The sequence below is a fragment of the Arvicanthis niloticus genome, chromosome 4 (genome assembly GCF_011762505.2).
Source record: "Arvicanthis niloticus isolate mArvNil1 chromosome 4, mArvNil1.pat.X, whole genome shotgun sequence".
Lineage (NCBI taxonomy): Eukaryota > Metazoa > Chordata > Mammalia > Rodentia > Muridae > Arvicanthis > Arvicanthis niloticus.
Window position 1 is genome coordinate 60832238 of NC_047661.1, and position 288358 is coordinate 61120595.

At 37.3% G+C, this 288358-nt stretch overlaps 1 protein-coding gene across 2 annotated transcripts; it reads left to right on the plus strand.

The window, feature by feature from the left end:
• Window positions 1-54066: 54066 nt before the first annotated feature.
• Window positions 54067-216400, plus strand: Pdgfc (platelet derived growth factor C). Of its 2 annotated transcripts, XM_034501242.2 has the most exons (7): window positions 54069-54994; window positions 132722-132780; window positions 142300-142495; window positions 176401-176581; window positions 206311-206518; window positions 210981-211198; window positions 214815-216400. In XM_034501242.2, the coding sequence occupies exons 3-7, from the start codon at window positions 142392-142394 to the stop codon at window positions 214929-214931; spliced, it is 828 nt and encodes a 275-aa protein (XP_034357133.1). In that variant the 5' UTR covers window positions 54069-54994; window positions 132722-132780; window positions 142300-142391; the 3' UTR covers window positions 214932-216400. The 2 variants fall into 2 exon arrangements, with proteins under 2 accessions (XP_034357132.1, XP_034357133.1); XM_034501241.2 differs by lacking the exon at window positions 132722-132780 and having other exon boundaries at window positions 54067-54994.
• Window positions 216401-288358: the final 71958 nt, after the last annotated feature.

Genomic DNA, 288358 nt, shown 5'->3' on the forward strand with positions numbered 1-288358 from the left:
TTTCAGAATTTTAGAATCTAGAATATGTTATTACACTATTCTCTAAGTTGTTAAATTTGCCATTATCTAGTTTATATCGAATATGTCAAAGAATGGCATATGCAAACAAGCACTTAAAAACTTCAGTTGAATTTGGCACAACACTATTCAGGCAGAACTGTAGTTCTTGTTCCAAATGAGAGGATCTATCTTGCCTCCTGCCATCTTAGACGACTCCTCTTCACACCTTGCATGTGCTCCTGTTCATTGCGTTTCTTATTATGATAAAATTTACCAACACACACATATATGCATATATATCAGTATACATTTGTTATTTGATGAATGTGATTTTTTAATTTTTAAAAATAGATTCCTAAGCTAAAGTGGGGAAGAACAAGTTGGTACATATAAAAGTAACTTTTATTTGCCTGATATAATTGTTGTCTCTGGAGTTTACTGCCTCAGTCTGCTAGCCTAGACCTAGTCCTGGAAGCTCCTCTAGCCTCCATACAATCCTAGAATGTTTTCAGCCTCTGAGACTTACTGCTGAATAAGCTCACCCTTTCTAGCTCTTTCTGAACTCTCAGTCGCTGATGCACCTTAGCTATTCTCATTCAAACTCCTCTCCAAGCTGACTGATTCAAGCTGCTTTCTCTTAGCTTCTCACTGAATTGCTCTGTTTGCCTCAAACTAATTCTGAAAATTTGTTCTAATCTTTTGGATCCTTCTTATTCTCTGTCTTCAACTACTTCTGCTGACCTGCACTGAACTACATAAAGTCAATATGAACTCAACTCCAAAGCACTGCACTCGCTGCACTGACTTCTAAATCACTGAACAGAACAGAACTGACTGACTAGAATTCAGATATCTGCATGACTCTGTCTCCTAAGTGCTAGGATTAAAGACATGTATCACCATGCCTAGACCTAAGCTTTTCTTTATCTGAAACTTGCTGTATACCAGGCTGGCCTTGAACTCAGAGATCTGCTTGCCTCTGTCTCCTGGGATTAAAGGTGTATCTGTATTTCCATACCTATTTGCTGACAAAATGAAGTTGTGCAACATCAACTAACATGATGAATATAGAAATATATTCTCTCTAAGTCAGGGTGACAAAGGGAAGAGTGAATATTTGCTGAGCGATTGAACATTGTTTTGTTCTATTTTCTTTCTTGATCTTATTCACTTGTTTTTGCTTTGTTTTTTTGTTTGTTTGGTTGGTTGCTTTTGGTTTTTCACACGCAAAATTTTCTTTACCCTTCCTGAAAGAACATTACAAAGTGTCACCCGCAGCTGAGTGCTGGACCCCAGACAGTCTCCCTCCCCATAAGGTCCAATAAGGCTGCATTTAATGTCCACAAAGAAAAATTGTCCATTCACATCACATTCTCAAATACAATTGTAGAACAAAGCACATGAATCTATATTCAACTCTCAACCTGAATAGGGGAAGTTTAAGATGTGTGCAAGCCTGGTGTGGTGACACATGTCTGGCATCCCAACACTTGGAAAGCTAAATCAGAAGGAACAAATCAGAGGTCAGCCTGGCCTATATAATAGGTTTTAGATTAGCTTTAGAACTGTCTCATAGGAAGAGCAAAGGAAGAGGAAGCAGAGGACAAAACTATGCTAGGCAATCTCAACTCCTCTTTTATTTCTTTATTTTGAAACAAGGTTCCACTAAGTTGTCAAGGCGGGCCTCAAACTTATGACTCATATACTTCGAATAGCTGACATTATGAACTCAACTCCAAAGCACTGCACTTACTGCACTGACTTCTAAATCACTGAACAGAACAGAACTGACTCCACCAGGCTCTGCTGGAGGGTTGTTGTTGCTGGAGGATTTTTTTTCTCTCTAAGATTGACTCCTTGGAATACTTCCACCACCTCTTCACTTCATCACACTTGAAAGCACCTCTGTCCTCTCTCCTATATATTCCCCTGATTATATCTTAAGTTTCTAGTATGGAAAATAGTAGGAATGGCTGAAGTGCTTTCTAGACTTTTTCCTTGCTCATAGAACTGGTGGCATATATGTCAATTTACATTTTGCAGAGCCAGTCTCTTGACTACTAGTACAGCTTACTTAGTTTTGAGATTTGCTTTGTTGTGTTTTGTTTGCTAGAAACCCAGACATGCCAAATTCTTTTTGAGTTATGTTTCTTTAGACTTCATCACCAATGCTGTGGCAATTCCCAGGGACCCAGGGCCTGCTCACTTTTTCTCAGTCTTTTTAATCCAACTAAAAGAAACGATTAAAATACTGAAGTTCACAATATTCTAAGAAAATACTCTAAGTGCATGCTTGGACTGTGTTGATTTGGTTTAGCTCTGAAGTTATATCATTGTTATCAATACTTATGGCCCAAAAAAACTTCTCACTCATCAAATTTATGACTAACTAGATACAAAATCCTTCCTTTGTGATCCTACATATTTCCCAAGACTCCATATTTTTTATGCAATTTGGGAGCAATGGATCTTTCCTGAACTTGTTCATTCTGTATTATCTTCACATATCTAGCAAATGACAACAAACTCCAAATACCAAATACACAGAGTTCCAAAATACTTGAGAATCAAATGAAGTTAACTGTATATTTCTTCTTTACATAACATGGCTTGTTGTCTTGTCAGCTTATTACAAAGCAACCAATTTCAGTCATTTCTCTTTTTATCATTGTGAAAATATTTGTTTCTATGTTTCAACATCTCTCTTATTAGCTTTAATAAGATTTATTTTTCATAAATGAAGAAATCTTTTAAATTGTTCAAATCTTCACGACATATTTTGTTAGGACCTGTAGCTTGATCACATTAACAGCTGTATAATGCAGTTGTGCAGGCTGTGGCTTTGAGTCAAGTGTGCCTCACTGGTTAATGGATGCTGGTAAGTAATGTCATTTAAACAGCACGTTGACAGTGTTACTTCTTCCTACATGCCATTGGTCAGGTAGAGTCAAGTTGATGTGTCCTGACACTGTTCAGACAGAGAGATGATTTCACTTGGTGGCATAAGACAAAAGAATATAGTGTGTGTTGAACAATAATAATTTATGATTTGGGCTAAACTGTTTTTGGCTCATACCTTATTATGATGTGGATAATGGAGGGCAATGGAGGCATGAAAGTAAGACTTATCTACTAGGTTGCCTCTGTCTCTGTGGTGTTTTTAGGATAATTTGTTTTAATAATATCCCACTTATTACACTAATTAATTTGAAAAATAAAAAGAAGCTTCTCTACTTCTTCATCCTCCATAAATGCCTCTACTGAAATTGTGATCTCATCTTCCCAGTGTCAGATCACATCCCTGGAGGACATGGCAAAGAGAAATGACAGTTAGTTCTGGTAATTCACAAGTTACATGTGACATATGATTAGAATAGCAGAGACAAGTGGCAGAAACTTTTCACACGTAATACAAAATGTATCAGTATGAATTTATTACTGCTCTGGACAAATGTCCATGTTGAATAACAACTGCTCAACTACACTCAACTATGTTTGACTGTAACATGGTAAAGAAATACTCAGCCTTCTTTTTCACTTGGAAAAAAATGCTTGTGTCCAGCGTTAATGAAACACAAAGTGAAACTTTCCCACTTTTAGCCCTCCAGCCCTTCCTCCCGTCATCACTGGTGAAGAGTTTGGAATTCTTTTGAATTATATGAAATTATAGCTTTCATCCTTTAGATAATATTTATGTTCAAGGGTCAGGCTTAGAGCAATCATCTTGAAGCTGACTGCCAAGAAGGAAGTGTGAACAAAGACAGGCTGTATTTCTCTGATGAAGAATCCAGCTTATTCATTCTCAGAACCTTTAGAGACCTTACTTTGCACCTGACAGTCATTTCTACATGCTAACAGATTTCTGGCACTCTGGAAAAAAAAAAAGCCACTCCATTAGAGCAGGCGCCGCATGCATGTGTCCTCATCCCCCAGCCATGCTGAGGCTGTTATGCCATTTATGTTTCAGACTTCACAACTGTGTGGATAAGGGACAGAGATTCAAAACTTCTGAAGAAATCTTATACCAGCTGCTGATGTCAGTGTTCCACCTGTTTATCTTATAATGAGCTCCAATTTTATATGGAGACAGAACTGTAACAAAAGGAAGGCTAGGACAACCAGAAAATCTCACTGGTTCTTTATTGGTATGATGTAATTTATTTTAGTTACTCATCACAGTAGTCTACTCTCCATTTGCATGGAATGGATGAAGGAGAGTTAATTGTGGGGGGGTATGACTTTCAGCAAAAATGTCTTCACCTGAATTCTCTGTACAGGTACCAGAAGTTGGATGTTAGACTCAAAAAGTGGTGCAAAATATCAACCCATTAAACCTGATTCTCAGAGATAAATCTCAGTTCTTTTTACCAGTTCCTTCCAATTTTCACACACAATAAGGAGAGCATCTGTCTGAAAACAAAGTGACAGGATAAAAAGCTAAAAAATCCAATGTGGAGAAGAATTACTAAAGCCTTGAGATTAGAATGGCACAAATCCAAAGTGCTGACAGAACTGACTGCAGATGTAGATGCAAGTGTGGAGCAAAGAGAAGTCTCATTACTGCTGCTGGGAATGCCAAAAATGAATCAGTCACACTTGAAGATAGACAGTTTCAGATGAAGCAAAATGTACTCATATCATGTGATATAACGTACTCCTTGGTCCTTCATAAAGTCATTGGCATCTATATCTACATAAGCACAAAGATATTTATAGCAGCTTTGTTCCTTTGCCAAAATGTGGAAAAAACTGAGATAATTTTCACTGGAGGGATTGGCCTGGTACATTTTTTCAATTGAAGAGAATTTAGAAATAGGAAAAAGGATGTGCTTCTGAGATATAGAACAAACCAAGGAAACTTAAATGTTTATAACTAAGTGAAAGTAATCAATCTAAAAAAGCTACATATGATACTTACTTCTCTTTAATTACAGAAAAGGCAAAAGTGTGGACAGAATAAATGGTCAGTGGATGCCTGGGCTTCTGGTGAAGGGAAAAATCATGTGGAGGTTTTTAGTTTATGACTGTAAAGTATCATTCATTATATTTATGGTCTGCTGATACTCTCACAAGATTTACATAAAGTTCAATGCAAATCTTATAATGTGTGCATCAGAACAGCAGTCTGAGGTTCTTTTTCTTTCTTGGGTCATTGTATGCTTTAGGTATCAGAGTAACTATGGCTTCATAGAATCAATTAGGTAGTATTCTTTCTGTTTCTATAGTTTAAGGAGAATTGGTAGTAGCTTTTCTGTGAAGATCTAATACAATTTTACATTAAAACGATCTGGCTCTAGTTTTTGTTTGTTGTTGTTTGGTTGGTTGGTTGGTTAGTTGGTTGGGGTTCTGTTTGGTTGTTTTTTGAGGGATTTTTTGTCTTTGTTTTTTGGCTGGGAGAAACTTAATGGCTGCTTCTATTTCCTTAGGGGTTATGGGACTGTTTAGATAGTTTACATGATCTTGATTTAACTTTGGCACATGCTATCTGTCTAGAAAACCATCTATTTCATCTAGATTTTTTAGTTTTGTCAACTATAAGCTTTTGTACTAAGATCTAATGATTTTTCAAATTTCCTCAGTTTCTATTGTTATGTCTCTCTTTTTGTTTCTGATTTTGTTAATTTGGATACTGTCTCTATGCACTTTAGTTAATTTGGCTAAGGGTTTAATCTATTCTGATTTTCTTAAAGAACCAGGTCTTGGTTTTGTTGATTCTTTGTATAGTTCTCTTTGTTTCTAATTGGTTGATTTCATCCCTGAGTTTGACTATGTCCTGCCTTGTATTCCTCTTGGGCATGCTTGCTTCTTTTTGTTCTAAAGCTTTCAGGTGTGCTGTTATGTAGCTAATATAGGTTCTCTCCAATTTCTTTACAAAAGCACTTAGTGCGGTGAATTGTGTCCCATAAGTTTGTGTATGCAGTGACTTCATTTTCATTGAATTCTAGAAAGCCTTTAATTTCTTTCTTTATTTCTTCCCTGATCAAATTATCATTAAATAGAGAGTTGTTCAGTTTCCATGAGTATGTGGGCTTTCTGTTGTTTTTGTTATTATTGAATTCCAGCCTTAGTCCATAGTGATCTAATAAAATGTGGGTGATTAGTTCAATCTTCTACTTGTTGAGTCTTGTTTTGTATCTGATTATGTGGTCATGTTTAGAGAAGGTTCCATGAGGTGCTGAGAAGAAGGTTCATTCATTTGTTTTGGGATGAAATGTTCTGCACATATCTGTTAAGTCAATTTGGTTCATAACTTCTGTTGGTTTCACTGTGTCTTTGTTTCAATGACCTGTCCATTGGTGAGAGTGGGTGTTCAAATCCCCCATGATTTTTACATAAAGTTCAGAGTGTATTTTGAAATTTAGTAAAGTTTCTTCTACAAATGTGGGTGTCCTTGCATCTGGGAGCATAGATGTTCAGTACTGAGATTTATCTTGGTGGATTTTTCTTTTGATGAGAATGTCTTCCCCATCTCTTTTGATTAATTTTGTTTGAAAGTCTATTTTATTGGATTTAGAATGGCTACTCCAGCTTGTTTCATGGGACCATTTGCTTGGGAAACTTTTTTCCAGCCCTTTACTCTGAGGTAGTTTCTGTCTTTGTTTCTGAGGTGTGTTTCTTGTATGCTGTAAAAAGATGGATCCTGTTTGTGTAGCCAGTCTGTTAGCAGTGTCTTTTTATTGGGGAAATAAGTCCATTGGTGTGTTGAGAGATATTAAAGACCAATGATTGTTATTGTTATTTTTTGTTGTTGAAGGTGGTATTATGTGTATGTGATTCTCTTCTTTTGGGTTTGTTGTGAGATGATTACTTTCTTGTATTTCCTTGGGTGCAGTTACCTTCCTTGTACTGGATTTCTTCTTCTAGTATCTTCTGTAGGGCTAAGTTAGTAGAAAAATATTTTTAAAGTTTGGTTTTGTCATGGAATATCTTTTTTTTTGTTTGTTTGTGGTAATTAAATTTTTTGTTGGGTATAGTACCTTGGGCTGGCATCTGTGGTTTCTTAGGGAAACCACATGACATCTCTGAGAAGTCTGGTGTAATTCTGGTAGGTCCCCTTTAAATGTTACTTGTTCTGTTTTCCTTACAGCCTTTAATATTCTTCGTTTGTTATGTACATTTAGTGTTTGATTATTATGTGCCCAGAGAAGTTTCTTGACTTCCTTTATATTTATGGCGCTGTCTCTGTCTCTCTGTCTCTCTCTCTCTCTGTCTCTCTCTCTCTCTCTCTGTCTGTCTAGCTTAGGAAAGTTTTCTTTGATGATTTTGTTGATGATGTGTTTTGGCCCTTTGAACTGAGAAACTTCACAATCTTTTATTCCTACCATTCTTAAGTTTTCTCTTTTCATTGTGTCCTAAATTTCCTAGGCATTTTGGGTTAGAAACTTTTTACACATTGTAATTTATTTGACCACTGTGTCCATAACTTCTATGGTATCTTCTATGCCTGAGATTCTCTCTTCCATCTCTTGAATTCTGTTGGTGATGCTTGCAACTGTAGTTCCTGACCTCTTCCCTGGGTTTTCCATCTGCAAGGTTATCTCCCTTTGTGATTTTTGTATTGTTTCTATTTTCATTTTTAGCTCTTTGTTCAATTCCTTTACCTGTTTGATTGTATTTTCCTGTATTTCTTTAAGAGATTTATTTGTTTCCTGTTTAAGAATTTCTACCTGTTTGTCTGTGTTTTCCTATATTTCTTTAATGTAATTATATATATCCTCCTTAAAGATTCCTATCATCACTATGAGATGAGATTTTAGGTAGGAACCCTGCTCTTCGGGTGTATTAGTGTATGCAGCACTTGCTGTGGTAAGAAAACTGAGTTCTGATGGTGCCAAATTGGCTTATGTTGCTTATGTTCTTGTGCTTGCCTTCACCATCTGGTTATCTCTGGTGTTAACTTGCCTGGGTGTCTCAAACTGGAGCAGCCCTCCTTTGAGGCAGGAAAAGCTGTGTTGCCTGGCTTAGAGAAGACTTCCTGGGAGGCAGCCAGTGCTATCTCAGGTTAAGGCTGGCCTCTTGTGTCCCTAGTTAGAACAGTCCTCCCGTGTCCCTGGTTAGGGCAGACCTCCTGGGAGACAAGCAGGCTGTGAGGTTTCAGGGGCTAGGCACACTGCTCTGGCCAGGGTACAGGTAGAGGTGCAGACCAGAAGGGGAATGGGACTGAAGCAGAGTGTAATAGATCCCACATGAGCTGGGCTCTGTGGAGATCCCAGCCAATGTGGGTATTGGTGTGGGTTCTTACCTGTGTTCCTGGCTAGGGCAGACTTCCTGGAAGACAGTCAGGCTGTGGAGTTTGGCGGGGTGGAGGTCAGGGTAGGGGGTCAAGAAGGTACACTGATCTGTCATGGTTCAGGTGGAGGTACAGACTAGAAAAGGCTGTGACTATTTAACATACAATTTTATCGTGCAATTAAGATAATTTCAGAAATACTCCTAGTATGTCAGCATGCATTTTATGCTCTGATATCCTGAGTTTTTCTCAATTGTGTGTGTGTGTTTTTAAACAAAATAAAACCTAAGATAAATAAAAAATCATCACATCAAAGTTGAACATAGCAAATCAGCAGAAGGAAACGAGTCCCAAGGGAAGCCACAAGAATCAGAGACCCATTCATTCACATATTCCCATAAAGGTACTAAACTGAAAGCTATAATATATGCATAGAGGACCTGGTACAGACCTTTATAGACTCTGTGATTGCTGCTTCAGTCTCTCTGAGTCCATATGAGTTGCATATTTGATTTAGAGAGCCTTGTTCTCTTGGTTTCTTTCATGTTCTCTGACTAACACACTTCTTTGCTTCCACTTCTGCTGGATTCCCTGAGTTCGAAGAGGAGGAATTTGATGGAGACATGTCATTTAGAACTGTGTGCTCCAAGATCTTTCTGCATAATGTCTGGTTGTGCATCTCTATATGTAACAAGCCAATCAATATATACAGAATGAACCCTAATGTAAACAGTGAAGTTTAGATAATAATAATGTATACATTTATTATTGTTCTATTAAATGGTATTTGCTCATTTATTACAACATGTAGTATACTAATAAGAGATTCTGATAAGGAATGCTTAGAGAATAGGAACATTTCTTGGTTTGAATGTAAAATGTCCCTGATGGTATTATGTGTACTCAAGTTTCTCAGCTGGTGCTGCTGTTGTGAGTAGTTGTTGAAGTTGTAGAATTATAATAAATGTCAGCATTCAGGGACAGGGGTTCAAGCTGTATCTACTTCAGGTTTTGGCCCAAGCTTTCAATTTAAAAGTGTGAGCAAGCCTCAGCCAAACACTCTTGCCACAGCAGAGCTGCTTAATCATATCTCCCCACCAAAATATATTGTTATTCCTGAAACTGTGAGCCAAAATATACCACTCTCTTGAAACTGTTTCCCTGCTCATTTTTCCAGAAATGTAACTGACACAGGACAAATACATGAACGCTTTTGTCTCTGTTCATTTTATATTGATTTAAAACTTCTCCTCAAGGATCAAGTTCCATTAGTATAAGACAGGATTTTTAAGAACATACATCCGTGTAATTAAGTAACAATACCTGGTATTGTTTGTTATAATTAATTGGACTGATTCTGTAAGCCATAAATGAAAATAACTCTCACTATACATAACATTTTCTCTTGATAACCATAGGTAGATTTGAGGTAAAACATGTTTTAATTTTTAAATGCGAACACCTAATGTTATTTTAAATTTTTTATTATCTGATCATTTTTGAGTGTATGTTTTGTGTGCATGTATGTATGTGTACCACATATGTACCTAGTGTCCACCAAAATAAGAAGAGGCATCTGATGTAATAGTCTGGGACTATAGTTACAGAATGTAGGTCCTCTGCAAGAACAAGAAGAGCTCTTTACAGCTAAGGTAACACTTCTGTCTCAAATGTTTGATTTTTTAATAAAGCATCTTATATTCTATAAACAATATTAATTTAAGTATAAAGACAGTAAAAGATTAACATAACATAAAATATAAGTAAATATTCTCTTCTAAAATAGTGTTTAAGTTGAAGACATTTTTTGCTGTTCTTTCTTATGGAGCAATTGATTAGACATAGGAGCCTGAATAAACCAGGAGAATGCTCTACCACCTATCTATCTACCCAGGACCAGAAAAATTCTTTTAAGTATTTGTTTTTATATTGATGTGTGCCATTATTTTAGTTACAATGTCTATTATCTCTTGTCTACCATATTCATTTGCTTGTTCAACAATTATTCAGTACTTACCTGTGTCAGCGAAAGCCTGCAATAGAAAAGAGGTGACAAAAGTAGGGCCTGTGACCTCAGAATACTCGGTGTAATGAGACAAAGCAATATATTGTACAATTCCAGGTGAGATCAATTAACACTAAACAGTGTTAAGTTTTCAGAATCTTAAGTAAAGGAGGTACACTGATAATGTGTTTCACAATCTACTGTGGACTCATTGGCACATGGTAGGAGACAGAATGTGTTAAGTGGAAAATGTCCCAGACAACAATTCAGAAACTCAGACTTCTCTACATATTAGATCCATTCAAGAAGTATTCTTAAAATGTTTATCAGTTGAAAGAAGGAAGGGGATCTAGAAGATAGAACTGTGTGTAATACTTGGCTTGTAGGCAGGTGTATCAAATGGCCCTAAAAAAAACAAAAACCAGCTAAGGAAAAGCCATGTGAGAGAAATGAGTTGGTGAAGAACCTTGGTATGGTACAGCCAATAGAAAGACATTTGCCTTGTGTGTGTGTTGGTGAAGTAGCACGTAAGTGTGGGCAATTGATTTTGACATGAGAAGAGCGTTCTTAAAAAATAATCTCATAAAGTACACCTAATTTTTTTTTATAAAAGTAAACATCCCATCTATTGAGGAGGTCAATAGTTTAAGTTCGCTTTTCTGATTGAATTAGCAAGACATGCCCTGTGGATGTTTATCAACTCTAGTGATTCTACCCATATCTACATATCTACAGTTTAATTAGTTAAAGCATAAAATTCAAAGTTATGATATCATATGGTAAAATACCGCCTAGTTATTCCAAATCACCCATCAACAGTCTGAGATCATAAATAGATTTACACAGTTCCTACTGAGTGTGAGTTGTGGATACTCATCTTCACTACCTATATTGGTGCTAGTAATTGGTGTTTTTCCAGATGTTACTGTGACAAATTACAGGAAGAAAAGAACATATAACATATAAAATAACATATATAACATATAACATATAAAAAGATTTGGGACTATAATAGGCCTATACCTTGGTGGAGAGCACTCCAGCATACAAAGTAGCTTACCTGATGGCAGTCTAGAGGCGAATGAAAAGACAAAGTTGGCCACTGGCTAATTTGCCCTTATAAGTCATATCCTTGCTTTACTCACTATGGCACCATTTCTTACAGGCTCCACCTCCACCTGAAGCAAGCTTTCAACACATCTGAGCTTTGAGTGCATTTTGGATCGAAACCATAGCATGTGGCAGTAATGTGCACACAATCCAGACTATTCTCTGCTTAATGGTTTTGAAAGCATATGACCTTAATGAAGGTTTTTAAATTGTTATCAGACTTCATGTCATAATAGTAATGGAATACTACTCAGCTCTGAATAAAAATGAAGTTAACAGATTTGAAAAAATAATGTTTCACAAAAGGCAACTTAAACTGGTTAGCCTGCAAAACAAAGAACTGGGTATGTGCTGAGCTCTTAAGTCCAAACCTAGTTGGACCTTTTCAGTGACTTTTCTTTCTATTATAAGATAAAAGGTAGCAAAAACAGCTATACTAGGAAAAAAAAAAAAAAACACCCAGCAATGTAGATTATATAGTATAGTCAAAAAATAAACTCCACGACCACAAATAAAAATTTAATAGTTCAGAAATTAAAAAAGAAAAATGAAGTTGAAAAGCTATAAGATTGAAACAAAACTCATTGGACAAAACGTGGACAGTGTTTGAGACAAACAAATCTGGAAATCTCTATAAATTTAGCATAGTTTTCTCTTCCACCTACATTTTCTACTACTGTCTGTCTTTGGTTTCAATAGGCTTAGTAATTACTCATTCCTTGATCATAAAATATGAACGTGTGTGTGTGTGTGTGTGTGTGTGTGTGTGTGTGTGTGTGTGTGTGTTTATCTCATTGCTTTTGCGCAGAATTTAGTGTGCTAGTATTATAAGCAGAAGAACATGCTTGTGAACCACTAGACAGGCTAAAGGGGCAAGGATCATGGGGCTGCTACCAGATTGAGGTTTATAAGACAACTTTTCGTGGTGGGTGCGAGTGGGCTTCATTAATTGCTTCAACAGCCTACAGCTGCAGTAGTTACAGTAATAGGAAGCCTCACCGCCACACATACATTTAAATTCTGACATCTATGTGGCATTGTCAAAATAGTAGCAGCTGCTCATGGCAGCATTTGTCTATAAATACAGCACTATGGACGCAAAGGCTGAGGGATTGTAGTTTGGTTCAAGGCCAGAATGGTTTAGAGAGCAAGACTCAAAGAGTTGAGAGAGTCGAAGGAGTGTGATTTCTCACCATATGTTCACATTAGAATTTTCCTACCAATTCTAAGTATCAGAAAGTTCTTTGCATCTAGGGTATCGTTATTAGGAATTTTAGGAAAAAAAAGTTTGTTCTCTTTATCATAGTTCCAGAATTCAAGTAGAAGGGAGTAAAAATAAATTCTGGGTTGTAGTCAGAACAGTCCGTTGCTAGCACCCCGGGCCACTTTTCTTCCCTAGTCTAGTCCTCCCACAATGGTCACTCCCATAGACAGAACTCGATAGACTCATGTGATGCTCTCCCTGGCTGCACGGCATTGCTGGATGCTAGCACCATCTTCAGAGGTTATGTTGTTAGAAAAAAAAAAAAAGTGTGTGCCCAATGGCTTGGATACTAAGCAAAAGCCACCTGAAATTGTTCCCACAGGATCCCTGCCCAAAGTCTGACTCCTCCTCCCTTTCTTTTCTTAGCATAACGACACTGTTATGGTTTGTGCTGGTGAGCTGGTAGACTTCCAGAAAGCAACTCTGTTTCTCATCTTTATTTAAATATTCCTCTTTCTTCACGACCTTAAGAAATGATTACTGAAGTAGTAAGTGGATAGGTACAGTCACAAACACATTTCAATTTATTTAGATTTAGATGGAATTTCAGTTTTTATGCTATTTTTATTTGGTATCAGCAGAGCAAATTCGGCCTTTCAGAAATTTTTTATGTATGTAAAGATTTTATATAAAGCATCATCTCTAACCATGGATTGTTAAGTGTTTCTGTTGACTTTAGGAAACAAAGGATAAATGTACAGAGGTTCATCTTAGAGAGTCCTTCACTGTACATCATGTATATAGTATTGTATGGCCTTATGATCTTCCTGATCAAATTAGGTTCTTTGGTGGTTGTTTTCCTTAGTAGGGGTTTAGCATAAGTCTGTCAATAGATTGGTACTTGTGTCATGACTGGTGTGAGGTGCTGTTTTCCAAGTTTGTTTTTGAAAGGAATGGAAAACCCATGAAACTTTATAAAGCCCATGGGCTCTTCTGAGGGCATTACATACATAAACAAGAAGAAAACAGGTGATCCAGAAACTTCCCAGAAATGGCCATCTGTTTCCTTCCTCTGCTCCTCTCTAGATGTGAGTCTTCATTGTGTCCATAAAACCCTCTATCCATTTAAAACTTCTCCTCCTCACAACTTTGAGCTTTGTACAGTAGCTCCTCTGTTCCCCTATCTATTCCCTCAGCCGCCCAAGGCTGCCTTGCCTGAAGCCTGCCTGTTAGGATTACCTCTTCTGCAATCTCTTTTTACCTGCTATATGGTATTACTTCCCACTGAAATTGGTACAGTTTGAATGTGAACTGTTCATTGAAATGCTCATTCTCCAGCTGCTACAGCTATGTTAAAGGTGATGGAAGCTTTAGGAGGTAGAACATGTATGGTAGGAGTAGATTCCTAGAGTTGTGTATTCCTGACTTTTTTGTTGTTGCTGCTGTGATAAAAAGCAAGACCAAAAGCAACTTAAGGAAGAAGATATTGTCTTGTGATCCCAGAACATTTAAGCCTATAGTGATGGTAATTGCAAAGCAACAGGAGCAGGTAAATACCCGATAATATGATCACATTATTATCTACACATAAGGTTGAAGTGAGGTAAAGATATAAATTCCCAAAGCCTATCAGAAATGATGCTTTTTCTCCAGCAAGACTCTTACCCTAAAAGTTTCATAACCTCCCACAACCAGGACTGATGGTTCAAACTCATGAGACTTCAAGGAACATTTTTTATTCAAGGCACTATAAGTGGGACTTTGAAGGTCATACCCAGGCCCTGCTTTCTGATACACTCTGATATGAGGAGCCTCCAGCCAACAGCCCTACTGCCATGAACTCTGCCTTGCCTTCCGCACTGTGATAGACCAAGGATCCTTGAAACACTGAGGCAATCTTTCCTCCCCCAAGATGTTTCTCATAGGTATTTGCTCTCTGCATTTCAACTGTAACTAAAAAAAAAAAAAATGTTTAGGTTAAGATCATAAATGTCCAGAGTCTTTGCTTCATGATACTTTATTGTGAGAAACATACATAATTTATGAGAAAATAATTACACTCAATGTTCCTTTTTGTTGTGACTAAATGAGACAAGTATCATAGAACTGCCAGGACCTCACAAACCTTTGGGAAGATGCTCTCCAGAGTGTCTCTAGGCAGTGATGAGCTTCTTCCTGGATAACTGTCATGCTATGTGTTCTGGTTATATGGAAGTGCTTTACTGCTTGCCACTGGCTGGGACTTCCTATCCTCTATTGTAAGTCATACACTCTAGAGGATTATGATCATGCTGTTTGTAAGCTGAGTTAGATTGCCTGCATTTTGTGGATGTGCTCATCCTTGTAGGTATGCCCTTGAAAGAGATAATGGGACTATAGCTCCTTCTCACCCCTTTTGCTTCCCACTGCCAAGAAGTGAGAAGCTTTGGTCTAACATATGCTTCTACCAGAATTTACCACTTTACCCTAGCCCCCAAAACATAAGCACACAGATGTGCATGCGCATACACACACACATGCACACACACAGGCGCACACACAGCATTGGCAGTAACGTGACTATTATTATTTTATTGGTTCATTGTTATGACTTCACTTGCCAAACAGCCACATCATAACTATGCCAGAAGAAGCCCATACACAGTGAGTTAGGATAATGGAAAAGAAATGTAGTAGTTTATGACTGAAGCAAACTTATACACAGCCTGAACTTGTGGGGAGAAACTGTTCTAACTATATTTGTGGACAGCAGATAAGACTCTTTGGAGGGAGGAAAGGCGTAAAGACCTCAACTTGTGAGAAACTCAAAAACATGAGAGACTTGAGAACTGTTGCTCAGCAGTAACTTCTCCTTCATAGGAAGTAGAAATTATCTTCTGCATAATTCATAGAAACAGGTGACAAGTTTTACATGGCTGTTGCCAGTAGCTTTGCTCAGTTTCTTCTATAAATTATTAATAAATTATAATTATGCACTGATTCCCTTAATATCAAGATGCTATTTTATTAATCCATAGAAAAAATAATTTTTCATTATTTATTTTTGTTGATATATACATCTTTTAATCATAATGTATTAAAATTACAACTTAATTATAAAAATGGTTGAAAAACCAAAGTATACATATGGAAAATAAAATGTATACATACATTTATGCACACACACACACACAAGGTGAAATCAAGAGTCAGAGGAAACAATAGTAACAGTAACAATAAAATTAACATAATTGATAAGTTAAGAATTAAAAAACAAAAAAAGTAGTTAAGGCAAATCAATAGATTTCAACAGTAGCAATGACATTAGATATGAATTAGGTATTCGCTCAAAGGGTTAGAAAAAGAACAATGAGAACGCCCTCAAGGAAAAGGAAGGAAGAAAACAATGAAAATAGCAAAGCACTGGTGAAATACAAAATAGGAAACATTGGCTACTGCTGTGCTAAAGGTCAAATGCCACACATGACATTGATCAAGGGTAAGAACACAGAAGCAGCGATCCACAATGAGGGAGGGAAAGAAGGGAGAGCGTGCCACTTAGGAGTTGATAACGTGGAACTTTAACACTCTAAGTTTGATATCAGGTAGAACTCAGAGTTCTGTGTGGAATTTTATTTACTTCAAGAGCAAATGGAAAACATGAACAGATTTATAATGGTTTTGACTTGGGATTTTGGATTTTTGGCTTTTATTATTAATTGGACACCGAATGATGTGTTTCCTTGTGGCATCTTTTTAAAGATTTTTATTTCGGTTGATCTGGCTCCTCTCCCCATCTGCCTGCTTTTCTTTCTCACCTGTACCCTCTCTCCTCTCACATCCCCCTTTACATTTTCATCTCACAGGAGTATTATTCATCGCCTACGGCTCTTCCTTAAAGCTTGTTTTGAATCTCATGATTCCCTTTAGTTACATGAATTCTTGCATGACTACACAGATAAAATAGGAGTTAGGCTCTGTGTATTAGGGATACCATGTAATATTTGACTTTCTTAAATCTTTTTATCATTTTAGATATAAACATCAAAGACTTTTTAAGTGACAGTTATTTATTTTTCAGAATAACCCAAATAATATAACATGTCACAAGCTTATAATGAGGTTGGTGTCTTGATTTTAGAAACAAACAATTCAGTGTAAAATAAGTGTACAGATGGACTTTGGATGTTTATAATTCTAAAACCTCTAAAAGGTTTAAAATATTACTCAAGGTTAAATATACCTTTTGCAAAAATCCAAGAAAAATTTACATGATAATATACATTACTGTTGTTTTCTTTTATCTAAAATACATTTTTTCACATAATTTATCCCGATTGCAGTTTTTTCCCCCTCTAGTTTCTCACCTCCTGCTCTCCTATTCAGATTTGCCACCTTTCTGTCTCTCATTACAAACAAACAGGCTTCTAATGGATAATAATAAAAAATAATATTTAAAAAAAACATTGGAATAGGACAAAACAAAACTGAACCACATTTTAAAGAAACAAGAAAAAGAATCCAAGAAAAGTCAAAAGAAATAAATATAGACACAGTGATCTGCTAGATCCACACTTAGGTAGCCCATAAAAACACAAACCAGAAGCCATAGTATATATAAAAAAAGACATGTCGGTTAAAAAATAAAAAAAGATAATAATAATAATAATTAATAGATAATTTTTAAAAATAAAGAAAAATGAAAAATCCTCGACACAACCTTATGAGACAAGGAACCAGCAAAGACGCAAGTAAGTTTCTTTTCTGTTGACCATTTACTGCTGGACATGTAGCTTCTCCTCAAGAATAACTTGTGTCCCCACCTTGGAGAAACTAAATTTTCATTTGGAAATGGTTATCTCTTAGAGATAGATTCTAGGTTGGGGATTGAGGTGTATCTCCACTTTTTTTTTAACAATAGAATTCCATTTGGTGTAGACCCATGCAGGGCCTGTGCATGCTGCCTTGGTCTCTGTGAGTTCCTATGTGTGATGATCTTGTTGATTAGAAAACCCAATCTCCTTGCTGTTTTCCATTCTTGCTGGCTCTTATGTTCCTTTCTCATCCTCTTCCATGGGGTTCTCTGAGCCTTGAGAAAGTGGACTTGTTGGAGACACCCCACTCAGGACTGTTTCAGGGTCTCTCACTCTCTGTATATTGTCTGGCTATAGGTCTCTGTATTTGTTTCCATCTGCCACAGAAGGCAGCTTCTCCGGTGAGCAAGGCACTGATGTGAGTATAGCAGAAAGTTATTACAGTCATTTTACACTCTACAGTCCTTTAGTAGAATAGTAGACTTTGGTTTTACCATAGGTCCCTAGGCTATCTGGTCTCAGGTTCTTGGCAACCCAAGCAGTGCTAGGCATAGATTGCATCCCCACAATGGGTCTTAAATCAAATCAGATATTGGTTAGTTTATTTCACAAGATTTGTACCACCACTACACTAGTTTGTCTTACAGGCAGTACACCATGAGAGATGAAAGGGTTTATAGCTGTATTGATAATTGTGTTTTTCCTTTGGTAGTGTGCAGAGCACTTTCCAATAACATTCACTTGTTAGGGCGAAGGCGGCATGTAGACACCAGCTTGATGTCTCCTTGTTTAATGAACTGTGTTGGTGTTGTCTTCGGCAGAGGGCTTTTCTGCCAGTTTGTAGAAAGCAACCTAGAGCATGAGCAACAGCTTAGATTGTTTGGTGGTTCAAATAGAATCTATTTGGCCAACATCTTAATTATATGCAACCCAATTCTCATACTGGAAATTTCATTTGGCGACATGAAATGCCCAGTTGGGACTCTGCCTCGCCCATTTTTTTGGCAAGACCATTTACCTCACCTTCATTTATGTGTTTATTTAGGAAGTTTCTACTGTTTTAGGTTTCCATACTACTCTTCAAATGGCACTTTATTTTAGTGGTCTCTCCCAATATTCTCTTCTTCATTCCCTCTCTTTTTGTCCTTCTCACTACTTGACCTTTTCATTCCAGCCCCCCAATCCATCCATAATTATCTACTTTCACTCCCTTTCCTAGGAAGATCTATCTGTCCCCCACCCCCAGTCATTTGTTCAATACCTAATCTCTGTGATTCTATGAATTGTAGTTTGCTTAATAATCGACATAACAGCTAACAGTCAGATATAATGGATGCATAACATATTCATCTTTTGGGGTCTGGGTTTACATAACTCAGGGTGATTTTTTAAAGTGATATTTCTTTTCCCGTGAATTCCATGATTTTATTGTTTAATAGATGAGTAATATTCCATTGTATAAATGTGACATATTTTCTTTTTCAATCTATTCATTGTGGGACATCTAGGATGTTTCTAAGTTTTTGGCTATTATGATTAGGGATGCAATAAGCATGGTTGAGCAAATGTCTAAGTAGGAGAATGAAGCATCCTTTGGGTATATGCCCAAGAGTGATATAGTTAGATTTTGAGGTAAACCAATTCCCATCTTCCAAAGGAACAATCACAATTTCCACTACAGATGTACAAGTTTGTAGTACCACTAGCAATTGATAAGTGTTCTCCTTACTCAATATGCTTGCTAACATGAGCTGCCATTTGCTTGTTGATCTTAGCCAATTTAATGGAGTACGATGAAATATCAAAATAGTTTTGATTTTCAGTTCCCTGGAGACTAAAGATGTTGAATATCTCTTGGCCCTATGAGTTTCCTCTTTTAAGAATTCCCTTTTTAAATCTTTACCCCAGTTTTTAAATTGTGTTATTTGTTTTCTTGATATCCATTTTTAAATATATGAGATTTTTATATATTCTGGATATTAACTTCCTACTGGATGTGCAATTAGTAAAATTCCTTTCCCATTTGTAGGCTGAGACTTTGTCCAAACGTTGGTGTCCTTTGTCATGCAGCGTTTTAAGTTCGTGAGATCCAATTTATTAGTTGGACACACACATTCCATCATATTGTGAAGAATAAATATAGACTGAAAGTATATCATCTCAGGATATCAAGTTCATCTCAGGAGTGTAAATATTATATTAGTTATGGTAAAGTTTGTTAGAGGATGCTTGCCACTATTATATAAATGAATAACTCTGTTTTAGGAAAGATTATTATATACTAATAATCCTTGAAGCTTAATAGACAAAGGATAATAATAATCAAATATTTAGAGTTTTCTTGGTTGCTGTGTTTGTCAGTGAGTAGTTCATTAAAGAAGGTTATTACTGAGAGAAAACTAATGTGTCAGAACACTCAGAGGAATTAGAGAGTGAATCAGAATGACATCAAAAGGATGTGTTTCATGTTCAACTTGCATTACACCACCGATGTTCTTTTTATGTTGAATACTGTCTAAAGTTGGTGATACAGCTTGGGGCATAGCTCAGTCGTCTAAGTGCTTGCTATGTGAGCTGGAAGATCTGTGCTCAAATCCCAGAACTCATACAAAAGCTGGACACAGTAGCATCTGCATCTGCAAGCCCAGTGTTCCACCAAGAAGATGGAGATAAATCGATCCCCAGAAACTCACAAGCCCTGAGCCACCTACTAGCCCAACATACATAGCCAAGAATAAGAGATCTTGCCTCAAATAAAATACAAGTCAAAGACTGACATTATAGCACACAGACTCACACACACACACACACACACACACACACACACACACACACACACCATACTTAGAGACTTATTTTCTAAGTGGTGACAATTCAGTGATTGCCCAGTGAGTATGGGGAACAAGTCAAGATTTAAATTTCAAAAGGTTGGCTGGAGGCTCTTTTCCATGGCATACACAGTGGTCTATGTAATAAAAATGGTTTCATAACAGAGACTTGTGATTGGCTCAATCACAGCCAAGCCAAACACCCCGAAGCAGTGATTCTTAGACCAGCTCTGTAACTTAGAGTCTGGGCCTTTGCCAAGCATATATTTTCTATTTTTTTTTTTTTTTTGATGATCACCATATCTGTCTTAGATAATGAATGATAAAGCTATTTGTGATGATTTTTTAGTGCTTTTTCCACAATGGAATTGCTTTTGTTCTATGAGTAAGAACATATGCTTTAGAGGATACCTCTGCATGCATGCTCACATCCAAAATATACCCTTGCATATATCTTCCTCCCATTGCTCTGTCTTGCAACTTTCAGGGCTTTTCTTTCTAGGTCCCTGGTAAAGTGACTGTGATATTAGCTCCTTACCTCAAAACTTGTGGACCAACTTCTCTGTGCTGTGTTTCTGCTTCAGAGCTCTTGGTCCCACTTATGGGAAGTCTTTCCACATTTCTGTTTGCACAGAAGCATCAGACACCATCCTTTTAATTAGCAGAGTTACTGCCTTGCCCTGAGGATGTCCCAGTACCAGAATATCTTTTCAGGCCATTTCTGAGAACCCCTCAGCCGTTGGGCTGTCATCTTATTCCAGAAAATCTTTCTAGCCTTTGTATTATGTGGGAGAGTGGAGGTTGCAACCCACTTTCATAATGAAGTCCAATGGTAATATCAACTATGCCAGAGTATGACCCCCAAAAGCTGACAACAAGCTCTTGTTAGAAATAAAAATGTATTCTCAGGGAAATGCATGTACATAATAAAGAGAAAAGAAGGAAGAAGCAGGCCAGATGGTCAACTGATTACCATGTTGGTCTATAACCTGTAAGAGAAGAAGGCTATGGGGCTGGGCAGGAACTGCTATGGTGCTATGAGAAAATCTAGACTTGGCCAGTGGGATTGATTGTAGCTAGTTCATAGAAAGAGTCTCTCCCTCACCCCCATTAGGCAAGTGATAATCTTCACAATGCATTTATTGCTTTATGTCAACTTTGTGATCTACTAATAGGTGGGTACTTATATCTCAGAAAGTAGTTTGCTAAAGCTACTTGTCAGCACTTCATGCCTCTCTCCAAGCATCACCACATGTTTGTTACCCGACCACTGTATGTCATGAGAAACTGGACGCCTCACAGTGACCAGACAATGTCTTTGCCTATACTCACTGTTAGTCTGCAATAGGCCTGCTTATGTGCTATTCAGGACACTGTTCAGGATCTTAGAGCTCACTTAATAGGAATCACTAACATCAGTCATATTGATATCAGTCATATCACATCACATGTACACATGTCAATGCAGCAAGATTATTGTTACTGCAGGTTGTGGGTATGACATTCTGGAATAACAGTAACAATTCCAAGTGTCATGAAAACACCTAGTTCACATTTAAAATAAACCAAATGGAAGTTTACTTACATGTAACTACACTCCTAAACATGTAAAACTGAAACATTCTGTCAACATGAGTTAGAGATGTAAAATAGTCATTTATAAACTATCAGTAACAAGAAATAAATCTGAGTCATGACATAAAAAAGATTAAGTTATAACTCTGTTTTAGCAATTGATGTTGAAATATTGAAAAATGGATAAGAATATATATGACATGCCATAGGAAAAACAATAGAGGGGCATATTTCACACTTCATTTATTAAAATACTATACTATTTCCTCAGTCATTTTGTTATTAAAATTTGTTATTAAAATATTATTTAGCTTATTTAAATAGTAAACCTCCTTAAAGGAGGTTTACTTAAGGGAGGTCAAATATTATTAACCTCCTAATTAAAAACAGAATTGTATCACCTCTCATTTTTATAATTTTGTATTATTTCCCTTCAAAAGTGTTACAACTTATAAAAGCCACATTTGTACAGATTTTAAACACACTTTTGTAGATTTCTATAATGCCATGGGTATTTTTTTTATTGGATATTTTATTTATATTTCAGATGCCATCCCCTTTCCCCAATCTCCCCCATAGAAAACCGCTGTCCCATACTCCCTTTTCCTTTTTGCTTTTATACAATTTTTTAAAATGTTATTCAAAGGCTTTATAAGTTTGGTAATGCTCAGTCAGAAGTGTAACCCAATACCCAACCTAGATATATCAACTATCTTTGACTGGCAGAGACACGTGAACATCTGCCTCCATGTTCCCCCCTCTCTTTCTCTCTCTTTCTCTCTCTCATCACCTAGCTTCTCCTCTCCTTCTTCTCCTCCTCTCCTTACTCCTTCTCTTCCTCTCACCTTAGCTCCTACATATCACCCTTCCTATTAAACTAAAACTTTTCTGTCAAAATACAATTAGAGCATAATTATACCAATTTGGACCAGTGAGGTACAAGATAGTCCTAATACCCGGTCCATCATTTTGTTGAATAACCAGAACCTCTGTCATCTCTCCTAACTAAAACACTTAGTTCTGAACCTGGCTTTTTTCTTGGCTTTAGAATGAATGTCAGCTGAAAACCATCCACTCAAATCTTTTCTCTCAAAGTGTATATTTTGTTTTCATTTAGCTACTAAGCTCAAGAGTGATAATATTTGAAATATCAGAGTGTAATGCAATGTTGTCTTTTAGAATCCCAATTCAAGAATGCAGATTAAATGGAATTATGAATTGAGATAAATTTGTTGGAATAAAATTTAAAAATGTACATGGTCCTCATTATTTTTATGAGAGACTGTTAAGCTCTTCAACATGTACCAAATAGGAGTTCCTGTCCTGCAAATGCTTCTCCAGCTGGAAATACTGATGGCACAGCAGAGTAGAACAGACCTCACTGAAAGTCATCATGGTTAGAAGCTAGTTTTAGTTTTACAACCAATTAGCAAGTACTTCGAATTTTCTTTTTCAGTTTTGTCATGACCTTATAATTAGATTTTTTTTCTTCTCTGAAAGTTCAGAGGATTAAGATAGGTTTCTCATTATTTTTAAATTATATGAAAATAGCCACTAATTCAGAAGATTAAATGGAAACCAGTATTACACCATAAACATATTCTGCTTTTACAGTGATCCAAAGCCTGTGAAAACTTTCAAGTTCTATAACGGGCTAATCAGTGCTTAATATTATGAGTTAGTAACAATCCTTATCAATGTTACATTGAGATATATATGATTATTATTATAATTAATTTTATCCATTTCTTAGCAAGAACATACAAGATAATTACAATTGCTTAAGCAAGGTGGACTCTATTGTAGTAGAGACAAGAAGTCAAACATTGATGGCTTGGAAAGAATGGCAGTTTTTACTCATAAAGAACAAATCAAAGGTGAACAATTAGTATAAGAGCCTCACTAAGTCCATATAGAACCCTAGCTCCTATACATTGTCTAGTCCACTTACTCTAGCATGAAATTAAAGACCAAGAATAGCTACTGGATCATGAACCATCCAAATGGCATGATAGAAGAAAATAGACCTAACTTAAAATGATGATGTAGTGTTTGTCCAGCATATGTTCTTTAAAGTTTATTTTCTAGAAATATCCTTGAACTCTTTGATACAGTATCTTTTTTAGCAGGTGGTTTTATGGCTATAACTAGCTAGAGAAGTTTTTCCTAGAATGCAGTATCTCTGCTGAGCATCAAAGTTGCTATCACTGGGACGTTAAGGGGAAGTAGTTAGCCTGATGTGAGGTCATTCTGTACCACAGTGTGCTTATCTTGTCTTCAAAGAATTTATTGTCATTATAACTCTATTTCCAAGCATTTGATTAAGTTTCACTCTCTGACCTCAGCTCTTAGCTTTTTCTCCTGGTTTCTGTCCTGTGGCATGAATCTAGTTTTCTGTTTCCAAGGAGACCAGCTGGTGATTTGTTTGGATATCAGTCTTCCCTATTTGACATCATTCCAATAATATCTCTCAAGTCATTTTCCCAACTTGGATAGTCATTTAAGCTTTAGTCACAAGCCTCAGAACCCTTCTCTGGTCACATCTCAGTCACCATAAGCAAGGATCTAGCAGCCTGCTCCTTTCCAGGCGAGTTTGTCTATTAGTATCCTGAACTTACTGTGGAGATTAGAACCCCAGGCAAGACCCTTTCTTAAGCTCTGCTACATGAAAGCTGTTCATTTTCTAGACCAGTTTCTCAGTAGCCTCACTGCAGTATTTATTCTCATTTTACTCAAATGTGTACAGCAGCCTCTGCACACTGCTTTGAGAAGTAGAAGGCTGATTTCCCTTCTCGCTGACATAATTTTACAAACATCTCAAGACCTAGCAGTAAAAGTGGGATCCTCAAAGATAACTCCTTTCTCTCCAGAACACTTTGTCAAATAAAACAGGGGATCACTGTGTACTCTCACAATGTCTTCCCAGTCTAATATTTCACGATTTCAAGACAGCTACAGCACATTTCCTTATTTATCTCTGACTTTCAACTGCTGGGTTCACTTCTTGGCAGGTGTTCTTTGGCACTCTCCAGTGGATAGTCTACACACCTTCCAGCAGGAATGGCTTCAAAGAATTATTCTATTTACTGTTACTGATTACGCAACCCCTCATTTTTGACAGCCATAACACGATTTCCTGGAATTAGGAGAACACATTGTTCTTAACTGGCAATATGTGGAAGAAATTTAAAAACAAATCCCAAGAAAAGAGTCTATGATGAATTTAAAAGCCATTAAAATGGGTCCCTGTATCAAACACTATCTAAATTGTCTTCAGTAATCCAGAGGACACAATGACAGTGAATATTTGCTGCAAAAGATAAAGGTGACCGAATGTGATCCTTACCTTCAGCAGATCAAATCTATGCTAATGAGGATGAGTTCTTCTCAAGTCTCTGAACATGTAAACTGGGTTGTGAGTTTCCATCACATTCAGAGATACAAAGGCAAATAGTAGCATTATGCAAGAAACAGGGTTAAATTTATTACCTAAAAATCCAAGAAGTCATTTTAAAATAAGTAAATCTTGCCTTAAATTTTAGAATACTAAATAGAACATGAAAAAAAAATCCTTGCATTGAAGACTGAAATGTCTGCTCATTTCTTTCTTTCCTTTCCTATTTTTTTCTTTCTTTCCTATCATAATTCTGCCTAGCAGTGATCTATGTTTTTTATTTGATTTCTTTGCCTCATGGTTTCTGTCACCCTTACAACTTATCATATGGTAGTAACACAAGTATTAGATAGCCTATGCTGTGGGGAAAGATTCTGAAAGTTTAGTGGTTTCACAGATCTGTGTGTGCACAAATATATGCAGGTACACACACACACACTTTCTGTCTGTGGGAATTCTGTTGGCAGATCCCTTCGACAGCAGTCAGGGCTCTAGTCTACTGCTATCTGTAAGTACAGAATATCTTCACCTTTAGCCACTAGAGTCACAGCAATGAAAAAAGAACATGCTGGAGAAATGTATAAGAGATTTTTAAGAGATTTTCCTTACATTATAAGTTTGCTTGTTGTAGATAAAAGAGAGCAATGTAAATCAATTCTGTTCTGTCTCTGCCTCTCTCTCTCATTCTCTCTCTCTCTCTGTCTCTCTCTCTGTCTCTCTCTCTCTCTCTCTCTCTCTCTCTCTCTCTCTCTCTCTCTCTCTCCTGTCTCTCTCTGTGGATGGGCTTATACATGTAAATTTTCCCTGGCCACTAGAAGTTTTGTGGGTAGCTCCTATCATGGTGGAAAGTTGTACTCTGGGTCTACTCTTTAAATTATGTTTCTACAAAAATAAGCTTTCTATTTATTTTTTTCTTTTGAATCCTTTCTCCCATTGCCCCCTCCCTTTCTCCTCAAAGAAGGGGATTCTCACCTTAGGCACTACCCCACCCTGGACAACGCAATCCTCTCCCACTGAGGCCTAACCAAGTAGTCCAGGTATGGGGAAGGAGATCCAATGGCAGGAAACAGAGACCGAGACAGCCCCTGCTCCACTTTTAGGGGTTCCTAAAAGTGAACATGAAGAGCAACCTGCTCATTTGATACAAATGTGTAAAAGACCGAAGTCCAGACCTTGCATGCTCCCTGGTTGGTAGCCTAGTCTCTGTGAGCTCTCATAGACCCAGGTTAGTTGACTCTGTGTGTCTCCTTGTAGTATCCTTAACCCCATGGACTTGCTCACTTCTATCCCCAACTCTTCCTCAAAAGTCCTTGGGCCCTATCTGATGTTTGACTGTGGCTCTCTACATCTGTCACCATCTGCTGCTGGCTGAAGTCTCCCAGGAGACAGTTATGCTAGGTTCCTGTCTACAAGATAGCAAAGTCTCATCAATCATGTCACAGGTTGGCTCTCTCACATGGGATGGGTTTCAAGTTGAGGCAGTCATTGGTTAGTTGTTCCCTTAGACTCTGCTCCATCTTTATCCTTGCATGTGTTGTAGGAAAAACAAATTTGGGGTTGAAGACTTTGTGGATGGATGTTCCCCTCCTTACTCTGGAAGTTCTGCCTGACTATATCCCCATCTGGTAGGAATTTCAACTATGATCATTCTCGTAGGCTATATATCCCCATCTGGTAGGAATTTCAACTATGATCATTCTCGTAGGCTTCCCATATTGTCTCCAGTCCCTGGCCTCCAGCTAGTCACCAGAGATTCACCAACCCCTTGTTCCCACCACTGATTTCTATTCTCATTCGTAGCCTTCTCTACTCCCCTTCTCCCCACACTTCATATCCATCTCCGTTCCCCTCCTCACCTCCTCTCCTACCCAATTCCATTCCTCTATCCACCCCAATGACTATTTAGTTTCTTCTTCTGAGTGAGATTTGTGCATTCTGCCTTAAAATCTCCTTGTTACCCAATTTCTTTGGGTCTGTGGATTGTAGCATGGTTGTGTTGCATTTTAGGGCTAATGTCCACTTATAAGTAAGTAAATACCTTGAGTGTCTATTTATTTTTAATTAAACAGTTAGAATATTTGGAATTATTAGAATAAAATTGTTAGAATAAAAAGGGATAGACTTAATATTGAATGAATAAATATCTCCAGATAAGATGGATGATTAGAAGTTGCTTCCATGGGACGAAGTAATGAGAACAGTTAGGATAGCAGAGAATTGACTGAACTACAAAAAGAAAAGGAGAAGAGCCCCAGAACTCACAAAGGGGGTTAAAGCACAACTGAAAAGTTTGGGTAAACAGCTGAAAACTCAACAAACACAAGTAGTATTAAGCTCCGGCCCAGCTCTCCCCAGCAGGAACAAGAGATGCAGACATTTCACACAAAAGAGAGGCCAGGTAGACTAGAAAATAGGGCAAGCCCACTATTATCATAAACCCGGTTTCCAGCTATAGGATTTGGTCAGACAGTAACTCTTCCAAGCATCATAGGTGAGCCACTGGCTCCAGCCAGAGCCATCCCAAGGTAGAAGTTCTTGTGCATCTAGAAAAGGTGTAGGAACTTGTCCAGTCCACAGGTTTCCAGCTTTCTTCATTTATTCAGGCTGCTTAGGTATAGAGAAGAGAAACTTCAAAAGTGAAAGTGATCAATAGTTTGACTTTGTGATCTCTAAAGTTGAGAAGTCTTCTTTAGATATATACTTAGTACAAAATAGCAGAAGTGTTTTTAGGGCCATTGTTAGAAATTGTTGGGATTTTTGTCTTACTATCAAGCCAAAATTTATTTAACAATTTTATATGAAATGTTTAGCAATTTAAACCTTTTTGAAAAATCAACCATTCTAACACAATGCAATATAAAGCCATGCCATTTTTAATACTTACATGCTGAGGAATGACAGTAGAAAAATGCTAAAACTCTTTGTATTCTATAATTAATTCATCATGGAGAGAGAGAGAGAGAGAGAGAGAGAGAGAGAGAGAGAGAGAGAGAGAACTATGAGATTCCTACTATAATCTGGAGTCTAGCCCAAGCGTTTTAGACAATACTTGCTTTGATATGTTGTGCAACACTAGGTACAGGGTGAGGCTGAATGTTACACATTCAGAGTTGAGGCTGCAATGAAGTCATGTGATACAACATAGGAAGGAAATGTCAGAAACACTTTGTATTCCTTACAAATTTTATTTTGAAATAATTTGGGGCCATTTCATATTCAAAAAACTGATTCTAGTGTTGTTTTTTTTTCTACAATTTCTCCTTCAGTTATATGGACTTGTATAAGATCACAACTGAAGGAAGAAGCAAAAGAGGCTACAATCAAGGAAATACATTCAATACATCAATATAGCAATAAAAGTCACCAGGAAAGACACACCAATAAACAGTCATGCCCAAAACATTCAGGAACTTTGGGCTATGATAATAAATCCAAACCTAAAAATTTGTAGGATAGAATGAAAAACTCAGATGAAAACTAGTCTCAGAAAATCTATTCAAATAATTACACAGAAAAGTTCCAAATTTTACCAAAAGTAATGAGAGTATTAAAGGGAATTTTTTATGAAATCTTACTATTGTTGAAATGATTGGGTATTGGCAATTTATTAAAAACCACGATTCTCACCTCAAAGAAAATATGGGATAATTTATTCTGGGGCCAAATACGAATGACTATGGCCTGGGGATGTAGTTTCAGGTTTCCCTAAAGGCCATGTTTCACTATTGAATTTGATGTATGAGCTTCGTATTGTTACAAAGGAAAGGAAGTAATATATGAAAATATTTACTGAATACATTGGTTATAGAAACACAGAGGGAAAACCTGCTGCAATGTTAGAACTTCTGATGAAGTTCTCAGCTTTGGGTTGATGAGAGCTGCCTTTGATAGTCACATGACTGTTAGGCTCAGACACAGGTGTACATAATGGATGACTTTTAGAAGGATTAAAAACAGCCCAAAATAATCTATCTCTAGCCTAAACCATTACTTCTCCATAACTTTTAAGATTTTATGTGTAATTATATATGTTTATGCCCGTAGGCCTCAGAAAGTGTCAGCTAACCTGAAATACATATTACAGGCACTTATAAGCTACCTTATGTGGGTGGTGGTCACCAAACCTGGGTCCCCTGCAAGAACAGTAAGTGCTTTTAACCACTAAGCTATCTCTCCAATGTGACTGTCCAAAATCATAAAGTTTAGTCTTTGGCCCTTGTAGCGTCTTTAATATAGGTGTGGTTTGTCATTGTTGTTCTTGTTGTTGTTAATATTTTTCCACTGGGGAATTCCTACTCACACTGCAGAATTTGGCCAGATAGTCTGTGGCAATTTGCCTCTAAGGAGCTATAAATGTCACTTGGAAACTCTTCTTGCTGAATATTACTGACATATTTTGTGCCAGAAGGTAACAAAAAGCACCATAAAAGCCTGGCAGGCAGCTATTGTCCTAAACCTACAGTCACCTCAGGTTTCAGGAAGAATAAGACTGATTGAGAAATACCTTTGTGCAAGAGTCCAAAACTGCCTGAAGCTATGACAGAATTCATGTCTACACCCAAAATGAGGCCAATTATCAAGCTGGCAAGGCTGGGCCAGTAGTAGTCACCTCTTGAGAAGCAATTTGTTCCCTCAAGTCATCACGTTATAGAGACAGAACTGAGAAAATGATTATATAAGCTCCACCTTGATTAACTGTGCAAACCCCTTGCCACCTGCCCATTACTTCCTCTACTTAAACATAAAGCTCATGCTGATACCCCAGTGATGGACGTAGGCTCACTCTTCCAGAGTAGGCAACATGTAAGAAAAATAGGAGGAGGCAGATTCTAAAAGAGTCAGGTTAAGATTCCAATAGCTTACATTTCAGCAGAAAATCCTAAAACTGTGTCTCACTGCTTAATTGAAAATGAACCATCTTCATGAGCTTCATGTGGTCTGTGAGTTGAATCTTGGCTATTTCAAGCTTTTGGGCAAATATCTGCTTATCAGTGAGTAAATACCATGTGTGTTCTTTTGTGATTGGGTTAAATCACTCAGGATGATATTTTCTAGTTCCATCTATTTACCTAGGAATTTCTCAAATTCATTATTTTTAATAACTGAGTAATATTCTATTGTGTAAATGTACCACATTTTTTGTATCCATTCCTCTGTTGAAGGCCATCTGGGTTCTTTCCAGCTTCTGGCTATTATAAATAAGGCTATTATGAACATAGTGGAGCATGTGTCCTTGTTATATGTTGGAGCATCTTCTGGGTATATGCCCAGGAGTGGTATAACTAGGTCCTCAAGTAATACTATGTCCAATTTTCTGAGGAACTGCCAGACTGATTTCCAGAGTTGTACCAGCTTGCAATCCCATCAACAATGGAGGAGTGTTCCTCTTTCTCCACATCCTTGCCAGCATCTACTATCACCTGAGTTTTTGATCTTAGCCATTCTGACTGGTATCTCAGTGTGGATGCCTCGGTCCTACTTAGAAGGCATAACAAAAATACTCAAGGGAGCAAATATGGAGACAAAGTGTGGGACAGAAACTGAAGGAGGGGCCATCTGGAGACCATTCCACCTGGGTATCCATCCCATGTGCAGTCACCAAAGGTAGACACTGATGTGGATGTCAAGAAGTGCATGCTGACAAGAGCCTGATATAGCTGTCTCCTTAGACGTCTGCCAGAGTCTGACACATTCAGAGGCAGATGCTCACAGCTAACCATTGATCTTATCAAGGGTTCCCCAATGGAGAAGTTAGAGAGAAGATTGAAGGAGCTGAAAGGGTTTGTGGCCCCATGAGGAGAGTAACAACACCAACCAACCAGAGCTCCCCAGGGTCTAAACCACCAGCCTGGGAACACATAGGGAGGGACCCATGACTCCATTTGCACATGTAGGGGAGGATGGCCTTGTGGAGCATAGATGTGAGAGGAGATCTTTGGTCCCATGAAGATTGAACACAGAGTGTGGGGGATTCGAAGGTGGGGAGGTGGGGGGGGGGTAGGTGTGGGCACATCCTCATAGAAGCATGATGAGGGGGGATGGGATAGGAGGTTCCAGGGTGGTGGGGGAAAGGGGTAAGGGAATAAAATCTGAAATGTAAATATAATATCCAATAAAAAAGTCTTTAACAGCTAAAAAAAAAGAAAGAAAATGAACCAGAAGAGCTATGAAAATACATCGCTAAGCTGCAAGAAAACAACACAAACAGCAGCAGCAGCAACAGCAACAACAACAAAGTGTTCATGTTACACACTTTGTCTTCCTTAACTACAGCTACCCAAAAGGTAGATTCACTGTAAGGAATGTGGTTATCTATATTCATTTCAAATACCCAGCCTGAGTTCTGGGATATACAGAACATTATTCAACTGATTAAAAATCTTGACCAAGAGCTGGAGAGATGCCTCAGTGGTTAAGAGCACTGACTGCTCTTCCAGAGGTCCTGAGTTCAATTCCCAGCAACCACATGGTGGCTCACAACTGTCTGTAATGGGGTCTGATGCCCTCCCTCTTCTGGTGTGTCTGACAGCTACAGTGTACGCATCATATATATAAAATAAATAAATAAAATATTTAAAAAATCTTGACCAATAGTAATGGTATATGGTTAATTATTTCTTCCTTGATTGGTCAAAGGATATGCAGCCATTTTAGCATGCATGGTTCATACTACCAGGGCACAACATTATTTCTATGGCATACCTTAGCTGAAACCTTAGCAGACAAAGTCTTTCTGTCTTTAATCAGCCTGCCTTTTCACCAAGCACTCTATTCTTCACCTGAACTCTAGTTTTACTAAAGAATGTTTAGCCTATTTTCTGCGAAGAGCTTTGAGGTGAGAAAGAAGAAAGAGAAGGCATCCCCAGGCTTCAGTCAGTGAGCAAAACAAAACCAAAAAGACAGGAAGAGGTTAATCTTTTCTAATGACTCAGAAAAGTGGACCAACTCTCCATGGCTATGTAGTAGAAGTTCTGTAATCAATTGTGAATGGGAGGGACTTTGGGGAACAGGCATGGACATTATCTGAGGCCACAATTAACCTCCCCCTTTTTTAGTATATCAATAGTTGACTCAATTGGGTCATGGTCAGGTGATTGACAGACAAAGCTAGATTAACTTCTAAAAAAACAACAATAACAAGAACAACAACAAAAAATCGGCATGCAATACCTTGGACCACATGCCGAATTTAGAATTGCATCCTTTGACCAGGACAGAGTAACTTTGTCTTAATAGGTGCTTTACTTACCCTTTGCTTCTATGACTACAGAACTTTGACCAAATACACTTACAGAATAAAGAGTTGCTTTTGGTTTGTAGTTCTGGAGGAAGAGTCCATATGGCAAGTAGCAGCACCAGGTAGCCAGGTGAGCAAGCTGAGAAAATATAACTCTTTCAGAAAGCAGAGACTGACTGAATCAGAACTGGGGAGAAGCTACAAGCCCTGAAAACCTGTCTCCAGTGATGCACTTCCTCCACTGAGGCCATAGCTGCCAAAGGCTCCATAGTATCCCCAATCAGTATCACCGACTAGGCACTAAGTATCCCAATGTATGATCCTATGGAGGACACACCTCATTAAATCCACTATAAGAAACTTCATATATAAATAAAATAAATGGTCTCTAAGGCTACTCTAACTCCTCACCCCTAGGAAAGGGTTGATTTTCCAATTCCTTAATGACAACCAGTCCCCCTTTATCTGTTCCAAATATGCCACACTGATTCAGTCTCCTTTCTGTGTTCCTCACTGTTATTGTCTGTGATGGACATGGTTAAGTCTAGTCCACTGGCACTTGTGGATCAGGTATTTTAGCATAAACCCTTTTTAGTGGGACTACTTCCATATCCCGTAAGTGATGGCATGATGTTAGAATGGACTTTCCACTGATTTGAGGCCTTCATAAATATGCTTTCCTGGAGTTACTGAAACTCTTGTTTTGTAGGGTGTTATGGTGAAGCTTTTCCTACTGTCTGTGAGTTTGGGCCAGTTTTCAAAGTTAAGGACAAGGCATGATAAAGACACTAGAAGTGAATGATTTAAGGTAAAGAATAAAGTGCTTGTCAACTTTCTAGAAATACAGAAGTGGGTGCACACCCAGATGGGCACTTATGCTGTTCATGCTCTGCTTCCCCACCTATTGTATAGAGATCGGCCTGTGATCGCCACTGGTGGATCCTAAGAGGGTTAGGAAGGTGGGAACACCTGGGAGCAGAAGAAACCTCAGGCAGATGTGAGCACAATGAGAATGAACTCTAGGGCGACAGCTTGGTGATGTAGTTCGTTTAATTGGGTGTGGGGGGCGTGGAGAAAGTTACTTAAGCCTTTGGGGAGGGTGGCTATGAGTTTTCAAGATGAGTATACATCATTGGCCAGAGCCAGGGTGCTCAGGATGCCTCATTTGCACAGGGAGGAATTCCAGGTGCTTCTAGACATGACCTTATAAGGGGAGAGAACGTTTAACCTGGCTGCTGGGGGCCAAAGGTAGGGGCTCAGGGCTACTTGCACCAGGACAGGGAAGGGGGTGGGGAGCAGTCCTATTCCTGCCAATGTCTAATGTCCGGATGAGATTTCAAGGATTTGGACACCTCTTGACTCTACTCTTGCTCCAGGCTGGTTCTCTCCAGGTCCCATGGCTTTCTGGGCCTACACACTTACCTCAGGCCTTTCCAAGCAGTGGCTGATACTGTTGATTGTGTGATCTTTGGGGTATGAAGGGAATGGTTGCTGGGACTCTGGGGATTGGCTCTTTTCTAGAAGAGTCAAAGTCTAGTCCAGGGCTGAGGCTGCTTGACAATCAGATCAAAGATTGCTAAGGGGGGTGGGGGGTGGGGGAACTGGTCCTTGAAGAAATGGGACTGTTTTCCCAAGCTGAAGACAAGAGCCTTGGAAGCTGGCCAGGTATGAGTCATCAGGTAGGAGTCATCAGGAAAGAACTCAACCCGGGAGCACAGGGATACAGCTGGGGCAAGCCCTGAGGAGCCATTGTAAAGAAGAGGCAGCACTTTACTCCCAGGGTTAGGAAACAGGAGGGCGCTGAAGCTGAGGGGGGAGGGAGGGGAGAGAGAGCAGAGTGAGGAGTGTCCAAGTCCAGCCCTAGACAAACTGTTTGGTCATTTGCCATGACAGAAAACCCACATTCATTATTGCAAGAGGACCAGTCCCATAAGGACTCATTCTTTTTCTGCCATTCTTGCATGTAGCACCAACGGGACAGAAGGAAAAGTGGGAGTATTAGAGGAAGGGAAGGAGAAAGAGGAAGAGGAGGAGGAGGAGGAGGAGGAGGAGGAGGAGGAGGAGGAGGAGGAGGAGGAGGAGGAGGAGGAAGGGAGGAGCAGAAGAAGGAGGGGAGGAGCAAGTGAGACTCGGAATGTAATCAGGCTGCCTTTCTCCATTGCCAAACTGTCCAGAGCATGCGTGACTTGGGACCCAGCGAAGCTTTGTGAAACTGGAATTATGCCACTAGAGAGAAGCAATAGTTCAATAACCCTACATGAAACTGTGCTGATATCCAAGAAGGACTGGACGATTGTGGTCTATGCTCAATGTGTCAGGCAAAGAGAGAACTCCAAAAGGCAGGTTTGTGGAGAGGGTTGGCTGCAGGGTAATTGTTTTTAATTTGCACCAAAACAAATCTAGCTAATTTTGTTAACTATTTTCAATTGTCACAGGAAACCTCCTGTCTATAAACAAGCTCACTCTTTCCAGTTGCAACCAAAGCTGATGATAAAAATGACCCCATAAATCCATAGGTCCCAACCATTCAGGCTCAATCACCATCTCAATTACAGACAAAGGCAGGGAGGTAATCAGTGCTTCATGTTGAAGGGAATAGATAAAATGGTCCTGTGTGTCCTTGAGTCTGTCTTTGGGACACAGGTATGAAGTTTAGGCTTAAATAAAGGCACCACTGGAGCATAGAGCAAGAGATAAGCATAAATAATCAGTCTTGGACATGCTGTGGTTCAATTGGGCCCTGTTCTGCTCATTCAGAGTGATCCCAGAAGTCCTTCCTGCCTGAGTGGGTAAGCTAGCACTCAGTAGAAAACTCTTGCTCCAGGGTTCATCCTCTTGCTTCTAGATGATCATCTTCCTCTAGGTTCTGTCTCTGGTTTTCCTGGAATGCAAGATTTAGGAGAATGACTGGATGCAAGAGTCCTTGTTTTGCTCTTTGCTACCTTGTGATCAATGCTTTATAGGAAAGAAGTGTTTCAGTGGCTCCTTTAGTGGGGTATTGAAGGTTTTTTTTTTTTTTTTCCTGTCCTTGTCCTTTGAAATAGAAAATATAATCAACCTTGTTCATTGGCTATATGAGACCATGAATATATTAGTTACTCTTCTCATGTCTTTGACAAAATATCTGGAAAAAAAAAGCAGCGTAGAGGGAAGGATTGATTGGGACATATATTTGGAAGTACTTCATGTGCTTCCAAATCAGTGTAGGAAGGAGAGAGGAGCAAGAGTCTAAGATCAGCTCTTGCCCACAGTGAGGAATCGAAGCCGTGAATGCTGGTGTTCCACTCACTGTCTCTTTAGTCAGTCCTAATCTCTCCCCTATGGCGATTCTTGCCTTTGTCAGATTCAAGGTGGGTCTTCCCTGCTCAGTTCTATCTATCTGGACACATCCTCATAAAGCCATAGACACATCCGGAGATGTATGAGAGAGGCACAATGACTGTAGGGGTGACAATGAAGATTGACAATGACTATCAATTTAACTGATTTACTGATATATGGCTGGAGGATTTGTGTTTTCTTTCCCCTCTTCAACTATCTATCTCATCACTGACTTTTTCTGGCTGTCTAGTGGCCTGATTGGAGAAAAATTAATGTCATAAAAAATGAAATCTTAAAACCATAGATACGTCTGGGTCCTAGACCAGCTACTGGTTAAATGATTTATTAATTTCTTAGTCCTAACTGTTCCTAGTGGCTCAGCCCTCAAAGTACAATGGGGGCTGGGGGGAGAAAGATTGCCAAAGGTGGAAGGTTTCCTGGTGAGGGAGGGAGAGAAGAAAGAGGCTGAGGTACCAAGGAAATAAACAGTACAAGTGGTGACCTTTGAACTGAACTGAGGTCCTTGCCTTCTGGTGGAAGATAATTAGCATCAATTTTCCAGCACCCAGGTTTGGTCTTACAATAAATCAGATAGAAGGACTTTGTTTATGTTTCTGTAGGCTTGTATTTCTCTCTTCCCCCCTCCCCTCGAATATCTGTATTTTGTTACAGAAATAATTATGAGCATGAGTTCTCAATATACCAACTAAAAACTAAATTTTTCTCTTCATTTCAGTTTTGAGTGGTCAAGTGGCAGGCATTCATGCAATAAGTGCTTGTTGAGCAGATTTATTTAACATGGGGTAATCTTTTTAGAGACAGCAACTCCCCTGGTGGCTAATCTACAGCACTACATCTCTTCTCCTTGCCATAAAACATCAGTAGGAATCACATTCAGCTCTATATAACTCTTGTTATGTATTAGCAATTATACCTGTCTTCAGTAATATCTTTAAGTATAAAAGGAAATATGAGACAGAGAAGGTATTAGTAATATTTAAATATATGAAGTTACTGCACCACAATGATCTTCCTGCACTAGATTCCAGATTAGATTCTGCATTAGATTCCAGAATGGTAGAATGTAAGCACAAGCTACCATGCCTAGATGGGCTCCTGTAGCTTAAAACATTTTAAAATTTGTATGTGTGAAACTGTGTTTATCCATTTAGCAAATGTTTATGGAGCAGGTATTATATCTTATGTCTAACTCTGGGTCACAACTACACTTACCTTAAGCATTTTGACAAGTGCAGTATTTGGTAGAGTTTGGATCTGGATTGTCCCCATAGGTCCATGTAGCAGAGGTATGCTCCTTGGATGGTGTTATTTTTGAGGTGGTGAAGCTATTGAGGGGTCAGTGTAGTTGGAAGTCATCAGAATATTGGAAGGCCATTCTCTAAGGGACTCTGGATTGTTTCTTGCTACATTCTAGACCAGAGACAAACAGGTTCTGATACAACATTGAATACATGTTCTCTGAGATCAAGATCCACATAGTGACCAATATTTCACTTTTACTTTTACTCCATGGTATTGTATACTCTGGTCACTATAAGGATACAGGAGGAAGTAGAAATGAAATGCATAAAAATTGAGAAGGCACGAATAAAACCCTCTTTATTTGTAGTGAGCATATTTCCCAAGGCTTTTTTAACAAAGAATGCACAATAACAAAAGTTCCTGATACTGGTCATCCAAAATAAAAATGTTAGGACCATGGGTCCTCAGAGATTTCCAGGGGAAGGTGAATCTTAGCTTTTCCCAGATCCTGGTAGTGGGAAGCAGAGCAACAACTTGGAGATAGGACCTAAAGCAGAGACTCCTGGGGCCTCAGCTTAATCATTTATTGTTTCTGGATTGCTCTGCTTGCTTTCTTATACAACCAAGGCCCACATGCTTAAGGATGATACTGCCAATAGTGAGTTGGGCTCCCCCATATCAGTTATCCATTGTGAATATTCTCAATAGTCATACCCATATCGCGCAATCTAGTGGATTCAATTCTTCAGCTGAGGCTCCTTCTTTCCAGGTAACTCTAATTTGTGTCAACTTGACCATAAGAACTAATTGGTATAAATAGTAACTGAGGCAGGGCCAGGATTTGTAACCTGATTTCTAAGGATCACCCAGAAGTATGGTCAGCAACTTCAACTTCACATCTCAAGTACAGAATGTTGACCAGAAAGGCATCCTTGACATGTAATCCTAAAGGATAGCTGGAGGTATGAAGAGCATGCTCAGCCTGAACTAGGAAGACTGACTGCACCGAGGTGTGAGTAACATCTCTGACCTGACCTCCTAAAGGAATGCCTAGGGTTTTGATAAGCATCTGGAAATCCAGGATGGAATGCTGAGCTACTTAGACTGCAACAAGCAGGTTAGACTACTCATACTCCCCCTCTGAAACAATCTCTCATTCTTCCACACATACTATCTTGCTCTGTTCTTGTTCTCTACCTCTTCATCTTTCTCTGCTTCATACTCATATTTCCTGCCAAGCCCGGAAAGGCCTTGGAGGGAGCAGAGTGAAATCATTCCTACCCCTGGGACAGGGCCAGTGTGTGAGCCTCCACGAGTGTGGCCAGCTGATATGGGCATAAGGCTTGGTTGTGTAATAATGTATACTTTCTGGACCTACTAGTAGTGGAGGACTTTTCCCTTCTGAGGAATGTCCTCCTTGTTAATGTTAATGACTCCATGATAATTAGAAACAGCATGAGTCCAGGAGCCGAGGGTGTGGCCATGTCTCAGCCAAAAAAAAAAAAAAAAAAAAAAACAAAAAAAAAAAAAAAACGTAAACACTTCGACCTTCAGGACCGCCCTAAGGGTATGGGAAAGAGCTCTAAATACATGAGTTCAAAAATATATAATTTCTCAGCTATGCAAACAATAAGGATGGCATATGAATTATGAGGGACTTCATGAATCTAAAGGAGCAAAGGTAGCTACACTATGAGCCAGCTTGTCAGACACAAAGATAGGCAGATACAAATCCAGGCAGATTATGAGTACAAGATCAGCCTGGGACCCAGGGAGTCCAGGCCCAAGTGTGGTAGAAATGCTAATTTCAGGGGAGGGTCCCACTCAGCTAGTTTATTGTCTGTGCTTAACAGAGGCAGACAGATCTCTGAGATATTTTGAAATGTTAAAAATATATATATATATGCTTGCTCTCTCCTAAGAATCAAAGGACTGGGTTCATGGGATGCTGATTCATAAGATAATCAAAAGGAAAGCATGGAGCAAATGACTGGATTGATATGTAAAATAAAAGACTGGACCTATGCTCTGCAGGAGATGAGCCATCCAGAAAAATTTTTAGGATAAAAAGAGAGAACTGTGTGGAGAATTTACACACACACACACACACACACACACACACACACCCTAATACACACATGGCCACACAGACCCCAACCCAGTTTTGTTATTTAATTTTTAAATTTATTTTTTAATTAAAAATTATAAATTGCTAAAATACTGAACAGAGAGTTTTTAGGAGCCAGCAAGAGTGTGGAAAAAATACAGATTTTATTAGTCATTATCTCTAGTAACATGAATTAAACCACAATTATGTTATTAGATCATTGAGACAGTTTCTGAAATCACCAATTGTAGGGCAGATAGAAATATTATATAATGCCAATATAAATGTAAAAAGTTATAAACACGATGACAATAATTTAATGATTATTTTATGAGATTGAATTTTGATGTTTACAAAAGAAAGTGCCAGATCCTCTGGAACTGGAGTTTGTATATGGCTGTGAGCCACCGTGTCGGTTCTGGGAGCTGAATCTGGGTCCACTACAAGAGCAGCAACTGTTTTTAGCTGCTGAGCCACCTCTCCTCAGCCCCTTAAATCTAGTAAAAATTAAAATGTACATCTACTACACAACCTAACAATTTTATGTAAAGAACTAGAAATCAGACAAATTTTCTTGGCATTTACATTAAACATTCTGAGATTGATTGTAATGCCAAGCATCCAGGAACCTGCCAAATGCCCATCACTGAATGAGTGACATATAATGATAGAATAAAATAATTATCAGCAGTAAGAAGAGAGTAAGTGTATAGCCTTACAGAATATTCTGATTCACTACCTGAAAAGAAGAGTAGCTTTTACTAAGTTAAAAAGGCTGAGAGACTGTTGAGCCAGCAAAGTGTTTCCCATGTAAGCATGAGGACTCCATCCTGAATCCGCTTATGTGAAAAGCAGGGTTAAGAGGGCCAAGACACACAGGTCCCTGCAACTCAGTGCCCAGCAACTCAGAGATTCTGCCTCCTAAATAAATAAATAAATAAATAAATAAATAAATAAATAATGTTCAACATGACTAGAGAAGACACTTGATACACTCTTCTCACCTCCACACGCATGTGTACTCATGTACATGCACATGTGACATACATGTACATGTTTATACAAAACACATGTACAGATACATATAACACACACACCACATACCAAAATGCAAGTTAACATTGGAATTTTCAACCAAACAGATGAATTATAAAAATTTTTTATCTGTACTTTCATTTTAACAATAATATTTTTTGCACTAAACTGTATATTCTTTATTCTAGCACTTCTCTGTGACTCTTCCATGTTGCAGCTGGCAGTAAGCACTGAATAAGTGTCAAAGCTAATGATTCAAGACAGATCTGGATTTCTCTCAAAATGGCTTACTTAGTAATGACTTGGGAATTTTCAGAAGAAATGAAAATTTTATTTATTATTCTTAACAGTCTGATTTCTCTCTATCTTTTATTTAGGAAGAAAAAAAAAGAAGAACAAACTACCTTAAATAATGTAATCCATACTCCTTAACTTGAAAGTAGGTGAACAGTAATGTTTTAAACTTGTGCATGCATGACCATTCTTCTCCTTTTAAATATGCATAGCAGTCGCCATAGTAACAGATGCAGCACCTCCTCTATGTGCCTCCTGGTGTTATTGGTGTGAATAACTACACAATATTAGACTCACAGAAAGGCAAAAAACAGACTCACAGCTGTACATAGTGAGATAAGTTTTAATAACTGTAAAACTCTTAAATCATATTTAATATATATAGAATACTAATATTTATTATTATATAATTTTGTAATGATGATGCAACTATTTCCTCTGGCACTAGTAACTAATAACTAGAACCATTAATATTAATAGTACACAATTTGCATATGTATTGAAGAATAGACAGAGCTCTCAATCAATATCAATTTACCCTGCTCTATGGAGTTCAAATAACATGGCTTTGTTACCATTAGCAAAACCAAAGTAGAAACTGACCACTGGCATTTGGTAATATCTATGTATACACACACCACACACACACACACACACACACACACACACGCACACGCACACGCACACACACACGCACACACACACGTACAACTAATGATTAATAACATGAGTCCTAAATTTTTAAACATCAAAACTAATAGATTTTTCTCTATAAATGAATATTTTGCTAAAAGATCTCAAACTTCCTACTTTTGCCCTCACTTCTATTCTTAGATTTCATGTTTTCTTTTTTTTTTCCATTCCTGGATACATTTATTGTTTCTTTGTTTCTTTCGGATTTATGCTTAGTAGGCCAAAAATATTTCTCAAACACAGTAATTATCCTTCTACAAGAGAAAATGGGAAAGTTTTGCCTATTAATCATCTGTCACCTCCCAAACAATCACCTGTCTTACTATATCTCTATCAATCTAAATAGAGAAAGAGAACAAAGATAAAGTTTGATTGAAAACAAAACAATTATAGTATGAACTGGAAAATGGGGGAAATAAAAATTCAGCCAGATATACTTCATTTTTCTATTTATAAAAGCTCTGGACCGGAGAAGTTAGTTAGTTAGTTAGTTAGTTAGTTAGTCTATTTGTTTGTTTGCTTGCTTCTTTCTTTTGTTATCTAAAGAAAAAGTCATATTTTTGGTATTGAATACTTTCTGTTGCATGATGGTGTCCTGCAAAAAAAAAAAAAATAATGTTCTGGACCAACGATTGCTATATTTTAAAACATTTCAAAATTTACAAAACTAAATTAAAAATAAAAATGCACTCCTAGTTTCAAAAATTCATGTGACCTTTCTCCTATAATCTTTTGCTCAATCAAATTTGCAGGCACATTTGGGTGGAGTAGTGGTTGAAAACTCCACATTCATGCACGAGCTACAAATGAATCATTTAAGTATACAGCATGTATCTGGAGAGACCTATAGAAGGATTTAAAATTTATTATCCTGAGCGTATTTTATAACTTTGACATTAAGGTGAATAAATATTTATGAATTTGAAGTAACATGCATAATTATGTTATTAGATCATTGAGACAGTTGTCACTATGCTACTAATAAACTTATTTCTTAGAATAAAATATCAGTGCACATGCATTTCTTAAAGTAATGAATTGGAGCTTGCTAGGTAATAAAAGAAGTCATGTTTGGCTTATTCTAGAGCACATTCGTCTTTTATGATATTAATCTAAGTTGCAACATAAACTTTTGTGATAAATTAGGTTTACCAACACACATAGAATTCAAATGAATTACTGTTTAATTAGTTTACTATAGAGGTGACAACTCATAAAATCATAACATCTCATATCTTATTATATACCTTGGTGAGTCTTAAAATACCTTATAATCAAGTAGCAGTAATTTACTTATTATTTAATAAGAATGTGCTTTCACATATAACATACATCTTAGACTGTGGCATCCAAAGTTAAAAGAGAATCACATTCAACATTTTCTTATGAAGAAGCAAAGACAACTTTCTCAGAAGTTGTTTGCCAAAATGATGACATCGTGGATGAAATGGTTTGTTAATTAAGTAGACAGACACTTATAAACCATATGTTCTGTATGACTTTCCAATCAGAAAGAATTAACTCTATCTAAACCAGTCAGACAATATGGATACAGGCTGTTTGCCAGGCCTTAGAGACAGCCTAGTGATGTTGAAATGGAATTTAGCACCATATTTGCGAAAAGACATACACATTGTCACTTCCATTTATCTGCATGATTTTCACTTAGGTGTAGGTGTGAACTTGGGGAATAGCACAGTTTGACTGCTGTTTTCTGTAAGTTAGCACTTCCTTCTAGATCCCAGGTTTGACTGACAGCCAAACAAGAAAATGAACTCCACATGCTGCAGTCACCCAAGCGATGTCAGAAGTGGCTGCTTTTCCATCTGTGTTTCTTCCTCAACATGAGCATGGGTGAATCTGCATCTAGGAACTCGGGACTTTGTTAAGTCCCCTCAACAAGTATTACAACATGTGTTAAACATGTGTGATGTATGGCACGGTGCTGCTCCCAACACAGACAGAGCTGTATATTGGAACAGGTGTTGAAACACGTGGTTAACAGAGAGAAATAAAAAAGTAAAATACAAAATTTCTTCCATCAGAAGTTCGTAACCATATCCAGAAAAAATATGTTTATAAATCTATTAAAGTTAACCCATTGATGTCTGTGGGTCCCTGTTCAGGAGGGTGTCCCACAATGATCTCCGACTCGACCTGGTGCGGGGTCTGGGCCAAAGAGGACAGAATGCAGGCAGGGAGGGGGATTGGGCTCTGTTATGCTGTCTCTGCCTTGTTGCTCCCAAGTGCTGCACTTGTCTCTCCTGCTAAACTGGTGGGGCAGAGGGGGAGGGGTGAATCCCAAAGGCATTAAAGAGCAGACCTCTTCCCAAGTGTTAGCACTCTAGAGTTACAGCTCTTGTGACAGAAACTCTCAGACAACAGGATGATTCTTGCACATCTTTACTTCTCCTGAGTTGGGTCAATATATACAGTTTTGGGGTGGTTTAAGGTCTGGCAGCAGATAACGCCTATTGGCTTTGTCTGAGACCTTGGAAATACCTCATCTACATGTGGGAGAGCCTGAGGCACTGTTCTTTGTGACTGATGGCCATAGACCTCTCTGTGGGAGGGGCTGTGGAGGGCTGAAGCTAAATGGAAAGAACCAGGGCCCAGAAGCAGAGCTGAACACCTGCTGTCTAATAAAGGTCCTGGGTTCAAGGCTATGCTCAACCAGGCACCCAGCTGCTTCTCACAGCCCACCACACCACAGATGTTGGGTGTGGCAAGGCTATGGGTTTGTTATGCAAAGCTTTTAGAAGATGAGTGGAACTCAGTGTGGTATCACAGTGATGGGAGGAAACTGACAGAACATAGGAGATGTTTCTTTGTTTAAACAAAGATATTAGTCTTCTCTTGAATTTGACTCTACTTATCATGAACTTGCCTATCAAATTAGCAAACACCATAGAAGGGAAGAGGAAAGAAATGGCTTCTGAGTATGCTATCAAGTAATTGAGATGTCCTTCGTTTGCTTTCATAAATATTGAGGCAAAATGTTGATCTCATAATTTTAAAACACAACTATACACCTAATTGTATAGGGTAAATGTTTTAAAACTGCAGGGCACTTCACAAAAGACCTTTCTTACCTTGCTTTATTAAATCCTACAGATTCAGAAGTAGGTTTGTTTGTTATTTATATGTAATAATAAATATATGTAATTATATATGTAATTACACATATATATGTAGTAAATACTGGTAATGTTCTATTTCTGTTTGTTATACTATATATTATATAATATAATGTATATAATTAATATATAACTAATATTATATATTAACATATATATGCAGTAGATACTGGGGATGTTCGATTCCTGTCCATGTTTCTTCAGCTAGTTAAATGCAGAAGACATTTCTATTATGACTGTATTTCTTGGAATATTTGGATGTTTTCTATTAAATGAGAAAGAGTGATGTAAAGATAAAAGCATAAAGTCCAGAGTTAGCCTTTAAAAAGTACTTGAACATGCTGGGTTAGTTTAAAAGTCAGCCAGGCGGCTGCTGCTTAACACCTGCATGTTACTGGGTGTTACTGCAGCTGCAGCCACTCAGCATCCCACTAATATCTTCAGGAGATCATTATGGTTTTACACTGTAGATACTGTGTACTCTTTTGTGAGTATAAACACACACGAAATTCTCCGAACAGTGGGTTTCACATGGGAAGGGTTGGTTATTACTAGCAAGTGCTATGCATTAAGTACTGGGAAAGAGACTATAAAAGCCAGATAATATAACACCCTGTATTAAGTACCTACAACTGTGAAGAGAGCATAAGAGAAGTAGGAAACCCCACTGAGCATGCTATGAGCCTGTACATAAGACACAGGGAGCTTGAGACTGGGACACGTAAAGAGAAACAAACCATCAATCAGAGGACAGAGTAGCTTTGATCTTGAAGGCAAGGTGGCCTGGAGCCCTTTAGCATGGGGATCTAGATCTAACTAGAGCAAGCTGGCACTTTGATGACAGCAGAGGGATAGGGGAGAGCACCAAGCAGAGAGCAGGTGGGAGGACTCTGGGCAGGGAGTAGATAGTTGGAGAAGACAGAGGTTAGCCTGTAGGTGGAAACTAAAGCAAGTGCAGAGTGATTGGCTGGGCCAAAGAAGAGAGTGCAGTTGAAGGCTGCAACAATGTATTTTTATTTACATTGTAACTTCTCTGGCCCAACTGCTTGCTTGCTATTAATGTTCCCAAGAGATAGCTATTTTTGTAAAGTCCAGGATAATCTCAGTGGCAACAGAAAACATATCTCTCCCACTTGTAACTCTCACTTTCATTAGACAATGATCAAGTCACTGTGGCAACCTCTTTGCACTGTACAGTCCTTCAGAATGGAATTTGACTCTAACCTGCAAGCTGACTTCATCTTAGTTGTCAGAACTGGCCACACATTAAGTGGGGATTTTATGGCTGGGTTTTATTGAGACGTAAAGAACACTAATTCTTTATCTTTAGTGTTGTTTCAGAAGATCCATCTCTTGCTTCCATTCCCATTAAACAGAGTATTCAATCAAGATGCTGGGACATTTTCAATGCCTGGATACCTGCTTCCTGTTTTGCCCAAGTCACTATTCTTTTGATAGCAGGCAAAATCAGGACTGTTTATATTTTGTTAGGGACAATAGAATTCTAATTTACCTATTTTTGACTGGAATTATGTAGTCATAAAATAAACATAAAATGCTTAATATAAATATATGCTTACAAAGTTTGAAGCATTTTCCTGAGGCACAGTGTATTTTTCACTCAGGAGATGTTTTGGGACAGCAATGAGAAAATGCTTGGGCATACCTGCTCTAGAACTGCTTCAAAATCTGCCTTCCATGCTTAAACACCCTGAGACCCAGGTTACAGTATCTTTCTGTGGTTCAGTGTCTTTGGGGAATGTGAAGTGAAACCAGAGGGAGATAGCATCTCACACCCTTGGAATGCTGAGAGAGAGAGAGAGAGAGAGAGAGAGAGAGAGAGAGAGAGAGAGAGAGAGAGAGAGAGAAGGAAAGACAGAGAGAGAAGATATTGTGTAGGTGAGGATAATGTAGAAGAAGGGGATGCTACTGGGAGCGGGAACATAAACCAGTGAAATCATCTGGAAAACTCAATAAAGCCTCCTGCACAAGCTCAAAATGCAGTTGTCATTTGGGCTAGCCATACTGTCATTGCTATTTTTCTGGAAAAGGACTGAAATATGTTTGTCAAATGGATGTCAGGCCCCTCATGTTTATTCCAGAACAGTACCCAAGTGATGGACACAACTCACGTGCCTGTAAGAGCACACAAAGAAAATGTGGCATATGTACACGATTAAATACATCACAGCCTTTTAAATATTGATCACATCTTTTATGAAAACATGGAAGAAACACTAGAATGCTTGCCAATGGAAATAAACAACATATAGACAGAAATACTCTACTCTCCCACTGGTAGACAGAACCTTAAGCAATGGGCCTCATAGACACAAAGAGTGACAAGGTGACCAAGTAGTGCTTGAGATAGAAAATGGGGAGGTAAACTTTCAGGGCTTTAAGGCCTCAGGAGGAGCAATTTTTAGTTTATTGCACAACAAGGTGAAAAGTCAACAGGAATTTCAATACTTCAAAACTGCTGGGAAAGCAAATTCAAAGATTCTTACCCTGCAATGGCTAAGTATTTGAAATGATGAATCTGTTAACTAACTGTATACAAAATATGTTGTCAATTTATAACAACAACAACAAAAAGAATATAAGGGCCAGAGGTGGAGGGCCAGGCATGGGGTGGGGAGTGGAAAATGTGCCTGTTACAATGAGGCTTAGGTGTGATTCCCCTGTATGTCTAAAATAAATGAATAATCAAACAGACAAGCACACAATAAAGTGATATCAACTTTGTGTGATGTAACATGAAAATAGATATTGTGCCTTGGATCTGTGCCAGGCGTGGTGAATTTTTGTACCAGACACACTTGGCCTTGAGGCATGAGAAGTTTCTGTTTCTTAGCAGTGCTGACAGAGCTGAATGCAGTTGCACACCATGATAATAATCTTTAAACAGAAGTCTACACAGGCAGCAAGAAGCAAATCTAGACGGGTACAGAGGAAAGGCTATTCTGAGGTGCTTTTAATTCTTAAGCTAGGTTTCTTTTTCTTTCTTTCTTTTCTTTCTTTCTTTCTTTCTTTCTTTCTTTCTTTCTTTCTTTCTTTCTTAGTAGCATACCCTCATAGAGTATGAAGAGTGACTATAATAAATTGCTGATTCTTGCATTTTTTATCTGTATTATATGTCTTAAGTAATTTGTGATACACACACACACACACACACACACTTCCCCCACTAGCTGTGGGGTGAGATAAAATTGGCACTACCAAGGGCTTTTTATAAATTACATGCCTTCAGACACCAATGGAATTTATCTATGGAGTCAGAACTTTGCCTGAGGGCTTAAGCAGTCACCAGTCCAAGCATGAAGCAGTCTTTGTGCCTGGAATCCCTCCAACTAATCTAAAATACCTCTGTAAAGTTATCAATGGAGATGCAAATTTGCCTTACCAAACAGTTTAAGAAAACCCTCCACCCAGACTTTTAAATCAGAAACATATGGCAGAGGGGAGAAGATGTGCTTATAGGGGTTCATGAGTGGTTCTGACATCCACAGGGGATCAAAAGTTGATTCCCCAGAAGGACTGTGATGGAAGACTCAAGACTTCTTCCAGTCACGATGCTTCAATCCAGTGGCAATCATGAGTAGCAAAAGAGGAATGATAATTCATTCCCTTTGTCCTTAAAGTGCAGGAGACAGACTCTGTGGCATAACTGCCCCCAGATGGGCTAAGCCTCGGCAGTCCTAGATGACTAAGGGTGGCCAGCAAGCAGGCAGCTCTGGCTAGCCCACACTTTGGGTGGGCTGGACCCAGACACTGACTGCTCGCGGCCTTAGTCACCACCACCACCTCAAATGATCTACATTCATTCTTCTCTTTTGCATTTTCACTTATGATTAGCTGCCTACTGCTATATTAGTGTTCCTGAACTCATGGGAGTGTTTGTCTACATGGCCGCCAGTATTCATTGTAGGGGAAGATACAGAGCCCCGAAGAAGAAGAAAAGCAAGAGGGAGACTATAAGAAAGCTTCAAGTAAGGTAGGTTTTGTCCAAGGTCAAGGACTGAAATCACCATGGAACCACACACCAAACTCTGTCATTATAGTGTCCCTCCTCCGGAGATAGTAAAGCTCTTTCATTTTCATTTTGCTATAGTAAGAAGGAAGCTAGTCAGACATACTGGTGCACACTTTTAGTCCCAGTTCTCAGGAGACAGAGGGGGACAGATCTCTGTGAGTTCGAGGCCAATCTGGTCTACATGGTAAGTTCCAAGACAGCCAGAGCCTTACAATGACACCCTGTCTCAAATAAACAAAATAAAATAGGGAAGCTATGCCCTGTCTAAAAAGGATTGGTAGGGAGGTTAAGTGATGGTTTGTATCTGGATGCATCTGCCATTTCCTAGGATATGGTAGACAATTTGAAAAAAAAAAAAAAGAACAGGAGTAATGCTTTCATTTTCATTTTTTGCCTCGCTTTTGAGGAGTCTTTAGAGGACAACAGGTTTATCCTACAACTTCAAGAAGACAATTCGAAGAAGAGTGAGCTGAAGAGAAGCAAGATGACGATGTGTAAAAGCAGTTCTCATGTCAAAGGCAGGGAAACAATGAAGTCTTGGGGCCAAATATGAGTGACTATGGGCTACGACAGATTTGCTTACTCCAGACTCCATGGGAGCTTTTGTTTTCAGGGGTAAGGAGTTCAGGTGAGAGATCCACACACCCAGATCTCGGCAACAGAAATGAATCCTTTTGAAAGGAAATGATTCCTTATAATATTGCCGTAGTTGAAGATGGAAGAGGAAGAAGCATGCTCATCACTTTAAGGACAATAAGCACAGAAATGGAAATGATCCCAGGAGTGGGGATGAAGATCTGTTGCTGTTAGTCTGAACTTCAAAAGTGAGTCCTGATACTTTCAATATATATAGGCAATATATGCATATATACACATATATGCATGTACGTGTATATGTATATTAATGCTCACATACTGTATGTATTTATAGGCTACCATGTGATACCTCAACAGGAAAGTCAATAGCACTTTTTAAATGTGTACTGTGAAATAATGACCTGAGACTAGGTCTTCTACAAAGGCTTGTGGTCAAGAAAAGGATTGTGTTTGAAACAATGGTTACAAAGTAAAAGGACTTTTCTCCCATGACCTTTGAAATAAGAGGGTCACTGTCTGAGAAAAGAGGGTCTGTGGTTGTGACTTGACCTCTTTACTATGATTTGTCAAGATGAGACAACGGCTTTCATATTCTACAAATGATTGCAAGGGAGAAAAAAAATGACATCATACTGACTCTACAGTGGGGCCAAGAGATGTCCTGGGTTGTACTCCATGGTTTTATGGGATACTCCTTCCTCTGTGGATTGCTTCACATTCCACCAGTGTGACTCTATAGAACAGTATGAGATCAACCTTCTGTTCTTGGCTGACAACACTATTCTTTCCTGATTATTTACAAATCAGTTTTTATGCCAGCGATTTCACTTTACTGTGATATAGACTTGGGAGCAGGCTTCCTCTTGGAGTTCTTGTCACACCAGCCAAATATTAAAAATTAAAATGTGGTTAGCACACATAGTTTACTACTGTCCTTGAATGCAATGTAACTTGTGATTCTTGCTCTAGCCAGCGATTTCCAAACTCCTTTCTCTCCCTTCTTTTGGGTTATCAGCTGAATATCACTCTAAAGCATAATAAGAATAATAAATTGAATAGGACTGTTTGGGCTAGGCAAGTCTAAACAGCAGCATCTATTCAGCATTTTTTTTTTTCTAGCCAGCCATGAAGACATCTGAGACTATGGCTAGGAAATCTTTGTTCTAGTCATTATAACAGAAGCACATGAGGTTGAAAATATATTGCCATCATTATCTGTAATCACTCAAAGAATCAAAGAATTTGAAACCATTCAGGGATCTGGGACAGAATCCAGAACTGATTTCCTAGGAAAAAGTAAATGAGGTGGAGAGAGCCTCTGCTGTTTGTCAGCGGTACAGCCAGGCTAAGTGCATGCTCTCCCAACTAACTCCCTGTGAGGTGATCTGTTGTTATTGTGGGTCCGAGGTTATCAAGCCTCCTCTTTCTTTGGGGATGGTTGCTGGCTGCTCACTTTCTCTGAGGTCCAAGTTTAGACAAACTCTCAGAAGTCTGCAAAACTCTGCGCACACTCACTGTGATTTCAAAGAGGAAACAGCAGCTGTACTTCAGTGAGAAAGAGTGCAGAGGGCCATTTCAACAACTGTCCTTGTCACCTGTGTATCCTGTCTTGGACCACACACATCTAACTTCTGACCCCTACTCTCTTACCCCATTTTAAAGTCAAAGTGAACACATTTCCATTCCTTGGAGAGAAGGGCCTTAACAAATTCATCTTCAATCTACCATAGAAGGTAAATTTTGCCTAGAGGGCACTGAGCGGAAGGGATACCTGATGCCAAGAGAGTAACCGAAAGAACAAGTGTGCTTTGTTATTTCTAGACTGGAAATCCAGTCTACTAGTAATAGTAGTAGTTATAGTTTATTATTATTTATTTATTTATTTATTTATTTATTTATTTATTTATTATTAAGAGCTTCTGCAACCAATATGAGGTGACAGGAGAAAGCGGATCACTGCGAGAAAAGCCTCCAGGCAACGTGTCTCATTTATTTATTTATTGCTATTTCCCCTCCCCCCCCCCCAGAAACAGATATTATTTCTGCTGTGGTCTGTGGCATTTTCTTTGCTTAGTAACAATTTCCTGGGCAGAGGCTTTTCCATATGTGGGTATAATTGTTTCTTGTTAGCATTCGGGGAAATGGGATTGATAGGCGTTGATGAAGAACAAAGGCTTCAGAGCTTCAGGGACTCATGCTCAATTGCCAACAACTGAAATGCTGGAAAGGTCTGTGAAATGTCTTCACATAGTTAAGTGTGTGTGTGTGTGTGTGTGTGTGTGTGTGTGTGCGCGCGTGCGTGTAAATGTGTGTGTGAATGTATGTGTGTGTGTCTCTGTGTGTGTCTGTATGTATGTGTGTTTGTGTGTGTCTGTGTGTTTGTGTTACTGAAAAAGGACAATACAATCAGTATTATTTGATTTTTCTGGTTCAGAAATGTTTTTCTACAAACCCTGCCCTTTTCTTCCTGTTATTTTAGAATTAATTGGTGGAATATCTTGTCAGGAAGTGTATCTCAGCTTCAAATATCTATCTATCTATCTATCTATCTATCTATCTATCTATCTATCCACCCACACACTTATTGTCCCCTCACCCATATGGTCATCCCAAATCAAGTGCATCCTGCCATAACATCTGTATAGTTTTACACTGCATTCACTCTGCCAATGCATCCAGCAAGGAGAAAGATCACTATGTCCACAGCTTTCTACAGTTAAGAAAAAAAGAAAGAAAGAAAGAGAGAGGAAGAAAGAAAGAAAAAGAAACGAAAAGAAAAAAAGAAAAAGAAGAGAAAACCACAAAGAATGTTTGAAATTATTTTTCTTGCTTGGCGGCATGGATGCTGTTCCTCAAGGAAAATGCCTTGGGCTAAAACAAAGCCATATTCATTCAAAATAGATTGTTTGGTAATTACAGGACTCTGGATTTTGTAAAACTGACTTTCAATGCAAGGGCTTTACTTTTCCGAGAAAGTTTAAAAGCAAAAGAGAACCAAATACCAGCAGAGGACAAAGTGTTAAAAAGAAATTTGCCAAGGGCAAGAGCAGTTCAAACAACAACCATGTGAGTGCATTGAAAGGAAACCAGCCAATGTGGCTGTGATTTTGTCTTGGGGTCACTCAGGAGCACCTGGCTGGCTTTATTTATAAGGCAATTGTCAAATCATTCTGTAGAATATGGATGAGGTGAAACACAGAGGTGGCGTGGTATTGTAGATCATCTGTAACTTTTCAAATACAACCTTCTCTGAAATTCCAGGGAGAATGTGAGTCCAATAAAGAAACCTGTCAGTCAGTCCAATGTGTTTATTTATGATCCCGGTGTGCCAGGCACTGTTCTAGCCAATCTGAAGTGATACAAAGTAAAGCTTAGTCATCACTCCTTGCAGTCTTTGGAGTGCAAATGGATTAAGTCTGAGCACACACTTATCCTATGTGGGTGGTCAAGAGCACCAACTGTATGGAGAGGCTTTTAGCTCATTTATAAAACCCTGATCAGAAAACTAAGTAAATTACAAAAACTGGACCCTAATGGATTGGATTGCACACAGATCTACTCAAAAGGCATGCCTTTTTTTGTGTGTCTCGTTCTGATTAAAATTGGGAGCTCTCCTTTGCACCTTCAGAAATGCACAGAACAGTTTTAGAATACGTGTATGTAACTATGGAGTTTCACTGAAGATGAAACTTCCACTGCTAACTGGAATAAAGACTCGTACCAGTAACATACAGACACTTAAAGTCTAAGCGAGGGGCTTACTTGTCTTTGTATGCAGCACCGTGAAGGTAGAAATTCACAGATAAGGATGAATGAATGGAACAGGTTTGCAAAGAATTTACAGGAGAACAGCATCTTTATTTGTTTGGACCCTGGGACTTCCTAGATGCCAAATAGGAGTTATCATAATGAACAACCTGTCAAGTACCCATTTAGAGGAAGAGAGAAGGGGATGAGACCTGGCTAGAACAGGGCTGTTTGGTAGGCCCCAATGGTGTCCAAGAACAAAGAACAAGCTTGACATTTTAGCATGTGGACTGGACCAGCCTTTTATCTCTGGCTCCACGTCATGCCTGGTTTCAGGAATATGTTTACCTTAGTTCTGCAGTTGGATGGCATACACTGATTCAACTAAGTACTTGATGGTGATACATCTGTCTGACTGCACACCACGGCATTGGCTTGATATGTTATTTTCATTCTTCTTGTTTTCATCTTCTTTGTTTATTACCACCCCCAAAGATGCATCTTTTGTTTAGATTTCAAACCCTACTGTGCCTTCAACACTTTCAGGAGGATTTTCTGCCCCTTGATAAGGAAAGCATGTTGGATCCTGTCACAGACACATGCATTGCACGTGGAGCCACCCTAGGCCCTGCTGACATGTTTTTCTCATTTTAGATAACCCCATAGGAACTTTACGTCTCAGTACAAAGCACTTCGTGCGTAAAGGCAACCAATTCAAACATCAGGGGCTCCGGGACAGCCTGTATGTGAATTGCCACACTATGTTCCCAGATACTCTAAGAGCTGGATTTCACTGGTGCAGCACCGAGCTGCAAAGGGCAGGGTCTCCTTTGCTCAGTGACACCCTCCACCCCCAGTTCCTCGCCAAACAGGGTGCATTTGGATACAGTGGTGCATGGCTTCAATTCATGTTGCAACTCGGACTCTTTATCTTAACTTTTGATTTATTCATCCTCCTTCAGACAGAGTTCTGGAAGGATCTTGAGTTCAACTTCCCTCCTTCAGTGCAGAACTCTGGCCACGAGTCCTGACAAAGCGCTTTGGGAGTGGGGATCCCCTTAGGAATGAAAGACAAGTCACAGCCAGGGAGGGCCAGAGGAGGAGGAGGAGAAGGAGTGGCTGTCCTCTCCTACTTTTTTTTTCTTTTTTCTTTTTTCTTTTTCTCGTCTCTCTTTCTCTCTCTCTGCTTTTGCAGCACCCTTGAACAGCCCGCAGGCTCCTTATTTGGGGTTAGGGGCGCCCAGGGGAAAGGAAGCCGGGGCCGCCTGGCGGCATTCCTCGCCGCAGTGTGGGCTCCGTCTGCCGCGGGGCCCGCAGTACCCCCTGTCTGCGCCAGCACCTGTTGGCCCGCCAGCTGGCGGCCCGCGCCCCCCGCGCCCCCCGCGCCCCCCGCGCCCCCCGCGCCCGCCCGGCCGCCCGCTCCGCGCCCCGCGCGCCGCCCGCTGGGGGAAAGTGGAGACTGGGAGGGGACAAGAGAGGTCTTCCCGGCCAGCCAGGCCTTCCCTGCGCACCCCGTGCTTAGCAGCCACGGTTCCTCAGCTCTGCGTCCTGCCCTGCCTTAGGGCAGGCATCCGAGCGCTCGGGACTCCGAGCCGCCCAGACTCTCCCGGCTCCCTGCTGCACTTCGCCGGTACCCGAGGGAACTTCGGTGGCCGCCGACTGCAGCAAGGAGGCTGCTCCGCGGTGGATCCGGGCCAGCCCGGAGTCGCCCCCGCGGCCTCCTTGCCCGCCCGGGACCCGCGCGGCACTCGCAGGGCACGGTCCCCTCCCCCCAGGTGGGGGTGGGGCGCCGCCGGCCTCCCCGATCCGCAGCTTTGTCATTGATCCCAAGGTGCTCGCCTTGCTTCCGACCTGGCTTCCAGTCTGGCTCGGCGGGACCCCGAGTCCTCGCTTGTGTCCGGTCCCCCAAACTGACAGGTGCTCCCAGCAAGTCGCCACGACTCCTCGCCGCTCCCCCACGTCCCCACCCCCCCTTTCCTCTCTCGCCTCCCCCCACCCCCCGCACTTCGGCACAGCTCAGGATTTGTTTAAACCTTGGGAAACTGGTTCAGGTCCAGGTTTTGCTTTGATCCTTTTCAAAAACTGGAGACACAGAAGAGGGCTCTAGGAAAAACTTTTGGATGGGATTATGTGGAAACTACCCTGCGATTCTCCGCTGCCAGAGCCGGCCAGGCGCTTCCACAGCGGCGCAGCCTTCCCCCGGCTGGACTGAGCCTTGGAGTCGTCGCTTCCCCAGTGCCCGCCGCGAGTGAGCCCTCGCCCCAGTCAGCCAAATGCTCCTCCTAGGCCTCCTCCTGCTGACATCTGCCCTGGCCGGCCAGAGAACGGGGACTCGGGCTGAGTCCAACCTGAGCAGCAAGTTGCAGTTCTCCAGCGACAAGGAGCAGAACGGTGAGTCTCGCCCCCTCCTCCCCCTTCCCGCGTCTCTCTGTGCGTTCCGGTTGGCATTGTGCGTGGCATGTGGGGTCTTCCAGCCCTGGAGCTGATGGTCTCGACTCTGGCGCTGCAGATGGGAGTCTCATGAGTCCGCGTGCACTTTCGGGGGGTGGGGGTGGATTTCGGGAGTTTGCAACTTCCGAAGCTCACTGGGTAGAGCGAGCGGGGAGTGCCCCGCAACCTCAGATTGGAGAGGACGCATGAGCTATGGAAAGGATTGGAAAAGTCAGCTGTGACCACATTGCTAGGTGGCATATGGCCAGAGTTACAAGTAAAAGAACTGCCTTTAAGAAGAAATCCCAAAATGAATGAGTCGTGGCAAGTTTGACTTTAAGCAGGTATGGGGGTGGGGGGAGCGATTTAAGAATGGACAATTCAGGAAAGGTATCAGAGTCCTTAATTGAAACATTATATATGGGAAGGCAGGCACCAATAAAGAATTAGGTGAGAAATAGAGAGGTCAAGAGGCCACTTGGACATTTTCAAAGGGATTGGTTATGGTTTTTTTCTTGCACTTTTTTTTTTTTTTTTTTTTTTTTAAAGCGTGCCTTTGTGCCCTGAAGTCCTCACCTTTTGGTGGTGTATTTTTTGTATGTGTTCATGAATGACTATTTTGTGTGTGTTGGAAGCGATTTAATCCTGCATAGGAAATGAGAATTACTTTCAGCTTTCAAGTGTACCTGAAATGTTTAGAAAACTTTCAGATGCAAGTTCCCCTGGGCTGGGATTGCACAGAGCTGGAAAAAAGCTTCTTTCATAAGTCCAGGGAAACTTCGGGTATGTAATTTGCTTAGCCTCTGAACCCCATATGATTCACATCATTCAATTTCTAAACTCTTTTGCTCTTGATCTACCATTATAAGGCAATTTTTGAGGCTCTTTTGTAAATAGAAATCTTATCCCACACATGAAACCACAATGTTAATGTAGGCTGTCTAAAACTGGAATATTAAATACCCTGTTTACAAGTGGAGAGGTTCTTCCTTCTATTTAAAAATAAATATACATGTTTTTGTACTTTGTCATCTGTTTACAATGCAACTTCACTGGCCAGGTAAGATGCCTTTGAGAGACATTTGGAAAATGAAGATGGAGTGCAAGCATTGCTTAACCTTCAGTGACATTTTCTACATATAGGAGATGCTTCAAGGCACATCTGGCTCTCAACTCTATAAAGTGCTCATCTTGAAACAAAGTCCAACAATACATATGTACTCTTCACCATTCCTATGCGTTGCTGGGCCAGGATATAGCATGGCGTTTATTGTTATGCTTGCTCCTTACCTCTGGCTAACGTGATGGTATGTGGCACCTTAAGGCTCTTGAGCTACTGATCAAAGGGCAGCCTAGTGATCTATCTATAATCATAGGGCCTGCAGAGACCTGAGATCAAAGGAGCCACAACACCAGCTATACCCAGGCAGGAAGCAAATCCAACCAACCTTTGTACTTTCTAATACAAAATAAATGTCTAGTTTAAAATATTGCTTCGTACTAGATCTCCATAGCAACATAGCTTCAACTTATCACTGCACAATGCTCCTTTCTATTTCTGGTCCCTCATCTCCTATTGCTGGGTCCCAGCATTCCCCATACTCCTTGCTACTTTTGCATCATTTTGCTTTTTCCTTGCAGTCCTATCTTCTGATACACATGCTATCATCACTTTGCAATGAGTCCCAGAGCTTTCAAGTGGCTGTAGCTAGCTACTGGGTAGCTTCACATCTTCAGAAGACGGGAGCTCAGTAAGTCAGGCCACACACATTGTGTTGCCATCTGATGCTGGGCCATTCTCATTCCTAAGATGCATGATGCTAAAAATAGTCTAGTCGTTTCCTAATCTGCAGGCAGAGGATTTGGCTATGTTTAGCTCTTTGGAGGGTTGGCAGCAGGAAGTAGAGAGCAGAGGAACTACTCACCTTATAGTTTTCAGACTAAGAGAGGTAGTACTATCTAACACTAGGGGGCAATATAGAGCTATTTTTCTGCACATGCTCAAGTTGCCTTTTACACTTAGGGTTTCATGGTTTGAGGATAACAGGTGGGTGTGGAAGAAGAGCCCTCTGGAATGTGACCAGATTTCTTGGAATAACAGCAGATTTTTTTCCTTTTCTTTGACTTCCCAAAGTGCCACTTTCTCACAGTGGTTATTTTCCACCCTCCTATAGAGTTGTGTTTGAGTTTTGATTGCCCTGTTACTATTTGTGTTGATGATTGGTTGTGTAGTCATGAACCTTCTTAACAGTTAGTTCCCTTAGACAATGCCAAGGATCAACTTGATGCATGTAAAGGCCTCCAAGTGCCAAATGCAAGGTGTCCAAATTGATCTTGTTTTGTGATCATAAGAGGTTGGTCCTGTTTTCAAGGGCCCCTTCCTCTCCATGGTGCTTATATTCCTAGGACTGAGTAGTTTCCGTAATATTTTGATATCATAAGTGGAAATTGGGTGCTATATCTGTTCCATAGTGGAGCTAGATATGCACACTTAGCATGGAGTATATGGCCATGACTTAAAATTAGGAATTAGCAGCATTTACCTAGTTAGTAGTTACTTGACTGCTGTTGGTTTGTTTCCCATTTTAAGTTTATACCTGTTGGCATTTGAATGTAATGTTACTTTTTTATCTTTTCTTCCCACTGTCAGTGATGGAACTTAGGCCTCACAAGTATTAGATAAGCGCTATCCCAGAGAAACTTACCCTAGCCCTTTTTCTTTGCTATTGTTATTTCATACCCTGATGGCTTGTATATGAAGCAAAGCTTTCTAGATTTTCCTTGAGGAAATGAATTGAAAAATGAGTTTTACCTACTTGGAAGACATTTGGCTGTTAAGCACTAGGAGGAAATACTTACGTTGGCAAGCACGGGCTTTAGATAACAGTGTCTACTGTGAGGTGCTGAAGTTCTTCTACTGAGTTCCAATAGGAGGAATTACATGGATATTCAGAAGCAACAAGAAGAAAGGCCTTTGTGAACCGGATGTAGCAATTAGATACCAATAACGGCTGTACCAGGGGAGGGATGCTTGTCTTGTCTTGTGTAAGTGGTTTTAACTGAAGCTTCTTCTCGCTGTGATTGTTCTCCCTAACCACCCGTGGGTTTTGACGTAGAATTGGCCTTTATTTGAGCTCATTTATGAGCAACAGTTACTGCATATGCTCTTTCCTAAGCAGGGGGGGGGGGTGTCATGGTTCTTTGGGCAACTTCCCTTGGGGAGAATGGTCCACTCAAAAGGCTTTTGAATGCCTGGTCTCTCTTTTAGTGCTCGCTCTTTACATAGCTGCCTCATGCCTGCACCTAATCAAACAGAGCCCACATTTTACCCTTTAGATAGGAGCCTGGAAGCTCGTTTGTGAACAAACTGATCAGAGTCTTTAGAAAGATGCCCAACAGTACACAGGCTATGACTGGGACCTCCAAGGACTTTCCTTCAAGACAGTCCTTAAGTTTTGGAGTGTGACCTTCACAACATTTATTTTTTGTTATTTATGAGCTTTAAGAAGAAACTTCCTCCTATGGCTCTGTTCTGTATGAGAGAGCTGAGGCAGCTGAATAAGTAAAGAACAATTATGTAATGATGAGTGCAGTCCCTTCCTTCCAATAGATGGGTTTTGGAAGTCTTAATTCACTTATTAAACAATCTGTGCTGTGTATTTATGTCCACATCTAGCTTCAACTGTGGGTAAAACTCAACCCTTTTCTTTTACTATGAATCTTTCTAGAGGATAATTTCCTGTTAATATGCCCTAGTACTTATGCTATACTGTTAAAGTGGTGAAATGTTTGTAGTGAGTCTACTCTTTCACCAGCACAAAGGGTCCAGCCATTCAAAGCTGCCTGGCACAGTCCTAAGTCTGGGAAAAGCTTCTTCAACTCTGGGTCTCAGAGCTGAGCAGTCAGTGTCTCTATCATGCCAACAACAAAACTTTCTGACACTGTGGAAAACAAAGCAGAGATTGTAGGTAAACTTACTGAAGGGACCGAGAATGAGGAAGGGGTGTGGTTTATTTTGGTTACTCCTCACCTCCTTGCAACCATTTGGCTTTCCCTTTTATGGATTTTGCCTGGAAGAGATATGGAGGCAGTCCTAGGCACTCCAGTGGCTTAGTTCTCTGTCTCAGCCCCTGGAAAAATACTAATCACTATTCCTTTGTATAACCTGTAACTTCCTGTCATGGACATTAGACACAGCTTCTCCCAGGACAGGTTTTGCTGACCCTTCAGTCAAAACTAGTTAATTTTCCTGCCTTGCCAAATATAATAGTATAATTAGCTGCATAGAAATTTCCATGCTTTGATATATTCCTCTTCTTTCTTGATTCTTTTTCTTTTCTTTTCTCTTCTTTTAATTGTCTATTCTTCCCTCTCTTACTATAGTGTCTGAGTTTTTGAAAGCATGGGTCTAGTCTGATTTTTTCTCTATAGGAGCTATCGTACCTGGATTAGAGTGCTAACTAAATATCTGTGAAATATTCTGGATATGAGATGCCTTATTAAAGCAAGATTGTAGCATCTGCTACAGAAGTAAGTCCTTTTTTTTTGAAAGATGCCTTCCTTTGTGTTTCGCCCTTTCCATGTGGGAAGATAAATGTGGAAATGGTGGGACAGATCAGAATACTACTTGACAATATTGATGAACCTACCAAATCTCCATGTGTGGTGTACCAACAGTGGGTAGGTTTTCTAAACACGATGTTGGCTTCTCTCTTAAAAGTGCTATTTGTTTATGTACATGTGTTGTGTTTGCTGAAAATGGCAGTTTGATGTGAACCAAGACTCCTGAGAATGGTAAGTAGATGAGAAGCCAGCAAAACTTAGATGCTTTTTATTTTGTTCTTTGGCTCATAGACAGTTTGTACCTTAAAATGCTAGAATATGCAAGCAGTACTATGCTGGTGATGTTTGACCTGGGAAGATCCTAGGATCCACTGATAGGAAAAGTAAATGAGGCCTTAGAGAGAAGACATCCCCTGTAAGGTATGGATGGATCAATAGCCAATTGCTAATATGATGATGCAATTTTCCTTATATTAGAATCAGTTAAGACAATGGCATTGCACTGTCAGAGTGAGATACATTTTACAGCATTTTTCATATAAGAAGGTATTGTGCTTTGCATTATGTTCAGTTTACAAGAGCAACAAAGAAACAACTTCATAGTGAGCACATTCAATTTATAGATCAGTTTGTCTGGCTATTACATACTGTGATAATTCTGCCATATAAACACGGGGCAGTTAGGCAAATAAAAGGCTGCTTTTAAAAATTCTTACCATTCAGTTTCAGAGCTTCTCGACTAGCAAGTAAAGTGCTAGGTGAGTTATTTTTAATATTTCAGTCTATAATTCAGTATATATTCAGTTTATAATAATTTAGTTTATAATATTTCAGTGTTTAATATTTCAGTTCAGTAACTGACAGTGATGAATGGGTGTTTGACGTTAGCAAGCTTGGTTCTACAAGGGGATTCTAGTTTTTTTTAAGGTGTCAATCTTTTGGTGAACTATAGAAAGCACAGTGTGTTATTTTGTTGAAGATTTAGTTTATTAAAATTTGTGGTTTGAAATTACAAAATTTGAGCACAAAGGCTCTGGAAACTATACACATGAGATGTTGGATGGATAGTAGTAACATGAAAGCTGTGTCCTTAAATGTGGTATTTTTGTACATCCTAAATATTTTCTGCATTTATGCTGTTGCCATCACATCACTTTAGATGTCGGGCCTCATTGATGTTATTTTGGTCCATTGGAGGTGGCATTACCTCCTTTTTGGACAGTGGTCTTGGTTGCCACTCAGGTGTCATTCCAAAACTATCTTTAACTGCTTTGTTTCTTTGAGTGTGGTCTGTGGTAATTCTTCTAAGTGTCAAACAATCATGCTTTTGTACCTGGCTTCATCCCTTTCCAATTGTAGTTGACTCATTTCTCAGTCAAATGAGGTATGTTCCTACATACTTCATGAGGAATCCAGTCTCCCAACTCCAAGAGGCACACTAATGTAAGTTCAAGGTCACGAGTTTCCATTGCTGGAGTGTCCATTGTGCGTTGATAAGCCTACAAGAGCCACCAAGAAAGCACAGAACCCACAGTACAGGGGATGGGTCTTGGAGGCTCTGTAAGTCTCTCAAGTTGAGAAGTTTTATGAATGCCCACGAGTGCCTGTCAGGGAGTGTATTTGTGTGCCATGTTTGCAAGTACACAGTCCATCATCCATCTGCAAGTATCCCAAGAGGTAGGTATTAAATAAATAGCTTAGTGGAGTTCCCACATCTGGTGAAATACTCTACTTAAATCTAACTCCAAGAGGGGCCTTGGAGTCATGTGCCTTGTCTTTATGAAACAGATCTTGTATGCTTTATTAGGCCATTGCTTCCAATCAGCAAATAAAAAAAAGCTCTGTGCCTTGCTTGGCCCTAGGTGCTGGAGTTCTGCTGGAAGAACTTGTTGCTCCTTCCCCTCTTATTCTTCCTTCTTCCTTTTACACATCTGTCTTGCTTTGTAGTTCAAGCTGGTCTTGATCTCACTATTGTAGCCCAGGATGGTTTTCAAACCCCCATCCTCCTGCCTCATCTTCTGAGTGCTGGGGCCATTATTGCTCTTGAAAGCTGCTACAGAAGGTTGGCAGAGCCCTCCTTTACCTCATACCCTATCAGCTCTGTGTCAACAATCATATAGGGATGAAAGGGACTGATGATACTCAGTTTCTTCATCTGAATGGCTGACTTTGTCTGGATAGGAGGTTCAAGGAGAAATGTTCCTTTAAGAATAAGCTGAATTGATTTGAAATGAGTCTTGGGGTCAAGGAAAATATACTACAGAGGAAAGAGCATGAACAAAACAACAGAGGCAAGAACAGTCTAGGCTCTAGAGCACAGGCTGGAAGGGTGAAAAGTCGTCCTGTATTTGAAGTCTTGATGCTGGTTTTAGTATTTGCTTCCTGCAGCCCTGGCAGTCAACCCAGTGGAAGATAAAGTTGTTGTCTCGTTTACAATTCAGCTGAAAATTACTGTTTTTCATTATTTTCTAAACAGGCATGTAGGGACAGTGGTCTCCTTTGGTGTTCATAGTTAATTGCTCATTGCCTGGAGTTTTTGGCTCTCTCAGTAGTTAGGGATATTCTGAATTGGCTACATGAGTAAGCTGCATAGTCTCTGCTCTAGCTCCCAAGCCCTACCCACTTCACACTCTTCTGTATTGCCTCCTTTATGTAAACAAAGAGCTATTTTCACACTTCATTCATGAAATAGATGGCATGCAGAAGGCAGCTGGGGGAGGGTTCCAGAGGTTGACAAGAGGCAGCGTTTGTTACAGGATATCAGTATAATGAAGCTGTTACTCAAATATGGACCACAGCCTTAACACTTTTAAGGGAACAGGTATTCAAGTTATTAATATTCAAGTCATTAATATTTAAAATATTAATGCTTCTGAGATGCCTTTGCCAAATCAGTTCTCTGGTTCATTCTGGGCCCCGTATATATAACAGTGTTTACACCATCTTAGGATGGTTAAAAACTAGAAATGACCAAATTATGGTGGATATGCTGTGTTGGTGTGTTGGCACTATTCGAGGCTATATTGTTTGCACTCCAGGAAATCCTTGCTCCTGGGTGGATGCTATTTTAAGTATTTCAGTGTTTGTAAGATGGTTTAAGTATGTCCAGCTGTCCACTGCACTTGCCCTTACATCACAAAATAGATGAGACGCCATCAGCAACAGAAGTTAGACTTCCATAACACGCTGTTTTTGGCTGTTCTTTTTTGCTGGGTATTTATAAGGACATCTGTCTTCTAACAGTCGTATCCTTTATATTCTCTCTCTACTGAGGGATAAATCACAGCTTATATCCCATACTGCCACACATGATCATAGCTAGGGTGATTAGAAATGTAAATTGAGAGGCATTAAAGTTCCATAATTTCCCTTTCCATGGCAGCAGAGGGTGTTTACAATCAGTGCATTGAGGGATATTTGCTTGAGATGTGAGCAAGATGTGAACAGAGGAGATGAAAGAAATATTCATCTTTCTTTGAGGGAGGGTATGAGGCATTATTTTTCTACACAGCCCTGGCTGTCCTGGAACTTACTATGTAGACCAAGCTAGCTAGAAATGTTGATTTTCTTAGTTGGTGCTTTCTTGCTGATTTTGGGAAATAGGGACAATGCAAAGCATTTACATCTGACTTGTATTTTAAACCTAGACTTGATGATGTGGATTGAGGTTCATACTGTTTAAGAACCTGGGAAGCACCATAAGTCCACAGCAATGCTTGATAATGTGTGCCCTGCCATCAGATCACCGAAGAATACACTTAGCATGGGTAATGGTCCCGTTTCCATTAATAACAATAAAAAAAGAAAAGTCACTGATAAATAAATATGAATTCATTAGAGTGATTTTTAGGCATTGTAAAATGAATAAAATGAATGGAATGTGATATAATTTGAATTGAAAAGCATGGATCTATACATCTATAGCCAACGAGAGGTGACCTGAGGGCAGAGTGGAGTGTGTGGTTCATGTTGTTGTTGTTGATGATGATGTTGTTGTTGTTGATGATGATGATGATGACAATAATCTAATTAATTTGTATGCAGTAGTGTCTCAGCCTATGCAGACAGTTCACTGTGCTCTTGCTGACATTCCAGAAGCACAGGAAGAGCCTCACAGTACCAAGACCACATATCATACACAGCACAGGCATTTTCATAGCTTCTGATACAATTTTCTGTCCTTTTGAGGTACAGATAATGATTGCAGCAGAATCTTGCTCTGAATTGGTCGCTGTGGTCAAAATTGTCTTGACTCTTTCAACATGAAGCAGCCAACTAAAAATAGTGTTATCATTGGACATCTTCTGCTCATTCTCTCAACCACAGGTTGAGATCTGGCCAGGATATTGAGAGGCTAATCTAGAGACTTAATTGGTGACAGTAAATCATTAAAGAGTAACTTTCATTTCTGTTTTCTTGAGCACATTTGCAGACTTGAGGTTTAAAGGCATGATTAAGCACATGAAATAAGGAATTACATAATCTCTCTGCTTCTTAAAAAGAGTTTTTCTCTCCTGGTGGAAATTCATTTTTAATCTGTACCGATAACTTTTAATAGGCATCAGTTGGGCACCCCATTAAGCTAACTGCTTTAAAATGATTTCCTTCTAGAGCCTGCATTTACATCTTAGGAAACCAATTAGCTTGTCTGGATTTCCCATTCCCTTGCAGTCCTCCTCTGCAGGCTGCTCAGCATGGTTAGTTCAGCATAGCAAAAACCCTTGGAGGTATGGGCCTTCTGGAAGAAGTGTAAATGCCACACTTATCATTGGGGGAAAACATACATAGGGAAATGAGCCTCATATGCTATATCTGACGAACATTTAAAATGGCATAAAGCACAGGAAATACTTTTGGCGTGTGGGAATGTGCAGCGTTTTCATACTACAAACACTGTTCTGCAAAGTTCCCCGGTAGTGGCGAATTATATGAGACCACGGCCATCTAAGCACGGCTTGTTTAACTACCTTGTGGTTCTGGGGCTCATTCAAACACTCTTAAACAAAATAAAGGCAATGGATGTAATAACTTCTTTATGGAAAGTCCATAAAAAGCTAGAGGGCCATGTAAACAAATTGGGTCATTTACTAGATGTTTAAGTGATAGATCTGCTGTCCAAATTTAGGCATGTGATGTTTTATAGGGTCGCGCCTGTGTTCTACCTTGAGATTAAGGGGATAAACTTGGCTGTTTGTGTGTTTGCTTTTGTCTAGCACATGAAATCCCACAACTGTTATTTTATGGTGTAGCTTGAAAACACCTAAGATTTGGCCCATGCCTTTTGTCCACTATGTGTGAGAAGTTGAATTGGCTACTTTTTGGTAACACAGTGTTCTATTAAAGGAAAATACGATGATTAAAATTGAAATTTTGCTTTTGGGCTCAGACATGTCTAAACTAATTATAAAATAATTGTTCTGGCTTATGAGAGTAGACCTATAACTACAGCCATGTAAAATAGAAATCCAACAGCAGTTATGATTTATGGTCACTGTGGCTCGTCTGCTTGTTTTGAATTTAACCTCATATAACCAACCTTATGTGACATTGGTTTTTCTTCCTGGAGAATTAGATCTTAGATCTGTTCCTGGTTGTCCACCTCTCAGTAGACTATTCTTTCTGCATTAGCATACTCCTTTTCCTTCTCTGAAATTTAGCCTGATGGTTGTGTCAGACTGGTTCAGAACACAGGGCCTGGAAAGGTGGTAATATAAACCTTTCACATTAGGCGGACAGCAGAAACTAAGCATACTTGTGGGCATCAGGATGAGCAGAAGATGTCTAATAATTTCTACATTGATTATAAGCATATCTTAATTCTCTGGCATCCCTAAGTTCTTCTTGGCTTTAAATGAAGCGAATGTGTAAGTTACCCACTATAAAAAACAAACAAACAAACAAACTGAATAAATGAACTTTTCTAGCTTTTAACAACTGAAAGCATACTGGCTACTCTTAAGTGTTGCTATTAGAAGTTTAACAGATAAAATAAGTCCTCTGGCTCCCAGGTTTTAAGAAAAAAACAGACAGTGGTGGATACTACCATGTTTATGTTGTGTATGACTGACTCTTCCTTTCCTCTTTCCCTCTCTCCTCTCTCTCTGTCTCCCTTTCTTTCTTTCTTTCTTTCTTTCTTTCTTTCTTTCTTTCTTTCTTTCTTTCTCTTTTTAAATGATGGTCTTTAGTTTGAAAACAATAACATCAAAAAACTCTAAGATTTTTCTTTTAAATTGAAAATGTGTGTGATCTTGCACACAACATCTGAGGTATGAACTCAGCTCCTTTATGAAGTTTCATGCTGTCTGTGGATACAAACTCTGTGGATTGAGATGTAAATGCAAAGCATTGTGGGACATGAAAAGGTAATTAGCCTTTGTTACTCAACTTTCTGTCACTAAAGCAGTTTTCTACATAATCAGTTTAAAAAGAAACTCATTTTATTTGGCTCATGGATTTAGGAATTCTCACTCATGACTGGGCAGACCCATTTTTTAAGCCATTGTAGGGAGCAGTACAGGATGATGGAAATGTATGTCTGCAATGCAGAATAGAAGAAAATAAAGGTACTTGTTTCCTGCTGTATCCTTTAAGGGTATGACCCCGGTGACGTAAAAACCTCCTACTAGACTCTAACAATTTAAAGGTTCTATCTTCATCTTCCAAAATGCCATTCTGGGTACCCAGTCATCATTGCATGGGCCCTTAGCGGACTCTTATAATCCATATAGTTTACTTGGTGCCTCCAATTCATTTATACTCAAAGGAGGATGTAATATACACATCTGAGGCCAGTCATTATAGTACGCATCTATAATTTCAGGACTATGAGAACTAAGGCAGGAGATTGAATACATTCAAGGCTACCCAGGTTGCAGAGTGAAATATTGCCTCCAAATACAAAACAACAACAACAACAAAGAACAAAAGGAAGTACAGAGAGATTTGCCATGAGTATTTATTCAAGGTAAACATTGCCATAGTGTTGGGTGTACTTGAAAAGAATAGCAAGCTTGTTTTCAAATGGAGTTATGTTGTTGAAGCAGATGGTGAGCAAAAAGCTTGGGAAAATAGTCAACACCAGTACCTTGTAGAATCAGAGGTAGGGGGAGATTTTTAAGACATAAGAAAACACTTTGTCTAAAGTATAACTTGTTTTGACAGTGACATTTGAAGTAGATATAAAGGGATGCTCACTCGAAGTCAGATGCATAAAAGGAAGAACATTTTCCTATCTTCAGAGAAAAACTTAATGGATATCATCCAGGAAGTCAAACTGTGAGCTAATCTAATTCCTTCTTGAATGGAGATGAAGATGTGTGAGTGTTGCTCAGTGAACAGAGTAAGAAGTTGCATGGAGAAATCCCCATGAAGAGGTGGCAGTCCAGAGGTACAGAGGGTACTTGCCTTGAAACAGGAAGTGGAAGATGCCGAGAGTCATTAGAAAGGTTTGAAAAGCAACAGAATCAAGAATAGGTGACCAGTGACAATGAATTTGGGAGTAAAAATGTGAATATTTCAGTGAGATGAGAGGTGTTGGAGAATGGCCAAGTGAGGGTTCAAGACCTCGAGGTTTAAGACAGAAACATATCAGTGTGTTCCCAGAGTGGAGGGAGAGAGAGGAGGCAATGTCTTGTTTTAATACTGTCATGTTTTTATAGGACTTATAGAAAGGCAGAGGGGTAAGTTCCATACAAAATGACGGACAAGATTCTGGCTTCCATAGTCGTTATGCATCAAGAAGTGCTAGGGAATGCTATGCATTCTTCCTGATATTGATTTTTCTAACTCACTGTCAGGTGATGCACATTTTTATTGTTGTGTAGACAGTATGTGTGTTTGTGTGTGTGTGTGTGTGTGTGTGTGTGTGTATTATTGTGGATTGGAATTATAAATGGCTCTTATCTTCCACAACTTTTAAGTGTCAGTCAATAAAATGTTGAACAATTGTTAGCACTGTGCTTCAGACAGTAGGTCTTGAGTAAAATATAAATAACACAGCACAGCACAGCCTGCCTTGTTGCTGTGCTGCTGGTTTCTGGGATCCTAAGCCATCACTGTGATCTTTAAGTCATATGCCTTATTTCACAACTAAGAGGTGTAACTACTGTCTGGCTTCATTTTGAGGAACTAAAAGGGGACCCATAGGATGACCTCAGTCTTTCTGCTTAGACTGAATAAAATTGATGAACAAAGAACCCAATGGGCAGATTTATAATGATGACTACTTAGAATATCATTTCCTCAACCAGAAAACAGAAATGCATTATTTCCAGGAAAAAAAAAAACACTTTTAAACTGTGAACTTTGTGATAGTATCTCATTACAGTTGATTTGTTCAGAGAAGAGCATGATCTACCGAAATTCTATTTGCAAAAATGTTAACTTTTGGATTCTCTTCCCTTTCTGAAGTTTCCAGTTAACATAAGATGCAACTCAGGTGTTTTCTTCTTAGTTTTAGTTTTCTCTTTGTGCCCTGGAGTGTTGAAATTGACAATTCTAATTTATCCTCTGGAATGAAAAAAATATTGTAAACGTTTTTGATATTTGTCTATTTTAAAGCCACTTGAAGGATATGTTTTTTTTTTTTTTTCTCCTTGGAAATGAAGTTGATTTTCTCAGCTCTGAACATATGAGATTATGGGAAAGTCTTTTGTAGCTCTGGCATGTGGACAAAACAGAAGCAGACCCTGGAGAAAGAGTTCAGAATTCCTGGCAGGAAGCACATGTTCAGTATGCCAATATTTATGGTGTCACAAGCACACTAAAACCACACACCGCTGTTTACATAGTGTAGTGCCTAGATAGCACAGGCTGGTGCTCAGAGGAAGGCAGCACAATATTTGGGACCCATAAAACCAGGCATTTATTTCCCACTAACTTCCTTTCTTTATGAGAGAGAATCACTCATTAATGAATCATGTTCAGATATAAAGTCAGCCACGGTTAGAAGCTGTGACGTGGCTTTGCTCTGCTATGGGAACTGTGTGTAGGTAGTGGCATTCTGACCCTCTGCAGGCTTGGGCTAATAAGGACTTAGAGGTGCTGATTATCCACTGAACATGGACTGTTTCATAGACACACACGTGATTCTTGGCTGTTTACATCTTATTTAGACTCTTGGCTTGTGTTTCATCTCCTTGCAAACCTTGATTCACATACTTTTGGTAAAAATACATACTTACTGCCATTTTTATGGCAAACTTGATAAATAACTGCAGCAAAGTGCCTGGTTATAAAATCAACTCAAACAAATCAGTAGTCTTCCTCTACTCAAAAGATAAACAGGCTGAGAAAGAAATAGGGAAACAACACTCTTCACAATAGTCACAAATAATATAAAATAGCTTGGTGTGACTCTAACCAAGCAAATGAAAAGTCTGTATGACAAAAACTTCAAGTCCCTGAAGTAAGAAATAGAAGATCTCAGAAAATGAAAAGATCTCTCATGCTCATGGGTTGGCAGGGTTAATATACTAAAAATGGCCATCTTGCTGAAAGCAATCTACAGATTCAATGCAATCCCCAATAAATTCAAACTCAATTCTTCAGTGTTAGCATAGTGTTAGAAAGGGCAATTTTCAAATTCACCTGGTAAATTTCTAAAGAGGAAAGCATATGAGAGGCATTATTGGGAGTCAATTCTTTTTCTCTGCTTTGACAAGACAAATTCTCATAATAGTTTAAGCAAGAATAATACCATAGTGAAAAGCATTTTGCCAATATAGTGGTACCAGAAATATTTTTCTTAGAAAACAGTGTGTCCCATCTGCTGAGGTGTTCTGACATCAGATGTGAATTCTGAGGGATGCCTTTCAAAGGTCCACGTTCTTGGATTCTTTCTGACGTTATAAATGCCTTAGCTGACTCAAGTATATAAAAACTCTCTGGCAAGAATCCACTGTACTGAGCATTTTAAACATTTTGTCCATTTGATTTTGCTGTTTGAGAGAAGCTCCTGTAACTCAGTGTCAAAAGAAGGTTTATCAACACAGTTGTTGCTTGAAAGCCGTGATCTTTGGTTGGGGAATGGGTGGGGGAGTTTTCCTCTTGAAGAATAAAAGAAAAAATAATATAAAGAGTAACTCCCAAGTGAACCAGTGGAGCTTGACTGTGTAAATCCTTCAACTCAACAGAGAGCCCAATATATTCAAGAGTCATCCTTTGAGCTCTGTAACTTAAACATTGTGCTTTGGCTTTTTGTTTATATTCCAAACATTTCATTCTTAAGATTTCCTTTAGTGTTTTCAAAAGAAGACAAAATTTAGTGTGTTTATTTCACAAATAATTATTTTCAACATAAATGAAATACATATATACTCAAGAACATTGAAAATGATTATAGATTATCCCCGAGCCTTTCATGCTGTGGTAATATTTTAAATCGGAGGCACTCAATCTGGCTTGTTCTTAATCAGCCGCCATCTTCCCGACCAGCCTAGGCCTGAGGATATGTCACTGCCACCACTAGGCTCAGGCCACTGGCTCAGGTCACCAGAGACACCGGCCCTGCCACCCACGAGATGCCGGCTCTGCCAATCTTCCATGCTGGCTTCACAAGGCTGGGCTGAGCCCAGACCATCCCTCCATCCACGCGGTAGAAATGAGACTCTAATGTTTAATAATTATCCAATGGTTTTATATGTTTGATAATGCTCAATTAACAAGATGCTTACATAATTAGAGGTGTGTCCCAGTATCTAACCTTGATATAAGTTGTTACCCTGGACTGCTCTCGATACAAGCCTGGCCATCCATGGCTCCTCCAAATCTCCTGCTTCCTCTCCTTACTCTTCCTCTTCCTTTCCTTATACCTCCCACTTTAGCTCCTCCCAACTTGAGGGGAAAATTTCCTGAGACATTTTCATATCTAATTTTGATGTTAGAAAAACAAACAAACAAACAAACAAACACAAAGTCAAAATCAAATAAAACAAAAGTTCTGTGCAGTTAATTCTGAGAATTTAAATCTATTAGAGACTAATAAACAAAGCTGAAGTTCTTTTATTGGTGATTAGAAAGTTAGAAATGGTGTCAGCTTTTTGCAGATTAATTTGTTAACTATTTCATACAGGAGCCTTTGATACTTGGGGACAAACTGTTCTCTGCTATCCTCATGCTAGCCTAGCCACCAAAATTGATTTCCACATTTTTTGTGACACTTAGGTCTTTGTACTGGAACTGACAGCAGGTTAAAGAATATGTCACATCTTAAAACATTAAGAGGTTTAGTTTGACTGTGGCCAATATTGTCAGTGAGTTGCAAATGTGCAGTGCATTGAGATAGTATGAAAGGAATCTGAGTTCTAGGAAGTGGTTAACTCTTAGGATCACCCCAGTGATTTAACACCAACAGAGAGCTATGACATTTCTTAAGAATCTTGATGGTGTCATTGAATATCTCTGGAACAGGTGACCTGTAATTTAGTTTTGCTCTCCTGCTACCCTGACTTCAAATTCCTGTTTCCGAGTCTTTTGTGACCCTTTACACATGTGCAGAGAGGGTGTCAGTCAAATCAGGGTCATAGGCAGAACTACAGAAAAACGTTTGGCTTATTTTAAAAATAATGAAATTGGGCAGATGCTCCCTTTTGATGAGTTACTTTGTCCTGTGTTGTAGATAGATCATGCTTACTTTATTTCAGCCTACATGTTAAAAACAAGTCATCCTCTACCGAAGGCAGGATGATCTGAGTTGGTATTTTACTCATTTTGGGGAATAAAGTCCAGAGCAGTATATTGCTGGGAGAAAAACACTGTTTTCTGTTGCATGCAAGCAAGTCTTGCCCCTAAAATTCACACTTGGAAGCACCTAGAGAATTTAAATGTGGACTATGTTGATGTTTGATTTAACTATTCCTAACTAGATGGAGAGTAGATAATCAGGCTCAGATTTTGGCTAGTTGGTAAATACCTTTGTCTACAATAAATCCAAATGCTAAGAATGCTAAGGATTGCTTCCTTAGTTATATGCCATGGATTCTGTACTCATATACAGTTCTCTCTCTCTCTCTCTCTCTCTCTCTCTCTCTCTCTCTCTCTCTCTCTCTCTTTCTCTCTGTGTGTCTGTGTCTGTTGGGGTATTGAATTCAGTCTTTGGCATGGTTCCTCAGGTACCATCCACCCTTTTTATGAGATTCACAGTACTCTAACTGACAAGTTAGGAAGGATTGATTGGCTTGCTGGAAAATCCTAGGCATCTACCTGCCTCCACCTCCCCAGGCCTAGGGCACTGGTCACACCTAACTTTATTTAATTTGACTAATTTACATATGAATTATTTTTATTTGGTTTCTAGTAACCAAACAGGACTTCAGGAGTTCAGGGCAGCCAACATACCAACTGGGTCTGTAGTAGCTGTCTGAATCTTCCACCACTGAAAAGGCAGACGGTGGTTGTTTAGAGTAGGTCTGTTTCTTCTTCCTCTGCTTTGTCTATGATTCCAAGAACCTTGCTGCAGGCTGTAGGTGCTCACTGTCCAGAGACAAAAAAAAACAAAACAAAAAAACAAACAAACAAACAACAACAACAACAAAAAAAACCAAAAAAACAAAAACAAACAAAACAAAACAAAACAAAACAAAACAAAAAACCGTGTCTGCCTTTTTTCTCCATGCTTAGAATATAAGCCATCACACGCAGTGTCATGTTCAGGCCTTGGAAAGCATTCAGGCATTTAAAACGTAAACACTTACATCTACAAGTTCTTATTTCTTGTAAATTTGGAATTTCATTTTGATATATCTGATAAGTATTGCCATGTTTTATTTTTGATTTTCTATAATTAATATAATTGCTTAGCAACTCAGCACTTATAAGCATTTTAGAAATTTTTATATTTACAACACAAATACTCCTTTTTTCATAATAAGTTACTACCTATTATGCCATAGGAAGGAAATAACAGCTTTGCATCCTAGCTTTCCAGCTGAAGTGTGCAAATTAAGCCCAAAGTGACAGGTAGGAAGAGAAAAGACAGGGATTTTATTAATATTTTAAATTTTATAGGATCTTGGACTTCACAGAAAGATGTAGAAACCTAAAGAAGCAGTGGGCTTTATGTGAAGACAAGGGGCTTTATGTGTCATGATAACCAAATTGTAGGCAGGGATAAGATAATTCGAATGAGAATAGAGTAAGGTTTAGGAAAGTGGCTTGGGAAAGCAGGTAGGAAGTAACCATGTTACTTGAGGGGTATTGTAATGTGATTTGTTTATAGTACCCCTGTAGATGAATGAAAAAAAGAAAGAAAAAGGAAAGGACATGACAGCTTCTAGGTATGGTGAAGGAGAATGACTACTCATGACCCTGAGTCCCATATGGAGATGGGCCAGGGAAAAGAAACCATGTGCAGCAATCCAAAGGCCAAAGAGTAAAAGAAAGGAGGTAGGTAATTGGAATGACTGGATTATATAGGGAAAAGCCTCTGAGGTAAGAGCAGCCCAGCTCCTGGGCTGGAGAGTTTAGGGCAGAGGGCCTTTATGTCAGCCCTACCCTATAACAGGTAGTGATGGAAGGATGCTGGGAGAATCTGGCTACCAGGTCTCTTTACCTGTTAAATAGGCAGCTCAGCATTTGTCCCAGGGTTTGAGACTTGTCACTTGGCATCTTCTCTTTTCAAAGTCATCAGGGACACATTCATCCAGATTTGGGGACAGGGTGATTTCCTGCCATCTTCACATAGAGAAAAATGGGCCCCATGTTTGCAGGTACACAATGAGCAGAGAACTTTTTCTTTACTGTTGTTCTACTCAGGTTGAGTGACTAAAAGTTCTATTCTGGATCCTTCAAAACCATCCGTTAAATTTTTCAAGCTTTTCTGGTGGCAGGCAGGCCTAGGAAGAAGGGGTTCAGCCAGTGCTGGTGTCTTGGGGCATGCCTGGGCTTGTCCAAAGAGAAAAGCTGCCCCAATTTTTGGCATTTTTTTCCCTTCCTGAAAGTAAAGCCAAAAGTTACAAATCCTGTGTCATCCAATGCATAATAGCATCTGGCAGGATCTGTGTCATCTCAGATGGTCCTCATGTGTGGTGCTGGGGGAAGGGCTAGAGGGGCAGGATGGCTCTTTAATTGATGCTGCCTGTGACTTTCTTAGGAATCGGAGGTCAACCCACTAACACACACTTAGGAAATGTGGACTGTTATGACTCATTTGATTTTGGCTTTGCACAGTATAGAAAAATTCTTGCCCAGGAAGGAATTCCTTTCTAAGTGCCAGTCTTCCACACACAGCCCTCAGCTGCTCTGTCTGAATAGGCAGTTCTCTTTGGATAGGCATTCTTGTGGGCTTAGCTACTCAGTAACCTCCTCACCCCTCATTAATAATTTCCTGAGGCCAGTTTGTTATAAAGAAACATTACCTTGCAAACAGTGTGTGTGTGTGTGTGTGTGTGTGTGTGTGTGTGTGTGTGAGGGAGAGAGAGAGAGAGAGAGAGAGAGAGAGAGAGAGAGAGAGTGAGAGAGAGAGAGAGAGATAGAGAAAGAGTGTGCATGTGAATGTGATAGTGTGTGCATTTGTATGAGTATGTGTGTGAGTGTGAATGTGTGTATATATGAGTATTTCTTTGTTTTCTGCTTAATGACCAACCAGAGGGATACTAATACTCTAGAGAAGGAACATCAGCTACTTTACATATTAATCAAGGTCATCAAACTCTCAGGCAGAATGTCCTGAATATTTAATCTTCATTATTCAGATCAAGTGGTTTAAGTTTCTACTTTGTTCACCTTTGAATGATTTAAGTTTTAAAGGAATAATTAAGCATCCTTCCTAGGCTTTGCCATTATTAGGAAACCACAGAATAAATTAATCTTTTTGTTGTTGTTGTTGTTGTTGTTCTTTTTCTTCTTCTTCAATTTAGAGATAGAAAAAAGAAAAGAGGGAGGGAGAAAAAGAGAGGGAGTGAGGGAGAAAGGGAAGTAAAGAAAAAGAGAGAGAAAAGGAGGGAGGAAGGGAGAGGGGGAGGAAGGAAAAAAGGAAGGAAGGAAGGAAGGAAGGAAGGAAAGAAAGAAAGGAGGGAAGGAGAAAGGAAGGAGGGAAGGAGGGAGGGAAGTCTTTTCTGGAAACATTCCCTGAGGGTCTGAGTGAATTAGGAGAGGGATGCTGGACCTGGTACCCCTGGACTACAGTTCCTTCCTATTTTTCTCATATTTGTATACATGTCATCCCTGAACATTGTTTGGATGGCAGCCCCCCAAGTTATTAAATCTCCTGTGAGAAAAGCTGTGAATTATACAAGTTGCCATTATTCATGGGATTCAGAGGAAGGTACAAATAAAATCCTCCCCCCTGGAGAACCCTATTGCTCATACTAGCATCTTAAATTCTTTTTCACTTGTTGTCATAAGTATTTCCACGAGTGTTTAAATGTGTATCACTAAAGTGATGCATGATACAGCATTGAAAATATGTCTTATTGATAAGGATCAGGGTAGGAAGTGGTAAAGATACTGGTGTTTTCTTCCTAAAATTAGTTTCTTATTTTCTAAATGGTTTTTCTTCAGTGAGCCCACATTAGATTAGAAACATCCCTGTGTTAACTGTTAATCCTAACCCAGAGGTTTGGGCAAGAACAAATGCAAGCAGCATTTTATTTTATTCTAACAGACAGCATCTAAAACACAGGATTGGGGTTTATAAACGAGGCCCTGGCACTGCCCAAGGTGGTGTTGGTGTTAATATTTTAAACTTGGCACTGACTTTTATCCCAGAGGCTAGTGTGGCTATATTCAAAGCAGGAGAGAGCATGCCCCATCCACACAGCGGAAGCATACTAACAATTATCTGTGTTGTTGTTGGCACTTAGCAAGACATACTGTTTTCCTAACATCTAAGGGTTTGGGAAGAAAGAAGACAGCTGCCAGAATTCGGCAACATAAAGGGATTTTCTTTTAATTTCTTTTTCTGTTTCCTTTCTCCTTCTCTCTCTTTTTTTCTCCCTTTTCTATCCATTTCATTTCTTTTCTCTTCTTCCCCTCCCCTCTCTGTTTATTTTCCTGATACTTGCTGGAAGCATTAGGAATATGCCATCTGACTGTACACAATTATAGACAAATGGCTATGAGAATATGTACACTGTAGAGAAATTACTGTGTTTACAGCTTACTTAGAGCATGGCAAATTAATTTGTAGTTTTCTCGTTTGTCAATACAGATAAATGGATTGAGAGAATGTAGAAATATAAATTAATTTGCTTTTCTAGATTTGATAAATCTACCAGGCATACAGGCACCTTCCTCTTACTGAAACAAGCTGCTTTTACTTGGTCCAAATGATGCCTGCTCATGCTTTCTGACCTGGACATCTATACATGCGTATTTGTGACCTTCCCTTTGGAAAACCAGGTGGAAGCTCTTTCAGACTCCAGGTATAAAGAATGGTGAAAATTCAGCTCTAGAGTACTACACTGCCATTTGAAAGGAGCACTATCATTTGCATTTATGATACTAATCTCACCATAGGTGCTGTGATTTTTGTTTGTGGTTTCGTTTTTGCCTGTAAATGCAGCTATATCTCAGTGGGAATAAACATTTGGGATGTCACTGGTCATTAATGTGTCCTCATGTAAAGAAATAAGCAGATGAGCCGCCTACCCTCTGGTCTTTGGTCTTCCATCCTCTTTAGATCCTACTGACTAGGACAACTCTGGTCCCCTTCACACACTCAGTGGCAATGATAACTCAGCTGACTCACTGCTCTCCCATGGCTTCTGACCAAAGGCATACATCCGGGGGCTGCTCCTACTTCAACTTCTCAAGCTGTATATAGTTGGGGGGGGGTCTTTTCCATTCTTGCTTAGAAATTTTCAGATTAAGAAAATCTTTAAAAATAAAATAAAACAAAGACAGACGATGAGGGTGACTTAAGATGTCACAGGGTCCTATCCACCACCCCCACCCCACCCAACCCCCACCTTGTAGCAGTGAGATCATTCTTGAAGCAGTGAGGTTAATGTCTTACTCATGTAGGTGGCTGGCAGATGGGTTGGAAAACAAGCTGACTCTCCTCTGACTTCTTTCTCATAATATGCCTTTCAGCTTGTATGGGCCACAGGATACACAGGAAATCAAAAGAGCTCCCCCCCCACCCCATAGTAAAGCATTATAAATCAATATAAATTTTTTTCTTGAAAAAATATTTTTAATTAAAAAAATGAAAGGTTATTCCATGCAGTGAGGGAGTGTTGTGGCTCTTTTTTTTAATGACCTTGGCAGATTTGAGCTCCTTCAGGAAATGGAGGTGTTTCTAAGCAAATAGATTCTGAAGTCATATGAAGAAAATGAAAAATAAGACCTTCTTACACTGTAGAGCTAAGAACCTTCTTACCTGGCATATTTGATTACAGTTTCATTGCGATTGCCAGTCAGCCAGAGGGGAAGAGTGGGCCCGATTGCAATGTTGGCACCTCTGTGGTTAGAGGTTTCTGTGCTTCTGCTTGCTTGTCTGCTGGAAACTGTGGAGCCAGAGCTGTTGTGTTTCCGCAGTATGATAGCATAGTCCATATTCCAAATACTGAAGGTGTTCTCCTCCACTTGTCCATGCCAGGCACAAGTGGGACTTTTGGTTGGTCCCACTCCTCTCTTTTGTATATTCTGTAGACTTTAAAATAGTATATGACAGATAATGTTTCCCTCCTAAAGGTGGATACTGAGTGGTTGGTTCCTAGCTGGTGGCAGTATTTTTGGAAGGTTCTGAAAACTTAAGGAGATGGGGCCTAGTTACAGGATGTGGGCAGAGCTTTGAGGTGATGCCTAGTTTGCAGTTTCTTCCTTGTTCTTGCTTGTGTTTTCCATGAGATGCAGGACGTTCACTACAAACTCCCCAGTGCCCTGACATTTTGCCCAGACACAAGTTTTGCTACAATCCACTGAGACTGTCAGCCATGGGCTGAAATTTCTGAAACTATGAGCAAAGATTCTTTCTTCCCTTTAAGCTATTTCTTTGGGTTATTTATCACAGTGATGAAAAATCTATCACACCCATTAGGAAATACACAGGCACGCACATATATACATATATATTACATTATATTATTAATGCATTATATATACATACAAAAATATATAAAAATACATATATACACATATAATACATACAAAAATATATAAAAATACATATATACACATATAATGCATATATACATGTATAAATACATATATACATATAAAATACACATACATAGATATTTTATACAGGTATCACACAAACATGTAGTTGTTGAAATGACAAATATTGTCAACCTTAATAGAGGCTAGAATATGAATTTTTGACTTGTGACTTCTTACAGTTCATATATATAAGGTCTGAGTGACACTGACAGAAAAGCTGAAGACTTTATGCCCTGAGTTTTGTGATTGGGGCACCAGAGGGGCTTGTGTGTGAGCAGCCTCATGAAGAGGGGCTGGTGCAGCAGTGACTGTTTGCAGAGGAGAATTAGACTGTAGACTCTGTGTGCTCACTAAAATTTTCAAGGTGCTTTTGACAAGAATACAAGTGTTTAACTACCACCCCAACAGATGATTAGCTAACTGCCTGTCAATAGCCACTGTGATGCCATTTGTACAAACCAATTGCATTTCCTTCTTCAGCTAAATGGTCATGTTTAAGAGAGAGGGAATTTGTTTGATCAACCAACTTATATGTATATTATTTTTGACCTTGCTTTGGAAGAAAAAAAGTTTAATACCTAAAAATTGAGGTTCTTCCATTGATTGATTGATTGATTGATTGATTGCCATCTGGGGGAAAGACTACTCATGTCTCACACTTTCGTATTGATAGATTTGAATTTACCAGTAAGTCTATACATTTCTACAAACATTCTAAGGCATTCCTGCAATCTCTTATTCATCAATTTTTTTTTTTTAAGAAATATTCTTTAAGTGTTTATTATTTAGGCAGTAAGATGCTATTCACACATGATGCAAAAGTTAGCAGGATACATGAAGCCTGGCTTGGAGTTTACTTCCTGGTGAGGGGAGAAATGAGAAACCATATATCTGAGTAGATTCTTTCTGTGGTGAAAGATCAGTATTGCGGATTAGAAAGTGTGGAGTCAGAGGGCATTGTTGCAGTTTGATAAGGGTCGCAGAAGACTTTCCTGATATGAGGACTCAGAGCACAGGTTATAGAGATAGGAAAGAAGGCCTTTTTTAGGCAGAGGCAAACACCATACAAACACCATAGGATAGAAGTTCCTGGCAGTATGTGACTGAGGAACTGGAGAGTGGATAGTGTTCCAGAATGGGGTGACACTGTGAACAGCGAATGTTGTGTAGAGATTCCTATTTCTGCTGGCTTGAGAGTATTGTATAGTGACACAAGGATGTAAATGTCACAGTAGTGACCAAGAGAGAAATGAGAGAGTCAAGGGTTCAGACTTTGAACATGTTTTGACATTATAGCTATTGAGATCTGTGGACTGACTGGAATGGGGACCTGAATGGATATTGAGAGGTAGGACTGGACTTCATCCTTCTACCTCTCTTAGCATATTTGTCCTTGGACACTGCTTCTGTCTCAGAATTCATCAGGGCACTTGTCAATATCCTTGTCTTGGCAACACTACACACCTACATTTATCAGGACAATGGACTTAGGTAAGAGATACAGGTTAGAGAGGGAATTTGATTATAGTATAAAGTGGCATCACAACTGGAGAGATGGGTCATTGAGTAAAGCACCTGAACTTCCAGCAGAAGAAAGTGATTTTAAATACCTGGCACCACAAAAAAATCCCCCAAACAAACAAAAAACAAGGCATGCTGGTGCACACACATAACTCCAGCAGTGGGAACCTATAACAGATAGATCAAGTCTAGCCAAAAGTCCAGAGACCCTATCTCAGAAAGGAAGGTAGAGGGAGATGGGGGAAAACATTCTGTCACCAAAATCTGGCCTCCACACATGTTCTTAAGGGCCAGCACATATGTACATGTGCACACAAGTGCATAACACACACATATGGTAATGTACACACACAGAGGCACATACAATGACATGCATGTAAGGCATGTTTATGACATATTCATGACATAAATATGACATATCTAGGGCATTTCAGAAATGTTGAAAGTTTTGTCCTAATTGATATTTTATGAGACTCAAGTCAATAAGCAAATCAGCAGGTTATAATATCAAATGTTCAAACATAATAATTCCAAATTAACCCATATAATTTGATAGATGCTGAGGAATGAAAATATATGTCTTTGTTTTCCTTAATTAAGCTGCCATATTCCTGTCAAACCAGAAACCTTTATATATATATATATATATATATATATATATATATATATATATCACCTCATCTTGTAATGTACTGTAGTCTCTGTTGAGTTCTTTCTGACAGCTTTTGTTATTGTTGGCTGCTGTGACTGCATCCCCAGTACAAGGTGGGTAAGCTGCAAGTTTGAACCCAAAGATGCAGTGAAGTGATGTGAGACAACATGAGTGAATTCTATTAGAAACACCACAGATCTATATCACACATTTGGTCTTCAATTCATTTTTGCTTGTGTGTTCAGAAACCTTTCTTGTTGCCTGCCAACTCTTTTTTTATGAGCTCTGCAATCGTTTTGGATAGTCACATAAAAAGCTGTGTTTCAGAGGGAAGTGTCTGAGCAAGAGGGGATACATCAGATGAGTGACCGTAAGAAATAGCCTGGATCTTGTGGCATGTCATAATCAGATAGCAGTGGCCTGAGAATCATAATATGGGTCCTAGGTAATGTCCATCACTGAACAGAAACCTCAGAATCCTTTCTGGGGCTTGAAGAGAAGCTCTTCTTACTTTGACACCCATTCTCTTGAAACCTTTATTGTCTCCCCACCGCCACACAGCATCTGTACATGTGTGTGCTTGTTTTCAGTGCTCAGCACCATGCGGCTCCAGGTGCCATGCCTTTAATTTGTTGTTTGCCTTTTGCTTTTGACTTTTGGCTCATTTCAATGATTTAAACACTACCTGTTCCAAAGCAGCTTTCTAAGTTGCCAAGTAGTATAACTGCACAGTCTATTGTTATTGACCATAAATACACTCATTCTTCTTTATTCCTCATTTTCCCTGTGGCTGCAGTGTTACTGGAAAGGGCTCTCTACCTATGGGAAACATGTTTTTTGCCCCTCTGAGGAAACTTAAAGCCTTTTTTGGAGTATTTCTAAAGTTTTCACTTGTTAATTATACTCTCTCTCTCTCTCTCTCTCTCTCTCTCTCTCTCTCTCTGTGTGTGTGTGTGTGTGTGTGTGTGTGTTTGTGTGTGATGTGTAAAGAAGCTAAGCTAGTAAAACACAATACATGAGATGTTGGGAGGGAAGTTGTAAGAGTTTTTGAATCCTGTTTGCTTGAGTCCTGGGACTCTCCTATGCTGCCAGCCCTTCGGAGTGCCTGTGAGCACAAAGACCTGGGCTGCATAGTAACTGTGATCCTGTGTGCGGTCTGCTGAGAACATGCAGACAGCCCTTTTATGGTCAGCTGGGGCTTCCCTCTGGCTCTTGGGCAGACCACAGGACTGCATGCTTTAGTATATTTTTGATACTATCTCTAAAATATAATTCTGGCTCTTTTTTTTGGTGAAAACTTGGATGGAATTTTTAGATATTTCCCTCTAGTTCTTAAAAGATCATCCAGAAACTTTTGTGAAGGGTTTTATAGGGAAAAATAGTATCATTTTAATTCTTTAAAAAATCTACCCATATTTCTCTTTCATTTTGCTAATAGAATCAATTTCAAAAGTGGGAAATCATTTTCTTCTGTCTCTGTCTCTCTCTCCTTCCTTCCTTCATTTTTTTTCCTTTGAGCATGACCATATATCAGAATTGTTCATGTTCTGTCTTGAAATGCACTGTATCTTACTTATCACTTGAGTAATGTCTGATTTGAATTTGAAATGCCCTTCATGAGGTCACATTTTGAACCCTCAGTGCTCTGCTTGTGATGAAGACTAGGGAGCCCTTAAGGGCGGAACCTAAGTGGCATTGATTTTGCTTCTTAGCCACAATTTTATGATCTCAGAGAAGTCTCATAGGATTTAGCTGATGAATTTTCTCAGGACACTTGGAAACTGACTTAAGTACTTAGAGGGAAGGCTGTTCTGATATCACAGAAGAGCTGATTTCTTTGTCTATAAGGTAGTTTTTATTTTCTTCAAATAGGTATACTATAATACATTTGCAAATTCAAAATGACAATTATTTACTTAGTGTGTGTATAGGAATGTGTGTGTGTGTGTGTGTGTGTGTGTGTGTGTGTGTAATTTCCCATGGCACACCGATGCAAGTCAGAAGTAACTGGCAGGTATTAGTTCTCTCATTGGATGATGAGTCCTACAGATTAAAGTCAGATTGTCAGGCTTGGTGTCAAGCTCCTATACTCATTGTTGACTCTAAATAAGCACTTTTACAATCCACATTGTTAAGTAACTTAAAACCCGTTTGCATGCTAGTATTATATCTTGATCATTATTTGCTAAAGTATGGCTAATTCTTTCTCCCTAGCCCACGACTGTGAGTTGGGAAGAGTGATTCCAGAAAGTACTGTTGCATAGCAACTACATGTTTCTCTCTCCAGTTAGCCCCTAACAGCTTTACATGTGATAAATTCAAGTAATTACAGGGAGTTCAGAATTAAATCTGGAATCACTGGGTAATGCATGTTTGAAATTAAGTATCCTCAGAATAATGTATTCACTCCATTCCATTGGAAGGTGCATTTACATCAACAATGATGTTGAGAGATATTTTATGCACACAAACCATGATTTGTATCTGTAATGCCAAACATTTATTTCTTATATTTCATTTGCACCAAGCACAAGTCTTTTGCTCCTTGCTCAGTGCTACCGAAATGAATCAAATGTTTTCTTAACAGCCCAGGTTGTGTGGGTCAACTCTCCAAGTTCTCGTTGATGAATCTGGCTTTATTTCTTAGGTTTATGAAAGAAAAATTCAGGCAGTTCCCACTTAGTCCTTTCTGACTGACAGATTTTCTCTCATGGACAAGAGAAACTGCATGTTATTTCTTGTCTGTAGATCTGACTCATTGAATTGTGTTTTCTAATGAGTTCGCATTGTTCATGATGTCAGTAATACAAGTTGTTATGTAATGTATGTTAATATTTGGAACCCGAATAAAAGAAATCACACAATAAAAATAAAAGTGTTGATATCTGAAGTAGTGGTCAGGTAGGAAGAGTGTGTAGCTTGAAAACCTTTAGCCTAAAATCTAGTGATATATAGTTTTAATATCAAAATTTGTTTAGCTAATTAATAGTATGGTCATGGTTGTTATATATTCGGAATTTGAGAGCAAAGCCTTTGTATTCAGAGTGTACTGAACCAGAAACCTCCAGTCCTAAGGAGGATCAGAGCTTACATTGGCCTTGCATTTACTTAATAGAAATTCTAGTGTGCTATTTTACATTAAGACAGCCTTTATCTCAAATCAATAAGATCTGAAAAATTTAAATTATTGTACCTAGTCAATATCTAGATTTTTTTCTCAGTATTGAAAATATTAAGTAAGTTGCACTTTTATTGTTAATAGTTTTTTTATTGGATTTTTAAATTTTTTTTACATTTCAAATGTTATCCCTTTTCCCAGTTCTTCCCCATCATGGAAACACCCTATTCCATCCCCCTTCACGCTGCCCCTATGAGGGTATTCCCTCACCCACCCACCCCCACCCTGGCATTCCCCTACACTGGGTCATTGAGCCTTCATAGGACCAAGGTCCTCTCCTCCCATTGATGACCGACAAGGCCATCCTCTGCTACTTATGTGGCTGGAGCCATGGGTCCCTCCATGTGTACTCTTTGGTGGTGATTTAGTCCCTGGGAGCTCTGGGGGTTCTGGTTGGTTGATATTGTTGTTCTTCCTATGGAGTTGCAAACCCCTTTTGTTAATAGTTTCTTAGTGTATTTTGTTAGGTGTGCCTTGCTATTGCATTAGCAGCATGCTCATATGGACAGTTGATTGTGTAGATTATAGGCAATTTTCAGATTTTTCTTCTGAATAAAAATGCTTAACATTTGCTCACAAAAGCTATTAAATATTTCTTTGGATAACATTTGAAGTTTATTATGTGTGAATTTTTTAAAAAAATTATTTATTTATTTTTATTTATATGAGTAAACTACAGCTGTCTTCAAACACACACTAGAAGAGTGCATCAGATGGCATTACAGATGGTTGTGAGCCACCATGTGGTTGCTGGGAATTGAACTCAGGACCTCTAGAAGAACAACCAATGCTCTTAACCACTGAGCCATCTCTCCAGCCCATGTGTGAATTTTTAATCCAACTTTTTTTTTCAAAGAAATAAGGTTTCATCTATATTATTTTAAGACTGCCTTGTTTATGGTATACATTTTGTCAGTATTCTTCTTTATAAATATTTGTTAATATTAGTGGTGCTTCAACTGTGTTCAGTCATTGGATATGCTAAAAATATCTTTTGAGTATTTCTTTCTCTCATAAAACTTTATTCACAAGAGAATATTATATGAAGTGCTCAGGGTATCTGGACTATAAATCTCTTTGGGTAACACCAGACCTGTTTCATTCTTTTGTGCTTCATAGGATTCTTTCCTCTGCTAACAACTTCAATTTTGTTCAATCAGCACCTTATGGCTCAACTCTAAGTCTGTATTAAATTTGGACATATAACAGCTTTACAATAAGCATCCAGGCAATGCCTTCCCCTTTTACCTGGCTTCTTGTGTATTTCATTACATGCTTTCCTATAAGTCAAAATTTTATTTTAAACTAATGTTTGATATATTTAAGGGAGCATGTAAAAAACTTATGTATGACTGTTGGATATAAATTGATGAATGCTCTCTTAAATACCTCATTTATTTACTTCTCTCATATGATCTTCTTACTCAATATTTAAATGTAATTTTTCTTGTGAATTATGTAGAGTAGTGCAAATTAGTATTTCCAGTATATTATTAACTTCTGAAGTCTGTACCTCTTTTTTCTTCTTTACCCCTTTATTTATATGTTTAACAAAATTTGTTGTTTCTACTACCTCTAAGTGGATCTCAAACATTTCATTAATCCTGTCACTTAGTTCAGGATGTCAGTATTCCCAGAACACTGTCGTCTCTTCTAATTTGAGGCTCTCCTTAGTGAGCGTGGTCCATCTCTCATACGAGCTTTCTGGTCAGCAGAGTCACATCTTACTTCCCTCTACAGCTTTTCTGTGGCCTTGTGGAGGGAATCTAAGGTCAAGTCCTCAGTGTGTCTTTCCACCTTTCCAGTTTTCTACTTGTCTTTCTCCAGAGTCTTCTTTCCCCCTTTGAAAATGGTGTATTAACAGTTTAGCTTTTATAAGGCAAAGGAGGTTTCTCAGTACACCAGTTGATTCTGATTCTTCCTCCCCTCTCCTGAGGAGTAATGATCCTGGGTCAGGTTTGATATGAAGAATAGAGGGTGGAGGTTTTAAGGAAGAGAGACACCAGGAATATAGAAGAAATTCTTTTTTAAAGGTTTCTGGTCCCATATCATCAAGTGATGATTGCTTCTGGTTTATTTCTTTTCAGAAACACAACATTTAAGGTATTCTCTTGCCACTGTTAGTTTCTAAGAAGCTTTGCTTTTACATATTTTACATGGCACTCCTGGCCAACATTACTGTTCCCACTGCCAGAAAAAAAAAAGCTTGCCTGGCATACTTTTTGTCTGTAAAGCACTCCTTATAATCTGCATTCTTATGTTTAGAAGCAGTGGATAGGACTTCAGAACTTTTTTTTGCACCCATTTTACATAGCACATTTGTGGATAAAAAATCCAAAACCTAGGACTAACTGTCCTGCAAACAAGAACAGTGTAACATGTTAGAGCTGAAGAGGAACATCTGCAGTCTATTGATACAGAGCCTGGGAAAATGAGCTGGGGAAAATAAGGCCCCTGGGCCACTCTCTGTAGTATCTGCATGTGCTCTAAGCATCACAAATGGACCTATGTATTAGGTATTGATTTGCTTTTGCAAATAATTTTTACTGAGTAGGCAAATGCATTAACACAGCCTCTGAATAAAGAGACTTTGGTTTAATGAGTCCAGATACATTATTAAATATAGTAAGCCATTCCTTAAGGATGACGTCAGCTCTAAGGAATGTATTTGTGGGTTATTTTAATTTGAACTTTTATAGAGGGTGTTTGTACAAACCTATATGGCATAGGTCAATGGCATCATACAGTCTTTTGTTGCAGTTAAGAGATGCATGAAGCTGCTGCTGGTATGGGACCGTAGCCTGATTTATAGTAAACAGCCCTGTATGTAGGAGAATAATCTACAATCACGTAAATTATTGCAAATAGATAAATCAGTTTAATGTTAAGTTTTGTGACTATGTAGACTATATTTGAGCAACATTACTTTCCCGGTTATTTGGCGACAGACATTTTAGCTAGTTACAACTACTACAGACCAGAAATTCATTAGCTTAATTTCACCAAAGTCATTAAAACGTCATATGGATCGCCTGGTGTTCTTGCAAGGGTATGAAAGCACAAAAGCTCAGTATGGAAACCAGCCCTGGTCCATAGTTCAGTGGGAAGGGCCAGGGCCAAGATTCTCCATAAGCTAGAATGCTCTACTGTAATGGCTGTAACAATTCTCATTCCAAACTTTTTTGTCACTTTTTGAGAACAAATATAGTATATTTGGCTTAGGCTTAGTTCCTTTACCATTACCATAATGTAAACATGCCAGTTTTTATCTGTGAATACTAGACTTAAAGGCATTCATTTATAAAATTAAAGCAAAATGCTCTGAAGAATTTAAGTTGGAAAGGATAGTAGCTTAGCTGATGGTGCTGCACGTCTGCAATATAGACTTTGGGGAGTGCAGGCAGGAGGATCAGAAGTTCAAGGTCATCTAGGGTTACATAACTAGCACCAAGTTCATCTAAGATATATAAAACCTTGCTTTGAAAGCAAGGAAAAAGAGGCTGAAGACATTGTTTAGTGGTTAAGAACAGTGCTAACTCTTGTAGAGGACCTGGGTTTGGTTCCCATGATCCACATGCTGAATCAAAACTATCTATAATTCTGGTTCCAGGGGACCTGATAGCTTCTTTTGATTTCCTTGACTATCAGACAACAATGAAGTATGATGATATGCATCATACATATAGGCAAAATAGTCATACACATAAAACACTTTGTATGATAAAACTACCTGGAAGGATGCCTTGGTGGTTAAAGATCGCTTGCTGCCTGTGCAAAAGACCAGAATTTCACTCCTGTAAACCAGCAGCTCATAAATGCATATGACTACAGATCTAGGGAAGCTGAGTCTCTCCATGGCTTCTCTGGGCACATACACATGCATATCCATGCATACACACAAACATAAATTAAGATTAATCAAAAATAACTAAAGACAAATATAAGAAATGCACAGGAAATATAAAGTTAATCTCTACCACGTGGGTCCTAACCAAAACAAAGCTTGCTAGTGTTACTAATAATAGATTAAATTGGTCTTACACTAGAAAGCAAACATTCCTGTATTATCTCACTTATTTATACATTTTTTAACAATTTGAGCTATTTTTAAAAGCATAAATGTCATGGATAGGTATTATAGATGTTTTTTAAAGCATTGATAAGACATTCCTTTGTGAGGGATGTTCAGAGAAATTTTCAAGGTGGGGGAATTCTAAACTAAAACCTTGAAAAACCCTTCACTACCTGAAAGGTTTCTGCTCAACAGATGTTAAAAAAAAAACCCTCCTATAAATGTAATGTTTAAAAATCCTATAAATGTAATGTTTAAAAGTCCATGCAAATATCTGTCCTACTGTAAGTATAAACCATAATTCTAAATAAATATCTCCACTTTAGTTGAAGAGGATAGTTAGCATAGCTAAGGTCTGGGTGGTCCAAAGCATCATGAGACTGGAGCATGCAGGGGTGTCAGGCTGGCAGGCTTCCTCTCTTACAGCAGAGCCTTGCATTTGTCCCTTCTTGAGACCATGGTCATTCCAATGTTCACAAATGGATAAGGTATGATGAATGGCAGGGTCTGTGTGTCTGGCTTTTGTAAATATCTGGGAGTGAATAAAGATGGACCCTCCCCAGGCAGACATCCCGAAGCATTAGCAGTAACCAGAGGTGAGCATCACCTAGTGAACATATAAGCCTCCTAGATCTCTGCCTATTATTTAAGTCTCCTTAGCAATACAAATATTATATTCTATGTGCTATAGTCAGAGATATCTAACTGGCTTTGTATTGTCATGGTTATCTTTTCAGATGCTCCACAATTTGTGGTGGGAAGAACAAGTGAAAATGTTCAGTAATAGGAGCTACATGCCACCGTACCTACCACACAAAAGGAGCCACGCTTACTGATTTTAAGTTCTCATGGTCAGAATTCTAAGGCTGTTGTGTTCTTTGCTTTCACTTTTTTTTTTTTCTGTATGTTCAGAATGCTCCACCCTCCACCTCACTCAAAAATAGTAGGAGAAGGTTTGAAATTAGTCGGGATTACTATGTAAGGAAATTAAACCAAGGATAAAATGGAGAATGCTTTATGTATATTAAAATCTTAAAGCTATGTTCTTAGTACATAATTATGATAAGTTAATAACTTAAACAAGTTTTTTTCTAGCTTTAAGTTTTTGTTTTTCTTTACAATTATACAACTGCTATCACAAGGCCACAGAGAAATGTCTTTTTAAAACAGTCTGCAGTTTATATCATTTCCTATCTTCAAAACCATTCACATTTGGGGTAGGTACAAAGATCTTCCATTGGTCAGGTCAAGTCTCTGTCTTTCGACCTTAGGTATACTAAGGAGTTCTCTCAGCTCTGGGGTTTGGCAGTGATTTTCCATGATTTTTGGATGTGTGTTTTTAAACTACTTTGTGACATTGCTCCACCTGTCTACCTGGAAAAAAGATGTATGTCAAAAGAGTGTGCTATACAAATTGTGTGAAACAAATTTACCTGTGAATGAGATTAGCTCCTAAAATTATAATTTTTAAGTATTTGTAATTTGTACACACTCTGTATGGATTCCCTAGTATTCATCAAACATTACCTAGTAATATGCTTTTGATGGGTGTCAGAGACACAACAATAGGATGCCAAATTAGCTTAGTGAGCAAACGAGATCGTTTGGTTTAGAGACATAATTTAGTGACTGTCAATTTTGTGTTCTAACATCTGGCATATCACCATGTGTGACCTGAGGAATTTTTTCAACATCTCTACTTGTGTGGGCTTTGGTGTAGGGCCTTATGTTTCTCAGAACATTGCAAGATCTGGCTTGTCAACACTAGTATCTTCAAAGGACCGCTTGAAATGTACAAGAGCAAACTTTTGAAATCCCCCAGTAAAAATGTTATCAATGATTGCTGATGTCATAAGCACAGGGCAGATGAGGAATCAGGGACTCTCTCCCATTCTTCTTTGCATTAACTGGGAATAGGGACTTCCACTTTGTTATTAGCTGACCGGAGCTAATCCTTTTTGAACATCAACTCATTAATTGAGAGAGGCAGAGGAAGAAACAGAAATACCTTTTTCTCTTGGGTTAATTCCTTTGTCTTTTAATACTTTTGTGAGAGTGAGAGATTAGAAATTTCACCATCTGATTTCATGGAGCAAAACCAGCTGTATTTTGTGGAACCTGGAACTGCTTCTCCATTTTGCTTTTCAATAAAAAACTGATTTTATGAACTATAAAATTTTTATAGGATATTATAATTACATTTTATCCTTCTACTTCCATTTTCTTCCCTTACTTCTCCAAGTGGTACCTATCCTACATAGCTGAGCAGAAGTACGTTTTTCATATTGTGTAGGTTTGGAAGAGATAGATGCTTGAGTATTGGATTACGTATCTTAATAGTGTTTTTATTCTTATATTTTTATTTTCCAAAGGCCAACTCATTTGCATGCTATCTCACAGGTTCTCTGTCTTCTCTCAGTTCCCAAATGATAGATGTGTCTCAGAGGACTTCATTAATAGTCTTGTCACAGTGCTCTCTGTATGGCTGGCTTTCTTAAGTTACCCCTCACAAACTTATTGATCAATCATTTTTTTCCATATTTCTTGTTTTTGGGATACTGTACATGTTATTTGAGTTCCTACTTTTTTCTTTATTCTATTTCCTTTTATTACTTTGCTTGGCTCTCCTGGACATGTGTTTATGTACTCTTCACACGGCTGTCCTATTCAGAATCACCTCGGAAGATCACTCTATCAGCAAAGTGCTTGCTGAACAAGCAGAGGAATGTGAGTTTGACCCACTCAGGACTTGTGTAAATAAGTAACAAGTACCTGTTGTCTTAGCACAGGGGAAATGGAGACAGTCAGTTCTCAATGGCTCCTGCTCATCAAGTCTAGCTGACTGGTATGCTCTGGGTATAGTGAGAGAAGCTATTTTAAAGAAATATGGTGGAAAGAAATCTAGAAGGCATCCCATGTTAAGCTTTGGTTTCCATGTACACATATATATATGTTTATGTGCGTGAGCACAGGCACATGTACATCTACATCGATTTGCACTAAAATACACACATTGAAAGAAAGAAAGAGAGAGAGAAAGAAAGAAGAAAGACAGAAAGAAAGAAAGAAAGAAGAACCACCCAAGAAATCCACACTTAGTAACTATAAATTTTATTATTATGAGCAAAGGAAAACATGGCTTATGTAGAGTTTTGTAAGGAGTCTACTTTATTAAATCTGTTCTTCAGGAGTTATGTAGTACAAACTCCTCAGAGGCTACCATACAAGGATGTTTCTCAAGGCTTTTTAAAGAATGGGAAAGAGAAACCTGACAAGTGGGTTTAGATGTAAGGATATCTAGAGACAAGTGAGAGCATGCCACGGGGTGTAAAGTCTCTTTGTGGTCTGTGCCTTGACCTGGCCCCTCCTGGACCATTTGAGCCTCATTCATTCTTCCAAGCAGCTTGACCCTTGTTCTTTCCTGTTCAGCCAGCTATTCTGAGGCTGGCTTTCATCTTTTCCTTACCCAAACAAGAGCTTTTCCTTTTTTTTTCCTTTGACTGAAATCCAGTAATTTCATCCTTGGATGCATATTATGTGTCTGTGTGTAATTCATGAGAGTTCAATCTTTAGGAATAAAGATAGATTGCTGTATAGATGAAAATGTGTTAGGAAGTGATCTAGATACTGGAAAACTAGAAACAAAATGAGCCATGTGAGTGAGAAGCAAATCACTCAGTGTCATCATCATTTTTCACAGTCCAGTTGCGTTAAGGAAAAATTGTATAAAGTGGAAGGGCAGGCTTTTTGTTTGTTGGTTTGTTTTTGTTTTCTTGAGCTCAAACTAATATCTTGGCACTATAGAAAATTAGTTACTTTTAATATTCAATTTTTTAAAAGTATATTTAATGGTCTTAATGTTATACAACAGTTTGTAATAACCCTGTTTTTGCACTCTATCACAGAAGAGAGTCAGCTATTTATTGAGCTATGAGTTCACTACCCATGAGTGCCTTAGATTGCTACTTGTTTCTATGCATTTCTCATTCAGAGTAGGTCCACATCTTGAGAACTTCCAGACCAGATTATAAAAGGTTTTACTTCTTTAAATTGCTTTAGTTTTTTTTTTTTTATTCTTTTTTTTTTTTTTGTACCATTGAGAATCACTATTTCCCTGAGTGTTCATGGACCTTTATCTGCATCTCTTATGAGAAAATCTTTGATCATCTTGGGGTCTCAGGACCAAAAAATGAGAATTGATATAGAAAATGCCATTACTATCCCATAGCTCTCTGCATTTGGTCAGGATTTCGTTTATGTTCAATATTTATAGAATGAATAAGAAAATTATTTAACTGACCATTAATGATTTATAGAATAATAAAAGATGATGGACACAAGCTTATCCTCTTTTCCTTAATTTAATTGTTTCAGGAACCAACAACTATCTCATGCCTTCAAAATGCCATATAGTGCACAACTCTCAAGTGTGTGTGTGTAACCTAATATACATCTTAATTTTAACATGGTCTAAAAAACCATTCATTTCATTTTTGTTTCTACATATGTGCCTTCCTTTTCCTCCTCTTCCTTTGGTAGAGGCCTCTGTCATTACTTCATAGAGTTACTGCTGAGCAAGGGAGGCATGACTGTAGTCTGCCTCTCTGCCATCTCATATTATTGTGAGCAAGTTAGCTTTCAGCATACATGCTACCCTAATGTCCTTGCACTCAGATTCCAGTGTCCAGGTCACCAGGAGTACTCTGACTGGGCTCCTGAGCAGCTCACTTCCTTAGCTGGCCCCTGTAACACCTGCCTTCTCAAACTATTCATTGACTCCTTCCTTCTAACCCTCTTCTTGGAGCTTCTCAGAGCAGTACAGGGCTCACAGGACTTGCTATAGAAATGCTAGTGAGCTCTCCTGTTCTTCTGGCACATGACTCAGGAACATGGAGGAAGAGCATCTCCACTGGGAAGTGACGGACATCAGTCACTATGGCAGTTATTCTCCTGAGGACCTCTTCCTTGACTATTTCCTTTTGTTGTCTTAGTTCCTCACTTCAGTTCGCTTCAGCCACTTGAATTGAATAGATTCTTTGCACTTGATTCTCCATCCCAAAATATATGTCTAGGGAAATCAATTTTAAGATATTTTCTGATATCTGGACTTTTCCAGGTCCAACCATTAAATTCTCTGAATAGCACTTGCTACTCTAACATTGTCCAAAAAATTTTATTTAAAAGCTCCACCCCCTACTGAACTTTTTTCCTCACTTAATTAAACTTAGAATAAATACAAGTACTAAATAAATTATTAATGGATAACAGAGTAATGGTTTCAAATATATAATATTATATATATTATTATATTAACATTATATATTTACACACATATTTACACACATTTACATACACATATATATCATACATATACACACATATATACATACATATATGTACATATATATATGTATACAAATACATATGTATGCATGTGTAAAAAGTCCCAGTTTTAAGTATGTACATTGTAGGATGAAGCAGTTCAACTACCACATCCAAAGACACTTGGTTGCATCTAATGAAGCCTTAGACTTCTCTATGGACCACTTTTGCAGAGAGCAGAAGTTTTAGCTATCCATTGGGATAACATTTAAAAAGTGGCTCTTTTGTCCAATTTAGGCAAGACTGCTTAGCTGGAGTGTCATATTAAGCATGTCCTTACTAGAATAATATTATTAGGGAATAGACATCAGCAGTTCCCAACCATGCTGCTTAAGCATCAACAATTCCCAATCAGAAATATTTCTCCTCTCCATCATGCAGCTCTCTGTCTTCCTATTGGTCCCTCTAGCCCCTGTCCACCTCTATCATCCAGTAGACTGTGAGCACAGGAGTATATCAGCTACCTCTTCCATCTCTGTTCCCAGAGCATTGCCTGAGTTAGTAAACCATGAGGAAATACTTGCTGACTGATATGATTTATTGCTACTACACCAAATTTCAACAATTTTCCTGGACCTTTTTTTTCTGTATGACACTTTAATTAAATTGGGCCTTAAAAATACCCCTAGTAAGTGGTCTTTTATTGAATAGCACATGTCTTAGTTGTCCTACCATTTTCTACAATATTTAATCCAAATCCATTTTAATTACTTTAATTAATCATTTTTTTGAAAATATTTTTTCATACAATGTATCCTGATTACCCTTTACTATTCTTAGTTCCCTCCACCTCCCCTCCCATGAATATCTACCTCATTTTTGTCTAGCAGTAGAAAACAAGCAGGCATCTAAAGTATAATAATACAATACAAAACAATAAAATAATAAAATAAAACACATCGAAATAGGACAAAACAAACAAAAAAAATAGCCTCAGAATGCAGAAAACAGAGATCCTTTTCAGAAAACAGAGATCAATTTCATTGCACAGTAAGGACTCCCATAAAAACAGTAAAAAGGAAGTGTGTGTGTGTGTGTGTGTGTGTGTGTGTGTGTGTGTGTGTGTGTCTGAGTGTCTGTATGGTAAAAAGAGAAAAGAAAAAATAAAAAGTAAAATTAAAAAAAAATATTAAAAAAAGGAAGAGCCCTGTCATGACATTATGAGACAAGGAGCCTCCAAAGATACCATGGAGTTAGTTTGTGTCGGCCATCTACTGGTGGACACCAGTCTTACCCTTAAAGAATGACTTGCTTCTCCAGTGAGACTCCTTTGGAGGAAACTAAGTTTTCATTGGCAAGAGGTTATCAGTTGAAGATAACTTAAGGGTTATGGATGGGGGCATGTTTTCACTTGTCCTTTCAGTTCCAGGATTCATCTGGTGCAGACCCATGCAGATCCTGTGCATGCTGTCTCAGTTTCTGTGCGTTCAGATGTTCATCCATCTTGATGGAGAGGGCCTTGTTTCTTTGGTGTCTTCCATCCCCTCTGGCTCCTCCACTCTCTCTGACCCTCTTTCTGTGAGGTTTCCTGAGCCCTGAGAGAAGGAATTTGATGGAGACATCCTATTTATGACTTAAATGTTCCAAGGTCCCTCACTCTCTGCATAATGTCTGGTTGTAGATCTGTATTTTTCCCTTCTGCTGCCCATAGGTGTGTTGATTATGTCTGGGTCTTCAATTTGATTCTATTGATGTACACATCTCCTTTTGTGCCAATATCATGGTTTCTTTTTATTATTTTAGTCCTACATTACAATTTGAAGTCTGAGATGGTGATACCTCTAGCAGTTCTTTTATCACTTGGGATTGGCTTAGCTATCCTGTTGTGTTTTACTTTTTAATTTTTGTTTTTGTTTTGTCTGGCTATTTTAAAAGTAACTAGCGGGAAAACAATTGTCGTTTGAATGACTTTGAGGAGAATTTAAAATAGAGAATCTTTGCTTTTACATTTAGTTTTAGACAATGGCTTGAAGAAGGAAACACTTTTTGCATTTTTCCTTTCTTTTTATTTCCGAGCTAATTGCTTTCATCAGCATTTTCTTTCCATGCGAGTAATTAGCAGTATTTACAATTAATGGCTAATGACACCCAGTATTAGTTTTCTGTTGCTATCTTTCCTTTTTCCTTTTTAAATTTGATTTTTTAAAGCATGTCTGCTTAGGATTTGAAAGACACTTACTTTGATTCATAGATACAATCTTTTCACTTCGTCTTGTGCTGTGTGACCAGGTCTAGCCTCTTTAATGCAGGCTATCATTTGGGGGATAATGTTAGATTAAGATGTATGGATTAGTGATATTAATAGTAGAGCTATTTATGAATTGATGTAAATTCTTACCATGAATTCAAGTTTTTAATCTTTTAAATTTTTAATTTTTTTTTTAAGACTTTGGGCCATACTAAGTGATCTTTAACAAATCAAATACACTTCGTTATGTTTAAAGCTAACGTTGCTCAGTGTTCATGAGGCATCAAACTCTAGAATTTCACTTCTAACTTGCAAATGTTACTGTTTCTATAGAGCTTCTCATAGTGGCTTTTCTATGTGAAAACCTAGAATTAAGACTGTATTTAAAAGCATGTCTTCAGTGTCTTGCTCAGTGTATTAGAGGTGCTTACCAGAAGCTTGAAAAGTGGAAAAAGACATGAGTAGTTTCCTTCAATTTGTGCTCCCTGTCCCTTGCTTCTTTCTAGACATAGGCGACAGGTCCATGTGACCACAGACTGAAACCTATGCAATTAATAAGCAAAAATAATAAGCCCTTTCTCCTTAAAAGATGATTCCTGTAAGTGCTTGTTTTAGCAGAATTTTAGGGAAGGACTGGGTAAGGTGTGTGGGAGGAGGTTATTGCCTTCTCTAGAATAATTTTCTTCACCTGGGAATTTCTAAGAACTAATAGATTTGTAGACTGACTGCCTTCCCCCACACACCTTCTCAGAGCCAACATGTTATTTGTTCTTTCTGATGAAGGTAATGAAATTTGGGGGAGTCCTTGAGGACACTTGCATTTGCCTGTATGTAAAGGTACATGGGATTTCAGAAGTTGAATTGTTACTTAAAAAATAAATAAGTAAACGGAGATAGTTAGAAAGCACGACTTGCAGAGCCAGCCTTCCGTAAAATGATGCTTGACCATACCTTTCCCATACCCTTCAGATATCTTGATATAAAGATTGTTTAAAATGCATCTTATGTTGTTCACTTCTAAACCCATGTTTCTGTCTTTTTTTTTCCTTCGAGACAGGGTTTCTCTGTGTAGCCCTGGCTGTCCTGAAACTCACTTTGTAGATCAAGCTGGCCTCGAACTCAGAAATCCTCTTGCCTCTGCCTCCCAAGTGCTGGGATTAAAGGCCAGTGACACCAGTACCTGGCTAAACCTGTGTTTCTATGTAGGATTAAATGCATATGGAAAGAAGCCAACTTTTTTGTAGTGTTGGGGATCAAGGATTGAATAGACACTATTGGAGACATATTCAAGGTAGCTACAGATGCTGAAAAATAGTTTACATTTCTGCCTTAATTCTAGTATATAATTTAACAGATACAATACATGAAATCATTCAATACTATACACTCAAAGAGACTTTGATAAAATTTTATGATAACTTTTTTTTTTTTTACATTTTTATAAATCTTAGCTATCTAGGATGTTTTGCCTAGTGAATTAGGACACTGCTTGCTGTGGGACCTGATGTATACTTGTGACTTGTCTGATTCCCAACTTCTTGATTTACTTTCTAGATAAATTATATTAGCTCAATGCCTAATTTTTCTCTCTCTCTTTCCCTCTCTCCCTCCCTCCCTCTCTTCTTCTCCTCTCTCTTCCTCTCTCCCTCTCTCTTTCCTTTCTTTCTTTGTCTCTCTCTGTTCTCCATTCTGTCTCCTCTATACATCCTTGCTCTACCTCTGTGTTTTGGTTCTGAGGTCTAAATCCAGGACCTTATGGTTATAAGTTAAGAAGTTTACCACTAAGCTGTACCCAACTGTTATATCCTTAGTATTAAAGTGATGATAACTTAGAATAAATTCCATAAGTGTGGGTTTTTGTAAATAGATGTAGAAGGTTAGTGTGGTGGTTTAAATAAAGTTGTCCCCCATAAACTCTGACATTAAAACATCTGGCCTCTAAGTGATGATGCTGTTTAGGGAATTGGTGCAGGATTGTTAGAGGTAAAGTGTCACTAGGAGTGGACTTTGAGAGTTCATAGCTTCCCTCCACTTTCTCTATCACAAGTTTGTATTTGATGAGGTAACTTCTCAGCTCCATGTCTGCTGGTTTGAGTGATGCCATGTCTTCCTGCAATGATGGACTATTCGGCCTTTGGGACCAAAAAACTAAAATAAACTTTTCTTTTTTAAACAAGTCTCTTCTGGTCATTTTTTGTTTGTTTGTTGTTGTTTTGTGTTTTGTTTGTTTTTGTTACAGCAGCAGAAAAGTAACCCATACATTAAAGAAAGCTAAAATTGAATATATTTACAAATTAAAACTAAAAGGAAATGTATTTAATTATGACTTAAGAATTGCACTGTAAAAGTGTTTGATCTTAGCATGTCAGCTTTGTAGGACTTTAGCAATGTCCACCTCCCAAGGAAGTGCTTCCTCATATACATAACTGAACTCTCTAACAACATAACAACACCCCTGTCCCCAACACCACTGACAGAATTTAATTTGATTTTGAATAATTTGAAACTTCTCTGGGTGCTCAAGAGTCAAGTACTTTTGAACCTGAATCAACTTAAGCAACTCATGAAAACAGAAATATTTTTGGTAGTAGGTATAGAATTTTATTTCAACACTGGGAGTTTGAAAGCTTACAAACTACAAATGTTGCATTAAATCTGGATTAAGTTTATTTCTTTAAGGTTTTCAAGATAAGTACTTTGATGCTCCAATTTAAAAACTGAATTTAGGAAGTCTTTTATTATATGAAATTTAAAATAAGTAAAAGAAAGATCAGACTCAAGATAGAAATGGAAATTGCTGTAAGATTATAGTTTAGCATAATTTATGGTCAAATGTGACAAGATTTGGATGGTTTTATTGTAATTTTTCAATTATATTCATATCCAATTAACTCAGAATGCAGAGAATTTTCCAGACTTATTCTTGGTTCCTAATTTTCATATCTTTCATTAAATGTGAGGTTTTTGAATTGGACATGTGTCTCTTTTCCAATGACTCTTTTTGGGGAGTACACTCACCAGCTGTATGGACACAGAAGGGAGGTAGAGGTGTGCAGAATTTCTCAGCTCTATACCTCTTTCTTCAGCTTTAGTTTCCTTAGTGACTCACCGGAGGGAACTTCATAAACTGAAGTTCAAAGGAAACAATTAGAAGTTAGTGTTACATGTGGGTGACAGGCATTAACTCTTTTTAAAGAATTCTTACTTCAGGAAGGTAAGATGAAATTTTGACAATGTACTAAGTGTTTTATGTAACTATGCTAAGAATAAAAGTAGTTTTAAAGGGTAAGTTAATACAATGGTAATTACTCATGTCAATTTAATGATCTAGTTAAGACATTTAGTTTCATAGCTCTTGAAATACACAAAAAATTGCTGAATTGTACAAAGTCATTGGGTAAATTGCTATGGATGCATTTGTATATCTGTAAAACTGTTTCAAAAGAGAAAAGCTATTGACCCACCATACTAGAGATATCTATTACAAATTGTCTATGTTGCTGAAGGAGGATTCCACCCTGGGGAGATTTTACTATGTTGTTAGTTGGTGCCTAAGGAACATATGAAGTCTTTTGAGAAAGACTTATTCCTTTAGGAAAACAGCACGAAAGAACCCAGTTCATGAAGCAGACACCTTTAAAGTAAGTTTTGCATGGAGACTTTGGTGTTAGTGTATCATAGAACTCCAGCTTCCAGATAGCAGCCTGTGTTTGAATAGAAGCAATGGATAGGAATATATCTCAAAACACTAACATCACAGAGATGAAGGCAAAACACTATTTCAAATAAAACTCTTTTTCCTCTTCCAGCATTCTTTTTATCTTATCTACTATGTTATTTATCTACTAAATCCAACCTAAAAACATGTGAGGAGACCATGTTGCATACTATGATGTGCGTCTTCCAAAAAATCGTACTATTCAGATGTTAAGAATTATGGGAGTTAATATAGTATTGAAAGTATTCTTACTATTTCCTACATTTCTCTCATTTGTCCTTTAAGATTGTAACAAATTTATGTGTCAAAGTTTTGTAATCTCAGGTGGACACAAGAAACCAGCTTCAGTGCAGTGAGTTTTTATTTAGAGCTGCCAGTCTTCAGACTTCAGTGATACTTCTGGGGTTTTTCCATAGACACACACTTCTTTGCACGATTGCCTTGACTACCAGAAAGAAAAGATAGAAGGAGGGAAAGGAGGCAGAGACAGGCAGAATGATAAAAATTGGGGGTATCATATGATACCTAAAAGCTGCCTAGAGTTAAGATTGAAAGACATTAGCATATTTGAGCCCCTATTATCAACTGAATTCTTGTAGCTGATTCTGTCAAAAAAAAGGCAGAGTTGGTCTCAGGCTTTCAGTGTACATTCAGAGGGTGGACAGAGGTCAATGAAATACATGGGGGCGGGGGAGAGGGAGGCGTCCATTTACTTTCAGTCATGAGTATCACTCTCAGTTTCCCTGCCTTCATAGTGAAGTTTTGCTTATCTGCTATCTGTAATACAGGCTTTTTCTCTTGACTCCTAGAAACAAAACAAAACAAAACAAAACAAAACAAAACAAAACAAAACAAAACAAAACAAAACAAAACAAAAACAAAACAAAACAAAACAAAACAAAACAAAAACCACATCAGTTTCCAAGTTTCAGACAAAATTTTGTCTTATTATTTTCCCTATTTGTTTTTCAAATTGAAAGATTCTTCCTTTTCTGCTTTTAAGTTGAAATCTTGATCAAACCATTTAATTGTGTATGCATTGTACAGTCAACAGTTAGTTATTAGTTAGTCATTAGTTAGCTTAAACACATTTTGGTTTTCCTTTGTCCTTTGACAAAGTCTTTTTCTAGTATATAAAACTTACATGCTAGCAAATGTATGAATAAACTTTTGAGCTACTTTTCTGAAAACTGTGGTGAAAAATGATTTTAGTTTTTATGTGTCAAAAATATTCGTGTTTTACTTAGTCTGTTGATCTAAATGTTCATCCCTCCCAGCAAAACCCTCCCAGATGCACCTACTAGTCGTATCTACCCAAGCTATGTGGTTGGTCTCTTTGTTCAAATAACGTGGCCATGTAAAACCAGCCACAGTGATCTATGCAGTAAAGCGTGACCATGTGCTAATCTTAAATTCAGAGCTTGGTGCGGGCTGTATGCTTCGACTCAGTCAGTCATTTCTTGCCTCTACAGAGATTCATTTTAAGTTCTGCCACCGCTTATCAGTTTTGGTGCTTCTAAGCTTTGTTTAGACACAAAGGAACAACAGTGCCTTGCTTTACTGTTTAAATATACAAAACATATCCCTTCATAAGCTTTGCTTTTCAACTCAGAGTTAGTCTTACTTAATTACTGTCTTCAAAAGGACACTGTAAAAAATATGGATGAATAAATGTGAAATTATTTATGTAAGGGCTACAGTATTATGGGTTTGAAATTTTGTGGTTTTTTTCTCATTACATTGGATTCAGAGATTTAAAAATAATTTTAATATTTAACATATTAAATATTTTATCTTGCTTTCTTTATTGTATTATATTTGAAAAAAAATTAAGCTTACAGGTTTCATGTTCCTGTAGAAAAATAAATTCATTTTTTTTTCTTCCCGACCACTTAGTTCCCAACAATAATAACTCTAAGAATAATTATTTATTAATAAATGCGTAGGCCATAAGCTTTGGTTCATTCTCTGACTAGCTTGTAAATTATTTAGCACATTCAAACTATTCAAATCTTCCACATGGTTAGTTGCCTCTCCTTCAGTCTCAGCCACTTCTTCCTGTGGTTTTTTCTCAGCACCTCATCCTATAGTGTCTCCCTAGACTTTCCCTTTATCTCCTATTTTCCAGAATCCTTTCTCTTCCTTCCAGTGTGCCCCCTCCTATTTCCTGACTCAGATAATTAGCAATAGACTTTATTGACAGGTGATGCTTATAAGATTCTCTCTACATGTTTCTATGGAAATATATTTGTGTAAATTTTAATATTTGATTTTGAATTTGATAGATGTCTTCATCCCAAATTAGAATAGAAGAAGCCACTAGTGCTCAGATTTTAAACCAAGTTGTAGATATTAATGTTATTACTCTGTGGCACAATCTAACAAGTGACTGGTTTAAATCTTATAACACTAACCATAAGTTTTCTTACTGTAAACTGGTGGCACTTTTTATAATACAAATTAGAAGAGGGCCAACAGGGAGGGCTTTTGATAGCTACTGAACTTTTTATTGAAATGCTACCCTCTCCTGTAATGTAGAGTGAAGCACAGTAACTATGTAACAGGTACATCAAACCTTACATTTTAACTAATACTTCTACACATGTGAATAAGTATTTGAATAGAAATGAGGGGGAAAGACAAATATCTCAAGCAGAAGAAATCCAACGTTTGTGCACACATTCCATCGTGAAAGAAGTAGGGCTGATGGAGATAGGAATAAAATAATAGAGGATTTGACCCATTCTCCCTTAGCATGGTGCCTTGAAAGGGCACTATCAATGACAGTTTTATGGGTAGGATATTGTCTTAATATGATATAATATGATAATAATCAAAATTTGTTGCATATCCTGGTGGTTGAATCTCTAGATGATTTTGAGAAGTAGCACATTTTAAATTGAGAGACCTTTTACAGAATATCCTTCACACATTTCCCTATACTGTTATGCTATCCAGAGACAAGGAAAGGGACAACCAAACCAAACCAAACCCAAACCCAAAACCAAACCAAACCAAAACAAATCTGTGAAAAATTCCACAGTCAAGAAAAACTTGAGGCGACAAACACATTTACCAGGTGTAAATACACTATCTTGGAACAGAAGAAGGACTTTTTTTTTTTTTTTTTTTTTTTTTTTTTTGGCAAAACTAAGAAAATCTGAACAAGGTGTTGGCACTGGTTAATAATAGTAACATTGTTTCATTACCTGGGACAGGTGGAGGGTCTGGATGCTAACTGGCTAATGAGAGACAAAAGTAGAAACAGGATACAGGAGTACTTGGACTATTTTCACAGTTTTACTAGGAATTCAAATTTCTCTGGACTAAAATGATAAGATTGTGCCTTATTACATGTAACTGAGAAAAAAATTGCAGGTGCCAAGTTTAAGTGAGCTGCCAGATCACCCTTTGTGCTGTCCCCTTTCCCTTTCTTCGCATCTAACCTTCTTTTGAACAATGGTGAATAACCAGAATTCCCGAAATCCCTGTCTGCAAAAGAAATGCTCTCATAAGCTCAGTAGGAATCAAAAGTCTATTTACACTTTAATTGTATCCTAGAACTTCAAAGATAAATGTTTGCCCATGCTCAGGAAATTTTAAAAGTACATCATAAATCTTTTTTTAAAAAACATATCCCCCTAAGCTACTTTCCAAGAATTCTAATTACAACAAAGTGAAAACTCAGGAAGTCAACAGCTATTATTCACCTGCCTGCTCTTAAAATGATAGCTTTACATTCCTTTATAACACGTGTTTTACAAGTGGTGCAAAACAACACTGTAAATCACAAGAATGAAGTGATTATTCCCATTTTACATTAAATAAGAGTAAAACCAGATCACTCTCTTTCTCCCCATAAGCAGATCACTCTCTTTCTCCCCATATATTCTAGAATTATGAACAATGAAATTAAATTGACTTTACAATCTTTAACAACGGATAAAACTTTAAAGATCAAGGAATACATGAAATGTAGTACTTTAAGAAGTATAAGCAGGTAATATTTTTAAGTAATATGTTTTGTTGAATATACCGAGTTTGTGAAATATTGTACAATTATTACCATTTCAAACTTGATAACTTCAGAAACAGTAGTATGAAAAATGGATATTATATATACATTACTCTTGTTCTTGTAGACACAGAGATGCATGCAAGTGCCTAGCTGGTAAATACACATATCACCTTTTGCTTGGCCACACAAATTGTACTTGTTTTGGGTACCACAATTTATCTTTTAGTTTTTGGTATTTTGTATAATTAACTTGTAAGCAATGAGATCCATGTATGAACAGTTTATTCAGTATGGGACAGTCCATACTCCTGTTGTTTCAGGTATATAGTACAGGCCTCAAGTGTCCCTTGGATTACCCAGAATGGCCTCTCTAATGTAATTAAAGTGAGACTGGGCTTTTCACTTTCTACATGAATTTATTTAATGTCTGGGAGTGTAGTGTTTTTGAGGGGATTGAATCAGAGATTGAATGCATGGTTTAAATAGTTACTGGGGATAGGAGAATCCATACAGTTGAATCAGGTAATGAGAAGATCTTAGAGGCTAAGAGTATTCTAGACAAAATAGGAGGTTTGCAGTCAGAGGTTCAGATACAAATCCTGCCTCTAGTCCTTTCAGCGTGTGTCATTTGGATAAACTCGATCAGTGTCCTTGAGTCACATTTCAGTTTACATAGCTATACATTAATAATGACCATCTTTGAGTCTGAAAATGAGCATAGGACAATTATATAAAATACATTACTAGGGCATCTGGCATACAGTATTAAAGAATTGTACTGCAGCTACTCATAAGATGTTACTGAAAACTCAATGAAATCATGAACAGGAGGTATCAAAACAATTGTCTGGTCTACACAGTTAAAGCATCATTCATGGCTTAGCAGGCACGCACAGATTTTCACACTCTTAATCACTGAGCATATATGACCAATTCAGTAAACATGCTGACTGTGAAATTGGCATTTATTCCAGTTCCAAACCTATTCCCAGCCTTACCCATGAATTCTGTCTTCATCTTTTATAGTTCCATGTGAGGAAGGTACATTGATGGGATCACATATCAAATTTTATTCTTTAATTAAGGGATGACTTGCATTACTTGCACCATGGGTGTTCATGAATTAGTTTCTTTTAAAAAAAATCTGAAGCAGATTTTACAAAATACTAATATTTGCTAAACTGCATAGTAGATGAGACTTATGTTATTTTTCAGAACTAAATGTTTAAAATAGTTAATGACAAAATCCATACATATATTCATAACATGATCAACTGTCAGTAGCTATTCAACAATAAGTTGAAGTAGTCAGGAATCAGACTATAGATATTGGCTGTGTCTTGCTTAACTTTTGGGTTTCCTGTATGAATGTTTCTCCTGTGGTCTCTTTTGTTAGATGTTGTTATGTTGATGATTTCACAGAGCTCAACCTCATGCCTGTGCTTCTCTCAGTGTGAGCTTTCTCTGACCTACTGAAGTTATTCAGGTGTCATAGTAGATGCAGCGTATCCAAAAAGAAACATGTTTTACATTCATCTCTGTGGCTTATTTTGTCTAACTACCAGTGTAAGATTAGTTATCCTGCATGTCCTCTCTTTCTTCCCTTTCTGCAGTTTCATGTCATGGTTCCTCTAGAAGCTCTTTAATACCTCTTTCCTGTTCTTCAGCAGTGTTCTTGGTTTCTTTCCCCTTGGCTTATCTGGATTTTATGATCTGTCTCTTGGATTTGTCACTGATCCTGACCGTTACTTATGCTTTCCTTCATCTTTAGGAGCATTTTGTGGGATTTCTGAATAGGCCTAACGTCTAATGCATTAAGATCCCTGTTAAAATTATGGATTCTGGGCCTGTAAAATGGCTCAGCTCACTTAGTAACTTGCCGACACACCTGATGCTCTAAGTTAGATCTGTCTTCTTTCACATGGTAGAAAGAAATAATCCATTCCTACAGGTTTCCCCAAATGTGTCATGGCATGTTCACCACCCCAAAATAGATATATAAAATTCAATAAAAGGGGAAAGAGTGTGGATTCCTGATATTGCTTCAGAACTGATGGATTGGAATTCTAGGAGTGACTGTTGTCTTTTCAAGAAACACCCTGGATAAACTATGTGCACTTAAAATTAGAGAACTTTGATTTAATTGCAGAAACCACACCTCTTTGTACTGGTGTGGAACACGAATTCTGTATTTATTCATTTCTTTCTGTCTCACTGAGTTACGCTTACCCAACCTTTGGGACTATAATATGGCAACATTGCATTTTAAACTAACACCTCTCACATTCCAGGCTTCATATACTCACCTGAATCCTCTGCCTATTGAAGCTTCTCTTCAGTGTGGTGCTTTTTTAGAAATGCAGCTGCTGAGCCTAGGCGACTTTTGAAAGGCTGTATACAACAAAGTTCTGTATGTGGGGTGGGAATTTAAAAAGTTTAAATGAATGCCATCATTCTTTCCACAGCTGAGTTTTGAGCCTGAATTTTTAAGATCTAACAGAAAAGGAAGATCAAACCTGGACACAGATATTTCGAGTAAGGATTATGAATTCAGTGTTCAGAGGTCAAAATTGGAAATGAGCATTCAATAAAAAAACAGAGGTGATGTCATCCTGGAACAGAGGAAGTGGAGGAGTTAGAAGTTTTAATGTTCCTCTTCCTATGCTCCATATTTTTCATGTGTTAATTTAATAGGCATGTGTATATTTACTTAAAGATATAGCTCATGGCCTTAGGTATAAAAAGCAATGTTTTGAAGATGTCAGTCAAGTTGGAATCTCTGAAATGCTGGAGTTAGATTGTCATCCAAAGTGGGAAATGGAAGGTTTAAGATATAATGTACAGCAAATGCCATCATTTAAAGAGAAGAACATAAGTTAAGACCACATTGGGGAGATAGATGAGAGGCATTACCAGAAAAGTTGTGCTTTTATGAATAGCATACAATATCACATGTGGCGGAATAGCTACATGAAATAAAGACTGAAAATTCATTTGGATGTTGTAGTTAGCACCTCAATGAAGAACATGAAAAGGTAATTTTATAGGGCAGTGGGAATACAAACCATGTGCATAACCAATGAAGCTGCATTGATGGAGTCCACGGTGCATTCCAGAAGCTTGGCAGAGAGAGTAGAGTCCCAAGTCAGTGCTGAACTTATAACCTTTCTTTTGTGGGCCTTAATTAGGAAATGTTTAACTCAAACATGCATACATGCCAGCAATATGGAGTTCTTGGAGAAACACAGCTTCTTTTAGAACTTAGGACTGACATTCTCAGTATCATAAAAAAATGGAAGGGTGAATTATCTTCAGCATAAACAGGGGAACTATAGCTTGGCAAGAGGGACAAATGCCTATTCCTATGGAATGCATGGGACAGCAGGATGGAGCTGCCATTGCATACATGCTGTGAACAAGGAGCCTAGACTACTGAGGAACCTGCACCAGGGTAGCAATTCTATTGCCTGAGACACTCTTCACACGTATTTTAAGAAAGGACATTGCACAAACTTTGTCATTTATATTTGCATGTGAAATGTAATATTTTATTACTTTATACTGAGTCTTGATGAATAGCCCTCCATGATCTTGAGCTGTGATCTTGATCATACCAGCCTTCAATGCTCAGCAGTCGTCCTGTTTCAGCCTTTCTAATGCTAGGATTAGAGTTTGGGCCATCAAGGCCAATGTATTTGTTATTTTAATATTTCTGATCAAGGGCCCTCACTTCCTCACTCTGTAGGATGGATTGATAGCTCATCATGAAGCTAGGCTGGCTTCGTCCTCTTGTGTTTTCTATCTCAGCCTACCATGTGTTGGGATTACAGGTATGAACCACCACACATGCATGACTTTCTTTTCTACTCATGATTGCACAGCACAGCATCCTTCCCACCTTAGTCATACATCAGAAGAAGAACTTTAGGCACCAAGATGGTGATCCTTCTGAAACAAGCAGAAAAAGCCACAGACCACTTTAATTACTCAGGGTCACAGTTACAAAGGCAGATCAAAGAAATAGCACTAAGGAGGCAGGGGCAGGTGGATCTCAGAGTTTAAGGCCAGCCTTGTCTACAGAGTGAGTTCCATGGCAGCCAGGGCTACACAGGAAAACTCTGTCTTGAGAAACTAAACAGAATAAACACTTCCTTGTTATTGCAGTGAATATTAATGAGCCTTCTATACCATGGATGTGAGATTCTCACAACGAAATAATTTCTGCCCCAGAACCACCCCACCTTTTTAGCAAATGGTCAACACACATCTTCTCAGACAAATTTTAAACCTTGAATTTTTGTTTTCTTAGAAAAGAAAGGAAAGGAAAATTCCATCTCTACTATTGTTCAGTTTCGTAGAGTGTCATGTGTGTGTGTGTGTGTGTGTGTGTGTGTGTGTGTGTGTGTGTGTGTGTTGGGGGCTGAGTGTGTTGGAGCTGTCTGTGGTTTTCCTGGGCTTCTTAGTGCCTAAGAGACAGAGAGACTTCCTGATTTCTCTTCCTTTCAGTTGCTAAATACAGTCACTTGCTGTTCAGAAAGCACAGTGGTTTCTGTATTTTTGTCTTTGTTTTATTTGCAGAGCAGGGGTGGAGCTCTGGTCCTCTTGTGTGTACACAACTGGCTTTGAGTCACATCCTTGTCCACTTCAGCTCTTAATGTATGCTTAATGTTTTATGCATGAATTTGCTTACATTTTATTTGCTTGCATTAAATATTTAATAATATTTTAAACAAAATTTGCTTTGTTCAAATCTGAATAAAAGTTGCTGACATGTTGAAAATGGTTCATGAATAGGGCTGGAGAAATTCACAGTAGAGGGTGCTTTCCTTTTCAGTTCAGTCTAGACAGCTGTGTGCTCAGGCACAAGACAGCCTCGGATCCACAGGAGTAGCTTCTGTAAACTGACAATCCTGTCAGTACTTAGCTTAGGAGAATAACCGAGCATGCGAATCAGTGTGTGAAAGCATCTTCTGTGACTCTAGTTGTGAATGATGTGTTTACAGAGACTGGTTGAGAGCAGATGATCCCCAAACAATGCCTACAGCAACGGTTTTTAGATCTAACTCTGCATGCTTTAGATTGCTAGGTAGTTTTGAATTTTCCTTTAAAAATCCTTTAGTGATTCCAAACAATGTATTTGGTAAACATGCATTAGATTTGATGTGATGTGTTTGTTGCTTTCACTAATATTTAATTATCCAGGATCCCTTAATCCTGGTATTTCTTTGAAGTTTGCAGTTAAAAATATTACAATCATCTAATCTCACTTGTTTTCTGCCGAGATTTTGGCTCTGTGAGCTTGTTTTGATTCACTCTAATGAAAATGGATTAATTATTAATGTAGCAGAGCTAACCTTTAATAGGTCTCTGGTGTTTACTGTCTCAGTGAATCAACACTCAGCTCTTTTTTGGCTTCATTAACTTTTTCTGTTTCATTCTTCTTTCCTGCTTACTCTGCCTTGCTCTGAGTTCAGTCTCATGCTTGCTCAAAGACACTTATGTGCCAAATACATAGGGATACACAAACATTGTGCATATTTGTAGTGTCTGTGCATCTTCCGGTGTGTGCAAGTGCATAGGGATGTCCAATGTTTTTGTTGGCTGTCATTCTCAGTCCCTTGTGTACCTTCTGTATGTATGCGTATATGTATGTATGCATATATGGATGTGTGTATGCATGTAGGTATATGTAGGTATGTATATGTATGTATGTATATGTGTATATATTATGCATTTATTTGATAGATGTTCTGACAATTAACCTGGAGCCCATTAATTTGAATAGACTGACTGGCCAGTGAACTCCAGGACCCAGCATTTCAGATCCGAGATTACAATCCTCAGTTGCTCAGTTCTTCGATTCTATGTTGTGTTGAGTGATTTTTCTCAGGTGCTCATGCCTGCATGACAATCGGGTGGATTTATCTATCTTTTTAGAACAGGATTGCACTTTCAGGATTCTGTAGTTATTATTTTAATAAACAGAATTTATTATTTTTAACAACTGGGCTGATCATTCAGGATGTTTTCTTATTGATTGTTACATATAAATGTATTTAAATTTTGAAGGGTAAGATGGTTCTGTGGGTAAGGGTGTTTACTGCCAAGTCTGAGGACATCAGTTCAGTCCCTGAAATCCACATGGTTGAAGGAGAAAATAAGTCCTACAGGTCGTCTTCTACATGTAAAATTGTCAACAAACAAACAAAACAAAACAAAACAAAACAAAAACCTAAAAAGAACAATAGTGCCAAAGTGAATTTGGAAAGACCCTAAGGCCTCAATCTTACAGAAAAAACTAAAGGCAACTGAAAGCTGAATGTAGAAGAGGTGGACTTTGCTAGAGAAGTACTCACCTATTGGTTGGTTGTTCAATACCAAGTTGTCAGACCTGACCATGCACACAAGTAACACTTTACAGACTGAACAAGTATATTGAGGAATACATATGCATATATGTATATGCATGAAATAACAAATAATGAAAAAAAGGAAACCATGAATTTGCATGAGAGTGAGGGCATATATGAGATTGTTTGAATGGCTAAAAAGGAAGAGACACATGTAATTATATTATAATCTCAAAAATAAAAATATTAAAGTAAATCAGAAGCATAAGAAACCATTTGAAAATATTTTATGTTTTTAATTTTGCTCATATTTGACATCATTGACAGAGTGAATATTTTGATATTTAAGTAAGTAGAACATGCCCGTTTTTAATCTTACATCATTACTAGCAGAAACTCCGTGTGATACCAAAGCATATATGTATGATATTGTCTGTGGCTGACCTAGGGTTTTTCTTATATCATTCATGAGGTAGTGGGATCTGTGAGGGGAACTTGGAAAATATGCTATGATGTCTGAATTCAAAGTACATATAGTTTACTCAAGGACACTGTGCTACCAAAGTGGAAATGAAGATTAAGTGCTAGATGTGACTGCATACCAGTGTGCTTCCAAAATTTGTAGACTTCGTATGAAGAAGCCATGATAATCTTGGGGGTAGGTAGCAACAACTACACAAAGTTCACTGACAAATATGATCCAAAATCTAGAAAATCAGATGGAATCTAAACCTAAATCAATGTCTTCAAAGGGACCAAGAGCCTGTTACTTTTCTTGTTTCATTTTTAGCATTAGTAGCGCAGCATTTTAGAGAAAAGCTGATGATTTATTAACTAGCCTCTTTTTAATTTCCTTTTTGATAGAATCGCAATTATGCCCCAATTTCATGCTATCAATTTTGTATTTGCACACGCTGCCTATAAGTAAGGCTATTACTTGGCTTTGAACGAGATTTGGAAATTAAAATGTTTCTAAGACATAATTATTTAGTTTCTATGCTTATTGTGCCTAATAGGAGAGGTAGGACCAACCTTTGTGACATAGGTCATCATTCACAAGGAACCTCCGGAGGCATATCCTGCAGGGTTGTTTACATGGGAACTGCTTATGCTGAACATGTATGTATGTATGTATGTATGTATGTATGTATGCATGTGCCTCTGGTGTGTGTGTGTGTGTGTGTCTGAATTGTTAGGCTGTCCAGTTAGAAAGGTAGTCTAATAACCTAAGTTACAGTATCCTATGCTATTTAATTTGGACTATAATTAAATTATATATTTCTCCAAAGACTTTAAAATAGTTATGCCATTCTTCTCTTTGTTAACAATAATATGATAGGATTATGAAAAGAAACTATAGTTACTTAGAATTGTTCAGAGAAGGTTATTAATGCAACTCATGTGCTGCTCACTAATATGCCTTTGCTGATGTAGTAGTGGATTCAGGTATAACTGTCCTGCTAGGCATTGGTCAAACAACAGATCAGCAGTAAGTTAGCTCTAGAATGCTTTCTCAGCACCTGGTATACATTAAGTACCTGGGCAAAGTCAGTAACATAAGGTGAATGTTACATTATGGAAAGCATCAGGGAAAATACAATGTAAATCAAGGCCATTAATTTTTTTGCGGAGGAAATGTGACAGTCAGCATGATTTTCACGGTTGACTTTAAAATAAGATGTGGCTATGTAAATATAGATGCAATTGAATTTTTCCATCTAAAATGTCAGCAAAATTGAGTGTATAAATTGCATGTTTTGGTCACTATGGCAGCTATTCATTCAGTTCTTTACTAGCCAGCCTAGTATAGAAACTGATAGACTGTGTCCCCATTATGGCTTCAGCAAAATTTATTTTTAATTGTGATGAGTGATCTCATAAATAAATGCAGTGGGGCTCTTTTGTTTGTTGTATGTGTTGAATTGGCCTTGTCTTGACTGAATTTAGAGGGAGTTCTGCTTGTCATGACAGCCTTCATGGTGGCAAGAGAGCAAGACAGATGCATCTCTGTCACATACTGTGAATCAGACAAAGAAGCTGGGAAAAGTAGCAGGAAGAACCTTCCAAGCCCTGCTGCTGGCAATGTGTTTGCACTCACCAGGCCCCACTTCATAAAGGCCTTACAGTCTTCAAAATGCCATCGTAGCTACTAGTCAAGCATTCAAAACAAGAGCTAAGTTCAGACCACAGCATTTGATTTTTCTTTTTTTTCTAAATACAGAATGTTAGATTACCAAATACAAGGTTTGGCTCAGTAAGAAAGAAGGTTGTAAGGAGTTACTGAGTAAACTCCAGTGTTATGAGCAGCAGCCAGTGAGGACATCATTGGATAGGTGTCATGTTTCTGTAAGTTTTAAACCAAAGCATTAACTAAGAGGATTTAGTCTTCTAAAATACTAGCAAGGAAATAGTTGTGAGAACCTGTAGCCTGACTTAGAAGGCTGTCACAAACAGGAGGAAATAGCTTGAGTGCCAGCTACCTGGGTTGCCTCTTGTAGACAACGTTCATGGGACACACATGCCTGAGCAATACAAATGATGCTGTCAGCTGCTTCTGAGAAACTATGAGGTCAGCAGAAATCCCTGGGCTGAAGGGCTCAGTTATTGCAGTTCTTCTAAGGAAAGTTTCTTTATTTTTCAAATTTCCTTTTGAGATAAGGTTTCTCTGGGTAGTCCTGGCAGTCCTGAAACTCACTCTGTAAAACAGGTTGGCTTTGAACTCAGAGAACTGCCTACTCCTGCCTCCCAACTGCTAGGACTAAAAGGGTCTGTGTGCCACCAAGTCGGGCTATTTGTTTACATGTCTTACTTTTTAAATTTCTTAGGTATTGGTAGTTTTTGTTCTGCTTGTTTATTTGTTTTTCTGAACTCATCTTTCCCTAATTATCCTTGGAGATGTTCATATCAGGAGGTTTTCCCTATTTATATTTTTCATGAGTTAGGAGAGTATCTCTCATGTAACTTCACTTCTATCTGAGAGTTTGGGTAAGAGAGATGGCGCTGTCAAAGAAATTTAAAAATTGAAGAATTATAACATAGAAATGTAAACTCTCAGAGATATTTATGGGGAGAAACCATTAATTATTTCTGGGATATATTGAATTTTTACTGCCTGAGGGATTTTACAGCTGAATTGAGAAACATGTATTACTCTTGCTAATGACGCGGGAACTGGAGTGTTATCTAGTAAACTGAATGATTACTGTTACGGTGACAATATTTACCACCATCATTTCCCATCACTTAATGATATTTTCAAATGTTTTGTTATTACCCTGCGAGGAAGGTACTGTTTACCCACTTCACAGATAAAGCTTCTAGGTCAGAGTTCAGTCATCCACTTAGCTGGCAGCAGAGCATCTGAATCTACTCAGGACTGTGTTCACAGAATACTCCTCTCCCCTACAGAATGCCCACTGAGGGCTGAGTGAATACAGGACCATGTCCATTGTATTCAGATCAAATGAAATCGCTGATTATTTTCATAGTGTCATTCACAGTATGAATTGTTTCCAAATCTTTAAATTATAAACCTTTAATGTACATTAGTGTCAATGGAAAGTTAATTTTTTTTTTTAGTAGAAAATGATCACCTACAGATAAGCATTTCTCTTTTACATTAATGGATGATGACTTACTGAGTTACCACCATGTCTCAGGAGATGTTAAGAAGGGGGCATGGGGTGTGATTTACATTGGCCTGCTGAGTCTGCACTCCACGTATTTATCTGAGTACTGTAAAAGTCTGACAAAAGCTTAATCTGAAGTCCTCTTTGTTTGTCTGTTCATTCTGGCTGGGTGGAAGTCACCATTTCTAAATGAACTTCACCAAAGTGGAGGCTGGCCTTGGCTTTGGCAGTCCTCATGGAAAGGGTTTCAATGTTAACATAGACAACACTGACGCTTGTCTTAAAATCTTTGTTCTGCTCTTCCAATCTTCTGAAATAGCTTGCAAATAAAATTTGGCATATATTTTCATTAAACCATTTGTGGTTTTGGCATATGTATATGTGTATATGTACATATATATGTACATGTGTATATGTATTTATATATGCTTTACTAGGTGAAAATATTTGGGGATATGAGCATAAATATAAGAAATACTTTAAGACAACCCTTTAGGAAATATTGCGTCTGTACAAGATGCTTTCATTTTTATGATATTGTTATGTTATCTTAATATTTTGCACACATTGTATAGTTTCCCAGTGGAGTTCTAGATTGGCATTTTAGAAACACCTTTATTTAGTTTTCATTCTAATGTGTGCTAAGTTCTTGGAAACGAAAAATATTGTTTCTACTTCAAGGGTTTCTCAGTTTGGTGACAAATTAAATGAACTAAAGACCAAAACATAGCACACACACATTGGAAGCATAGGAACTAAGTCTAAACCTTCAGTAAGTCGGGAATCTCAATGGTGGTTGACTACAGGAACTCCTGAAGTCATCAGAAAGGCTTTTCTCCAGTCCAAGTGATGGAAGGCATGCATCAGGTAGAAAAGGACACTCTGAACAAAGACAGCAGGTTCTGAGATTCGGTGACACATTTACTGGACTCAACTGGCTGATGGATGCTGAAGTTGGAACATTGTTTTTGGTTTACCAAGACTTGGAGTCCAAGGAGGAACATAATGTACCCAATAGAAGTTGTACCTTTTCCATCCTGGTCATTCTATTCTGTGAATATAACTTTCAACTCCCTCCTCTTCTCATTTTGTCTGTCACCACACTTAACAGACATCAGCTCCAAACTAATGCTCACTGTCTTAGTATCCTAGGATTGGGAGAATGTAGTCAGCTAGCATGCGTGAACCCAAGCAGGTACCATGTCTTAATTTAGAAGACCTGCTTAAGGATCATGAATACAAAACCCTTCAAGGATTTCACCAAATAACCAAGAAAATGACTAATATACTTTATAATATAATATAATATAATATAATATATTATTTTTTCTGTCATCTAAGACTTGGACTATTTGACATTTTAAAAATATTCATGTAAGTATATATGTATGTATATAACAACAATTAATAAAAATTATGTCAAGAATTTGAAAGAGAGTGAGGAGTATCTGGGAAGCATTGGAAGGAAGAAAGGGGGAGAGTATTAATTTTATTATAATCTCAAAATAATTATTATATTAAAATCTGTAAGCACATGGTCTCAGCTGTAATCCATCCTACATAAACAAATCCACAAAGTCACCAGTTTTATGTACATGCTCCCTAGAATGTGTTCCTGGAGAAAGAAAACTAACTGCTGTTAAAAAGAAAGCAAACACCAAGATTACAAAATAAAACAGAATGGAGTCTGCCAGCCACAGGTCTGCATTTAGTTCTGAGGATGTCTGAGCTAAGCTGCCTCATAAGGTCCTGGGATGGTGATTTGAATGACACTCTCTCATCCTACGAACTTAAAAAGTCTGCACTACAGGTTCATATTTGTAACATAACTCATACTTACTATAGCTTATACATCTGGACAAATGTCCACTAAGCGCCTGGAGCTTAAGGAACCAACTTTAAACTCAGTTTTTACAGGTAACTAAATGGAGTTTGCTTCTATGTATCACAACAATATCCTATACCCCCCCTTTTTTTCTGAGTAATTCTGGGATACAATGCAGATGCCGGACACCTTACATAGACATTTATATTAAAAAGGCCAACACATGGTACAATTGATGGTGGAATTAATATACGAGTATTGTGTTTAGGGATGTTACCACACCTGTGTGGGAGATGTAGTCACAGTAGGTAACTGGTTAGATAAAAAGATGAGAGAAAAGTAACAATAGACACTGTTAAGAAATCCTGGCTATGGGGAAGCGGGGCCTCTGTCTGGACATGAAAATTAGATTCCTGAGGATCACAACTTTGAATGAAAGATGAGAGGTTCCAGGATGGAGTCGGAATCCCATTTTAAATCCTTTATCATTTGGTAGGAGACAGACAGACAACTTCTTTCAAAGTTCTGACTGGAGCTCAAACAAGAATCATTAACATGAGATAAAGCTCACGCTTAGACCACTCCACAGGATTAATTTGAAATACTCAACAAACTTTTAAAGGCATTTTTGTTTGTTTTTTATTCTTTCAGCATATAATTCTTGGTTAAGCAATACCTTCTCTAATTAAGTGAAAGTTACATGCTTTCTTTTATGGTACTTTAAATGCTTACCATATTCACCCACCAGAGGCTCATACAATAATTGGTAAAAAAATTTTTTAAAATGACCAGTAATAAATTTAAAATGATATGTGTACAAATCCCAGGGCATGAGAATAGAACTAAGTGGAAAATGTGAATTAAAAAGTGCTAATCCAGGTGACTAAAAAATTATATAGGAATATGGAGACCAACTTAACAGATAAAAGTAATTAATAAAAATTAAGGTAGGTGGTTTTTAAAGTGCAAGAATTCTAAGTAGAGACATGTGGATGATACACATATGGAAACAAGTGGGATGGGGGCTGAGGTGCAGCCCAGGAGTAAAGAATGTGCCTAGCATAAGGCAGTTCCTGGTTGGCCTAAGCCCAATTACACAAAGATTGTATTTCCATTTCCTTAAGGGCCCATGAATCTAAATCAAATTGCCAATGTTTAGATGTGATAAATATGTGTACAGACTGGAGCGACATAGCTGTACCGGTGCAGTGCTAATTGATTATAACAAGATAAAGGTTATGCTTGAGATATCAGCAAGCTGCATGTGATAGTTCAGATAAATACAAAATGAAGATAAGAATATCCAACCTGAGCAATACAGTAGGTAGAGTTGAAGTCTCATTACATAATCACCAGCAACAAGCAAACTCTACTGCATAGACACTTGTGAGTTTCCACAGAAACTCTGTCACAACTAACATCAAAACTTAACGACCGCAGCCTTGTGGAAATATGTATATAGCTCTTAAATTTCTGAGGCTTCTGTTGATACTTATCAAGGACCTATGTTTTGAAAGTGAGTGGTATAAAAATAAGATTATTTTTTACTGAAAACTATTTCAAAGTATAGACAAAAACAATTTTCTATTTTTTATTGGCTTTGTCTCAAACACATTTTGTTTGTTTGTTTTTCTTGATACTGGCATAGATGCTTGAATTTTTTTAATTGACAATTGTTTTATCAAAAATGTTAATGATCCTTGATATTACCAATTTACTTACTAGTGAAAAATAGTGAAACCCAAACTTTAGACAAGCTATAGGAATATTAATATCTGAACAAATGCATGGCATGTTACTTTGTAACCATAAATATTATTGTAGATGAAAAATGGCAGAGGGACGTGGCAGATCTGTGTTCCAAACATCACTTGTAAATAATCAGAATGAGAGGAAATCTCATATCTAACACGTTAATGGGATTCTATATGAAAGGCTGACACAAATAATGTGAATAATCTATAAATGCATAGCAGCTTTTCTCACCTTATACTAGGGGATGTTGGTTGTTGGTGTGCACAGTCGTCTTCTCTCATCTTGTTTAACGTGTGATCAAATGTGTGAATACAACAGCAAGTCATATGGCTTTGTCATAGGGTACATTTTCTGTTCTGTAGTGTATCAACAGAAACTTTAACACAGGACTCTAACTTATGATGATTCTAGCTACAGATAAGAGATTCCAAATCAGACTTAACTTGGTGTCTCACAGAATAGGAAGTCTATGATTAGGATAGTTAAAGGGCTAATAGGAAGAATCAGAGATGACACCATTAGTCTCTTGAACCTTTTCTTCTTCTTTTTCTAACTTTAAGTCCCAGACTTGTCCCAGCAACAGCACCTCACACAGCTTTGTCCAGACAGGTAAAACCAAGCTTTCTTACAAACACCTCTTTGTAAAGTAACTTCCTTGTCTTTGGCCAGGTCTGGATCACATGTCAGATCTCAGGGCAATTACTACTTAAAGATCACCAGACTAACTGTATTTGTCATAACTGTATGTTACTCTTTAATTATGATATACCACAGGACCTAGAGTGGTATTTAGCATTTCACAGAAGATGTGATACCTTTGAAGATAGGACAAATATCGAGATTCTGTTAAGTACGGTATAGAGAGCAGAGTTGGTGACAAAATTATCCCTGCATCATATTAATTTAAAATGTTTTGTAAAGCTCTGCTACTTACTTTCTTGTCATTGTGATAAAACACCATGACCAAGACAATTTACAAAAGAATGCATTTATTTGGGTTATAGTTACAAAGAACTAAAAGTCCATCTAAAAATCCATGATGGTAGAATCTAAGTACAGCGGCTAGAGGAGTAGCCAAGAACTTATATCATTAAGGGCAATTACCTAGCAGAGGAAGCACACTGAGAGTGTCCCCAAGGCTTTAAACTTTCAAAATCTGCCTCCCTTAACATATTTACTCCAAAAACGTCACATCTTCTAAGCCTCTCATAATAGTACCACCAACTGGAGACTACGTTTTGAGATGCCAAGTGGGCATCTCTTTCAAACCACTAACTATTTGGGCATTATGTACATGTTTGTACAAAGGCACATGGGTACCATGGGACAAGTGTAGAGTGAGGGAGACAATTTTGTATATTGGTTCTCTTCTCCCACTTTGTTTGAGACGAGTTCTCTTGCCTTTGTGCCACTTTATATATCAAACTAGCTGTCCTGCTACTATGTCTGGCACTACTTGTATTCTGTTGATCTGATATCAGCTTTTCATACTTATATCGCAAGTGCTTTACTTATCAAGACGTGTTTTCAGCCCATCTTTCTCCTTTCTTAACAACAAATAAGTTTTAAATTTATTTTGACACAAACTTGTCTCCATGTTCCCCAAACCTCTGTATATTTCACCTTTTCAATGCAAAACTGTACTAAGCCTATTATTGACAACTATCAATCAATAATTGTGAACTAGGCTTTAAGATGAATATTATCCTAGATGTCTGCAGAGTAGTTGGGCTGTAGACTGCCTTCTTTGCATGCATTTGAAGAACCTAGATTCAATACCTAAGTCTACCAAAAACAACAATCTCAATGTTCCTGGATACCTAAGAAGAATTTCTGGAAAAATGGGCATCCAGAGACCTAAATTATAATGAATATGAAATGACAGAAATTTACTTATCAAAAGGTAGACATTTGCAATTGACGATTAGAATTTATATTTGATGTGATAGCCACCATTTATTTTAGGACACATATGGCCATATATGGCAGTATTTCATTCAATTCTTTGAAAGTAGAAAAGATGAGATAAACACACCATTGTGTATCTTTCTTTATAGTTGTTTGCAAATTGTGGGTGCATGAGTGTATGTGTATATACATAAAGAATGTGATTTGTATCTCAGGTTCTACATTAGAACTTCCATTGGGAAGTGTGAAGTCACACAGGGGGTGTGACTATTGTGGCCTCTAATATGGAACACCTGAAGCAACAGTATAATCATAGTATAATCATGGAAGTGTTTCTGATAGACAAACCTAGACTGTAGTCTTTTCAAAGGAGCCATCTACCTACCTTAGGCTTCCACCTTGGTCTGCTGAGGCTCACAAATCCTTCCACTCCTTCCAGAAAATTTAAGTATGGTTCTACTTTGGCTGAATCCATTAGATGATTAAGAATTTTTTTCCTGTAGCACAGTAGTAGTTTCTTTGCACAAGGAATTACTTCTACTTGAAATATTGCTTCAGAGAATTTAGGTTTTGAAGTTGGTAAACTACCATGCATATGCTCAAGGTTTGCACTGGAAGAGTATCTTTTGCTCCTAGGGACTCCTAGAAAGAGCTCATCTTGATTCAAACTTATATCAGTAAATTTTCTGTCATATCTTAAAAGATTGGGCAGTGTTGAATTGATGCGATAGGCATGATTTAACTTACTTGGCTGTGGGGACAGAACAAAGTCATCTGCCATACTCGTCTGTCAAATGAGTGACATTTCTTTCTGTAGATGACAGACACTGGGCACTAAAACTTCTATTCATTGAGTTTCATATTTGCCATCACAGAAACAAAGAATAATAAGTTCTAAGCATTGCAGCATACTGTGTATGTGCTTGATTTTATAATCTAGTTCTCTTATGAGAATAAGGAAACAATGATAAGAATTCTACAGATTTTTACAAATGCTCCAGATTTGTTGAATTCAGTAGAGCTTATAGAATATAAAACAAATAAATCTAATGTTTGTTATCGACTCTAAAGAGATTTAAATGCCAAAACTATATGAGGGCTAGGGTGCATTCACTAAATCTGTAATCAATGAATTTGTATCTGCTTCTATAGAGAGCTTGAGTTTAGATTTTTTTCTAAGGATGCCAAGGCTGAATTTTAATGAGAAGTAAGAACTCAGAATTTGAAAGAATACTGCCCAAAGTGGCAGAAACATTAAACATCCAACAACTTTTGTTGCAACCCATAGATATTACATTTGCTATTTCACTTTATTTATACAGTACTTGTATTTCTAGAAACAGTTTGGCTATGTAATCTAGGCTGGTCTTGACTCATGATCCTCCTTCCTCAACCTTCCAGTGTCTGTGATTATGATTATGTATGGCTGCACCTGGCCATGTAGATTACTTTATAAAGTAAAAATAAGAGAACAAAGTCAAAGGGTAAATGTGGGTATTATAATTGAATTTCCTAATGTATTCACTTTGTGAAACTAGCAACAGAGGCCATACTAGACCAGGTATGTTGTAGTGAGTGTTCAAAACACAATTATGTGCTTGCTTTGCTGTGATAAAGTCCCAATGAGAAGCAACTGAAGGGGAGAAAGACTTATTTACCTCACATTTGAAGGATGTAATCTAGCATGGTAGAGCTGATGTTAGAAGCAGGAAAGTGAGGCAGCTAGTCTTACTACATCCATAATCAAACAGCAGAGGAAGGTGAACACTGATTCCTGTCTCCATTCTCAGTTATCATAGTTCCAGGACTCTGGCCCATTCACAGAGCAGTTCACCTTCAGGTTGAACCATTACTCTTCATTTAGGACTTTCTGGAAACATTGTTGTTGACATACCCATAGGTTTGTTTCCATAGTGATTCTAAAAATAGTTAAGTTGCCAATAAAGATTTACTATCACACATGATCTATCATAGGATAGAGTCACATAGTCATTAATTGATAATTTCATATGATACCTTTATTGAGCTATTTTCTTAATATTTATGTGATGTGAGTATATTTGGATAATAACAAATTGAATTTTGTAATATATTTTAAATAAAACATTTGATTTTTTTCTTAAGCATAAAAATAGCAATTCTTAAAAATTACTTGATATCAGCAAATAAAATACCCAAATATTCAAATTTCTTCTGCCTCAGCCTTCTGAGTGCTGGGATTACAGTTTTGTACTTTCAGTCCCAGATAAATTCTGGGTGTTCTGTGTAAGGAATGTGAAGAAGGAAGACTCAATGATTACATTACTTCTTTGTTCTCCTATTCCTTAACTGTTAAAGCTTTTTTTGTTGTTGTTAGAAAGGAAAACGTATTTATGGAAGGCTGCTTTTCTTCTAGTTAACAATATGTAGCATACTCCAGTAGTATATTTGAAGTAGGCATTCCAGAAAAAGGCAGATGATTTAGCAAAAAGGTTTTGGAAGTATTCAAGCTAACCTGTTGTCTTTTGCATTTTATGTATGGAAAGTATAATCAGTTAAGACTTGACAAAATACTCAAGTTTTATGCACCCAAGCCTTATGCACTTCTCCAATAGGGTCATTTATTCTCCATTTGAAGTTTGTTATTTAATATTGGGACATGTCAGAAGTAAACCTGTCAAAGAGACAGTAAAGCAACAGACTGGGACAACCAGCCCAAGATTCTGACAGTCAGCTGGGAACATGTGCACTCTTGGTACCTACCCTTGCCAAATGCTAATGACTTAGACACAATTATTTCATTGAACAGATCAATACTTATCTGTTAATTATAAGTTAGATCTGGTGACTTCTGAAGTTCTTTCTTAAAATATAATAGCACTCAAAATTATGTATTAGAGATGGATAGATATATTTTTTAAAGTGCTTAGATGTTACTATCAGCATCCCACATACCTACTTACTTATTTCATAACTACTTGCTAAGAAGGACCAGGAGGAAAGCCCTACAATGGGAGGAACCTAACTGTGTAGATGGACAGGCTGGGAAAAACTAACTATTCAAACTGTCTTAGTCATATGGCTGTAAAAGAGATAGGGCATGCTACCAGAGTATATTATGAGAGCTGTCCTAACATGGTAAACGCTGAAGATGGCCTCTGTGCTATCACTTACAGGAACAAATAAACCAAGAAAACAAATAAACCCAAAGAAACACTGCAATACAACTTTGGGGACATGCTGACAGCATGTTAGAAATCCCCAAAGGCATGAACTCACAAGCATATTCCATTTTAATCCAGTTTCTCTCCTTTGAATGTCTTAGAACACAGATGTCTATATAACTCATTTTTATTTTATTAGATAAAAACATGAAGTAGTGTACCCTGCTTTTTTTCCCATCCTGGTTGTGCTTTTCTAGTATTTGGTGGTTGATATTTTTATGACTATTGTGCCATGAATGATGCTTTGCACGTAGTGTTTGCCCAACTCATAATTCACAAATTCTAGACATGGAATGAAGAACAAAGAAGATTTTTTTTAAAAAAATGAAAATAACTTATCTAGTGGTAATGTTCCTTATCTTGTCATAGTTTATTAATTGCCTTATTAACTGTTCATGAATAAATTTTATATTAAAAACAGCAATATTGAAAATGAAGCTAGTCCACTAAAAATCTATAGCAGTGTTAGTCTTTACTGATGTTAGTTTAGATGGTCAAAGAGATGGGCTGTTTGTTCTAGCACTCTGGGTTGTTTCTGCTTGTGGAAGCTACATACACATAGATTTGCTTAGATGTGCATCACAACTTACACTATGTTGAAACAGGACATGGTTTCCTATTGTGCTTTAGAACAAGGCAAATATCATTTTTTAAAATTTGTTTGTTTTACTTCAAAATATAAAAAATGCTATTAATTGTATGGAAAGCTTCTAGTTTGATAACTTTAAGAAAGACACCCATCCCACTATATAATACAAAATGTAACTTACAGTTATAGAGTTCAAGCATCTATCAGAAATAATACTCAACTATGCTTGGTTGTCACTTACCGCACTGTGTGAACTTACCACCATTCATTAGCACACACTGATGCCAGGCTGCTGATTTTCACTCTAAGATAAAATGGGCTTCATGCTTCCTATTTGGCCATGCCAGAGCTTCATCAGAGTCATTAATCTGAAAACTGCTGATGGAATGCTAAGTGTCTGTGCCACAATAAACAGGAAGTTGGCTGCACACTAGCGATTTCTGGGTTAGGGTGAACCCTCAGTGTTTGCTCCAGTAATAACTTATAACAAAATATATTGCAAGTCAGGAGATTTTTGAAGAGGGGTTTGACTTTATTTCATAAAAATTATTTTGCAGTGTGGGCTGCTTTCTGTTTAGAGGTGCTGCTTTCTTTATTTTTGCTTTTTTCCTTTTTCTTCAATTCTTCCTTTCTTCTTTCCTCCCTTCCTTCATTTCTTCCTATTTCATATTTTGAGTGACAAGATTCATAACTTATATACTTTCAGAACATGCTAGTATGAGCACAATAAGTAAAAAATCCCTGGGTACTAAAGTGGCGGACACGTTAGCCATGGTTCCATCTTCATGGTCCTGTGTGTTTGACATAGTTTCACACTGCTCACATGAATAAAATCTACTTCTCTTTGTTCTTACTCATGAAGCATCTGTCCTTGAACTGAGGGACCTTTATTACTTTTTCAAAGATGGTATTTTACTTTTAACTCTGTATATATGCATTTGTCTCTGTGGGGTTACATGAATGTGAGTGCGAGTGCCCTCAGAAACCAGACTTGTTGATCTAGATTCTCTGGATCTAGAGTTATATGCCATTGTCAGCTGCCTGATGTTAGTGCTGGAAACTTAGAGCCTATGGAAAAATAGTAAAAATTCTAAACAGTTGTGTGATCTCTCGAGCTCTTAAATAGACTCTCACAGGAAGATATGGGAAATTGCCTATAGAAAACACACACTCACTCACACACATGCACACATGCAAACACACACACAGACATAAAGTAGATTATCAGTGGTAAACAAGTCATCTTGTTTTATATTATCTAAAACACCAAAATATCTGTATACATTTATTATCTACAAAGTAGACCATCAATGGTTAACAAGCGCATCTTAAGTGTTATAGAGCAACCACACTCAGAGGTTGGTGATTGTTGGTCATTGTTCACTTTAAGAAACAATGTTCCAGAGCCTTAGTGCTGAGCTGAATAGCTTGAAGAATATTGGCTCTCACGGCTACCTTAGGAATTGGTTTGCAGATCAGCGCTACTGTCAAACTTATTCTCAAGCTAAAATTAGTAGCTAGTGAGCTACTGATGCTGACTGGAAAATATGTCCTTGGAAAGCAAGGTTTGTAATAACAATATGTGTTGTACATATTTGAAATCTCTTTATGTAGCCAGCATTACATGAAACACATGTGAATTCTTCCATTGTAGTAAGTCTCAAGAAAAGCCTCAAAGACAAATGCTTTTTAAAAACAGATAGCATTTGTAAAATGACTATGATTAAGAGTTTATTTTGTGCAAAATCAAGTTGAAATAATGTATCTAGTAGCAGTAACAGGAGCATTGAAAACAATATATACTAAGACATGTCTGTAGCCTTAGGTTATTTCCAGTTCAGTGAAGAAGGGGAATACCTAAACACCTCTGTCAATTATCTTGCAGTAAGGTCCACAAGCTTTAATTGCACAATGTCAGTCTGAAAGATGTACCTTGGGCTCTCTGATGGGATGAGATCATTGTGTGCTGTGTATCCCAGACTTTGTGCAACACATCAGACTCACTGATCCTTTGAAGTCTTGAGTCAACAAGGAATCCCAGTCGACAGGCATTGGCAGTGTTTGCTGATAGACGTGTTAAAAACAACAAATCCTTAATCAGATTTTTGGATTTGAAGATCTAGTCTTGTTTTTGATTCCTCCATTACCAGAGAAACCATTCAAGTTTAGTGATGTGTGTGTGTGTGTGTGTGTATACATGTATATTTGTACGTGTGAATATTCATAAATGTGTGTGTATACACATACATAAATTTCATTTTATCACTATATTGTGACATATAAAATGAACAATTATAAATTTTGCGAGCAGCTGTGACTGTCATGATTCAGAGTAGGCAATAGTATTTTTCTTTATACATAATGGCAAATGAGACTTAGTCTACTTCCATGTACCCAGATTTTCTGTTAATAGGATTCTTTTTATATACAGTATATTTACTCTATTAATATTATGATTTCTATAATATTTGCCATTGAGTTCTTGGGAACCTAGAAACAGTATAGATTCCTTCAAATAGGAGAAACTTTAAACTTTATTTGTCTTTCTTTAAACTTTATTTGAAAAAAATCTTTGCATGTAACCTGTTACCATTGTATTACTTAGAGATTCAGTTTAGTCTGAAATACTGTTTTTAAAACAACCAATTTTAGGTCTAGCCTGAATTTTACAAGCAGTTTCTTGTGAGCAATACTTTCTTTTTAATAAGTCATACTCGTTGGATGTGGTTGTGCAAGTCCGTGATCCTTGTGCTCAGGGAGCTGAAGCCGGAGCTCTCAGCCACCCTGGAAACTTTATTATTATTATTTTTAATATGAATTAACCTTTGTATAGATTTCTTAAAATTTCTAATCCTTGCACCATACTAATTTTTTTGGTCACGTAACAAAAATTTAATCAAAGAGCAAAACAGGTTGAGAATGAAATAATCTAAACACAAAACACATTTTCAAAAAACATGCCTTAACTAGTTTTCATTTACACAGCAGTGTTTTAAGGATACTTCATATTTAGCTCATATGTAAAATTAATATAAATATGTACACACTGAGCAAAAATTACTGCTGGTTTTGACACAGTTGACAGCAGTAACAGATGGGGACTCTCAGGAGGAGTCACTTGTTCATTAAGTAACTTTCTCATTTGCTTCAACTTTAGGTTGTAACTGCAGCTTTTCTTCTCTTCAGTCAAGCCCCCGAACAATACATGCCTTGGCTTGAGCCATCGGCTTCTTGTCATTATCCTTTACTTTCCTGATTTCTGGTATTTGCCAGGAAAATATTTTCTTGCTAATATTTGCCAGGAATTTCTTATGCAGTTCCCATTGTAAGTTGTTCAACCCCTGTTTTCAAAGCTGCTAAAAGAAGCCAGCAGCAGCTGTGCCTACAATGGCAGTTCGTCCATGTGAACTTGAAGGCATGTGCCATTTTCTTCTCACTTTGCTTCTTTTCCAGATTCAGTATGTAAAGTTGCTCCTCCGTGTGCGGTGGTCCTGTTTGCCTCCAGGATTTCTCACCATCTGAACTTTAACCTTTGTTCCTCGCAGCATTCAATGTTTTATTATTGTTGTTGCTGTTGTTATTTCAATTTAACTTACCCGTTATAATTTCTTCAGGCTATACATTACTTTGTTTTTGGACACATACAAAAAACTAATGCATGAAAATATATTCTATTAAAATCAGCTTAAACTTTGGATAAAGGTGTCAGACTTGGACTGAAGAGAGTTACCCAGTTAGTTTTAGGAAATAACTTTGTATTAAAAAGGGATCTTAATCTTCAGGCACATTCTCTCGAGGCACTCAGTCTTTATTTGATTTGTTAAATGTTTGAATTAACAACTTTCTTGAGGTGAGCTTACAATATCAGTTTGTTTATAGGGGAGGAACCTATAAGCCACTGAAGCACAGCAGTGATGATAACTCCTAGTTCAAGTTTCTAGAGAAGAACACTTTCACAGATGCTGTATGCCTCAAAAGAAACATTCTTAGAAATAAAAGATACTATGTTGTGTGCTTTTTTTTTTTTTTTTTCATTCAAGTCAAGGCCTCGTTGCTTCATACCACTGGAACAAAATGTATTATAAAGCACTCAGGAGCTTAATTTCAAGAGAGACTATTTTGATTGGGATATATGATAAAAGATTGGAAAAGAAGAAAAAGAAAACCTCATCCTGAATAAATAACAGAAAAAAAGTTAGATTTATTAAAGGTCAGTAAACCTGTCGAGAGAAGTGTAGTTAAGAATCATTGAGTAGAGACATGGCTAAGGGAAATGGTGACTTTTGTAAAGTTGATTCTTCAGATTCATTGCCTATCTTGGATTTCTTTACTAGATAAGAGAATTAAAATTTTATGTAGCTGTTCTGGCAAAGCCTGACTATACACATGTAAACCATGTCAGTATATAAACCTGAATCTATTAATTATATACATGTAAACCATGTTAGTATATAAACCTGAATACATTAATTAAACACATGTTTTGTATACTTGCTACACTTAGCTACTCATCTGATTGCTGGAGATTTAGTAATAAACAAAACAGACTGCCTCCCTTCCCTTCAAGGAGTGTGGTCCAGAAGAGAAGACAATGAAACACTGTCTGTTGAACGAGATAATGCCAGAGCTCTCTATACACTCAGGATCTTAAAACCTATTTTCATATGACAAAGAACTCTATGATAGATACAATGAAAACAGATCCTATTGATCTAACTAGTATTGTTATCTGATAAAATAGGTTAAGGCAATATTTAGAAGTTAATGATAGCTACAAAACTGTTAAGATGGTTGCTATGACTTAACCTAAGATCAATTAATATCTTTAAATTGGGGAAATGCAGCCAATATTTAGAATATGTTATCAGGTTATTACTGATGGAGCTAGCAGTGGTTAACTTCCACTGCACCATTGCTTTTATTTTCTATCTTAAATCTGTGATCTGTTTTTGACTAGTGTCCCAGTGTGGCATAGGCAGCTCCTAACTGACAGGGATCCAGTAAGTAGCCATTGTGTATTTATTATTATGAGTAAGTTTTATGTGGTGTCAGTTTATTATCTGGATAGGTATTCAGGATAATTCAGCTAATATTAAAAGAGAAAGGACATAGGAATTCAGGGGTAGTGGAGAAAGCTAAGCCATTTTTACTGATAAGTGAATGTAATGATATAGATACATAAAGCTCCAAATAATTTTTATAAAATAAACATAATTACTGTGAGTTATTGTAGGAGGAGCTGAGGTGGGAGGAATAAGGAGAGAAAGAGGAGGAGTAAAGAGAGGAAGAGAAAAAGGAAGAGGAGGACCTAGAGAGAGCAGAGATGTAGGAGCGATGGAGAGCTACACAGGTTTGGAGAGCAGTCGCGGGTAATAACTTTTATTTAGGTTAACTAGTTGGGAAACAACTCTCTTTGTATGGGCATATTGTTATTGATCATTACTAAATATATAAAGCCGTTGATTAGTATTTAAGCATTAGAGTCTCATTTTCTTACTGGGCCAGCATGAATGCCGAGGTGGTCTGGGCAATGCCTTGTGGAGACAGTGTGGAAGATTGGCAAAGCCATCTCCCACACTGGTGTCTTGTGGGTGGCAGGGTTTGTGTTTCTGGCTGGCCATTTCTAGCTGCAGTGCGCACATGGCCTCTGGCCACAGAACAAGGTGGCTGAGCTAGGCAGAGCTGCTGCAGCTTAGATAATTGGTTTGACCAGCAGCTGTTTTTAAATAATTACTACAACCAGTTATAGTTGTTGAATATGTGTGAAGTTCTGGGTTCACCAAGGAGAACTGAGAAGAATAAACAGCCAATGTCAGCTGAGTTATTAATAACACCTGTTAGAAACCAGGAGTGTGTGTCTTCAAAGAAACATGACAGGGGACAGAAGTGGGAGTCTGAACTGTGTGGTGGGTGGTGTTTTGAATGTTGGCTCTTCACCATTGTACACAACTCATAATAAACAGAAATAGTTAACATATCAAGAGGTGAGATAGAAAGCTATATTTTCTTAATTTAAAATAAAGACTCATTATTTGGCTATTTTTAGTTAAACTTTTGGTGTAAGTTAACAAAACAATACCAAAGCATGAAAAACAAGTTAGTTTAGAACTAGCACCATACTAAAGTTATTTATTCTGTCATTTAGTTTAAAGGTGTTTTTGTCTGCCTGTCATTCTATATGTATGCACATATGCAATCTGTATATATGTGTGCATAGATATGTAAATATATATACAGGTATGTATTCTGTATGTATGCTTTTATGTCTGTATATAAGCATGTGTGTTTTTATTTTGTGTGTACATGCACTCCAATGTCAATGGAGGACATTTAGAAATCAGAAGAAATTTATTAGAACTCATTTTTTTCTTCCTCTACATAGGTTCCTGGTATCAAATTAATTGTATTAGCTTTGGGGATAAGCTCCCTCAACCTCTAAACCATCTTGCTGATTTAATTACTCATTCAGGTAAATAAGAACACACAGGAATAGGCTTACTTGGTATAGTATCTTTACTTCTTCAATTGATTATTTTGGAAACTATGAAATCAGCTCTTTATACAAGCTTACAAGCTTTTAAACTGATAAATACATTTAATTGTTGTAAAATATACAATGTTTCTTACAGACAACAAAACTCTTCCATAGGAGGCTAGAAAACTCACCTTGTATTAACGAAAGAAAGCTTATTGTATGTGCAAGAGTAATATTTCCCATTGAAGACAATTGCAGAAACAACTAAAGTGTGGGCTCAGTGATGCTTCATTTAAACATTATCTCAACCACAGTCAGTGGAAACAGTGCCATAAATGAATGATGAGACATTTAAGGGGGCCTTCTTGGTAAAATGGGGAGTCTAACACTGGATTAGGAAGTGAAGAAGAACCAGAGCCCATAAATTGTGCATGTGTCTGAAGTGGGTATGTCAGAGCTTATGGTGGAAAAATGTATGTGTGAATGTGACTTTGTGACTTAGAGAAGAGATGGAGCTTTTAATTCAGAATCAAAGGATCCTGCTGAGGAGCAGTGTTGATTTAAGTCTAAGCAGTGCTGGAGGTCACTGGGGATTTGGGCTAATGGAAGGATGACTGAGGAAAGCTTGAGGAAGAGCTACTCCCATGTTTAGGAGGAGGCAAATCAAAAGAATGCCTAAAATAGGATTAGAAATGCAAAGTAGGTCCATATAACAGAGGAAAACAGAGTCAATGATTAACCAATCACTGCTGTTTCTCAATTTGCATTTGGTAGGCTATTTATAGAAAACGGTCATACAAACAGTCAGTGAGGGTGAGGACATGTTGTTCTTCACTTAGCTTTCTATTTGTACAAAAAAGAGTGCCATGCTTCTGATTGAAGAAGAATAAGCCTTCTCTTGCTGTAATATCTCTTATTTTGTAATTTTACATAAACTTTTTTATGAGTGTTAGATCTTTATAGCTTCTTCTGAAAACTTAGTTTTTGGAGGAGAACTGGCTCAAGGCCTAGTATTCCTACGTCTATACTCTATCAATGAGCTGCCTCTTCAGCCTGGATAGTATTTAAATTTTTTTAATCTATTTAAATTTTAAGAGTGTTTTTGCCTGCATATACCTTTCTGTCCCATATACACGCCCAATGATAATGGAGGGCAGGAGAGGGGGTTGGATCACCTGGAACTGGAGTTGTAGACAGTTGTGATCTCTAAGGTGGGCAGTGGGTCTTCTCCAAGAGCAGCAAGTGTTCTAAACAGTGGAGCATCTCTCCAGCCCCACAGATATTTTAAATTGGTGTTTGTAAGGGCTTCTTAGGTACTTTTGTTTCTTTTAATTGAAATTAGATTCTTCATACAATCTATTTTGATTGTACTCCTCCCAGTTCCTCCCTACTCCCTCATCCACCCAAATCTACACCCTTTCTTTGTTTCTCATTAGAATACAAATAGTCATCTAAAAATAATGCAATAAAATAATGCAAAAATTTAAAATCAGAGTAAGATAAAACAAACTAACTTTAAAAATGAGCTAAGGATAAAGGAACACATAGAAATTGTGGAACACATCATCACACTCACACATGGAAATCCATTAAACACACAAATCTGGTAACCATAATATAGATCTAAAACACCTATATCTAAAACTTCCATTGTTTTGTGTTGCTATCTACTGCTTGGCACGGGGCATGGCCTGAAGAAATGATTAGTATACCAAGGGAAACTAGTGAAGAAAACTAATTTTTCATTTCTATTTCCTTATCAATTGTGTATACCTTGTCTTAGATTGTTTAAAATATTGAAAATACAGTTCTTTTTAGACAGCATATTAAGTACCTTTTTCATACACTTGATTGTGAATATGTGAGGTGGTATCGTTCTTCACAAATGCTTGACCTACCCCTTATTTTTCCCTCTTTCTTTTCAAGGACCTGAGACAGAGTATAGGTCATAGAACATCATCTGCAAGGACATTGCCCATCCTCTGAACTACAAAACCCAAAAGACTATAATGCTACTTATCTTTCCCCATCTTTAAATGAAAAATTTATTGCTTTTTTTTTATGGTGACAATGTTAATTTAGAGAAATTATTCTTTGCTTCTTTTGGCTAACAAAAGATTAAAGGTTGGCTTCTGATCATTCAACTCTATTTCAGCAGTCTCTGAAATGGGACACTTTTTAGGGAATACTTAGTTTCAGAATAATCTTTTCTTTCAGAGAAGTAGAATTAATGTCAAATATACTGATCTAAGCACTGAAAGGACTCCAGAATTTAGCAAATCAGTAACTACTGGTAATAATGTCTCCAAATCACAATTTCAATAGAGACAATCACACTGAAAATGTTGTGGGTTACTTTGTTGTAGCTGTTTTAACCTACTTGAGTAAAATAAGGTAACTATAAGAGATGTTACCAAATTTCTGGGGAAAAAAGGGTAAAGTTCTACTCAATGAGATAAACTGAAGTGAATGTAAATAGAAAAATCTACATTCATTCACAGCTTGAAATTTACACCTGTGGTTACATTTACTTATTATGGTAATAAAATCAGTGGTCCTCCTTTTCTAACTCAATGCAGGACATCTATTGACCACACTGTGAAAGAGTCTCATCCCTCTTCATTGTTTCCAGTACAGTGTAAGTGTTCTTGTTACTTATAGACATGATCTGTGACATCTCTTGAAGTAATGTGATTTGGTGGAAAAGGAGTTGATAATCATTATACCAGAGTGACTTGCGTTGAAGATTGATGCTATCTTTTGTTATTAAGATGACACTATATCTAAGTTTTCTGGGACCATTATATGGTTTATATCTGTGGACCTAACATGATATGGTTACTCCTTTTTATTCTTTAAAAATAGACTGGTTTGGGTTCTGGAGATGTCATAGCACATAAGAGCATTTGCTATGCAAGTGTAAGAACCCAAGTTCAAATGCCCAAGACTCATGTGAGAAGCTGGGCACAGTCGCATACCTGCCTATTACTAAAGTATTGGGGTAGAGTTGGAGACTGGAGGATCAGTGGTGTATGGTGGTCTTCACTTTAGCACAGGGGTCCATATAAGACCTCATTTTGAGGGAATAAACCACAGACTATTTAATAGAGAAGTGTACTTAGCATTCTCCTATGACCTCTTCATTCTTGCATTGATGAATTTATCTTCACACATCCATATGTATACACCCCTCACAATCAATTAAAATTAAAATATGGAAAATAAACTTACTGCTTTAGACAAAAACTATTATGGCCGTACTAATTGGACAACATAACTATTTTGATTTGAAAACTTTGCTTGATATATTTAACCTTGTTCTCACTGGAAAATACTTTTGCAACTCAAAAATCATAAGACCTATAAAGCACTATTAAAAATAGTGTTCTCATTTGGGAAGTGTGATGAGGTAACTTTATAAAAATAGACTTTTACTTTAGTCATGCTATTTTTTAATAAATTCGCATTTTTTATTTGATTAGCTGTATAATGCTGTTTTCTCACAACATGCTCTATTAAAATCATGTCACAGATCATTCCCGCAAGTAACATTGCAACTTCAGCTCTGCTTGGGACAATGAAGAATAGTGATATCCTTTCCCAGTGGTCTCAGTGGGTGTGCATATTGAATGAGAAAAGGACCATGAGCTCATCATTCTATAGGTGTTAAATTTAATTAGGAATGTCTTTCAGTTAGCTTCCTTATTGTTATTCAGGGGTACTTCATTAGCTTTTGACCATGACAGGGTGACAGGATATATTTTGTTTCTTAAAATCCTTGCTAACAAGTATAGACTTTTATGTGTTTCTATTTGTCTTTCATCTCAACAATGCAGTCCTTAAACAAAACCATGTTTCTTGTTCCTGGGCTCCTCTTGTTCTTTTAAAGATAATCAATCTAATCTACAAATGATGACATTTTGCCTTTATGAATTTCTCTGTGGATAATTGTGAGAGAATATTTTGATTTGAAACAAAATAATACCAAACCTTAGTTTTTATCACTGGGAAAGGGGTTTACAATTCTAAGGTCCCTTTGTCAGTAGCAGAAGAACCTAGTCTTGACCAAAGTGGAGGATACTTTAAGACTTAGAGGGACTGAGAATCATGGAATGCAGGCAGTACCACATAGGCCTTAAGCAAATTCAGTGTCTGGGATAGGATGGAGGTGGGGAAGAATAACTTACAGGGTTATTAAAATGTTAACTGAATACCATATAATAAACATCTGGCCAATAACATATTCAGAATAAATATAGGTATTAGTTGAGTGAGTGAGCAAGTTTTAAGAGAATAAAATTATCTAGGTTATATAAACTACAAAATAATGCTCTTTCTTATATTTTTTTCTATGCCAGCCAAGACCCTGTCCTATAAAAATTAGCAAAAATGTCCACAAATAAAAGTTTATTTGACTGACTCAGACATTTTTTACAAACTTTGTGTTTTTCAATTATTCATTTTTTAAAATACCCAAATCCAAAATTGAAAATTCTGAACCACCTAGATTAGGGTTTGAGGTCACCAAGACTCAATTTTACTATCTCCATCTACTGGCAGGGAGGAACTATACCCAGCATCTGGACTGGCATAGAAAAGAGGAGAAAGAACATTAAAAGGTAAGCCTACCATATGTTTTTATTTCCTCTGAACGTGTACGTTTTCTGTCACATACTCTACTGTATGTTTCCCAATTGAACATTACTGTACTGAGCCACCACAGAATGAGAAAAGTTTAGGTGTTTTAGTGCTCTTGACTGCTCCTTGAAATTAACAGATATACACACAAAGGCTTTACTTTCATCACAACAGTTTTCTATGTCTGGTTATCCCAATGATTGATCCCTGCTTTCCGGTCACTACATAAATGCACATAGTATATTCTCACTGCTGTGGACTCTCTGGTATGCTAAAGAGAATTTTATCTGAAAAAAATGAAGTGTGAGGGTTTAGAGATAATGTAAACATGTTTGCCTCTGAGGTTTACATTTTTACCCTGGTGTTTCTTAGGATCTTTTGGCAGTTTTTACTTACTAGTATTTTCAGTTTTAAGCTTTCTAGTTAATTAACAGGTTAGTCTTGGCAAATATTTATATAAGGTGTGTGTGTGTGTTAGAGAGAGAGAGAGAGAGAGAGAGAGAGAGAGAGAGAGAGAGAGAGAGAGAGAGATTGATTGATTTAGTATTTTGGTATCTTGCTACCCCATCTAGAAAGTTTTTTGGAATTGTACTGTTAGCTGTTAAAAAGATTCCATCATTGTAATGAAAGGACAGTATGCAATATATACTGCTAAAAATGTAGCTGCAATAAAGTAAATAGTTGAGGGTTTGTGTTATTTATGGGTGTCTATATAAGACTCTCATATGTACTTAAAATATTAGAAATAATTGTTCTTAGAGTTATGTCATGGACAGCTTTCTTTACAAAGCTTTATCTGAACTGGTGATGTGACAGTCATTTGTCAAGCGAATTGTTACTACTTCATTTGATGCTACTGAGTTAAGTGTGACTCAGAGATTTTTTTTATATCCATTTTCTTCTCTTGTCTATCAGCCCCTGTATTAGCTCACCACTCTTTCAATGTCTCCTGGCAGTATTCCATTTCTTTAAAAAAATATAGATATGTTTATAAGAAATAAAAGTAGATTATTTTCAACTTTAGAACTAGACTGCAAGCACAAGAATTTACAAGGAAGTGCTCTGCTCAAACAGGTCTGCTCAAATCCTAGGAGGTCATAAATGCATCTGGTTCATTGGTTGGTTGTGGAATTAGCCTAATCTAAGCAGCAATAATATCACAAAGAGAGATCTTACATCTTCCAGCAGAATCTAACAGTGTCCAGCTTGACAGAAACAGCCATAAAGACTTCCTGAGATTAGAAGGTACAGATTTTCAATAGTGATCAAGGCATGATCAATAACTAGAATATCAGAGGAAAGCCTCCCTTCACAGATGGACATTCTGGTGGACTTGCTAAAGTCAGACTCTTTGGGATAAAATTCTTCTTCACTCTAATTTTTCTTTTCTCATCATTTTTGGACTCTTGTGTTTTGATCTTTGATTCAATTTGAAAATTATTGTTACCGATGTGCCGGTTGATAACAGAACTGACAGTAGGTCTAGCCAAACTAATTCTAGAATGAAGGAAACTTTTATATTTACACATATTCCCTTTTCTCTCATATAGTTCGTATAGGTCCTAAAGATTGTAAGCTGTGATTACATAGCTTGGTATAATTGGATTCTTTGTTGTTGTTAAAATCTATGTTTCCCAAAAGACCCAATTTTCTATTGAATTATATAATTTTATTATTTACTTCTGGTCTCAATTGAGGGGACAAGAATTGCTGAGTTAGAGCAGGTGGACAGACAATGCTGTCCACAGAAGAATGTTTAAGGTGTTCATGAGCACCTTATGTAAATTCAGCCATTAATGACAATCATGTCTCAGTGTAATATTTATCTCATTTTCCTGGAATCTTTATGTATGATTGCTGGTGGAACAAAAGCAAAGTCTGTGATGTTCAGTTGTCAAGCCTACTTGTACAAAGATGAATACCTTTTTACCGATTGCCAAAACATAAAACTTGTAAGGTGGTCATACTTGGATGTAAGTGATTAAATCTACTTGCCTTTGGTTAGTGTTCATAAGAAAGCCATATGTTGCTGTATAAATAGATAACTCAGTCGTAAGATTGATTCAGGCAGGCAGGAAAGCCTTTTATAATGCACAGCTTAACCTAAGAGAATTTAATTATTTCTAACTGCATAAACAAATTTATTGATTTCCACTTTCTATGTATATGATTTGAATGATAATTATCTTTTTTTTTCAAAACTAAAAACAAAAATTTATTGTAATCAAGCCTGTACTGATCAGCCAGAGACACAGAACAGTCTCAGGAGCTGAATTGCAACAGCAAGCTAGAATCTTACATAGCCTTTAAGCTTGAAATTATAAACAATGATAATTATCTTATTGTTATTTTCATTGATAAATCCTAAGCATTCTCCCGTCAAAAGACCACAAAGGAATAAATAACTTCTTTTCATTTTAGAAATGCCTAGGAAAATTCAAATGGATGTTTAAAATTGTATGCAAGGCATTTATAAAATTAGCATGTATTAGTTTTCTAAAAATGTTTTTTATTAAATATTTCTCTAAAGTCAATTTATGTACTTATTCTGTCATAACAACATTATTTAGTATAAGTATATTTTTTGCTGAGTAATTTTCAGAGATACTGCATTCTAAAAAGTTATTTGAACTTTGTACATTGAATTCTAATTAAATAAAACTTTCGATGTGGTTATTTTTAAGATAAATGTTTATTATATATTTTGACTTGTTTCTAGTATTCTCTTCTACACACTGGCTTTTTATGGTCTAAAACAAAGTTCAGCCTAAAAAGATAAAATCAGCATAATAAACCTCTCTTTCATTTTGCTTCAGAGCTTATTATTGGACATGTATACAACAATATTATTATTGACCACTTGTGTGCAGTTGGTTTAATGTAATGATGTGTGTTTATGCTTGGCTCTTTGTGCCTTACCTTGTCAGATAAGATTATATCCAGCTTGTCTTCTGTAGTAACTCATTTTTATAGGTTTACCCCACTAAATCAAACTGGAGTTTATTTTATCATTACCAGAGAGTTAAAATACTATGTTGTCAAAATTTTTCTATTTGAAAAAATCTCAATATAAGAATAATTCTCTAAACATTACTTGCTTAGTCTATTGTGATGTAAGTGGGGTATTTTCAAAAAGAAAAGAGACAATGTGATGATTATTGCATCAGTGCAGCCTTGAATTATTGGCATCCCAGACACACCCAACCAGATGACACTCCCAAGTTTTAGTTCAGTTATAAAATGTTCCATTTAATTGCCTAAAAAGTAAACATGATATTCTCATACAAGAAGATACAGAAGTCAGAGGCAGAGTGACCTTATTGTATGTTTTCAACTTGGATTTGGAACTGTTATTCTATATTATGATGCATCTGCCCACTTTTGCACATTGGCTTTTTCCCTGGACTAGATTCCATTCTGATAACTGAAAAGACACCATAGCTCCAGGATCTCACTGTTTCTCTCAAATTATCTCATTCACAAATAACAAAATGGCATCATTGAGTTGATTCTGAATAACCTGACAATGAGATCTGGACAATGAAAGAATTCATTATATTAATAATTTTCCTTAATGCTTCTGGGCAGGACCAGAGTAGGCCCCATCCCCTGCTTCTTCACAGTAATGGAAGGGGAGAGAAGGCTCTCCAAGTATAATTTTCGTGCACTGTGCATGGGCACTGCCCAAATTTCTCCTTTACTCTCAGAGTCAGGCAAGAGCCTAGTGTGTCCATTCTTATAATTTCATTAGATTCAGGGGAATTTTTAACTTCTGTAAATGCTGGTGTCATAGCGGTAACAAAAGTTCTGCTTTTCCTCATCAAATTCCTAATCCATTGCCTAGAATGAAAGCTAAGGTTCTACCAACTTGCTATTGTGAAATGGGAGGTAAATTTGCATTGTGTCTCAACCAACAACCTCTTGAGTAATGGCACTGAGTATCTTGACTATTGGTTAACTTTTCCTTCAGTTTACTTTTTAATATTATAGATAGCATTTCTCATTCGCTTTAATGCAGTTATGAAACTGTCTCTATAAAAGCATTTTAATTTTTAAATGGCATGTGATTATTTCTAGTTAACAAAAAGCAAGCATTAGCATCAGGTGGCTCTCCCAAAATACCAGAATTTTCTTTGATTGATTCATATTTTAGGTCTTAATGTGTTAAATTAAATAAAATAAGTACTATAAGACTGTAATGTGACATTCCTAGTGAGGGTAGGGTTACTGAACATGTTTTATTTTTAAAAATAAGCAGTCATATTAAGAAAATGTCCAATCTCAATAATCAGTACATTTCTGATGGTGGTCCTCAGGTGGTACATATACAGCTTATGTAGATGAATGTCAAGTAAGATACCAAATACAAATGATGGGAATTTACTAAGAGTTAATGTGAACATACATGTCAGAACTTCACTGTGCTGAGTGAAGCATCTGTATCCTTCACATGTATAATCTTTGGAAAGTTAGGATTTGAGGGTGAGCGGTTTAAAAGCTGAAATAATCTATAGAACTCTTTTCTGCCATGTTCTGAGATACACATTTCTTTATGATACCATTGTGTTAGAGCTAGTGACACCTATAAGGCACAGACAAGATAACATTTATAGATTTCCATAAATTATCTGCCTCATGAAAGTAATAGCATGGCAGAAAAGAAAAAAAAAAGTCACCAGAATGTCTATTAAACTCTATGTTTGCAGAGCTAAAGTAGCAGACAGTGTGAAACGGTGAGCACACTGTAGAAAGGTTATGCTCACAGTGGGTTTGGGTTGCAGAATATTCTTTTGTCATACTGCTCCGTGTAATACTAAGATAGACTTAACTATTTACCATGATAAGAGGACTAGGCTTTGTTTAGTCTCTAATGTCTCAAAGTGGCTGAGTAGTTCTTCTGCTTGTTTACTCCTTTTAGAGGGGACAAAAGTGAGTCAGCTAGAGCAAGTTCAAGAACCTCAACTGGTCATTTTTTTAAAATAATTATATATATGTATTTTTTTGGTGTACTAAATATAGCAATCCCTTCTTTCACTTGGTGAGTTGTCATTTGCTCTCCTGACTGTAAACTGTGATAGTTAGCACTAATCTTGTTGATCGTCTCTGTCTTACTCTGCTATGGTGTTAAAGACAGAGCAAAATGGTAGGTTTTGGTAAAACAATGGGAAAAGGAATGGCAACACTGAAGCTAGACCTTAAGGTTCCTGTCTCGGGTATTATCTTATGCAGTTATCCTTATTCAGAACGCAAGACATCAAGAGTGCTTTGGGGGCTCTTCTATACCGAGAATATGGAAAGGAAGTGTTGATTTTGCTGTGAAGTTTGATTTTGCCTTTGAAGAATTCAATAAAGGGAAGGCAGCATTATTCTAATTTTTATAGAAAAAATAAAACCCCAAGTTTTGTTCCTGGACTCAATGAACATACGTGTTCGAAATATCCATGTTGTATTTTACAGGGTTTCCGGGATTTTTTAAATGAAACTTGTTAATTAGCCATGTAAACAAACCATCTAGATGAAGATAAGGAAGGATAATAGGGCACAAAGGAAATACGTAAATACGTCATCAAAGACACAAGCAAACCAAAGCATAAATGAGACTAAAGAGCTTGTCAAATGGGAATTAGGAAGAGACACTGTGATTCATAAAGAAGTGTTTTTTGAACATTTAAAAATAACATGTACTTGGAATCAAGCACACTGCACATTTCACAGGCCATCTGTGAAGTCTGCCAGCCTGTGGGCCATGACTTGCTGTCAGACAGACACAGAACATGTTAGAGTTCACAGATGACGCCAGATTCTATTTACCAAACTTTAAACCCTGCAGTTCTTTTTTTGCTAATATTATGGTAAAATATTAATTTACTAGACCTGGTTTGATGACATATTCTTATAATCCCAGAACTCAGAAGTGTCTGTGGGACAAACAGGCAAGAATGATTGTCTCTTGTCTTGAGTTACATATTGTCAACAAACCATTCAAATGTTATCATTATCAATAACACATGTTGAAATGTTACAATTTTTGTTGATTTTATGATCTTCCTGCTCTATCATTCTCTGTCAAACATAGTAGATATGCCTCTAAAGGAGTCAATCACATAATTTGTGGAAGATAAGAAGGGATTTTTTTGATTTTAATATTAAACTGGTCAAATGAATATAGAGCTGAGTTGCTTCTGCATATGTATAGCCAGTGGTTTTACAGTGCTTGCATTATTAATCTCTGTTCTTTCCTTTTCCCCTGACATTGACTCATTTTAGTTTGGGGGTTTTGTTTCTTTGTTTGTTTGCTTGTTTGGTTGATTCTGTTGTTTGAGATAAGGTGTTTCTGGCACTTGGTCTGTAGACCAGACTAGCCTCAAAATTAGAGAACCATCTGCCTCTGTCTCCCAAGTGCTGGGATCAAAGGTGTACAACACCGCTACCTGGCCTTGTTTTAAATCATAATGCTGTTGCCATAAGAGGGTTTGGGCCAGATAATATGACATTAGCTATAATCATGAATTCTAAAAACAAAACAAATCAATGCTTTTATGTAGTTTTCCTTTTGCTTAAAACATACAAGATTTGTTATTTCATGCACATTGCAAGATTTTATGTTGGTGGCTGAGTCATTTAACTTCAAGCATATGTTTTATTGTAGTTTGGGTGTGTTGGTCACTGGCTGTAAGCAAATCAAAAGTTAGTTAAATGAGGGAGATTCTCTGTATAGTACTGCTTGCTTGCTTTATGCTTACATTCCCAGAAAAGTTATATTTTTGGAGTGATGGCTGTAAAAACCACAAAATTTTAGTGTAGAGTTTTCATTTGGTAGAGTGTGGGGACCCTCTTTCTTTTTCTCTTTCCTTTTTTCTTCTTCTGATAATAGACCTGGTTGTTTGAGGTTTACAGGAAGCATTGATTGTCACCTGTAAATTACATATGTTCGGTGGGACACCTCATTTTCCTCACATTTTGATGTACATTTTAGAAGCTATAATTTTAACTTAAATTGTAATTCTTATGACCACAAAAAAAGGCTAAGGTTTTTTTTTTTCAAATGATGTTTAATGAAATCATAAATTATAAATGTGAAAAAAATTAAATGGAAAGTTTAGACATAAACTTTTGACTGGGTTTATGAAAATAGAGTTCTAATATTTCAATAGCCAGAGGTTTTGTTCTAGAGTAGTGTTTCTCAATCTTACTAGTGCTGTGACACTTTCATACAGATCCTCATGTTGTGATGCCCCCAATCATAAAATTATTTTTGTTGGTACTTCCTAACTGTAATTTGCTCTGGTTATGATTTGTAGTGTAAATATCTGTGTTTCTTGATGGTCTTAGGCAACCCCTTGAATGGATCATTTGATGGCCAAAAGGGTCATGACCCACATTTTGAGAACCACTAATTTGTATATGACAAGATTGCTATATTTATCAACCATATATAGAATATAAGGTATTTTGAGATATAGCAGAGCATATATTAAATATTTCTATTAATCATTTTGTTTGTTTACATTTCAAATAATATCTCTCTTTCTGGTTACTCGTCCAAAACCCCTACATCCCATCCCCCCTCCTCCCTCTCCTTTGCCTCTATGAGTGTGTTTCTCCACCTACTCACCCATTCCTGCCTCATCCCTCTAGCATCTCCCTACACTGGGGGATAAAGGCTCCCTCCCCTCCCATTGATGTCAGATAAGGCCAGCTTCTGCTACATATGTAGCTGGAGCCATGAATCCCTCCATATATACTCTTTAGTTGGTGGTTTAGTCCCTGAGGGCTCTGGGTGGTCTAGTTAGTTTATATTGTTCTTCCTATAGGGTTGTAATCCCCTCAGCTCCTTCAGTCATTGTCCTAACTCTTCCATTGAAGTATCCGGGCTCAGTCCTATGGTTGGCTATGGCTATTTGCATTTATATTGGTCAGGTGCTGGTAGACCTTCTCAGGGAACAGCCATAGCAGGCTCCTGTCAGCAAGTGCATCTTGGCATCAGCAATAGTGTAGGGGTTTTGAATCTGCAGAAGGAATTGATCCCTATGTAGGGTGGTCTCTGGATGGCCTTTCTTTCAGTCTCTGCTCCATTTTTTGTCCCTGCATTTCCTTCGGACAGTAACAATTCTGGTTTTGAAATTTTGAGATGAATGGGTAGACTCATCCCTCAACTGGGGGGCTATGCATATAGTTTGAGAGATATATGAATATCTCATTTTACAGATAGAAAAATATTCCAGCCAGGGAGCCTGGAGTATTATACTGTATGGTATATTTTTCTTTTAAACAGTCAGATTTCAAAGTGATAAACTCAGGCACAGAGAAGTGATGCAAGGATGGTTATATGTTTTTGTCTTTAGACAGACATGAGCTCTTCTGAAAAACAAAAACAAAACAAACAAACAAACAAACAAAAAACCAGAGGCCACTGCTTTGCTCTCATTGCTCCTTGGGACAGTGGTTCTCAGCCTTCGTAATGCACCAGCCCTGATATAATTCCTCAAGTTCTGGTGACTCCCAACTATGAAATTATTTCCTTTGCTACCTCCTAAATGTGATTTTGCTACTGTTATGAATCACAATATAAATGTCTCACATGCAGAATATCTGACATGTAAGCCCAAAGAAATCATGATCCACAGATTGAGAACCATTGCTTTGGAAGGCTGTGTAAGACTTGGAGTCTTTTAGCAATTCCAGCGGCTGTGAAATTCTAAGCTTATATTGGGTCTAGCTTGATCAAGACTTGAATAATAAATTCTTAGTGATGTCGCTTTGTCGGCTCAGTTTCGAAAGCACCTGGGATTTTTAAAGCAGATAGGAAGCTCTGAATGCTTGTGGTGTTGTCTGCTGTTGACAGTTTCATTTGATATGAGAGGTGCTGGTGACCTCTACGTATAATGTTCCATTTTAGCTTGTTTAGTTTCGCATTTCTTTTTTTCAAGTTATTTCATATTTAATCATAAAATAATTAATGTAAATTATGAAATAAGTTCATTCTAGTCAGCCATACAATCATTTCTTTTTTTTATTTAGGAAATAAGTCATGATTTGTATATTTTTAATAGGTAATTGTACTGTTGGGCTTGATGCCTCAAACCTATTATCTCAACAACAGGAAATTAGACACAGGATAATCAGAAGTATGCCCCCCAGCTCTATAGTGAGTGTGTCAATAGCATGGGCTATATTGGATCCTGTCTCAAAATAAAAATAATAATAATAGAAAGTTATAGAATTACAACAACTCATTTAGAGTCAAAAATGTTGGTAATTTATACTTATCAGTAACTAGATTTAGAAAGACTAGTTTTCTATTTTCTTTCCGGTATAAAATATATAGCTTCAAAAATATTTTTGACAGATTTTGAGAAGAGTGATATTTGATTTATATTATAGGAGACATGCTTGGCTTCAGCACCTGGAGTGAAATTTACCCACTTGTTTTGAAGGCTGTGATTTTGGAAACATCTATCTGTTCTAACAATATGTCTATGTCTGTGTCTTTGGTTTAGGTGTGCAAGATCCCCGGCATGAGAGAGTTGTCACTATATCTGGTAATGGGAGCATACACAGTCCGAAGTTTCCTCATACTTACCCAAGAAATATGGTGCTGGTATGGAGATTAGTTGCAGTAGATGAAAATGTGCGGATCCAGCTGACATTTGATGAGAGATTTGGGCTGGAAGACCCAGAAGATGATCTATGCAAGTGAGTGACACACGTGAAGTTCCAGCGGTGTGTGACACTGCTGGTTTCAAGTCACTTCTGTAATATACATTTAAATGGAACCTTTGGCTAACCTAATTTTACAAATATGTTCAACTTTTATTTCACCTAATGTCTTTTTAAAAAAAAATTATTAGAAGAGTCATACGCATACATACATTCAGTAACTACTTTCTGTCTACCTCTTCCTACACAATTTGGCAAAACTTTGGCTAACAGTGTACCTGAGTATTTCTGCATATTATAGGAAAGAGGGAATAAAAGCTATGTAAAGGATTGTAGCTAGACTACATAATGTGAATTACCATTGGGATTTATCTTATATTTGAGCTTCTTGAAAGTCAAGTCAATGAAATAAATAAAACATGAATGAATAAATAATAATGAATAAATGAATAAAAACAGTATTTAAAGGGAGCAAGAAAGATGACTCAGTGGGAAATAAGGTCCATACTATACAAGGACCTGATTTCAGATCTCTAGCAGTTGGGTAGCTGCTATATAATCTCATAATAGAGTGGACTCTGAGCAGTCTAGGTACCTGAAGCAGTGAGATATAACCAAAGAGATCCTGTCTCAAAATATTAAGGTAGAGAAGCAACTGTGCAAGAGACCCCTTATCAAACACACACACACATGTTCACTCAGAAGTCACACACACTTTTATATATATAAAATATATATAATATTTTATATATATAATATTATATATATGTGTGTGTGATATATATAATATATATTATTATATTATATATACAATATATATATATAATATATATGATAATATAATAATATTATATATTATTATATATTATCATATATATTATATATATATATCACACTCAGACACACACACATGCATACATATGCACACACACGTGTGTGTGTGAGCACAACTTCTTAAGCAAAAATTGTATCTACAGGTTTATATTATTTAAATGATACATTGATACCTAATTACATATATTCAAAACTAAGAAGCTCGAGTCTCATTAGGAGGAAGGCATACAGTCTGGAGAGCAGAATTTGACATTCAAGATAAGCATGCAAGGTGGGGATGCACCATGGTTCCCTGTAGCATTCAAGATCCAGTTAGCTGGTTTATTTCAGCCACACAGATGATCTACGGTAATTTGGATGAATGTTACTCTTTCAACACCATGTTGATACACTTGTCAAGGTTTTGTGGTCTTAAGAATTTTCACTTCAATGCCATTTGTGCAACATGAAAATATTTGACTTGATGGCCTTTTCTGGATTCCTTGTGTCTTCTTTGGTATGCAAGTTAAAAGAGACTTTTTGTTTTTTGTCATACATAATAAATAAATATTTCAGGGCACAGAAAATACTTTTAGCTTTATCATCTGCATCCTTTCACCACATTTCTTCTTTCAGTACCTGAGATTTGCATTATTTTTTTTTCTTTCTGTGTATAATGTCAACCAGCAGAAATAGGAACTATCCTGAAATGACTGGGGTTTAGCACTGTATTATATAGAGTATCAGGTAGGTGATAGAAACCATCAGGTGCCTGGAAACTGATGCAAATTATGTACTTCAGCACAACTTAAAACTCATGTTTCTTGGTTTTTATGTAGATATTTTTTTCTGTAAATAAGAATTCCAAATTTTGTGAAACACATGAAGAGTCTGGGGTTTACTCAAGTGAGTAGAAAATAAGTAATTTAGATCAGTAGATGGAGGCACTGTGGACCTCTGTTTAACTGATTGACATATTATAGAAGAGGGCATGATATGTGTGTATGTTGCTTAAGTAACACACACACACACACACACACACACACACACACACAGACATATATACATTTAGTTATTGATCAGAAGATAACTGTCACCCTGCCTGCCATAAGCAAAAGCATAGAGCTTTTTATCTAGCATAGAGCTTGACTTTAAGAAACCACCCTTCCTATGGCTTTGATGTCCCTCCTTGATTGCAGGTCTTGTTCTTCTAAGCTCTGTATCCCTGAGTGACAGCTCCTGCCCATAGTCAATCTTTCCTGTTTGCTCTAAGTCAGTGAATCTTTGGGATAGCTCGAATTTTTCTATACCACTGAAAGCAGTCTTTTCATTCATACCTAAGAATGGTCAGAAAGTGGGAGTAACATATTATATTCTCAATTTAACTAAGTAGAATTAAATTGTTTATAACTGACCATTTTAAACATTTACCACTCATAAACAAGGACTTCTATTTCATATTATTCTTACTAAATTTGTTCCTTTCTTCAAATTTTGAGAATATAACAAATATGAAATAGTACATGCTCAGTAACTTGGAATTTTTTCTGATGAATTTCAATTCTCATGAAATTTAGTTATTTTCATATTTAGTAATCGCCACTCTTGCTTCCTGTTTTTTGAAATGCCTACACATGCCTCTGGTATAATTTTCCTTTGTCTGTTCAGCTATTCAAATCTTGTGCCTCATATTTAAGCCTTGCTGGCATATGTTTCTGTGATTGTGCAGGTTTTCACCAGGGCACGTAATAGCTTGCAGTCTTCACTAAAAAAGTCATTCTCACCAGGGATATTCAAAGCCAGACAGCTTACATAGTAGGTTTGTGCTAAGGATCTCCTATACTGGACTGCTTGATTCTTTTGGTAGCAGTATTTGTCTTACTGTATGTCTTTGCCTTAATTATCTTTCTAAAGCAGACATTTCTGTTACAGGTGTCTCAACTTGCTTTCTCCTTTGGAACTGTCTTGATTACCTTAATTTTCAATATATTTTCACAAATAGTCTTTAAAAATTTCATTACTAGAGTGTATTAGCATTTTCTAGAGGAAGAGAATTTATAGAATGAATCAATAGATTGATGATAGACAAATAGATGATAGACAGGTAGCTGATAGATAGATAGATAGATAGATAGATAGATAGATAGATATAGAGATAGAGAGATACGTTGATAGATCCTACATAATAGAGAGGGATTTATCAAAATGACTTACAGGCTGTGGTTGAACTGGCACATCAATGACTGCCTACCAACAGAAAGTTCAAGAATAAAGTAGTTGTTTGGTCCATGAGCTGGATGTCTTAGTTGGTCTTCAAAATGTAGGATCTAATGCCAGTAAAGGAACAGGCTTGTCAACAGGAGTGAAGAGAACTTACTACCTGAAGATGTGTCCCAGATTAAATGTGTATCTTCCCACCTCAAGAGATTCAGATTTAAAATGGGTTTTCTCACTTTAAATGATTTAATTAAAAGAAAAAAGAAAATCTATCACCTGTGGACCTAGCCCTTTGGGTTTTAGTTAATTCCAGATGTGGTCAGGAGACAAGAAAAAAGAACCATCACACAGGCCTTGGGCCTAGCACCTCTCACATGCTAGGCAATGACTCTACCACTGAGCTGCTTCACACAGCTCTTTTTATTTGGAGACAGAATGAGGGTAAGTTACTCAGACTGTCTTTGACTGTTGTAGCTCTAGCAAGAGTTGACCCATGATCTTCTTGCCTCAGTTTCTCGAGTAGGTGCAATTACAGGCTTATGGAGCCTGCTTTGTTTCTTTTTAATATATTATTTGGAAAGAGTTTGTGAATTTTCCTTTCAAGCTACTCACATTTTTAGCTCATTTACCTAAAATCTCTAGAAAATTTTGACTAAATCTGATATTGTAATCATGGAGAATCTTGACTTGAGTAACACCATGTTGCTGTGTGTATTGGGATCCCCTTTTATGTTCATAAATTTTAAAACTTTTCTTCAAAGAAGTCTTATGTACAAACATACACACATATATGTACACACATATGTGTACATAGGTATGTAATTTACATTTATTTTTTGATTTCTTTTTGTTTCATTTTTGAGGTTTTGAATAGATATTTTTCTATTGCTATGTGACTCAGGCTGTCTACTGTGTGACTCAGGCTGTCCTCAAAATCATGGTACTTTGCCAACCTCAGCCTCCCAGCTGTGGTGATTAATCATGTATTCCCATTTTATTTTGATATTTTATATAGATTATATTTCCATTACAAAATTAAACTTTCTAGTTACATGTTGTGTTTACACAGCAATGCAGTCAATTTTTTTGTATTAGTCTATTAACTTGTTGTTTTCTTACTTATTTAATAATTGTTTTGGGGGTTAATTTGAACTCATACAAAATGCCATATGGATTTTTAAAGGAAAATTTTCTCTTTTTTATTCTTACATCATCTTTTTAACTTCCTAGGTTCTTGTATACATTACTGAACATCTCTGTCTTCTTCCTTATTTTAAAGAGCTTGCTTTTAAAATGGTGTAATATTTGAAATATATTCAAGTTTGAAGAATGTTGCAAATATAAAATTGAAAAATGAGCCTATATTAGTAGCCTAGGTTTCTTCAGTGTTAAGATCTCACAAAACCCACAGAAAAGTTGCATAAATAGAAAATTTATATCTGTGTGATGATGGAGAGAAAGTTCAGAAATAATTAGGTGTCTGATTTTTCACCTTCTAGGGTATTGGCTCTACATTTAGCTATTCTGTCTCCCAACCTCCCTCAACTCTAACTGTCCTTATGTCCTTGCATTTTATAGCTTGGGTTTTCTGAAAAAAGTTGTCCAGGCACTCTTTAGAGGTTTGTTCAGTTCCTTATGATTATACTGAGGCTTGGGTTCTTGAAAAGAGTTGTAAAGTTTATATATACTTACCATACCAAGAGGGCAATGCTATCCAGTCACCTATTATTGACTTATCAGAGGTTATACTTGATCACATAAGTTTTCAACTTGGATTCTTCTCTGGTAAAATAATATATTTCCTTTTCATGGCCTGCTATTTGGAGTTATATAACCAAGTCCCATCTATTTTTAATAAATGAGTAAGATTTGCTTCCTGGAGGAGGTGTGTGTGTGTGTGTGTGTGTGTGTGTGCGCGCGCATGTGTATGGCTGTACATGTGTCCATGTACCCATACATTTATATACTGTGTTTATGTATAAAAGCATATCTATTTGATTGTATAAGACTTGAAATCTTTAGTAAAGATTTTCCTTCCTTATATCTGTTAAATGATTAGTTAAGCTGAGAAACATGACATTGTCTACTTTCATTGATGTTTTGTTTTTACTTCAAGGTACACGATTCCTATTATAAATGCCCCCTCTTACATTATTATTTGCCTCCAGTTTTTTGTCTTTCTATGTATATGCATGTAAGAGTTTGTATCTATGTGCACTGAATTACCATAGAATTTATTCTAGGTCACTAGTGTTTGATGAATATTTAATTCTATTCTACTTTTATGTTTCTTCAGTTTTCTCACTTGCATTATTTATGGTGTCTTTTTATTCTATTTTCTTTCCTTTTAATTAAAAAAGAATGTACCAATATCTTTTTAATATCTTTAATATACCTTTAATTAAACAATGTATAAAGGTAAGTGTCTTAGGATTTCTATTCTCGCACGAAACATCATGACTAAAAAACAAGTTGGGGAGGAAAGGGTTTATTCAGCTTACACTGCCACATTGCTGTTCATCTCCAAAAGAAGTCAGGACAGGAACTCACACAGGGTAGGAAGCAGGAGCTGATGCACAGGCCATAGAGGGATGGTACTTACTGTTTTGCTTCCCCTGGCTTGCTCAGCTTATTTATTTATTTATTTATTTATTTATTTATTTATTTATTTATTCATTTATTCATTTATTTATTTATCATTTTTTGCATTTTTATTGGATATTTTATTAATTTTGAATACAGATGTCATTCATTTCCCCCCCATTTTCCCTCCCGAGAAAACTTTATTTCATCCCCCTCTCCTCCTTTATGTTTTTATACCATTTTGATTACATGCATGTATTAAGGTCAGTTCTAGGTTAAGGGTCTAAAAATACAATAGATGCAAATAGTCAAGAAACAAGCAATACAATAAACACAAATAATCAAAGGAAAAGCAAGGCATTAAACCCAATTACATGAACACTCCAGTGATCACTGTTTCTAAGGGCTTATCAGTATGACCAAAGTATCTGAGTTTACTTCCCTACTTCCTTGTTTTAGCCTAAAATTTAGATTCCTGCCTGAAGTTAGTTCTTTGTTCTAGCCTAATATTTTGGTTACTGCCAGAGATTACTTCTTTGTTCTAGCCTAAGATTTAGATTCCTACCTGAAATTACTTCTTTGTTCTAGCCTAATGTCAGATTCTTGCCTGAAGCCTACTTTCTTGTCTTTGGCCAATGTCATATTCCTGCCAATGGTCAATGTCATATTCCTGCCAATCAGCTCCAAAGGCTTTCTGCCTCTCCCCCTTTTTATTTCATTAACACAACTGATCCTGTCTTAGGTTGTTCGGAAAAGAACGTTTTCCTTACCCATCATGGAATATGCATTATCAAAAGCAATGTATTTCTGTCTTAGGTTGGTAAGGCTCTTTGCAGAATCTTACCTGTAGTTGGCTTGCCAGCCTCTTAATTTAATAACTCTGTCTGGGGATCCATTTTCAAGTTCAAGCCATTTACTTAGTTGCCAACATGTTGATGTTGTTGAAGAAAAGCTTTAACATGATGGGCAGGAATAAAAGCATTCCCAGGACAAAAAAGGCTAGCATGATCAAGCTATATATGCCATTTTTGAAGCTTGACCAAAATAGAAATACTGACCTCAGGCCATGGATAATTTGGATATTTTCTTTGTTTTCATTTTAAATGTTATCCCCTTTCCCATTCCTCCTTCTGGGAATCCCCTGTCTCATCAACCCTCCCCTGTGTCTATGAGGATGTTCCTCCACCCACCCAACCACTCTCACCTCCCCACCCTCAAATTCCCCTACACTGAGTCATGGAACCTTATATAATTCAGGACTACCAGCCCATGGATGGCACCTATCATAATGGGCTAGGCCCTCCCCCTTGATCACTAATTGAGAAAATGCCTTACAGCTGGATCTCATGGAGGCATTTTCTCAAAGGAGGTTCCTTTCTCTGTGACAACTCCAGCTGTGTTGAGTTGACACACAAAACCAACCAGTACAGTAAGAAATGTTTTCCTTCCTCCTACAATGCAAAGCATTCTTCTGGAATAACAATGTGCTTTATATGAGGATTGTGTCCAATGTCCCTTGAGACTGAATAAAGCTGCAGGACGATCCACAAGTGCCTGCAGTACAGTTTATTGGGAGCTTGTTTGTTCCTGACTGCAGAATAGCAGATGAATCTCTATGACTTGGGTTAGAAAGAAGGTCATATATAGTGGTTAGGACAAAAAGCCACCTTAGTTGGAATATGCCTGTCTTATCTGAAGCTTACATCAAAGGCTGCAGGCAAATTCTTGGAAGTCCATGGGACTATAGTCCTGTTGCAATGTTGCATTCTATGCTCTAAGGGCTTGTTTAATTATAGATGCCAGGGAACTGCCAGGAAAACCAGCAGGTTACATAGTAGTAGGCAGTCATGGCTCCCATAATTCTAGATGACTGGTCATGTCAAAATGAGTGCCTATCATGATAGTAGATGATAGTAGTTTTTCCTTCTTGATCTCAGGTGTCACTTAGCTAAACTGCTTCTGACAAAGTACAGCTGAGTTGTTTAATGTGGTGATTGAAAGGATCATTTGACAGCATTGCTAGAGTTTAGGAGGAAGTTGTGTAAAACCAGACTGGATGAACTTGAATTAGGTTTCAAATGGTTCTTTCATTGTGCGGATATGGATGTAGAAACTGGATCTGTCTTGTGTTCGGTTGCTGTGGTAACATGCCCTGCTAGAAAAACTTTATGAAGAAAGGGTTTATTTGGCTTACAACTTCAGGTTATAGCCCATCATTTTCGGTAAGCCAAGATAGGGATTCAAACCATGTCATTTCCCCAGTGAAAAGCAGAGAGCGAAATAAACACACGCCTATTTGTGTTCTGCTCACTGGCTATACTTACATACTCCAGGATTCTTTGTCCTGATAATGGTTGTAAATACAGCAGGGTAGGTTTTCTCATATCAATTAAAATTTTATTCAAGACCTGTCACTAATGGACGTGAACTCAGGCTCAGCTCTTCTAGACAGTCCCTCATTGATATTCTCTTCTTTCTAGATCATATGACATTGACAATTAAAACTCATCATTGCAGTTACATATGGACCATGCTGCAGCATTGAATTAGTGACATAACAGGCTGGCTGTGAGTGTTTGTAAATATCAACTACTGCAGCTCTACAGAAAAAAAAATGAGGCAAGTTCCTGGGATCAACAGTAACTTTGCCTGGATACCAAGAGAATCTCTGGGTTCCATGAAAGGCAGCACTGTGGTACTACTGTGATGATGTACACAGTGAGCAGGACTGGAGGAGTGGCTACACTCAGTACAATATGTAGCCACTGGGATAGGACTGTATATATAATTAATTAATTCACTAATTTACAATTTCAAAACCTTTCCCCTCCTGGTCCTCCTCTCAGGATCCCTTCCCAATCCTCCCCTCATTCTTCTCTGAGAGAGTAGAGAACCCCTTGGGTATCCCTCCACCCTGGCACATCAAGTCTCTGCAGGGTTAGAGGTATCCTCTCCCACTGAGGCCTGTTACAGCTGCCCTGTTGGGGAACTGATTTCACAGTCAGGCCACAGCTTAGGGACAGCTTCCCCCTCCCCCAGATCAGTTGTTGTTGGACCCACCTGGAGACTGAGCTGCAGATATGCTACAAATTTTCTGGGGGCCTTGACCCATCCTGTGTATGCTGTTTGGTTGGTGGCTCAGTATCTGATAGTTTCCTGGGGTCCAGATTAGTTGGCTCTGCTTGTGCTCCTATGGAGTTCTCCTCCAATGCTTCTAATCCTTCCCTCAACTGTTCAATAAGAGTCCCCGACCTCCCTCCAAAGTTTGGCTGTGGGTACCTTTATCTGCTTCAGTCAGCTGCCTCATAGAGTCTCTCAGAGGACAGTCATGCTAGGCATATCAGGGTATCAAAAATAGTGTCAGGGACCAGTGCTTGCCAATAGGATGGGTCTCAATTTGGGGCCAGTTACTGGTTGTCCATTTCTTTAGTCTCTGTTCCATCTTTGTGCCTGCATTTCTTGAGACAGGACAAATTTGGGGTCAAAAGTTTTGTGAGTAGTTTGGTGTCCTTATCTTTCCATTGAGAGTCCTGCCTGGCTATAAGAGGTGGCCACTTCAGGTTCCATATCCCTACTGTTAGGCATCTCAGCTAAGGTCACACCCAATGACTCCTGGCTGAGGGCACTTATAAGTACATATGGGTGAATCTGCCTGCCTTCCTGTAAACAGGAGATATTTTGTTTTTCAGTTTCTCCCTCTTTTTTCAACTTTCTGTCTCTCTGTCTATCTATTTATCTATCTATCCATCTATTCTATCATCTATCTGAAGAAGTGGGCTGATAAGGAGAAAGGTGAGCACATTGGTAGGCTCCTGATTCTCTGCTCTACACACTCATATTTGATGTATCATTTACAGACCCTGCTCCTCCATTACAGAGATGTGATGTAATTCTCTGCAGAAGATTTTAGTAAAAAGTTCTTTGGGATTTGTTTTGTTGGTTGGTTTAACATTCCTTTTTTCCTTTTCTGATGTAAGTAATCCCCCCATTGCCCATAAATTTCTGAAAGCAAGATGATAAGAGACAGCATTTGAAAAAGGATTTGTTAAGCACCAATCTGACTAAAAATACTGCCTTCTCATCACACATGGCTATTTAAAGTAAGAATACTTGAAACAACCCACAATGACCAGTTGCAAAGAGAAGTTAATGAATTTTGGAAATAATAAAATTGCTAAATAATCAGAGTTTTTTAAGATTTAGAATTTAATATGATCAAAAATTTATAGTCGTTCTCTAAAATAAATCCTTTCCTTTAGACATTTGCTTGTCTTCCTCCTGTTTATAGTAGAATTAATGTGACCTTATTATTTACTCATTTATTTATTCCCACATCTAACAAATATTTATTGAACACTATGTTGACTAATATGATGACAGCAGTGAAACAGAGATGACTATGCCCTCATAGAGTCTACAGTCTGGGTAAAGACTAGGAAACAGACAAGATAAAATACTACCCACCCCAACACACAGACAGAAGAGTTGTTTCTTTAATGGGTTGAGTTTATACTGCTTCTCTGTCCATTTTCTAAATCATACCATAATTGGGTATTTGTGCTGAAAACTAAATAAATATCATTTATACATAAAGTGGTTAGATTAAACTTGCCATGCAGACGTCAAATCTCAAATATCCATTTCTGTATATCAACTTGACTTCTTCCTTTGAGAGTACCATGGATTTTTTATATCAGCTTCATAAAACCTTTGCAAGTTGTGCAGCATAAAAATTTTAAGACAATGTCACCTTATGCAAACCATAAAACCTTGCCATAGTTGGTGGCCATACAACTTTAATAAACACAATGTTGTTTATGTGTCTGATAATGATCACAGAGACATTTAAGTACATGGAGGATTTCCTTAAAAGGACTGAGGGAATGAACGTCATACCTATTAATAGTTTGTATTTGATTTAAAAAATATTTTGATCCTGCAGAAAGCCAAAGCTCTATCATGTAACCTTTTAGATATCCTATGCACAGCTTTTTTCCGACCTGAACCCAAGATTAAGTATCTGGGTATTACAATTCATTACTTACAGTTTTTATGTTACTGCACACAAAAGACAGATAAAGAAGGCAAAGCAGTGCTTCTGGAGGTATGCTGTGGGCATCCTGCTAGAAGACAGAAATGGTTGTGCTGGGCCTTAGATGCATTGAGAAGTCTGTGACTATCTTGTCTTCACAGGGGCAGCCGGAGTGCCCTAAAGCATCCCTGACTTCTCTGGATTTTGTCTTAGGAGAGCCCCTGTGCTGAGACATGCAATTGCTGGTTATTATCTCTGCCCACTGTAACACAATGTTACAGAAAGGTGGCTTACAAATGACAGAATTTATTTCTCAGTTCTGGATGTAAGTACAAAATAAAGATGCCAACAGATCTTGGGGGTGATAGCAACCTGGCCACAGGGGTAGTCTTCCTCCTCTCCCCCCATATGACACAAAGAATGAGGGGTTTATTTTAATTTTGTGGAGACAACAATGGCCTTCATAACCTTATCACCTCTCAAGGCACTGTGTCTTATTACCATCACAGTCTTAGGAGTTATAAATTAACACAGGGCTGTTGATAAGATATAAGCATTACAATCACACAAGTTCCTGAAACAAATGACTTCAGTGGTGAGGAAGAAGAAGAGGTAAGAGCAGTGCCTAGACAATGCTGTGTTATCAACTAAAAATAAAATAAAAAAAAATACACACTAACATGGAGGAGGCCAGGGTTGCTGAGAACAACCCAGGAATACAGTATAAATGAGTTCTGCTCTGTAACACTTCCGTAAAATGAAATAATGTTTGCATGATGGAGAAGTGAAGGCTCAGTTTGCCAGAATTGGGAAATGCAGGCACTATATGAGAATAAAGAGTTTTGCAGGAGTGGGACCTGCCTTGGAGGCAGCTAGTGGAGAGTCCATAGTGCTAGCCGAGTTCTAGCTGTGAAAAGCCTTGGACCCGGAGCTGTCTCTGAGCATCATCTTTTCTCATGTTGTCTGAAGACAAGCCTATTGTTGATGAAGGGTCATAGGCTCGTCCAAAGGAAGTCATTTCTGACAGATCAGGTGAATGAATACCCGAATAAACAAATTTCAGGGGTCAGAGTTCTCAGAGGATTTTCAGTTTTGATTTTCTAAGCACAAAACTTCCAGGCTTGCCATTCTTCATAATTGTGCTTCGACAGATTATTTTTCAATTGACCCAAATTCAGAACATTTTTCTCTCTTACATTTTTTTTCTTTGGTCTACTGGGAACTGGGACACCCATGTACTTGAGCGCAATGAGAATCTACAGAGCCCCAGTGTTTTCCATTTAACTTCTAAGTTATCTTTTGCTTCAAGACAAAATAACCACTTGCACATTGTCAACAATTGCAGCATCTTCATTAGATGCAATTCACAGAGAATGTGCCGTTCTATGATCACAGGTCAAGGTGTCCCTTCTCTGCCTTCTACATTATGGAAACAGAAAGAAAACACCAGGACAGCCTGGATCCCTTAGTGTCTAGGAACCATCTGTCATGCTGTAGGAGCTGCACAGTAACAGTGTACATTTCTCTCATTAGTCAGTGATGTGACTGGAGAGACAATGAGATCTATCCAAGGAGTGTTACTGGGACTTCAAACAGCCACAGATGCTCTCTAGTGAATACAACTAGTTTGGATCATGTCACTGGAGGGTTGAGTGATGGCTTTATATAGATGCCGAAATGACAGGATCTGGGGTCTGTGCCCTCTTCTGCCTGTCTACCTCTTTCTAGACGACATTTTTTTTTCTAGATCCTTATTCTTTTTAAATGTCAATTAATTCAAGGGGAAAGAACCTTCTCTTGTAATTGCTCTGGGAGGGATTTTGCTGTGGTAGGATGTGTGTGTGCTGAGTACTAGAGTCCAACAACTTGCAGGAGCAAGAACAGGAAACTGCTATAGTGGTGGACAAGCTCCTGTTCCATGGCCATTCCCCAATTCAAAGTGATGCCCTGTGATTTGAGTTCCTGAGAGCAAACCCCTCTCTTCACTCAAAAAGTAGGAGTTGGTACAAGCATAATAGTGTCTATTCTTTGTACTAAGGGTCTATGGGTTTGCCATGCAGCTTTCAAATTCCCAGTTACTCTTTTCCTACCTGTACTTTTGACCACAGAATAAAACTCCTTTTAGAGTACAGTTGCCCTGCACAACTCTTTTGAGTATATTTAGCTCAGTGGCATAATTTATAGCTTTGTTATCCTTTGGCCTCTGTAGAATGTAGTTTCGGAGCTTAAAAAAATCAGCAAAAACAAAACAGAAAACATTCCTCAGAGGACTTAAAATCATGGGTGGATTTCAGAATCAGGCTCAGATCAAAGGACTATGCTTTGGCTAATGAAATGTTTTGGTTTTATGTTTTGAAATGTTCAAAATCAACATTCCAAGTAGAGAAAATATGCATCTGTAATGATCCACACTCCCATCTGTCTACCCCAGAATTTGTCTGTCTGTCATTAGAGTCTGCTTTTTTTTCTGTATCCTTTTCTCATCTCCCAGTATATATCTGTCTGCTCATGGCCTTCCTTTTCCTACCTTCCCTGAGATTCTTTTGCCAAAGACCAGTTTCCTTCAATTACCCAGGCAGAGCTTTATCATTTGTGGACTGTAAGGTTCTGGGCTCTTGGAAGTTTCCATTGTGACATGCCCTAACTTTAAGTTGTCTTTCTGGGAGTCAGGATGAAGCCACTCATTCAGGCTATTCAAGTGGTATATTGGCTTATACTTAATCAACCCCTAGGACTGAAGAAATGTAAATAAACTTTCTTGTTTGACTGATTAACCAATTTACCTGGATTTCTCAACCTAGAAGGAGAGCACTAGCTAAGGAAACAGTATATCATTGCTTGCTAAGGAAGCTATAGATCATTGCTCAGTAAGAAAGGACTTTGGAAGGAGTAAACTTTACAATGGAACAGTCTGCAACAGCCTTTCTATCCAAACTTGTCTTTCCAGGCCATGTGTAATTATATCTCCAATATTAAAGCATTCACTTCATTTTGCTCTATGAGCTTTCAAATAGCACGTCTTCCTTAACATTTACTTTGTGTGTGGATGTGAGTGTGTGTGTGTGTGTGTGTGTGTGTGTGTGTGTGTGTGTGTATGCACACTTGATTCAGCAGATCAGAGAACATTACAGGCTTAGTTCTCCCCTGCTGCCCTCTGGCTCCCAGGAATGTAACTAGGATCATTAGAACTTTATCTGCTGAGTCACCTTAGAGGCTCACATATAACCCACATGTGTCACCGATGCCAACCTTTTAAATTACTGACTATTGGGAAGTTAGATTTCATTTAAGTCCCACCTGTCTTAATGAAAAAGGCTCCCCTTTAATAAAGTTAGTCTCTCAGTAGAAGGCTGCCACTGCAGCCTTTTATAATGCAGGCAGATGCAGGTATAAGTTATTTTTCTGATTAGTTGATGGATTTATTTCTAAATTATTTGATTTTCTTCTCTGAAAACTGACAGAATAAATTAAAAAAAAAAAAAAAAAACCTTTAACTTGGGCAAAAGGAGTGCTATTTGCTGTGCATGTGACCAGGGTTAAATGCAAAGATGAACACAGCACAGCAGAGGGCCTCTACACTGTGTTTGATTGGTTGCGGGAGATGTGGATAAAAGTGTCTCATCCCAGATTCATCTTCATCCTTTCATTTTAAGGAAAGGCAGGATGAGGATACCATCTTCTCACTGGTGCTTCCTTCAGGGACAGCCATGTTATGGTGGTCACCTGCTCACTGCTCTGTGAATCAGAGGCAGCAGCCAGCATGACTGACAACTAGTAACCAAACAATGGGAATCCTGGAAAAACTTCACTATGGCTCTACAGTTGTGTCCAACACTCCTCTCCTACGCAGAAGTGCCAAAGCAACAACTGTATAACAGTACTTTGAGATGAATACTCTGGAAGGTCTCTGGAGGTCACGCAGTGGAAGATTCGAGTTCTATAAGACCAAGAAACCAGGGTGGCAGCCGAGAAGATCACAGTGTCCAGAAGCTATAGCTTTCCTAAACTAGGAAAGATGGGGAAAAAGAAAGTTGGGAAGCATAAGAATATTTGGGGAGGGTTGACAGGAGTGGGGCCATGGTAGAGGGTAGTTGAAGTAATATGATCATAGTACATTGTATAAGAACATAATATTTTTAATTTTTAAAATAATCTAAAATGACAATAACCTTCATTGTTTGGGTAGCCTCTGACGTGTTCAGCAACTGGGCAACAATTCACAGTTGTGTTCTATACCTGGGGTACATTTGCTCGTATTTGCAGGGTTAGAAGTACCACCATTCCACAGTGTAATTGTGTGTCACATTCCAATGATGCCCGTCCTAAAAATACAGATGCTGTGTGTCGGCAGAAAAATAAATGTTGAAAACAAAAAGCTTTCTATTATAATATGGACATGGAATTAAAGACAACATTCATTATCAGATCAAAACTATGTGAGTACAAATATCATAGGAAAAGCCTCATTTAAGAGTAACATTTCATTAATTCACTTCAAAGGACAAGCTTTATGTAACCGCCTAAAGAAATGATATATGGTGGTTATGGCTTGCCTAAGATTTACTGAAATTAAGTGTTGGTCATGGTAGATGCTTGTATAAGCCATGCCCTGCCTTCTTCACAAACACTCAGATGTAGGCAGTGAAGGAGACCAGATGGCCAGATAGCCTTTTCCCCCTAAAAAGAACTCTCTGTGAACTCAGTTTTAGTGTATAAACAATAGACAATGTATGCTATCCTTCTCTGTATGTATGAAATTTGCCCAAAAGAGAATATCTCTTTTAATTATCAGTTATGTACCTTCTTAGGTTAGTGTTGTTGCTTCATGGTAGATGCTGGAGTTTCTGTCCTTGATTTTCAGCACTGCTCCTCTCTCTCTCTCTCTCTCTCTCTCTCTCTCTCTCTCTCTCTCTCTGTCTCTCTTTCTCTCTCTCTCTTTCTCTGAGTGTGTGTATGTGTGTGTGAGATCATGTGTGTGCAAACATGTATATGTGTGTGAGAGAGATGATGATGATGTGTGTGTATGTGTGTGTGTGTGTGTGTGTATGTGTGTGTGTGTGTGTGTATTTGTATAGGAGCATAAATCCTGTTTACATGTAATTTTTAGTTTTGATGAGGACCTTATGTAGGTACAGGGAGATTTGTCTTATTAGGCCTGTTATGGTTACTAGGACTAGAATTAGTAGGCCTGTTAAGGTTACTACCATCTAAGAGAACATTTGAGTGGCCGAGTAAAGGTGATTATTTCATCAGAATCAGGGTCAAATCCTGAAGGCACTTTTCAGCGCCCACACATGGGAGCAACTAGTTTAGAAAATGAAAAGGAGAGGCAGGCGGGTTTCTGAGTTCGAGGCCAGCCTGGTCTACAGAGTGAGTTCCAGGACAGCCAGGACCACACAAAGAAACCCTGTCTTGAAAAACAAAAAACAAAAAATAAAACAAAAAAAACAAAATAAAACAAAAACAAAAAAAGAAAATGAAAAGGTTAGTTCCACTCACCATACTGATTTCCTTGACTTGGATTACGTTGTGTTGGTAGACTCTGTTTGCATGGAAGAATTTCTTGGTAGCAATGCCCACTAAGGATGCCTGTTCTATCTCAGACTCACTTAGGTCACTTGCTACTAGAAGAATGGTTTTGGTTAAAGTGCTTTGCCTATTTAATAATGATATTCATTTTGCTGTTGTTTTGTGATATTGTGAATAGAACCAGAGTCTTACATATGTGTGGTGGTTTGAATAAGAATGACCCTCATTGGCTTATAGATTTGAATGCTTAGTCATCAGGGAGTGGCACTACTTGAGAAGGATTAGGAGGTGTGGCCTTGTTGGAGGAAGTGTGTCACTGGGGTTGGGCTTTGAAGTTTTCAAAAGCCCAAGCCAGGTCCAGAATCTCTTTCTTTTTGCTGCCTGCGGTTCTGGATACAGAATTCTCAGCTACTTCCCAGTAAAATGTCTACCTGTATGCCAACATGCTCCCTGCCATGATGATAATGGACTAAACCTCTGAAACTATAAGCAAGCCTCAATTAAATGTTTTCCTGTATAAGAGTTGCTGTAGTCATGGTGTCTCTTCATAGCAATCAAATACTAAGATAATCTGTTAAGGAAGCCCCCTACACCCTGAACACACCCAGCCCTATCAATGTATTCTTAGAATACATCATTTGCATAGAAGATGCAGTTCTTTTCTAGTACTGAGTAGATTTCTCTTGTTATATTTTTGTTGTTTGTCTTTTTGAAGGTGATATATATATATTAATATATATATATATATATATATATATATATATATATATATATATAATGCATAATAGGATACTAACAATATTTTTATTAACCTGATTTGAAAATGTTAAAAATCTTTACAAAAATATTTTGAAAGGCTTAGAGTTGAAAATATACTATTCAGGTTTCTTAACCAGTTTGATGCATGAATGATTTCTTCCACTAGAGTTCATCTCTAATTCAGTGTTAACTTTTAAATGGAAAAATGTTTAAGTTAACAGCTACTCCACATTGGAGTCAGCTGAGGAAAAAGAATTTCCTTGAAGTGAGTCTGCTGTGACAAACCAATGGCATTCTTTCCTCTCCATCCACCTTTGCTCAGGGAACAGGCAGTGTGTACCTTCCCTAACTTTTAACCACAGGGCTCAAGCCTATGAAACCAATAAATACTCTCTTTCTACATGCTGCTTATGTTTATGGAATGCTAGCCTGTCACCTCGAGGTAACCTGTCACCTTGAGTACATTTTGAAACTTATTTTGCCCTTAGAAGTTACTCTTATAGTTTTTCAAATAACTTGGGAAACCCTGATGTAAGCTTTCCTCCCAGTCTGAGGAAAGACAAAACCAATATCCCAGGTGGCAGCTGATTTAGCCCCCTGCTCACTTCTCACCAGAATGCCCACACTGACTGAAAAAACAGTCTCTTTGTGGGCTCCCCTTCTGTAATTCTCCATCTCAGTTTGTCAGTTTGAATAAGCAAGCTAGTTCATGATATCAAAATATTTGTGTAAATGGAATGGACGATAATTTATTGCTTCTAAAATTATTTCATGGGATTGTGGTAGGCCTTATTTTTGCTGAGGCACTGGGGTTAATCTCAGTGGAAATGAGGCCTACACTCTATGTTATTATAGTAATTTTTGAGGAGAAAAAAATTCTCTAATCTCAGTTTCCCTAATATTTATCTAGATTTAGAACTTCAAAATGTGTCTGCAGTGATTTAACAACAGGTTCCTGACTCTGGTCCTTCTATATGAAGCTTTGTAAACTTCAGATACTGGTTTATCAGTCTTCAGTTCCATAGTATGAGGAATTTCTCACATAATGAAAAGAAACACTCAAAAGTATATGCTAAGATTTCCTGTAACATACAAAGAAAGAAAAGAAAATTAGAAGTGTAAGACAAGAGAGGGAGAAAGGGGAAAGATGACATATAGCATGTGTAGGTTGAAACTGCTTGTACATTGTACAACTTTCTGATGCTGTTAAGTTTCTGGGAACTGGATTATTGAAACCAAGGCAACCAGATGTACTTATCCTTTATCAGGCCACTGTTTCTGAAATTATGATGGTTAAATACAGCAGTTCTGAACTTTCAGCCACGTTTTATGGTGTGAGAGATTGCTATTAGTTTTAATTCAATAATAATTTTATGGATGTATGCAGGCAAAATACCCATACACCTAAAAATAATAAAAATTTTTAAAATTATTGCATGTATGTTTGGGTGCAGAGGGATACTGTGATGCATGTGTGCAGGATGCAGTGATCAAATTATGGCATTCAACACATCTGTCATCTAAAATGTTTATTTTTTCTTTGTGGTGAGACGACTCGTAAATTCCTCTTCTATCTATGTTGAAATATACATTATGTTATAGTTGGCTATGGTCACACTACTGTATAAGAAAATATTTAAAAAAAACTATTGTTTCTATTAAGCTCTCTTTTGCATTCACTGAATAACCCTTCTCCCACCCCCACCCCAGCCTCTTCTCTAAATCTATGGGAAGAGCTTTTAGAATCCACATAGAGGTGACTTTCATTTAGTCTTGCTGTTGCCTGCTCAGCAAGTGAGGATGCAGACTGAAGGGAAGATGAAAGATGCCTGAGGTTGCAGAGCTAATATGAATGGTTTCAACTGTAAGGGTAGTAACACATAGCAACAAAATTACTAGGGCTAAGCCGTTAAGGGCAATTACTGTTCAAGCAAGCAGATGATGGCCTGGGCTGTGTTTCCAGCAACAACGTGACAGCTGAAAACAGGCTATAACTCAAGATCTAGGGGATTCAATTCCTTCCTCTGGCATATGCATATAATTATATAATAATTAAGAATAATGAGAATAATAAATAATGGTGATAAATCTATAATCACTCTACATGTTCATTATTAACTTTTCCAGTATTTGCCATGGTAAACAAAATCCATTCCATTTTTCTCATGATCCCCAGACATAAATAAAAAGAAAACTGGTTAGAGACTATGGATTATCTACTAATGAGCTGTCATGATTTGAATAGTTGCCTTCCTAGTGGGTCAGTATAACATTGATGTGGGTACATGTTTAGAGGATATCACTACATGCTCATCCCTTTAATATAGATTGATGAGTTTTGAGTCTTTTCCAATTGGCACACGGTCAGTTATGCTCCAGTTTGTGCTTCATAAAGATTGTAAGGAGTCACCATTCTACATCAGAGTTGCTATATGCTTATTGCACATTTAGGGAGTATAGGTAAGCCTGAGTGACAGGCAAGAAGCATGAATATGCTTTTGTCATCAGAGAAATACTTATTTGGCCTGTCAAACAAAAGCAGAAGCAAAGGACTATGAAATAAAGGCATCTTGCAAATACTGAATACACTTACAAAGTATGTGAAGTATATGACATCACTAGGATGTGAAAATGTATTCTACCACTTGGATGTTGAGTGTTCTCCATTGATACTTGTGTTAAGGTCTGATAGCCAGGATGACATTGCTGGGAGATAGTAGAACCTCTGAAGAGGCAGGATATCCTAGGAGATCATTTAGACTTATCAGTCTGCTTTCAAAGGGGATTGTGTATCTCCAGTCCATCCTTTGTATTGTATCCTTGGTTTATGATAGAAGACTTTTTGCTGGATGCTGCTCTCCTTCCATGATCTTTTCCTTCAATACACTCAGTTACATGACACATAATCATTCATGGATAGACACTTTCAATGCCGAGAGTCTAAATAACTCTTCTCTTATACAAATGGATTCTCTCAGATATTTTATAATGGTGATCTGACTGATAGTATAGAAGTGTGGACAGATATACAATCTCAAAAGGTTTGCTTATTGCACATTTAGGGAGTATAGGTATGCCTGAGTGGCAGGCAAGAAACATGAATATGCTTCCATCTTCTGTGAAGTACTTATTGGCCTAATCAGCAGGCTGATCGCATTTGACTTTTACCTAGATGAATTCCTTTACCAGGATATGACCTTTAGAGGAGGTGACTCAACATCTTCTTGACACCCTCCAATGACCTGTTATTGAGTTGCTCAACAACAGGCTCCTGGAAAAATATCAATTTGTAGATACCAGAAAGAAGTGCAAGGCATATTAATGAAAGGGTGATCCTAGAGATTCAGACTTAAAAGAAGGTACTTGTGATTGACACCCTGATCTATGTTTTCAGAAGGAAGCATGGTCAGTTAAGGCCTGTTGTAACAGGAGGTGAGCCCTGATTAATGTTGGGATGTGTCTTAGTTAAGGTTTTATTGTTGTGAAGATATATCATAACCACAGCAAGTTTTATAAAGAAAACATTTTAATTGGGTCTGGTTTACAGTTTCAGGGAGTTAGTCTATTATCACCATGGTGGGGAACATGGCAGCATGCGGGCAGACGTTGTGTTAGAGAAAGAACTGAGAGTTCTATATCTTGATCTTAAGGCAGCAGAAACTCTGTGTCATTCTGGGAGCAGCATGAGTATGTAAGAGATCTCAAAGCCTGCTCCCACAAACATAAAGTTTTTCCACCAAGGCCAGGCCTCCTAATAGTACCACTCCCTGTGGGCAAGTATCCAAACACATGAGTCTATGAAGACCATACCCACTCAAACCAGCACAGGGGGTGTGCAAGAGAAGTTGGTTTTGGAGCTCTTATGAAGGTCCACTGGAATCATCTGTAGTAAGCTGACGAGAACCTCAGATTGTGGTATTCTAACACTCCCTGAACTCTGTTATTTCAGATACCAATCTGAAAACCTGAGCTAATTATCATACACACGTGTAGGGGGGAGATAGACAAAATATTTTAAGTAAAAAAAACATTTGAAGTAACATTTGTATGAAGAAGGTTAGAGATTATTCACATCATAATTCTTTCCTTTCTGATTTTCAGAGCAAAGTGTATCAAATATTTAACTTTCATCTCTACAGTTACTTCCCAAAAAGGCAAATTAGTTAGTCAGAGAAAATGATTAACCACTAATACAATATTCATGTCACTTGTGAATATATAATTAACACTTCCTTCTCAGTACTGTACAGACTACCTAGGTGGGATGTATAGGCATAAGTGTTTTCAATTAGAGGTCTGTTCAGTACGGTTTGATAATGTACTGTCTTGGAGATATATAAAGATAAAGATAAAGATAAAAAGATAAAGATAAAGATAAAGATAAAGATAAAGATAAAGAAAGCTAGATCATAATAATCAGGTATAATATATAATCAGATGCATTAACATCTAGTGTTAATTCAGAGTGGGAGGCATGTACACAAAGCTCAGTGTTCACCATGGTGACTGTGAGTGAATGACAAATGGAAGACTACTAACATCAAAATAAATTCCAGAACATTATATCCGATTCATTACTCCAAATAAAGTCCGCTCCCCTCATTTTAAAAGCCATGTGTAGTTACAAATTTAAAAAAAAAATATCAGTTAGCTTGTATTTAATGTGAATATCTACAATCGGAATGAAAACAAGAATGAGATGTTTAAGAGGGGAAAAAAGCTATTTCTACTTAAACAGAGTGTGTAAATTTGTGTTTTTGCCAATTCTGTCTCCTGATATTTGTTTATAAACCCGTTTCCTTACTGTTTTTGCATACGCTCACTCATTCCCTCATTTAGCCAGCAGCCATGTAACCTGCTGTGCATCACCCAAATTTATGCTGCGTATCAGGGATCCAAAGAGTTTCCAGTGCTTCTTTGACCTTAAGAAAGCATGAGTAGCAAAGGAATGTTCATGAAAAAATAAAATTCAAAATGGTGATGGGTGTGGTCTTAACCATGCTGCAAAGATGTCACCGCCTCTGCCTCTGGAATTCCCAGAAGGCTTGCCTGAGGAGCTCCTTCCTATACAACTGAAGAAGTGGAAGTGTGTCAAGTGAAGTGGAAAGCTTTTCCTGCATTAGGGGATTTAATATATAACTTTCAAATATTGATGTGTACTTCAAATATTGGTGTGTAATCCTTTACAGTTACTACTAGGCATTTTCTACAAATATCAAATAAAATGTACTGCTGTGCGGCTTGGAAACTATGAGTAATAAATCTGGTGACATAAAGTGTTTGACCTATGACAGGGCCATTATGGCTGGAATCACTGTACCAAAAGATGTGGTCATATTTACCATCTGGTGAAATGTGCTGTCTCGCCCAGGTTGAGGTTCATAGTGACTGAAGGCTTAAGTAGCCCACAATGACTCAGTTGCCCAAAATCCCTAAAGTAGATGGAGAGCTGTCTGCAAAAATTCATAGGTTTTCTGATTGAAGTCTGAAGGATCAGAGGGAGCAGATGTGTATGCCTTACTTTTGGATAACATGATGACCTTCTGTCCTTTGACCATCCCAGAGGAGCCTTTGCATGCTCACACTGTGATGATAAACAGCTGATCAAACATGAAGCTATGGTCCCAGGAGTACATATTCTCCATTTAAGGCTACATTTCAATTTCCATGCTTTAAGCTCTAGTTTAAATGAAAATATAAACAGTTTAACAATTAAAGTTCCAGTACATAGAATGTTAAAAATAGACATTTATTGTCCCTTATCTTTAACTGTGTTTATGATAATTAGCACAGGTTTTCAGACTGATATCTGAAATAACAGAGTTCAATTTCTATTTGCTTCTAAAATATCAGTGAAGTGTTACTGATGGAAGGCTGTCCTACAGCAAGGGGCTTTAGAATTCATACTTAAAACTAACCACAGACTAACTAACTTACTAATTAATTAAATAACTATATACATGTATATATATATATATATAAATATATTAGAGAGGGAGAGAGAGAGAGAGAGAGAGAGAGAGAGAGAGAGAGAGAGAGAGAGAGAGAGAGAGAGAGAGACCTTTGTTCTGGGTATTTCCAGTGGAAAATTAAGGACCATAGGATAAATGGGGAGATAAAAAATTTATAAATATATAAAGAGAAGTCTTAAGATAATCACAAATTTATTTAAAAACTACCTTGTCTCTTCTACAGAGGAAAAAGATCTGAGAGAAGTCAGCTGGAGCCAAAACAGGGAATGCAGTGATGTATGGGAAATTATTAAACCTGCTAGGGTTCCTTGCAATGTGTGGTCCTATAGAAGGCTATGGCAGTGTCTGCTATAAAAGCACCTTGAAGGGGTAACACAGAGAGGAAATAGCCAAAAAGAAAGCATATTTCAAATTGGCCAAGAAGAAAATAAAGCTATTGCAGATAATCCCTGCCTCGAGATCTTGCCTAGGGCTGAATTGTCCAAGTGGGCACTGAGCCTGGTGTTTCTCGTTTCTCTTTTCACACCATCAAATATGAAGTAATCTCCTTAGCTGGACTTACAGCCATGATCACGTCACCTGATGACCAGACCCGGTCCTTTGAGATAAAGCTTTCTGTTTTGTTTCCTTTCTTTGGAAATGAAAACATTAAAAGACTAACCCCTCCTTATTCAATCATTGCTTTCACTGAAGAACAGAATCCCACACATTTTCTTAATTAAAAAAAAGAAAAATCAAGTAGTAAACCCAGAAAATAAACCAAAGGAAAGCAAAAACAAAATAAAACTTGTTTCTATGCTTTTCATGTGAGTAGAATTAGGGATATTTGTTTATCTGCTTTCTGTGATCCAAGTCTTTTACTGAAAAGGAACGATTCTTGTTCCTTTTGTTTTTTTGTTTTGATTTTTGTTCCTTTTTTATGCTGAGATTTGTGCTCCCAGACAGTGTGATGACTGTGCGCACACCAATTCCCATGTGCTGATTTCAGTCTGCAAACGTTCCTTTTATCTAGTGAAGTTGGACTATGACAGCCAAGTCAATTTTATCATTTTAGATTTTAGAATTTTTTTTGTGCATATGAGTGCCTATATGTACGAATGTGAAATATACACATGCTGTCGCCCACTGAGGCCAGAGAGATTGTAAGAACCCCTGGAATTTGAGTCACAGGCTGCCCTGTGAACCTTGTGTTGTTTATCTTGGGAATCTAGGTCCTCTAAAACACAGCAAGTGCTTGTATCTGCACAATGCTAGTTTCATTTCTTAAATGTAGCATCTCAACTTGACTTTATTAATGCCCAATAGAGTTGTTCCCGCATGTGTAATGGTGTCATATATAAGCTGTTCTTTAGTTGGGGTTGATTTAGTGATTTAGTAGTGACTCACAGAATCTATGTTTAAGGAACATCTGTATACCACAAACTACCCCATGTTAATGAGATGCTTCTGTAAAACTCATCCTGAGTCACTGTGTCAGAGTGTAAGAATAAGCTCTTCAGAGAAGAGGGCTCTGAGACTGCAACTCGTCTTATTAGTAACATGTTCTGTTCTCTTTCTTGGGACCCATCTTGAATTGATATTTATAACTACTGTCCAAACCTTGGCTTCTTGTCAATAACAATACAGTGATACAACTTGAACTTCTACTGAAAGTAGAAGCAACTGGTAATTGTGTATTTTGGAATCTGTTCAACCTTAGACACAAGATATTCAGCCTTTGAAAGAATGCTTTTTACACATTGTTCTACAGCCCCACGGTATGCCTAGCATTGATAATCAAGGAAACAAGAGAAAGTACTCAGACATTTTTTTAAGTGATCAATAAATCTGACTAATAGGGGTGGGGTGGGGAAATGGGATAACATCTGAAATTTAAATAAATAAAATATCAAATAAAAATATGACTCTTACTACAAAAGAAGCAACTGTTAAAAGTAAATAGCTAAATGTTACTCTTATTCTAGGCACACTAAATTCAAGACAACTATTTCCACAGAGGAAGTAACTAGAGGAGTTTGGCTCCTCCTCTCTTGTCATTTAGGGCCGTGACTTACACTCACCCTGCAGCACCCTGGTTAGTAACTTATTCCTTTACCATAGTTGAAACTTTCCCTTGTGGTCAACAACTGTCATTTCCATAGCCCCTCCCTTTGCCCAGCCTCTGGTTGTCATCTTTTTAATCTGTTTCTATAAGGTAGACAAATTTTTAAGATATCACATATAAGAGAGGCTAAACAATATTTTTCTGCATGCCTGCCTTATTTCATTTATCATAATGTCCTTACATATTGTAGTGAGTGACAGGACTTTACGCATTCTTCCTTTTTATAGGTGTCACACATCTCACTCAGTGTAGCACATAACACTGGATGTTTTATTTACTTATCTGTAGATTATAACTAAATTTCTTCCACGCTTTTGCTATTTAGAATAATACTGAAGTGACTTAATACACTGCCTTGTGTTCCTGTGCATGTATCGCCAAAGTGGGATATACATGACTTGATTCTATATTCATCTTTTTGAGAAACATCCATATTACCTCTTGAATTAACTGTACTAGTGTGCCCACTAGCAGTTTTGAATAAATTGTCATATTGTATTCACAACTATATCCAGGGCCTTTCAAAATAAATTCAATATTTTCATTAAAAGCAGAATATCTGCTGTGCTTATAAGTACATATGAGGCTTGGGGGCCTGTTCTTCCATAGGGCTGAAGTCTTTTGTTAAAGGTTATATGTCAGATTAATGGCAATTATTGTCTTTAAGAACTAGTGATTACTGGATGAGAAGATGGTGAATGTGTAAAATGATTCCATCACAACCGTGAGGATTTAAGTCCCAGAATTCAAGTAAGAAATCAGGTGCTGCAGTACATATTATATCCACAGTGCTGGGAGGCACTGAGCAGGATCCCTGAAATTTACTCATCAGCCTCTCCAGTCTAGAAGGCAAACTCCCACACACCTACACCTGCGTATGCTTGCCACACTCATGTACACCTATCCCCCTCCCCAAAGCTAAAGCAAATATTTGTTAAGCAGTTTGTTGTTACATATTGTGGTAATACCATGTACGGGTACTTTTTCTCATTTAATCTTAACAAAATCTTTTCAGAGCGAATCACTATCTTTGTTTTGTAAAAGAGTCTCTGAAGTGTTTAAAAGAGAGTCACTTATGGATAATGTCATTTAGGGTGGAGTGACTCTTTATGCGTCCTGTTTACCCAGAGACAGTGTGGTTCTTTAACTGTGAACTCTTAATCTAATGCCAGGTTTCTGCCTCTGCCTTTTGGAGTCTTACCTGTATGACTTTGATTTATTTCATAACTTATTGTGTCCCGGCCATGGGAGTAGTCAGAGTAGCCAGATGAGTTTTGTCTGGTGATGGAGATGATACTTGAGGAACACTGATTTCTTGTATGTGTCTAATCATATTTGCTTTGTTACAGTAATTAACTATTTTACACGAAATTCTAGAAACCTTATCAAGGTTTGGATAAAAAATAAACAAGTTCTTGACTTCTTGTCATTGAGTTATACATTTTCAGACAGTAAGTGTTCATTCATTAAAAAATGTTAATTCATAATTAGCTAAATGTATGTTTTTGTATTTGGACACTGCAGTGACCTACATCAAGACATGTTGCTCTTTGTCTACTAATCCTGTATTCAGCCATTTTACTAAATTATCATCTATGTCCCAATCCTTTTTAAAAGCCCAAAGTTTCAAATAAATTTTGATTTCTGTCTTTCTTATCCCACACCAGTTCTTGCTAGATCTACCTCAACATAAGTGATGTACACCAGTTACCTCCGTATGCTGTGTCTATCTTTATGCTACCCAGCCTAAGCTCTGGGAATGGGCCCCACTATCAGCCCCCATCCCTTTCCCTTGAATCCATGGATAAAAGACACACAAATAGTTGTTCCTTTTCAACCTGCCTTTGGACACAATTGCTGGGCACTATAACCTCCAGCCTGGAAATGTCATCCTTAACAACGTTCTTGTCTCTGCACCTCACACCACTCCTAAACTTTAGTTGCTAAGATATATCTTGTCCCTGGTAAACATCCCTGACCACCCACTTGTAGAGGCAGCCATAGGCCCCTGCTCCTCTCTCCTCTCTCCAAAGCATGGTGGACTCTCTTCTCCCTGTGTCTGTCTTTTTTCTTCCCACCTATCCCTTTTGCATAGAAATTGGCCCATGACTTCTTTACAGACAGATCAAGAACTAAATGGGGAACAGGACCTTAGCATCAAAACCACCCCTACATCCATAGTATAGCTCAATTATGTTGCTCCAGTTCTGAGCTCTTTGGCCTCTGTACTAACTGCTGAATTCTGTTCTCAAAATGTATGAACTGGGAGCATATAAGGCACTGCTTGAATAATGCTTGATTTCAATGGTGAGACTCGACTCAGTGCGCAGAACTGATGTGAAAACAACAGGTATGACTTGTCCTTTTAATTGCCAGGAAGGAAATGGCAGGGGTATCTACAGGCTTGCTGGACAGGCAGTCTAGCAGAAACAGCAAACACCGGTAGAGGACCTTGACTCAAAAACTAAAACGAAGAAACTGTTGAGAAAGGAAGGCATCATGATATCAACTTCTAAATTCCTCAGTGAAGTTCCAGGACAATGAGAAACCTTGTTTCAAAGGAAATATGTAGTATCCTTGAGGAGAACACCCCAAGTTAACCCTTGGCCTCACACATGTACATACACACAAAAACACCCACATTCAAGCCTATCAACAAGCAAAGATACGTATTGTCTCTGTTCTTATTACATTTTTCTTTCTTCTATTTCCAATTTATCTATAGCTCCTTCTCCAAAATTTCAAAACTGTAATGAGAGCTCCTCACTCTGTTGTACTGTGATAATCAACTTAGCTTCATTTCAGACAACGCATGAGATTGCTTTCTGTTAATAAACTGTTAATCCAAAATTTGAAAGTCTTCTGCTTTCATTTTTTAGTAACCAATTAATTAAGCCATATTGGTGATTAATTTACTACTATGATCATACTGGTGTTATTCCTTTTAATATTTTAAAAAGAACTTTTTATTCCTCTTTACTCATGGACAAAGCTAATACTTGACTGATTACACTAATCATATAATCTACTGATAGCTGATAGGTAGCAATTTTTTTTTGCAATTGCCTATTGGAATGAAACAAGTCATATTTCTGAATGCTAACTACTGCCATTTCAGGGAACTCATTACAAGGATTAGGGAAGATTATCATATTAATTAGGAAGATTATCATTTTCAATGTTTTGTAGTTATTTATAAAAAATTGGAATTACACATTTGTTCGTAGCTTCATAAAATCTCATAAAACCACCTTTTATTTCGTTCTTTATGCTGATAAATATTAATCAACTTTTCAATTTAAGAATTTTTATTTACTTTAACTATGCTAATACCAATTTGATGATTCATATTTTAGCCATTATTTTATATATTTTTGCAGATATATTTAGTGTAAAATATAATTAATTGTAATATTTAAGTAATTTTAAACTGAAATTATATCTTCTGCAAGGTTTGTGTCTATGTCTATTGTTGTCTCCATCTCCTTATTCATTCTTTCCTTTCTTTCTTTCATTATTCTGTCAGTTTTTTAAAATTATGAATATGTTGCTTGTTTATACCTCTTAACAAATTTTATTTCTAGTAATTATTGCTTTTTGTCCTTGTCCTTAATTATTTTTAGTTTTATAAGTTGAATTGGTGGCCTCTACATTTGCCTATACATTTTTATTTAGTGATAAGAATTACTTTAAAATCTTTGTCTTGTACCATGGCAATTTGAGCCACTTCTCACAGGGTGAGCTTTCCTTGTCTCATGAGAATCTGCCCATCACTTGTTGTTAGTCATGGGAAGCATAATTGTGTGCTTGGCTCCTATAGTGTACATTGTTTTAAAATTCTTTACAAAAAGTTGCTGATAATAAATATTGCCAAGTTAGTTACAATAAATATCTAGACTAGGAAGCTACATGTTCAGTTTCATTTGTTACAGTCTGTGTTTTCCAGCCCTTAAAACACAGCTTTATATTCAGTTTTTGACTGGAAACTGGCATTTCCTCTGTAGTTAGGCAAGAAAATAAAATAAATTTAATTATAGACCTGTATTTTAAGTATAGTGAGTGGTAGGTCTTAGCTTCTAAGACTATGGAGTCTGAAATTTGGCTTTCAAAACTAAAGCTATAGCTTTACAATTAATTTTTATGTAAACTTAGAAAAGTGACTTAGCTTCTCTATATTTAGTGACCCATATTGGGCACACTTTCATTTGCTGAGAGAGTCAATTTAGAAAATATTCAGAAGCACCTAAAAACATGCCTAACATATTGTAATCTCCTAATAAATATGATAATTACTTCAAAGTATTTTCAGTATTAATTAGTGTCTAGAAGAACATCTGGTGTTTGAATAGGGGTCTGAAGAATCTGTTTGTGTGGGGGTAGCAAAGACATAAGCTTATAAGCTCTGTACAGTAATTGTCATCTTATCATTTTTATTACCTATCCCAACCTGCTCTAGATCCAGTTGACACTTGCAGAGCCAGGCTTTCTATAATCCACATGCACTTGGCATCTTTTCTCATCACTGTCAGGCTGATAATTCATGGGGCAGGCAGGTTTAATTGACAGGGTTTTTATTCAGTATGAACTAGAGACGGCCTGTTCTGCAGGGTTGGTTTATTTTTGTTGAAAGAAGCTGGGTGTCTGACCATTGTGTTTACCAGTGAATTTATTTCTCTGGTATACTCCTTACATTCTTAGGAGTAAGAAAACAGCCCCCGTATCCGCACACTTTCTACATTCCCACAGGAGAGCAAACATTTCGTCTACAACATTATACTTGTTTATTAAACATAAAAGAACATAAATCCTCCCCGGGTCTCAGGAGTATGGTAGAGAAGGGGAGTGACCATCACCAGCCACTTTGTGTGCTGCATCATGTTGCTCTGAGAATGTGATGTTTGATTGGCTCATGATTAGTAAATCCTTTAAATAGCAGTGTGGGCAATTGTTCACCTTGAAAATGAATACCTGGGGGTGTATTTTAAGGATTACTGTGCCTCCAGTATGGTCACCTGAACATGTACAGATGGCATGCTTTCCAATCTGTTCCCATTCCTTTTTACTGTGATCTGGAGTTATGGTTTTCTGATTTGTTTCTCTCTTCCTTTTCTTCATGACATTTTGAAATATGTTAGTAAATATCAATCAAATGGCTTTTCCTGTGTATCCCCTCTTCTGTTGAAGGCGTCAGGGAAAACAAAGTGAGAAACATAATATGTAAATAACTAGAGAAAATAACTGGGTAAAAATGCGTTATACTTTCCCCAAACCTACTGAATATACTTTATAGTTTAAAAGCAAATATTAAACCACATGTGAACAGTATTTTTGTTTATTTGTTGGTTGTCCTTTGTAATATAATAAGATTTGGACAGTGAGATAGGCATATACATTTCAGGTGCAACCCTTCCCCTCCCCAGCACACACACACTGCCTATTCTATTTTATTGTATTTTAAACTTTCTTTTAAATTTTTTTTGTGGTGCTGGGAGATTGAACCCAGGACCTAGTGCATGGTAGACAAGTGCTTTGACACTAAGCAACATCTTCATCCATGTTTACCTTGACCTTCAGTGAAAGTTTTTATACAAAAGTATTTTGATAGTGTCTTTTCCTTAAGAGGAAAATGTAAGCCTTAATAAATAATTGTTCTATTGATATTGTTAAGTTTTCTAGATGCCTCACTGATTATTAGATAGGCCTGTGAAAGTTAGAATAATTGGATAAATATCCTAATTATATTAGTGTATAATAATAGGCATGGGAATCAAAAACTTGACGCGCCTCATTTACTATGAAACAACTAGTAGTTTATATCAAATTTTCTGTTTCATAGACAAAGTATACATTTTAGATACTTTTTTTCCCATAAAGAGGAAAACTCCATAATTCCTTCCAAAAAATTGGTGAACAGAATATCAGATGTGTCTAAACAGGACATGGTGCACTGCCAGTATCTGGCCATAAATCTAGAACTTGTTTTAAATCTGACGACAAATTCATTAGAGAAACCTTCACGAAATCACAATGGACTAGGCACCCTTCTCTCATTTGCATACTAGTGAGTTCTGCATCAATATGTAAATTAGACAAGGCCCAAATTAAGACTTTTTACTGTTTGATTTTACTGTGCTGGGCATCAGTCTCACACGCACTGTATCTATGTTAGATAAGTGCTCAACCCAAGACATAGTTGGGTCTTTATAAGGTCTTAACATTTATAGCCCCAGTGTTTTTTTGTGCTTTAGGAAACCTTTTAAAAAGCATTGTAAAGGAAACTGGCAATCTAGTAAGCCTATATGGTGTTTATTTTTTAACTTAAATGAATATTAGCTATAATGAAAGTAGCTACAAGAATTGTTATATTTTTCCTTATAATGTATTCTAAACTTATTAATAATCATTTTGAAAATGGTCACAAGAAACTATTGAACACAAAGCATGCTTTCCAGTTTACTTGTTGAAAATGGCTTTGTGATTGTCAAATCCAGTAAGTGCACTTGACTAATTTTGAACTTGTTTGAGGTTTTGTGCTGTTGGCTGCTTCTGCTTCTATCTGCTTCGGGTGAGGATTCTTTTTTTCTCACTCTCCTCAGCTTTTGTGCTCAAGATTGTGCCCAGATATTCTGTTTCCTTGCAGGTTGCTGTTTTAAGAACCCTTTCTTTAGGCTCACACCTGAAATGGTTCTTCAGATTTCTCAGATAGGGGATGACAGTGTATCTGGTACTCGTTTATTGACTATGCTGCATATAGTACAGGGATGGCAAACCCAGAAGCAAAACTATGTTTATTAGTACAAAAAAGTGAGCTCTTCATATGTAAAATATATGAAGAGCAGCAGATGCATAGTTCTAAGACTCTTAAAACAGCACGTCTCATCTACAGCTATTTCCATCCAACTCGAATGCCAGTCACTGTGAGGTTCAAGTGCACATTCACTCCATGTGTGCCCATCAAGCCTTTACTGTGTGCCTGGCCTACAGGTGTGAGGGGAAAGACTAGGAACTCACATGTATAAAAACATCAGCCTTTTAATATGTTGAATTAAATATTTTAAGGAAGAACAGGGCCTATTAAAGCTGTACCACCTCTGTTTATGATCTCGTATGACAAGTAAAATGTCAACAGTCCAGTCTGAAGTACCAAACTCTTAGTCCCTACACTGATTTTTTTCCAGGTTGGTCTGTGTCATTTTCTTTGTTTGCCATCCTATATTCACGGTTGACCATACCTGGCCCCTTCCTTCTTGTGTTACCTATCTATTATGCTTCTCACTAGAATGCATCTCCATTTCCCTCCCTTTTCAGTCCAGGTCAGGCAATCAGCACAAATTCACAGCCCAGATATTAAGTCCTTTGTAAAGGGATCCTAATCTAGTCTTGTAAAATTGCCCTTGCTCTTCCGGCATTCCGTGGTGCACTTTCATTAGAGATTTTACCATCTGATTTATGAATCCTGAGTCCAAGGAAATGATCATTTCTCCTTGTATCCTGACACACTTATACATCTCTGCAAGGAATGGTAGAAAACCAGTTGGACAGGTTTACTTCCCTGAACAGAACACAGCTCCCCAAGTAGGAACTTTGTTTTCTGTGCAGTTTTGTTATGAAATGGTAAAAACAACTCTTTAAACGGTGATATATACAATTTTACTTAGGTTTACTCTACTTCACTGTGTCTATGCTTGCCACCCCAATATGGACCCCAACTTCCATCTTTCTAAACTCTTGTAATAAGTAAGGGCTGCCTTGAGCCTATATGGCTTAAAGGTCTGGATTTGTCATTGGATATTGGCATAACAATTGTCTTCTTTTGTTATTGACCATTTTCTTTTTTATGCTTTTAAATTCTCCAGACTATCTTAAAATATAGGTTTATGGAGGTGGGCATGATCTGGAGCAAGCTTCAATAACTGACAACTCTGGGCCAGGAATTCTTCGACACTGAGTGTATATTGTCATTTTAAAGGATCTTAGTTTCTTAGTTTCTATGAGAAAAACGAGGCTGAAGCATGTTGTTACATTCCTTAGAAGATTAATAACTATACTTGGTCTAAATATTCTCTTTTTATTAACAATTTTGTCTTTATGTATAATTCTATATAAAATGTGGGTTTTGATTTTTTCTCTAGTGTATTTATATTCCATTATATTTTAAAATCTATCAATAATTTTTCAAGCATGTCAGATTTCTCTCTTATTAAAATTTTTATGACTTCCTTTTGATTATTTTGACATTCAATCCAGAGAAACTATCATTTACTTAAAAGTGCAATTGATAAAGAAAAATTTTAAAAAATGATATGTGTGTTAGGTGAAGCTGGGGAAGTATTCCCAGTAGCAGGGCAGTTACTCAGCATGAGTTAGACACAATGTCCACCCTGGGAAGAAAAAGAGAGCTGGAATAATAGCAAAGTGTTTTATGAGGATCTAATGTATGCTAATACCCCATGTTATCAACTACCCCCAACATCAAAATTGATAGTTGATAGAGTGCTTCTACTTGATAAGTATTAGCAGTTTTCTCAGTGTTCTTTTTGGTACTAGGCTTTTCTAAATTAGTAATAGTTGGTAAAGCCTGCCAAATCATCTTTTCTTAACTAGGAAATTTGGACAATAATGGCAGGAACTAAGATATGAACATGAGTAATTCATGGATTAAAAGTCATATAATTTTGCTGTATGCAAAATATTTGTTTGAAATATAGGCTCAATCTCAATTTTGTTACTTGCAAATCTGAAGGCTTTAAAAAAAAAGTCTCATATTTTTCCAAATAGTTCTTCATTTCTAACTCTCGTTAACGTTTGCATCTCAAGGTTTCTCCTTTTATGCATAATTGGGGGCAACTCCCATAGATGTATTGCACACATAAAGTTTCCGTTGCCTAGATAAGCAATGACGTCAGTCTCTGCCCCCTTTGCCTCCTCACAGGTATGATTTTGTAGAAGTTGAGGAGCCCAGTGATGGAAGTGTTTTAGGACGCTGGTGTGGTTCTGGGACTGTGCCAGGAAAGCAGACTTCTAAAGGAAATCATATCAGGATAAGATTTGTATCTGATGAGTATTTTCCATCTGAACCCGGATTCTGCATCCACTACAGTATTATCATGCCAGTAAGTACAACTTTGAGATTCTCCTTACTTCACTGAGTCAGTTTTTTTTTCTTTTTAATCTGATTTCCACTTTTAAATATGAGAATCAAAACACTAAACATCAGATCCTGTTCTCTAGTTTGGATTTTTTTTTTTTTACCACAAAAGTTGTATTATAACTTTCACAGCCAGTTTAAGCATTCTCTATAGATTATTAGAAATACCAAGTGCCTTATCAATGTAGTAAAATGAAATATGTAATTTTGTAGTCATTTTAAGAATATGAAAACTGGGAGCTGGCTCAAGGTAAAATACTTACCTTGAACAAACAAGCATCTGCTTTAACCCCAGAACAGAATTGAAAAACCCAAGTATGAGGACTTATATTTCAGCTCTGGGAAAGCAGAGAAAGACATATATGCTTGGGGATTTCTGGACAGCCAGTGTAGCCTAGGTGGAGAGCTCCTGACTCAAAAATCTCAAGTGGACAAGTCCTGAGGCATACATAAAGTATATTTCTGCTCTCCGGCTTCTCATATTCTCACTCACACACATACATCTCAAAAACTAGGGAGACAGTGTGGTGCTCAGGCCTGCCTTGTTGACCAATAGCTCAGTATTAATGGGAAATGACATATGGTTTTTTTTTGTCATGAGAAGAATAAAAAAATATGTGTCATTTCTCACTCTTTTATGATTTAAGGATGACTGTAGAAGCTTAATACTGTAATTCTTTTAAACTTATTCTAATGAGAGTCAAATTAAATAATGAAATACAATTGTAGCTTCCTAGTATTCTCTATGACTTTTGGCCATATAATATATTTATGTATTTTACTAGTAATACTCTCAATTTAAAGATGTAATTTTTGAAAGTTATTTAATGCTGTGCTATTTAGTGTCAATTCTATGTGTAGATTTAGGGATGTGTATAGTGAAGAACTGTAAAGCCAGCACTATTTGCAAGCAAAATATTTTACCTAAATCATGTTTATATTACTTTTAAAACCAATGTTTTATGTGCTATTTTAAACAATTTACACTTAATATAACAAAGCATCATTTCTTTATCCTCCAAAATGTTTATACCGGTTATTTGTATAAGCGTAACAATATCTAACTTTGCTTATTATATTTATATTGCATAGTTATACAAAAAATTATAAGCCTTGATTGCCCATTATGTACAATTTACATCACTGATTAGATAGAGAAATTTTAGGTATTGTTTGATAAGACAGCTAAAATGTAACAGTAGAATGCAAGAATGACTTGAAAGATAGGATGCTTGTTCACTTGATAGAATCCTTTAGCATGTGACTGATGCTAAAGCAGACATCCTGCGATGTTACAGATTCATACTGTGAATCTTTATTAACCTTCTTTAGAGATTATCAAAGATATTCATATGCTATTCCATTATTAAAGTTGGTCCCATCTTATATTTCATAGTATTTCCTTTGTTACATTTCCAAAAGTTTTCTAATTAATAATATTTTTAAACGTTAAATTTGTGACAATTTAACAGTTTGACACAACTCAGGATCAGAGTCTTTGTAACATCTTCATCTGCTCACATACTTATACCTCTTATTGCCCAGTTCAGGTCAGTTTTAGTGGTCACAGTAAGGCATCACAGTTGAGAAATGCTATAGGAAATGAAGACTGAATTCAAGGGCTGTATGCATAGCTCATCAGACTCAATGTCATTTATGTATGTTTTTACATCAAATATAATTTTCAAATGTGTCACAAACTTAACCTAGTCCCTATGTTGCAATGTGGGCAAGTCACTTGTGAAGTCCATGTAATGAGTAAATGTGAGATCTCTGATCTCTTATAATCTCAAGAGTGGTGGAACTTTCAGCAGGCTGGTATGGCCTATACCACAACACTCAACAGATGATACTTACACATATTTCCAGACACACAACCCAAATAACAGTGGGTCTTGCTGAATAAGATCTGGCAACTGGAGTGTATAATCAACTAAGCATTTAAGTATGTATTGAGAAGTCATAATGTAATTATAATTATTCTAATCATCTTGAGGGGAACAGCAGGCTGTGGGATGAAAGAAATAAGGGTATGTGAATGTAGAAATGTAGGATCCTACATATCCTAAGAAGAACAACTTGATGTTAGACAATTGCTTTTGTTCCAATTTCACAAACTTCAGCTTGTTTGTATTTGCATTTACTTTGGTGGCTGACCTGGAACTTCTTGTCCTACCATTTGGTTCTCTTGTAGCCCTCACTCCTTAATAGATAAATATATCTATTCCACTCTCACTAAGTCTGCGGGATAGTGGGATTTGATGAGGGAAAATCTGAACGGTGATGATGCTTTTAAGTCTGGCAGGATGCTTTGAATTATCACTGTATGTTGCTAAATGTCACCCTCCCTCCACCCACCCACACATCCATTAGCACTGACCAAGCAACAATTCATCAAGGTTAGTTGTCAGTCAGATAAAAGAAAGCCCAAAGGAAGAAAGTATGCTTTTTGGAGAGGGGACTTAAAGGATCTTGTGGTATTTGCTCAGGGCAATTGCCCCTGCATAACCCCCACCCCCCATACATTTATTTCTTTGTGTCATGGATGAACTCTCTTATTGGAATCCACACTTCTCTACACACAATGATTGAACTGACAGCAAACTCACAGCTATGAAGCCAAACCTGTAGTGATGCAGACCACAATGGCTCCCTAGATTTGTAATGATACAGAAAGCACGGACTGCAGGCCTTGGTAGGTTATTAGCTTCCTGTACGAAGGTGTTCTGCATAGGCTTTGCTCAACACCATTCCCTCTAGCTGCTCAATTATATTTTTTAGAAACTCAGCCATTTTCCATCAGGCTCATCTAGGATCTGATGATATTTGTAATGTCTCTGCTGCTCTGTGTTACCTTTGTTGCAGCTGAAATAGATGGAAGACACATTAGAAATCCAGAGTAATAGGGATGTTTTCAAGTGTTCTTCAGATGTTCATGTGTGCGCAAGGCACTAGGGGCACAATTAGACTGTGATGCAATTGGTTGTCCAGGTTCCCTCATTCTGGTAAGGAGAAGACAGAGTGGAGAAAGTTAATGAAGTACCCACTATAGTCAATGAACTTAGTACACACGTTCTATTTTAAATCAATAATTTATAAAAATTAATCCATATAATCAGCCCTATCTGCTTTTGATAATTGCAGTAATAAATAATATATATATATATATACATATATGTGTACTTTGAGTTGTATTTCATAAAGAGCTTGCTCTGTAGTTTTATTTATAAGATAAAATGGATATCAAATTCTTGTCTGCCATAAAACTCTTTGTAGTTCTCATTACCGTGTTATAGCAGAAAAATTTCTCACATGTACGAATTCAAGTTCTTAAATATCTTGTAATAAAACAAATTAAATGTGTTTCTCCATTTTGCTATGCCAAGTCAGTGTCACTAGCTAGGTTTAGTTTTAAAACAATCTCTGGGAGATTTTAACGTATTAACATAATGATTTATAGCGTGCAAAATTTATTGCATATGTTTAAATTTTAACATTTTAATTTTATTCCAGATAATTATTCACAAAAATATTATTCCCTTTTTTACACCTTTTTAAATTTATTATTTATTATTATCATTTATTACTTTTGACAAGTAATAAATGATAATAAATAATAAATAAATATAAATAATAAATCTGTTTAAATTTGTTAAATGTTATATTATGTTTTATGGTGGTTCAAAAAAATTAATAATATTTTTGATTCTTTTCTTCTTTTTGATGAAAGGATAGAGAGAGAAACAAAGGGGAGAATGCTTGCATACATACCCTGGTAGATTTGTAGTGAGAGATTGTTTAAGAGAAGTGAAAACAGTAAGACTTTGTTTTTCTCTAAGGCCACACACAGTGAGAGCCCAGAACATACCTCATATCTCTTAGAAAGAAAAGTTCTTGTTAACGTTGGAGTAATTTGCAGTAGGTTATATATGGCCCATTTTGCAGTATTGCATAAACACCATTATTTAAAAGCCTAAGAAACCGACAAAGGATAAACAAAACAACGTTTTGTTTCATCCACTATCAAAATATCTGATTAACATTTTCTTGTCATTTTTGTTAGGAAAACTGTTTCATGAAACATACCTCAGGTTTTAAGTAAAAATATAGAAAATCAGGTCTGACCCTTTTCAGGGGCCTGCCTGCCTGCCTGCCTGCCTGCCTGCCTGCCTGCCTGCCTGCCTCCCTCCCTCCCTCCCTCCCTCCCTCCCTCCCTCCCTCCCTCCCTCCCTCCCTCCCTCCCTCCCTTGCTTCCTTCCTTTTTCTCTCTGCCTCTTTTTTCTTTCTTTCTTTCTTTCTTTCTTTCTTTCTTTCTTTCTTTCTTTCTTTCTTTCTTTCTTTCTTTTATTATGTAAAACAGTTTTCCGTTAGTATAATGTTGTTGTCAATGCTTTTGAAATGTGAGGCCTTTATTTTTCTCCTTCCAGTTGACTGTAGTATTTTGAATAATTATTGTACTATCATTAAACTTTCTTAAATAATTCTTATTTAACCTCAGTTTTAACTGGTTTGGAGTTACTAACAATAAGATAATACATCTAGCAAGTTATTTACTCCTTTTCATTTCATGAGTATTAGTCTAAATTAATAAAACTTGATGAACTATAGTTACCATAACACTGAATCCCATATGTTGTCATCATTTTATTTATTTCTGGGCATCTGGATGGTGTCAGGGGGGAAGGAATGGGGCACATCACTTACCTACACCCTAGGTTGCTTACCTTTAAGTTTCTATAAAACTTTTCCTACTTTAAAAAAAATGATTTACTTCTCTCCAAGGGTGTATATCCAACAACATCTGCTTGAATATAGAAGTTTTGGGGTTTTTTTTTTTTTGGTTGATTTATATTAAAAGAAATCAAATTAATGCCATTCCCCACCAAATGAATAAAGAAAATAAAATTCTACAGTGCTGCCATCAGGGAGTGTGCCATCAGGGTTCTGGGCTGCATCAGGACCCCGTTGTGTTTCCCTTTATCCTAACTTGTAAATGACTTGTGTGGGGTTAAGTCAGTACACAGCCATCATGGTGGTTTCTTCTGTGGGGTGGGGTTAGAAGGACACTTGGTGCCTCAGGTACTGTTGAGGAATGCATGACTGATTGCCAGACAGTTATTAATTATGTGGGCAAAGAACAAAGAAGTTCAGTGGATATCAGAGTTGAGGAGAGGGTGCTGTCCCTTCCGTCTGGCTGTGCCCGTAGATATTTCATGTCAATGTTCTGAAGAAAGAAGTCTAGTCTGAGGGCAGAATACTTTGTTTGTATCAGGTGAAGAAAAATTCCAGTTGACACTCAAAGAAGCCTTTAAATTAAATTTTTGTGTTTTTACTTAGGACAAAACAGCATGTTCCTTGGAATATACCTACACATAGATGCTGTGGGGAAGTCATCCTTGGCAGAATATAACCCATAGTCTCCAAAATTTTAAATCCTAAAACAATCGCCTCACATTTTGATATTATCTTATCAAACTAATTTAAGCAGTAACCATTTATATAGAACTTGCATTTTAAATAAATTATTATTTATGTGGCCAAAGAACAGAAAAAATGGTAGTGGTCTTACAGTTTTTGGTAGGAGTGAAAACTTAGAGGGTGCTACAAGGAGGGTTATCTACATTAATCAGAAACACTTATCCAATGACTAGATTCTTATTAAAATGCACAGTGTTTTGTGTATTTAGGAAAGGAGTCATGGGATGACAGTATTTTACTGCATTGAGGATATTACACAATGGCTGCAGAGACTAAACTTGGCTAAGAGCAGATTACTCCATTTTCTGTCTGACTTCCAACCACGGGTGCAGTGTTCTCCTTCATAAGACATGATGCTTCCTCTCTTCAGTTTTTGCTGGCTCCTTTTGTTGTAGCTATTTTCATGTCTTCTAAGGAGGAGCTTCACCTGTACTGCTTAGAAAAAGTAGCCAGAACTCTTGTAAGAAATGTGGAAGACAGGTAGACATTTGAATGGAAGTTGTAAGGAAAGATCTCAAACAATTGGAAACTCGAGTTTGAAAAATCAATATTGTACACTTAAGGCCTCAAAGATTTAAAAGTTTGCAGTTAGTTCTGGACTTAGACCTGGAAGATAGTATGTCTTTGTGTGTGTGTGTGTGTGTGTGTGTGTGTGTCTGTGTGTGTGTATGCATGTGTGTGCATGTGTATGTGCATGCCTGAACATGTGTCTGTAGAAAATGTATGAATGAGTCCTGCATGTCCTGAATGTAAAGACTAAAACTACAATCTCAGGTGTGTTTCCTCAAAAATGACACCTTTTTTTTTTTTTTTCTTCCTGAGGCAGTCTTTTATCAGCTAGAACTTGTTAGGTAGGCCAGGCTGGCCAGCTAGAGAGCATCATTGAAATTCTGTCACACTTTTTCAATAGTAAGATTTCAGGCATGCCACTGTGCTCAGTGGAATATGTGTTTTATGGTTGTTGATGATGATGGTTCTTGGAATGGAACCCAGATTTTTACTATTGGAGGGTAAACACATTACCCATTTTGCTAGCCCTCCAATGTTCATGGGAATTATTTTAATGAACTTTATTGAAAATATTTGATACGTCATTTTGAGAAAATCTAAACAAGTATGGTAATATCTCCCAAATCTCTAGTACCTTGTTTCTATCTTACTTTAGAGAAAAAAAGGTTATCTGTATATGTATATAATTTTTCAGGTAAATGATCTGAAACAATTATAAGAAATTGAGAGACTGTTTAGGGGAAAAGAATGCCATGATTCATAAAGAACAACTAGAAATAAAACCTTCGAGAATGATGCAGCATGGATTTGGTATCAATTAGGTAACGAAATCGCTGAAGACCATATCACTGGTCACTATTGCTGATTGTCATTTGTCACTTGTTCTCCTTTGTTCTTGCATGGCACCAGACACATTTTCATGTTTGGAGCTCTACATGGTGCTGATCTTTTACAGTATCCTTGGATGGAAGGTTGGGGCAACAGCTATATATATAAAAAAAAAATTAAACAGGAGTTTGTTTACCATGTTGGAAAAATTTCATATCTTATTTAAATCTTATAGTCTAACAAACAAAGTTATTTTGTGACTTGGCTTGGGGACTATGTGCATATTTAATAGCCAGTATGCCATGTATTTCCTCTTTGTTGTTCAGAGTTATAGAAAGGGTGGAGAATTCTCATAGAATTATATGGATGTGTTTCAGATCATATTACTTGCCTGTATGCTCCAACTTTCCTAAGCTACATGTTGAGGACTACCAATTTGTCAACTGTCAGGATCTGTTAGCCATAGTGTTATGATGGATTACCCTCTGCCTTTGTCCCTGCTCAACATGAGCCTTATCTGGTTCTTCACATATGTTACACATGGCATAGTTCTAGAATAAATATTATCTCATTGACAAGGTGACAAGACACTTCAATAAATAAGACAAAAAATTCTTTCATTTCTTCATACTTTCTAATTACATTTAACTTTTGTTTGATATTATACATATTTTTATTTTTTGAAAATTTATACACAGTTACTATTTTTACATCATTTCTGTCCCAGACTCACCTCCTCTAAATCCACTCATATTCACCCCACTCCCTGTCAAATTAATGATGTCTTCTTTCTCCCTCTGTCTCTCTCTCTGTCACTGTGTCTCTCTGTCTCTGTTATCTGCCTCTCTCTCTGTCTCTCTCTCTCTCATATGCACATGCACATGCACATGTGCACACACACACACACACACACACTCACACAAACACACACATCCAACCTACTGATTTTCTGTAGTGTTTTGTATGTACAAGTGTTCAGGGCTGATCTCTTGTGAGTAGTTAATCTATTAAGGGTTTTATACACCAAAAGGCTCCTTCCTCCTCACTCAGTGGGCATTAGTTGTATCCCTTATTTTTTTTTATTTTTTATTTTTTAGCTAATCTGGCAGAGAGTTTGTCAATTTTGCTTATCTTTTATAAGGAATAAATTATGTTTTATTGATCCTTTGCTTTTTTTACTTTTTGAATTTATGCCCTTACTTGATAATTTCTTCCCATCCACTATAATTGTTTATATATGGTTTGGTTTTTTCAAGCTCTTGAGGTAAATCAATTATTCACCCATGCTCTTTCTGATGTTTTGATATAGGTACTTAGAGCTACAAACTCATCCTTCTGACTTTTTTATTGTATATCAATTGTTTTGTGTTTTTTTTAATTCCAAGAATTATTTTAGTTGCATATTTATTTCTCCAATGCCCCTTTTATCATTCAATAGCTCATTATTCATGATGAATGACTTTGTGCAGTTTATTGTTTCTTCTGGTATTTATTTCAAGTTTTATTCTATTAAATCCTAATACATGCTCTACTTTATTAAAACAGGAAAATTTATATACTGTCATGTTAAGCTGCAAAACTTTGTAGATGTCTATTAGGTCCATGTAGTCTACAATAACATTTAGCACTAATGTTTCTATAACTTTTACTCAAAGGCAGTACCTAGTCTTGAAGTTGAGATTTTTTTCTGAGAGATAGCAAAAAGATTCAATTGTTTTCTGACTCAACCAATAAATGTCTTTTGATTGAGAGATTGAGACCACTAATATTCAGACTTATTATTGAAAGAGTAATTGCTTAAATAGTTTTGTCAGGTGAAATAGCCTAATTGGCAGCTTTGAGATGCTGAATCAATCACATGGCTCTACTTTCTTCTGGCTTTAAAAGTTCCCATTGAAAAACTAGGTATGATTCTGATGGACTTGTCTTTATGTCTTTCATGACCCTTCTTTCCTTCAGCTTCTAGTGATCTTGTGTGTGTGTGTGTGTGTGTGTGTGTGTGTGTGTGTGTGTGTGTGTGTGTGTGTTTAATTGTTCCAGTTACAGAACATCTAGTGTTTGTTTTCCCAATCCTTTTTATTTGATGTCTCACCTGCCTCTTATACCTGACTGGGAATTTCATTTCCTAGATTTGGGAAATTTCTTCTATAATTTCATTGAAAGTGTGTTCTATGCCTTTGATCTGTAATTCTTTTTCTTCTAGGTCCACACCTTATAGATTTGGTCTGTTCTTGATATTTCAGTGTTCATAAACATTCTTGTCATTAGGATTGAGGGATAATAACAATCATCATATTTTGTGATTGACCCAGTTCTTTTATTTCCATTTCAAGCCTTAATGTTCAGTCTTCTGCATGTTATGTCATGTTGCTAAGGATTTCCACTGAGGATTTTTAATTAAATGTATTGACTGTTTCATTTCTAATTTCATTTTAATTTAAATTTTTGTTACTATTTCTATTTATTGTATTCAATTTGCATACCCTGAATTACTTTATTTGGCCATTTGTTTGTGTTTTCTTGGACCTATATGCATGCTTCTTTGTAACTGTTGAGATAAGAATATTGCTTAAATGCCTTTACGTTCATAAGAAGGGCATTGATAGGAATGAAGAAGGAAAGGCTACTTTTGAACTGAGTAACAAACATTAGACAATATATGGAGTTTTATATAAAGGTGTGTAGTCATCATATCTCATTAGGAGTCACATTTTGACCCTGTGTCATCAGAAGCTCAACTGTGGACGATGACTTCACTTGCACATGTTCAACCAAAGATTGCTATTTTGTACCTGGACTACTTTAGAGGTTTTTCTTCAAAGCAACCTCAAAGAGCTTTGCATCTTGGTTAATTGATACTTGTTTTCTAGCCAGTCCCACTAAGATACTGATCATACTTTCTTCATTAACTATGGTAGTCATAACCAGATGACTCACTCCATGATCTATGCAATTGAAAGGCCTTGTCTGCTTTCATGGTACAAGCTTTTATGTCAGGCCTTGTAAGGGTATTCTGGTTCTTGGGTTGTGAGTGTTCGGCCATGCCCCCAAAACCCAGGCTCCTGACATGAGGAGGTCTAATCTCCATTCAACCTGCACCTTTCAGTCATGTAGGGCACAGGTGTTGGGGCGGGGGGAGGTGTATCCATATCCATCCACCATCTGCCATGACAATAAAGCCAGTAAAAACCCATGGACCTTTTCGTGTCATTGGGGCTGCGCATGAGGAACTGTGGAGCCACAGTAGCCGGGCCTAACTTCCAGTCTGGAGGAACTGTCTGAGTTTCCCAGCCAACTACCTACACTTTTTTCTATTTCAAGGGTACAATTATGTGTTAACATTACTTCAAATTAACATTAATTCACAGAGAGAGAGAGAAAGAGAGAGAGAGAGAGAGAGAGAGAGAGAGAGAGAGAGAGAGAGACTCAATTTTTAGATTCTCCTCTAGTATTTGATTAACATTTAAAAAGTAATCCAATTAGCATTATATACCCTTACAGAGTCCCTGCATGTGGATAGGTACTAGCATTCTTGTTGTAGGCTTTATATCCATTTAGGTCAAAGTGATTGTGGGAAGATAATTGTCTGGCTAGTGTACAGCCTCTACTGCAAGTAGTCTTTTCAGTGGAAGATTAGCAATCTTGACATAAAAGGCTGTGTAGACTGTCTTCAATATTTCTAAGGCACATAATTTAAGTAAACTAGGACTCATGATAAAAACACTTTTTGTTTGTTTGGTTTTGTTGTGTTTGTTTCATTATTTGGTTTTTGAAACAGTGTTTCTCTGTGTAAGAGCCCTGGCTGTTCCTTAACTAGTGCTATAGAGCAGCGTCTGCATCTCGAGTGCTGGGATTAAAGGCATGTGCCACTATTGACTTCTTTTTTCTTTTTTAAGTAAAGGAAGAATTAAAATCCATTAAAGTGGCAATTATCCAAGACCCTAAAGTAAAATCTGAGGTAGGTGTTGGTAATACATGGCTAATAAATCTATGCAGTGTTTAATACTGCCTCTGAAATTGTGTGTTTATATTATTTTGAATTCCTATGGAGGAAATGCTTATTCTAGTAGATTAACATTTTGATTCAGTAAAAAGAAAAGTCTTTTTCTGCTGGATAAGTTAATGAAATAGCATTAAATGTAATTAGTTGTTGGAAAGAAAAAAATGGGCGAGACCTTGAAGTGAGAGGCACACTGCATGCCCAGGCTTGACTTCCAACACCTGAATGAGGAGGTATTAAAGTACATGACACATTTGCTGGATGAGGTCCTTAGAAGTCATCTCAAGCATTCTGACACAAGTATTTTCCTTCCTTTGAGGCATATGATGACTGACAAAGCCTTGGGTTGTCTTAATACCATTACTGATAAATGTAGCAAAAGAACTTCCAATTGTAACAGAGATTTATTTTCTTTTGACAACCTGGGACTCCTTCTGACTTTCTCTCTTGCAGGAAACACATTTAGCTCGAGTGGAAGTGCTATGTGTCCATTGGAGTCACTTTTAGAACACTAAAAGAAGCTTACTATTCACCATTAAATGTCACGTCTCTAAAGTGTTTAATTGAAAGATCTTGACAAGATCTGTGGAATTACTATTTATTTAAGTTGTTTTGCCAAAGTCATAGTATCCTGTGTCTCCTTGCATAATAGACTTGCTAATTCCACTTTAAATGCTTCAGTTGTTCCTCACTATTTCTTCTTTGTCACCTCAAATTTCATTAGACATTAAGAATCTCAACTTTAAATTTATGATTCTCAGTGTTTTGGGAATGGAAAGGTGGCTTGACTCTTAAGAGCATTAACCACTGTCTCCTGAATTTGGTGTTCAGAACCCACATGGCAGCTCACAATCTCCTATCACTTCAGTTCCAGGGGCTCTGATGTCATCTTCTGATATCTGAAGCTCCAGGCACATTGGTGGTACATAGACATATATGCAGACAAAACATCCATACACATAAAAATTTAGTTAAAAAATGAAAACACCCTCAAGTTAAAAATAAATAAGTAACATGATTGTGGCTCAGACCTGTACTCCCAGCACTCAGGAGGCTGAGTTTGGAGCCAACCATAATACATAGAGAGTACTTAGTTAGCCTGGGCTGTAATATGAAACCATGACACAACACACACACACACACACACACACAGAGAGAGAGAGAGAGAGAGAGAGAGAGAGAGAGAGAGAGAGAGAGAGAGAGAGAGAGAGAGAGAGAATAATTTTTGGACTTTTCTTGTGATGATATTTGTTTCTGATGTTTTATTTCCTTATTTACTTATAGTCTGTGATAAGATGCACTTTTGCTTCTTGGAGAGCACTAATTCATTAGACCTATGTTTTTGGTCGGGTTTTTTTTTTTTTTTTTTTTTTTTTTTGGATGGAAATTTAGTATACACTTAGCAAGGGCTTGACCACTAAATTGTACTACAGCCTTACACCATTTCATGCTTTTATTTTAACATTTTTATTTATTTCCTTTTTCATACACGAATATACTGTGCTTTGATCAAATCTATTTCCACTCCATTTTCTCAGTTCCTCCATACAATTTTCCCTCCCAACCTCATGTGCACCTGGTGTATTTGCATGGAACTGATTTATCCTGAAGCATACTGGTGTAGCATATCACAACCTTCAGATAGAAACTGAGATGTCTATGCAATTCTTCTCTCTCACAGCTACGGTGTAGTATGGAAGCGTATTTCAGCATAGAGTAGAACACTATCAGAGATAAATGATTACAAAATAAAAATAATTCCACAAAGCACTCCCCTTGATGTTTGATCCAAAATGAATGTGTGAAACATAAATAGTCACAATACATAAATCCATGAATAAGCCCCTTCTGCCTGCAAGACAGAGATTAATGAAGTTTCAGGATGCTAAGAGCCCAAGATATAATCTATAGCTTTAAACTGATGTCAAGATTCAGAACTGATTACTTAAAATGCCTTCGTGACTCTAGAATAGATTGATGACTTTAGTTTTACTAAATCTCTTCTCATCCAAAAATTTATACAATTTGGTTCCAACAGGTATGGTATGTGGTAGTTTTTACATATTAAATGTAACTGCATAATATATAAAAACCAAAGCAATTTTAAAGTAAAAGATAGTAACAGATGACACTCTCAACATGTTTCTTCATTTAGAACTGAGTGGAAGCCAACTCAGGAAGCCTTTGGAGATGTTTGCTGGTGCTGGAGGTGACCTAAGTGTTCAAGTGGAGAACCATTAAAATGAGACACATATCGTAAACATTGAATTTCAATTTACTCCTCTTTAGTTAGGGCCAGGAACTTTCTTTTTTAGAGGCACAGTTTGTTAAGTGAAATTCTCTCCTCTTTCTTCCAAGAATCACAGTCATAATGCTTCAGTATTAGCACTTTGATCTTGGCTTTCTTTCAGTACAAATGAGAACGCCAATGCACTTGAAAGCAATCTCTGTGTGGATATTTCTAGCATTTTATGAGGTCCTTCCCTCCTGCATTCTATAGTTATATCTTTCATAGCTAATTTAATACTGAATTTTATAGCAGCTTATTTGTATGGAGTTCTCCCAAAGCATTCATGCCAGTGTCAAGGAGCAAAGAAGACGCATTTGATTGGGTTTTGCAGTGTTTAACTGGCTTAATAATTGAAGTAAAAAGTACTACTGATACAAATACTCGGGAACAAAGTGAGGATCACTATGTGTCAGCTCAACTGGTTGGAGGAACAGAGCATTGACGGGCAATGCTTAGTGAGTTCTCAGCATCATCACTCAAGCTCTTCTGGCAGCACAGAGGCTAATTACAACAATAAGCTAAGTGAAGAGCACTTCAAGTAATGAATGTAGCTTTTGTGCAGTTTCCATACAGCAGCTGCTTGGTCCAGTGTCATTGGGACACCGACAAAGTGTAGAGAAAAAAAGCTTCTACCCACATTGTTGTGAAGACTAATTATCAAATTCTGAGCTCACTGTTTGACATTCAGGGGGGCGACAAGTATTTTCTACCTTTATTCCAATTTCAGACACACTGACACATTCTGATTTAAAGACACTGTTCTAAATAGGTGGGGTTTTTTTGTTTGTTTTTTGTTTTTTACTTTTTTGAGCAAGACCTACAAGAATAAAAATTTGATATGTGTCATTATGCTGTATATACTCATGGAACTACAGCTTTAAATGTTGTATTTGCAGCATATCTCAGCTGCCCATTATTGGGACTGCAGGTTACCAGAATTAAAGTCAACCTGACTGTATATCAAGACTGTTTCAGCATTGAAAAACTGAAAAGTGCCAAGACTGTAGTTCAGTGGTGAAATCTTTACCTAGGCTGCTAAAATAATCAATCAATCAATCAATCAATCAATCAATCAATCATGTAGGAAATTACTGTAATGCTGCTACTATGTTTGTCTCTTCCATTTTTGTCTTCCTTAAAAGTCCTCATTGTGATAAAACAAACTGATTGTGATCTCATTAAATCTTCATACCTGGAGTTTGAAAACAGATTGACATTGACCATATGAAGCATATTCCCTGAGGCAGCTGAAACTTTCGGTAAAGTGTGTTCTTATCACACATGGGGATATTAGTTCACTCCTGACCCTCCAAAATGTTCTTTGGATATTTTTTCCATTTTGTACCTAAACATGCACACATATCTTCTAAAAATCCCCAACTTAAAATTGAAAAAAAAAAAAAATCTCTTCTAACTTGCAAAACCCAGGGTGAATTTCACAAAGTTTAAGTTCAAATTTTCTATCAGGAGCTATTAAGACTTATTCCATTAGAAACTTAACCTTGATTTATTTTTAAGAATTTTACTGAGGCCGCAGGAGAGGGGAATTCTGGTGGGATGGGGCTGGAGGTGGGAGCATCCTCATGGAGATGAAGGGAGGAGGTATGGAATATGAAAGAGTCAGAGGGTGGACTGGGAGGGGATAAAGTCTGGACTATAAAAAAACTAAAGAATAAAATTTTCTTTACTAATACCTTAAGATCATGGGAACTATTTATTGATCATCTGCTTATACTGCAATAGCTTATTGAATTGATAGTGTTGGCTTGGACTACTCCTCCATTTCTTTTGATGAGCTCTTTATCCTTTGGTACAGGAATTCAGTGTTTAGTTACTTTTGGTTAGCTTAGCAACCAGAATGTTCCACATCATGTCCAGAGTCAGTGACAACAAGCCCAGGCCAAGGAAACATTTCCTATACACTCCAGAGCTCTTGTTTGCAGTGAAATCAAAGATGAGACTAGAGCTTGGACTCAGGGTGAACTGTCTTTTCCTAGTGCTTAGAAATGCAGAGAAGGGTATTTTTCTTTTGTTTTTGGTGTTAGAGAGCAGTTACTCCTTGTTTGGACAGGTCTGCTTTCCTTTTCTTTAATTTCCTTTTCTTTCCGTCCTTCCTTCCTTCCTTTTTTCTTTCTTTCTTTCACAGAAAGAGCTTTGTCATTTAGGTGAGATATATTGTTTGGAAGATGTTGGCATTTCCAAAGAGCGCTCTCCTAATTCATGCTCACTGATTTTCCTTTTCTTTTTGTTCTGATCTTGATATGTTCTGTTTCTGATTATCTGTTATCTCATTGGTCATGGGATGTCATTTAGGATTTAACTCACTTCCAGTCTGGTTGAACTTTTGCATTCATCATTCATTCATTCATTCATTCATTCCACACACATTCATTCCATTTCATTCATTCATTCATTTAAACTGCAAACTGTATTTGTATTACTATAGATAAAGTTAAATAACCATGTGGAGTTATATACTAAGGCATAGTCTGCATATTTTTTCTTTCCAATTGTTTTCTTCAGTTCACTTGTCAATAAGTTCTTTATAATCCCATGTCTTTTTAAGCCTTTATCATTAGGTCTTTAGGAGATATTATTTGCATTAATTTTCATGTTTTATTTTCTAAAGCTGTTACTATATTCTCAATCGAAAGAAAAGAATTATTTACTATGATTCTTGAGGTATATTAGCCTCAACACAGTCTTCTTTTATATCTAAGCTCATAGTAAAGGCATAATGAGCTATACATTTTCAGGAATCACTACAGTTTAATTGCTTTAAGGTCTAAAATCTACTTTATTTCATATTATAACAGCACCTGACACATAGGAAACCACCATAATTTCAAACATATGAATCAGTGCTAGAATACTGTTCTAAATGGATGCCTTGCAAAATAGAATACATCATTCCATTCGAAATCCACAGAAAGATGGCCAAATAGTAGTTCAAAGTCCAATAATCACACAGACAGGTTGCAAATGGGGACATTAGGTTCATTCTTGGGTTTTCTGAATCAAAATTCCATGCCATGCTATGACTCTGAAAATTCAAAATATTCTTTCTAGTGGTATTCTGATTATAGGTAAGTCTTCTATACACCATTTCCAATGTTTCTATGGTGTCTTGGTTGGTCAGCTAGTCTCTCCATTGTTCTGTGTGTGTATTCATGCACACATGTGCATATGCATGTGTGCATACAAATTTTCCACCTACAACCCTGGAGAAAAGTTACTAGACTTTAGGGTAGTAATTATAACACAAACATCCTTTGAAAACACAGGCCATAGAAAACATTAAGTTTCATCTATGTGAGTCTCATCTATAAAATTCTTATCTAAACAATTTAAGCCTAAGCATACACCATTTACAGTTGAGTCCTGAGTTGTCACATGAAGAATTAAGATCTTGACTTTCTTTTGTACTTCTCAATTCAGTGCAATCAGTTATTGTAATTTTTTGGAAATCTTTCTATGAGTCATATATTTTTCTCCTTGTATTCTGTATCTGACTAAGGACACAAGAAACATCACATCTTAAAGTTTGAATCATTCTGGCCTGCATGGTAAGTATATGCTTTCAGAGTGTAGACTAAACTAAAATGCATTTGAAGTTCACCAAGAAACTATTTTCCATAGTAGATGTACGGTTATGTAGTGTTCTGACTCTCAAAGAATGAGGTTATCCCAGTTTCAACAATTACATAATCCTGAACTCTAATCATAGGAACAACGTGAGCCATTTCCCAGACTATCAGTAGCAGCATCTGCAGCAAAAATTGGATGCACAGTAGGCACATAGAAAACTGCTGTCTTCTTGATACCAATATAAAAATCTCTAACACAATCTACATGAAACTTTCAGAAACCAAAATGCATCTCTACATCATGGGAAGAAGATCTTTACAAAAACAGTTAAAATAACTATTTCAGACAGTGGTTTTAAAGTATTTATTGTATGCACGTTCCCATAATCAGATATAGATCACCCTCTTTAAAAGGAAATGTATTTGAAAGTATGTGCTTGCAGCAAAAGTTTCAAATCTCTTATGTATTTAATAATTTTAACTGAATAGGATTTGTGGAGGCCAACTAATTAGCAGTAATGACTACTTCAAATCTAATTTCACTCTTTTTTCCACTTGGAGAAGTAGCCTACTGAAGAGAGGTGAAATGACTCAGGGGTAAAGAAACTTTCTCCGAATCCTGATGACCTGAGTTCAATATATGGTAACCATATAGTAAAAGGAGAATACTTACTTTCTAGTGTTTTTCACATGGCATAGCATGTGTGTGAGCACACACGTGTTATTTTTTAAAAAATAAGAAATAACCCCATTAATCTCATCGTTACGTCCAATGAGTGCTCAAATCATAAAAGGACTTTTCACTCTTCTGAGTTTTTGGTACTCAAAAGTTTAACACAATCTGTTGCTATTGGTTTCCCTTTAAAATAGACCTATTGTGGACTATTATTTAATCTCTAATGGTCAAGTAGATTGAAGAAAAAAATATGCTGTTAGTAGAGCCTACTACAGGAACAGGTTTCTCCATTGGTGTTTGATGGTTTCTATATAGCAAAGAGAGGAAGGAGATTACCTACATAGGGGAATTCTGTGGCTCCAGAGAGCTCCTACCCGTGGAATACGTCCTCACATGGAGTCCAGCTAGAAAGCCAGCTATATAGGCTTCAAATCCTCTCACCTTTCTTAACTACTCCATTGATATTCAGAATAAACACACACAGCAGCCTTGAACTCAGACCACTCCAGTCTTTGCTGCCTCACAACCAGAAGCTTCTTCCCAACACAGAGCAATGTTCATGCACATGCTGAGAGATCAAAAACATGCTTTCTAATGCTTCTAATCTATGTAAGTGACTTTGTATTCTTAAACTAGTTGAACACGCATCTCTTTAGTCTAATTGTCTTCTACTGTACTCTTCTTTCCATAACTACCAATGTTTTTGGGTGTTTTGGTGTTCATTGTGTTGAGTTTATTGATTCATTTCTTTGTATAAGGAATATAATAGACTTTGCTTGCTTGTTGATTTAGACTGGGTCTCTCTATTGGCTCAGATTAGCTTAAAATTCACAGTGATTCTGCCCCTGCTTCCCAAGTGCTGTAATGCTATGGCTGTACCATTCTGCTCTCTGCTCTGAGAATGGTACTTATATGCTATAATTGTTCACACAGTACTTGGCACTTTCTTTCTGTTTTGACTCTTATCTAAAAATCATAATTTGCCCATGGAGAGATGAGAACTTTACAGTGGCTGTGCAATTTATCATCAGTATCCTAGAGTGGACTGTACTAGTTACATGGAACATTCTGTTGAATAAATGACCTTGCTGCTTACTCCCCTTTAAAAGCCATATCTTACTATCAGCAGATAGCAGAGTTCTCTCACTCATATGGGTGTCATGCAGTAATGAGTCACAGAAGAGCTTTGTGTTTTTTGTTGCCATTGGTGATTTTTGTTACCTATCTAAATTTTGACTACGTGATGCAATCCCTTTGTAGTGAATCTCTCTGACCTGAGAGAACACAATGCAGGAACAGAACATTGGTTACTCTATTTCAGGAGCTGTTCAGATCTGAGAAAGAACACGAAAGACATCACAACAGAATCAGAATGTTATAGAATGGTTTCAAAATGTTGAAATAAATGATATAGTCAGCCAAAATAATTGCCCTGGCACCCTATCATTCTATTGACATGAGGAGTTCATGCCCATTTACTACATTATGGGCCTCTTTTGAAATGTAATACTCTGATAACCACACTCAGTGGGCAGATTAATGAAATCATGATTTTTGGTGTAATGTTTTATTTTATATAAAGAAAAGCAGCAAGTAAGTATTAAGAAAATGATAGAGGAGATCTGAACTAAAGAGGTTGCAATTATTTTTTTAAGTTTCTTAGCATAGAGGTCATCATGGCCACAAACAGACTAAAAATTCATTTTAGGACTCAGTACTGTTAAATACTAATCCCCCTTTCATCACAATAGCTACTGAATATAAATCTGAGTTAGCAGAGACAAAGATTTGCTCATAGATCTCCTCTGTGGAGCAGGACAAGCTATGGTTTGCCCTGTATATATACCAAGTACAGGACAGAGTAGCCGTGACACACCAATGGGGCATGTCACTTCTTACAACACAGACCGGGATAAGTTATCAACCTATCTTTGAATAATTGTTTACCCTTGCTAAAATATTACTACTTAGATAATTAAGTACAACAAATATTATCCATGAAAGTTTCGAAACATAGAAAGGGTTTATTTGCTAAAACTTTTAACTATAAATGCTTACAACTTTATTACCATTTGCCTAGACACATGGTTTTCACCCTTGCTTGGAACCTATTTCCATGCAGATGCACGCAAAAGTCAACCATGAACAGTGCAATCTAGAGGGCTTCTTCAGCTTCATGTTTAGTGGAATCTGGCTCTCCCACCCTAAAAAAGAGAGCACTGTTCACATCTGCAGCAGTCCATTGCAGAGTTAGCTTTAGACCAGAAAGAATATATCTCATGGAGCACAAGAAACATATTACACAGCCTCTTGGAAAGATGTGGTTTATAGAAGCTATGTGCACCCCTTACATTGTGAACCATTTAAACTGTATTAAAAATAAAGGGTAATTTTGAAGTTTAATTTTTTAAAGCTGATATGTGTTGCTAGGCAGATATAAAATAGGAATTTTATTAATACGCCTCTACCACTTGTGATAGAATATCATGTTTAATTAAACAAGATAGACTTGTCTTGTTTAATTTTCAAGAAATACAAAAGGGACAATAAAGTACTATGTTGGAGGATTGCCAGGATTGGAATCTGTCAGATTTTAGCTGTGGTTTGCGGATAGGACCATAGTAACCTTTTGTGCGACTCGGTCAGTTAGGGAAAGGTGAAAAAAATGGCTATAAACTGCAACATTGCTGTTGCCCGAGGTAGCAGAGCATTCAAGATGAAAGCAAAATGCAGTCAAGTCCCATCCCTGCAAGAATAACTGGGGAGGGAAGTGAAAGGCAGACTGTCATGCACAAAGCAAACCCATAGTGCACAGTGCACTGAACCCTGAACCCAGGTTGCACTGTCAGATCAGCAAGGATAAAGGCTGAGGAAACAGACCACAAGATTCAGCCACATATGTGTCACAAGTGACCTTCACATTCATTCCAATCCCCTCTGCTGTCAACTGTCAGGACATGCTTTACTACTGCCTAAATATTCGTTACCTATACTCTGTAGTGATGGTCCACTTAAATTATTTTCAGTGTATTTTATTTTATGAGTCTTTGAAGGTTTGGCCTACATGTATGTATGTGTGATTCCTGGGTGCCTAATGGTCTTGCAGGTGAGAAAAGAGTGATAGATCTCCTGGAACTAGAGTGGCAGATGGTTGTCAGCTGCTGGAAATTGAACCTAAGTCCTTTCCAAGAATAAAGAGTGTTTTTAATTGCGGAGACATCATTCCCCTATTGGTCTATCTTAAATAAAAATACTCAAAATAGCCTCCTTCATTCAAATACCTCATGATACTAGAATGAAGTTTAGTCTTTTCTATGACTATCAAATATATCAAATATATAATTGAAACTATCTATCAAATATCATGACCTCTCAGTGCTTGGACCCCTCAAGAAACTCCACAGCTCTGTGTAAAGGCTGCTGTGTGATATATTGAGTGAGGGGGGAAATCTGTGAGCACTTGTTTCCAGAGTGCTGGGTGAGTGGACATCATTTCCTGCTTTGCAAGGGGGTGTTAGGTTTTTTTCAACTGTTCTTACTTCATATTCTTTTCTCCTCTCCATCATTTCTTGAGTACTATAAATACCAGTTTCATGAGTGTTCTGTGCGATAAGGTAAAGGTCACATGTCATGTTGTTCTTAGGTGTTTTTCAACTTTTTCAACTGCTAAAACTATTCATTTTTTGTTAGTTGTAGTGTTGTTGTTGTTGTTGTTGTTGTTGTTGATGATGATGATGATGTTGTTTTTGGCTTTATTGGGGCAGGGTGCATGTGTGAATTTCTCAGATCTTGGTAGGAAAAAAACCAACCAAAGAAACAAAACAAACCTTGACTTAGGTTAGCACAAATGCCACTGAGAAAGTGCTTTGGGAACTAATTTATTTAGTCATCCTGCAGAATTCCAGTGTTCAATATAGATAACTAATACTGTACAGTTTTACCTAAAATGTGGAAACCTGTTGAATTACACTCCTCAGCCCCCAGCTCTCCCACCCTGTACATGGAGGCATCTGCTTTCATGGAGCTATCCCTACTGCCTAACACTTAGGTGCAAACCTTGTACTTCAGTTCCTGCTTTATCTTGCACTGCAAAGTAGTTAGGGAAATAGGATTAGAAGGTAATGGTGTCTGTTTTACAAATGTAGTTATAGCCTTTGACTCAAGTGTCGTGGGTTGAGAAAATTGAGCCCCTTGCAATTGTTAGTCCATCAAATTAGTAAGAGGTGGTACTATGGAACATGAGCAGCACTTTAATTAAGTCGATTTTGGTCAATCTTGCCATTCCAATTTTTTATACACAAGACTAGACTAGATCCTGCTGCTTTGGAGATTTGTCTGGTGTTGTGGGTAATATTTAAAACTGTGGCACTCAATCTGGCTTGATGTTATGGTGCCGCCATGTTCCTCACTAGGAAAGCCTGCTGCCACAGGCCGGCCATAAGCACCAGCTCTGGCTCCCACAAGACCCCAGCGGCCGAGATGGCTCTGCCAATCTACCACACTGTCTCTACAATGTTTGGCTGAGCCCAGACCATCCTGCCATCTATGCTACGGTACCCGGTAGAAATGAGACTTTAAAGCTTAATTAGTATCCAAAGGCTTTATATATTTAGAAATGCTCAATTAATAATTTGCCCACTCAATTAAAGTTGTTTCTCAATATCTAACCTTATGATATAAATTGTTACCCAGGACCATCCTGGATCTGTGCGTGGTTTTCCATGGCTCCTACATCGCTCCTCACTCCTCCTCTTTTTTCTCTTCTTTCTCTCCTCACTCTGCCTACCTCTCATACAGCCCAATCGCCAAGCTTTATTACAAATGTAGTGGGAAAATATCCTGCTCCAGTCTGGAGTTGTGAAGTTATGGCCTCTGAATACCCATTGCAGGCTTCAACATGGAAGTCACTGTTCTTAAGTGCCTGGATGAAGCCTGCTGTTCTCTTTAGGTCTCAAAGCCTGATGGAGACATAACAAGGCAAATTCAATTATAATGCTCTTTTTATAAGACCCTAGCATTTTTAGAGTCTTGATATGAGCACAACTGGCTATCTTCCCTAGAATTTTTTTTTATTTAAATATCTAATCTCCATCACCCACACAGTATTTAACATCTGTTCTTCAGTCGCAATGCAAGCATTGGCTTTTCTTTGCTGGCTTAGAAATAATATAAAAACAAAACCCAGATAACTTTTTGGATGAATTTAGATAAGAGAAAGGGGAACGTAAAAAGAAGCATGTTGAAATGGATTGTTCCAGGGCATTCTTGTGTCTTTACAGAACTGCGTGTCAGTTGTTCCTGGCAGGCAGTTTTGTCTGCATGCCCTGTCTGCAGCTAAAGCTCTTAAAATCAAAGCTATGTGCAATATATCAGCTTGACATTATATAAATGAGGCTGGACACACCTCTAAGAAGGCTGTTGCTCAAGGCTTAATTTTTAAAAGCCATTTTTTTTTTTTTTTTTTTTTTTTTTTTCATGAGAAGAGGATTCTCCATATTGCCTGGGCTGGCTTTAAACTTCTGGACTCAACCACTTAAGTAGCTGGGAATATGGACACGTACATGACTTTAAGTTGTTTATTTTCGACTACAACAGTATAGTATGCATTCTTAACTCTGTTAGGCATGAATGAAGTGCAATCTTTATCAGCCTAAAATATACTGCATGCAGTTGACTGAGAACTGCATGTCATAAATTGCAATTGGCACTATACTTTTGCAGTTGCTAGGCTACTCACTCAAGACAAACATTTGTGTGTGTGTTTGTCCAGAGAAGCCTCATTGTCAATGATGTGCTTTCAAAATAGCTCATGCGGACCCTAATGAAATGACAAGCCAGTCATTTAGAAAGCAGTAACTATTTATTGTGAACTTACGAGCAGTTCAGATTGTACTTTTCCAAACACGGAGGCTGCTTCTCCTTTTCTAAAAAAAGGAAAGATGATAATAAGTGCAGAAAACACTTAACATAGCCACAATAAACACATCCTACTGAAGCACTTAACTCCCAAATGTCTCACTGGAGAAGGCTGTAAGCAAACTTGCTTTTGCTGTCGGGCTCCAGTGACAACTATTCACTTCATCAGACTAATACTTTGACCTCAAGGGCAGCTAGATAATATATTTTCAATAATGAAAATAGAAATATATTTGTTTCACAGATACTCTTTTATACCAAGTTCACTTTTATGATCGTTACCTACTAGGGTCTGTGTGACACTTGTCTGACTGTGATTTACAGAAACAAATTGTCATTTGGGCTCTCTCTGGGTGAGAGAAGATGGCAGAATATTAGGCTTAGGAAGTGTGAGCTTTGCAAGGGCCAAACCTTTTACCCTTTGGTATACAGTGCTCTGGAGGTTTATGGTAAATGTTTGTTAAATGATTCAATTAGATGGACTATAGTAAAATGTCTTTGTAGACATTCTAGAATATGGCCATCTACTGGCCCACAATGAGTTCCTATCTTTATGTATATAAGGGAAATAGAAAGCAGTGAAAATCGAGTCTAATGGGCATTCTTTAAATTTAACAACCTAATCATTAGCATTTTAAAATGTTAAAAATACTTTCTGTTTTTCTATTTATATATTCATTCATTCATTCATTTGTTTGTTTGGGGTTCTGCATGCAGAAACACACATGCAGAGGTCAAGCATAATTTTCGGAGTTGTTTTTCTTCTTCCGGTATGTGAGACCTGAAGGTCAAACTCGGGTCATCTGGCTGGCCTACAGGTGCCTTTATCATCCTCAGAGTCACTTGGCAATTACCTCGCCCATCCTTAAATACTTTTAAATATCGAACATATTGTTTGAATTTTCCCTTGCTAAATATAGCAGAAAAAGTCTGAAAGTCTGGCCTGAACAATGACTTTGACCAATAGGAAAATATAAATTGAAAAAATTAGAGGGTGTTCTTTCCTCTAACTTCAGTTTTCCATTCTCTGACTTTTCTGAAAATCCCCATAAGCAACACAGGAGAAGCAGAACTCTGAGCAGGCAGGCCTTCCCTATTCAGGAACTGTTCACGGAATCCATGGAAAGTACATTGTTAATTTTCCCGTACTTTACTATTGGTGGGGAATCTTCTGGCGTGGGGCAGGGGCTTTGTGCTTATTCAGTTTGAACTTAACTCTGTGCAAGGCATTTTTTGCAGATGTCCCAGTCAGTCCACACATGTACATGACAAGACTCTGTACTTCCAGCTTCTGTCATTTTGGGGAGGCTTTGAAATGAAGGCTTTATTGAACTCAAAGTGTGTATGCTTTGCTGCTCTAACACCACAGGACTATTTTTTGTTGTTGTTTTTTGTATTAATATTATGAACTTTTTGTAATATTAATTCCTACTGTAGCCTCTCCCTTAAAATTCTAACAGACCTGGAAACAGCAAGCAGGTTCTCTACTAAGATTCCAACAGACCTGGACGCAGCAAAGAGGGCTAACCAAATGGCATTGACTAGCACTTAAATAACTGCTTGTACTACATCCTCCATCTGATACATTAATGAATACATTTGCCTGTCTTTTCAAACAAAAAATCACATAATATTTTTGTGAACAGATTGTAAAACTTTGAATTTACATAATCATGTGATATACACATTAATCTCTGAACAGTCTCTTAATTTGCATCTCATATAAATATATACATTTTGGCTTAGATTTTTAAAATGTTCAAATGTTTTTCATTTGACTTTCCTATTAGATATCTAAACAACCTAAGTCAAAGTGGTTAAAGGAAAAACAAACCTTTTTCTAGGTCACTTATTATACTCACAACATAGATCCTGGTTATTGAGTTCATTTCACCAAAGAAATTTTTTGTTACATGAACAATTAGAAAACCCAGAGGATATGAAAACATACCAGAGTGCATCTCTACTCTCAAAAGTTTACCAATGTGTGGGGTCTACCTGCAGTGACAGTTCAGTCACTGACGTGCTTGCTTTGCATGCATAAAAACCTGAGTTCATTTCTTCAGATCCCAAGGGAAAAATCTCAGGCTTTTAGTTCCAGTGCTGATAAAGCAGACACAAAGGAGTCCCTGAGGCTCCTGGCATAAGCAGTGAGCCCTGGGCCAGTAAGGGACCCGATCTCACACAAACAAGATTACTGGTACCTGAGAAAAGACAGCCAACACTGATTTGTCACCTCTACATGTATGTGTATAAGTATTCGCACACATACACACACATAAACACGACCATATAATTGGCAAATTTTGTAAAATAACTGAAGAACATGTTAGTTCTAATATTTTAATTAGACCTTTATAAATAAGTCCAAAAACCTTATCCAAGGCTGTCATCTGCATTGTTGATAATCATACATATGACATCATCTCCTGCTAGTTGTGGGAGGGATCTGAACTCACAAAGCTTAGTGTTCCTGGAAGGGCCACCCCTGCCCAGGGAAGAGGGCTGCTTATTTTTACTCTCTAGAGCACACTTGCCTTCCAAACAAGGATCCCATAAGGTGCCATAGAGAGACACATTGTCAAATTGGCAGAAGTGAGATACAATTTTCAGGGAGGTCCAGGCTGATGTTGCTGGATGCATAGATAGAATGACTCTTTAGAAAGCTCTTTTGGGTCAATTTTTATCAATACAAAAAAGAAATTAGTGTGCAGTGGCTGTGAGCAGCTGTTCTCAGGGGAAGAGTCTGGAAAAAGTGTGATTAGTGTGGTTGTTAGAAAGACACTGGATTGAAGGTAATCTAATAAGCATGACTAGATATTAGGCAGAAGGCTTGATCATGGGGCCTGCATACTGACTGCTAAGGAATTTGGATTTTATCCTGCAGATGAGAAATCACATGACCAGTGACATACTATTTTAGGTAGCTAAAGCCGCACTTCAGCAATGTAGGGCAAAAGCAGCAAAGAACTAAGTCCAATAGACAAGGCTTGGAGTCGGTGCAGACAAGTACTAACAATGAGAAAGAAGAGCTGATGCAATGGTATTTAGTATAATAGATGTTGCTGTTTTCATTTGGGCTTCCCAAAGAAATCCATGGTTGCAAGAGAAAATAATGAACATAGGGAAAATGTGAAGAAACAGTGGAAAATACTCATTCTCTTTCTTTGACTTTATTGTTACTAAATTTTCATTTTGCTACATTAGTGAATATTGAAATCAGCATTTATTGAGGGTGTTTTAGTAGGAATTTTATTGTTTATTTTGTTAATAAGAATTATTGAAGGATCTCATTTTTAATGGCTATCCATCATTCTATAGTTTGAACCCAAACAAAGATTATTGCAATATTATAAGCTTACATTTTCTATGTTTTCATTATTTTAAGTGTCATAAATCAATGACAAATAACATAAATGTCTTAGTAAGAACTATTATTCTTGCGTTTATTTGGATAGGTTGTATCAAGTACACTGTAGAAAAAAATCATATTTATTGTTTTTTAAACTTACTTTGACCTGTTCTCACATTAACTGTAATATGGCACATCTTACCTTGAGTTAGCATCAAAATGGGACAAAAAGGTGAACAGTTTTATATAAAAATGCTTAACCTTCCCCTCCCGTCCTGGGTAGGTTGCCTCCCTTCTCTGTTTCAAGCCACAGTGTGATTGACATGCTAGCACTTATTTCTATTATAGGAGCATAATACATGCTGCAGTCTCCACTGACTACAGCTTTATCTGGGAAGATGCATGTTCCCATACACACACTCCACTAGGCGCTGTCCGGGAAGTTCAGTTTACTCACACCATCAATAATCTATTTACAACTTTTCCTAAACCATGTATGTCCCCTTTAGTATGGAAAAGTGAACTCAGTTTGTTTTGCATGACTTAATGGATTTCAAAGTATTATTTTCTTATGCTTTTAGATCATTAAGATATGAAGTTTGATTTTTAGATCAAACTTCAATAATTAGAAGTTTGCTTATTTTCTTTCATCTTATTATCTTTTTAAAATATAGTCTAGATACTAGCCTACTGACAGTCATGATTTGATAAGATATTCTCCAAGTGCCTTTCTTTTGTCTTAATTTTGTCTGATAAGTCTATTATGTTAAAAACATGTAAGAGGATTCCTCAAACTAATTTTTGGTGGTTTAGATTGTTCTAATCATTTATTTTTAATTATTAATTATATATTTGCATTGCTTTCACCTCTTCTCTCTTCATGTGTGTATGTACCTGAGTGCAGTTGCTTTCAGAGGCTAGAATATGAAAATCTCCGAGAGCTGGAGTTACAGAAGGTTGTGAACTACCTAGTGTGGGTGTTGGGTATCAAATTCTGGTGCTTTGGAAGAACACTTTATATATACTCTTAACCTCTGAACTGTTTCTCCCACCCATATGTTTTCAATTCTGATATTATAATGCATTAACTACTAGGCTATATTCTAAGTTAAGGAAAGGGAAAAGTAAAAAAATAAAAGGGGAAGTTGATAAAATGGACAGACTTTTCATTGTGAGTCTGTGTTTGACCCGTGGAGATGTTATTCTTTGAAAATTTCATACATCTCTCTTCCCTCCAATTACATGTGCTCTCTCTCTTTCTCTCTTTCTATCTTTAAATAAATAAACCCACTAAGTACAATTAATGCTGCCTATGTGTGCTTGGCTATGAAATCATCTACTGGAGCATAAATAGGGACCTCACCTTGGAAGAAAGTAAATGTCCACCTCTAAACAGCCATCAGTTGCCAATAGTTTCTCAGTGATGGATGGAATTTTATGAACAACTTCCTCATTCATGCAGGCTTTGGGGCTGCTTTGATGCTGTGTAGGTCTTGTGAATGTATTCACAAGCCGCTATCAGTTCACATGTTCAATAGCCTTCTCCGGTCTATCAGATATGTTTCACAGTAGATGTCCAGTACTTCTGGCTCTTATAATCCTTCAGCCACCTGAGTCTTGTGGAGAGGGAGCCTGATGTAGTCCCATTTAGAAGTGAGCATTCATTTTTCAACAGACTGACCACTCTCTATTCATCTTCATCTATTACAACATCAACAAAATGCTTCAGTTATGAAGGCTAAGAGGTACTCTAATCTAAGTGTGTAAAGATAAGAACTTAAGGCCTGGGTTATTACTATTGGCAGACTGATAACTGTAGGTTCTCCTCTATACACTACTTGGCAAACCATGGGTTTTTGACTAACTAATAGGACCAGGTGTTGATTCCATCCTGTGGAAGAGACTTAAATCTAATCAGAGAGTGTTTGCCTATATACAATTTGTGTTGCTATTGCAACACTGGGTAAAATTTGGTAGGCTACTTGATATTATAGCCCACTGTGTTCACAGCTCAGTAAGATTGTTGATTACTTTTCCCAATAGTGTGCAGAGCATCTTCTAGAATTGTGAAAGCTAACCAGTAGAGATGAATGCTCCAAATCAGGACCAGCTTGATTTCTCCATGTCTCATTATTAAATAAAGTGGTGTCTTCTGCACCCAAGTCTTTTTTTTATCAAATTCTGGAGGATAACCAAAAGGGAATATCCTGCATTATTGAAGGCTCTATGAGAACCTCAATAGTAGGCACTGGTTATAGGCTTTCTGATAGTCATATAGATTGACAAGTTGTTTTCCTAGAGTTTCTATTGTACCTTAATCATATATTTACAATTTTAAAGTAAAACTATATAGAAACTAAGTCAAGCTGATTGAGTAGATAAAGCTTTATTTGTACTATTTTGTGTAATATTGGGGTGGGTCATCAATGTGTTTCCTGAACTGTTGATTTTCATAATTTATAGAAATGAGAAAAGCCCACTCTGCTTTTCTAAAGACTTAATAAATGTTAGACCTGTACTTAGACCTTTAGTTACCTTTCCATCTTTGTATCTCTTTGTCTAAATTTCTAAAACTATAATCTGTATCTGGCACTGGATTCCAGTGGAGCCATGGACTAGTGCATAGAGCATGGGCTTTCAATTTTTTAGTTTGAGTAAACAATATTCACATCATACTTATATCCTTAAATTGTGGTGATGGAAATAAATGTCTCTTATACCCTATAGACCATCGCACAGACTTCATTTACAGTAAGTTTTATAAAGTAATTAATTTTTGCTTTTCTTTTCTTCATTTTCTTCCAGATAAAATATTATATATGAATCCTAGATGGGTCTCAAACTTGCAGTTCTCCTGTCTCAGCCTTCTTTTGTATCACAGTTTTACAGAAATATACCATTAGACTCTGCTGCAAAATGGTTGCTGCTGACATGAGATGAATGTAGTCTTGCTTCTTCTCTACTTCCAGCATTAGTCTACTTTTCTTGGTAGATGTGAGGAAAAGGAATACATTGACATTTTAAAAACAGTTAATGAGGGATTCATTTTACTTTCAGCAAGTCACAGAAACCACAAGTCCTTCAGTGTTGCCCCCTTCAGCCTTGTCATTGGACCTGCTCAATAATGCCGTGACTGCCTTCAGTACCTTGGAAGAGCTGATTCGGTACCTAGAGCCAGATCGATGGCAGGTGGACTTGGACAGTCTCTACAAGCCAACATGGCAGCTTTTGGGCAAAGCTTTCTTGTATGGGAAAAAAAGCAAAGGTAAGCTTCCTCTTCAGGTTAAAACTCATTTAAGTCGTAGTCATTGATGTTTTCCGAGTCCTTTGCCATGATTTCTAAAAGGGAGAGTTTAGAATGCCTTCAGGGATACGCTTAAACAACTCGTTTTATTATCAACGAAAACACGTGACTTATAAAATGAGAATATAAATGAGAAGGAAATCAAGAGATACTTCTGCTGAAAATTCCAGCCACTTCCTATCTCATCAAATATAATTTTGATGGGGCACTCTCTTCACTTTAACAAGAAGCAATGCTTACTCTAATCTACGTTGTGAAATTTAAAAGAAAAGATCCGAGCTAAAAATAAATGAAGTTGAGAGCTAGAAAATGGGATGTTTAATAGAAGTCATTCTTACTATGTATCCCCTAGGTCAGGGTAGCATCCATTTTGTAAACTCAGAAAGTTTTAAAGGGTAGGAACATCGTATGGACTCAAGATAGAAGTTCCCAAGGTAGGATTCACAGCAAGAAAATGACAGCCTTCAGAAGAACATAAACTGGGAATTTTCCTATCTGGAAACTTTCCTTTGCAACCATTACTTTTGACCCAATTGGCTTATATTCTATGAATTGCACGATTTCTGATAATTAAATTTAATCTCTCGTGGACATTAAAAAAAATAAAGATACGAACCACATTTCCAATAAGGTTAGCTAGTTTTCGTGGCAATTTCAGAAGTGTGAGGGAGCTGTATCCTACACAGATGATGCTGGAGAGAAGTAACAGGAAAACAAGACTGCTCTCAGAAAACTGGTCTACTCAGGAACGTGTTAGAGAACAGTAAGGAGAATTTATCTGAAAGGAACAGTGTTTAGTTAATGTGAGCCATTCACCATAGCAGATTGCACGAAGCTTTTTGTAAACCCCGTCAGAAGAAACTTGACTCCTGCCTTTCTTGCACACCCTTGCAGCCTTCCTGATCATGAGCTTTCATCTCTGAGGGTCACGTTTGGACCTGCCCAGGCCTGGTATTTCACTGTGCTGACAGACGTGGTTTCCTTTGAAAAGTGTTTGAACATGATTATATTCAAGGACATGGGCAGCTGAATCCTGTCCAGATGCTGAATGCTGCTACATATTCATCAGATCTGATCTTGATGAATAAGTTACCGACAGCCAGCGCTTCCCTTTTCTGCACTTAGGAACAGGAAGCTGAAGATCTGCAAGAGTCGCTGAACATCCCATGAATTGTGTCATTTTTAGCAATATAAATTAGATTATGAGGTGCGTTCATACGCAGTAAAAGTGAGAAATTGGTTTTAAGCTCACATTGTGGTTTTTGAGCAGCAATTCTGGATTCTAGGCTAAAACTATTCCTTTGAGCCAAGTCTTCAAGTCTGAATCTCTATGCCTACTACTCATAGATTAGGCCACAAGCTAGCTTATAATTAAAAGAATCTGGTAGTGATCCGGATTCTTTTAAGTATAACACCTTTATCATTGAAGCATTTTGCAGTTTACCAAAAACATTTGCTTTTTAAGCATACACTGGGTGTGAGGAAAGCAGCCTGTACTTTTAGAACTTTACACAAACTCAAAATGCAGGTGTGGGCTAATATCTCTAGACAAGATCAGCTCCCCTGTAAGAGCCTCTCTACAAAGGAGCTAGGAAATACTTCTAAAAGCTTCCAATTAGACATCGAAATAGATTTTCCCCAGAATAAACATATCACAATGTTACTACATTTGTCTTAGAAGACCACCCTCAAGTTGCTTTACTGTAATATGATAGCCTAGGATTGAATATCTGAAAAAGCGGGAACAACTAACAAAGCAAAATGTGTCTGTAATTTTTGTCGGTAGTATCCTTTCTGGTAAAACTTACAATGTTGATAAAAATTTCTGTGAGAAATCATGATTTACATTAGTGATATAGTCAGTATCTTTACTCTCTAGAAACAAATTACTCCATCTCTCAGGAAGCAATCATGGAAAGGTAAAGGAACCCAAAGGCTATTTTTCTGTGTTTACTTTGCAAATCTTTTGCAGAGAGAAATTCACGTAGCTTTTATTTTTTTCTTTTATTTCCTCCTTTTGTCATTATTTTAGCTAAAACTTTGCAGAATGCTTGTAAAGTTACTTTTTTGTAAGATTTTGTTTTAATGAAGTTGATATTAGTTTGAAGCCTTTGGAGTCTTGGACCGCCAAATGTTCCTATAAATGTTTAAGATGATACACAAATTTAGACCCTTTAACTTTTTAGTCCAGGATAATCTGCTAGCATGTAGTAATGGGTTTTGGCTTGTTTTCTTTATATCCTTTTCTCTTACTCCAAGTTTTCATTCATATTGTGCAGCTACAGGAGAAAAAATAACTGAGATAAATTGACTTATATTTTATAAGTCAAGCTTAACAGTAGTTTCAAAGGGGGCTTTTGACTTGTGAGTCAAGCATGATAAATGAGGAGTGTGGGGTGGAAAGTCTGTTTAAATTTCCCCATTGTAGCAGGTAGAAGACTACACTCGGGAAATCCACCCTAGCCTTTTATTGTGGTTAAGTAAACATTTTAACGAGAACACATGCAGACCTTTTCTAGTTTGGGGAAATAGTATATTTAAAAGTATGTGTGGTAGGTGAGGGTCCTTTTACAACTGGGAGCTTCATTAACCTTCCGAAGCCTTAGATGGACCATAGAAATTGTGGAGACCTGCTGAGATGCTGTGTGCTTTTAAACATACTCTCTCTCCCAGTCCAGATGTCATTTTCATCCCGAAAGGGACCTAGTCAATCACATGTAGCTTTAAAATAAAATGGTAATGTATCTATATGCCAATCATTCGGCAAAGGAAATGCAGTAGAATCAGTGACGTCATTAACGTAGCACCCCTATTAACTTTACTAGTGATGATTGGTCTTTACAGGGGGTTTGAAGCTAGTCACTCATTCGCTTTCTGGTTTTTTTGAAAACTCTGATTTCAAAGGATTGTTTTCAGATGAAATCTTTAAATAATCCAAGCTATGATTTCAGATGGAATTAAAAATACTTTTCTAGCAGAGTAAATGTTTGTCATGAACCCCTTAGCATTGCTTTGGACATTCGGCCACTTTCCTAGGCTTTTCACCACTCCTACGGTTAAATATAGTTATAATATTCCATTAAATATTTGTAACCTATTATTATACTTAGAGAGTTTAAAAGCATTCCTTAACAAACTATAGTCATTTAATACAGTCAAGAAAGCAAGTACTTTATTCTTATTTACGATCACGTTAAAACTATTAAAAATGGCTGCTTTTATTGATCAGAATTGGAGTCTCACAATCATTGTTACTATTTAAAAGTGTCCTTACATAAGAAAAACAATGTTTACTTCTATTTTATAACCTTTCTATTGTTAGTTTAAAGATATTTAACCCAATTCTTATACTTTCTATAACAATATATTTTAGATAGTTAACAAAAAAATAACTCCAAATAAATACAGGGGTCTGAAATATTTAGGTTAATTTCACTTGAAATGTTTCTATAGAAAAAGATAGACATAGCTATAAGACAGAAACTAACACCACATTAGAAACATATATCCTGTAATTAGTCTTTATGTATAAGTTTGTAGAAAACATTGCACTGTTTTAACATGTTTCCTGAGGCAGTATTTATGTAGATGAATACAATGATTTTTTAAAAATATTTTCCTGCACATCTAATGAAAGGATATTGTATTTGTTCATCACAAGCAAAAACTAAAGAATAATATAGTTAAACAACTCACTTGAAAGAACAGTCAGTGGCTACTCTTTAGATACTCCTCCATCTTTCAACAAGAGAATGATAGAAATCTGAAGGATCCATTTGTTCAACATTTCAGGGGACACCAGTACCTAAGACACTGATGCTCAGCTTTCTGACATCTGCTCTTACTCTGACATGTGTCATCTCTTTCACTGACTGTCCATTCAGCTGTCTTCAAAGACATTTTCTTCCCTCTCCTTATACTTTATGTTCCCTACAGCCAGACTGATTGCAGAAGCTCTGTGGATGCGTTTCAATGAGCTGTTCTGCACTGATTGTAAGAGCCTGTAATCCTTTAAAAAATTACATCGGCCTTTTAGTCAAAGCAATCATACTCCTACGTACTATGCCTCTCTGCAATGCTCTCTTTGTCTGCCTTTTGACTGAGGTTAAAAGGTGTAGCCCCTGTTCTCTATATAAAGTTTCCTATTTGTAGTTCTCAACGGCTTCGTTGGCTCTGTTCTTCATGTTGCACAATGCCACCTCTTCATTGGTCACTAAGTCATAATGAAGCTTTGTTTACTATGAAACAGAAAGTCCAATTTGTGAGCTATGGAGCCATACAACCTAGCTAAGATGAGAAGGGATATTGTTAGGGTTATCATTCATGGAATAACCAGATTGCTTTTATAAAAGGAGCTTAAAGAAATTAAGTCAGGCTCAAAGCATGAGCATTTTTTTTCTTTGCCTTTCTCTATGCCCTGTAGTGGTGAATCTGAATCTTCTCAAGGAAGAGGTAAAACTGTACAGCTGTACACCACGGAACTTCTCAGTCTCCATACGGGAAGAGCTAAAGAGGACAGATACCATATTCTGGCCAGGTTGTCTCCTGGTCAAGCGCTGCGGAGGAAATTGTGCCTGTTGTCTCCATAATTGCAATGAATGCCAGTGTGTCCCACGTAAAGTTACAAAAAAGTATCATGAGGTAAGTACATCGTTTTCTATGCAGTTCCTATGGGATGTTTTCTTCCCTAACAACAAAAGAATGAATCTAAAATACTCTGGTGATTGGAACAGAAATGTTCCTGTCACAGAAATAAAAACACCAAGTCTAGAAGGCCTTTCTATTCACACTTTTAAAGCCAGGGCCTTTCATTTAAGAAACAAACATTGAAAATGTCCAATGTGCATTGTGTAATGGTAGATAATAGCTGAATAGTGAAATTTTGATCTGATTTTTTTGTTGTTGCTTTTTCTATGATATGGTGATCAAACCCGGGATTTGTATATGCTTGTCAAGTACCTATTACTATACAACCCCAGCCCAAATAATACAAGATTTATATTTCTTATTAAACACACAGCATCTTTTTTGAGGAAAGACAACATGAAGCCCTTCAACTATAATTGTCCCAAACTATTAAAAGTGAATAGTTCACAGATGAGCTTAGAATACAAGTCACTATCTAATTTTGAGCAACGAGATCTTTGATAAATTATTTTTACACATGGTCCCATGTCAGAACATAAATACTGTGAGGACAGTTATACCTCATAGTTCATAATACATTCATCGATGCAGATAGCATGCTCCACGTTAGCCATCTTCTTACTCACTGTTTTCCTTTGTGCCTGGTTTTTTATGATGGTGAATTACCAGTGAAGGAGTGAACTTGCACTGAGCAAGAGCAGCGTGATATTCTGATAACTTGAATGGGTTTGTTGCTTTTTTATACTTTCATAATTGACCCAATGATTTCTTTTTATCTATAACTTCATAAATTTAATTAATTGGTTATTTAATGGTTGGGGGGGAGGGGAATGGAGGACAGAAGGAAAGAGAGACAATGAGAAGTATGTGATCCATTGCCCTTACCTCTCCAACATAGGCAACACCACTTAAAGTTTCAGTTCCCTCCTGGAATAGCTCCATCAGCTGCTAACTTGTTCAATCCATGAGTCTTCAGATAGTATTTCATATTAAACCATAGCAACAATGAGGCCAGAGTTTCATATGTTCTTGGTGAACATCATTTCCTACTACTGAGCCCCAATTCAAACAGTTGTATAAATTTCTTTCTTTCTTTCTTTCTTTCTTTCTTTCTTTCTTTCTTTCTTTCTTTCTTTCTTTCTTCTTTCTTTCTTTCTTTCTTTCCTTCCTTCCTTCTCTCCCTCTCTCTCTCTTTCTTTCTTTCTTCCCTCCCTCCCTCCCTCCCTTCTTTCCCTTTCTTTCTTTCTTTCTTTCTTTCCTTCCTTCCTTCTCTCCCTCTCTCTCTCTCTCTCTCTCTCTCTCTCTCTCTCTCTCTCTCTTTCTTTCTTTCTTCCCTCCCTCCCTCCCTTCTTTCCCTTTCTTTCTTTCTTTCTTTCTTTCTTTCTTTCTTTCTTTCTTTCTTTCTTTCTTTCTTTCTTCCTTCCTTCCTTCCTTCCTTCCCTCCCTCCCTCCCTCCCTCCCTCCCTCCCTTCCTTCCTTCCTTCCTTTCTTTCTTCCTTATTTCCTTTTTTGTGGTGTCCTAATACACATTCTAATGTTCATATATTTCTACTTAATATTGTCTAGGATCTGCAGGCAAATTATCATTTCCAGCCGCATCTTCTAAATGTCACAACCTTCAATGCAATTTAAAAGAAACTACAGTACCCACCCCTTTACTAGAATTTTTTATCCCATTCTTTAAAATTATTGTAGCAAGAGTCTTCTGCTCTTTTTGAAGATGTTCACACATCTTAGGAGAGCTAGGCAAAGGGAGGCAGAGGTGCATCCTGAGCCCACTGTACATTCTGGATGAACTTCACCTGTTTTACTGTACTTCTTTACTGCTTAGTAGAGAAACATGTAGAGGTGGAGGTAGGAAGTCCTAACACTGGCTCTACTGATGCTCTGACTTACCAAAAAACAAAACAAACAGAAGAACAATAGCAACAACAAAAACTCATTCCAGAAAAAGAAAAGAAACATGAAGCAAGTTTATGATAAATAATAACATCATCATCAATAATTAATAATGATAATAATTTATAATTCATGACACCCGAACTAATTTAAAACCCAGTCATTGGTGATGTAAAGTAATATACAATTCTCTAATTAGTCAGTCTTACATTAAAGGAATATAAATGCACTGACTATTGATCCAAAATTATGAAATGTAATGGACTGAAAACGTTCCTTTCAACTTCAGCATTTCTGATACTTCCTTTAAGACTTTGAAGCCTATCTTTCAATAAAGCAAGTTTCTAAATAAACTGATGATCATAGATATTGAGGTTTCATTAAATTGTTATTTATTATTCAAGTGTTAACAATTCATCCTTTGGCTTAGGTGCAAATAAAAATTATTTCCTTCAATGTGTCTAAATCTATTTACTCATGTGTAAAGGAAAGCAATTACTACAGATTACATCATAGAATTATTGTGAGTTAAACTATGTAAACACATTATTACTATGCCTGGTACCCAGTAAGTATTCAAAATATCTGAGCTAATTAAGCGCTGCTAAAATCACGTGCTCCAATATTATGTATGCATTCCCCAGGTTTCTTTTGTAAGTCTTCAAACAAACAGTCATAAGATATGATTTGGGTCCCTGTGGATTAATGGAATAGGAAATTTTCAGTCACTTCTTGGAGTTCCTATGTTAAAAATAGAAAGTAGGGAAACTGAATATTTTCATGTTATTATTTTCTCTGGGCTTTGTTTATAATCCAAATGACATAATTTCTAGAATTTATAGTTTGTGTCCTAAAAAAGTATTGACTCTCCAATACTTTAGGTACTTTTAATAGATTGCACAACTAGATCCTTTTCTCACAGCACTATAATGATACATTGTTAATTTTGCCATCTGTGGTTTTTTGTTTGTTTGTTTGTTTGAAACCTGAACAACCTAAATTGTGAATAAGTTCATTTACTAGAGGCCTCATTGTTACTGCTGAGCCTCCTTAGCCCTGTTCAGTAAGACCCAGCTGCAGAAACTAAGCTGTGGCTGAGGCTGATGCCGATGCAGTGCATCTAATCCATCTCATCAGGTTTATAGAGGACTTGAAGTGTAGCCAAGAAAATTAACGAGTGGCATAATTGAGCAAGCTCAGCTGTAGAATGATCCAGTTTCTTTCCACACTGTAGCCATGGTCGATTGTACTCCCTCATGTGTAAATATTTGTGCAGTGTGAAAATAAGTGTATGAGAAGAAGAAGCTAACACAACAGAAAAAACGAATTGTACATCAGTACTTTCAAAATCCTTGAGGTGAAATTGTCTCTTGTATTGATTACATTTAGAAAACAGTAAGCACATGGTGAGTCTTTCAGTTTGAGAGCTGTTCTCTGTGCTTCGAAACTTCTGGCATTAATGTGTCCTTTCTTTTATGAAATGACAGTAGTGGCTGGCTGGGGGCGGGGCTAGAGCAGAGGACTGTGCATGTAACTTCATTATGCAACATGAAAGAGCATCTATGCCTTTCTTAGGCCACCAACATTGTTTATTTATTTATTTTGTATTGTTGTTTTTGTTTTTATTTTTTAATTTTGAAGTGTTACTTGTCCATGTCGTCAAACACAATAAATAAAGTTTTTTAAAGGTGACACATTTATTTTTATATAGGTCCTTCAGTTGAGACCAAAAATTGGAGTCAAGGGATTGCATAAGTCGCTCACTGATGTGGCCCTGGAACACCATGAAGAATGTGACTGTGTGTGTAGAGGAAACACAGGAGGGTAATTACAACCTCCACAGAGGCACACATCTGCACTGGCATTCTGTGTCCCCACGAGCAACCCTCATCCCCACCAGCGTTGGCCGCAGGGCTCTCAGCTGCTGATATTGGCTATGGTAAAGATCTGTCTCCATCCAAAATCTCAGTTGTTCACTTCAACAGCCTTCCCCTTGCAGGACTTAATGTGCCTTCTGAAAGACCCAAGACAACAAGAGGAGTCGGTCAGACAGCACTGCCTTTTAGAGGAAACCTAAACAATGGAAGAGTTCTTCTGACCACAGAAACAAATGCAATGAATGTAGATGGCTAGCAAGCTCCAGAGTGACAGCATTTATTTTCCACTGACAGCATGCTATAGCTTAGTTGTCTTGATATGGGCAAGTGACATCGGCCCAAGAAAATATTGAAAAATGCATACTTGATTGTGAACAATGCAGAAGAACTTGGATTTTTCCCTCATGTGTGCATATATAGACAGATGCTCTGTTTTCTACAAACTCAATGCTTTTAGAGAGCAGCTATATTGCTATGAATTAAACGTGCCATGTTTATAGGAAAAACTGATTTTTTTTCCATGCTTGGCAACTTCTTTGCCATTTGGAAGAAGACAGGTATGGTCATGGTGTGAAAGAAGCACACCTGCACAGAGGAATGTCCTTCCCGTCTCTCTGCGGTGGTTTCTGTGTTTCATTGTGTACATTTTTATATTCTCCTTTTTGACATTATAACTGTTGGCTTTTCTAATCTTGTTAAATATTTCTATTTTTACCAAAGGTATTTAATATTCTTTTTTATGACAACCTAGATCAATTATTTTTAGCTTGATAAATTTTTTTCTAAACAGAAATTGTTATAGCCAGAAGAACAAAGATGATTGATATAAAATCTTGTTGCTCTGACAAAAACACATGTATTTCTTTCTTGTATGGTGCTAGAGCTTAGAGTCATCCTTATTTGAAAAGATGGAATGGGGAAGTTTCGAGAATTGGTAGGTCACAGAGACATTTTGATAACAACTGAATTATCATCAATTCCCACTTCTGTTCCTAGGCATAAAAATAAAACAGCATGTGTAAACATGCACATGGAGTCATTACTAGCCTACCCCTTTCTGTGGGAAATAGGAGCATAGCTCAGAGAAACAAATCTTCTGGAAATTGCAACCACTTCCAGGCACAGTGTTCTGGGCTATGCTGCGCTATAAGGACATATCCTATTTATTTCAAATGCTAGGGTTTTATTACCCTTAAACTCTGCTCCATACACTTGTCTTAATACATGGGTATTTTTATGTACAGAAATATAACATTTGAGGAGTTCACTTATTGTACTCTTTGGCAGTTGCAATGAAAATCAGGATAATACATTGCTTGTAAAATGCTTAATCTGTGCCTAAGTTTTGTGGTGACTATTTGAATTAAAATGTATTGAATCATCAAATAAAAGAATCTGGCTATTTTGGGAACAAGCGAAAGTGTTTGTCTAAGTGTGGTGTGTGTGTGTGTGTGTGTGTGTGTGTGTGTGCGTGTGTGTGTGTATCCATTAGTTTGAACATGTCTGTCTCTTTCATTCCAAGGAAAGGAATATCATAAAGTCCTAAGTTTCCATCTTTTGCATTGTACAAAAATATCTGCCAGTTCAGCTCCTTTGCCTTCTTTCTAATGTCTTGTTGCAATGATGCAGTGTTATTCCTTTTCTTTCAGTGGTATTAATTGTTTCTGATTAAGTAAATTGTACAGGATCTAAAAGTCACAGGTACATTGTAAAATGTGTAGTGATATATTGTTAGATGAAGTGAGGGGCAGATTCCATAAGTTTCTATTCCTGTCTTCATTTTCTATGGCAACATCTGAGTGCAGTGTGTTGTAGCTGGTCTATGGATTATCCACGGTATTCCAAAATATAGTCCTTCCATTCCAGGCACAGATCTCTGGGGATCTGGTTTCTTCAGCACTTGGCTCTAGGCTTGGTGGAAACATCGCATGTCTAGACTGAGCTTCCAAACAGTCCTCATTGACTGTGTTCCTACTGCTGGCTGCCCTGCCCTATCTCCCACTATGTGAGAAACAAGTACACTAATAAACATACTCTCTGTCTCGTTCCTTTAACCTTTTGCCCTTTTGTCCCAGCACTATAGAGACCCAGAAATAGATTCACCACCAAGCATCATAGAAAGTCCAGAATAGCTGGGAGTTTATAGGTCTTACTGACAGAGTAAGAACTGTGAGAAATTACTCTGAATTGATTAGCCATTTCCCTTGTAAGTTTTAAAATACTTATTGTTCTGTTTGGTGGTCGAAGGTGATCATAATAGTAGTCCATTCTCTACTGCCAGTGAGTGAGGGGTAAATGGGAAGCCTGTTAGTCTATGATCAATTACACTCATGATGCTTACTCATGAAAGACAACAGAAGCTAATGTATTTTTGGCACATGTGACCTCATTTTCTCATAAGTGTATGAGGTGTTGACTATATTGACCAACATTTTTTGTATATATTATCAGTGGTTCAGATTTCTGTCTCTGTGGCAAAGGCCTATTTTGCATAGTGATGTTTATTAGACTGAGGAATAGCACTTAGTAACATGAAGCAGTATTCGTGTCCATATTTTTTATCCCTGCTTCTCATTTTTCCTTTCTCCTTCTCATCAAGTATTCCTTATAGACACCTTGGACATGATTAAAGGCCAAAAAAAGTAGTCTTGCCCTTAGCAAATCAAACTGTATAGATAGACTTTTTTCCCCCAGTGGTTCACTTTCTTCTCATATCTGATGTTGAGACTGGGTGAATTTTCTGAAGCCAAATCTTTTATAATGTACCATCCCACTTCTGAGAGGCCTAGCCTTTGTTTTCGTTTCCTGCTTCCTATGTTATTAGCAGACATCATTGACTGCCTTTTCCTCCCTCACATTTGTGACTATCCCCCACCCCTTATTTTTGTAACTGCCTCCTTTCTGGCTCTGCCTCATAATTCTCTCCATGCCAGTAAAACAGTCTCCATTTCCCCAGCCTAATGAGCCTTTGGCCTCTGGTCTGAAATGCCCTCCACACCGCTAAGAGCATGGTCCTTCAACAAAGCTGATGATGATGGGTAGAATTTCCCCAGTAGAACTCCACAAAATTCTGTTTTAATCTTCATATGGCACACCAAATCCCTCCTAAGCTCACTGTTTACCACTTTCCGTTCATTTTACACCATCAAGCCTGACACAGCTGTAGAGAATATTTGTGGGTTTTGAAAAATGCCAGCATTCCTTCACATGTATGCTGATGTGTGCTGCATTCCCTCTTAGGAGAATAGCTTCTACACAAACCCTTCTCACTAGCTTCTTGCCAAGTGTCCATTCAAATGCATTAGTCCCTCAAGCTTGGTTTCATTCTCTCCACTTACACAGGCACACAGAAATAGTTTAACTATAAATATTGTGGTACTGAGTTACAATGACCTCGTTTTGGTTTCTCATTAGACTTCTACATAAATGGGACTTTAAGCAGGAATCATATTGTTATTCTTTTACCAATGACTAATGTGGCATGAATCAAACTGGGAGCCACATAACAATTCACGTCAATAAATAGGTGAGGTGAGGATGCAGGTGGGTAAATGATGTTGAGTGGAGCATCCTTGGAACACAAACTCGGAGGCTGTTGAATTCTCTGACCTTCAGCTGTGAGACAAAGGATGCAGGAGAAAGATGCTGCTACTACTCAGCTTCCCACAGGCCTGGCTATTATTTCATCAGTGAAACTGCCAGAATAAGTACAGCAGGGAGACGTTTGCTTGTTGCTTATGATGCAGGATTATAAAATTTACTTTTCTCACTGCCTGGGAGACTGCTTACTATGTAAATATGATTACTGTCAAGCTTGAGGACCTGAGTTCAAGTCCCAAGACCCACCAGGGGAAAGAAGAGAACCAACTCATCCAAGTTATTATGAATAACGTATGTGCAGCACATCTCTCTCCCCCCCCATACACACACACACACATACACACACACACAGTGAGACAGAAGCAAACAAAGAGAAAACAAATAAATGGAAAAATTACTATTTCTCTTTAACAGTATTTTGATATTTTGTGTTTGGTTTTCTGGTTGAGGATTACCAATCTACCAACCTCACCTCATGCAACTTTTTTCAAGGCAAGATTCATAATTACTTTATGGATGATTTATGTCTCCGATACTTACAATGAACTGTTGTCCGAATAAAATGTTCTTTATACTCTGAACAAGAAACATGTCTGTGATGATGATCTGTAATCTAATTGTTTATCCTTTTTAATGATTCTACCTCATCAACACTGAGCCGCCACCCAGTTCTAGCAAATACTTAGCTTCTTAAATGTACTGGTATTCCCCTAGATGTTCATGCTAAGTTCCATTCCTGTGTTTACCCCAGTCCCACCCTGTGAAATTACTAAAATGTTAATTCAATTCATCTTTTCAAGCATTGCCTCAGAAGGCATTTAAATCTAACCAGATCCAATTTATTACATAATTCCTAAGTCATTACAGGAAGACATGCCCAGTATACATCTTTAAGAAATTGAAAGATGAAATATATCTCTTTCCTCAGAATTATGTTTTATCATTTTAAAAGTTATAGCTGTAAATCCTACTGGATTATTTACAGAAATTACTAAGATATTCTTAATTTTCATAAAAGAGTGTGAAGAAACCAAACTGACAGATAAATCTTGAAAATGGGAGTATAAAATGATCAGATTCAGCCTTAGGGTTTTAGAGCTTACTGCAAAGTCACAGAAATGCTCTGACATAGACAACAATGTCAGACACATGGATCAATATGGTAGACCCGAGAATCCAAAAATAAACCCTAGCACTTGTAGTCTAATGATTTTTGACAGGAGTGACAATCCAGGTTGATAATGACAGAGTAGGCTATCGGAGAAACTATTCTTGTCCAAGCAAATTCTGTCCACACTAAACTCAAAAACCCAAAGCATGAGACATGTCTTTTATATCAAAGATGAGGCAAACTCAAAATATCAAAGAAAGATACTATGGCCTGCAATTGGCTCTCATGTATAATTGCAAAAATTTTAGAGAGGAAAAACAGAAAATTTAAACAAGATTGTGAAAATTAAAGACCTTTGTGTTTCAATTGACATAAAATGAAATGACTGGCACAGTGAAAGAAAATATGTATAATTTATATGCTAGACTAGGGTCTTCTATCAGAATGCATAAAGAACTCTTGCAGCCTAATGATAATGGTAACTCTCATTTGAGAAGGATAAAAGGCCTTGAATAAACCACTTCACACAACAATAAAACGATAACTAACAAACTTAGAAAAACCACCAGTGATTAGGAAAACGGACATGAAATTCATAATATGATGCTTCACACTCACTGGTGTGACTAGAATTGAAAAGACACATATTCTGTAAAGGTCTAAAGATATTGGAGCTGTGTTATAAAAATGAGCATCTGAGCTTAAATATAATTCAACAATTCATTCTTAGATAGATATCCAAAAGAAGCCCAATGCCTGAAAAAGAGCACATAACACATTTATGAGAATGCCTCAAAAGTAGAAAATATCAAATTGCCTATGCAATGAAAAAGAATAGAGCTTGTTATGTTCCAACAATGGAATGTCATTGGGCTGTAAGAAAGAAAAATGACAAATCAGTAAGTTCTATGGAGTGAATTACTCTGAAAGCATGCTACACACAGGTATCCATTCCCAAAAGATGACATACCATGAGTTCATTTATAGATATATCTTTTAAAGTAATACAGAGAGGCAGTATATTAATTTGTAAGGATAGAGGGAAGGAGTTAATGGCATAGCTGCTAATGACAACAGGTTTTCTTTGTTGAGTGGTGAAAGTATTCTGAAATCAATACTAATGATGTAAGGCTGAATATACTGATTTTAGTGTGTGTAATATATCATAATACAAGCCCTCTTTACTGTTTTTACATACTTTATTGATTTTTCACTGATTTTACATGTTTTATTGATTGTTTTTGTTGTTTGAAAAGTCCATAAGAACATGTGACATAGTCTTCTTTCTTTCTCTTGCCCTTTCCTGTCTCCCTCCCATTTCTGTTCATATCAACTCATTCTTATCATTCCCTTTTCCAGATTCATGAATTTTTATTTAAGTTTTTTTTTTTTTTTTTTTTTTTTTTTTTTTTTTTGTTTTTTTTTTTTTTTTTTGAGACCAGTTTATTTCAGTCAAAGTAGTGGGGTTTTGTTGTTGTGGTGGTTTTTTATTTTTTATTTATTTATTTATTTTTTGGTTTGGTTGGTTTTGTTTGTTTGTTTGTTTTATAGCCCAGGCACCTACAATGCAGCAGGTAAGATATATAATACCTCCCAGAAGCAAGGAATAAGGTTAAGATGGAGATCATCTAAAATATATCTTCTAGATTCATGCATTTAGTATGCAACCTAAAAACCTGGGGTATGGCGTAAGATGACCTCACTGGTCTTGGTGCTGCCCTATTTGGTTATATTTCACATCCATATCTGCCTAGCCAAGCCTGAAAGCTGGTGGGGGGAGTGCGAGAGGAGCAATATATTTCTTGCTTTGTTTGTTGCCTATTCTGTTTAACCGAAGCAACAGGCTACAGTCATACTTACATGGGTACGTGTGCTCACTTTCAGAGCAGTCATCACCAGGAGGGTAAACCACTGTGACACAGCTACAGCTGCAGATCCGAGTCTACTTCTTGCCCTGGGATCGGTTTACTATGATGCTTTGTGTTGGAAGTCACTGAAATGTTTAGGAGTATCTGTTATCCATTACTATGCCAGTGATTGACCAAGGGCTATTTCATAGAAAATGCAACTAAATTGAGCATACTATTTGGTGTATGCACATATTTTGTGCATTTATTTACACTTTTTGAGTAAATATGTGTCTGTACATGCAACTCTGCATGTGTGGAATTCAGAGAACAATCTGCTGTGTGTGCCTGAACCTTTCATCTTATTCACAGCAGGATCTCTCATTTGTTGTTCACTGCTATGCAGTCTATTATAGCTGGCCAGAGGCCTCAGAGGATCCTGAAATCTCTACCTTGTTCTTGCTACAGAAGTACTATGTTTTACTGAATCCAGATCTAAGTGGGTCCTAGGTACTCAAACACACTTCCTCATAATTACACAGTAATTATTTACCCAATCAAACATCTCCCAAGCCCCAACGCAGTACATTTTTTGTAGTAATACAGTCCTGTAAACATTTTCACATGAACCTCAGAGTCAAAATATTAAAATAGACTAAAAACAAAACAACAACGAAAACCAAAACATATATTTTGGGAAATTATTTAATCATAGAGCTACAGCTTTTTGAAACAATTTTAATGAATGATCAAAATTGATGCTAAAACATTAAAAAGACAAAATAATTTACAAGGCACATTCTCTCACACAAGTGAAGAAGTTAACTGACAACGAATCCACTGTAGAAATAATCAACTTCCTCTTGCTAATTATAGTGGGGTTGTTTTTGTTTTAGCGTTTAATAAGTCCTTGTTAATATTTAATGCATTTAATAACAATTCAAAGGACTTAGGAAGCATGAAAATATTTTATGTTTTAATGAACACCTGTTCATTTTCCTATGATGCTGGTGTTTATACACGATATTTGTTCTTTGGAAATTTATCCATTTATACAAGGCAACTTTGATCATATCTATCCACCACTACCTCCCTCAAGTTTCTTCTCATGTCCTCAGCCTTTGCTTTTCTCAACTTTCTTTGGTTAGACAGGATCTGATGGGGCTCAGGTTGGCTTCAAACTTGTTATATAACCAAGAGTGACCATGAATTTATGATGCATACCTCTATCTCACAAGTGCAGAGATTACAAGACTATCCCCACTACATTTAGTTTATATGTCACTGAAGGTTGCACCCAGGTTCTAATATTCCCTGGTGCACTACTTAGCAAGTCTGACTCAGGCTGTGTTCTTTTCTTCCCCACTTCTAACAAACCTGATCATTTCCCCACCCTCCATCTTTTGCCTTCCTTCTTTTTCCTCTCTTTCCTTCTTGTTTTTCTATGTAAGGAATTTTCATAATCCCTGTGGTCTGAGTCTACTCCTGCACATTGACCAGTGCACAGCTCTCCTGACCTTCATTTCTCTGCTCAAGGAAGAGGGGGTTTACGCCTCCACTTTCACATTTCTAAAGTTTCTTTGACGAAATAAACTACAGTTCAAGGATTAGCTATATTCAACTTAATTTTTAATTCTTTTGGGGTAAGGGAGCTGAGAGCCACTGGTTGAAAGAGCACCTTTGATAAAGAAATTCCACTCAGCTTTCTCTGAAAAAGATGTTTTTGCTGAGATTAACTCTGGCAGAGGCAGGCACTGATTCCTCCTGTTCAAGGACGGAAGACAGGTAAGATATGCTTCAGGTCTTATTCATATCTCACTGTGAACAACTCGAAGCTGTGATTTCAGTGTGCTTTCAGCTGAGGGCATCAGCTCCAAGATCCCTATTTCCATGTTGCATTTGAAGCCTGCTTTCCAGAATCCCCTTTTCTCTTCTTCCACTCAAAGTAAAAAGAAAAACAACCCTAAAAATAAAAATAAGTTATTTCAATTTGTACTTAGACATTGAATAGGATGTATGTTTGTAAAAACACCAGAGTTCTGCATTTTGGTCTGGAAAGGCACTTAATACACAGCTTCATTAATGCTACTTAGTATTGGGACTGTTATGGCTACTTTACCCCTCGGCAGGGACCACTGGGACTTCAATACCTTCTCATTTGTGAAATAAATTCTTTCACAGAACTCAGACAAAAAGTATAATAATTTCCTGAGCTTAATTTGAAACAGTTTTCTGGAAGTACATTTTCATATACTTAGAAAAAAAAAAACAAGTTAGTATAAGTTTTACAGTGATCTTAAGTGATCTTTTAAAAAATACTTCAATAAGAAATTAAAAATTAACTTTTAATTTAAAGAACATTTTTAATTTTCTAAACTGGCGTATGGGATATCATGATGGTGTTTACAAATAAAGAATATTTTAATAAATTATCCTTTCACAACATCCCAATCCTGCTCCTCCCCTTGCTTCCCCCAGGTCTTTTTCCCTTGTGTCCTTAAACTTTATCATGTAAATGTGCTTTGTCTAGGTGCGCATGTGTGTGTGTGCACATGCTTTCATGCATGTGTGTGTGTGAGTGTGCGTGTGTGTGTGTGTGTGTGTGTGTGTGTGCAGTCCAGACTAGAATTCACATATAAGAAAGAATATGTAATTTTTGGTCTTTCTGAATTTGCTTCCCTTCACTTAATATTACACTTTCAAAATTTATTTCAAAATTTTTTCAAAATTTCAAAATCTATTTCTTTAAAAAAGAAAATTTTTTTAATTTCTTTAAAAATTTGACTTAAAATTTTTAAAATTTTACTTTAAAAAGTAAAATTTTTTATTTTACTTTTTAAAAATAGCGCAATAAAATTTCATTGCACCCATCTGTTGATGAACATTTAGGCTGGGTCTTTTCTTTTGGATGTATATAGAGCTGCAATGAACATGGCTGTACAAGTATATTTGTCGTAGGCTATGAGTTATTTGGGCATATGCCCAGAGTCTTTTTTTTTTTTTTTTTTTAAGTGATAGTGTACTACCTACTCTCCAGGTCATTTAAAATAAAGATGTCCCAGGGATGAAACAAAACCAAAATTTATTCAGTTATTAAAGGAACAATCCTGTGAAGCCAACTCCGATGAGATCTCTGAATAGACAACCAGCTCCAATAAGATCTCAAATAGAGAGATACATATTTGTTTCTAAATAGAAAGACACGGTGTATCAATCAATAAAGGAAACCTAAGGAGACATTCACTCAGAACTACAAAATACAATCTCTTCTTTTTCCATCCTTAACAAATGGGTATAAAATTACCTCCTAATTCAAATACTTTAAAAGACATATTTGTATATTTTTAATTATGTGTATGTGTGGTAGGGTGTATGTCTATGGAAGTGCTGCTGCTGGTAGAAGCCGTAAGCATCATAACCCTGCTGGAACTGGAGAAATAAAATATTGTGGATGGTCCAATGTGGGTGCTGGGAACCAAAATCTAATACACTGAAAGAACAGGAAACACTCAATCACTTAAAGCTGAGTCCTCTCTCAAGTCATCAGAAACTTTCGTTATTTTTATTGAGAGCAGAATTTTTTCTCAAATAATATATTACGATTACAGTTTCCCCTTCCTGTACTCCTCCCAGTTTTTCCCTACCACCCTACCCATCAGGAGCCACCCCTTTTTGTCAATGATTAGAAAAAAGGTCTCTGAAGGCTAATAAAATATGATATAATGTGATAAAACAAAAACTAACACATGAGCATTGTACAAAACAAGCAAACAGAAGGAAAAGAATGGAAGAGGAAGTATAATAAATAGAGACTCATTTGCATGCTAAGGGATATAACATAAACACTAAACTACAAGCTATAATACATATGCAAAGGACATGCATGGTAAAGAGAGAAAAGAAAAAAATATAAAAAATAAAATAAAATAAGTTTTAAATGCAAATATATAAAAGGAAAAGCCCTAACATGACGTAGTGGGACAAGGACCCTCCAAAGATTCCACTGAGTGTGTTTTCTGCTGATCATCTTCTGCTGGGTCTACAGCCTATGCTTAAGAGTTTGTTCTCCAATGGCATTCCCTTAGAAGAAGCAAAATTTTCATTTGCGAGTGGTTATCAACCAGAGATTAGGGTTAGGGTTGGGGGCATGTCTTCACTTGTCTTTTCAGCTGAGACTCATGCATGCCTTCAGTATGCTTTCTCAGACCCTGTGATCTGATATGTACATTGGTCCTGTTCCTTTATAGGGGTCTGTTTCCTTGGTGTCCTCCATTCCTCTGGCTCTTACATTCTTTCTGTTTATTTATCTTTAGGGTTACCTGAGCCTTGAGGAGAAATACCTTTTAGGGCTGTATTTTATGGAGACATGCCATTTAGGGCTAAGTGTTCCAAGGCAGATCTCCCACTCTCTATATAATGTCTATCTATGGATCTCTGTATTAGTTCTCGTCTACGGCAAGAAGAAGCTTCTTTGTCTGAGCAAGTACTACCGAGTATAGTAAAAAGTCACTCAAAGTCAGTCTATTGCTAATTTGGTTTTACCCTAGGGTGTCTAACCTCAGGTTCTTGGTCAGCCACAGTGTTGCAGATGACATCCATTTCATGGAGTGGGCCTTCTGTCAAATGAGATATTAATTGGTTACTTTCACACTCTTTCTGCTGTAGTACACTTTCTTACTGACAGGACACCATTGTAGATCACAGGGTTTATGGGAAGTTGATGTTTAAGTTTCTCCTTTTTATCTTGCATTTTTGTTACCTTCCTGTACCAGGAAAGCTGTAACATAGGAGTGAAGTCTTTGACTTCTCCACATTCAGAGAGTTGTGCCGTGTTACTTTCAGCAATATAACCTTGTAGACGGTTTGTGAAGAACAACCTATAGTCTCAGAAACAGCCTGGATTCCCATGGGACTTTCTTGGTCAACAACTAAATTAGATATAACACAAGCCAGGTCTTGGAAGGGTTCATTTGGTGATGAGATAACCACAGAGTAGACTGTGTATTCTCCATTATTTGGTAATTTTATTGAGATTGCCTTCATCTATGTATATTGTTTTAGGAGGTTTCTACTATATTAGGTCTTCAGACTACTACTCAAATGACCCTTCATTTCAGCTGTCTCTTCTCCAATGCCTTCCTCATTGTCCTCTCCACCCTCCACTTGATTCTTTTTGTACCCACATGTGTCTATAACTATTCACTATATTATTCTTTTCCTAGGGAGATTCATCTGCCACCCAATCTCTTACTCTATATCTAAACTTTGTGATTCTACAAAATTGTCTTTTTAAATATTGATTTAACAACTAATATCCACATATACATGAATACATACCATATTGGTATTTCTGGGACAGGGTTATATCACTCCGGATAATTTTGTTTCTCTAGTTCCATTCATTTACCTGTGAATTTCATGATTTAATTTTTTAACAGCTGAGTTGTGTAAATATGCCACATTTTCTTCATCCATTTATCTGTTGAGGATAAGGTTATTTCTAATTTCTGATTACTAAAAATAGAGCAGTAATGAATATGGTTGAACAAGTGTCTCTTTTGTAGGCTGAAGCATCCTTTGGATTTATGACCAAGAGTGATATAACTAGATTTTGAGGTGGATTGATTCCCAGTTTTCTGAAGAAATTTCATGCAGATTTCCACAACAGCTGTCCAAGTTTGTACCTCCACCATCAATGGATTAATATTCTCCTTGATCCACTTTCTTGCTAACATGAGCTGTTATTTGTCTTATTAATCTTGGGATTCTGACAGGTATGAGATCTCAAAGTAGTTCTGATTTGTACTTCACAGATGACTAAAGATATAAAATATTTCTTTAAGTGTTTCTCAGCCATTTGAGCATCCTCCTGTGTCAATTCTCTGTATAGAAATGCACTGCATATTTTAATTGAGATATTTTTCTTCATATTTTTTAAATTCTTTATATATTTTGTATATTAGCTATCTATCTGACCTGTAGCTGGTAAAAGTCTTCCCATTCTATACGCTTCCACTTTGTCTAAAGGATTATGTCTTTTGCCTTGCAGAAGTTTTTTAATTTCTTTAGGCCTCATATATCAATTGTGGATACTAGTGCCTGAGTTAACAGTGTTTTTCAGAAAGTATTTTTTTTCCTGTGTTAATGAGTTCAAAGCTATTCCCTGTTTTTCTTCTATTGGTCAGTTAATCAGGTTGTATATCAATGACATTGATGTATTTGGAGATGTTTTGTGCTAATATTAATAAAATTCCTTATGTTATTACACAAGGTATATCCATTTTTTAAGATTTATTTATTCATTTAATGTATGAGTACACTGTTGCTATCTTCAAACATACCTGAAGAGGGAATCTGATCCATTATAGATGGTTGTGAGCCACCATGTGATTGCTGGGAATTGAACACAGGACCTCTGGAGGAGCAATCAGTGTTCTTAACCACTGAGCCATCTCTCCAGCCAAAGGTATATTAATTTTGACAATATATTCTGTCAATATTTTAAAATAAGGGCCTTTAGAGTCCTGATAACAAGATTTAATTTATTAGCATGCTAATAAATTTCAGATACATCTTGTCAAATTGACCTTTATGAAAATATCATTAAGTGCTGATAGTCATTGCTTATTTGTGAAATTTTTCACTGTCATCCTTGCAGCTAGAGACTGAGTCAGGAACTAAAAATGTGAGAAGACTGAAAAAAACTGGCTAGCATCACACATAGACTGAAAATCATTTGTGTAAAATTTTGAAAGTCATATTTGTTTTCTATTAATGGGAAATATAGAGCTATTTCCATTGTTCTGTATGTTTTTGATTTAGCAACATACCTCCCTCAATAAAGAGAGTTATCCTTTCTAGACTGGAAGTTTACTTCTTTTTTTTTTATGCTCTAGTAAAGTTGTTACTTAAGAACACTTGTGTTCTATGTGCCTGCCATATTCTGGAATCAACACCTATCATGAATCATGTGCCATTATCAGTAGGCTTTTTATATCAGGCATGAAAAGAGACACATGAAATCAGTAATATAATTATCACCTGGTTGTCATAGATCAGCAACTTTTGAATTGAAGACACTCAAATTCTTGGACAAGTAATGTTTTAAACCTTTGAGACTAGTGCCTATTTCTCCTCTTCATGTATCATAGACAGCCCTTTGCCCTATAGTCACCCAATACAAATAAACTTATCATATCATTCTCAAATATTATCCTGAGCTTTGAGACCTACCAAATGCTCAATTTATTTTGAATGCATAGTGTAGAAGTCAATATCCAAATTACTTTCCTCAGATATATCAAGCCTTCTTAATATATTAGACAATGGAATCACCTATGGCTACAGAATTACATACAACCCTGGGGAGTGCCATGATATCACAAAGACATCAGGTTTGTAAATAAGACATCCCCCAATTTCTAGTAATTTTGTTTAATGAGTTGGCCACAAAATGTATCAGAACATTAGGAAATTGGAATATTGTCCTTCCCAACATAAGAGACATATTAAAAACCCCACCTCATAGGTCAAGTCTTCCATGTACTAAGCAGTTTAGAAGCACAGCCCTAGAGATACGTAAGATCTGCCTTTACCTTTCTTGTCAGTGTGAGACTGATGATGAATTTGATCTAGATAATCTCAAAGACTTCCTGTAACACCTACAAGCTAAGTGCTTTCCAAGAGGAATGACACTTCTAACTAGTCACAATGCTATTAGACAAATGACAGGAATGAGAAAGCAGCTGCCTTCTACCTTCATTCATCTACCCAGGTCCTAGCATCTGTCACATTAATATCGATGTGTGAAGCACTAATCTATTAGAGTTATCTACACATTCATGTACTTAGAACTTATGGTCAACCCTAACCTTAGATGCTTACCATTCTGTAATATTAAGTCCCACGCTGTTTCTTAGTCCTCAAATAGAGATGTGTGCTTTCATATTGTGAAGCTGTCAGTGATGCCATGTTACCCTTTGTTCCATGCTGTCTTCTGGAGCGCTGGTCCTGCTTCCTATCTACCTTAGTTCAGTGTTCTTTTTGTGGTAAAGCATTGCATTTGTGTTTCCTATGCCAATTCCTGTTCATGAAACACCTTGGACTGGTTGTTCATGTAATATGGAATACCAACCTCTCTGTTCTTATTCCTAGGTTCTAGACTGGTCCAATGAATCTATCTAGTACAATATTCTATGTGTTTGCCTTATATAGAATCACTGTAACCCATCCTCTCTTCTCAGATTCGATGTCATGTTTGTTAGTGAGCAAGTACTAGTCACTCTTTGTCACAGTTACTAACATTGGGAACCCTCTAAATACTGTTTTTCTATAAACCTTATGGTACATAGTGCATATGGGTTTTGTGAAAGAAAGAACCCTTTTTGCAGAGGGAGACGAGATAATATGAATTGTGCTGTTTTACCGTGGTTTTAAGAAATAGGACTTGAGCATTTCCCTGTGGTGTGATGGGAATGAACATTTATATTGTGTCTGTTGGATAACTGAACCATTTTTTTCAGCTGACCTGCCACTGCCATTAAACTTACCTGGGAGCTTTTCTGAAGTTGCAAATTAAGCAGCAGGTTGCTAGCTTTGAAACAGCTGGCTTGTATTTATGTTCTCTCAAGACAGGCAAATAATCTACAGATTAAGGAAGGTATTAAGCCAAGTGGCTGATATACAATAAATGCTACAAATTATTAGCTCCCTCCCTCCTGGTCATTTGAGACTATTGCACAAAACCTCATCTCAGTGGGTAGTGGAAGTCTGGTAAGAAGGAAAACTCTTATGCAATGTCTTGATCTTACCTTAGCATAGAAACTAGTAAATCTTTGCTACACCAAGAATCTTCACTCGTGCAATGCTGTGTCTCAGTGCTTGTTCAGTAACAGGAAGAGAACAACATTGGCAAGCCATCTAGATGGCACAGTTTTCTTTTTAATGTCTCCATAATGCTCACTTTACTTATGTATTATTATATATTATGTGTATATATGTACTACTTAGTATGTATATACCATGTGCATAAGGGAGCCTACAGAGGTCAGAAGAGGCATCAGATCCCCTGAAGCTGGAGTTACAGATAGCTTTGAGTTGCCAGTTGGGTTCTGTGAAACTGAACATCTGTCTTCTGCAAGAACAACAAATGCCCTAGCCACTGAGCAATCTCTCTAAGCCCAGCAGGCTCCCTTTGATTTTTATTGATTTACCCCCAGGTACTACTACATTGCTCTGTTGGGTTTGCTTTTGTTTTTTCATTTTTATGTATGATTCACTCTATGCTGTCTCAACTGCTGTTGAACTCCTGGGCTCAAGAAATTTTCTGTATAAGCCTTTCAAGTTGCTGAAAGAACAAACAAGTATGGTTAAGTCCAGCCAGTCTCTTGCATTTGTTTTAACAGAAGATATTCTTATAGTCCCATGTCCCTTTATCAATCATGTTGAGTCTGCAGCCACTCCTGAGAATTGTGGTCATAAACACGAGCCTTGCATTCCCTCACCGTTTTGATTTATGTTGTCTTTTGGATATATTCTTGCATTTGTGTGCAGATGCTACTCAAGAAGCTACTCTTGTTTCTGTTCCCCTAGCACTTGCTCCACTGTGGTTCTTTCCATGAGATTTCTGTATTACTTTTAAAGAGGTTTTCACTTTCTTGCCTAATTCACCCACGCTGTCAGGTTATCCACAGGAGATGTATTTTGGTAGAGAATAATAAAGAAGAATGATAAAGATAAAATGCACAAGGCTAGTTATCTAAGGCTGTGAAAGAATTCTTGGTTCAAACAATGTTATGAATCAATAATGTAACCAATAAAGGAAGCTAGAAGGTAATGTGGTAACATCCTTTGACCACTGTATTTCTGAGAAAGGGAATGGAAATAAGGCTGCTCCTGTGATGGGCTAGAGTGAACCTGGTCTATTGGAAGAACATGTTTCCCTGAGATACTATTATTTCATCAGTTCTGCAGTTAACTTTATTTAAGTACTCTTGAAAGCCGCTCCTACAAATCATTGCCCCTCTAAGGGGCTGTGCAAGGAGTTAGGCTAGCACCCTCCCTGCAGTTATAAGTTCTGCTCAGGGATGCTGAAAAGAATCTAGTGAACTCCACTCCTTGCAGAACTGCAGGAAGATTCTCAAGGATTAACTTGCCAGATGTATGTCAGAGATAATTACTCAGAAATAAAACAGAGCCTGCTTGGGTGGAATTATGGGAGAGCTGACAGGGAGTACAACAAAGGCTTAAGCATATTAACCTCTGCTCAATTTTGGACATGCCTCCAACATTGTGACCACCTGATTTTCACATGTTTAGAATCAAGGGTCTTCTTTCATCAAAGTTCTACCCCCTAAGAATGCAGATCTCCTCACCACAGGACTAGAAAAACGACACATGGCTCAGAAAACATCATCCTGATTTACATAGAAAAATAGGAAAATAATTTTTGCCTGAAACATGGCCTCAGTAGGCATTCAACTTGTTAGCTGTCTTCTACTGTGTTATTTCTTCATTTAAAATTTAGTTTCATATAGGCTTTCAAAAGTCCATATATTTTTTCAAGTAATTTACAGGTGACAATTCATGTCAACGTATAATGCAAATGTGAAAAAAATAAGAAAAACCTTCTCTGATAAAACAAATTCAAGAAGAGTTTCTTGAATGAATATCTAGCAATGAAATATTTCTTCATGTTAACACTTAGATAATTCTTTCCAGTTACATTTAATAAATTTTGAGTCATAGTGTCAACGCACCCTTCTGTTTTTTGTGTTTAGTACTGTATGATGAACTTTTTGTCCATTTCATTAAATATTTATATTTAGTTGAGTAGTTCCATAATATCACAATGTCTGAATGTATAGTCACATATTTCTATTCTGCTTTTCTGTTGAGATTATACTCATAATGTTTTGTTACTAGGTAAACTTATCTTTCAGTATGTTCCCGAGTTGAGTTCTATGGTACACATAGTAAGGTTAGCCCTATGGAAAATTTATTATGAAAACATTTCCACATTTCAATTTGTGTATGATCTTGGGACAATGTCAAGGCATTAGTGAAATTAAGTTGTCTGATTCTGACTGAAAGTTTCTAGTTCATCAAAATTCTGTCTAGATAACGAGTTAATTTTTTAAACTATCTTTTCTCTTAGGCCATAGTTTGTATTCTTCTTGTCTTGTATGCAGATCATTAATCTGGAGAGTTTGTCTCCTTAAAAAATGCTTTATATAATTCTGTCACTTTCCCTGCTCCTTCAGATCCCTACATGCTCTGACAAATACCCTCATGGATCCCCTTACTCTCAGTGTGATAATAATTTTACCTTTTTTTCTTTAATTATTATTGAGATATATATATATATATATATATATATATATATATATATATGTGTGTGTGTGTGTGTGTGTGTGTGTGTGTGTGTGTGTGTGTGTGTAATATCTTGCTGACTCTGTTTTTGTTGTTTGTTTAAATGGTATCTCTACATAGACTTTCACTATTCAAATGATAAAAACTGATTTTATACATAAATATAATACCTTTTAAAAAATGAAATGACTTGAAAATGAACAATAGTATTAGCTAGTTGATGGTAGCTCACACCTTTAATCCAGCACTCAGGAGGAACAGTCAGGCAGATCTCTGAGTTCTAGGCCAGTCTGGTCTACAAAGCAAGTTCCAGGACAGCCAGGGCCATGTGGATAAACTCTGCAAAACAACACAAACGACCATAACAGAATAGTAGTCTTGCTACTTGCTGATATTTGTAAAATAGAATTTCATCTACTTGATAATCAAATTAATGAATAGAACTCACATTTATCTTTAAAAGTTACTTCTAGTTCAAGTAGGAAATGTGTGGACTTTCATGTATAATTTGCTATCTGTGTAACTTGATAACTTTTGTTACTATTTTTTAATTTTGGAACATATCTGGACACAGATGATTTTTGTCACATGTATATTTTAACATTTGCCATTCCAACTGCAATTAAGTTATCTATATTTTTTCTTGTGTTGAATTTAGATCTGAGACCTTTATGTAATCCTAGGAGTTGCTTCTATGTTTATGGAACCTTCCCAGCACTGAGTAGACCTAAGTAGCTAGCAATAAGAAGGTCTCCAATACAAAATTTACAAGGCTTTTGTAGCACAACTGACAGGCTTCTAGAGAAAGGAAGAACCACAGTTTACCTAAGAGAAAAACCTTCCTAGTTCTGCACTCACAAATTATAAAGTTATGTTTCTTCTTTATTCAGTAGGCCTCATGAGTGACAGATATATGTTCTGTCATTGAGTTGAAAATCCTACTGTATAAATGGTTGTGTTTTTAATGCACAGAAATAGTGAGAACAAGACAAGTACTATGAGTCTGTGCACTTTTATTAAATTCTTACAATCTGACAACCTTGCACACACTCATGCACATTCACACATACTCGTGAAAAAACAGAGACAAACATCACATGCACAACTTTACATACAGGTGAACAATATCAAAACATGTCAAATACAGAGTTTCAAACAAATAAATATGACATTGAATCTTGTTCTCTATTGAATAAATTTTGGAACTGAATGTGACATGTGACAGGTACTAAGTGTTTGTTGTAGATAAATGTATAAACAACTGAAATAATAACAAACTAAAATACTATGAATGTAAATAGAAAAGACAAAATAAAAATCTCTCTTCGTGCTCCCTTGACTCTGTGGAATCTGTGTTTTATCTGATACAATTCAAGCTTGTCTCAGATCAAACACAGAGATTATATCAAGTGTTTAAGATACTTTGAGTCCAAGATTTATCCATCTGGCAAGTTTTCATGATGATGTTTCCCACCGCACCTAACATTCCTTCCTCTACTGTTTATATCATACCTTAAATCCTGCAGGCAAATCTCAAGTCCTATTTTTAAAGTTTTGGATTAGCTCAACTTCTTTTCTCCCTGAGTGCTGCTGGGTGGAGAGACACATGCACTCATTAGAAACAACTGACATTTTCCCACATGTAACAGCTCATTATTGAGACATAGGAAGCTAACTCACTAATGTTACATTTCTAAGAGCGTTTCTTTTTCTCATTTGCACCTAAATGAGAAGTGGGATTAGTTGATATCGCTTTACATAAAGTTGAAAGCTAGAACAAACCTCTGCTAAATAGTTTATCACAGTGTTTTGGATATGTAGCCACCTTCCCACTGTACTTACATAGATGAATTCATTCACACTCTCTTCTTGATGTTCAATGCATCCTACAAAATCTGTTTCTCTCATAGATCTAAATCATTGTCATACTAGTAGAGCTTGGAATCTGTTTCTCATAGTCATTTTGACACTCCAATAACTTATCTTCTGTGACAGCATCTAGTGACATGGTAAAAAATCATGACGCATGCAGGTTACATGTAGAATTCTATGTTGAGGCAAATGCAGCTGAAACACTCATCACCAGGTATTAGCATTGTTGCCTTGAAAAACTTGACAAATGTTGCTAAACATCAGATACCTCAGCTCTAGGAGATAGAAACAAAAGGAAGACCTACTTGATTGCATGAAGAATTATCCAAAAGGATATGTTAAAAAAAAACAACATGCAAGCTAAAGGGTAGTGGGCTTGATTGTTGCTGGTATAACAGCTTTAATTACATTAATTGCTAGCACCACTGCTTCTGCAATTGCTTTGACACAAGAAGTTAAGACAGCTACATTTGTTAATCATTTAGCATGTTACTAATGTGTTGAATATACAAGAGGATTTAGACAGGCATTTGGAACAATGGATGATGCTTTTTATCCTATTAAAATTATTTGAAGGAGTTTAAGAGTAAGGAGCCATCTCTAGTGTCATGCCAAATACCATTGGATTCATGTTAATTCTAATATTTACAGTGGTAGTCATTATAATTAGGAAAAGTTTAAAGACACTTGCAGTGTATTTGACATAATTCTAACACCTGTCTGGATATTTTAACTTTGCATAGTGAGCTTATGAATTTAAAGAATGCTGCTCTGCTGAGTATTGATGTTGCAGAAACTGATGATAAATTATCCATGGCCTGAGGTCAATATTTCTATTTGGGCCAAGCTTCAAGAATGGCATATATAGCTTGATCATGCTAGTCGTTTTTGTTCTGGAACTACTTTTATTCCTGCCTATCGTAGTAAAGCTTGTCTTTAACAATATCAGCATGTTGGCAGACAAAGTACATGGCTTAAAACTGAAAATGAGCCTCAAGACAGAGTTATTAAATTAATAGGCTGGCAAGCCAAGGACAGGTAAGATTCTGCACAGAGCATTACCAATTTAAGACGTAAATGCATTGTTTTGGATAATGCATATTCCACGACGGGTAAGGAAGGCATTCTTGTCAAAATGACCTAAGACATGCTCACTCTTGTTTATGAAATTAAAAAAAGGGGGAGAGGTAGACAACCTTTAGGGCTGCTTAGCAAGAATCTAACACGGGCCAAGGACAAGGAAATGGGCTGTTTGTCAGGAATATGACATTGGCCAACGACAAGAAAGTAGGCTTCAGGCAGAAATCTGACATTAGGCTAGAACAAAGAAATAATTTCAGGCAGGAATCTAAATCGTAGGTTAGAACAGGGAAGTAGACTTCAGACATTAAAATGACTTTGGACTAGGACAGGGAAGTAGGCTCAGATATTTTGGTCATCCTGATAAGCCCTAAGAAACAATGATCGAGGGAGTGTTCATGGAACTTTGTTTATTGTCTTGTTTGTTCTTTGACTATTTGTGTTTATTATCTTGCTTGTTCCTTGACTATTTGCTTCTATTGTATTGCCATTTCCTCAACCTAGAACTGACCTTAATACTTGCATGTGATTAAAATGGTATAAAAACAAAAAAAGGAAGGAAGATGGGATAAGGGGTTTCTAGGGAGGGGAAATGGGGAAAGGGGATGACATCTGAAATGTAAATAAATAAAATTAACCAATAAAAAATCAACTCAACATCCAAAACATGCCTTTTAAATTTTTTCAAAAAGTAGTTCAGGATGGGTTAGAATTCACTATCTCCCAGAGATCACAGGGTGCCCTGAATTCTGACTATCTCAGAGCCATGGCATCTTTCATGGGGATTACAGATGAGATTACAGGTGCAACCCACTATGCCAGGCTCTAGAACAAACACATTTTAATCAATTAGATGTATTCAAATTTGTATCTTCATCCAGAGACCTAAGCAGAGTCTGTTTGCTCTTATCCACAGTGTTACATAGTAGGTTAAATGGTGAAAAGGCATCATAAGTAGTCCTTCATCTCAGAGGAGTTTTGAAGCCTTTAGGCAAACTATGGTGCTTAGCCAATTATGTTTGAAATATCACATACCTTGTTTGTGGTGCTGGTAGCCTATAAGCTATAGGGGCAATATAAAGGCAGAAATAAAGGTTGATAGCCATAAGATATGAACATATGGCTATTTGTGAATAAAAGACTATAGTAGAGGATGCTGGGCCCTAAAGAAAACTGAATAATTGTTTTCAGGAATTCTGTCTAGCAAAGAGATCTGCCTATGGACTCAAGCCAGTGAACAGGAAATGTTTAGGGGCTGCAATACACAGTTGATAGATCAGTCAAGAAGTGGATGGCTTCCTTCAGAGCCTTCATACTTTTCAAACCCACTGAAAAAAACACATTGCTTCAATATCAATTTAACTACTTTATTTATACTAGACATAAAAAGTCTATGAAAGAGAGTAATATAAAATATAGGATATACAAAAGAATGTAAAAACAGTAAATCACTTGAAAGCAAATGAATTGAAGTGGAAATTGTATATTTGACACATGTATGAACACGTGGATTATACCCCATTTCTTTCCAATGTTCTAGGCTGCCAATCTGTTCAGCATCCCCTTGGGATTATAGTCTTATGAGAGCAATCTGCAAAATTCAAGACCCAACTATGTGGCATGAAGCATTAAAAAAAAAGGTTGACAAATATGAAAAATGAACCTTCAAAATCCTGCTTGGAAACTGTTCATTAAATTATAAAATTTTGTTAGGACTATATGGCTAAAGGAATCATAAACGGGGGGGAGAACCTTCTGATGCTGTTTTCCTAAGTGGACATGTTGCCAAATTGCCATCTAAATATTTATGTTTAAGACCATAGATTTTTGCAGCTCCAACCTCTGGTTCAAACTGCAGAGGACAAGCACTCAGACTCCTCCAAGGTTCAGGGGACATCATAGAAAGAGGAGGAAGGAAGACTGTAAGCTCCTGAGAAAGGGGGAGAAAACTAAAATGCCATCCTCAGTTCATGATGTGGTTGCTGCTCATGTGAACTCAGAGGAGCTAGTTACCTGACCGAGCCAGTACAAAGCAAATCTAGTTAAACTTTTCAACATAGATAGGGAAAAGCTCTGCAGACTCCACTCCTCACCGAGGAGCTTTTGGTAGGTGACAGCTGCTGCAGAGAGTCATTTTTTGGGAGTGTGGTGGTCTCTTGCATGTTTCAAAGGCAATATCCATGCATAGATATGGGCAGCACTAATTTGAAATAGTGGATTTAAAGCAATACTTAATTTAATAAAGGAAGACATGAGGCTTTGAGAATGGCATGATAATGTAGATCCTGGGGAAAGTGAAGGGGATATGATCAAGATACATTGGATACATTTATAAAATTTTCAGAAAAAAAAAAAAAAACTATGTAGAAAGCTGCTTCTCTCCGTGGCACATAGTCTTTCATTTCTATTATTCTCCTTTCCCCAATGGCTTTGTCAACTTTTTTTTTCCCCAATGTTGTCCAAGTATCTGTTCCTTTGTATTTCCCTAGTTTTATGCACTCCCCCATTCAGTCAACTTCTTAATTCTTACCTTGATTTTTGCTATTAAATTTCATGACTACAAACATGTGAAGAAGCCAGTTTCTGCCCCCAAATCTGACCACTAACATCACTGATGGCAGAGACTAGATTTCACCTAGCAAGTAGAAGACAGTATTCTGTACAAATGGTGTATTGTCAAGTCTTTGCAGGCTCATCACTACTGAAAGAGAATTTACAAGATTCAGTGTGTGGAGGAGCCAAGTTCTCTGGGAGACATATAGTAGATACGCTTTCTGGGTGTTCTTCATTGGAACTAGAATGATGAGCCTTTGCTGCCCTGGGCACACAACCACTCTAAAATATGGAGGAACTGTTATTTCGTAAAGGTATGTTCTCCTCAAGGTATGCTCTCCTCAAATAAGGACAAGTACAGAAAGAACTTACAAATGAGCTCTCAGACACACCCACAAACAGAGACCCTCTCAGACACACATGAACACACACACACACACACACACACACACACACACACACACTATAACTCCAGTGTTTTTAGCTGAGAATCTGGTCTACCAAGAAAGATTCACATCTGGTAACACTTCCCTACTTCAAATGATCCAGCTACTATTCTGCCACCACCTCTGAAAGAGAGAAGTAACAAAATTTGTGGCCAAGGCATATCCAATTGAAACAAAAATACCAAAGTCTTCCTCTCCTGAGAATGAAATGGATCTATGCCAATTGCCCACTCAAGTTAAAAATTTCATGTCTCATGATGCTTCCTAAGAGAACATGCAGGCAGGAGGCATAAAAGTTAAAATGTTCTCCAAGGTCAAGAGAAGGTGATAGACTATATAAGATCATGTATTTTATTCCTAGCTTAGAAAAAATACATATATAATTATGTGTATGTACTCATGATTACATGTGTGCACGGGTGTGTCTAATGGAGATTCAGATTATGACTTTGGGGATACAACTTCTGCTTTTATAATATGGTTTTTGAAAGCTCTAGAAACTTAGAAGATGGAAACAGTAGCCTGCTGTGATGAACAGAATAAGCTTTCTATGCTAATCACACCATAATAGCACACTTGAGTTAAGTCTACACACGCCAAAGTGTCTCTTTACTTCCTGATCAGAGATGAAACATCTTTCATCTTTACTTTAAAATAGTTTCTTGCCTTTACTCCTTTAAGGCACACTAATGCATATACTTGTTCCTTTGAAAATATAAAGCTAAATGTTTGTTTAAAGTATATTATAATACCCTTTCCCATCATTTTAAGATGGCACTTAAGGAAATAAGTGCAACATTCCTTATAGTAGAAAAGCCATGAACAAGGCTCACTGTATAAACATCTTGCTCTGTGGCACTAGCATTAGCGTATCACGCCTATAAAAACAACACTCAATCATGGTGCCAGAGTCTAGGCACTGTCTTAAATATGGTAGCTGAGGTTTAAACTCTTGTAAACACAAAAGAATCACCCTGAATGGTGTCTGGGGCGGTGTACTTTTAATGTATTTCCTTCTTCATTCTCTTTACTCCTAAGGGAAAGAAGAGAAATAAGCACAAGAAATACTTCCACATGCACATCCACAGTGGCCCACCCACACGCAGAGGAGCCGGGCCATGCCTGCTCTAAGTTCACAGGGCACTACAGCCTGCAGGGGATTGAACTTGATGCTGGTAAACCCCTTTTTGACCAGCTGAAATAGAAGAGATGAAGGAAACAATAAACTATTGAGTGACTCTGTCAGAGCCATTTTATGTGTTCATTGCTAGATGTCCTTGTTTTTTTAAAAAAATAATTTTTGAGGACATAATAAAATTATATCACGTAATTCTTCCCTTTCCACTCTCCAAACCTGCCCATGTACCCTTCATTGCTGTTTTTACAAATTTAGTCAAGTAATATTGTGTAGACTGATTATATATATATATATATATATATATATATATATGTAAACATGAGGATATACATATATATCCTAATGTTTAAAATCTCTATGAAGTGTAGTGAATATTATCAATTTAAAATCTGTATGATTATCATAGCTATGTTTCATTAACTTCATTATATTAGAGAGTTATATACACTCCAGTAGGAAAGAGATTTTTCTTTACACACAGGTTTGATTTATGTATATCAGTCTGTGTATATGTATCTATATCTGTTTATATGTATGTGTATGTATCTGTCTATGCCTGTCAATATGTATGCATCTATCTATGTCTCTATATATGTCAATTTGACTTTATAAAATATCTTTTATCTATGCAGGTATATATGAATCTATTTGTATCTGCCCATCTCTATAAGTCTACATATAATCTAAATAATTCATGATATCATATAATTAATCATATATATCATGCCTATGTCTTCATTATCTCAGATGAACAGTATTATGAGATATAGCTGTTATCTTAAAAATATTGTTATTTTACCAGTTGTTATTTCAGTCTTCTGAAACACTCTAGTTTTAAGTAAATGTTTTGAAGGTTTTGGATTCTTAAATTTTCTGTTATTCACTATTTTTATCTTTCTTTTGCCTTATAAAATTAGACACCAAAATAAAAAAAAAAGAGAATACTTAAAAAATTAAATCTAATCATCCATTTTAGGCTTGTTATTCTTTCCACCTGTGTTTTTCTTCCTTGAGATGTTTATTCTTTATTTACTAGGCAAACTCCTCAGTGAGAATCACAGTTATCACTAACATATAGAATGTTGTGCTGTCTGGGTTTGTAGTAAGATAGGCGAGCAAGTATTTCTCAAGTGTAAAGACACACACTTGAAGTGATATCAGTCAGCAGTGTGGCTTCTTACCATGTTTATTACCATTTGTGTAGGGTCCACCTGTTAGTCATAAGTGAATCAGTATCTTCTGGTAAGAAATCCATAAAAACATTTTGCGGCATAACCTTCCTTCTCTATGCTTACAGGTGTGCTTGGGAGGGACAACAACCATTGATCTGAAGATGGACCTCAGTTGTTGCATTTTCTTGACAAAAGAAATTGGCATACAACTAAACCCAGTTAAAGTCAGCAGAGGCTTAAGGATGGATGGATGTTTGTGCTACTCCTAGGCAGAATCAAGTAGTAGCTTTTGCCTGTAGTCAGAGTTTTAGTGGCTTGTTTCTCAAGTCCTTTTTCTCATAATGATAAGCACTTATAGACATGGTTCCTCCACAATTTACATTGCAGGACAAAAGTAAAAGAGAGGACCAAATGCCCATCACTCAATTTCCTCCAATGATGGCAAACCAAAACTGACACATTTTTGTGTGTGTATGGGTTTATTATATATGGAAAATCAAGCAATTACTAGGGAATTCATACATAAAACTTCATCCACTTAAGACCTATTTGTTACTCATTTGAGTTGTCAGCCACTTCCCTTCCTTAAATTCATTTCCTATCCCCAGTGATCTGTTTTCTATCTCTATTTTATGGTTTGTTCTTTAAAAAAAATCTTTTTATTGATTCTTTTTGAGATTTATATCATGCATTCTAGTCCGACTCACTTCCCTATCTCCTGATATTTACCTTTTGCCCTTGCAGCCTCCCCATAAAACATGCACAAACAACAGCAACAACAAAAACAAAATGTACCAAAACAAAACAAAATAAAAGCATACAAAGTATAGAAAACATCTCATCTCATCATGTTACGCTGTGTCCCACAGTTTATCCCTCTGTCTACAATATTCCCTTGCAAATAAATAATCGTTGCAATGAATCATTGGTGTGGTTTGAGATCCTCAGCTTCTGTGACACCAACAATATTGGATCCTCATCGAGACTCCTTATTATCCTGTTGTTGCCCTGTATCATGAAGATCTTGGAACCTGCAGCTTTGGAACAGCAGGACTGGATGTTTCTTTTCTGTCTTATCTGGTGGTGGATAATATAGATTTGGGATGTGTCTGGATGTGGGCCTGGGTGGTAGTTGATCTGGTCAGCCCACAGACTCTCCCTTATCTACACCACCAGGGCAAGCTCTCCAGCACTGCTCCAGCTAAGCCACCCAATGCCCATTGGCAGGAGGCAGTTATCTGCACCCAAAACTCCAGAGCCAGCTTGTAATAATTTGTAATATCAATACTAATTATCTGCTCATCTAACAGATTCCATGACTGTAGTTTACTTAAGCATCTAGTGAAATTTGATGGTTCCTTGTTTTTTTCCTTTTGTTGTTTTATTACCACTGTTTATTTGTGTGTGTATCTGAGATAATGTCTGCCTATGTATATTCATACCCATAGTTATTAACAATGATTTTACCTTCATTTTATCCCAATACAGACTGAAGATCTAGAAAAATCATTCTTAATCCTCATATTAGAACTACAGCCAGAATTCTACTATTTGATACAGTTCAATTCACTTTAAAGTAAATAATTATGAATGAACAGCAGTTCATCAAAAGCCAGATTTCTTATTGTTTGTCTTATCATATATTTTACATATTCACTTAACTTTTTTTTTCTAAATTAATCTCTCAAATTGATCATACTAAATGAGAACAGCCAAGAATTTGTTGGTACTGACATGATGTGGGTGAGGTCAAACAGGGTCATAAGGTTGAGAATGATGTAATAAAATAATGATCAGGCATGGAGTACAGACTTCACAGAGACTACTCCAGGCTTATAGTTGCTTCAGTTTCATACTACATGCATAAATGTATATTTTAATTTAACTTTTTATTACCTGAGTAGAGTATTCCTCAAGGTAAGCTAAGACATGTTAATTTTGCAGCTATTTGAGTTTACAATAGACTATTTATCATACACTAAACTGCACAACATTTTCCTGATGAAGTACACATATGGGAGAGGAAGAATTTGATTCTCTTTGGTAGATTAGGAATGCTGAGGATGGGAACAAATTCAAACATGAGAGTTTTGAAATGTATTTTAATAAAAGACTTAATTTACTTTTGACAAGATAGCTTAAAACACAGTTTTTAACTCGCTACTGAACTTATATAAATTCCTAATTAAATAATACCTATTTACTTGTTCAATTATGAAATATTTATTTAAATTAATTTCCTTATTTAAACAGTAACACTCATAATAAGATGGAGATCAGAGACAGTCATTAAAATGACCTCTTTAATGGAAGTGGCCTAAGGTAAAAATTGCATTGTTACATCTTGTATGTGGTAGATACAAAGTGGAAAATAATAAAAATAGTAAAACAATGATAAAAAGATTTATATTTCTAATTATGTTTCAAAAAGCTAAATTTGTCTGAAGTAGTCCAATGTTCACTCATTAGAGTGATGGTAAAAAGAAGATTATAGGTATCAAATGAAACATAAAAGTTGAAGATCTGATGTTTTACACATTGGTACAAGGCCTCTAGAGAAAACTGAACTGGGAGCTTGGTGAAGGGTCAGAAGGAACGGAAACAAAGGGCATGGAAAACATACCATGCATAGATGCAAATAGTAGTTACTATGAAAAGATCAAAGGCCACTGTTGCAGAATAGAAATCTGTAAGAAAGAAGCATTTGACATGTGGTTTTAGAGATGCGAGAATGAGAAGGTAACTTAATGTCAAATCTCAGACTTTCCCAACCTTGGAAATGGAATAAACACATTTCTCACTTACCCCAAGGCTACAAAAACTCAGAGAAGCAGCAAATGTCTGATCCAAGTGCTGTTTGAGAAGATTACATTCCTCAGAAGGATTCATCTGTCTATTGGGAAAGTGAGATTTATGAGGAAGAGACACCCATTAATGATTAATGGTAAAATCAACATTGAGTTTGTCAACTTTAGTGACAGCAATAGGAATTAGAAAAGTAAATGTTATTCAGCAAACAGATAAAGAACTTGCTTCTTGATAACATGTGTGTGGGAAGGTAGAAGAAGTAGAAAAATCTTATGGGTTGGAAAAAATTACCAGACACACTGTACTTCTCAGATGACTGGAAATATTTCTAACTGCTTAAGTTACTTGGTGATGAATTAATTGTTGCCACCATTTTAAAATACATATGCTAATGGGAAGAACTAGGTAAGGTAGCATGCTTGTAGGACACAGTAGAAAGCAGTAACTAAACTGTCTTATAAAGTGGAAGGGGTCAAATGGATAGTCTATCCTGAAGCATATTAGTAGTTCTGGCATGGTTTGGTTGATACAAGGAATGTTTAAGACAATAGTTGTAAAGCTGCACATTACCTGGCATGTTAATGTTAGTGCCACTAAGTGTTGGTTAGTTATAATTATTTTTGGTAATTTTTTGTAAATTTATAGACCTGTATAAGTTTCTGGCTAAAATATTTTTCTGCCAATTTCCAGTCTCTTGATTATTTGTAAAAATGATAAATAATGATTACATAAATAGCAAGATGGTTATGAAGATTTGCATAGTAATACATGCATATCATTTTATGGAAACAAATTATTTGAACCAACAAGCTTGCTAATTTTAGTATAATTTTATTATTTTCCCCCTACTCAATAATTCTGTATTCATCTTTTATTTATTGAAAATTCATACAATATATGTAGATTATGATTTTCACTGTCACATCTCTTCTGAGATTCTCCCCACACATCCAGCACCATGGCTTCTTTCTCTCTCTTTAGAAAATGAACAAATAAAGTAAAACCAAAGAAACCAAAAGTTAAAAAATAAAGAGAGAGAAAATCATAAGAAACACACATATACATACACACATCATAAAAATACAAAATAGGAAACCATAATATATAAGCAAAAGACAAATAAGATTTTTTTAAAAGCCCAACAAAACTATGTGAGAAAAACATCTAAAAAAAACTAACATTGAGTTTGTTTGTGTTGGTCATCCTCTGGTGGCATGGAACTACCTTTAAGAGTAGTTTATATACTCAGTGAGACTCCACTAAAGAAGACCAATTCTATCTTAACAAGCAGAGATCAATTTGAGTTAGTCTTTTGATTAGGGATAGGCAGCCATATCCACTTCCCCCCTTTTAACACAGGGACTCCATCTGGCTTGGACCTGAGCAGTCTCTGTGAGTCTATCAGTCCTCTTGTGTCCTAAAGGGATTGTATCCTTCTCGTCTTCCATACCAACTGGTTTTTTACAATTATTGTACCTTCTCTTTCACATCGTTTCCTGATGCTCAGAAGCCAGTGGTTTGATAAAGACAACCCATTTAAGACTAAGTGTTCCAATGGCTCTCAATCTCTGCACATTGTTCAATTGTGGTTCTCTGTGTTAGTTTCCATCAACTGCAAGAGGAAGGTTCTATGAAGGTGGTTGAGAAGGAAATTGAGCTATGAGTATAGTAGAATGTCATTAGGCGTCATTGTATTGCTTTCCTTCAGCAGAATATTATTATTTACTTCCCCTCATGGCCTATCTAGTCTCAGGTTCTTGACCACCTGATAAGTGACAGATACGTATTCTATCTTATGGAACGGAACTGAAATCTAATCAGATATTGTTTGGTTCCTCACACAGCTCTTGTGCCACTATTATACCAGCATATCTTACATGTAGGTCACTAATGAAGAATATAGAGTTTGAAGCTAGGTTGATATTTACCAACAAAAATAACAAAAGCCAATATATTAATGGGAACTGAATAACTCTCTTCTCAATGGTAACTTGGTTGGGGAAGAAATAAAGAATAAAATAAAAGACATTTTATAATTAACTGAAAATGAAGGCATGCATACCCAAACTTATGGTTCATAATGGAAGAAGTGCTAAGAGGAAAATTCATAGCATTGAGTGTCTTCAAAAAGAAATTGGAGAGATCCCGTACAAGCAACATAGAAGCCCACCAGAAAGCTCTAAACAGAAGAAAACAAACACACCCAAGAGAAGTAGATGGCAGGAAATAATCAAACTCAGGCCTGAAATCAACCAATTCGAAACAAAGAACGTATACGAAAAATCAACAAAGCTAAGAGCTGGTTCTTTGAGAAAATCAACAAGATAGAAAAATCCTTAGCCAAACACTAAAGGGCACAGAGATAGTATCCAAATTAATAAAATTGGAAATGAAAGGGAGACATAACAGTAGAAACTGAGGAAATTCAAAATATCATCAGATTCTACTACAAAAGCCTATACTCAACAAAACTGGAAAATCTAGATAAATTAATAATTTTCTAGACAGATAGAGGCTGCCAAAGTTAAATCAGAACTAGATAAACTATCTAAACAGTCCCATAACCACTAAGGAAATAGAAGTCATTAAGTCTCCCAACCAAAAAAATCCCAGGGCTAGATGGTTTTAGTGCAGAATTCTATCAGACCTTCAAAGAAGATCTAATACCAATACTTCTCAAACCATTTCATAAAATAGAATCAGAAGGAACACTACACAATTCATTTTATAAAGCAACAGTTATGCTGGTACCTAAACCACACAAAGACCCAACAAAGAAAGAGTAGTTCAGACAAATATCAGTTATGAATGCAGATGCAAAATCACTCAATACAATTCTCCGAAGACAAATACAAGAACACATCAAAAACATCATTCACCATGATCAAGTTGACCTCATCCCATGGATGCAGCAATGGTTCAATATAAGAAAATCCATCAAAATAATTCACTATATAAACAAACCCAAAGAAAAAAAATCCCATGATCGTCTCACTATATGCTGAAAATGCCTTTGACAAATAAAACATCCCTTCATATTGAAAAGTCTTAGAAATAGCAGGAATTCAAGACTCATATTGAAACACAATAAAAGCAACATACAATGAACTAACAGCCAACATCAAATTAAATGGAGAGAAACTTGAAGCAATTCCACAAAATCAGGGACAAGATAAGGCTGCCTACTCTCTCTCTATTTATTAAATATAATAATTGAAGTTCTAGCTAGAGCAATTAGACAACAAAATGAGGTCAAAGGGTTACATATTGGAAAAGAAGAAATCAAGGTACCACTATTTGCTCATAATATGATAGTATACATAAGTGACCTCAAAAATTCAGTAAAGTGGCTAAACATAAAATTAAGCCAAGCAAATCAGTAGCTTTCCTCTACACAAAGGATAAATGTACTGAGAATGAAATTAGGGAACAATACCCTTTACAATAGTCACAAATATTATAAAGCATCTTGGTATAATTCTACCCAAGCAAGTGAAAAATCTGTATGACAAGAACTTCAAGTCTCTGAAGAAAGAAATTGAAGACCTCAAAATATAGATCTCCTATGCTCGAGCATTGGCAATATTAACAGTAAAAATGGCAATCTTAACAAAAGCAATATACAGATTTAATGCAATCCCCATCAAAATTCCAACTCAATTCTTCATGGATATAGAAAAAGCAATTTTTAACTTCATTTCTTACAAAACTCCAAGTTGTCTCACAAGAAATAATTTTTATTGGTTTATCTTTTTAAAAATTGTATGTATGTATGCATGTATGCATGTGTGTGTATATGTATGTATGTAGGTATATGTATACAGGTGTTTTGTCTACATGTATGTCTACACACTAGAAAAGGGGATCTGATCCCATGGGTCTGTAAGTATATATGGTCATGAGCCAACATGCAGATGCTGGGAATTGACATCATAACCTGAGGAAGAGCAGCCAGTGCTCTTAACTGTTGAGCCATCTTTTCAACCCCCATCCTCATCTTCTACAACTGAAGTCCATGGATGTAGGGAAGATGCCTCTGGGCTTGAGTGAGGCAGTGTATCCCAGAGTGTTTACTTTAAATTGTCAGAGGCCAATCATCTTTCTCAGTCCTGACATTCTAATTCCCTCTAGCTTCTGATGGCTGAGTGACAAGATCGTGCAATCCATCATGTTTCAGGATTCATATCCTTCTGTCCATTCAAATCTCTTCTCTCTCAGTATGCTTTCAGGCTAAGCAAAGTCACAGAACAAGCAAAAATCTATACTGAATATGGCAGCTTCATTTTTGAACAGAGAGGATATGATTAATATTCAGTCAATTTCTGAGGGGGTCGCGGGGGAGAGATCAGAGCCCTAGACAGGAAGTAGGTCATGAAATGTCATCCAATAAAATTTAAGCACTTTACATTTTTTTCTCCTATGTGTGATGAAAAGGAAGAGAAGGATTCAATTTCCACCAAGGATAATTAAAGTTCTGATCCAGCTGGCTCCTTCTGGTCCAAATTCTGACACTAAAACTTTACTTAGATAAAAAACAAACAAACAAACAAACAAACAAAAACCCATTTTTTATCCTAAATATTTTGGTAACATAAATAATGATTAGGTCAGGCTGACACTTCATTATTCCTGGAGCACAGTCCTCTACATTTGTTGCAAACCTTTCGATTACAAACATTGAAGATTGGCTGGGCAGTTTTCTGAAGTATTCTTAAGATTAAAAACACTTTATTCTGAACTAAATATGGCATGTCTGTCTTAATAAAAGGAAACTCAACTTAGGCCTCCACTCAGCTCTTCTCTTCTTAACTAGAACACCAAGGGCCATTTCCTCATAAACATGTGTCTTTGTGGCACTTTCTCAGCACAAAATAAGCCAGCTCATTTCTTTGTCTGCTGGCCTCACTATTCTCGGACTTCTGTTTGTTCTACATCAGTGAGTCCCAGAGCCCAGGGCGACAACTGGAAAATGAATCTCATACATTTGAATTTTCTGTACTGGATGTTTAAGCTCCTATCACTTTGGGAAGAACCCTGGCCTCTGCCTCATTTTTCACCTCTCCCAGACACTCATTTCAGAGCCAGAAGTATCTGAAGTGTGAGTCTGCTCCTAGCTCTCTCCCTGGAGATCTTGCTACAATCATACCGCATCAAGTCTAAACTCGTTAATGTTCAAAATGAGCTACAATCTGCTCACATTCCTCCTCCAGCGAGGTCACAGAAAGGAACTCTCATTCATTCAGGAGTCAATTTCCCCATTAAAAAGAACTCTGAATGAAGGATGAAAGGTTAACACCACCCTGCGGTCACCTGCCTTTTGATGCCATGCAGAAGGAAATATTGTTTATTTAAGCTTGGTGCATACTGGGTTGGACAAAGGAATCCCTTCAGACATACCAGGTTTCAGATTAAGAGAGCATTCACTCTCTGACCACCAAAAAAGTCAATGAAGCAGACGAAGAAGCAGCTGCTTGAAATAGGTGATGGCTGAGCTATGCCAGGGCCATACTGTGATAGACAACCAGGATCCTCAAATGGTCTCAGAAAACAAGGCACTCTGGCAGCAATCCAGTCACCAGAATCTTAGGAGGAAATAACTCTCTCAGAGACACCGTAAGAAGGAGAAAAAGTGAGTGAATGTTTTCACAAGTTGAAAAACTGAATTAGCTAGTTTACAGTCTGGGCCTTAGCAGTCCAGGAGGGAAACCCTGCAACTCCCTGCTTTTCATTAGCCACTTTACCTGGTCCCCAGAGACTCCACTACCTTCCTTGCATCAAAGCACCTGTTTGTTATTAACTACCCTCTTTGCTCTTATTCAATTAATTTCTTTGTTACGAAAATAGACTTCTGTCTTGCCAGTTAAAATCTGAAGAGTTGATTCAGCCTGTTTCTGTGTTCTCAGTCTAATGGACAGCAGTAGCCAGAGGTAACTTTGAAATGGGAGAAGCCAGATGTTCTGCTCTGATTTCAGACTGCTGTGCATAGGCTACTGATCAGATTCTGTCCCAGACCTACACTTTAAATACGCATTCATTCATAAGCATCCACAAACTCTATACATAGCCAATTGTCTAGTTTCAGTCTCCATTGTCACTTTGAATGAAAAATTCATTTCAGGCAAATGCAGAATGTACCAGTTTCAGCCTTCTTTTCTATCAAGAGTTTCTCTGGACCCCCACAAGTCCCTCAAAGCAGAAAATTAAAGAGTCATACCTGTGCTCTGAAGTATGTACATCCCCAGAGAACCAAGGGTAGAAAGTATTTAGCTCGTCCATGTAATTCTATGAGAGAACTCGTTTCACACATGCTGACAAACTACTAATGTCCCCAGTGTAAACCCTGTGTGAAATTCACTGCTTTACTGAACAAAAGCATGTGAACCAACATCCTGAAATGGGATTGAAAGAAATCTCTCAGACAGTGCTGTCTGATTGCCCCAGGACTTCAGGCTCCTGCTAACTTTGTATGACTGACTTTTAACAACATTCAAATCAGACATGGTATAGGAAAAGCATGTTCCTGAGGAGACCCTCCACTAGTTAAAAATGTAGGGCAAATTGCTCAGGAGACAAGCCTATGAACTGAGCCACTCAGAAATCTTGGCATGAGACAGGCCAAGTAGTTCCTCAATGCTTAGAAGATTAAGGAGCTTCGATGCTTGTCTTTTTCTTCGGCTGTCAACTAAAGACTCAGGCCTGGAGAAATTCTGTATGTTTAATATCCAGTGCTGTGTTGTAGTTGGCTCAAAGCAGGTTTTAAGAGTCTCATGGTAAATTTTGGGGAATTTTACAGGATTATTGTTGATGGCATCATTGAAAGCTGTCAAATCACATAAATAGAGTTAAACACAATTATCAAAAGCAGAGACAAGAAAATAATGTTCATCATTCCTAAATAATTTACCACGTGACCATGCTGTGCCCCATTAGTCTCCTCTACATATAACAGCACAGTTTCCCTGTTTATTCACACCGGTGTCAGGTGACTTGATGACTTGATATCAGACATGGCAGTAGAATGTAAACCATGAAAATTATGGCACAAAAATTGTGTATAATTTATAATTTTAACTGTATTTAGAGGCTGTTATGAACAAACTGGCAATGCTGTGGGCCAATCTTCAGAGCATGCCATATTTGCATGCTTTGTTCAGTGAATACACACAAAACATGGAGTACTGAAAGAGCTGTGCAGCTCTGCAAAGAGCTTGTTCACAGCACCTACCAGGATGCTCTTGACTTTCATGACAGTCACGGGCTTAATGAGAATGGCAGACACCTATATTGCTGGTGTGCTTGCTCATTAATGGAAAACACAGGTGATTTCAGTCTGAGTAATTTGGCAAATATTCAGGTATGGGTTTAGCCTATAGACAAGTGATAGACTATATGGATTGAAGTACAATCCCAGAACTGAAACCACAAAATTAGAATTCAGGAAAATCTGGGAAAGCGTTCTGGGAGACTCTGAGGAATGACTTCTATATGAAAACTAAAGAAAAACATATGTTTTATTATTTGTTAATTACATGCTATGGGTATATACCATTAATAATATTACACACACATTAAGGGTTGTTAAATATTTACCAGTACTTTTTGCATATATTATCTAAAACCTTTGTTAAATGGCACATTCTCTTTGAAGTTTCTTGGATCTTTTCTAGGTCAGAATTGATTACATGCTCTCCTTTCCACAGCCAAGTTGAATCCTATATAAAATGTGTTTCTATCTAAATGAATAACTAATTATGCACGTTTTTCTACCTCTTTATATTGCTAACTCTTAGAATAAAGTTATGTACAAGTTTTATATCTACTTTTAATATCTACCATAAAAGCTCACAGCAAGTATTATTTTAAAACAATATTTTACCGGAATCAGTTTATATATCATTATAAAATTTATGCTTGTTTGTGTTTGGTGTTTGCCTGTGTGCATGTGTATTTGTGTATGTGTGTGTGTGTGTGTGTGTGTGTGTGTGTGTGTGCACGAGCATGCATGTTTTCATAATGGTGCAGGTGTGAGATCTTTCCCCAGAAGCTGTATATCTTGTCTTTTTAGGACACTGTATCACTGAGCTCAAGAGTTTTTATACTAGGTTAGGTTGGGTGCCCTAGGTTACACTAGTGGCCTTTTAAGTTGATTCTGAGGACTAAGCTCAGTTCCTCATGATGCTGTGGCAAAAACAGTACCAACTAAGCCATCTCTCCAGCCTCAAAATTTACGGTTTCCATGCTTTGTGTTGCCCAGCCCAGGACTTACTCCCTTCATTCATCACATGTGCATCGACCAGCTAAAAATAAGAATAAAGCAAGGAAGAGGATTACTATTTTCTTTCAGGAGATTGGTAACATATACCATATCAATACATCCTTTAGAATTTAGTTTTATCTTAAGACAAAAAAATGTTTCCTTTTTTTTAATAAATGAAGAAGATAAATTTATGCCTGAATAAACTATTTTATATTTAACCAGACGTGTGTGTGTGTGTGTGTGTGTGTGTGTGTGTGTGTGTGTGTTTTCATATTTTGGTTTGTGAACCTTGCCATGACTTGTCCTCCTTATTGTATTAGTATGAAGACCATTCTGTGCTTTACTCTTTGGACCTTCCTAACACTTCTATGAGGTAAGTGCGGTTATTATTTTAACCTGAGAAAACACTATGAGGATTTAAATCACCTATTATCTAACTAGTAAGTGGCTGTGATGGGATTTGAATTCAAGTTAGCAGCCCTGACAAAATCATCAAAGCAGTTTTCATTTCCAAAACAGAGATGACCTTTTGAGATAAAAAGATATAGACCAGACCACGAGACTGAGGAAATCATGCCAGAGTATCTAACCATAAACCATGTCAATGTTAGAGGCATTTTGGCATTATCCAGCATTCCCCAAAGAATGGAACCAATAGAATGCATAAATAAAGAATTAATTAGTTTGGTTCACATTACCAGAACTTATATAGTCAGACAATGGCTGTATGAAAGCTGGAGAGCCAGGGAAAGCAATAGCATGTGGGACAAAACATAGACAACTGGAAGCAATGACAGAGCTCCAAGCAGAGGCAGTATGTCATAAAGCACCCAAACAGGTTCTGCTACACAGGACTTGGTGATGGAAAGAGCCTGGAACATAATGTCCATGGATGATGGCTACATCAAATGCCACACCCACTCAAGGAGGATTAAAATATGCAAGTTCAGTCCTTGTCTTCTGCCTTTTGTTGTATCCAGGCCTGCCATTTTTTTTTTTTAGTGCCTATTTTCAGAGCGAGCCAGCCTTTTCACAATGCAAACCCACATACGTATCTTTCCCAAACATACCCAGATTTGTAAATCCTCAATCAGTCTAGTCAAGCTAATAACAAATAGTAACCATCACAAAAATATGTAATATTATGCTACATGAAGGAGGAAATGAAAACAAGATAAGACAAATGTTAACTATACTTGTAGAATTGCTGGTATGGTCCCAGAAAATGATAATAATGCTATAGCCTGACTTGCTCGGGCCTGGTTGGTAGAGAAGAGTTGGTAGAGAAGAGTCTCTTGGAGACTCACATGTGTAGATGGCTCTCATCTTGTTCTTATACTGTCACCTGAGACAAATCACACCTCCCAGAAAAGTTACTGAGATGATGCAGTTCAGCGGCAGGAGAGATGGCTCAGCATGAAGAGCTTACAGAGCTTGTAACTCCAATTCCACTGAAACCTGGCCACTACAGGAAAACAGGTACAGACACATAGGCACACAGGCACACTCACATGTGCGCACACCCACACACACCCACAGAGAGAGAGAGAGAGAGAGAGAGAGAGAGAGAGAGAGAGAGAGACAGACAGACACAGACACAGACACAGACACAGACACAGACACAGACACAGACACAGACACAGACACAGACACAGACACAGACACAGACACACAGAGAGACAGAGACAGAGATAGAAAGAGAGGCCAGGAACACAGGTACACAGGCAGGCACACACACAAGCATACATACACATTTATTTTTCAAGAAGATTGTTCAGTTCATAGCTGTGCTAAAGGTCAGAGGATTGGAGGCAGAGAGGACCTGGGAGAGGTCCCTGATACTCTAGTTCACCGTGGCCCTGGAAGAGTAGCTCACCAGTCCTCCCAACTTCAAGGAGGGGCTACTGGCCTTTCTGATGTTAGATTAACAGAAGACCTGCCACTGGCATCAAAACCGGTGGTCAAAATCCAGGAAGAAGCCGAGATGGTGGAAGCAGAGATGGTGCCACAGAAGCAAGTCTATATTAACAGGAAACTTACATAAAGGTGAATTAACTGGCCTTTAAGTTGTAGTTTTGGAGTAGTTTTTAAATTTATTGAGATTACTAAAGGCAGTATTAGGTAAATATTTGTGCATTACAGACAATAAGGATTCAGAGAAGATACATTGATTTTTAGAGAACAAATTTATGATTCTCACAGATTTAGGAGTTATGATACTTGAATTAGTCCCACACTCATCTCAGTTTGTATGAAAGTATTTTTATTGGAAGACTATGAGAATTTTTAATGCAATGTGTTCACTTAATGAATATTTCCATACATTTTATATACACACATGATGCGTGTGCGCATGCGTGTGCATGTGATGACACACTCAGGCACCTTTAGGTTGACTCACTGATCATTTGTTAATTTGCCTAAATGGATGGATTGCTAAAGTTGGTAGAGCATGTCACACTAGTTAAGTACACATGATTGAGACCATGGGATTAAATCTTTATTCAGCTTCACTTTCTGTGTATGACTTTAGCTGATTGATTTAAGGTTCCCAAATACAGTTTCTTCATGTAAGAATCCATTGTGAAACTGAAGTATGAATTATTTAATTAGTTTAAAGATGCTCCTGTGCCACCATTACAAGTGACACGAACATCACCCGAGGTTATCCCATGTGCACTTCAGTTAACTCATTCACTTGTCTCATGTTTGTCTTTAGTTTGGTGGCACAACATACACACTTGTCTACAATAAGCATCACCATTGTTCTTTCTGAGCGCCTTTGGAGTCTTGAATGTCATGATTGTAGGATCAATTTGTGCTCCTTTCTAAAGCAATTCTGGCATGCTGAAATCTACCAGACTAGGTCTTATGGTCTTACTCCAGTCTTTCCTCTGTTGTTTGTTTGTTTTTAACTGTTTTAGTTTACTTTATTAGGTTCTTTATGGAAACTGTTTCTTTGAAAACAATAGGAAAGAAGCTATGTCCTTAATTCTCTAAAGCATCTCATGTAAAAATTATTATTATTAAATACAAATTATGTTTCAAATGTTATGAAATGTCTCAGTCACACAAACACACACCACACATACCTCCTCCCTTGTTTTTTGTTACCTATGTTTTCTGTTATTCATCACCTATTCCAGTTTCCACACCATGGAGGGTTTCTAATGAATGTTTTTGCTGCTAATACATCAGAGTCACAAGTCCACTTTCTGACCTCCCAATTTTAGATTTGTCTTTAGACTGTTTGCCGGCTCTGAAGATCCCTCTTGATTTTGTTCTTCACCATTAGGAAAATTCTTTTACATTTAATAATGCCAATCACCAGTATTTGGATAATTATATTCAGTCTTATGCTACCTTGTGAATCATTTGTTCTCAGAAATGACTTTATAGAAAAGCCCATGTTTTTAAAAAAAAATGTTATAAACTATGTTCTCAAGTGATCAGCCACTCACAAAACTCATGTAGCCTACTCCTAGTACTGATTTTAAAAATGCAGTCGATAGTTTAATTTTCTGATCTTTGGAGGATCTAGACATTGATGTATCAAAAGAACTGTGATTAAAGTTTAAGTCCAAAGTTAGGTTACAAATCTTGCAATTGATCAAATATGGTATCAAAAGAAGGGCTCTGCTATGATAACCCTCAAAATGTGTTCTTGGACGTTGAAACTACTTTGTAGGAAAAATGTGGAAAAGTATGTCATGGGTAGAAAAACATTAATTCTTGGTAGCAGAGCTCAATGGGATTTTATGGTGAGAGCTTAGAAGATAGTAATGCTGAAAGAAACTTGTTTAATGGAGGCCTGCTTCAAAAAGTCTCAGAAAAGAACAAATACTCAACCAGGAGTATGATCTGGACCATTCATGTAACATTTTGTCCAAAAATTTGGCCCATGATCTAAGAACCCTCAGTGAAGTTGAATTGGGAGATGGTAGAATAGTATATTCAGTAGAAGAAATTTTAGGACAAGAGAGCATTCAGACTGGTGCAGAAAGCAACTGTGACTCTTAGAGATAAGCACTAATGAAGAGACATCTCCCATGGTGCTCTGGAACAGTAGGGAGGATGTCCAGAAGACAAAGCCCCACTCCACAGAGATTGCATCTTGTGAAGATTCAGGTACTTTAACAGAAGAAAGACTAAACTGAAGGGACAAGGCATTAGTGCATGGATCTCCCATACTCTTTTATTATTGAAAAATAAAATCAGATTTTCAAATATACATATTCTCTAATATTCCCCAGAAATAAAATGTGAGACAAAATGTTTATTAATTTTTAAACATTGTAATACTAAACTTTACTTTTTATTTAAGCTAAAATGTGATTTGCTTTTCTTCATGTAGAATTTAAAGATACTCATAGCAAAAGGTAATCAGAAGACAGATATTTAATTGTTTAAATTTAGTTTTTAATTTAATTGTTTTAATACTTTCATTTAATATGGCATTTCCTACAGTTTTAATGAACACTGGTTTCAAAAATATTTTCTAAAAAAATCAGATACCTTGTTCTTTCTCTTTATTTAGAGCTCCTTACTTGGTCAGACTGGGAATGGTGAAAATGTAAGAGACACAAGTATTAGTACTTGGAAGTCTAAATAGTTTGAAAGCACAGATAGTATGAGGAGTTCTGGCTTGTTACCTGTCAAACAACTAATTTCACATTCTTTGCAGAAAAAAAAACTTAAAAATGACATCTTTCATTGAGAAAAGGACATGATGTTAAAGTTTTTGTCTTTTTTCCATTCTGTATTTCTTTGTAAAATAAACTTCATGAGGTCGTATGTCTGTGGACTTATGTCTGGATTTCAGCTTCAATCTACTGATCAATGTGCTGTTTTGTGCCAACTCCAAGCTATTTGATTACTATGGATCTGCACTGTAACTTGAAGACAGCATGGTGCAAGCCTCCAGCAGTTCTTTTTAAATTAATGATTGTTTTAGCTCTTTGGTTTTGTGTGTGTGTGTGTGTGTGTGTGTGTGTGTGTGTGTGTGTGTGTGTGTGTGTGTATGTGTGTGTGTGCTTCCATATGAAGCTGAAGATTGTCCTTTTAAAATCTCTGGGAAATTGTGATGGAATTTTGATTGAGATTGCATTAAATCTCTAGCTTGCTGTAGGCAGTAAGCCCATTTTTACTACATTAATTCTAACAATCAATGAGCATGGGAGATCTTTTAATTTTCTGATATCTTCTTTAATTTTTTTCTTCACTGCATTACCTATTTTATCATAGAAGACTTTCACTTGCTTGATTAGAGTTACCCTACAATATTTATATTGTTTGAGGATACTGTGAAATGTGTGGTGTTCCCTATTTCTTTGTTAATCCACTTCTTACTTGTATATTGAAGGGTTACTAAATTTTATGAGTTAATTTTGTTTCCAGCTACTTAGCTGAAAGTGTGTAACAGCTGTAGGCTTTTGCCAGTGGAATTTTTAACTTAACTTATACATACTATCATATCATCTGCAGATGAAGTTACTTTAACTCATTTCTTTCCCTCACCTTCAGTCACCTTATTCACTTAGCTAAGGCATCTTTTGGAATCATTTCTTCTTTTTGTTTTTGAGCTTTCAGGTGTGCTGTCAAGATATGTGAGGTCTCTCTAGTTTTTTTTTTTTTTCACTTTCTTTTGGATATTTTATTTATTTACATTTCAGAGTTCATCCCCTTTCCCCATTTCTCCTCCCTAGACCCCAATATCCCATCTCATCTCCTCTCCTCCTTTTTGCTTTAATACAATTTTAATTACATGCAAGTATTAAGGTCAGTTCTAGTTTGAGGGACTAGCAATACAATAGTCAAAGAACAAGCAAGACAATAAACAAAATTCCATGAACACTCCCGTGATCACTGATTCTATGGGTTTATCAGGATAACCAAAATATCTGAGCCAACTTCCCTGTCCTAGCCCAAGGAATGTCTTATCCCATATTCATGTCTTAAGCCTACTTCCTTGTTCTAGCCTAAGATTTAACTTTCTGCCTGAAATTACTTCTTTTTTCTGGCCTAATGTCAGATTCCTGCTTGAAGCCTATTTCCTTGTCCTTGGCCAATGTCATATTCCTGCCAAGCGACCCATTTCCTTGTCCTTGGCCCATGTCAGATTCTTGCCGGGCAGCCCCAAAGGCTCTCTGTCTTTCCCCGTTTTTTATTTTATTAACAAGATTGAGCCTGTCTTAGGTTGTTCTGACAAGAATGCCTTCCTTGCCCATCATGAAATAAGCATTATCAAAAGCAATGCAATTTTGTCTTAAGTTGGTAAGGCTCTGTGCATAATCTTACCTTTTCTTGGCTTGCCAGCCTATTAATTTAATAACTCTGTCTGGTCTCCAGTTCTTTTACATGGGCACTTAGAGCTATGAACTTACCTCTTAGAACAGCTTTTGTTGTGTCTCATAATGAATGTCCTATGATTTGGCTATGTTACATGTTCATTTTCATTCAGTTTTAGAAAGTCTTTAATTCTTTTTAACTTCTGTCTTAACCCATTTTTTATTTAGTAGATAGCTTTTTTCAGTTTCCATGAGCTTGTACATTTTCTCTTGTTTCTGATCTTGTTGGTATTAGCTTTAGTCCATAGTGGTTCAATCAGATGAAGAATGCTATGTCAATTTCCTTCTATCTGTTAAGAGTTACTTTATGTCTGAGTATGTAAACAAGTTTTGAAAAAGTTCCATGAGGTGCAAAGAAGAAGGTATATACTTTTGTGCTTGGGTGAAATGTTTTGTAAATATCTCTTTGGTCCATTTGTTTAATAATGTGAGCTCCCTCATTTCTCTGTTAGTTTCTGTCTGGATAACTTGTTTATTGGTGAGAGTTCGTTATTGAAGTCTCACACTAACAGTATGTTTGGCTAATATGTGCTTTAAGCTATATTAGTGTTTTTGTTATGAACCTTTGTGCCCTGGTGTTTGGTGCACAAAAGTGAAAAACTGAAATGTTCTCTTAGTGGATGCTTTCCTTTGAGATGTTTTTAGTGTACTTCCCTATCTTTTCTGATTCATGTTCTTTCAAGTCCATTTTGTCAGAAATTAAATGGCTACACTTGCTTGTTTCTTATTGCCATTTCTTGGTATACCTTTTCCATGGAGGTGATGCCTACCCTTTATTGTTAAGGTATGTTTCTTGGAGGGAGTAGAAGTATGTATCCTGCTTTTATTTTTGCATCTGTTATTTTAGTCTTTGTCTATTTATTTGGGCAATGAGACTCTTGATGTTGGGAAATATAAATGAGCTTTGTGTTTTGATCCCTGTTACTTTATGAGAGAGAGAGAGAGAGAGAGAGAGAGAGAGAGAGAGAGAGAGAGAGAGAGAGAGAGAGAAAAGAGAACTTTTCCCCTCTTTTGATTTATTTGCTGGGCAGAGATTGTTTATCCCATGTGTTCTGTAGGGTATGCTTAAACTCCTTAGAGTTTTTCTTCTAGAGTCCTATGTGGGGCTGGATTTGTAGGTAGATAATATTTAATTTTTCTTTTATTATGGAATTTCTACTTTGTCCTTCTATTGTGATTAAATGTTTTTCTGGGTATAAGAGTCTTAAGTTGACATCTGTGTTATATAGAATTATCTATCCTGGCCCTTTAAGCTTTCAGTTTTCATTGAGAAGTCAGTTGCTCTCTGAATAGGTCTGCCTTTATATGTTGCTTGGTATTTTTTCCTCTCACCTTTTCCTACTTTTTTGTTGGGTAGTTTAATGTTTTGATTATTATGTGCCATGTGGATTTCTTTTGTAGTCTAGTTTATTTGGTGCTGTGTGTGTTTCTTATGCCTTGATAGGCATCTCCAGTTTTTAAGTCAGGAAAATTCATCTCATGATTTTCTTGAAAATATTTTCTGTGCCTTCTCCTTCTAGTCCCATTATTTTTAAATTTGATCTTTCTATAGTTTCCCAGGTTTTTAGAGTTAAAATTTTCTTTGACCCAGTTATCCAGATTTTCTATTATATTATTAATATCTAAGATTCTTTCACCATATCCATTCTGTTGGTGGGTCTGTTCAAGTTCATAAATTTTTCTTTTCCCGATTACCCTCATATTGGCTTTTCTTTTTTGATTCTATTTTCACTTTTAGGTCTTGAATTGTTTCATTTCCTTATGTTCTTGCTTTTGTTTTCATAAACTTCTTTAAGTGATTTATTTGTTTCCCCTTTAAGGATCTTTATCATATTCATAAAAGGTATCTTCAAATCTTGTCATTTGCTTCAGATATGTTGCTTAATAGCCATACTCAGGATCAACTCTGGTAGGGTTGCTGGCCTCTAGTGGAGACACATTGTCCTGGCTTCTGGATATTATATATGTGTGTATGTGTATGTGTATGGTATGTGTATGTATATGTATGTATATGTATGTATATGTATGTGTATGTATATGTATATGTATGTATATGTACGTATACATACATACACACATATACATACACACACATACACATATACATACACATACATATATATGCTGATGTCTAGGCATCCAGGCTTGAAAAGACAGTAGTGTTTTTCTTTTATTGGATTTGTTTGTTTGTTTGTTTGTTTGTTTTTCGAGACAGGGTTTCTCTGTGTAGCCCTGGCTGTCCTGGAACTCACTCTGTAGACCAGGCTGGCCTCAAACTCAGAAATCTGCCTGCCTCTGCCTCCCAAGTGCTGGGATTAAAGGCGTGCGCCACCATTTCAAATGTTAATTTCTAAGTGTTGATATGTGGCCTTATATTTGGGTAGATATTTCTTCTTTAGCTTCTCTTATCTTATTTGGTTCTTAGGGTAGTATCACAGCAGTGTGCTGTCCAATAAGAAACTCTTCTGGGATCTTGATAAGTATGGGGGCTGTGAGTAAAATGAATTGCTAGGCATTGGGAACTAACTCTTAAGAATTAGAATGTGCAATGAAGAGATTTCACCTCACATGAGTCAGAATGGCTAAGATAAAAAACTCAGGTGATAGCAGATGCTGATGAGGATATGGAGAAAGAGGAACACTCATCCATGGTTGGTCGGATTGCAAATTGTTACAACCTCTCTGGAAATTAGTCTGGCAGTTCCTCAAAAAATTGGACATAGCATTACCTGAGGACACAGCTATACCAATGCTGGGCATATACCCAGAAGATGCTTAAACACATAACAAGGACACATGCTCCACTATGTTCATAGCAGTCTTATTTATAAGAGTCAGAAGCTGGAAAGAACCCAGATGTCCTTCAACAGAGGAATGAATACAGAAAATATGGTACATTTACACAATGGAGTATTACTCAGCTATTAAAAACAATGAATTCAGAAAATTCTTAGGCAAATGGATGGAACTAGAAAATATCGTCCTGAGTGAGGAAACCCAATCACAAAAGAACACACATGCTATTCACTCACTGATAAGTGGATATTAGCCCCAAAGCTCGCAATACCCAAGATACAACTCACAGTCCACATGACTTTCATGAAGAAGAAAGACCACATTGTGGGTACTTCTGTCCTTCTCAGAAGGAGTAACAAAATACTCATGGGAGCAAATATGGAGACAAAGTGTGGGACAGAAACTGGAGGAGGGGTTGTCTTGAAACTGTTCCTCCTGGGTATTTATCCCATGTGCAGTCACCAAAGGTAGATGCTGATGTGGATGCCAGGAAGTGCATGCTAAGAGGAGCCTGATATAGCTGTCTCCTTAGAGGTCTGCCAGAGTCTGACATATTCAGAGGCTGATAGCTAACCATTGAACTGATCAAGGGGTTTCCAATGGAGGAGTTAAAGATAAGACTGAAGGAGCTGAAAGGGTTTGCGGCCCCATGGGGATAGCAACAATACCAACCAACCAGAGCTCCCATGGTCTAAACCACCAGGTGGGAGCACCTAGGGAAGGACCCATGGCTCTAGCTATATATGTAGGGGAGGAGGGCCTTGTTGGGCATAGGTGGGAGAAGAGGTCCTTGGTCTTGTGAAGGCTGAATGCCCCAGTGTGGGAGAATTCAAAGGCAGGGAGGTGGGAGTGGGTGAGTAGGTGTGGGTGGGTGGGTGCATACCCTCATACAAGCAGGAGGAGGGGAGATGGGATAGGGGATTCCTGGGTGGGGGGGATGGGGAAAGGGGATCACATCTGAAATGTAAGTAAAATATATAAAAATAAAAAATAGAATTAGAATGTGCTAAGATGTAGGAACTGAGCAGGCTCATAGAAGAGAGGAAAGCAGGTTGTTCTACAAGGATCTGCTTAGCCACTTAGATATGGGGTCAAAGGGTAAGAATAAGTAAAGATTTGAAGGAATGGAGGGAGACGTGAAGATTTGTAGTTAGTCTATCTGCTTCGCTGGCTGGAACAGTCTACAGGTTCTCAGGGAATGCTTATTGGAGTTGGAGGCTGGGATAAATCAATAAGTTGAACTGAAGAGGAGAAGCTCTGTGTTTTCCACTGAAGATGGGGGCTTTAGGGAGGGAGGCTGTCACAAATGGTCTGATACTGAACTGGACTAAGTAAGACTAGAATTATGCTTAGGGGAATGGAGGGAGACGTGAAGTTCTGTAGTTAGCCTGCCTGCTTTTTGATCTGGAGAGGAACAAAAGTTTCTATATGAAGTTTATTTAATTTAATTTTTACTGTTAGTGTTTTTTATTTTCAGGTAAATTCAATCTAAATGAAGCAAATGAAAGAAGTGAAAATCAATTAGTTGTTTAGTGCAAAAGAGTTGGCCCTGAAAATACACACAGAATAATATTATGTGTATTAAACAGGTTTATATTTAAGAATATATATTTACATATAAATACATACATGCATGCAATAAAAATTAATTAAAAAAAAGGCCAAGAATTTGAAGGAGAGCTGTGAAGGGTATATGGGAGAACTTGGAGGGTTGACAGGAAATGAACAAGTAGTGTAATTATGTTACAACCTCAAAAATTACAGTAAAATAAACTAAGAAAATTAGAGTCTAAAAAATTATTTACCAAAGATTCTCCTAATTATTTTTCTTCCTATATTTAAATAATCATGGGATAAACTTAAAAGCAATTCTGTAGTAAATGTCACTTGCCCTATTGCTTTCTGGTTGATTTCAAACAGTTATATTCCTCACTGATACCTTAACACTTTGTAGAACTTTGACATCCATTCTGCTATGAGACTGAAAACTTGCACTTAAAATTGGGAAATATTGGGTATTACAATCCACCTGTAATAAGCTAAAAATGGCTGCCAGAATAAAAAGATAACCTAGGCAACTTCTTAAGCTTATAATTTCCACAATTTCATAATTTCATGTGAAAAGGAGGAGGGAGGTTAAGTTTACTCTTCCCACAGCCCATGGGACTTGAAAATATTGTTCTTTGCTTGTGTACATTCATTTTTGGAGTATATCAGCTCTTGCCACAAAAACTCATTTCTTATCCTAATGCAGATTCCTTCTGTCAGGTTTTACTGCCTCTCCAGCACATCTGAGAATTTGGGACGTACAAGAAGGAAATGATTCTCTATAAAATTTTGTAGTAGCTTTAGCAATGGAAAACACGTATGCCTTTTAAACAGTGAAAATAGGAAGGCAATATGGTAATATGCTCTGATACTGAGTGACATTTTTCTCCAACTGGTTTTACTCTCTTTTAAATAAGAAATTTCAATGTAATGACATTTTCTTGGATAAAAGTTAGAGAAAACACCTCACAATACTTAAAACTGAATTCCTTGGTGCATCTTCCACAGTTTCATGTGCTTGAGCACTTGGTTCTCTGCAATGGGTGCTACTTTAAGAGGTTGTAGTAGAACCTTCAGAAGGTAAGAACTAGTTGAGCTGCTTTCTGGCTTATATTGATATCCTATTTTCCATCCTTGCTACTTCCTTACAGCTGAGGCGATGTGAAAGCTGTGGCACACCATGAACAGACCATCTATTATCCACCTTCCCCATGTGATGTCTTGATGCTTCTTCTTCTTTTTTAATTAGATGTTTTATTTATTAACATTTCAAATGTTATTCTCTTTCCTGGTTTTCCCTCTGCAAATCCCCTATCCCATCTCCCCTTACCCTGCTTCCATGGGTGTGCTCTTCTACCCACCTAACCACTCCTGCCTCACTGCCCTAGCATCCCTCTGTACTGGGGCATAAGCCTTCACAGGACCAAGACACTCTCCTCTCATTGATGCCAAATAAGGCCCCTTCAGCTATATCTGTCCTTCCCCTAACTTTTCCATTGGGGTCCTTGTGCTCAGTCCGATGGTTGGCTGCAAGCATCCATATCTATATTGATCAGGATCTGGCAGAGCCTCTCAGGAGACAGCTGTGTCAGGATCCTGTCAATAAGAACTTCTTGGCATCATCAATAGTGTCTGGGTTTGGTGCCTGCATATGGGATCAGTCCTGAGGTTGAGCAGTCTCTGGATGGACTTTCCTTCAGTCTCTGCTCTACTCTTTGTCCCTGAAATTCCTTTAGATAGGAGCAATTCTGGGTTAAATTTTTGGAAATAGGTAGGTGGCCCCATCCCTTAACTGGGGGAGAGGGGATGTCTAACATCTGGATATGGTCTCTACAGGTTCTCCCTCCTCTTTGTGGTATATTTCAGCTAATGTCATCCATGTGGGGTCCTGGGAGGTTCTTGTTTTACTGGCATCTGGGACTTTCCAGTTGCTACCTCCAGTCCCCCATTCCCCATTGATACATTTTACTGTTCAATTTCTTGACCCTCTGTACATCTCCTCTATCTCCTGTACCTGATTCTTCCCCTCTTTTTCCCCTTCTCCTCTTCTCTTCCTCCCAAGTCCCTTCCACCATAGAGGGTTAATATCTAATATATACAAAGAACTCAAGAAGTTAGACTCCAGAGAACCAAGTAACCCTATTTTAAAAATGGGGAACAGAGCTAAACAGAGAATTCTCAACTGAAGAAACTTGAATGGCCAAGAAACACCTAAAGAAAATTTCAACATCCTTAGTCATCAGGGAAATGCAAATCAAAACGACTCTGAGATTCCACCTCACACCAGTCAGAATGAATAAGATCAAAAATTCAGGTGACAGCAGATGCTGGAGAGGATATGAAGAAAGAGGAACACTCCTCCATTGTTGGTGGGATTACAAGCTGGTACAACCACTCTGTAAAACAGTTTTCTGGTTCCTCAGAAAACTGGACATACTACTACCTGAGTACACAACTATACCACTCCTGGGCATATACCCAAAAGATGCTCCAACATGTAATAAGGACACATGCACAACTATGTTCATTGCAGCCTTATTTATAACAACTGGACTCTGGAAAGAACCCAAATGTCTCTCAGTAGAGGAATAGATGTAGAAATTGTGGTACATTCACACAATGGAATACTACTCCACTATTTAAAACAATGACTTCATGAATTTCTCAGGCAAATGGATGGATCTACAAAATATCAAAAAATGTGACATAACTCAGTCACAAAAGAACACACATGGTATGTACTCACTGATAAATGGATATTAGGCAAAGTGTGGAATACCCACAATAGAACTTATGGACCATCTCAAACTCAAGACGAAGGCAGACCAAAGAATGCATGCTTCAGTCCTACTTAAAAGAAGGAAGAAAACTGATACTGCTTCTAACTCAGTGCTGCTACCCTTTAATACAGTTCCTCATGTTGTGATGACTCCAACCATAAATGCTCTTCATTACTACTTCAAAACTGTTATTTTGCTACTTCTATAAATTATAATGTAAGTAACTGTGTTTTCTTACGGTCTTAGGCAACACCATTGTAAGGATTGTTCAATCCCTAAGGGGTCACAACCCACAGATTGAGACCTTTTCTTCTAGAACATAAATTTTTCCTTCCTTAAGTTGACTCTTCTAGGTGTTTCCACATAGCAAATAATCTCGTACACATGCTCAACTTTAGTGTTTCTCAAAGAAAAACAAATAAAAATGTGAAAACACACAAAGTTTCTTCCTTTAAGTTTTTAAACCAGCATAGCATATGATGAGTTCATTATAGCATCTTAATGCACACAGTGATTCTATTCGCATCTACTCCTCTTCCCATTCCCTGCCCAGTTCATTGCCTCAACATCTCCCCTCTTTATTCAACTAACAGATCCTATTACTTTCTTTTTTCTGTCCCCAATCCTCCCATAAGATCTTCACCCTTCTTCTTATGCTCCCTTTTTCTATGACCTGTGTTTACATGCACATGTCTATGCCTGTATATAAATATTAAGAGTACCAACATAGGACAATAGCAGGGACATTTGTCTTTCTGGATATTCCATTTAACAGAATGATTCCTTGCTACATACATTTTCTGCAAAGTCATGATTTCATTCTTCTTTAAACCAAAATAAAATTCAATTGTGCATATCAATTCATTCAATTCATTCAAATTCAATTCAAAATTCAATTGTGCATATCAATTCATTCAATTCATTCAAATCATTCAATTGTGTGTATCATATTTTCCTCTTTTAATCATCTGTTGATGGATATATATGCTAGTTCCATTTCCTAAAATCATGAATTGTACATTAATGAGCCCAGGCATGCAAGTTTGATAGAACTTAAGAGTCCTTTGAGGGTATACTTAGGATTAGTATGACTGAGGTATAGGCTAGGTTTATTTAGATGTTTGAAAATATACATACTGATTTCCACAAAGGCTATATAAGTTTTTATTCGCTTCAGAAAGGAATAAGTGTTCTTGTTTCCCACAATCTAGTCGACTCTGGCTCTCCGTATTCTTGGGTTAGTCATTCAGACTGGGGGGATAGAATCTTAGTTTGCTTTAAATTTGCTTTCCTCTATTGCCAAGGATGCTGAACATTTTTTTTTTCAAATAGTCATTAGGCACCATTTGTCTTTTTCTTTTGAGAATTATCTGTTCAATTCATGTCATTAACTTGCTTGCAGATTTTGTTGATTGCAGATTTTTTTCCCTGGTGTCCAATTTTCCTTTATATATTTTAAATATTAGCAAGATTTCTGAAATATAACTAGCAAAATTTTCTATTCTACTTTTTAAACTGTCATTTCAGCTGGCTGAGAGTTTTCTTTGCTGTGAGGAAGTGTTTTTATACAACCCATAAGTGTTTCTTGAGTAATTTGTTCTGCTATTGAATTCCTTTAAAGAAAATTCTTGCCTGTATTTCTGATGGTTCTCTCCCTATTTCTTCCTCTAGTAATTTCAGTTTCAAGTTTTACATTAATTCTTTCTTCCACTTTGAACTAATTTATATAAGATGGGAGATTCAGACCAAAAATCATCCTTTTATGTGAACATAAAGTTTCCATGTATCATTTTTGAAGAGATTGTCTTTTTACCAATGTATGTTTTAGATACTTTATAAGAAATATAGGTGGCTATAGCTTTGTGGAGTCATTTGTATGTTTTATATTATGTTCTATTGTTGTACATACCTTTTTTCCCAGTGTGGTACCATATCAATTATTGTGGCTTTGTAGTAAACTTTGTAGTCAGATATCATGATCCTGCACCACCCTCTGTCTTTAGTATTTATTTGGCTATTCAGGATAATTTCCAAATGTGTTTTAGATCTTGCTGTAGAAGCTCTTTACTTATGAGTTTTATTTCTACTATTACTGCTCAGCTCTGTATTATCAAAGGCTTAAGAAATTCATTTAAATTTGCTTATGGAGAAAGGTTCCCTTGTATGTGCTCCACATATTCTGGAATTTTTCAGATAGAAAAACTGGAAGGTTCAATATCTGCTAACTGGAAATACAGGAAAACTCATGATGTGGTGATATAAGATGAAATAAAATTTTTCCCCCTCAAGTTCCTTTTGATCTTGGTATCCTATCACAGCAAAAGTAATCTTAACTAAGATAGGAATTTGTTCCAGTTTCATGGGGTATTATTATGACAGATCTAACCATGTGTTGTTGTTGTTTTTTTTTTCTTTAGGAGAACTGTGGTGACCTTTGTGTTTTGAGCCAGAAAAACTATTGAGTGCTTAGAGCTCAGGGAATCTCTCTGTGCGAACTTTGGCCTAGCATTTTGGAGATCTCAGTATCGTGGGATGATCACCTAGGATTACAGCAACTGTGGAGTGTAACCAGCTTGAGGCTAAGAAACAAGCTGTGTGTGCTGTGGATGCCCCAGCTGAAGAAGCATCTAAGCCTAGAGCATCAGAACTGACTCCAAGATATTAAGCACTCCCCTTGTTGTACTGTTAAATGTTGGTTGTACTTAAATTTGATTGTGACTGTGCTCTGACTCTTCTTTCTTGGACTAAGAAATTACAGAACTTATTTTTAGTTTACAGAAACCCATAGTTGAGACACTTTATCCTTTTAAAGAGATTTGGGGTATTACTGAAATGTTAGATATTTTACACAAATTGTGGTTATTTTTAAAAACTTCGGTATAATTCATACCCTAAATCGAGAAATGGGAAAGGAGATTTTAGAATAACTTCCAACTAATGCTGTTCTATGTAATATAAGATATTGTTGCCTTTTTCATAACAAGAACATATGCCATCCAAGATCAGCATCATCAGGTAGCTCCTTGATCTTTTTCCTTATCTATGCCTGTGCTGATAGAAAGATGAACTGTGATGGAACAGGGTTTCTTTTTATAAATACTTATAATATATTACCAAGGAAATGGAGGTTATTATCCAGTGGCAAGACTAGATTGGCCACTAAGGGGTCTCATGTTATAGAGAAGTGAGCAGAGGGGACTGCTAGCAACATCAAAGAATAAGTAATTCAACAAGTGGACTTCTTAGTTTATTAAACCACAAGTAACCAGAGATAGATAAGCAGAAGTCTGATGGTTTGAACACTAATAAAGATCATAATTCCTTATCTAGATTTATACATTTGATTAAAAAGTCAGCATTTAAGTTTGGAATCTATGAACTCAAGGATAAGCCAGATTGCTATGAGAAAAGATATTGATCTCTCCAGTTAGTATTTTCAGTTATAATGCTTCAGTTAATCAAGCACTGTAACTGCATTGCAAAGGAAAAACACCCGAGCCTTATGATAATTATTGTACACAGGATCTGAAATAATATTGGCCCTCAGAGGCACGAAGTATCCTTCCTAGAAGAAAAAGGTTATGTGTATGATAGGTAATCAATGAAATTTGATCAAAATCTTGCTCATCATTGATCCATTGTAGTTCCAAATCTCCCCTATGGACATTTTTTAAAGTTATAATGGTGATACTTGGTATCCAACAGAAACTTCAATTGTTTTATTGGTCCTGTTGTAACTTCTTCTTCAGCTGAAGGCCATGTAGAGGTATCTAAGACTATCTCCTTTTTAAGACAGTAAATCAATATGGCATCTTAGAACATAGTAAATGCTGGAACTAAGTGCCATACTCACTGAATTCAACTATTTCTCCATTATATTCACCAGTCTAATGTACCCAGAAATACGATAGTCTATAAAAGATAATGGTATCATCCCCCAAATATAACCAGAAGTAGTCTTAGTTGTACCAGGTGTACTGAGCTTTCTTCATTAATTGTTGTGGTTAGTTTTTGTCAACATGACATAGCCTAGAATCACCTTGGAAGATTGAATTTCACCTGAGGCATTTTTCCATCAGATGTTTCTGTGGGTATGTCTGTATGGTTATTTATTGATGAATTGTCCATGTAGGATGGCCCACCCCACACTTTGGATGGTCCACCTCTAGGTAAGTAGATGGGCATGGTTTGTAGTTGAGCAAGACAAGTTGAGCAAGAGTCTACTTCAGTTCTGGCTTCCAGGTTTCTGTCCTTGCTTCCCTTGGTAGACTATATAACTTGTAAGTGAAATTAACCCTTTCCTTTGCAAGTGTTTTTTGCTCAGTGTTTTATTACAATAGAAATAAAACATAAACACCAATGAAATTAACAAAAATGTGGTATATAGTGTGCTTTTATTGATTAATAAACATCATACTCTCCATCTCTACAAGTAAAAGTATCAAAAGATATTTATTTTTATATAAAACATGATTCAACACATTTATTGTGTTGACTGAGGTCAACATTGGGTCCACTACTGTCTTCCACTGTATAATCAAAAGGTGCCTGGACTGTCAGTTTGACATGTTGAGTTGATTGAAAATATATAAGTCATCACATTAATATAGCTAAATTAGTATGGATCTACATGCTGTGTCAAGATTCAAACATCCCAAGGGGGAAGGATGCAAAGCCAATTCAGGGCTTGTTACATTAGTAATATGATGGGGATGTCATGGCCTGAAGAATTTCAAAATGTCTTCTCAAATGTAAGCAACCAATTCTAGCATGTATTGCCTTCCATATATGAAATTAGCACATATTGTGGGAGTTTTTCATGTTTTACAGAAAATATCTTTGAAATGTATAAGTGATCTTCCAACTATGTGCTTTGGAGAGTGTACGGCTGATTGAATTGATTTCAGCCTAGGGTAGAAAAGAGTTCCATATTAAGGTAGTGCACTATATCAGTAAATTATACACAATTCAGAAATCAGCAAGCATGATTCTCTACAGGCCTAACCTGGAAGCAAAAAGTGATGAGCAGGCCTCAATGCTGTTAGTATATAAAACAGGTAATACTGTAATGCCCCTACAAAGGGAGGACCTCACCCAAGCCTCAGGAATTCAAAGCCACCTAGTAACTCACAAGACACTGAACTTGATGCAATCAGTAAGAGGTATATTTCAATCAGTATACTGAAGTCAAGACCCATGACCCACGCAGGAGCAGTGGGTCTGACCCCTGAGTATTGGAGACAGAGAGAATTTAAAGGCAAAAGCCAAAACCCAAGGGGGGAAACCACAACCCAGGTGGAGTGAAGGGAGGTTATTGGAGAGTACCTGTGGAAAGTCCCAGTCCATTATTCAGTTTGTGACAGGGTCCAAGGAACAGCTATGGGGAACATTTTGTATAGGCTATTCTCTAAGAGCCTGTTCATAATCAACCATCTTTCTTGTGGTCAGCCAAGTTCCTGAAACACAGAGCTCACAACCAAGCTGACCTGTACTCTTGGTTATGCTTGCCTGTTAAGAGGTTTTGAAAATTTTTAACCCTAGGTATAGAAGAGGTTACTATTCTATCAGTGGTGATAGAATCTCTTTATACCATCTCTTCTATGACAAACTGGAAACTGGTTGATAAAAAGTTTGGGTTGTCCAGGATAACAAGATAAGATAAAGATGAATTCTCAGTCATCCCTAATAGGAGCTGGTACAGAGTTCTTGGCAGTTAACATAGACTTCTGTATGGTGTAAGTAGAAAAATTAACCAGAATCAGAATATACATGTACTCATCGGTAATAATGCCAATCACACAAAAGGTTTTAAGGCAAAAGTCTGGAAGATCTAGGCTGAGAAATTCTAGGGGGAAGTAGGTAAATAGATCTAAAGAAGCATGAATGCAGCAAAGATGTCTTGTCCCGATGTGTTGATACTGTGGTCTGTAAGCTAAACTTCTACTAGAATACATCTGTCACCAATGCAGCATGTATGACACAGACTAGCTAGTATATCTCAGCCTGATTCTACATTGGCTGTGCAGTGCTGCAATTCTGAATGCATCGGGAATGTGGAAGTGAAGATGGGCCCTATGTTTGATGGGCTTTATAATATGGACTTCCATTAATTACAAGTGATCTGGTTGTTACCATGGGGCATGTACATCCATCTTTCCAGCACAAGAAATCAATCCTGAACAACCACACAGAAAATCTCCTGAATATATACCGAGTGATGTCATCTGCATTTTGTCTCTTGAACACAAACCACCTTGAATGAAATTGGCACCTACTATGTTTGTGTATTCACCTTTTGTATACAAAGATTTACCAACACCCATACTAAAGGGCTGTAGACACTACTATACACAAATGTATAATAAGACATCAAGAAAAAGTATAATATAACAAGTCTATTAGTTTTTGTGCATTGCTTTATATGATTAAGACTAAATAATAGCTAAAATAATGGCTAAAATAAAAGCATTTTTTTTCTGACATCTTGGGAGGCAATCATAAAAAGTCCCAAGATGAACAAAATGGTAGGGTCATGCCTTCAGAGAGACTTCTCTGCTTTATAGAAGACTTCTTTCTCCGGTGTATTCACATAGTCTTCATTTGGATGAAAGACTACATGCCCTTGATGCTTCTGTGTATAAACCAATTCTACATTTTTATAAGGCCACCAGTATGACAAGATTAAGAACTACACAAATGACTTTATTTTAAATTAAACTTCTTTTCAAAAGACTTGAATCTATATATTGTCATTAGTCTGGGTGCTAGTGGTGAAGAATTTACTATATGAGTCAAAGTGGGACATGATGATGCCTGTAACACAAGGAATCTACTCTAGAGAAGAAATAACAGCAGTGAGTACATGAACCTAGCATGCACAACTAGTATTATTCCTATGGAGTGGTTTTGTGCTTTTTATGTTGCAGCTTTGGGATTTATGATACAGAGAGCCTTACTCCCAAGGAGAACATTCCTGTGAGAAAACACTGTAAAGGTCCCATATGCTGCCTCATTCTGTATGCCAAGAAATCAGCAGGCACAAGGTGAATTAATCTCTCTAGCAATGGCAACCCAGTTCAGTCATCATGAAAAAATGAGTGATCTAAATATATGTATAATATATTGTATATTTATTATATATTACATTATTGTATATTAGATATTATAACAATTGTATGTTTTTGACATGAAAATATAGTTTATGTCTCGTGGTTCCTGGGGAACATCTTTTGATATTTTGTATCATTTTACTAGTAAATATTCAGTAGGATAGTCATGATTTAAGAAGGGTCTAGAACTCATCAGGATTTAGGTTCTTATTTCTTGATAAGAACACAAAAATAACGAGCTAAGAATGGAGATAACTGAAATTGTGTGAAGTATTTTAAATAACAGTCTCAGTTTTGAGATCAAATCTGGCATTAAATAAAGGCCAGTGAGTAATAATAAATTACTCCAGTGACTCTTTCAATACTATATATGCTCTTTAGGAAGCTTTGTCAACATGCCAAACTGCCTCTGCTTCATTGTAATTAGGATAAGAAATGAACAGTATGTTATACAATAGTACAGATTCTCCCAGTATGACTAGTGCACATACTGATGCCTATGACAGTACATTGATGGCTTCTTGCAATTATGTCTTTCACATAAAAATCTCCAGAAATCCAAGAAACTGCCTTCTCATTAAATTCATTCTATCTTGGTGGTGGCTCAGTCTTGCCTAGCTCAAGTGTGTAGATAAAGTTGAGTCCCTGTTTTTTGTTTGTTTGTTTGTTTTGTTTTTTTATTTTTTTGTTTTGTTTTTTAAAATCAACTCAAAAGTTCTATTTAATATCCACAAGCATTGTCCCGAGTCTCATGTAGCACTGCTTGTTACTCACCCCACCCCCACCCCACCCCAATATCTGCTTTGGGCTTCACTGTTTTATGTGTACTTTTCTCTAAGAGTGTTTGTCTTTCATCTCAGAGAATGTTTCCATGGAAACATGCCAGATGGAGATAATCTTCAGCTCTTTTATAAAAAGTTAGGTAGGATAACTTGGAGAAAGTCTTCATTAATAAATATAGAGCCATATACCACATATTTTGAATCCTGGAAAATAAAAACATTCTTTAATGCTTCACCTCTCTCCCCTCCTCCTTGTTCCCCCATCTTTGTTTTATTCTCTGTCTCTGTCTGTCTTTGCATCTCCTTTTTTTCTGTCTTTCTGTCTTTCTCTCCGTGTGTCTCTCTATGTTTCTGCATCTGTGTCTCTCTCTGTCTCTATCTCTCACTGTTTCTCTGTCTCTCTGTCTCTCTGTTTCTGTCTCTTTGTCTCTCTCTCTCTCTCTCTCTCTCTCTCTCTCTCTCTCTCTCTCTCTCTCTGTGCTGAGTGTAGAACCTATGGCATCACATATGCTTAACAAATGTACTACAGCTGAGCTGCAGGTCTTTGTACACACATAATTTGAACAGGCTATAATCCTTTTATAGCAGCAGAGTGGATTAGTGTTATTAAAAAGCACGCTGTTCATAATTATTTCAGAGACCATTTTTTGTTATCCTCCTGCTCATACAGACTTGTGATTCCACACCTCACTAATAAAGCTGTTGTTTTGTTTCTGTCATTTCTACTACTAACAACATTCTCCCTAACAGAGGAAGCAGATGCTCTCTTGAGCCTGTCTCTCTTACAGAATAATCTCAAGAATGAATATACTAATTGATGGGTCATTAACTTAATTAAAATATAATCTCTCCTTCTTTTACTCATTTTCTTTTAAACTAAAACTATAAAACTTTTTTTTGACATAAATCAGTTAATTTCTCCAAAATGCGTAACAAAATTCATGGCCCCCCTTTAAATAGTTATTCACACAAAATCAAAATATCATTATCATGCATATCTATGGCTTGAATTTCTAGCTCATAATTGCAGTAAATTCTTTTTGGTAATATCATATGTGTCAGAAAGTAATATAGTGATGATAATTATGTGCCACAAACGTGCTTTTGCCTGGGAATTGTGAGCTGCTGTGTGAGGCCCGTATCCTTCCTGCTGCTCACATAACATCTGCAGTTCCTGTTTTGTCTGACTCAATCGAGTTAAGATTTCACTGCTCTTCTTAAGAAAATTTATGGTGAAAGGAAAATCTCAGTTTTAAATTCTGAATATACCTTACTCAAATAGAAGTAAAAGGCATTCTTCTGCATTTACCAGAATCTTCTATGCCATAAGACACCGACATGGTAGCCACCCTATTTTAAAGACCCTGTAAATCTGAATGGTACTGAAAAAAATCTTTTGCTTAATACAGTATTGATTTAAACCAATATTACCTCTTCTACCCATCATTATCCTCTCCCATCACATTATTTTAGTCAATCATTTATATAATTACTGTGATTTCCATATTTGATATCTTCAGAATCACACAGGGAACTTAGTAAATCAATTCCTTATATGTTACAGATTCCGATTCAAATCCTATGGTGGAATGGTTGGTAGTGGTGTTTTTCTGAACTGAATTACTTTGAGTTTCACAAGATATGATTTCAGATAAAATAAAAGAATTAAATGACCTGACTTGACCATCAATATCTTACACACAAATTATATTTAAGTAGTCAAGTGACAACTCCTGTTAAATAAATATGTTTATAACTTTGTGCATTTAATTTTTTCTTTGGTGATAATTAGGCAAACATCTAGTCATTCATATTAGAATATTGTTCTGTTGGGCAGTATAAGTACATTGGTGCAATGTTCAAGTTGACCAGACTATGTCAACCCATATATTAGTTTTGCAATAGCAAAAACATCAACAACACTTAGCAATGCAGTGCAGTGCATTCTGAAGAATCTAAGTTTTGTAATGAGGATCAAATTTAAATAGTTACTAAAGGACTACATCCTGGCATTCTTATTAGTTTTCCAGCTCCAAGAGTTTTTCCATCTGGAAAATTCGAAGACAAACTTAAGAGTTCAGTTGCCATCTCTGCTACTGACCTGGCAATCCTTATGTAATTTTTCCCACTGGAAGAATAGGGACTGATCCTGTGTTTTCCTTACTATGATATACACCCAAACTACCTTGTTAGTATAGAAAATAGCCTTTCCCTTTTAGCAACTAGAAGAAGAGAATAAAAGCAAGAGAATACCTACTAAGGAGCACACATTTAGAGGAAACATCAACTCCTCATCACCCACACCTATATCTCCCATTCAGGTTATTTCTTTATCTGTCTCTTTTATTTCTAGAGACCACTCTTGTCTTAGAACAGTTTGTCAGTCCAAACTGAGCTGGTAAGTGTATTTTGCTTCCATAAGAACCAGGTTCTCTAGGAAAACCCTTTGTGTATGTGTGATGAGGAATTGGCCCTTGTTGATTAGAGTTATGGGTGACAGTGAAGTTGGTGTGAATAATCTAGTGGATGAGTAGGAGCCATAGGTGAGCCAGACAGAAACAGTGGAGCTAGGATCAAGATATGAGAACAAGAGAGGCCATATTTCCTCTGATTTGGTGCTTCTGGAGCTTGAATGAGCATCATGGATGAGCAAAGCAAGGAGCTGCTGCTGGATGCAGCAGGTAGCAGTTGGGGCGGAGACTCAACCTCAGAAGCTAGCAGATAATGCTGCTGCTGCTGCTGCTGCTGCTGCTGTGTCATAAACAGTGCATACTTTTGAGCAACAAAGCCAATGAGAGGTTTGAGGAATTTGATCAAATGGAAGAGGGAGAAAAGTACCGTATCTCTAAAGCATTATGTTGTAGAACACAAGTCAAGGTATTGAGATCAATTGTTGAGTTCCCATGGATTATCTGTGAAGCCAATTTAAACAAACAAACAAACAAACAAACAAACAAACGCTCAGCTGAGCATTTCAAGTGAATTGGCAGAAGCATCCCATATAATAGCATGTATAGACTAAAGGGCGGAAAGTATGAAGGCACAAATGCTGGCTAGACAGATTTAGGAAGACCAGAAGAGTGTCCATGAAGAATCAGTCATAAAGTTGGTCAGGATTATCTCTTCAAATAGAAGATTCTGGAATATGAATGTAAACGCAGCATCACAGCCACAGTCCGGACCACAAGATACCACTATAGATATAACTACTAATAGCAGCCCCTAGATCTATTCACTAGTTTTTTATTTAGTATCCTTTCTCTGCATCTCTTTATTTTCCTCTGTAGTACTATCAGGGCAATAGAGTTGGGGACAGCTTTAGTTTTTATTTCATACTTTGTAAATACTGAATTATAAACAACTATGAATTATAGCTACTGATGCAGAGGCAAACATCCAAAAATATAAAGGATAAATTTACTAGAAACATATAATTCTATCTGCAAGTTGGAAACAAGGAGTTTGTTCTTATTTCAATAGAACCTGATGCACTTAACTTTGAAGCAGTTACCCTTAGAAGATGGCCCTGAAACCTCACAACTATAGAGTATAGGCAGATAAACCATCTTAATTCTGTTATAAAATAAAAAGAAATCCAACACTCTTATAGTACCAGCATTGTATTTACAGCTGTTGCTGCTGCCCACATGGATTAGTGATCCCTATGGACCCAGATCAAATGTTTACTCATGGGGCAACAGCCTGAGACCATACTGTAATAATTTATAGATGGATCAGAATGGTTCAAATGGATGTGATGTCATGTGCATGGCAGGTGTTCCTAAACGCAACACAGGGTTCAAGCTGCTGTGGCTTGAAGCTAAGATGTTCCACTTGGTGAATTTTTTGGGTCATGATAACCATAAAAAATCCTGGCAGACTGAGGCTAATGCTAGTGTGTAAGTGGAAAGATGTGTATGTCTTAGTTAACCTACTATATTTTGGTATTAATGTTCTACATTTAGTGCAGGTTATACCGCTAGAGGGTTTTAGGCCATCAATGTACCTTTTTCCTATGCTATGTTTTAAATATTGAGTAACAAAAGTTTGAGAGATATTTATGTACCCACATAGTGTTAGTAAACCCAGAGGGAACCTCCCTAAATTTGAACTCTTGCAGCCTTTCAGCCCTTCTCCAGCCACACTGTCTATGTGCCAGGTAGTGGAATGGCTCTAACTCTTGTTGCTATTGTTAGTTTTGAGTCTTCAGGATTAGGCAACTCTGGATTATTTTTAGACAAACAATAATTAGGCCTTCACAATGACTACCACCCAACATCTGCCTCCATCTTAGAAAAAAATGACTAGTAGCCCATAAAACATTTTGTTTCCCCCTGCCATGCTCCTATTATTATCTACATCCAAAAGTTGTATCCCATTAGATTTAAAACACATTACAGTCATACAGCACTGATGAAGTCAATGTGTTTATAGAGTTTTCTATTAAAAATAGGCAAATTTGATCATCATAGATTTAAGTTTAACAGTGTATATTTATTGCATAATTTATATTTTATAAACACATAAATAATTCATAAGTTTAAAATAGCACATAAATATCTTTTTAAATTTTCTTTAACTTTTCATTGATTCTTTGTTTCACATCATGTGTCTCATTCCCACTCATCTCTCTGTTCCTTCATATCTGCCTTCGCCCTTGTAACCCCTCTCCAAAATAAAATACACACACACACATAAACACACATACACACACAGAGAGATAGAGAGACAGACAGAGAGACAGAGACAGAGACAGTGACAGAGAAAGAGAGACAGAGAGAAAGAACAAAGAACAAAGAATAAAAAGCATCTTATCATGCAAGCTGTAGTAGTATATCCCTTTGTCCACACATCTTTACTTGTAAATTTTGATTGCAATGAGGCAGTGTCTGGTTCAAGATCACTGAACACCATCAATATTGGATCTAATAGGGTCTTCTCTCAGGAATAGTCCTGTGTCATGGAGATCCTACAGCTTTGGATCTGCAGGACCTGTTCTTTTGTACACTCCAGAAATTCACAGATGGAGTAGATTTGGGGATGGGCCAACTCAAAGCCCTAGATCTGTGTCTGGGTGGTAGCTGAGTTGGTCAGCCTGCCAGCTCCCCACTGCTCTGGCAAGGCAGCCCAATGTTGACATTAGCAGGAGGCAGGGTCACCTCTCCTGCTCTCCTGCTCTCAGGCCATCTCACCCTGACTCACACCTCCAGATCCAGCCTTGCTTCTCAATAAAGGTACAGCTCTCCCACCCTCACACACTCGGTCTTGTCTTGTTCCTTTGCCACCAGGGACAGCTCCACTGTGTCACCCAGGCATGGTGCAGGGCAAGATCCCCTGAGTGCTAAAGTCAGTGAGGGGTTTCTTAAGGGCATCATACCAGCACTACACCACCTCACAGCAGACAAGTGCCTGGGCCAGCTCTCCCACACTCTTCCCTATGGGACTGGCTCACCATTTCCCCTTCTACCAGGGGAAGGCCTACTATGTTGCCCATGTGAAGTAAGTGCAGGGCTAGCTCTCCTGAATGCTGCAGCTAGTGACGGACAGGCCTAGTTCTCCCATGCTCATGACCCTGTGAACAGCTTTCCCAACTGCCAGAGGGGTGTGTGTGAGAGAGTGTAGTGTGTGTGTGTGTGTGTGTGTGTGTGTGTGTGTGTGTAAGGAGTATACTTCATCTCTGTGCTGGTACTACTGCACAGCAGATGAGTGGTTGGGTCAGCTATCCCACAATTATGCCCTCAGAGACAGCTCACTCACACAGAGCCATCAGGGCTAGGTTCTCTAAGTTGCCTAGGCAAGGAACAGGACCTGATTTCCCAAGTGAGAGATAAGGGGCAGTTAACTCGTTGGTAAGACTCTAATTCTGAAGACTCCATACAGTTTGCATAAAGGACAAAGATCAATAAAAGTAGAATTGAGCTGGAAGATTTCTTCTTGCTGGGTACCTTTCTTGTTTTAGAAGATGCTATTTAGGTACTGGGAAACAAAAGACAATAATTTTTTTCCCCAGAAGTGAATTCTGAGTGCTACAATTCAAACATGCCAAGAAAGATGTGACCAGTTGTTCAATAATAACAGCAGTATTTTGGAGATTGAATAAGTACTTCGTGACAATATTTGAGGCATGTTCCATGACAGCAAACACACAATTGGCCTGAAAACTTTCATTAAAAACCTATGACTTCAGTGACTAAAGACCCCAGGGCAGACTACATCACTGACATTTTGCTGAAACGACCTAACACTGATCCTAACTCTAACCCTAACCCTAACCCTAGCCCTACCCTAACCCTAGCCCTATGATATCCAGTTATATTTAGAAATTTATTTTATATTATATTATACTATGTTATATTATATGCACACAATAACAATTAGTGAAAAAAATAAAGGCCATGAATTTGGAGGAGAATGAAGAGAGTTTAGTGGGAAAGGGGAGGAAAGAACTATAGTGATCAAATTATAATAGCAAAAAGAAAAGATTAAAAACACTGGATTCTGAGAGGAGTCTTAACAGATATAGAATACCTCTGTTCAAACTCTTCTACTGTGATGTATAACCTTCCTTTATACCATACATCCTTAGGCTGCTTGGCTCTTCCTCTAACTTCCTTCCTCTTCCCCCTAATCTTCTGCCCCATTCCCCACAGGAACATGGCCTACTCTTAGAGCACACAAGCTCTGCTCTCTTCACTCCTGACTGTGCTCCGTTGCCTCTCATGGATCCTTTATTTTCTCGTCTCTCCAGCTTCTTATTTTACCTTTAACACATAAAGCTAAATTTACTGTTAGAATTTGCATATGAAAGAAAATATACATACAGCATTTGTTCTTCTGGGATACGCGTTGAGCCTAATATTTTCTAATTCTACTCAATTTCTTTGAAGTTCAACTTTTTCCACTGTGTATATATTGCACACTTTTATTGTCCAGTCACTTATCCATAGACTACAAGACTGATTCTGTTTTCTAGTTATTGTGAATAGAATAGCAATGCATGTGGATGTTCAGTGACCTCTGAGGTAGGATACAGAGACTTTTGGATATGTTCCCAGGAGTTATATAGCTAAGTGACATGGTGTTCCTATTTTTAGCATCTACACTATGTAGCAACGAGGCTACACCAGTTTATAGCCCCATCAACTGGGAATTACTGCTCTCTCTTCCCCATATTCTTGTAGTATTTGCTACCATTTGGGGTTTTTTTTTAGCTACACTGACTGGGGTGGAATGGAAATTCAAAGTAATTTCAGTGTTTATGAATTTAGTGAAGCGTAGGCCCACAAACTGGGAAAGGATTTCAGTAATTACACATCTGCTAAGATTGCAACCTCTTCTAGAAATACTTTACCATCAGTTTATTTCTTTGTCTCACGTATAGATGTACATTCTTTTTTTTTTCCTTATTCTTCTATTCTGTGCTGAACTTTGAACCAGGATACCACCAACCTACTCTTCAGCCCTTAGTTTTCCACTGGGATGTTCAAGAGTCTGAAGAAAAAAAAACCTTTCTATTTCAAAGCTATATCTAGCTCGTTTCTATGAACCTTTTGGATAGTAGCCACAAGAGCCAGTTTGTCTTCTACCTGCCCTTGAATCCATTAAATCATAATCTCTTGCACACTATAGAATATGTCATTGGCTTCTGTGCTCCACCTGACTGCCAACTGCTGTTGCAAAGCAGTTGGAGCAAAAGCATCCTGTGGAGATTAGTTGGCATACTAATTTCCTTTCTGGACTGCTGGTTCTCTATAGGAGTAGGATATATTTATGTGACAATCAGTCACATCAAAGGTTACCTGTATGAGCACTATTTAACTTTCTGACCCATTACAGGGGCCCTGGTGAAAATTTATCAAGTTGTTTGACATAGAAGCTACAAAAAAGGAGTGACAGAACTCCCATAATTTTGCAATCTGGGTGATATGGGGGAGGGAGGCTGGTAACATTTGTCATGGAAACAGGAAATGCTGAACAGTATGGAAATCAGGAATCCTTTCCAACTATATTGGGTGAAACAGTAACTTGCTATAGGTTGGAAGGGCAGGACTGAAGCATAGAATAAAAGAAGAATAAACAAGATTATTTAAAAATTAAATATTTGAAAGAAAACATTAAAGCTCTGAGATTGATTAGCCAAAATATTCAGGAAAAAAACTGTATTAATATTGGTAATAGTGGACCACAGCCCAAGGGCAGCTCAGTTTGTTCACATATTTTAAATGTCATGCAGAGCCATGGGATAGACTCTATTTCTGGAGAAGCAGTCTCTCTCTCTCTCTCTCTCTCTCTCTCTCTCTCTCTCTCTCTCTCTCTCTCACACACACACACACACACACAGACACAGACACACACACACATCTACTTTCTCTCTTTCTTTAATATTAGAGTGAGTAGGTGTGTGTGTGTGTGTGTGTGTGTGTGTGTGTGTGTGATGGGTAAAAGTCTGATTTTTGCATACTTTAGAAGAATTTCTTTATGATGTCAGTTTGGTAGCTTAGAATACAGCTCCTTCTGCAGCCAGAAAGATTTTATTCTTTGGCCATAGTCCATACCACTCTCACAATCTACACTTCTATTCTAGAACTCCACATGTGTATTCTCATTGCTTCTCACCTCTGATTTTGAGTGTGCAACCTGTGACCCATAAAACTAAACTGAAAGACTTTGTTATTGTTTAACAGTTTGCTTTATCTTCAGTGTGCTACAGGTTGAATGCATTCTCCAAATTCATGCATTGAACTTCAGTCTACTGTGCCTTAGGCTTGGTTATTGCAGATATAGTTAGTGAGGATAGTGACATAGGAGAGTAGAAGAGGTCCCTATTTCACTATGCCTGGGTCTTCATCCACAGAAAAATCTGACTACAAACATACGTAGGGGAGAATGCCCTGTTTCATCTTAAGATTGAACAGTGAAGTGGCATCTGAACTTTCAAGACTGACTGCAGAAACATGGGATTTGTTTATGGGGGTTCACTGTGGATTTCTGCAGACACATTATTATATGCTGTGACTTGACCAGTAGACACATCTCTGTAGGAGAAAGTATAGATGAATCTAACCTCACAGGACTTGTATATTTGTGTATTGCTGAAGGTGCTTACTTTTTAACTGGTATCAAGAGGTCAAGTTCAGAGATTCTATTGTACGAAGTAGCAACCAATAAACCTGTGCAGGTGTCTGATTACACTCAGCACTATGGTTTCTGAGTTGATTGCTACCCTGTTCAAAGTCCTTCTGGGTAGATTTTATTTACTTTTTTGTTTTCATTAGCCACAACACCTGGTGCCATAACAAATGCCTGCTGAATAAGTAGACAGCAAGTCTCTAGAAACAAAGAGACAGGATTACAATACAGTTCTCTTACCTGGGGAAAGGTAAATTATGCTGCACAAAGCATGGGTTAAAATTGTACAAAATATTGCCTTTGTTTTTCTTGTTTAAATGAAGTATCTATTTCAGATTTCATTACTACAGCATTTGTATGTGTGTATGTGCGCGCGTGTGTGTGTGTGTGTGTGTGTGTGTGTGTGTGTGTGTTTATTTTTTACTTATGATCTCATGGCTTTCAAGCCATTGCTAGTTGGCCTCATTGCTTCTGGACCTATCTGAGGCAACGTAGGATAATATACAGGGCATGGTTTCTCACTTAATGGCAGGCAGCTGGAAGAAAGTGGGAGAAAGGGTGGGGTCAAAGTCCTAAATTCTCCTTCCATAGCACATTCCTGGATGACCTCGTTTCTTCCCTCTAGGTCACACATCCTGAAGTTAAAGCCACCTCCCTACAACACATTGGGCTAGAGACCAAGACTTTTCTATATACCTTCTTAAAGTGAAAGGAACATTCATCACACACACAAACACACACACATGTATATATATGTATATATATATATATATATATATATATATATGCCTATTTTTCTGTAGTATTATTCAAATTTCACCTACAGTTGCTTTAGTTATAAATTTTTGAAATGCTTGGCTACAATTGTATATTTCAAAGACTTGCAAGAGACAATTTATAAATAGTAAAGTTAAAAATTAATGTTTAGTGTATATTTTCTTTCTGACTCACCTTACAAATGCCATTTTCTAATATGTTTTTAAAGGCAATCTGGCTTGTAAAAGAGGTTTTTATAAAAATGAATGCACAGAGTGAAATGAGCCACATGAAAACAACTTTGCTTCTTGCTTAGGTTTCATTAAATGTATTGCTTTCTTTTTTCCATACATTATTCATTTGCATATGAACAAAGAATTGTAAAGCTTTACTCAGGTTAAATATAAAAGCCAAAACCACATCTTACTCAAATTCCAGAGAAAATATAAATAAGCATGAAAATGTATACCTATATATGTGTACTATAGTAAAATAATTAGAATCCTTACCTCACTTTTAAATACTTTTAAATGAACATTGGTGTTTTGCCTGCATGTATGTCTGTGTGAGGTTGCCAGATTACCTGGAACTAGGATTATAGACAGCTGTGAGTTGCTATGTAGGTGCTGAGAACTGAACTCAGGTCTTCTGGAAGAACAGCCAGTGTTCTCAACCACTGAGCCATCTCTCCAGCCCAGTTTTAAGTATTTTAAGATATTTCCAGAAAGCATTACAATATAGCCGGTGTCATATTTAATGTACAGTGACTTTTACTATTTTAAATATGATTTTTTTTTCTAATAATGCAAATTTGTACCTACTTATTCTTGCATCAACATTATGGGACATCAGATATATGAAAAAATAAATTTACACATGAAAAGAATACAAAGCTATCAACAATTGACTGGGGTTGGTGGTGTGGGGAATTTAATTTAAGTTTTCAGTCATCAATTCAGTTTAGTTTAAGTTATTCTAGAAAGTAGGGATGTTGGGCATATGCACAAATTTTTGTGGGTTTTGGGAATAATGAACAGATCGCACAAAGATGAATTAAAATTAATTTCAATTATAATATATTCTGAATCATAGTTCACCAGCACATGAAGGGAACAAAGTGATCTTTCATAGGGCCTTGCACATCCTTGTGCAGATTTGTAGGGTATGGCAAGAATGTAAGAATGTAAGTCCTGGATGTGTGGAACCACACCATTTCTCCATATTGTGCTTGTGACTCTGGTTTACAAAGTCTTCCTAGAAACAGGAGACTTCTTGAGATTCAGTGAGTGTCTGCCCGCTGTCATGCCTGGCCTCCTCTGGCCCCTTCTGTGGCCTGAGAGACTGGGTATATATAAGCAATTTGTAAAAAGATGGCTCTCGTGCAGCGTACTGACCACGGAGTCTGTGTCTTCTGAGAACACCCATGAAACACCTATAGGCTTACTATGCAAAAAGGAACTCACTCTGGCAAATTCCAGGCCCCAACAGTATCTCAACTCAAAGTGAAAATGCTTTATAGTAAAAAGGGCAAGACAGACGTGCGGGAGATGGCTTTTGCCTATATTATCACTCCTGACCATTTAAAATGCAACTGAAATCGAGATTACAGTTCTTTCAATTCACTTTTTTTTTCTTTGGTTTGAACACCTTTCGAGGAACCAAAATTAGGCACAAGCCACAAACATAATCATTAAATGTAGCAGAAACAAAATCATTTTGTAGGAAGAAATTTGTTACATACTAATCACAACTTAGAGGAAAACTTTTTGGAATTACTTAACTGTAAAGAGGAAGACATTGCACTCGTCAAGTCTTTGAAATGAATTACATAATCGTGTAGCTTAAGTTGCTTAGCAGGAAGATGACGGAGATGCTGTGTATGATTCTGATGTTCTCAGCAGCATTGATTTGATGGTTGAGTCACCTCCTTTATCGAATATGGTTTGGAATGATGAAATAGCAGTGACACAACTCTAAAAATCCAGTTTTTATTTTATGAACTATTCAGGAAGCAGTGAGATCAGGTAGATAGATAACATTAGGTTGTAGGCAGGCAGGATGGAGCCAAAAATAGATGGGAAAAAAATGTGCTTTAAAACGGTTCTGAGACTCCATCTTACAAACATTAGAATGGCTAAAATGAGAAACTTGAGGGACAACACATGCTGGTGGGAATGTGGAGCAAGGGGAACCCTCTTCCATTGCTATAGGGAGTGTAAACTTGTACAACGACTTTGAAATCAATTTGTTGGTTTCTCAGAAAACTTGGAATAGTTCTACCTCAAGGCCCGGCTAATCCACTCCTGGACATATTTCTAAAAGATGCTCCAACATCCCACAAACACACTTGCCCAACTATGTTCATAGCAACTTTATTTATAATAACTAGAAACTGAAAACAACCTAGATGTCCCTCAGTGGAAGAATGGATAAAGAAAATGTGGTACATTTACAAAATGGAATACTATTCAGTAATTAAAAACAAAGACATCATGAATTTTTCAGGCAAAGGATGGATCTTGAGAATGTCATCCTGAGTGAGGTAACACAGACCCAAGAGAACATTCAAGGCATGTGCTCATTTATAAGTGGATATTAGCCATGCTACACTCAACATACCCAAAGAAGGGTATGACAAGACAGGTGCGAGGATGCCCAACTCTCACTTATTTATAAAGGGGAATAACATAGTTATAAAAGCAAGTAGAGTGAAGGAACTGTGTGGGAGAGGAGATGATGTGGAGGAGAACGAGGGTGGTTATTAGAATCAGGTGTGAGGAAGGACAGGAGAGATGGCTAAATGGCAATGAAAATGTGCAACTGACTCAGTTGGGGAGGTAAAAGGCATCTACAGGATGAGACAGAGACTTGAGATAAGGGAGGCACCAATGAATCAATGGTGTCTTAATTGTGACTCACAGCACCGAAGATATAGAATCTAAAGTGGCCACCTCTTGTAGCCAGACAGGAACCCAGTGGAACAACAGAGACATCAACTCACACACACAAAATCTTTCAAACCCCAAATTTTTCCTGTCTACAAAAAATTCAGGAACAAGATATGGAGCAGAGGCTGATGGAATGGCCAATCAATAAGCAATCCAAGTTGAGAACCATCCCATGGGCAAGTACTAATCTCTGGCATTATTAATGATACTCTGTTAAGCTTGCAGACAGGAGTTTAGCATGGCTGTCTTATGAGAGGCTCCATCCAATGGCTGGCTCAGACAAATGAGGATACCCATAGACAAACAGTGGATGGAGTTTGGGCATACTTATGGAAGACTCAGGGAAGAATTGTGGCCCCAAAGAAGATAGAAACTCCACAGGAAGACCAACAGAATCAACTAACCTAGACCTTTTGGGCTCTCAGAGACAGAACCACGAACCAAAGAGAATACAATGGCTGGTCTTTGGCCTCCCTACTCATATGCAACAGATGTGCTGCTTGGTCTTCAAGTGGGTCCCAAGCAACTTAAGTGGAAGCTATCCCAAAAGCAGTTGCCTCCACATGGGATATGTTCTTCTATCAGGTATCCGTTTTCTGGCCTCAGTGGGAAGAGAGTCATCTAACCTGATAGAGACTTCATGTGTCAGAGTGGCCGGATACCCAGAAGGACTCCCACTTGCTCAGAGGAAAAAGGGAGGGAGTTAGGGGGAAAAATTTTGGGAGGAGGTTACCAGGAGTAGGGCAGCGAGCAAGATGTAAAGTGAGTAAAAAACAAATTAAAAAGGTGAAATTGGATCTTCTGTTTATTTTAAGTCCTCTTTAAGTACAAAATGATATGTCTATGTTTAAATAGGATGGAGAAAACTGTCAGCGCTACTTCACATTGCTCACACAGGCTTCAGGTTAGAACAGAGAACACTGGACCTAAGAGTCCCAAAGATTATGCTCCTACAAATGCATATGCTAATGCATGAATAAGGAAAGAAGGGCTATATAAAATAAAGGGCCAAGAGTGTCCACAACTCCACTGACTAACCTTTTTAAAAATTCACAGACTCTCTTATGTTTTATATCCGTTTATAATCTTGTGACAGGTCACATTCATTGCTGTCCTTTGGTGCATGTGGACTCCAGGCTATGAGATACACATGTCAGGACCCCATGTATGCAAATGATTCCTCATCAGGAAAAGTCAGGAGAACCATATCAACATCAGATTTCTCATTTTGCTTCTTTCACTTTCTCTAGTTTACATGATCCACGTACATAGTAGGCTTCTTGTATACAGTAGTGATATTTGTAAACTAGTGGCTTTTCTCCCTTTCAATACTCTGCTCATGCTATTCTCCTGTACCAAGTAGTGTTTTGTAAATATAAAATGCATATTGCCTATTCACATATCCATATACCTACATGCCTATCGTGTTCACATATTTCCTATTATCCATGGTCAGTCTCAGGGTATTATTTTATGTGTTCTGTGTGTTTGTAGGGGATGAGTTGCAGGGTTTCACTTTTGTTTTGGTTGACATGGATGTAGGAGGGATAATAGCATGTTTCTTTGATAAAGTAGACTGATGTCCAAGGTCACTGGGCTGGGCCCACTGGCCTGCCCATAAGGAAAGCATTATTTGCCATGACCAAACACCTTATGAAAGGAATGAAGGTTTGCTTTCACTCACAGCTTGAAGAAATAGTCCCCCATGGCAGGCAAATCATGAGAGCAGGAGTGTAAGGCACCTGTTCACATCCTGCTGTATTCACAGGAAGGAAAGAGCTGGTGCCCAGTTCACTTTCTCCTTTGTAGTCAGTCTGGGATCCAGATTCATACCATAGGTTGCTTAGATACAGAGTAGGTTTCCCCTCCTTAGTTAATCTTTTCTGGAAATTCATTAGCACACAAAGAGTGAGTTGCCATGGTGATTGT

Coding starts and splice junctions, on each gene's coding strand:
- Pdgfc (XM_034501241.2), top strand. CDS start 54,877: ATGCTCCTCCTAGGCCTCCTCCTGCTGACATCTGCCCTGGCCGGCCAG. Junction 54,995..142,299: donor CAGCGACAAGGAGCAGAACG/GTGAGTCTCGCC, acceptor TCTTTGGTTTAG/GTGTGCAAGATCCCCGGCAT. Junction 176,582..206,310: donor ACTACAGTATTATCATGCCA/GTAAGTACAACT, acceptor TTTTACTTTCAG/CAAGTCACAGAAACCACAAG.